Source organism: Myotis yumanensis, unplaced genomic scaffold, assembly GCF_028538775.1.
Source record: "Myotis yumanensis isolate MYYU_CA2020_CCGP unplaced genomic scaffold, mMyoYum1.0.hap1 SCAF_1, whole genome shotgun sequence".
NCBI classification, from domain to species: Eukaryota; Metazoa; Chordata; class Mammalia; order Chiroptera; family Vespertilionidae; genus Myotis; species Myotis yumanensis.
In genome coordinates, this window is record NW_027223752.1 from 3611417 (window position 1) to 3898610 (window position 287194).

The 287194-nt window shown below is 53.1% G+C and overlaps 3 protein-coding genes and 1 pseudogene across 4 annotated transcripts in view; 1 reads left to right on the plus strand and 3 right to left on the minus strand.

Moving 5' to 3' along the window:
• Window positions 1–36071: 36071 nt before the first annotated feature.
• DICER1 (dicer 1, ribonuclease III) lies at window positions 36072–106285 on the minus strand. The gene is given in 28 exon segments (XM_070412530.1): window positions 36072–40394; window positions 40735–40810; window positions 40901–41063; window positions 43342–43610; window positions 45739–46624; window positions 49674–49829; window positions 52997–53777; window positions 54566–54741; window positions 55513–55618; window positions 55837–56019; window positions 56896–57049; window positions 57220–57433; window positions 57639–57818; window positions 58570–58709; window positions 59270–59345; window positions 59999–60131; window positions 61377–61531; window positions 62213–62455; window positions 63815–63947; window positions 70119–70591; window positions 71846–72014; window positions 73805–73965; window positions 74356–74490; window positions 75822–75952; window positions 76842–77004; window positions 77603–77722; window positions 77724–77791; window positions 106039–106285. Coding segments are annotated over 27 exon segments (5769 nt in total). The 5' UTR covers window positions 77751–77791; window positions 106039–106285; the 3' UTR covers window positions 36072–40228.
• A 13837-nt stretch (window positions 106286–120122) lies between these two features.
• Window positions 120123–121574, plus strand: LOC139000617 (F-box only protein 31 pseudogene; annotated as a pseudogene).
• Window positions 121575–133816: 12242 nt separating this feature from the next.
• CLMN (calmin) lies at window positions 133817–223566 on the minus strand. Of its 2 annotated transcripts, XM_070412544.1 has the most exons (14): window positions 223471–223566; window positions 169121–169182; window positions 163784–163879; window positions 161608–161691; window positions 159153–159245; window positions 157270–157460; window positions 155048–155241; window positions 154095–154177; window positions 148653–150245; window positions 145469–145665; window positions 141666–141726; window positions 141014–141084; window positions 140523–140619; window positions 133817–138964 (listed from the first exon to the last, which is right to left on the minus strand). In XM_070412544.1, exons 1-14 carry the CDS (start codon window positions 223550–223552, stop codon window positions 138800–138802), a joined length of 3069 nt encoding a protein of 1022 aa, XP_070268645.1. In that variant the 5' UTR covers window positions 223553–223566; the 3' UTR covers window positions 133817–138799. The 2 variants fall into 2 exon arrangements, with proteins under 2 accessions (XP_070268645.1, XP_070268654.1); XM_070412553.1 differs by lacking the exon at window positions 140523–140619 and having other exon boundaries at window positions 133817–138968.
• Window positions 223567–277475: 53909 nt separating this feature from the next.
• SYNE3 (spectrin repeat containing nuclear envelope family member 3) overlaps window positions 277476–287194 on the minus strand; it is a 71339-nt gene continuing 61620 nt past the window's right edge. Inside the window, exons 16-18 of the mRNA XM_070412567.1 lie at window positions 286647–286796; window positions 285345–285383; window positions 277476–279649 (exon numbers count right to left, since the gene is read on the minus strand). Of these exons, the coding sequence (XP_070268668.1) occupies window positions 279449–279649; window positions 285345–285383; window positions 286647–286796 (390 nt within the window). The 3' untranslated portion in view covers window positions 277476–279448. The remainder of the gene's footprint in view (window positions 279650–285344; window positions 285384–286646; window positions 286797–287194) is intronic.

Below are 287194 nucleotides of genomic sequence, written 5' to 3' on the forward strand. Positions count from 1 at the left end.
AACCCAGGCTGTTTAGATTCCACGGGAGCCTCGTCGAGACAGCAGGCGAGGCCCGTTGAAATCGAGTCTGTAAATGCAAAACATGAGAAAAGAGCCCATTGGTATTTGATATTCCTATATTTCAATATTCTTTTGATATTCCAATAAGAAACTTAAACTCTGGGTTTTATGCATGCTTCGTTTTCCCTTTGATTTGGTGCAACGCTTTGCTTTGAATGCGTTTGCTTTAATCACTGGGCCACGGAGCAGGAGGGACCCGCATCTTGTTCGGGGAAGAGCTGGGGGTGCAGCCATCTGGGCCCAGAAAATGACTGCCTCCTGCAAGCCCCCTGAATCTTCCCACAGGAACCCCGGCTGGAGGGATGGCGGGGCTCACGGGGGGCGGGGGAGGCTCCCCTGGCCTTGCTCCAAGGGGGGACACTTGAGCCCCTACCTTACAGTTCAAAGGCAGAAAAGCAGAAAGAGCAGCTGCAGCCGGGCCCCTGGCAGGTGCCAGGACGGGGGACAAGTTCCCGGGACATCTGATTGGCAGCTGATCTGGAGCACAACCATGTGGGGTGCCTGCAGCCGGTTCCATGCAGGGGAGGAGCGGGGCGGGGGGGGGGGGGGGCAGGAGGGGAGGGAGGAGGGGGAGCTGGGTGAGCCTGTGACGTTAGGCAGCTCAGTCCAAGGAGGAAGCATGACTCTGACGATCACGGTGACGGTGACGGTGATGGTGACGGTGACGGTGACGGTGACCGTGATGGTGAGGACGTCAGGGCCACGGTGCCGCTCAATGACCCCTGTTACTGAGCACTTGCTGTTCGCAGGCATGTGCTCGGCTCGAGGCGGACTGTCTCGTTTGACCCTCAAAATCACCGTCCGCGTTTGCAGTCCCCAGAAGCAGAGCCGGCCAGGCCTGGGGGCAGTTGTTTGTTCCGAGGGGGGCTCCGGGAAAGCACGGAACCAGCTCAGGACTGGCCGTGGGAGGGCGGAGGCGGGTGCGTTTGTCCACGGACCCCGTCCCATCTGCGCAGAGCAGCCGAGGGCCCCAGAGCAGCAGCCACACCTGGGAGTCAGGCCTCAGGTTCCGAACGACCCACAGCCTGGCGGCCGGCCGGCAGGAGGGAAGCGGCCCGGAGCTTCCCAAAGTGGGAGGGGAGCAGGAGGGGCCACAGGAGGAGCAGATCTGGATGCGGAGCCCTGACTTTAGCCCCTTAACCAGCGCCTGGCCGACCTGCTCCCTCTTCCCACACCAAGCTGCCTCGCCTGGCGCAGCTCGGCCCCACTGTGCCGCTCAGGGCGCCTTGGTGCCAGGGCCAGAGTTCACCCCACACTCACTTGGGCGAAGGGAGGTCGCTCAGTGCCTGTAAGGCCTCCGAGGGCGGCTCCAGGCCGGGCACAGGCGGACCAGGGAGCCGGGAGCCGGAGGGACGCGCTCCTCAGTCTGGACCCTGCTCCGCCTGTGGGTTCACTCCGCGCCTCTCTGGGCTCTCAGTCCCCCCTTGCAGCTGAGGGACGGCCTCTTTCTGGAAAGTTCCAGGCCAGGGCCGCCCATCCCTGCGCCGTGGTGCGGGCAGAAGCAGGCTGGCCTCTGCTTGGCCAGGTCTGGCTCTCTTCCTGGGGTCCCTGGTGGGGTTGGCCCCCCTGAACCCTACACACGGAGCCGGGAGCGGGCTGGGCTCCCAAAGGAGACTCAGGCTGCGGACGCCGGGAGGACGGTGTGTGCGGGCGGAGGGGAGGCTGGCGCTCTGCGGGGGACACGGGGAGCGTTCAGGGGGGACACCCCCCTCGCTCACCCCTGGGGAGGAAGAATGCGCTGTGGAGGGGCGAGTGCCCGTGTGTCTGTGTGCACATGTGCGTGCGTGCACACATGCAGGTGTACGTGTTTGTGTGTACATGCATGTGTGTGCGTGTGTGGATGTATGTATTTGCGTGCACATAAATGTGTGTGCTTATGCACGTGTGCATGTGCTTGTGTGTACATGTGGAGCTGTCCCTGGTATCATGTGTGGAAGCGTGTAAAACTGTCAGACGTGTGTGGGCTCAGTGTTGTGTGAGTGAGCCCCCAGGAGAGGAGGCGGGAGTGGGGGAGCTCAGGAGTAGGGGCCTTGAGAGGGTGAGGGGTCTGCACCTGAGGGCAAGTGCCCCCACGGGGTGGGGCCCATCCGGCCAGGACTCACAGGGGTCCCGCTGCGACCCCACTTTTCCCTGCAGCCCCCAAAGGTCAGGGGCAGGAACAGGAAGCAGAACCAGCCATGGGACCAACCGGCCACGCAAATGTCCACCTTTCCCAGGCCGGACGGGCGGTGGCCCAAGGCTGCATCTGGGGAGACCCTGCGCACGGCCAGCGGGGGGGCGGGGGGGGGCGAGGCCTGTGCCCACATCTGCCAGCGGCGCCCGGGAGGGAGGGGGGCCCTCAGCCTCCCAGCCCAGGAGGGGCCCGGGGCAGGCGGACAGGGCAGGCAGGCCACCCCCTTCCTGCGCCCCAGCCCCTCGCTCTCCAGGGAGGGTCGGCCTGCGGGAGCCCCGTGGAACCCACCGCTGCCCTGAGGGTCGCTCAGGAGCTTCCCCGTGTTTACAGGACGGAGGGGAAATCAAACAAACACTTGGGGAAGGAATCCGCCCTCCGCCGGGCGGGGACCCAGCGTAGCCTCCCGGGTAGTTTAGGAACAAGGAGTGGGGGTGGGGGTGGGGGTGGGGCGGGCGGAGGGGAGATGCCGCGCTCCGGGGCGGGTGCTGCCTGTGGGTGCGTGCGGGGCAGCACTGTGGTCCCGGCACAGGCCCCGCTGCTTCCCGGAGCCCCGAATGTGCGCTGCCACAGGGGACGGAGCCGGGTGGACCCTGCAGAAGCCTCGGGGGGTTGGGGCCGCATGACAGAGACAGAGATGAGCCGTGGGGCGACGTGGAGGCCCAGAGGCCCAGGGGCAGTGACAGGAGGCTGCAGCGGGGGGCCCTGCCGCTTTCCTCAGAAGTCATTTTGCCCAGAACCACAACGTGTCAGACACGGGGTGGGCTGCTGGGGGGGGCAGGTAGCTCTCTGGGCCCAGCTCCACCCCAGCCGTCGCCCCTCCCCCGCCATCGCCCCTGCCCACAGCTGCCCGGAGCCACCTCCCGGGGTCCCCGTGGGACGCCCTGTGCCGCACACGTCCCCACGAGGCCCCTCCTAGGGCCCCTTCCTGTCCCGCGGGCTCCTGTGCCCCGCGCCTCTCCACCCCGCCAGCTGGCCCGCACGTCAGCCAGGAGGGCACGGAAAGTGCAGTTTGGAGCTCAGACCCGCACCTGGCACGGCCACCTCTGAAAGGCCGTCCTTCAGAAAAGGGGGGCGGTCCATTCTGGCCCCAAACCGCAGACTGAGGGGGGCAGCCTTGCAGATGGCCGTGTCCACAGATCAGCGGTGCGCCCGGCAAGCGGGGCCCTGTCCCCCGGATATGCAGCACCGCTCCCTGGAGCAGCACAGGGGACGGAGGCCGGGCGCCGGGGCCCCCACCCCGAAACTCTGTGCACCCGGAGCCCGAAGGGTTTCTCTCCCAGCAGCCCTCTCTCTGCCCCCCTTCCTCCCGCACATCCCGGCCGGGCAGGAGCTTGCGTGCCCATCGCGTGCGGGCAGCGCCAGCCCCTCCTGGGAGCATGGGGACTGCTTGCTGCCGGGGACAGGGTGGGCGAGAACTCTTGGTTGTTGTTGCTGTGTTAATCCTCCCCCGAGGATACTTCCCTTTGATTTTTAGAGAGTGGGAGGGCGGGCGAGACAGAGAGAGAGGAGCATCGATGTGAGAGACACACATCATTGGCTGCCTCCGCACTGGCTCCCGGTCAGGGATCGAGCCTGCAACTGAGGTCCAAGGCACGTGCCCTTGACCAGAATCGAACCCGGGACCCTTCGGTCCACGGGCTGACGCTCTACCCACTGAGCCACACCGGCCACGGTGGGAGAGAACTCTTTCTCTCCACGGCGGCCTGCAGTGGCCATCGCGCTCTTCCTGCGCTTCCTGCAGCGTCCGTGGTGTTGGGGTCTGCTCACTCGGCGGCTCCCCTGTCAGAGGGCAGCCCGATGCGCAGCCAGCGCCTCCGAGGTCGCGGGTAACAGGCCCAGAAGGCCACTGAGGGCGTCAGAGCGGCCGAATAGGAAAATGCCGCCTCTCCTTGCAGGCGCTTTGAGCAGCAGAGAGGCCGCGGGGACATGGAAAGCCTCCCACTGGCTCCGCGCAGCCTGACTCGGGCTCCGTGCATCCCGGAAGGGGGGCTCCGTGTGTCCCGGGAGGGGGGCTCAGTGCATCCTGAGAGGCCAGCGCAGCAGATCTCGGCATTCACTGTGCCCCCTGGACGGCCCACAGCAGCTCCAGGGGTGACACACTGACGGGCCTGGCTTCCAAACCACGAGAGGAGGAGGACAGAGGAAGGACGTTCTTCAGACAAAAGAAAGACACCCAGTCGTACCCGTGGGACCTGCACAGTCTGCCTCCGCCCGCTCCCGGCCAGCCCTCCGCCCCGAGCAGAGAGCACTCAGGAGAAGGAGGCGAGAGCCACGTCCCACTCACCCACACCCCACGTCTAACCTGCCCCGATGCCCCAGGCCGCCAGCCTCCGGCCTCTCCACAGACATGTCCCTGGACAAGAAGACTCGCAAGGAAACTCAAGGAAAGGGAAGACGGACAAACCTTGACGGAGCCCGCCCCATGCCGGGCACTGGCTGGATGCGGGCGCCACCAGGCCGCTCGAGACCAGCTCCTGCCCCCGTGAGGTCCGAGGTCCGGGAGGAGGATTCTAACTCCTGGAGGGCCTGTCACCACAGAGCCGTGCTGGCACCGTACCCATCGGTCCTCGCCACGGCTCCATGAGACTTGACCATACCCATCCTCCTGACGAGGACACAGAGGCCAGCGAGCGAAGGCCCTGCCAGCCTAGGCCGCCGGGGACGGCGGAGCCCGCATCTGAACGCAGCCCCTGTCCAGAGCCGGTCTGCGCCCTCTGTCGGCCTTTCTCCATAACCCACAGCCCGGTGGCCACGCAGACCCAAGACCGCGAGCCCTGACCTGCCCCCACCCTCCACACGCGGCTCCCATCACCCTCATTAGGCTTCTCCCCGTCCACTCCCTGCATTTCAGTGCCCAGTGCTTGGACCCGCCCACCTGGGTCATGGCCACCTCCCAACAGGCCTCCAGCTTCCACCCCCCGTCCCCCCAGGGCCCAACCTCCCTCCATAGGCAGCCATGTGTCCTTGTAAACCACAAATCCTGCCGCCTCTCTCTCCTGGCCAAAGCCCTGCGAGGCTCCCCCTGCTCCACCCGCGAGGCCCCAGAGGACGACCCGCTTCCCCTCGGACCGGGGGCCACACCTCAGCATCCTGCCTTCTGTCCGTCTTCCCGGGGTGACACGGCTTCCCAGCCTCAGAGCCGCGCACATGCTGTTCCAGGCGGGAATGCCGTTCCCCTCCACGTGCTGAGGCGGCCTCCTCCCCTCCCGACCCCGCTCTTCCCTCAGCGCCCTCCCCCAGCGGTGCCTGCACTTCCTGTCTCGCTGTTGAAGGGTCTGTCCCTGCCCCTGAGCCGGGCGCCCTGACGTGGGGGCCCTTGTTCTCTGTTGCGTTGCTCATGCAGCGTAGTCGGTGCCAGTCAACGCGCTGAGTGTGCGTGTGAATTAGGGACTAGAAACAGCACCGGCGACCACCACTGCGTGTCCCCGCCGATGGGGACGATGGGGACCGGGCGGCGTCGTCCCGCGTCACCGCATCCCACAGCCGCCACCCCCAGGCCGACTTGGCGGCGCTGGTGGATTTCGGGTCAGACAAAGGGGTTCATCCACACCGCGTCCGTGATCCTCAGTGACGACAAGGAACACGATCGAGTGGACCTCAAGGGCAGGGAGACAGCGGGTCTCAGGGGCGACCTGCCGGGGATCCGTGTCCAGAGCGTCTCCGGCGACCAGGCTCTAGAGAAGCAGGAGCAGAAAGGCCCGGGTGTCAGACGCGGGAGGGCGGGCCATAGCAGAAGCAGGGTTCTGAGTCACACACATCCACACGGCGGGCGTGTAAATGCCACAGCTGCACACAAAGACAAGCAAACCCAGGCCACACGAGCGCTTTAGAAACCAGCGAAATCCACGCACGCCCATGGCCCTGTCCTGGTGTGGACACTGCACAGCAGTCCCATGAGATGCCAGCCCTGGGGAACGTGGGGGGGCGGGGGCGCGGCTCCAGGACCTGCCGGCGCTGTTTTCCCAACTCCTTAGGAGTCCATCATTATTCCCAAATAAGGAGGTAAAAGGGGCAAATACCCAAAGATGGCGAACTGGGGCTCAGACCTCCTCACCCACCTCTCCTCCCTCCGTCCCGGACACGCCAGGGGTACCTGCCCCCGGAAACCTGCAGGGACCCAGAGCCTGGTCGGCCCTCACTCTCCGCGGGCACAGGCACCGGCTGCGGGCCCAGCCTCCAGCTGGGTGGGCGAATGCGCACGGGAAGGCGGGCAGACGGGCGCCCGACCGGGTCTCATCCTGCTCCAGGCCCGAGGGAGCCCCCGCCCGCCGCCCGCATGTGACGTGAGCCTGGGCGAGGGCCCTCCGGGCACCTGCCTCTGGGTCAAAGGAGGCATCGGGGCGGGACCACGTGCAAAGCCCACGCGGGCAACGTCCTGGGGGGCCGTCCCCAACGACCCAGGGTGCGGGCTTTTTACTAGCGTCATGGTCTCCGGAGGCAGAACCTCTCGCGCCACAGGCCCAGCAGAGCCGCCGCGGCTCGGGGGGGGGGGGGGGGGGGGGGCACTGTGCCAGTGCCGCTGGGTTGACTGCGAAGCAGATGCCAGAGGAGGACTCAGTGGAGAGGGTGAGTCTGGTTTGAGTTCAGGAGGGGAAAATGAAAAAGAGAAGGTGCCCCCAGCGGCCACCTGCAAGCAGGGAGCATGTCCGCACTAACCAGGCTGTTATGGTCACCCCTGGCCAGACAGGGCGAGAGCGTCTCCCGTCCAGGGCAGGCAGAGGCGGGTCTCCGAGGGGAGCGGTAACGGGATTGGCAGAGGAGAACAGGCACTGGGGGTGGAGCCCATGGTCCTGGGCTTGGCTCTGTCCCTGACTCACCCTGTGTCCTTCCCCTCCCTGGGCCTCAGTGGCCCCATCTTCAAGGTGCCTGACCCTGAGGGCCTCGCCGACACTGCCCACACCCAGGCTCCTCGGGCACAGGGCCTCGGACACGTGCGGCCCAGCGTTCTTGGGGGAGGGCACGCGATGCCCTCACTGCAGGATGTTTACCAGCGTCCCGGCCTCTGCCCACGAGACTGCCCCTCCGTCCCCACACAGTGTAATGACCCAAAGTGGCTCCAGGCCTTGCCCCCTGGCCCTGGGGAAGCGGGGGGGGGGGGGGGGGGGGGGCGGAGATCGCCTGGTAGGAAGCACTGCCCTGTCCTCAGGGCCCACACCCTCGCCTGATGGAAGGACCTGCACACCTTCTCCGTCAGACGACCCTGCAGCCACCCCTGGTCCACCGCCTCCTTTGTCGGAGCTCGAGCAGCGTCCCGCCCCCAGGACCGCCCTCCTCATCCCCCGGCCTCTGGATTGAGTCTCGAGTCCATATTGGGAACCTCCAGAACTGGGCTGAGACCGCCCCTGAGTTGCAGGCCCTTGTGGGTGTGAAGAGAACCCTGACTTCCCTCCTCCAATGCCACACTCGGGCGGCAGGTGCCACAGCGGGAGGCCTGGCTTGGGGGTGGCCACCGTCTAACTGTGTGCTCCCCTCCTCTCTGGGTGTGAGCAGAGAGAGCTCGGGGTCTCCCTCTTCCTGAAAGGGCACTAATCCCATCGCCGGGGCCCCACCCCCAAAGGCCCCACCTCTAGATACCATCACATTGTCGGTCAGAGCTTCCACACATGGATTAGGGGGGGACACAAACATCCTGACCATAGCACCCCAAACTTCCAGCGGCCTGCCCATTGTGAACATTAGCCCTCGGGTGCCTGGCCCAGGGTGGCAGCCAGCAGGCAGACGGGGCCACACACCCATCTGGACTCCTGACCTCACCCCCAGCACTGCCCCTCGCTCCAGCCTCAAACGCCCGCCTGCCCCTCACCTTTGCCACCGCGCCCCCCATGTGACAGCCTCTTCTCCGAGAGGCTTCCGTGTAGTTGTTCTTGGGAGCTATTTTGGGTTTTCACTCAAAGGTTAACTCGCACTTGAACCCTCCTTGGCCGCTGTCCCTGGAACTGACTGTCGCTGCTTTGGCGGCGTCCCTCCCGGCGCCCTCGCTCTCCGGGCGCTGGGCCAGCTGCCCTCCCTCCCACGGCGAGTCAGACGGAAAGAAGCAGATGGAGAGACTCCTCGGGCAGCCCACGTGGGCTCCACGACGCGGCCGTGGCTGTGAGAGGCTCTCCCCGGGGTCCGGGTCCACGGGACACAGAATAGGACCTCCAAGGGGAGGGGAGGGACACAGCAGGGACCTTCCCCGAGGCCCAGCTCCCGCTGCTTCCTCCCTTTCATTCCTCGGGGCCTGTGAGACGGGGATCTTCACCCCACGTTCCAGATGTGAACACCGAGGCTCCGAGGGGTCAAGCTCAAGGTCACAGAACCATGAAGCAGAGCCAGGACCCACCCAGCTCCGAACGGCTCCCAAGCCCAGTCCTCTCTGCTCAGCCTGCGGGTCCAGACAGAAGCCACCCCCTCGGGCCAGAGCCTCCCGCCCACCCCCCCCCCCCCCCCCGCCTGGCTCTCCGCGGTGGGAGGGAGGTGGCGGCAGGGCCGTGGGTGTCCCCTGCTCCCAGTGCCTGTCAGGCTGTCTGCTCCCATCAGGACGGGGCCTCTGACGAACAAAACGCAGGCCCTGCCTCGGGCTGCTCTCGGGTTTCCGCGCACAGTAAACCGGCGTGTTTTTATTTCTCCGTCTGTAAACATGGCTCGTCTAATACGGTAACTGCCGTTTATACGGGGCTATAAAAACAGAGGTCAGCGCACAATACGATTATGCTCTCACTTCCATACGTGCAACCCATAATAAAGCAAAGCCGCGCGCGGGCCAGGAGCGCCGGCTCTGCGAGGACTCACGTCTGGCGCGCAAGGATCTACGTGGGCATAATATTTTCCACAGCTGTCAGGGCCGATTTAAAAGGCAATATCCTTTCCCGGCACTTGATTTAGATTCTGTTTATACCGTGCGGAGGATTGCTAATTCCGCAGCATCTGACTGGGGGTCTGATTACACCGAGGCCACCACCAAGGGGCGGCCGATGCGGTGTGAGGTCGGGAGCAGAGCGGTGCGGCTGCTCTTACCAGGCCCCTGTCACTGAGGTGCGCCCGAGGGGATGGGCTAGCAGCAGGGGTGGGGGTGGAGGTCGGGGGGGTTGGGGCGGGGGGCACAGGCCTGCTTGGCACCCAGCGAGGAGGAGCAGGATGTGGCCCTGGGGGTGTCATCTGCCTCTCGGTGACTCTGTGTCCCCATGAGGGGGTGGAGAACAAGCAAGGTCTCATGACTGAGCTGTGCGTCCTCAGAATCCCCATTTGAAGCTCTTTTTATTGTTTCATTCCTCACCCAAGGATATTTTTCCAGTGAGTTTTAGAGAGAAGGGAAGACAGAGAAACACTGATGTCAGAGAAACACATCGATGGGTTGCCTCCTGCACACACCCCGACCAGGGCCCTGGCCCGGGAGGAGCCTGCACCGAGGTACATGCCCTTGACCAGAATCGAACTGGGACCCTTCGGTCCACAGGCCGACGCTCTATCCCCTGAGCCACATTGGCCCGGACCCATGTTGGAGTTCTAACCCTGGTGCCTCAGGACCTCACGGCCTGAAGACTGGGCCCTAAAGAGGGGACTTATGTTCAATGGCGCCTGTGGGTGGGCCCTGACCCGTCTGACCCGTCTGACCCGTCTGACCCGTCTGACCGAGGCAGACACCCCGCGGAGGACACAGCTGCCTGCACGTCGAGGAGCGAGGCCTCGGGAAACAGCCACGAGGAGCCCCCATGGGGGGCAGTGGGGAGATGGAGTTTGCGAGCCCCTAAAGGGAAGGCAAGGTCAGACACCTCCCGCCTGCCCATGCCAGGCGTTGGCGGGAGGCCCGGCCACATCACCACCTACTTAACCCCGAGCGAGCCACCAGGCAGCACCGCAGCCCGCTCGGGAGAGAGGGAAATGGACGCTGAGTTGAAACCGGTGCGTCCAAGGCCCCACAGCTAGACCCGCTGAAGCAGGGCCCGGACCGGACTCCCACCGGCTCTGCCCCCCGCCCCTCACTGGAGGGAGGGAGCGGCAGTCCCTGGCAGGTGCCTAAAGAGGGGGGACAGGCGGGGGGACAGGGCCTTTGTGAGCTGTAACTGCTGTTCCATCCCTCTGGAGGCCATTGAATATCCCAGACAGAAAGGACCCAAAGTCCACCTGACAGGGACCCCGGGCAGAGGGGTCACGGAGGCACATGCAGGACGATGGCTTGGCAGGCACGTGGCAGAGGTCGGCTTGGTCTTGGGTGCCTTGTCCAGACACCACCCTGTTTCCCGCTCTGCTGCCACCTGCTGGGAACCCTCTGTGCTCCTCACAGCTCCTTGCCGTGGCCCCCTTCCTGCTCCGGATGCCAAAGGGTTCCGTTCCAGGCAGCGTCGGGTTCCCCAAGCGTGGGCTCCCCCTCCTCTGCCACCCGCTCTTGAGAAGGTTTATTATTATCAGGATCCTCCAGGGAAGCAGAGCCAGTAGGACGGGCGGGTGGGTGGGTGGAGAGAGAGATTTTAAGGAGTTAGCTTGCATAACTACGGAGATTGGCAAGTCCAAAATCTGCGAGTGGGCCAGCAAGCTGGAGAACCAGGGAGAGTTCCGTGCCCAAGTTCAGCCCCGGCCTACGGCACAATTCCCTCTCGTGGAGGGAGGGCAGTCTCTTCTTCTCCTCTGACCTTCACCTGATTGGATGAGGCCCACCCACATGAGGGAGGGCAATCTGCGTTACTCAAAGTCAATTGAATCCAAAAACACCCCCCACAGAAACATCTAGAATAATGTTTGACCACAAATCTGGACACTGTGGCCCAGCCAAGTGGACACATACATTAACCATCACAGAACGTGAGGACATCCACGCACAAGCAGCAACTCGACCCTCACACGACACAGTGTCTGGACTCAGGGTGGCCCGCAGCTCCGCCTCTCAGCGGCTGTGGGAGGTTGTCAAGTCCCCTCGCGTGCCCGGGGTCATGCCGCCCGCTGCCGATGGCAGGCAGGCCCTGCACCGTGAGGCTGAGTGCGCAGGGAGCGCGGTGTGCGTAGAGCCGAGCAGAGGCACTGGCTCGCAGGGACGCGGGAGACGCTGCTCCGTGGTGGCAGCCGCAGCAGCGGACAAGGCCTGCTCCCCCCTCACTCCCATCTCTCCCCGGGTCCTCCCTGCATCTATCACATGCCTGACTTTGCTGAGTCTTCAGCTCAGTCCCCTGCCTCCTCTGGGGGGGTGGCGGGGGAGGGAGGATCCATGGCTGTGCTCCCTCCTCTCGCTTCTGGATGCCCAGACACTGACCGATGCGGCCCAGCCCTGTGCATCCCTCCCGGCATCTGTCCCTGTAGCCACCAGCACAGCCCACTCTGAGGCTGAATGGAAATTCCCTCCCCAGACACCAACACACACCTACACACACACACATACACACACACCAACACACACCAACATGCATGTATACACACACCTACACACACACATATACACACACCAACACACACCAACATGCTTGTATACACACACCTACACACAAACCTACACACACCGGTATACACACAGCGTACACAACACACAGTGTATATGACACACACACCAACACACACACACACATACACACACACCAACACACACCGGTATACACACAGTGTACACAACACACACAATGTATATGACACACACACACCTACACACACACCAACACACACCGGTATACACACAGTGTACACAACACACACAGTGTATATGACACACACACCAACACACACACACTCGGGATTGGAACGCTTCCCCCATTTGTAACAGATAACCTTGGGAGTATAAAACCTCTTGCCTCCCAGCCAACATGAGAGCCACTCTCTCCAGCCCCCTCAGGGGCCCCCCATCCTGGATAAATGGTTCTAAATATTATACAGTTTTGTTCAAAAACTGTTTACAGAAAACCCCCACTCTGGGCCCCGAGACAGCGGGAGTGACTCAAGGGCTTGTGTGCCCAGGGGAGGGGGTCCCAGCACGGGGAGGGGCGGGGGGGGTGCCGGCACGGGGAGGGGCTGGCGCCAAGGTGCTTTCCTTCACCCCCAGTTACTGAGCCCCCAGTGAGCGGGGCGGGGCCTGACCCTCTGCAGGCTCCCACAAGGATGTCACTGCCCAGCTGTGAGCTGCCCCCTGGCCCCCTGCCCGGCCCCACTGTTGCAGGGAGCCCCGCCCGGTGTGGTCTGCCCCTGGGAACGTGCTGGGCGCTCTCTAGATGGGCAGCGAGCGAGAGCTGTGGAACTTTCCAGAGATAAGGCCCCTCTAGAAAACTGCTGGAGACCACAGAGCACAGAGGGCTGATGGGAGACGCAGGCGCAGCGCAGACTGGCACGGGGCCTCTGCCGCACCACGGTGGGTGGGAGCCTGGGCTCAGACGCAGACACCCCGGCTTCCCATCCGCCTGCCCCCCGCGGGCCGTGTGGCCGGGGAGCCACTCCCTCTCTGGGCCTCGTGTCCGTCCTCTGCAAAGTGGAACAGGGGCCATCACGCTGCCCGCAGAGGCGGGAGCAGGTGAGAGCACGTCGCACGAGCCTCCCGCGAGCCGCCAGGGCGAGGAGGGCCTCCCGGGCAGGTTGTGGTTATCATCCGTGAAACGGTGCCCGGGGCCCGCAGCCCCCGCCCCCGCTGCCGGCCGCAGGCCCGGCCCTACACGGCAGCATTTTGCTGTGAAAACATTTTGGTGCAATTTTCTGACCCGCAGAAATATTTTTACAGGGAAAACGCACGTCTGGCGCGGAGCTGCTCAGTCTCACTGGTTTGTTTAGCTTCTCGGGAAAATAAACAAAAGTGAGTCTGTGGACACCAGGGGATGGGCCCAGATCACATGACCCTCCGCGGCTCCCGCCAGCGCCCCGCGTGCCCCCCGCACAGCGGAGCGATGGACGCGGGCCAGGTCACTCAGCCTGGTCACCCACGAGGCCCCGGGATGCAGAGCCCACAGCCCGGGGCAACTGCACCCCGAGCCCACACACCCCTCACCTCTCAGAGGAGTGACCAGAGCGAGGGGGACCTGCCCACACCCACGTGGTGAGGTGTGCGGGTTCGCTCGCTTGTTTCTTTAGATGTTTGATGTTGTAGTGAGCACTGATTCTTCAAGGAGGCCATTCCCATCGCTGCTTTTACGGGAGGTTGCGGGGCACATCCAAGGTCATCACAGGGGCAGGCCCAGGTCATCATTGGGCAGGCCTAAGGTCATCACGTGGGGCAGGCCAAGGTCATCACTGGGCAGGCCTAAGGTCATCACGTGGGGCAGGCCCAAGGTTACCACACGGGGCTCCAGTTCCTTCCTTCCTCCTCTGTGCTCTTGGGAAAGCCTTGCCCTGGGCGCCTGTCTCCCAATCAACGTCCTTGGCTGGGAGGAGAGAGCCAGTCCTGGGCCTTGGCTGCTCCTTAGGGGTCTCCCCGAGTTACTGGTGACAGCTGAGAGGTCTGCAGCCAGCTCAGCCAGAGGCCCCGCACGGAGGAGCACTCACAGAACCCCCACCTGGAGCACCCACAGAACCCCTGCCTGGAGCACCCACAGAACCTCACCTGGCGCACCCACAGAACCCCCGCCTGGAGCACCCACAGAACCCCTGCCTGGAGCACCCACAGAACCCCTGCCTGGAGCACCCACAGAACCCCACCTGGCGCACCCACAGAGCCCCCGTGCATGGAGGAGCACCCACAGAACCCCACCTAGAGCACCCACAGAACCCCACCTGGCGCACCCACAGAGCCCCTGCCTGGAGCACCCACAGAACACCCGTGCACGGAGGAGCACCCACAGAACCCCCGCCTGGAGCACCCACAGAACCCCCGTGCATGGAGGACCACCCACAGAACACCCGTGCACGGAGGAGCACCCACAGAACACCTGCCTGGAGCACCCACAGAACCCCCGCCTGGAGCACCCACAGAACCCCGCTTGGAGTACCCACAGAACCCCCGTGCATGGAGGAGCACCCACAGAACCCCGCCTGGAGCACCCACAGAACCCCGCCTGGAGCACCCACAGAACCCCCATGCACGGAGGAGCACCCACAGAACCCCGCCTGGAGCCTCCCAGGTGAAGGCCGCTCCCGGTGCCCGCAGCGCTCGGCCGTTCCGATGGCCCCAGAAGACAGTCCTGGGGGAAGCTGCCCAGTAGTGCGGACATGGCAGGGACCCTGTGTCCAGGAGGCCAGCCCTGCTTCGCCTCATTAAGCGGGTGCGGAGGCAGCGACTGGCCGGCAGGGGAAGCAGCGGCGGCACAGCTGGCCTCTGCCTCCCGGGCCACCGGCCTCAGGGCACCCAGCACTGCCCATCATCGCGTGACGACCGCGGCGGAGGAAACGCACAGGCGCCTGGACGCAGGGTCCCGGAGGCCTCCTGGAGGAGGCGGCATCTCAGGACGAGGTGGCGGTGGATCAGGGAAAGGGGTGGGGGACGTGTGCCGGGTGGGGAACGTGTGGAGAAAGGCCTGGTGCAGGGAAGGGTGAGGAGGCGGTGCCTGCCCAGCAGGGAGGGCGCAGCAAGCACGGGAGGGCCAGGGCCAGCTCGGCCGGGACTCTGGCGGGCAAGGCTTTGGGTGCTTCTGTGAGGAACGGGCAGGGCTGAGCAGGAGCCTGGCGTGGTGAGAATCAGGGTTGTAACCATCACTCTGGCCGCCAGGCAGAGGCGGCTTAGTCCTCCAGGCGGGGGCGAGGGGGGGCCCCAGGGGGGTGGCCACGGGGTGGGGAGACAGACCTCTGTCCTGCCCAGGAAGGTCAGTCCCAGGGCTCAGTGACCAGGCGGGGGAGCCCGGGAGAGGGAGGGTCCGGTGGGGTGGGGTGTCTGCCTGAGCACGTGGGTGGAGGCAGCGAGGAGACGGGCTCGGGGCGTGTTGATTAGCATGTCCTCTTCCCTTGTCAACACGGAGCACAGGCACTTCTGACAACCTGCGTGTGAGTCGCCGGGCAGCCCCGCAAAATGCACTTGTTCCCCACACGGGTCCGGGCGCCCGAGAACCTGCCGTCCTGGCCAGTGCTGTTGGCCAGGGCCACGCGGAGCCCAAGGGGCTATGCAGACGGTGCCCAGCCTGGACCAGAGGCTTGCCGGCTCCGATTCACGTTCCCAGGATCCTGTCCCAGCCCCAGGGGGTGCCTGGTGCTCCTGCTAGCCTGCTCCGGGACCCCGAGGTTTGGGGGCACCAAGGACCTTGGGACGTGCCAGGCACCGTAAGGCGTCATCGGGCCCTGCCACACGCAGCAGAGTGGGGGCCTAGGTGGCCGTGCCCACATGGCAGTCGGTGTAGGTATGCGGGTCTGAGCCCGAGAGCCCCGGGGGAGCACAGCGAAGGGTCCCAGCAGAGCCCCTGGGGGTGGGGGGCACAGGGAAGGGTCCCAGCAGAGGTCCTGGGTGGGGGGGGGGGGCACAGGGAAGGGTCCCAGCCCAGGCCCTGGGGTCAGGGGGCGGGCACCAGCTTCCCGGGCCGTAAGGAAGAGCCACGCACTGGGAGCAGCAGACAGGATTTTCTCGCTGTTCTGGAGGCTGGAGTGTGAGCTGAGGTGGCAGCAGGCCCTGCTCTCTGAGTGTCTTGTGAAGAATCCTTCCTCCATCCTTCCAGCTCCGGTCGCTCCCGCAATCCTGGCTTCTGGCTGCCGCCCTCCAAGCTGTCTCTGTCCACGTGGCCTCTCCCTGCACCTCTGGTCTGCACGCGGCCTTCCGATCAGTACCCCGGGGGTATCTGATGGGCCCACCAACCTGAACTGGATCCCATCTGCAAAGACCCTGTTTCCAAACAAGCCACCTTCCCAGGCCTCGGGGCGGGACTTCAGCGCGTCTTTTGAGGGGACACAATTCAACCCACAGCGGTGGGGGGACCGAGAGGGCAGGCCGCACAGGGCCGCAGCCAGGACCCCTCCGAGGGGGCCCCCCAGCACACACATCCCTGCCGTCTGCCCTCCGCAGCCCTCGGGCCACCGGCAGCCGCGTCCCGCCTGGGAGCCCTGCTCCATGGCCTATAAACTGTTTGTAAGGTTTTAAATAAACACACGCGGCCCTTCTGAAGTCTGGGGGCTCACCCAGGGCTGGGGCAGTCGTCAGCGCACTCCAGCGCCCGGGGCCCTGAAAACCAACGGTGGGCAGAGCCACCCACAGAGGCCAGCGAGGAGGGTCCCGGGGTGGCACGCCAACCCGGGACACTCCAACGCGGGCACCCCCACCGCCCTGCTGGGCCAGACCGCAGTGAGGACGCAGCCCAGGAGGCCGGGGCGAGGGGGGGGCCTTCCCTACGTCCAGACACGGCCTGGAGGTGGGAACTGGCAGGTCCCCCACTGCCAGCCTCAGTCTCCCCAGGCTGTACACAGAGCTTCCGTTCAGCCCCATGAAAAGAGGTCGCCCCTCGCAGGCCAAGGTCAGGAACGCCCCTCCCCTGTAGCTCCTGCCTGGTGTCTGTCCGGCGGGGCCACTCGCTGTCACTGTCGGCAAAATGCAGCCCCCGATGGGGACCGTGGGCCACCAAGGGGACGGTTTTAAATGGGGGCCAATATTTTAAAGTGGGAAATTTCACGAGAAATCTCCAGCAGCCGCGTGGAGCTGCCACGGCCCTCGGAGGCCGAGCCTGCGCCTGTGCTGTGTTACGGCCAAAGGTGACCCTGAGTCGGGGGGTGAAAGGATTAAGGAAAGACAGACAGAGAATGAAAGCTGGGTCTCGGTGGGACGCTACCTCCCTGATGAGGAGACAGCGCCAGCGCCCACAAGCCGTGTCTTTATTTTATAGCAGATGCCACGGGGCAAAGCAAGGGGGTGATCACATTGTTTACAGCATTCCCGTGAGTTTCAACCCCACTCAACTACATGCACCCGAACTCTAGCACAAGGCACGTGGGGCCACGTGTTCGGACCACAGGTTCAAGCTCACAACCACAGCCGTTGGCTATGATTGTGCTGGGAGGGCCCTGCCCTCCAGCTGGGACTTGCACGTGGCAATGAGAGGACCCTGTCCTTTCATTAGTCCGAGGCTTGAACCTGTTCAAACACTGCAGCCGCGCCCCACAGTGCTGGGAGAGGACAGGGGGCGTTCTGTGTCCCGGGGGGTCAGGTGGTGCAGTGAGAGGCGCAGTCACAGCGGTTCCACGTGGGGAATGCTGGCCAGAGGGTTCCCAGGACTCACACCACACCCGGCCAGCATGTGGGGAGACCACCTGGATGACAGTCCCCCTGCCTTCCCCAGACTTGGTGGCGGCTCCACCACAGGGCACCCATCCAAGTGGCGTTTACCTGGAGGTCAGAGGTCGCCCAACAATCTTCAGGAGCTGGGGTCCCGGGGGGCTCCCCAGCTGTGTGGCCTGGCCGGTGCAGGCCCCTGACCCCCTGTGGGATGGGCGGTGAGCTAGTCCTCAGCTGCTGTTGTGTTTGCTGTGGTGGCTGTTCCTGCTCTTGCTCCTGGTGGACAGAATCCTGCCACAGCTCCACTCCCCAGAGGCCACCCTGTGATTGCGCACACTGCTGGTGAGAGGGGCTGGGACGCCTGGGCTCAGAGGGAAAGGCCACTGCACCCCATGCTGCCGGGGCGCTGGAGCCAGTGCAGCCCAGCACCACAGAGCCTGCACAGCTCAGAGCCTACAGAGCTCACACCCCACAGTTCACACCTCAGAGCCCACCCCACAGCTCACACCTCAGACCCCACCCCCACAGTTCACACCTCAGAGCCCACCCCACAGCTCACACCTCAGACCCCACCCCCACAGTTCACACCTCAGACCCCACCTTCACAGTTCATACCTCAGACCCCACCCCGCAGTTCACACCCAGAGCCCACACCCCACAGTTCACACCTCAGACCCCACCCCCACAGTTCACACCTCAGAGCCCACCCCACAGTTCACACCTCAGACACCACCCCCACAGTTCACACCTCAGAGCCCACCCCACAGTTCACACCTCAGACCCCACCCCACAGTTCACACCTCAGAGCCCACACACCTCAGAACTATTCAGCCACCCTGCCCAGCACCCTGAGCATGGGTGTCATGGCATTGATAAGACTCTGGTGGCTCCTTAGTTGAGGGCTGCAGTGGGGGGTGCCCCTCCCGGCCTGCTGGCCTCGGGGCGGAGGAGCATGCGTCTGTCCCAGAGGTGCCGGCACGGCACTGGCAGGTGCAGTGAGACCGCGGGGGAAGGGCGAAGAGGATGGGCGCCGCCAAGTGTCCACCAGAGCTCCCGCTCTTCTTTCACGTGGATGCACCCCTGGCAGTGGATGCACCCCTGGCAGTGGATGCACACCTGGCAGTGGATGCACCCCTGGCAGGGCCGCCTGCAGGAGTGGGTGCGCAGTGGCTGCATACCTCAGTGCCTGCCCTCGCTGAGACCCCAGAGCCAGGGCCCCGTCCCTGCAGGTCGCCTCCCACAAGCCTGAGTCCTGGCCACAGGCCGAAAGCCCAGGTGTCACAAACGCCCCGTTGGTGGAGCCCGGACTGTCGGTGGTGCTGCCCACAGTGGCTCCTCCCACCAGGACCCCGCTGGACAGCGGGCCTCCCAGCTCCCCACAGGCTCCGTCTGGCCTGAGGGCGCTAATGAGTGCCCTGGAGTTAAGTGTTTCCCAACCCCCCCCTCTCCCCTCCCCGCCCCCCCTGCACGGCCCCTCACACCCTGAACGCCAGGCTAGCTGCTCGCAGCACCAAGAGAGAACATTGGGTGTGAGAGCTCATTGGTTTCTGACAAATCCAGCTTGGCCTCTTTTTAGCACCTACTCATCCCCCGGAGGCTGGAAACCTGATATTTTAATGATTTGCTCCAGAACCTTTGGGGGGTGGGGCGGTGATTCTGTGGAGCCAAACCCCCAGGGAGGCAGGCCTGGTCCATGTGATTAGCAGGTGAGACTTGCTGGGGAGAGTTGATGCTGCCAGGCAGGGGGGTGCTGTCAGGTGGGGGGTGCTGTCAGGCAGGGGGAGGTGCTGTCAGGTGGGGCGATCCTGCCAGGCAGGGGGAGGTGCTGTCAGGTGGGGGGTGCTGTCAGGTAGGGTGGCGGTGCTGCCAGGCAGGTGGCGGTGCTGTCAGGTGGGGGGTGCTGTCAGGTGGGCGGTGCTGTCAGGCAGGAGGAGGTGCTGCCAGGCAGGGGGGTGCTGTCAGGCAGGGGGTGGGGGCTGCGCATCCACTGCCAGCCCAGCTCAAGCAGCCCTCAGCCTAGCGTGCAGCTCCGGCCCCCCTCCAGGCCAAGAGGGGCTTTCGGGAGAGGTGGCTCCTTTGTCTCGTACTGCACATCCGTTTCCCCTCCGCTCCTGATTATTTGGGGCAAACTGCTTGTTCTTCCTCAACCTTTTTTCTTTTTTTCCTAAATGTTTTTCCTACGTCCTCCTGATTCTTTTTTTGGGATCACAGAATCTCAGAGGAGGAAGGAGGCGGAAGTTCTACCTCTTCATTTTATAAATGGAGAAACTGAGGCCCAGTGAAGATAAAGGACTTACCCAAGTCACACAAGTGAGTTAATATCATCATCACCATCATCATTATATCATCATCACCATCATCACCATTATCACCACCACCACCATCATCACCATCACCGTTGTCATCATCATCACCAGGTCATCCTTATTCTCATATTCACCACCGTCATCATCACCATCATCATCACCATCGCCATCACCATTGTCATCATCATCACCAGGTCATCTTTATCATCATCATCATCACCACCATCACCATATCTCCATATCACCATCAGCTTCTTTGCTATAATCACCACCATCATCACCATCACCATCACCATCACCATCATTTATTTGCTTGTTCATACCCAACATTATCCCAAATAAAAAAAATCAGAGCCTCTTAGCCACCACAAAATCTTGGGTCTCCACCCTCCTTCCTTAGGGCCCCTTCCCCATTGTCCCCTCTCTTCCTGCAGGTGTCTCACTTTCATCCACACCAGGGGGTGGCTTTGTCATTTGAGGTCCTCTCTCCAGTTCTCCCACCCCCTGCCCGGCGTTTCTCATGCACACACTCTTCCTCTCGCTGAGGGGAACACAGCCTGGAGAGGACAATTCTAACACGTGGAGGATGGGGTGCAGGTGGAGGGGGAGAGGGAGCAGAGTGGAAAGGGTCCCTCCCGGCCGGCTGCTGCTTCCGCTCCACAGCCTGGTGGGCGGGACACAGGACCAGCCACGTCCCCTCATTCCCATTAGAAAATGGGCTGGGGAAGGAGAGGGTTATCATGGGACAGGCCACACCCATCACAGGCACACCCATGACAGGCCACACCCATGACAGGCCACACCCATGACAGGCCACACCCATGACAGGCCATACCCCATGACAGGCCACACCCATGACAGGCCACACCCATGACAGGCCATTCCTTTTTCTGGATGCCTCTCCCTGGAGCTTCCTTAAGGGGGGCCCAGGGCGGTAGGGGGTTCATGCATGGAAGGCACCACAGACCTCTGCAGGGACAGCTCCGCCTGCACCGGCTCTGCTGGCTTCCGGCTGTGCCCTGCTCCTGCCGGGCGAGCTCCTGAGCACACAAACCCAGCCCCCCCTCTTCCGCCAGCCCCGCCCCATGTCCCCTTCCCCACCTCGGTCTCCAGCCTTGCCCTTTGCAGCCGACACTTTGAAATGCGGGGTCCACTTTAGCCAGGTTTGGCCAGAAAACCTCCATCCATCAGGTCGTGTCTGTGGACCTAGAACAAAACACCCACACCCTCCTCCAGGAGCTCCCGCAGGTGGCAGCCGGCTCCGCCCCTCCCCTGAGCGACTTCCAGCCGCCCAAGGCCCGTGAGTCCATGGGCAAGTGGCCCGCAGGGCCTGAGTTATGCCCGGCGGGCGGAGCGAGTCTGAAAATGCGGCCTAGGAGGCCTTTCCGGGAACGGCTGAGGCAGAGGAGGAGCGAGCGGCGAGGAGCGCAGGGCACCCGCTCATCCTGGGCACCTGCCCGGCCCCGCAGCCCATCCCAGGCGGGCCAGCTCCTCTGGACCGCTCGGGTCCACGACCCCCAAGGGCTGGGCTCTTTAGGGAAAAGGCATCCAAGGTGGCGCCCAAAATGGGGGCAGCCCAGAGCAGCACCCTTTCCCGTCCTTTGGGGAGGGGCCAGCTGGCAGGGGGTGAGAAACCGTCTGAAACTGACTGACTTAGACAATAGCAGGCCCCTCGTTTCCCGCTTGCAGGGGGGGCCCTGTGCTCAGCCCTGGAACAGCCTGTGCTGCTGGCATGGCCGCTGCTGCCAGAGGCCACGCAGCTGGGAAGCGGCGCATCTGGGTTCCAGCCCATCTCTGACCATTCACTCCAACCAGCCCCTCATCTGAGCGACAAGAGCCCAGAAGGGTCATGGGTGGGGAGCGAGGCCCAGGCCACCCAGCAAATGGATGGGCCCAAGTGAAGGGGTGGACGGGAGGGGGGGAGGGGCGCGGAGGGGGAGGCAGATGAGGTGACAGGAAGGCTGGGCCAGGTGACCGCCATGAGGGGCCCGCGGAGGTGCTCAGGGAGCGGGAGCGGCGCACAGAGGAGCGAGGGCCAGGGCAAGAGCTGAGCAGTCTTTGTCTGAAATTTTCTTAAAATATTTTTTTTGAGAGAGAGAGAAACATCAGTGATGAGAGAGCATGGACCGGCTGCTCCTGCACGCCCCACACTGGGGATCGAGCCCGCAACCCCCATGTGCCCTGACCGGAATCGAACCGGGACCTTCTGGTTCATAGATCGACGCTCAGCCATGGAGCCACGCCGGCGGTGCTCTGCCCGAAATTTTGATGCTGCACAGGACAGGGATGCAGGAGAGGAAGGCTGAAGTCAGGCAGCCACTCAGGAGCTATAACAGGCCAGAAGGGCAGAGCCTGGTGCAGGTGATGGCAGGAGAGGGGAGGGGGGACGGGAGGCAGCCTGACATTTCTAGAGACAGAGAAGAGCAGGTCTGGGCCCAGACAGCGGGCGGGAAGCGGGGAGGTGCTGGGAGAATCAGGCTGAGCAATATCAGGGCTGCGTGTAGACCCAGGACCCATCCCCACAGCCAACGCTCGCTCACTCACTCAGTCACTATCTACCGGAAAGCTCCTGTATCAGGCTCTGGAGCAGACACTGAGGGGGAGTAGGATGCCTCTGGATGGTCCTCCCACTGCAGGAGCTCGGAACATCCCACCCCGACACCGGGAGTGACAAGCACGGAGTCCTCAACTTCCTCCTCTCAGACAAGATCCAGGATGGTGCCCTCTCCACCCTCCCCCATCTCCACCCTCCCCCATCTCCACCCTCCCATCTCCACCCTCCCCCATCTCCACCCTCCCCATCTCCACCCTCCCCATCTCCACCCTCCCCCATCTCCACCCTCCCCGTCTCCACCCTCCCCCACCTCCAACCTCCCATCTCCACCCTCCCCCATCTCCACCCTCCCCAACTCCACCCTCCCACCTCCACCCTCCCCATCTCCTCCTCCCCCATCTCCACCCTCCCCCATCTCCACCCTCCCATCTCCACCCTCCCCCATCTCCACCCTCCCCAACTCCACCCTCCCACCTCCACCCTCCCCATCTCCTCCTCCCCCATCTCCACCCTCCCCCATCTCCACCCTCCCATCTCCACCCTCCCCCATCTCCACCCTCCCCATCTCCACCCTCCCCATCTCCACCCTCCCCATCTCCTCCTCCCCCATCTCCACCCTCCCCCATCTCCACCCTCCCATCTCCACCCTCCCCCATCTCCACCCTCCCCATCTCCACCCTCCCCATCTCCTCCTCCCCCATCTCCACCCTCCCCCATCTCCACCCTCCCATCTCCACCCTCCCCCATCTCCACCCTCCCCATCTCCACCCTCCCCATCTCCTCCTCCCCCATCTCCACCCTCCCCCATCTCCACCCTCCCATCTCCACCCTCCCCCATCTCCACCCTCCCCCATCTCCTCCTCCCCCATCTCCACCCTCCCCCATCTCCACCCTCCCCATCTCCACCCTCCCACCTCCACCCTCCCCATCTCCTCCTCCCCCATCTCCACCCTCCCCCATCTCCACCCTCCCAGATCTTCCTGGTCGGAGTGTGGGTTCTTCTCACTGTTGGCCTCTAGGTATCATCTCCCTGTTGGACTGGGGTTCACCTCCAGGGCAGGAGCCACCACCTCCCGCAGGGAGGGCAAGGCAGGAACTGGAAGGCTCCCTAGAGGAGGTGACCAAACTGGCCTTGAAGGTGAACAGGACTTTGCCGGGTGAAGGAGGGGGTGGGGAGATCCAGGCTGAGAAGGCAGTGAGGCAGAGGCAGGGGCCTGAGGAGACGGGGCAGGGAGGAGGGTGGGGCTGCACGCAGGGAGGTGCTTGGTGAAGATGCGGGTTCGCAGGGCTGGGCCAGGATGGCTGCCCACAGTGTCCGAGGGCGGGAGAGTCCCTCTGAGCCCCTGGAATGGAGCACTCAGAGGCCGGGATGCGGGCCGCACGGCCTCCTGGACGACACAGCGCCTTTAGCCACCCGACCCCCAGACACCGAGGCGTCGCCTGAGGACTTTTCTTTTTTTAATATTTTTATTGATTTTTTTTTTACAGAGAGGAAAAGAGAGGGATAGAGAGTTAGAAACATCGATGAGAGAGAAACATGGATCAGCTGCCTCCTGCACACTCCCCACTGGGGATGTGCCCGCAACCCAGGTACATGCCCTTGGCCGGAATCGAACCTGAGACCCTTGAGTCCGCAGGCCAACGCTCTACCCACTGACCCACACCGGTCAGGGCCTGAGGACTTCTCTAACTGACCCCCCCGGAGAGGAGCTGCCGGCTGGACCCAGCTCAGCCTCCCGCTCCTTCCCCAGGCCTCCGAGTCTGCGATCCTATCAGCCGTCATTTTTTTTTTCATTCATTCACTCCCTGATCGTTATCCCGCGCCTTCCGATGCTGCAGACAGGCCATCCATTTACTTCTGTAAAACTAAACAGCACGCCGAGCCCTTCCAGGACGCGCTCGAGCGGGCCATGTTCTGGGGAATGTTTCGCGGAGCAGTGAAAAATTTAATTTTTTCCCCCAGCATCGAGATGTGTCAAACATAATTTATGCCTGGACATAATTTATCCCTAAAGATAAATATTGAAACCCAAGAGAGGAGAGACGGCTGCAGCATTTCCAGGGGCGGGAGGGGGGGGGGGTGGCGGGGGGGGGGGTCCCCTCCCCATCCCACCCTGGAGGGGGAAGGAACGGTAAACTGAACGAGAGGAAAGCCGCGGACGCCAGGCCCGGGCCCAGTCACACACAGAAAGAACGCTCACAGGCCCCTTTTGTGTCTGTTGAACTGTTGCTCTGTCTTGCATAAAGCCTCCTGCCATCCAAGCCCTCAATTAAAGTCACCTGCTGGTCTTCGTCAGCTGAGCTTGACGCTGTCAAATCAGGCAGAGCTCCTTAAGCCAATACAAGTCATTAGAGACCCGCCATGGCGGACAGGAGCCATACATAATCAATTGATATCTTCCTCTGCGGGGGGCGGGGTCCCGGGGAGCCCCCCCCACCCCCCACCCCCGCCCCGGCCTCATCCGCAGGGGCCACTGCCCCTGGATCTCATTAGCCTGAGGCTCAGCAGGGCCGAGGCGGCGCTGAAAGGCCATCAGCGGGCGAGCCCATTAATAACTCGCCGGTGCCCTGCGCATTGTAATTGTCAGGCTGCAATTTACAGTAATCCTCCGATGCCGGGGCCCCCGTCGGGGCGGCTGATGGGAAACGCATACGCCCGCGCGGAGGGGAGAAGCCCGAGATGCGTGGGTTCAAGAGTCAGAGCGTGCAACCGTGTGTGCTGAGTGACAGGCGTTTTAGGACTAGCCTGGGACCGTGTTTTAAAAGGTCACTGAAAACCCTCGGCTGGGGCCCTCTGACAAACAATGAACATTCCATATATTTATTTGCCATCTCTTTGTTTTTACAGCACGCAGAATAAATGAGGGGGTGACGTGGCGCGGGCCTGCATATTGTCAGCACAGGTTATAAGTCATTATTAAACGCCATCAAATCAAACCGAGCCCCGTCGAGGCAATGAGACTAAAAGTTATTTGCATTCCTTCTGTCATAAAAAATCATATCCCCTTACTCAGGACTTTCGTTTCTTTATTAAATGCAGCCACAGGAGTATTCCAGGTCTGGCCATATAAGCTCAGGAAACCTCTCCCGGAATAACTCAGTGTAACAGCTCAGCCCCGATCCCACTAAAAAGTCCCAGCTGAGAGGATCTGGGCACTCAATCAAGACACACATATTACTTTTAAATAAGATTAGCCTTTATATTTTGCTGCTTAAGTTAAAACTTTTCATGTCATTCTCCACTTTTATGTAAACTCCAACATAATTCTGTTTTAGCAAAACACTTCAAACAAATTAAAAACCTCAGGTCGAATGTGTCCTCAACAAAAGCTTTCTTAATGGCATCGCAGTGTTTGCTGACGCGGAAACGCGGTTAAATCAGTTGGACTCTCCCCCCGCCCCCGGCGCTGGTGATGCGGCCGAGCAGGGGCCTCCGGTGACCGGCCCGAGCAGCTCTCGCTGCGCACAGCACGGGCCGCTCGCCTGCCCGACCCGAGTCCGCCGGGTCCCACACTGACTGTGGCGAGGAGAGCGATCAGGGGACTCAGGGGGAGGGACGCGGCCCCGAGGGCCGCTGCTGGCCAGTCACCGAGCTGTGGGTGACAGATCTTCCCGGTCCCGGCGATCGGCCGGGAGGACACTGGGGAGTCGAGGTCAGGGCCGGACACTGCACCCACTCCTCACCCAACGGAGACGCGCGGCCGCTGTCCAGAGGGCGGGGATTGGGAAGGTGACTGTTTAGAAAAGTGAACAACATCAGTCTTTTGAGGGCCCCTTCTGACGATCGATAGAGGGAGGAATGGAGATCTGTCCTCCTGCCCCCTCACACCCTCAGGGACGCGGTGTCCATGGTGTCTCCTCCTCACACCCTCAGGGACGCGGTGTCCGTGGTGCCCCCTCACACCCTCAGGGACGCAGTGTCCATGGTGTCTCCTCCTCACACCCTCAGGGACGCGGTGTCCGTGGTGCCTCCTCCTCACACCCTCAGGGACTCGGTGTCCGTGGTGCCCCCTCACACCCTCAGGGCCGTGGCGGTCTCTCTGGCCCGAAGCAGAACTGCAGCTTTAGCCACATTCCCCACGACCTCGTGTAGCCTGGGACCTCCCGCCTGCGCCTGCCCTGCCCCCGGCACCGCACACGGCTCCCCACATGTGATCTCACCGAGGCCCACACGTCCTTCCGTGCCAGGTAGGGTGACCGTCCAGGTGACAGCGATCAACAGGAAGCTGGACGACCGGAAGACAGGTGTCCAGGGTCATGTCCAGAGTTTGGCAGGCAGGATGGCCCCAGAGAGCCTCCTGCCTTGGCGGGGTGCCCTGTGTCATACCCTCCCCCCGAGTGTGGGCAGGGCTGAGACGCCGGTGGGGCGTCACGGTCATGGTTAGGTCATGTGAGAGGACGAAGGTGAAAGGCTTTGCAGATGGAATTAGGGACCCTAGTCAGTTGGCTTTGAATGAATCAAAACGGACCCCATCGTCGGTGGGCCGGGCCTCATCGGGCGCAGCCTTTACCGAGGGTCCGAGCCGTCCCTGGAAACAGAGACTGCGGCAGTCGGGGAGCTCTCCGCCGGCCTTGACAAGCGAGTTGCCAGGGTTTCGCATCTTCAAGGGAAGGAATTCGGCCAACAACCACATGAGCCCGGAAGGAGCCGAGCCCTGGCCAGACCTCGGCCGGTGATGCCTTACCGCAGCCTGTACGGCCCTGGCAGGGGCCCGGCCAGCCATGCTCGGACTCCTGACCCACAGGAACCACCGGGGAATGAACCATGTGGTTCTGAGCCATCAAGTTTATGTGACTTTGTTACGCAGCAACACGAAACAAATACAGGTGGTCAGTCATGACCTCAGGGCCTCCTGGCCACCACGCTGGCGGACCTGCCCCCACGCCCACATCTGGCCATCTGTCAACCCCATCCGTGTACCCCTTCCTCACATTAAGCTAAACATCAAATGGAAGCTTACTTTTAAGTTGCTTTTATCCAACCATTTTCTTATCTTAAAATACATCCTGAAATACACCAAAATCTGCTTCTTCATCTGGTTATTACGATCAATATTATCTAAGAGCTTTCTTGTAACACAAAAAAGGAGACTGCGCAGCCTCTTCCCTGTTCATTTCACAGGCCGCAGACAGCCGCACAGCTGACACCGATACGGAGCTTTCTTGTTAAGCCCATGAACGTTAGCGCCAGGAGCAAAGTCTACCTTTGGAAACACCTGACTAAATATTTCATAAACACAACACGCAGCCAATTCCTGCAGTAGATGCACTGGATTTACAACCATCAAACTACATTAAACTTACAATACCGAGATTTATCACCTATTAAATGGAGTCTCGTTTTAGTAATATCTCTCGTTTGATCCCAAAGGATCTCAAATGCCTCCGACCCTTGGCCAGGGCACCGCGCTGTAACTCATAACGAGGTAATCAAAACCCTCGCTGCAGGGCTGTGGCCACACTCGGGGATCAGCCCGCCTCTCAAGAAAAGGTGAGAGCCCGGGGAGGGCCGGCTGCGGCCCCTTTAAGAGTGCAGACACGGTGCTCAGACCCAGACCTCGGGGGAACCCCACAGGGAACCGCAGCCTGGGAGTGGGGGGCTCCTCACAGGCTTCTGTGCCAGTGACTTTCAGACCTAGTGTTTGATGTAGATCCTTTCTTTCAACACAGTGTCCTGAGGAAGCCCAACAAATAGGTTGGACAAGATCGGGAGAGCCCTGGTCGGGAGAGGAGGCCCAGCCCACGCCTCCCTCCTCCCAGCCCCGGCCTCCCTCCTCCCAGCCTCACGCCTCCCTCCTCCCAGCCCCGGCCTCCCACCCCCCCTTTCCCCGGCCTCCCTCCTCCCAGCCCACACCCCCTCCTCCCAGCCCCGGCCTCCCACCTCCCAGTCCCCGGCCTCCCTCCTCCCAGCCTCACGCCTCCCTCCTCCCAGCCCCAGTCCCCCTCCTCTCAGCCCCGGACCCCCTCCTCCCAGCCCACACCCCCTCCTCCCAGTCCCCAGCCTCCCTCCTCCCAGCCTCATGCCTCCCTCCTCCCAGCCCCAGTCCCCCTCCTCTCAGCCCCGGACCCCCTCCTCCCAGCCCACACCCCCTCCTCCCAGTCCCCAGCCTCCCTCCTCCCAGCCTCATGCCTCCCTCCTCCCAGCCCATGGCCCCCCTCCTCCCAGCCCATGGCCTCCCTCCTCCCAGCCTCATGCCTCCCTCCTCCCAGCCCATGGCCTCCCTCCTCCCAGCCTCACGCCTCCCTCCTCCCAGCCCATGGCCCCCCTCCTCCCAGCCTCAGCCCCCCTCCTCCCAGCCCACACCCCCTCCTCCCAGCCCCACGGCCCCCCTCCTCCCAGCCTCATGCCTCTCTCCTCCCAGCCCGTGGCCTCCCTCCTCCCAGCCCCACGGCCTCCTCCCAGCCCCACGGCCTCCCTCCTCCCAGCCCCACGGCCTCCCTCCTCCCAGCCCCACGGCCTCCTCCCAGCCCCACGGCCTCCCTCCTCCCAGCCCCACGGCCTCCTCCCAGCCCCACGGCCTCCCTCCTCCCAGCCCCACGGCCTCCCTCCTCCCAGCCCCACGGCCTCCCTCCTCCCAGCCCATGGCCTCCCTCCTCCCAGCCCCACGGCCTCCCTCCTCCCAGCCCCACGGCCTCCTCCCAGCCCCGGCCTCCCTCCTCCCAGCCCCACGGCCCCCCTCCTCCCAGCCTCATGCCTCTCTCCTCCCAGCCCCCGGCCTCCCTCCTCCCAGCCCATGGCCTCCCTCCTCTCAGCCCCATGGCCTCCTCCCAGCCCCATGGCCTCCTCCCAGCCCCGGCAGCTGCGAGCACAGGCGAGACCCTGTCTCTCTCTCTTCCTCTGTGCGCTGCACATCTGGGCAACTTTTTAAGAAGTACAGATGCCCGGGCCCCCGAGATTCTGATTGTGTTATTAACTCCGAATCCTGCCTGGCTCGGTCCCCATCATATGTCTGAGGAACCCAGGAGACTCCGGTTTAAAGCTACAGCGCCATGCAGCCTGCTCTCAGAATGTTTTCGTCACCCACGCTGAAATTGTAAATTTGGGTTAAAACGCGTCAGTTAATTTTGAAGATTTATAGTGATCGCTTTCCCTAAAGAATTCCTCCAACATTCAGGACTCTGTGACGTGGGCAGGTAACACGAGCCGCATCCTAGGGGCCTCCCCGGACCCACCATCCCAAGAATTCCGTGGTCTGTTGAAGAGGCTGCAAACGTCCATGACACCCCAGACCAGCAGCTACATGAGAATAGAACTCCTACTCACCCCTCAAAACCTTTCAGTAAACACCCCCTTGATCCTCCCACCTTCTCCTGGGCCTGGTCAGTCCTTTATTGGACTAAAATTATTATGTGCACAGTTGTCCCCACCATAACACGAGCCCTGAGAGCGTCCCCCGCACCACGGCACCTCGGTGCTCACCTCTGAACCGGGAAAGCCGGTGGTACCGACTCATGCAACTTAGCAGAAGCGATGAGAATGGCAGGTGCTCAGCGTTCCCTTCATTGTCCAAGCTGGGCCACCCCCCGCCACCCCCGCCCTGTCCTGTTCCCTAAGGCTGTCCTAGTCCCTCACTGTCTGTCTCCCCGGCCCAGCCCACGCACCCGGCCGACTTGTCCATCTGATTGGCTCCCAGAGGGGCCCCCACAGCGGGTACTGGATGGTGCTGGTGGGCGAATGCATACACACATCGAGCAAAAGGGCAAGAATGTGACTAGGAATTTCGTCCGGGAGCCAAGGTTCACATCTCTCACCTCTGCACTCACAAGTTAAGTTCCTGTGGCTTTGAGGGTTATCAGCGTTGGTGGACCCCGCGGTGGAGACGGGGAGAGGCCAGGACTGTGAATGGAGGCCACACACCCCCATCCTCACCCCCCACCCCCGTGCAGGCCCTCACCCGGTGCCTCCCCGCATCCCTGGTGCAGGAGGGTTACAGTGGAGTGGCCCCGGGGCATCTGCCAGTGGGAACCCAGATGCCTAGAAATGCTCAGACCACGAGTTGACAGTACCTCCCCTTTGTCAACAAAGCTGGTTGGAGTGGGTTTTAGTTCTGGAAAGCCTGGAGTTCTATTTATAAACATAACCTCAAGTTGGAATTCTGGCTTGTTAAGAGGACTGATTCAGCCCTTTCCTCCAAAATAGGTAAATAGAAGCAAAAATAACTAAGCCCAACAAAACCCACGGCGCTTGAAGGCTCTTAGAAGAACGAAAAGCTCAAACACACTTTCCCATAAACACCACTTCTCCCCCCCCCCCCCCCCCCACGGTGTCCGCCCCTTTCAAGGCTGGGCCCCGAGGGAGAGCCGAGCGCCCGATCGCCCCCCTCCGTCGCGGGAAGAGCGTGCTGGCTCCTCGCTGGCCCGCAGCGGAGAGTCCTCTCCCGGCGGCTGTGTCACTTGGCGGGTGGCCCACAGGGCCCAGGGGCACAGGTTGGAGCGGGGCTGTGGGATGCGCTGTGCCGCCCAGAGCCCCACCCGCCGGCCGGCTCCTGCCAGATGCCTGGGAGCTGCCCAGAATGTACTGGGGCTGAGGGTGCGATGTCTGCGGCCGCCCCTCGGCCCAGGAAGGGCCTGGGTGCAGAGGGTAGGATGGGGACTTGGGAAGCAGAGACTAACACACACACAGGGTTTCTCCCCAGAACGCAGCTGCCCGCGATGCGGCTGCGGCCTGTCTTCCCCACCAGGACCCACTAGGGTGCGGCTCCACGGAGGGGCAAGGCCTTCAGGCGGCTCACTGCCCGGCCCCGCGCGTCCTGAGGCGAATACACGCTCAGGGAGCAGGGGACCGAGGTCTGCTGGGAACCTGGCTGCGAGCTGCCCAGTCGGCAAAGCAGAAAGATGGGCTGGAAGACTCGGTGTCCACGCAGACCCACCTTCAGGCAGAGCCGGCTCCTCCGGGCACTTCCCTCCTGGGCCTGCACCCACCTGCAGGGCTGTGGGCCGACCAGGAGCCACCCTGCACCCGGGAAGGTGACGAGCCTGTCCCGTGGCGAATGGGGCAGAAAGCAGAGCTCCTCCTCCCTCCCTCTTCCCACGAAGAGAGGTGTCCAGGGTCATGTCCAGAGTGTGGCAGGCAAGATGGCCCCAAAGATCCCCACGCCTTGGCAGGGGTGCCCTGTGTAATACCCTCCCCTTGAGTGTGGGCCCGCAGGGCTCAGCAGAGGCCAGCCCCACGCATCTGGGACCCGGGACACAGGGAGTGGTGCTTCGAAGGCCCTTTGCACCCCAGCTGCTGAGGGACATGCAGAGGCGGTGGCAGGCTGACGCGCTGAGAAGGGCGGGCCTGGGGCGGGCCGGCGGAGGGCGGAGGGCGGAGGGCGGGCTGGGTATGGGCAGGAGGCATCTGGGCCTGGCGCTCACTCAGGTGCTCTGTAGGAAGGGCAGTGCCACTCGAGTGAAGGTGTCCGAAGAGGCCAGGAGTTTAGGCAGAGCGGGCAGCACAGCACCAGGCCTCCCTGTCCAGCCAGTGTGGCTGTGGCTGACCATCAACCATGAACTGGAAAGTGATGGTTTGTTCCCGGTTAGGGCACATGCCAGAGTTGCGAGCTTGGTCCCCAGTGCGGGGTGGGGGGAGTGGGGGGGTGCAGGAGGCAGCTGATCGATGCTTCATCATTGATGTTCCATCTCTCTCTGAAATCAATAAAAACATATTTAAAAATAAAAATTAAAGGCCTCCCCACAAGCTGCACGCTGGGTTGTTGGGAAGACACGCCCCCAACCTCCGAGGGCGGCCAACTCCACAGCTGTGTCCGCTCCGGGGCTGTCACGTGCAGGCCGAGCCCTTCTGACACACACGTTTCCACTGCTTTGCTGTGACTATTCCACAGGCCTAGGCTCACCACCAGGATGGGGGCCTGTGACCCCGTAACGAGAAAACCTTGGGGTTTCCCTCCTGTGCACCAGCTGCAGGGACAGCTGGCCAACTTCACAGGTGAGCCCGGCCCGCTGGCTGCCAGAGCAGCCGGGTGAGCTCCTGGCCCCATCAGACCGCGGGTCCCCGGGCCCAGATGCGCTTGGCAGGGATGTCTCCAGGGAGCGGCTCCGGGCGCTGGCAGCACAAGATCTCTGGTTTCATCAGGGGGGAAGGCAGCCCCTCTGAGGGTCCCATGCGTTCAAAATAATAAAGAACCCCAGAAGTTCTGCAAGGAACCCCTCCCATTTCATTTAATCCATGGTTGCCCAAACTTAGAGACCATGGAACCCTTTCTGCCACATCACATACTTAACAGACCTGGGCATCGCTCGTCTCTTCCCACTCAAGTGGGGATGGTGGGAAGCCCGACAAATGAAAGGCAATGTTCAAAGCAAAAACAAAACAAAACACACCAAAAACCCCCAAACCAAAACCCAGAGAACATTCGGGCTGATATGCAACTCATCAAAAATCATTCTTAAAAAAGAAAAAACTTTCCAAGCTAAAAACAGCACTCTAGTAACCCGTCTCCATCCAGTAACTTCCTAGTGAGATTCTCAGTCATGTTCACCAACCACCACCCTCTCCCTCAACCAAGAAAAACTGGGCATAGATTACAGAACCAGAAACATCCCCTCGCGTTGCAGGGCGCCGCTACCACCAGGGCCATGCTGCTGCATGTGCGTGTGCGTGAGACACACTGGCGTTGAAGCCCAGCCCCTCACCACGGTCCCGTCATGACGCACCTCCCAGCAGAGTGGTCCCCCCGCCCCCCACCTGGATGCAGCACAGGTGGGAAGCACAGAGGTTCCAGTGCTTGCTTCTCATTGAACGGGGAGCCAATGGCTTTTCTTACCAAGACTGGCCTCATGTCAAGTCCTCCAATGGCCACTGGGCCCGTCCCTAGTTTTTCAGGCTGATGTGAGTCGGGTAACAGGGCAACAGCAGGTTCTAACGGGCTCTCTAAGAAGACCCGAATCTTTCCTCATTTGAAAAAATGAGCTCTAGGGTTACATACAAAACAAAGAAACAAACCCTGTGACTGCTGCCAACACTGGCCTTTGGTCACCATCTGGTTTTCTTCTCAACACGAAATGTGTAGCATATGTATACGCAGTCACATATTTTCATTCCACCTTCATCTCAAACCATCCACAGAAGTTAGAGAATAACTGAATGATGGTTAAACATGTTTGATTTAGGTAGACATGGGTCAAAGGTTCAGCCATGACTGCATTCAAGTTACTTCACTTCCGTGCCTCGTTGTTGCCACCTGTAAAATGGGTATCACAGTAACAATTCGCATTTATCACAGGCATATGTTGTGAGCGGCACTGCACCCTGCATTCTCCGTGGACTCGCCCTGACCTGAAGGACTGCTCCTCATTGTGCCAGCCAGGACGTGGGGCCAAGGCATCCAGTAACTTGCCCAGCCCCAGCGCTGGAAGCCCGGTGGTCTGACCGCAGCTCTCATGTCGATCGCTATGCTTTACGTCCTCCAACAGGAGCCGTCTCCGGCATCGTGGGAGGAGTGAGTGGCGTAAACAGGTAAAGCTTTTACGGACCAGGCGCCCAGCACATGCTCAGTAACCTGAGCTGCTGTAGGTCCAGGAGCCCTTAGCTGAGACCCTAGGGGCCACTGTGCTTCGCAATTCAAAGGTTTTCAGGAGAGAATTTTCAAGGGAGTAAAAAGGCAACTCACAGAATGGGAGAAAAATTTAGTAAGAGTTTACTATCCAGAATGTAAAGAACTCCTAGAACTCAAACCAAAAACACAAACTCAATTCAAAAACGGACCAAGGACTTGAATAGTATTTCTCCACAGATACGTAAATGGCCAACAAGCACATGAAAAAAATACTCAACATCACGTTAGGTAGGGAATTCCGAATCAAACCACAACAGACCACCTCGCACCAACAGGACAGCTGTTATCAGAAGGCGCGGGTGAGGAAGCGGTGCACGGGAACCGTGTGCACTGCTGGCGAGGGTGTAAATGGGCCCGAGCTGGCTTGGCTCAGTGAAGAGAGCATTGGCCTGCGGACTGAAGGGTCCTGGGTTCAATTCCGGCCAAGGGCACATGCCTGGATTGTGGGCTCGATCCCCAGTAGGGGGCGTGCAGGGGGCAGCCAATCAATGATTCTCTCCGATCACTGATGTTTCTCTCTCTCTCCTTCTCCCTCCCTCTCTGAAGTCAATAAAAAAAAATTTTTTTTAAGTGTAAATGGCACAGCCACTGTGTTAAGCAGCATGGCGGTTTCTCAAAATACTAAACACAGAATCACCCTGTGGTCCAGTCATTCCACTTCTGGGTCGGACACTGAAGCAGCGAAAGCAGGGGTTCACAGACATGGGCACCCCAGTGCTTACAGCAGCACCACTCACTCCAGCCGAAGGACTCGCTGATTTCAGAAGGAGCCACTGGAGGCGACAAGGGAATACTCCTCGGCCTTGAAAAGGAAGCGCTGACATGCTACAACATGCATGGGCCTTGTAGACACATGCGAAGTGAAATAAAAAAGCCAGACACCCAAAGACATACACTATCCAAGTCCAGGATATGAAGGACCTAGAAGAGTCACATTCAGAGACAGAGTGGAGGGTGGGTGCCAGGGACTGGGGGAGGGGCCCGGGGAGTCAGTGTTTCATGGTGACAGCATTTCCGTTTGGGATAAAGAAAAGGTTCTGGAAATGGATGGTGGTAATGGTCGCTTAATAACGTTAATGAACTTAATGCCCTGAACTATACACTTACAAGTGGCTGAAATGGTAAGCTTCATGTGCATTTTACCACAAGAAAAGAATAAGAGACAGAAGCATGGCCTACACCAGTGATGGCGAACCTATGACACCCGTGTCAGAGGTGACACACGAACTCATTTTTTTGGTTGATTTTTCTTTGTTAAATGGCATTTAAATATATAAAATAAATATCAAAAATACAAGTCTTTGTTTTACTATGGTTGCAAATATAAAAAAATTTCTATATGTGACACGGCACCAGAGTTAAGTTAGGGTTTTTCAAAATGCTGACACACCGAGCTCAAAAGGTTCGCCATCACTGGCCTACACACTGCCTCGCAGGCTGGGAAGCCTTGCGTGCTGCACACCCACCGGGTGCACCCCCAGCTCCGGGCCTTCGCGGATCACGGCCCCCGCTCACAGCTGAGCCAGCGAGGGGCACCTACCATCGCTTCCAAACACGCATCACGCTGTGCAGCTGCAGAAACAAAAGCCTTCCCTTGCATCTGCGTTCTTTTCATGCACATCACGACTGCACCCTGGTCCACCTGGCCTGGCTGTGCACCTGTCGCTGGCCGAGGGACACAAGGTCATGGTGGCAGGAAGGCCGTGGCCGAGGCCTGGCCTGAACTATCCAGTGGACTGTGGGCAGCAACATTCCCCCACAGGCACGTAGCGCTCAACCAAATCCCTCAGCACTGAAACACATACTTTTCCCCCTTTAGTTAGAGTCGGGAGGGAGGGGAAAGGAAGGGATTAATTTAAACTCTTACAAAGGAAAACTAAAACTTTTTGCTAAGGAACTTACACTTACCATCTTGTTCCCACAGCCAAGCCATCTCTACTAGTGCTCAAGTTACGGAGGCTGCGCGAAGGCGGGCCCAAGCCTGGAGCGGTCAAGTTCTTTCCTAACCGACCATTTGGAAGGGCCTACAAGCTGGAAGCTGATTTCAGAAGGAGCCAGTCCCCCTTGGGAACGTGTCAGATCTTTCATCAGAAACCCCGGGCCTGGGACACGTCAGTCACTGGGGCAGCATTTCAGAAAACACCCTGGGGTCACCTGAGTCTTGAAAAAGCGAGTTGTTCCTACAGAAGCTACTGCAGACGGCAAGCAGCGCCTGGTAAACAGGATGTCACCATACGGAAGCACGCGTTTGCAGCTGACCACGGAATTAAAACGTTTAAAGACCATTTCTGCGGCAACTACTGAGTTATCGCCCAGTTGAGCCGATCAAATTGAGAAAAGAAAAAGATAAAAGGCCACACAGTGAACAGACCATAACTTTATTGGAGGTTTACTCGGCTACAATTATTACACAAAAAAGAAAACACGACGGAAGGTAACTGCGGCCCATGAGTGCAGACGCAGCCTCCTGCTGATGACGACGTGTGAACAGTGACGTCACGTTCCTTACAAACAGCTGCAGTGTGTGGTGGTAAAGACTTTACTGTCAACCAGAGTACACGTTAGTATTACTTGATTTTAGTCCTTTTCCTGCACTCTAGTTACAACAGAAATGCCAGAAATGTCACTTTTGTTCACCTTCGCAGTTTTGCTGTGTAACCAACCGGCTGCCGCAGTGAATTCTGAGCACATCTACAGAATCTAAACTGTCTGGTTGATGTCCAAATAAAAACGGACGGAAAAAGAAGCAGTTAATGATTAAAATATATTTACAAGTCAGTTTCGCGAGACCATTTTCACTGCTGGTGGAAAATAGAGTCTTAATGCAAGCTCCCTAACATCGCTCCTAGGGTCTCCAACTCTTAAGGATCATTTTAATATGCTCGGTCTTCAATGTGTCTTAAGACCGTTTCATGTACAATATAAAATAAAGGGATTCATCTGGAGATAATTAAATTCCTGAAAAGTAATCAGTGGTTGAAAAAATACACCATGTAAATGGAATTAAAATAACCGTCAGGTGACAAACGCAGCGTGCGCCCTTCCGCAGAGGACAAAGCTGGTGAAGGACTCAACGTCATTCTAGACGCCACTTAAGTAAAAACACCAAGGTCTCCGTCTCGCGGGTCACATTCTGTGAGAGAGAATGAGATGCCCTCACAGAGCGAGATGCCAAGGTAAACGCCTGGCCTGGGACTGGACGCGGTGGGTCTGGGCCGGAGTCCTCTGCCGCCCGCAGCCCGCCCGCTCCAGGCGCCCACTGAAGGGCCGACTGCCGGGTGAGCGCCGGTGCATGAACTGAACCACCAGAACCAAAGGAGCCTACATCTCTTGCGATTTTGGCCGGGGAATTTGAATCTCTCTGAGGGCAAGCTATTATTAAGAAAATAAAAATATTAGTATGTTCAAAGATAAAAATTACAGGAGTGTTAGAGGTCATTCTACATTTAATCACATCACATAATATAAAAGAAAAAAGTAACAAACATTTTTAAACATAATTAAGAGTTCAGTTAACAAATCTTTGTCATACTTTCACAAACAGTAAAAATGCCACAGACAAGAATGATCCATTGAAGTTGTGCAAGGATACATGACACATTGCAGGCATTAGAATTATCTTTTTCAAATTCGGTAAATCAAAACAGCAGCGAGGCCAAACCACATTTTTTGCTCTCAGTTAAGCATATTTCCTTGAAATGAGGTAAGCATGGTACCAAGTGCAATGCTGCTCTGTGCTCCATGGGGGTGTGTGACAAGCGCAGCGTGGTGAGGACGGCTGAAGGTACACACAGAAGTGAAAGACGTTTACAATGAGGGTCAAGCCAACTGACCTCCACACAACCCTGGGGAGCCTCTGCAGTCAGCTGCGCTTCAGGTCAGGCGTGCAGGCCTCCCCAGCGCCCGCAACACCCACAGGCCCCACAGGCTCACACTGCATCCCGCCTCCCGTTGCCATCACAGGACGCAGGGATGGCACACACGGTGGATGAGGAGGGGGGACGGGGACGGGCGGGCAATGCAGAGTGATCTTGTTCCTAATTAACAGACGCGAAACATTCCAACAAGCTCAACAGGGAAACGTTACAGCATTAGATTCAGCAGCACAGAGCGTTCATAACCATTTCACTCGCCTAACTCATAGCTTTTCTTTATAACAGAGCAACCAGGGGTCAGAGACTGCTTCAAAGTGGGAGTCACAAATTAAAATCAGCTAATTTTCTCCAGCAAAAAACAAACAAAAACAGAAATAGCTCAAGTTTGCTGTTGATAAAACATTTTGAATGGTAGCAGGAAATTTGAACCCCTGAGAACGTATGACCTAATCATATCCAAGTCTGAACTTTTAAAGTATTAACAAAAAATACTCTTCTTAAGGTTACAAAATATATTGAGGCATTTTCTCCCGGTGGGAACTGTACTGTGAACAATCTGACATTGGTGCCAGGAGGAGAGCCCGCAACCCTGGGATGAGTGCGCTAGACAACGCCGCCCTCCACCTGGCAGCAGGTCGTCGGCGCGTTGTTCGGAGATCTGTGATATGCCTTCATCACAAGTCAAATCCATACCCAGCCTTACTTGCTCATGGATGCGGTTACAGTTCTGTAATTCAAGAATTGCTTGGTTTTAACTTGCCATGAGACCTTCTGCTAAGATTTTTAAAAAACGAAAACGGAAATCTAAGGTTCCAAATCAGAATTCAGTATTTTAAAAATGAGGCCACCCAAATTAATTTGCTCAGGAACGCAATTAATAATTTAGATCCATTCCAATGTAAGATTGGGGACAAGTAAGGTGGGGAGCTGGGCGTCCCTCTCTGGGGCCTCAGCCAGTGAGGCGGCAGCCTCGGGCGACACGTGCAGAGCGCTGCTCGGGGAGGGGTGCAGACAGCGGGAGGTACAGTATTCAACTGCAATTTAAACAGAAATGCAGCACTGCAAGAAGATCAAGTTCAGAACGATGTGCTGGGAACATTAGACACCTCTGCTCAGCTTTCTTAACCTTCAAGCATAATTAATGGGGCAAATTGCAGCAAACCTCTACTGGTATGTTGGTGGGAGTGCAAGACCAGCCCACAGCTTTTATAAAGGTAAATTAAGAGGTATTATAGGTACAGTGCAAAAAAAATTAAAATTTCAAGCATAATACATAAACATAGCACCAAACAGGGGGAAACGCATGCAGAAGAAAAGAAGAACTGAGGTATTTAAGTGAAGAGTGCCTACAGGTCTAATTAAAGAAACTTAGGCAAATGCCTAAAAATGTCTTTTTTTGTTTCTTTTCTGAAGATAGAAATAATGAGCTAGTTGAGCTAAATTAACAAACTAAATCATGGACGTATCACTATCGTGGCAGTTTTCTCACACTTTAAACTCCCACAGCTAGCACAGCTTTGGTAGTGAAGTACACGCAGCATGGTGGACAGTGCAGCAGACACTCACGGGAGAAGGCGGAAGGGGAAGGTGCTGGGCCTGTCTTTAATAAGTGACCAACGAATTATAAAATCTGCAGCATATTTAAGGTGTGATATGTCTAAGGTTAATTTTGTTAGAGAAACAGCCTATAGGGCAAAATTATTTGCCACAAACAATTTCCATCAGTGGAACTACCTTGCAGGAGGTTTTTTAAGTAAAACTGGGTAGTTAGCCAAAGATCCTTTTTATTATGGTGTTTTTTAAAAAATCCCGTCTACAGATTCTGGTTTTTTAAATGTCTTTAGTATACACGTGCCAGAAATCCAAATCTCCTGTTTTAAGTTACAACTACACTAGTGGGTTGTGAATCCCACAGTCTCAACATCTAATGCACAATAAAATGCAGGGAATGTAAGATCAGTTTGTTCCAAAAAAAGATCAGAAATTAAAGAGTATCCATGAGGACGTTACGTTTAAGGCAAGAACCTTTGTCATACGTGGCACGAGAAAACTAACATTGGATTCACCAGCTTGCCAGCCAATGCCATTGACATCTGTCCCTCACGATTAAGTGCAATAGCGCTGGGAACACCATCTTCACGCAGAACGTGGGCACCGAGGCGACACGGGCACACTTCCCCGCTTCGCAGCGTCCTCTCAGGCCCCCCAGTGCAGGCTGGCGATCCCGCACAGACCGGGGGGCACGAGGACTCTAGCATCACTCTAGGGACTGTGTGAGTTTTCAGCTCCCTGGCCTCCTAACACTAAGCAAAGGTGAGGAAATTATACTAAAAACAAACCAAACCATCAGTAATTGTTCTGAACGCTTGTAAATGTCATCATTAAAGCACTCTTGTGGTTTAAACAAAGCAGAAGTGAGGAAAGAAGACAAGATTGTGTTTGCGCAAAAAACTAAAACTACAATTAGTTCCAAAATTTTTATACATATGTTAAATGTTTTATTCTGTAATCTATCCTGTTATCAAACTTTAAATTCTGCCTTCTATTCATTCCGCTCAGTATCAACTTTAAATCATCCTTTTCAATCTAAGTATTTTCTACCTTATTCTGCTTTTTTGTTTCTTAATTTTAAAAAGGGGCTTCAGCTGCTGGGAACCTGAGGTTGATTGGCTTTGAGGCTGCGGAGGGCTCTTCTTGCCGCTGCAGACTTGGCGATCCTGTAGCTGCGACCCACGCCTTTGAACTTCCCCTTCCCCACCACCTCCACGGTGACTCTGACCTTGCCATCGTAGGTCCTCTCCGCCGGGCTGTAAAGAGGCCAAACAGCATGAATTAGAAGTCGGAGTATTTATTATGACTGTCAATCAGCTCTGAGTGTGAGCTCTCAGCCGGGAGCCCGCACAGGCTGACACCACACCAGGGAAACATGCACGACGGCTCACGCACAGCGGCAGGCGGGCTGCCGTGGCTTCTTTAATTCAGCGTCACTTTATAAAACAGCAGAGAAGTCGATCAGACTACAAGTGGAAACTGCGGAGAGCGTGCCCCCGTGTAAATATTTTTCGGAATCGTTCATTTACGGCATCTGTGAGAACTTCCCCCTGGATTTGAAATAAGTTAATTTTTTCCATGCACATCTTTGCTTACCTAAACTTGGCGGTTTCTGGTTCCATTTCAAGCAATTCTCGCACAGGGGAACGGGGCACATTTGCAGAAAATTTTTCTATAATCAAAGTGAAAGAATAACGTAAATAATACCCTTGAAGTTGCTTTGAATTTTGATTCTGCTTTTTTTGAAGGGGAGCCATAGTACCTATGAGTGGCCGCATCATAGGATAGTACACCTGCCAAACCATCTCCAGCGACATCCCACTGTCCATGTAAATGGCACCAGCAAGTGACTCAAAAATATCCCCCATGGCCTTAGGGACTTCAATGTCCTCCTCCTTCTCCTCATCTTCCTCGGACCGCCTGAGCTGGGGAGAGAAAAGGGACTGTAAGCAGGAGGCAGGAAGGCAGGGCAGAGGCAGCTTCCTTTCCTGGCTGGGAGTCTCATTCCTTCGCTAACAAAGGTAATGATTCCAGCTGTTCATGGCTGCCTCCATGTGGCACTAGGTTCTTCACAAGCAGTAACTTACCTAAAGATGAAGTGTTTTCAAATTTCTCAAAAAAAAAAAAAAAATCCCCTCCCTTTTAATAGTCTATACCCAGCAAAGAAAAAAAGATTATCTTTCAATAAGAACAAAATTTTTAACACAAAATTAGAAATAGTCAATAAATAAATTTATTTTAAAAACTTTCAAATTCACTCATCATCAAAGAACTTCACCTCCGCAGAGCTGCCCGGCGGCTGGGCAGAGAGGGGGAGTGCTGGTGGGACAGGCAGGGAGGACGCACGCTGCTGAGGGCATAAACTGCCCCTTTCTGGGCAGGGAAACCCTATTTGGAAGATATTTTCCTCCAAGCTCCTTTTTATGAAACACTTAATACATGTTTGCTGTAAAAGAGTACCTTACAAGCAGCAGGTATTCAACTTCACAGAATAAAAACTTACATGTGTATCAAAAGCCTTTTAAAGGTTCACAATTGTTTGACGCAGCAATTCCACCTCTGGGAACTTATCGTAAGGAGGTAACTGGATATATAAGCATATTTATCACATCCATGTTATTAAAAGTCCTAACTGAAAGCAGCTTAAATACCAGCTGCAAGGACGACCAAATGCGCTCCCCGACAGCCGTGCCCTGACCAGCACGCAGCACTGACAGTCACCACCACACACTCGGGGACAAGAAGGGAGTGTGGGAAGTCACGCATAACATCACCCCTCTTATGTGCGTGTTCTCATCTGCTTTCTAAAATAAACAAACTACTTGTGAAAGAAATTAAAAGGAGGGGACAGTAATTTCTAAACAGTTTTTAGTGAAACAAAGTTCTATATACAAATTATAATACTGACTACTGGAAAAATAAGACAGTTATTGTTCATATATCATGGTTTTGAGGGAGAAAGGAATTTTAAAACATATGAAGTTTAATTCTTTCCTTTACAGATGAGGAAACTGGGGCCCAGAAAAGTGGAGAGAATTCTTAAGAACAAATAGTAAATTTAAAAAGCCAGACCATGACATTTCCAATTAGTTTTTGTAACTTCCATACATATTTATGTAAACAATGGAGAGGGAAAAAGAATGAACACAGATTACAGAATGTCCCCTTGTCATGTGAAAGAGCATTTATATGTCAGCGAATCTCTCATTCTAAGCTTGCAGTGTTTGGGAGGATGAGACCAGAAGTGATGCTGACTGCGAGGCGGTTGTACCGCTAGTCTCCTGCTACCACTTGCTCTGCGATCACTCACACTGCCCGAGGCAGCGCTGGCCGCCTGCACAGAACCTGCCTGCCTGCCTGCCCGCGGCTGGTCTGGACGAGAGCCTTCGCTTCCAAGGAAGTTAAGGGAATGCATGAAAGCCCCAACAACGGTTTGAAATTTAAAAAGGAACCAATCAAAAGAGAACAATGACAACAGCTATCAGAGGAATTTGTGAATAAGTTCCTTAACTCCTTATAAAAAATCTACAAAAGTAAGAAAAGCCAAGGAGTCAGCATGGGGAGGAGGAGGGACGGAGCGGCCTCCTGGGCACAGGGGACGCAGAGGAGGGGCAGCAAGCACTCCGGGCTGGGAACACCTAAGCAACAGACTTGCCGACAAAGCTGCAGAGGAGTCACCGACATCAGAAACAGCTCCATCACCAACGAACCTCTGGCTGAACTTACGGAGAAGCCTCTCAAATTCCAACGGTTAGAAATGCAGAAGTTTGGTTTTTAACTGAGGTTTTCCATTTCCAGTAGAAGCAGAATACGTGTTTGTGCCGCTTACCTGAGACATGAGCAAATATTCCCGACCCATGCTGAAGAGCAAGGCAGGCAGAAGCCCTGAGGAGGCCACTGGGTTAGGCCACCGCGGGGGTGGCCAGGGGGTGGCGCCACACCTCTCGGGAGCCTGAATCGGTGGGGAAGGGTGCCACACTGGACACGCTGGGCTCCCTCTCCCTATGAATGGCCACACGCCTCCATTCCTACAAGGCCCCCCGAGAGCTCCGGCCCACCTCAGCTCCCCCCAGGATCGCACGGTGCGGGTGCCACAGCCTGGCTTCGGCCGTCCCTCCGCACAGCTGTGAGCCAGAGCCCTAACTCCCCAGAGCCCCGGCCAGCGGCTCCACCTCTGACTCGCACACGCTCGGCAGCACTGACCTCGGAATCCATCCCCTGCATTTCATTCTTCTCGAGCTGGAACTGCACAAAGACGTCGATGACCTGGAAGAGCTCCGGGGACACGGCTTTGAAGTACTTGTGGTAGTCGTACTTCACGGCCAAGGACGCGAAGATGGTGTTGTTGACCAGGGCGGAGCGCAGGTCCGTCAGGACGCCCGGGGAGTGCTGTCGCGGGTCTTCGTAAAGGTGCTTGGTTATGAGGTAGTCCAAGATCGCGTCTCCCAGGAACTCCAGGCGCTGGTAACAATCTGAGGGAGGAGCCACAGGGGAGCCATGAGCCTGGGCAACGCCCTGACCCGGTTTCTGCAGAATGACTGGCGAGAGGCCTGCCCGAGCCATAGCAGAGACTTTTTTCTGGGTTCATTTCATACACACTCTTCAAGGACAAAATCACTTGACATCTCACTTGCTGAAGCCTCGGCAAATTACATTTTAATGGCAAATTAAGCACATTTCTTATATATACGTTGTGGTCAGAAAATCTCTAGGTGGCCCGAAGACAAATGTCTTGTTAGGAAAACCTTTCCCAGGAGACGTCCTTATCACTGAGCCCTTTCCCCTGGCACCGAGCTGGGCAGGCAGGTGCTGGGCACCGTCCTAAAGTCCCTACCACACATCCCTTACTGAGCCCAACCCTGCGAGTCCGCCTCCACCGAGGTCTCATCACTGCACACCACTCACTCACACGTGAATGTATTTAAGTGGCACCACGCCTCGCCATTTCTGGGTTACATCTGTTTCACAGATAACAGTTAGTATAAGGAGACCCTCTTCTCAACTTGGATTAGAAATGGTGAAATTGGCCGAAACCGGTTTGGCTCAGTGGATAGAGCGTCGGCCTGCGGACTGAAAGGTCCCAGGTTCGATTCCGGTCAAGGGCATGTACCTGGGTTGCGGGCACATCCCCAGTAGGAGATGTGCAGGAGGCAGCTGATCGATGTTTCTCTCTCATCGATGTTTCTAACTCTCTATCTCTCTCCCTTCCTCTCTGTAAAAAATCAATAAAATATATTTAAAAAAAAAAAAAAAAAAAAAAAAAAAAAAGAAATGGTGAAATTGAGCCCTGGCTGGTGTGGCTCAGTTGGAGGGGCGTCGTCCTGTGCACGGAAAGGCTGCCGGTTTGACTCCGGTCAGGCATATGCCCAGGTTGCGGACTTGATGTCTGGTAGGAGTGCAGGAGGCAGCTAATCGATGTTTCTCTCTCACATCGATGTTTCTCTCTCCCTCTCTCCCTCCCCACCCTTCCCTCCTCTCCCTCTAAAGAAAAAAAAAAAAAAGATTAATAAAAAATATGAATTTTACACAAACCAAGAGATTGAGAAATAAAAGTTGTGAAGTGAGCCAAGACCTTGAGCAAAAGCAGTTGTCAAAATGTGAAAAGTTCTCAGTATTAACCAGCACCTCATCTTTCTCCGTTAGTAAAGAGTCCATTCACCTGCGGAAACTGAGGCAGGGACAGATGAAATGATTTGCCCAGCCGCCCCCCCAGGGAGGAGCTGAGACAGGCTAGAGCCCAGACCTCACCCAGGACTGGGCGGTAGAAAACCAGGCCTCGTTACACTCTCCAAGAAAAACAGGTTTTCGTTTCACCAATCTTTCTAGAATGGAGTCGGATGCCTTTTCGCTTTTTGGCTTCACATTCCTCAGACCATCTTAATCTACATTCTTTTCCTTACACAAACTTTCTGCTTGGCTTTGGTATTCTGGACTCAAGAACTTGTTACTGTGAGACAGAAAAACACATGGACTTGAGCTGTGTTGCACAGGCTGACGCGGTGTTAGCTGTTAGCTGCCTGTTCTTCCTTCTAAGGCAGCGGTCGCCAACCGGTGGTCCGTGAGTTCTGAAAGGTTGGCGACGCTGTTCTAAGGCAACGGGCTGGGAGCCTGTTACATGCAGACGGGAAGAAGCAGGGAGCACAGTGCAGAGAAGACGACAGCGGTCAGAGCAAGGGCATGAAGCCTCTGTGAAGCACTTTCTTATCACCTATTCATCTTTAGACTTATGATAAAAGAATGTGGAAGTACATCAGAACACACACATAAATCAGGAACCCAGAGCAGCCCTGAGCGGCAGAGAGCCCCTGGGCGGGCTGAGACAGGAAAGACACACCACGATGCGGCCGCTCCCCGGGATCCCGCAGCACGTGACATGACATGTGCGAGCGGGGACGGAGAGCCACCTCCCTCCTCCCAAAGAGCAGCGCATGCTCCCAGCGAGGAGGCCAGGCTTTCTCGCTGGCCGTGGCTTCCTCCCCAACCTCGCGTGTTAAGCACTAAGTCTGAACACACATAGATCATTTTTTTATGAGGCCAAAATAATGCGATTGACACGTGGTCGCACTTTCAGAGAAGTGCGGCGGGGCCTGGGCGCCTTACCGGTAATAGTGTTGTAGTGGTAGGAGGCGTGGGTAAACGCCTGCAGAAGGTAAGCCTTGTTCTTGAATCTGTAGTTGATTTTCTCTTCAAAATTCTCAAAACCCGATATGAGGTGCGTCAGGGTCTTATCTGCATCCGGATGGTCGAACATGCACCGGGGCGGGATCTTCAGGCAGCCGTACTCCACGTCCTTCCCCGCGGCGGAGCGGGAGCTGGCCGAGGCCGAGGCCGCCGCCCGGCTCCCTGAAAGGCTCCTTTGTTGGCTGCTGCAATTCTCCCGGGCAGGGCACACGGCCTTCTCGCGCTCAGTCCTTTTAATTACAGGGAGCACCTTCAGCCCCAGCGAGCAGAGGAAAAGCTGAGCCGCCCTCTCGCCACAGCTGGTTAAATAGCAGCCCAGCAGGGCTTCCACACAGTCAGCGATGCTTTTGTCAGCAATGCACTGCTCCGTGTGCAGGTCATAAGAAATGGACTGTTTCCCTGTGTCAACACCACAGTTCTCCTCTGATGGGTTCCAGAACCCCACCACAAAGTCATCCTCCTCCACAGCTTTGCTAGGATCCAGATAGCACATTGCATCCCAAGAGCTATAGTCAAAGTCCTCGAAGTCTGCTGAAAATGGCATGCTACCTAAGGAGGCTTTTTTGGGCATTTTCCACTCATATGCTGAGTCGGCGGCTGAAAAGGGAGAGAGAGGGATTTTCTTCACAAAAGCTCCCGATCCCATCAGCATGTTGTCTATGAACTGGATGTGCTCCTGGTCGTACTCCAGGAAGTCGTCCTCGTCGTCGGCGTCCTCCTTGGGGGCCCTCCACAGCAGGCCCTCCTCCTCGTCCTCGTCAAAGTCATCGTCCAGTTTGCCATTAGCCAACATGCAGTCCTTTGTCTGCAACGAGGGGAATGGGGCAGGAGGGAGACATAGCTGCTGGTTTTAAAAGGGTTGGAGACTCAATAAAAGCAAGGGTTATGGATAATTTCAAATGACAACCACAAATACTAAAAGGCAACTTTAAAATCACAGCCATTTGTTTTCAATTAACATAAAATAAGTTATTTAATCATATAAACAAAGTAAAACATGTTCTTTGAATGTTCATTTTCTGAGTTATAAAATGACCTTTATCCAGTCCGAAGCTTTAAGCTGATGATTTTATACATGGAATATGAAGTTAAAGTTAATGGCCACAAGGCAAAATTCAGCTGAGAACTCTAACTCCGGCAGAATACACAATGAAAGTACTCATATGCCAACCACAGAGATCTCCAATTTTGCTGAAAAGTTCTAAAAGATTTTCAAATTAATAAAATTAAATTCCAAATGCAAAAAAGCATTATCTTTGCAATTAAGAGTATAATATAAAACAGAATTATTTCTTAAATCTTTGTAACATTAAAAATGTGCAAGTTTCATGATAGAGTGTCTGTCCCTATTTCTACTTCAAACCAAAGTACATTTGCTACAATGTAAAACTAAATTGCTTTACTTTGAAAACTAAAAGTGATCACTGACCTAAGCTATGAATTTGAGAAATTATGCTTTTCCCCTCCACTGAGCTACAGTAATCAGGGTAACTGATTATAGCGTAACTGACAAAAATAGAAGAAAATTTAGACTAACATGAAACACAACAATCCAATTTCTGTCAGAGGATCTTTGCTAATTCCAATTTCTTTGGCAACAGCTTATTTGTGAATGACAACCTTAATAATGGGCTAGGATTCAGTAATGACGTAACTTTTTTGCAATGCTCGGAAGATGCCAAATTTCTGTTGAGTAATAAAATAAAAATAAAAAAAACACAAACAAGAAAAACCACACATCAAGACTTGACTCTGGGGGGAGAGGCAGCAGGCTGTGCTTCACTTTTGAGAGTGACAACTTTCCAGAGTGTTCTGAAAGGTTTTCAAACTTTCTGTCAAGCGCTTTTTAAATGCTGCAAATATTTTCATTTTAAGCCAGACTCAAAAGAGATACAAACTGTAATTGTTTGAAAAGAAATAAGAGCAGTGAGCCAAGCCATATACCTTTAACTATGTATATTTTTTTAAATAAAAAAAGTTTATAAAACTTTTTCAAGAATAAGGAACTAAAAGAAACTACAACGGCAGACCTCGAGGAACTATTCCCTGTTAAAAATCCTATACTTTCCTGGTAACACGAGATTATTTTTTTTTTTTTTTACTAATTGTTTGGTCCTTAGAAGAAAGGGCCAAATTACAATTTAAAAAAAATCAGACTGAATAATTTTTAATTAAAAACATCCACATGTATTTTTATAGAGATGCTAACATAAGCTAAAATCAGTGGAGTGCAGAAAAGCAAGAAACAAAACAAAGGACTGGGCTGTATCACAGAGAAGCTGTATGACCTTGGGCAGAGTTCTTTAAGTCTCAGGGTTTCAGTTTCCCTGCAGAACAGTGGGATTCTACCTCACGAAGTGGTTCCCAAGAGCACTTCATGCTCTTTAAAAACAAAAGCCCAGCATGCAACTCTCCTCCACAGTCCCCGTGCGCTTGCTACCTAGCGATTGCCCTGCTGATTTCACTTACACCTAGCTGCTGAGGGGCAGGGCAGTGACAACAGGAATGCAACCAGCCTATGCTTTGCAATAGCATGTAAGGGCCTATTTCATTGTATAAACTACTCAGTGAAAGCAGGAACAGTATTTTTAATGTTTTCCAGGAACCAAAGTGCCAGTTCTTCTGCAATGTCAAGAAAAGGAACTGTGTGCTAGATCTTAAAAACAAAAACACAACTTTTTTTAATCAAAAGGACATGCCTACATCAACTTCATTCTTCTATATTCGTGGTTTTTTTAAAAAGTCAATTATATTATAAAACAGTATTTCCAAAGCAGGATAATCGTTGCCAGAATAATTTTTGTAAAAATGTATTATTTTCTCTAAAGTTCTCAGAGTCTACACATTTCCTCCTAAGGTTCTACCTATCTCTAAATTAATAACATGTACTTTTTCTAACCCAATTCTTATTAAAATATTCTCCTCATGTTTTCCCACATAAGTTTACTATCTATAAGTCAAAAACTGCATGACTTAAAAATATACTCAATACAGAGGTAAAATCCAGACAGAGTCACTGAGTGTGTGACCCAGAAACACTTAAGACAGACAGCTGGGACCTGCATGTCAGAAAGAAGGCGACACACACAGCCGGACGCGCCAGCTGGGAAGAAACGCCTGCTCGCTGTCGCTGAAGTAAAAGGGAAACCACAGCAAGCGGCTCGCCTCGCCGAGGGAGAGTCACTGAGAGCTGGGCCGCCTGTGCGCCGCTCCCCTGGCAGAGGCGCTGGAGTTCCCAGCCAATGCTGGCCGGGCTGCCCCACCAGCTCAGCGCCCAGGCCCTCCCAGGTGCCCTCTGCTGGCCTTCGAGACAAGATACCAGGAAGCAAGGGCATCTTCTGAAATCAGGCAACATTTAAACTATTGCCAGAAACCTACAACCTTTACGTATGGCGATTTACTTATTATTTTTAGGTCACAAAAGAAGAAACAGTCCTGCAAAAACCCTGAGCTGCAAAAGCAAGATCTTATTGAAATTGTATTATTTCACAGACTAGAGATCACAGGTCACTGAAAAGTCATTTAACTGAACAGAGCTAAGTAGGGATCTATGATAAACTGTAACACCTAACAGTAAGGCGAAATGTTATATAAAAAATGTTTTATTTTTCTTCTTTTGAGCACTAAATCAGATAATCTTCTAACTTGCACAAAGGAAAAGAAAGTGTCTTCTTTCAAAATTGCAACATTGTTTCTAAATCCAATGAAAAGACAGTCTATTTCTAGAGATATTAAATCAATATATCAAATATATACTCTATTATAAACATGCCAGGGGGAAAAAAAACAAAGAATTAATAGAACAAATTTCTCCCCTCACCAAAAAAGGAATCCTCCCATTACCACAAACTTACCAGTTCATCCTTCTCCCATTTATCTGTGCTGCTTTTGTCTTGATTGACTACATAACCAGGAGGAAGCCAGTTCACAGGGGGGTCGAATATGGACACCACCATGCGGCTGGGCAGCCCCTTCTTCTTCCCAAGCCGATACAGATTGCAGTTGCTGACCTTCGGCAGAAAAAGTTCACAACACACTTACTATGCACCATCTCCGCTGTAACTCACAGGAGGCATGTGAACATATTTGTACCTAAATCATTGTAACTGCTCATCAATTATAAAGACTGATGGAAAATATTAAGTCCTATATTCTTTAGTGTAGTTAGATGAGTATTTGAGTTTTAAATGCAGATCCGAAAAAACTGACATATACATGCAAATTCCTTAAGTCAGAAGAAATAGTTCAATTTCAACCTGTAGAAAGCAGGTTGATATAAAATGATGATATAAAATACAAAATGCTAATTTTGAAATTTTTGAAAAAGAACCCACATAAGTCCAAGAGGTCACAATATTCTCGATGAAGTAAAGTGAATCTGGCACTGAACAGAGCTCAAATTACTTTACAATGTGAGAGCCCACGCCACAAATAATTTCAAATGTAATGTTTTCTCCAACATCACTCCTTTGTTTTGAATGGTATTTCAAGATAGTATTGTTCAATCATTTTAAAGTCGAGCAAAAGGCAATAAAGAACAACTCCCTTGTTTATTTGCATCAATAAAACCCTCATTTCTGTTTTCCCTGAGGCTTTCATCTCCTCAAATTACTGCATTTCTGTCTCATTTTTACTTGGAAACTAGTGTCTAGAACTGTCACCTCATTTCCATTTTCTAAACACTGGGTTTCTTTTTATTTAAGTCCTTCATGAGCCCTTCTTCCACATAACGCAATGCCATGGGACCAGCACCCAGCAATGCCATGGTACCAGCACCCAGCAATACCACGGGACCAGCACCCAGCAATGCCACGGGACCAGCACCCAGCAATGCCACGGGACCAGCACCCAGCAATGCCACGGGATCAGCACCCAGCAATGCCACGGGACCAGCACCCAGCAATACCACAGGACCAGCACCCAGCAATACCACGGGACCAGCACCCAGCGGGAGAGGCGCCAGGGCAGCGTCCCTGGGAGAACAATGCCAGCAGGAGCGGGCCTGCACAGAACAGCTCGGAGGGAGAGGCGTCCACCGACCCCAGCACTTGCGGAAGGGCTTTCCCAGGCTGCCTGAAATGTAACAGCGCAAATAAATGCTAGTTCCTTCTCCATACTATGAGGACACAACATCCCAGATGCCAATGAGAGGATAGGAATCACAAAGTCGACGGAAACAGTTGGCAGGAGAGAACTAAGGAAGGAAGAACTAAGGAAGGACTCATGGAGCTCAAGGTGGGACAAGCCGGATTCAGCAAGGAGAAATGGGTGAGTGCTCCGAGAAGCCACCAGCTGCTGTGTGCCTGGGGCCCGGGGTCCACGGGAAGACAGGGCGTCGGCCTGGCTAGGAGACAGGCCTATCTGGGGCTGAGCACCCTGGAAGGTCTTACCCCAGGCAAAGGGAGGGAGAACTTCCACAGGAAAGAGGAGTCAAAGCTCTCTGAGCAGATGAATGGATGAATTTTTGAAATATAAAATCATGTCTTTCTTACCTAACAGGGTAGTCATTCTTAGCCTCTGATTCCCAACCACCCCTGGGAAATCTCACTCGTATAAAGCTTATTCCCCAAACGGTATCTTAGTCCTAAATTCTCAATTATCTGAACATCCCACTTCATATTTCATGAGGTCTAAACACCCAACCTGAACCCTGATTCCTACATTTCTGTCTACCTCACAACCAGCATCATTATCACCCCAACCTCTGTGTGTGCGTGTGTGGTTGCCATCGCTACATCCTCCCTACCGTGCCGGGATGCAGCAGAGACGATGGTGAAAGGCATGGGCTCTAGCCTCGGATGAACGCCCGACTACCCCGGACTAGCTAGATGACCTACATGAGCTAAACTCTCTAAGCAGTTTTCTCATCTGCAAAATGGAGACGTTATCCACCTCCCAGGGGCTCATTGAAAAGATTACAGGAGAAGGGCTGTAAGATACCCAGTCTAGTGCCTGGTGTTACAGGGCAATATCAAGGGCAGGTCGGTGCAATGGTGAAGAGCGAGGTCTCTTATAGCCAGACTGGGCTGCCATCTATTTGCCATGAGCTCAGGCAGTTCGCCTCTGCTGCTCCAGCACCCTCATCGACAAGATGGAAGACAGCAGGTCTGGCAGAGGAAGCACTTCGTGTCGGCCAACATCATTGCCGCTGAAATATCACTCCCCCAGACATCCATTTCTGCTCACGCTCAGACCTTCAAAGCCAACTGACTGCTCAGCTTGGTTTGGTCTTGCTTTTCAACTCAGGCTGCACGCTGCTACCAGATCCATCATTTAAAACCACCACTTTATTGATATTCATAGTCCCTCATGCAAAAAGTGCCTTCAACATTCCACAGTGACCTACACATTCAAAGTGCAGATTCCCTCGCTCAGGAGTACGGCTTCGACCCACCACCTTTTCAGGTCTTTTCTCAGGAATTTCCACACTTCTGACCGTGGCCGCCGCTGACTCAGAGAGCCGACAGGCTCTGCCATTTGTCCATTTCACAGTCGCACTGTGAACACACCTCTTCCGTGAACACCTCCTCTGACCATGAGTGGTAACCGCTCGCTGAGTGCTCAGGCTAACCGGCAGCTAAGTTATCTGCCAAACAGGCCCACGCTGACTTGTGACACCTCTTTTCATCATCATTAAAGATTTACCTTCACTACTTTTCTTCCTTAAATCTTGACTCCACACTAAATTTAAGAACAGGCCCTCCCTTTGTCTTATCAGGCACTGCTCACTCAGAGCCCGAGGCTCAATCTCCTTCGGTGGGGTCACTGAGCTGGGAGGAGAGCTGCTCTTTCCCTTCCCCAGCACCCTACGCCTCAGAGACGAGCGGCCCGTGGAAGCCGTGTCTTACCCACCGAGACAGCGCCCTCCCAAGTAAACACTTCGTTCACCTCCGTTAAGTAGGGCGCGAGCTCTCAGACAGCTGCATCTGAACTGAATGTCTATCAGTAAGTCAGTCACATCAGATCAGCAGCCCCCAAACCTGAGTGCTTCTTCGGTGACAAGCAGATCTGTGTCAACTCCTGGGCACGTATGCCACCGGCTTTAGCGGCACATGGCGGGTGTGGGGTCCCTGAGGTTAGTACTTTCCTTTTCCCCTGAAACTACCCAATACTTGCAACCAATCCGGGCACAACGAATAATTGTTCTAACTCTCAAAGTAAAAGGAGGACCTCTTACCTTTTTGCTTCTCATGTATGAAAGGCGGCCCTCGTGCGCATCAGGGTAAGTGCAAAATAGATACGTGGTGATGGCGTGCTTTAGGAAGGAGTCCCCCAGCATCTCGAGCCGCTCCAGGTTGAACCCATCGCTGGCATTCGAAAGGGTCAAAGCCTGAAGAATGAGTCCAGGGTTTGGGCCCAGAGTCCTGGAGGAGTAGCCAGGAGAGGGGCTCTGCGCAGAGCCCAGCCTGTCCTTGCGCACGGCAACAGCTTCTGTGGGACCAGGCACCGTGGCCCCCGTGGGACTGCCATCTGAGGTAGATTTGTTAGCATTTCCATCAAGGTATTTATTACTCAGTAGAGTACATTCATCGCTGGGCGTGGGCTGGTTCTCACAATTGTATAAATTCTGAATGGGATATGAGGTAGTTGGTTGTACAGGTATTTCCTGCTTGTAGTAATTCAGCTGATTTCCTTGGCAAAAGTCTCTGTTAGCTAAATCACAACTGCCATTGGCAAGATTTCTATTGTAAGAAAGACCGTTAATTGCTGTGAGGTCTGTGGGCACGTCAATGGGGAGCTTACCAGGTGACTCACTGAGTATCGCTCTGCAGGTCACAGACATTTGGTCATGATTCTCTAGAGAGGAGGCTCTACTAGCACCTTGATGTGCAGCATGTTCAGGGACAATTGTGCTGTGCTTACAGTAATGATCATTTTCAGCTGAAGAGGAGTTAGCAATTGAGATGAAAGATTTGCTGTCGATAGATTTCTTCCACCCAAAGTCTAAGTTAGGGTATCTGCAAAGACATTTTTATAACTTTTCATCAGATCCTTCAAAAGGGCTAGACCTAGAGCAAGAGTCATCTGACTATGAAACAGAGATCCCTGTATTTGTGCTCCTACTTGAGAGGAGAAACCAGTTTCCAAGGAAGAAGCCTGCACTGCACTGCGGAGCGGACAGGTGCATGCGCTGCTTCCATCCCGCCAGGAACAGTGTGGTTGCCAGGCGCTGAAGCCTGGGTCAGTCCTCTGGCTCACGAGCTGGGAAACTTTGGGCAATTCACATAACCTCTCTGCGCCTAAGCTAACAACGTGGAAGAGGAGCGAACAACAGTTCCTGCCATTCCATTTTAAAGTCCCTCACTCTCCAGAACCACGTGGTCTTGCCAACTGGATAATCAAAATTAATCTGAGAGGTTAAACCAATAATTCCCAGAGAGTGCAGAGACTTTACTAGTGGGGAAATAATGTGGGGAGAACATAATGAAGACAAAGATACCAAGGCACTACTTTTCAATATAAATCCGATTTGTAAGAGGAAGCAGGCTTCGAATGTCAAGCACGGTTACATGGACTGTTTTCATTTCAGCTCCCATCACTGAGGGAGGGGGTGACTATTTTTGACCCTAGTATCTCACCTCCCTCTAAACATCACAGGAACACAGGACTCAATATGTAGATTTTTCACTTAGGAATCAAAGGATGCATTTATGACACCTATTAGGCATCCTTGTTCTTTTAGTCTTTTAAGAACCATTTTAGATAAAGTTTAAACTTAATTCAGTTCTTTTGTAAACAGGCCTACCTAAAATCCACAGGAAGGGATCTGACTCCCACGCCGGCATCGCTGGCTGTCTGGGCTCGGAGCTCCTCGGCGGTCAGAAGGCAGTGGAGGCGGTACAGAACGCTGGGGAGACAGACGGCTTTCCGCCACAGCGAGGCCGGGATCGGATGGATAGCACAGAGTTCGGGAACCAGTATCTTTGAATACGAGGAAATGTGAAAACATTAATATAAAGCAAACACACAGAAGAATGGAAAACAAAGCTAAGATCACTTTCACTACTGGATAAGGGCAAAAATTGTAAGTACTAGCAAAATCTTATTTTTGAAAATATTTTCATACAAATCCTTGAAGGCCACATGGGGTTTATCCTAGGATTTATAAGGATGACTTCATGGTATCATTGTGTCAATGGACCAAATATACAAGCCAAACTGATGGCTGCTAGGTGAGGAGGGGGAGGGGCTGGGTGAAAAGGTGAAGGGACCAGGAAGTACAAATTGGTGGTTACAAAACAGTCGCAGGGATGGAAAGTACAGCAGAGGGAATACAGTCAATAATACTGTAATAACTATGTATGGTGTCAGGGAGGTGTAGGACTTACGGAAGGGATTATGTGGGTAAAGTTATATACTGTCTAACCACTATGCTGTACACCTGAAACTAATGTCAGCTGTAATTGATATATTGAAAAAAATTTTTTTTCAAATAATCCTTGAGGGCAAATGGGATTTATTCTAGAATTTATAAGGATGATTCATGTATAATTGTACCAATGGACCAAAGGTAAAAGTTAAACTGCTCATACTTACCAAAAAAATACTCAAATAAAAGTCAAAACATAACATCAGTTAAACCAAAACAAAGCCTAAGAGTTGGGCAATTTCTAAAATGTTTACAAGTCACTTAGTTCACTTGATAATATAAAATTCAAACTTATCTTTATTAAGTGATGCTCATAACATTACCTGTTTATTCTGCAGACTTTCCCATTTGGCTTTCCTCTTTTCAGCACTGCTTAGAGGAAGGGCTTTCCCTTTCTGATTCAAATGGCGAGGTGTCAAAAGATTAAGTCTGCAAAACCGGAAAAACCATTTTATCAAACAGACCAAGTCCGCTCTCCCAGTGCCGCCTGCCCACCTGAAGAGCTCACTGCCACCACGGACCCTGGACCACACCCTGGGCAATCTGTGTGCACAGCATCTGGTTTCAGAGTCCAAGGGGGCAGTGTACCGTGAACCTCTGCATGTGCCTACTGCGCGCTGGAAAAACCCCTTTAAGGGCAGGCTTACCTTGAGGATGTGTGGTCCACATCCAGCAGTGGCTGGTTGAGATTGGTCAGGTCAAGGTTGTACTTGGTTTTATAATATTCTGCAAAAGTTTCATACTCAGGGGAAGGAAATTTGCTCAGTGGGGTAAGGTCAGTGTACACATCAGCAACATAAAACCGATGAGGTTGATCAAAATTTCTATACCTAAAAATAAATAAATAGATAATGACTTGTGGTTTAAATCAACTGTTCTCAAAACACAACTCACTGTTTTTAATATGGAAATGGAAACACGATTGTAAAGTAAGAGTTCAAAAGGTTAAAAATAAATAACATTAATGAAAACTTTAATTCCAAATTATATATTTCAAGTGGATTTGAAAAAAAGCACTACATTTATATCAAGCAAAACCTACCTGACCATTCTCCCCTTCTTTCTTAGTATCTATACCTCCATAACACATGGAAGCTAAAGGGCATCATTAAGTAACTCTTAGTTCCATCAATCTAAACAGTACAGAAAACTTCCAATACCCAAGCAGAGCAGACACTTGTCATTACTAACGCGACTGTGACACACGGCCACGGAGGTGGCCTACTACACCGTTACTAATGCTGCTAGCTGGATGACAGCTAACACTAACTATGGCTTTGAGGCACACAAAGAAAAAAATCAGGCGAAAAGCATCAGAGCCAGCGCTCAAACTTTGAAAGTGCCTAAAATCTCCATTCCCTACATTTGTACAAAATAAGAAAAATTCAGATTTACTAGTTCCTTCGAACTTAACATTATTCCTTATAAAAATGTTAAGTGAAATATTATTTCTGATCAAATTCTCGAAGACTTTGGGGATTAAAAGGAGGGCGGTTTTAGGAAGAAAGCCTGTCAACACCATTAGATGACCTGATCTTCAACGACAGGATTTAGGTGTTGCTTTATAAGGACATAAACTGGAGAAAACAAGTCCACCATGAAGGGAAACAGCAATGCCAACCACAGCGCACTCACTCTCCCCTGCGAACAAGTGACTCTCCCGAAACAACGCCCTGCCAGCCCTCTCATCTCCACCAACCGCTCACCTTGGGATGATAACTGCGTCCTGGTAATCTTCCAATTTAAAAACAAAGGGTGTTTCTTTTGAGTACTTTGTACTGGGGATGCCTATGCGAGCTTCTGATTTCTCAATATCTTCCATGAATTTAAAGTCAATGTCCAGAGTGCTGGAGTCATTCACTTCGGGAAGAAAAAAACTGTTAGCTTATTAAAATATCAATAGGAAAAGTCTCTGACGTAAGCTCTCTATTCACGTGTCTAACACAGAGTTACCACGGTAAGAGGCTTCTGTATTATGTACAAAGGCAGCTGCCAAGCCAAATGTTCCTTCTTTCGAGTCGGGTCCTTACCAACATTCAGAGGTAGAACACAGTATGCTGAGTCAGCGTCTGTGGGCTTGAATTCTAGTGCAGGCTTTTCAAGGCGAAGAATATGTGAGAATATATACTGGTGGAGCCTTGTAATCAACTCGAGCATCTGGAGAGACAGCGTGAAGCCAGACTTCTTCAGCTCGATGGATATGGTGACCTCTCCAGAGCGAGTGTACACCGGAAAGTGCGGAATCTTAGCACAAAGGAAGACAAAGCAACCACGGTTAACAGGTATCGATTCCTTTCTAAGTATTTAACTTCAGGAGAGAAGTGATGCTTTCTATCAGGAAGCAGAAGAGACAGCTCAATTTTTAAATACTGAACACACTGCGAGAACAAGGCAGTCACTCTTCAGTCGTTTTCCTTCTAACATCGGTAGTCATTATGCAGTGCCTCACCTGAGGTATGGGTTTGGCTGTCAGTATCCCAAAGCATCTTGTGGTGTCCTCAGGGGGATAGAGCTTCCGTCTTCTGAAGTTGAGTTCATCAGGTAAGGGGGTCGTTAGAACCATTCCTATCACATACAGGTAGCAGGGCTGATCAGGTTTGGGATAGCTATCCCTCAGACATTCTGGAATCTAGAATTGGAAAGAAAAACTCAGCATCATGCTCAAATATTCTTTTCCAGATGTTGGCAAGAAAAGAAACTTACTCCTGGCTTTACCAAATGCTGCTGAGAAGCTGAGAAAAGAACCGAGGCACGAGACCTCCTATTACGTAGCCCGCTGGAGAGTAAATAAGCATTTCTCAGGTCTGGGATACAAGGCCCACGTTCACCTACCCATAATGCACTGCTGATTCTACAGCTGGAACCCGAAGTCAGACTCGGCAGCTTTAGTGCATGAACTGCCACCGATCCACCTGGACACATACGCTGAGAGAACAGATTCTGACGCCTAGCAGGCCACACCCTAACTCCTGACAGGTATCTGTACTTATGCCCGCCAGTGTGCCCCTCACCCTGAACAGGCACCCTTCCACTTATCTATTTGATCATACAAATCCTCTTCTGTTTTAGCCCCACACATAAGTAAAGCAAGCGCCTTATCACTACAGTGAGTAAAACAAAGAATACCTCTTTAAAAGAAATACACTTGTTCTGGATAGAACCTGATAGGCGAGTCGAAGAATCCTTTTGGAAAGAAAAAGAGGTGCCATGTCCGAGTGGGCAGGGGCAGATCCGAGAGAAGGAGCGGTAGGGGAGGCAGTGGAGGTCCAGAGGGGCCAAATGACAGGGGTTTGGGAAGCCAGCCCGAGGAGCTGAGATTTGATGCAGCAGGAAAGAAAGTGGCAAGGCCAGATTTTTATTCAGCTCTAACCAATACTAACTGCTTTTGGGTAGCACTGTCTTCGTTTTGTAGAACCTGGTCTGCCTGGGACACTGGTCTCTTCTTCATCATGCAAATCAAGCTCTTCTTCATATTTAACAGTTTCTTTCCCAACTGGCATCAAATGGTCATCCAGTTCACCTACGAAACGTAAAGAGAATGGACACACACAATACAGATGCTGCCTCCCTAATTAGTCAACGATACAGAGGAAGCAACTGGAAGAGTAACGACAGCTAAAGCATCTTTGCTCTTAATAAAAACGTAATCGAACGTGATACTTAAGGCAAAGTCTATGCTGAATCCATATATTCAATATGAGCAGAATTTCAAAAATAAAAACATCCGAACAGGAAGAGCACACTGTCATCACTGTACAAAAGCCGTGGGGACCCCGTCCTCCCATTTTTAAGGAAGTGGATTAACTTGTACACTAATATAGGTTAATTTGAGAGGCTGGTGTTAAAATGCAAACATTCATGATTCAACAGTATATGGAAACCTTTATGCATCTAAAAGGAGTCAGTAAAGAAAGCGAAAAAGGAGAGTTGTCTGTAGCTCAGCGGTGGGAAACCAAGCCTCCTCCCCCGACACAGCTCACAGCTCCACAAAACCCGTCGACCTATAAAGTCCTTGATATGCTTTTGCTTTACAATGTTTTTAACTTTATTTTTATTTGCACGTGCTTTTCAAATGCTTACCAATTTTGTGCAGTTTCTCACAGCAAATAAGAGCTACAACTCTTTCAGCCAATCGTATACAGCTCATTGGGGGACCCTGAAAGTAACAAGAAATATTTCCATTGTATATGCACGTAGCTATATTATTATTAACACTTAAAATATCTATAAAACTTCTGTCCCAATACCTTTCAAGTTGAAATTTACCAGAGGAAAATTCTTTCTTTTGAAAAATGTCCACAAGTTTAAAAAATCCTATTCTCCATATCTAAAATAGCCAACTTTAAAAATCTTTCCCAGAAAAACTGAATAAATTATAACTAAGACTTAACAATTTTGGTGAATTTAAATTTTAATATATTTTATTTTCATTAATCTACAAGCATGTAACAAAAAAATAAAGTTATATCAAGACTGGACTACAAAATACATGATAATAGTTCTGAACAACTTTTAATGTGCAATAGAAATTAGTCATCTTCAAATATCTGGAAATGAGCATTGGGACCAAGGACAGACAGCAGTTACTCAAAGACAGAGCCTCAAGTCAGGAGAGCAATAGAGCAGCCCAATGACAGCTTCGAATTCGGGGTCACTGTGCGCATCTAAGCCACAGCTGAACGGTTCTGTCAGAAATGCAGACACTAATCGGATCTTGGCGGGGACCTCCGAGGTCATACGCTCCAGTTCTACGAGTCTGTGAGTTATGTAGTGATCCTGAAGGCACATCACTTCTTTCTCTAAACTTACAACAATGGAGGCTCGAAGAGGTGAGTTGATTGGCAGGTAGAGAGTTGAATAGAACGTCCCATCAGGTAACTCTCGGGTCCTGCATTTAGGAGCTAGGTGAGTGAACGGGTCACTTGGTAATCTAGCGCAGTATCTGGGAAGAAAAAGGGATTCTGATGCTCAATCTACGACTGAGAGACAGATGGAACATTTTACTGACAGTCACATCCTGTGTGACTTCTGAGGCCCCTCTTCCCCTCCGCTGGGCGGCAGTTAGTGGAGTGGGAGCCTCACTGCTTCACGCTGGCAACAAGGAACAGTGTGTCCAACACACTTCCTGCAACGATGCTCTGTAAGGGCGCTGTCCACCAGGCGGCCACTGAGCCCCTGGAAGGTGGAGAGGGCAGCCAGGGAACTAAACTTTTTACCTTATTTAATTTTAATTAAAATTGAAATCTGGATTTAAATAGTCATGTGTCCAGTGACTACCATGCTGGACAGTGAGTGCAGAAGAGGCTCTGAGTCTGTTAAGAGAGCACCCCGCCAGTGTTTGTTCCTTAACCATCTTACACTTGCCAGCGAAGCCATATTGAGAGACAGGCCACAGAGTGACCGGCCTGTAATCTTCAAAAGCTGCAAGGCCATTAAAGCCAAGGAAGCTGAAGATCAGTTCCAGGCTGAAGGAGACAAGAGGTGATGAGAAAAACAGACAAACTCATGGCCCCAGGTGGGATTCTTTCACTACCAAGCACATCCTGTGAAACTGGAACAGGCCTCTCTGGGTGAGGGGACATGGGAGTTCTTACTAGTATTCTTGCAACATTTTCAAGTTTTAATTTATTTTGAAATAAAAAGTTGAAAAGAAAGCCTTACGCTGGCTGCTCCTGTGTTTTACCTCTGCAGAGGATTTATCCTGATACATACTCTAGGCATGTATCTGCTTCTCTTCGTTCTTAGAAATGTTATTACCAAGTCAGGGCCAAGTAAATTAGAACATACTCAACTATACAAGTTAATTCATCATAATCTTAAATTGTTGCAGGTGAAAAATTCAATATTTCCCAACATTTGTGACACAAAACAATAAATTTCAGAATTCAGAAAAATATTAGTGAGCACTGTAAAATTAAATCCAATTAAAATAAGCACACCTTCATTGTGTCAAGCTTGTCGATGGGAACTAAACATTTTCATTGCACAATATTGTTTTAGCCCCTTGACCAAAAAGAAGAATGAATGGAAAAAAGCAACTTCATATTTTTCTCTTATCAAAATATTACAAGCCATAAATGGAAAGATGGGTCTCTGTTTGCAAAAGGTAAACAACAATGCAGTCCCTACAGGTTTAGACTGAAACCTTCAGTACTCAGAGACTTCCACGCAGTGAGCTCAGACGTACCTATTGATGTGCCCAATGGCCGTGTTGATTGTGACGCGTGGCCCCCCGTCATCGGGCCTCAGCACATACGGCGGGAACACGTCGTCGTCGTCCACCACAGGCTCGATGTCAGTCTCCCCAGAGTCAACTGACTTGGAGCATTTGTTTCTCAAGATCTGAACATTTAAAACAGAATCTGTGAGGCAACTAACGCCTTCTTTGCCATATGTGCGTTGTCCACCTCCGTCCCTCTAGAAAAAGGCCCCTTGACAGGAAACTTCTCTTCCAAACACCCTTCAATACTCCAAAGCCACCTGCTGCAGAAAATTCCTCCCCGTGTGTTCCTTCTAGAACCGGTCACGGGGACACTCGTCATAAAGGCGCAAGGCTTACAGTGCACAGCGCACGCACGCACACAATCACCAGTCTCTTCCATTAGTATAGGAGCAATATCATTCTGACATCACTCCAGATCCCAAACCGTCAACTGTCACTACACTGTCCACACTCAGTGTGCTTTCCAGGCATTCTTCCTGAATAATCCATATGACCACTTTCTCCATTTTACTGTAAGCTTGCAAGCGCTTTAGAAAATGCTGCTGGCTCTTTGTAATTACAGGGAGGGGCAAAAGTAGGTTTACAGTTGTAAGTACACGAAACAGTTTATTCTTGTATTGTGATTTATTAATTATTGTATTATTTTCCATACAAACAACTGTGAACCTACTTTTGCACCACCCTTATGTTCAACTTTCTTATCATGTACACACTGCACAGGCCTGTTGAGGTCATTCTCTGTAGATGAATTTTTATCTAGCTCTGTGCACACAGAAATAACTTTAACTTTTGGATCTTACCTTTTCAATAGCTTTGTATGTTTTAAGGTCTTCTTCAAAACTTTTGATTTTGTCTGTATCTGCTAACATGATATAATTGGAGATGGGTGCCCTTGCTCTTCCCTTAGATTGAACATAGGATCGATACTCTGTGGGTAAATCAAAACGGACCACCAAGTTGCATTTCGGTATATCAACACCCTCTTCCACAATACTTGTTGCAATTAGCAGGTTGGTCTCATGTGCTCGAAATTTCCTAAGTACCTGAAAAAAAATCCACCAAATAAAGGCAATTCGAAAAAATTTTCCAAAAAAAATGTAGTAAAAGTGACAACTGTCATTTCTGACATATACTCTGGGTATGCTAAATTTTTAAGGCCAAACTAAGGAAGATGACATCAAACAAAATTCATACTGCATGAACATATGGGCAAAGAAGTTGTGATTTAACAATAGTTTTCAACTGAATATGACGTGAGAAATCAAAGTGTCTTCCAACTTTACAGACGTGTCCACGCACAAACCACAGAAAGCCTCACGTTGACGGGGCGGGCGTCTTTAATGACCACAAAGGATCCTGCCAACAAAGTGACCCAATGAACCCACTTCTCGAGTCCTGTTGACATTCTGACCCCCCACAATGACATATGTCCGTGAGACTGTGCCAACATCCCCCAAAGATGTTAAAATTCACTAAAATCCCTAAATCAGTTGAAATTAAAAATTACAGGCAAGGCATTACTTATTTTCTGGAATCGTGAGAACTTTCTAATGCAGAAATTAGAATCCTATATAATAAAAAGCTAGCATGCTAATTAGACCGAACAGCAGAACAACCGGACAAACCAAGGCTGCAAGGGGCTGCAAGGGCCGGTCAAGGCAACCGGGGCTTCGAGGGCCAAGCCCCTTGCACGAATTTCGTGCATCGGGCCTCTAATTAAAATATAAAGTGAAAACTTTTTTCTTCCTAGATTTAAAATAATACCATTTCCCAATTCAGGATAAGTTAAATAATAAAGTAAATGGGGTTTTAGACAGATCTATCAGCCTCTGGCCATCGGACTCCCCAAATGGAATATTATCAAAAAGCTATGACATAGAAAATGGCATCAATGTGAATTATTCCGCTACTTTTAAATTAAATAACAAACTTTAAATAAAAATATTTTGTTTGAGAGCCAGAATACATTAGGCTTTCGCACCTTTACAATGCTATTTCCTGTATTAAAATCTTAAAAAGAATGAAAAAAACTAAGCCAAAATCTTTATGGAAAACAAAACAAAACCATTCCAAGAAAAGCTTTCATTTGTTGCTTCAGCCATCCACGTCATCAGGAGTGACGGCTACGCATGCCGTTTTCCTAGGAAACGGAGTTGTGTGCCTCAGGTTGATAAAGGAAAGTGCAATGACTGATAGCAAATAAGACACAAAGCTGATTTACCGGGGCAATTCTAATTCTCAATTTATGAATCTCTACTCAACCACCGAAGGAGAAGTCGTATATGAACAAGCATCCTGTCGTACAGGAAAAGGCTGAGGCTCCTGAAGAAAGGGAGTGCCTATGGGCAGTGTGTCGCCTGTGCTCTGAAAACTGTCACTGTAGTGATTTTAACTTAAGTCACCTCTTCCTGCTTCCTGAATTCCGCTTCCATCTGCTTGTTGCGAGGCTGGTTCTTCCCGATGCCGTGCCCAGTGATGAAGTTGCTGCTGATGTAAGCCAGCTCTGGGTCCTGTTTGCCAGCTTCCTTTATCAATCTAAGAAAATCATATACATTTTGAAGTTAAACGTTGGTGAGGGGAAAACATTTAGACCTTGTTTATAAGGTCTCCCTTAAAATGGAAATGCACCAATTTTTTGCCAAAATACCTAACAAAACGGCACTTTCCCCAAGTAGCTTCAACAGAAGCCACTGCCACTCCACGCCGAGTAGGTTTGTGGGCCCAATTCTTGTAACACAACCACAGGGCTGAGGCTGACGCAGCCTGATGGATACGATGGTCACAGTGCCTCAAACTCTCTAATTTGGGTGATGACATAACAGAAATGTGGCCCAGGAAGGGACAGAGCCAGAGCAGGCAGAGAAACAGCAATGCCTCCTCCACCTCAGCTGCAGGCCGCAGGCGCCTCTCTCGGCACCACCTGGGGCAGCAGGCATGCCCTAGTGTCTGTGCCACGCTCACCCCCTGCGCCAAGGGAGCAGCTCTGCAGCAGAGGAGCCTGAGACGCCCAGCTGTGTGCGGAAAGAAGCCCGGGCAGGGCTCCGTCTCCCCCGGCACCCCGCACCGAGAGCAGCTCCAAGGAGAGAGCACCTGCCTCCCCACCCCCCACCATCCCGGCCCCCAGCGCTGACCACAGCTCTGCATCACAGACACTGGGCCTGGGCACAGCACCCAGAGCCTGTCCCACCCTCGGAGGATAGAGCGCGACACAGCCTGCTCCTCCGCATCCACCCAGGTGCCCATCACCTCAGGCCGGCCTTCCAGCTGAGACAGGGAAGAGCTGCAGGCGGAGATCACTTTACACGCACAGAAGGTGAACAGTTAGCACTGCCATCACAGCTATTTTGGAAATATCCACATTCAAAACTCAGCACACAGGATAAATGGTTCCACACCTGACGTAAGCGATTCCATATGGTCCTTCTGAAGTCATACAACATAGCATAAATTCCTAATAGAAAATTGCATTTTTAAGTCAAACCATCTTTTTTCCTTTTCTAAATACATGAAACAGACTAATATCAAAGAGCTGGAGGAAACTGTGAGTGGCCATCTAAAATACCCTGCTGCCTCCCCGTCAGCACAGCCTGGGAGCCTGCCTACAATCCTAGCACTGAAAACGTTAGAATCAGAAACGTCCTTAGCACATTCCAAGCTTTGTTTAGTTATTACAACAAACTATGACATCTGTAACAGAAAGCAATGCCACATGCACACAGATAACATACCCCACATCTAAAATATGCAATTATCTTAGAAATATGGACTTCCAAATTTAAGTTTAGGTAAGCAAGCATCGATGTGAATGCAACGGAGGTTAAAACAATGCGTTTCAAGTTACTCCTGATCAGGCAGAGGACATGTTTTACTTTGCCAAGTGATCAGCCTGGCAGACTCCAATCAGCTGAGATGGAGGCTCTGGGAGTGGGTTATTTCTCCTAATGACATGCGCATTGACGCTGCAGAGAACAGAAGACACAATGTGCACATTAATAAACAAAATCTCTTGTGAGAAATTACTTAAAGGCTCTATGCCTAGGCTGGAAATGTTAGAGAGAGAACACATATTTCTCTCTCAGGTAAGTTGAAGGGATGCCAAACCACATGCTCAAGTCGAAGCTGTGGGTTTTGAGCGAACCAGCCAGACAAGCTGCCTGGAGAATTCACGGGACCAAGGACTGGGAGATACCATCTCCCTTGTTCTCTGGCCTCTTACAGTGAGTCTATGCACGTCGTCCCACCAGCAAGCCGCGTGGTAAACTACGCTGCCCTCCAGTGCTCAGAGCTTCTCAAACTATCTACAGCAAACTGGTTATTATTTTTATTTCAAATCCTTCAGAGACCAATGTTTTTATAAAATTCCATGAAAATTAACTATTAACAAAATGAATCTTAAAAATCATTACTGTTGTATTATATTTGACAGATATACTTACTGTCCAAACAAAGAGTTTCTGGATGCTTCCACCTCTGCACCTACCTCACCACAGTAGGCACTGGATGTGCAAATGCCACACTGTGTGCAAATGCACGCTGCCTACCCAATTACACTGGAAGCAGTGTGGCCCAAAACAAGAACGACGCATGCTAGATTCTGAAAACCAGTAAATGTGCTTCTGATTTGACTAAACATGCTAATTCACAGAGAGCCAAAAGGGGGAAAACTCATAGATACAAACACATCATCTGAAATGTCTGCCAGGTACTGAAATATGTTATCAACAATCCTATATAATTAAAGGGTAATATGCAAATTGACCCTAATGGTGGAACGACCGGACGCTATGACGCCTACTGACCACCAGGTGGTAGACGCTCAATGCAGGAGCTGCCCCCTGGTGGTCAGTGCACTCCCACAGGGGGAGCGCAGCTCAGCCAAAAGCCAGCTCATGGCTGGCCAGCACAGCGGCGGCAGCCTTTCTCACCTCCGTGGCAGCGTAAAGATGTCAAACTGACAGCTTAGGCCCACTCCTCATAGGTAGCCATTAGTCGGACATCCCCTGAGGGGTCCCGAACTGCAAGAGGGCGCAGGCTGGCTGAGAGACCCCCCCCACACACCCCTGAGTGCACAGATTTTCCTGCACTGGGCCTCTAGTACCTTTAATAATATCTTTGCTCTTTATATTTTCTTATCAAAGTGAGAAAATTAAATGTAACTCCTGTATGATCTTACCAAAAAAACAATCACTGATAGTTACAACACATTGACACTGTATTCCTACTGTGTGTCAGGTGAGAAAACAAGTCATTTTTACATACAATGTCCAATAGGAGAGAGAGCTACTGCTACTATTTTACAGATGAAGAGGCTGAGGCATTAGGTAACTTTCACAAAATATACCTCTGTAGAGTGGGTAGAAATAAAAGGAGCCAGAGCTCCCTGGAGGAATGACTGTTCTGCAGGGAAAGGACAGGAGCTGGGCATCGAGTAGCATCAGACCATAAGGCTGTGCTCTAACACAAGAGGAGGCGGCACATCAAAGGAACACAGGAGCCAGCCCCAAAGGTATGGACCATGTGAGCAACAAAATGAATAACCTAGTATTAGGTTACAACCCAAAGTAGAAAAGAAACAAACATGAATCCATACTGATCCAATAAATACAAACAGGCAGACAGGATAACAGAGACCTGTTTTCCTTACAGAGAATTCTAACAACTTACATAGAGAAGCCCCTTTCCAGGAATGGAGCTTAACCCCGCCCTCCCGGGATAAACCAGACTTGGTGACTTGCTTCCAAAGGATAAAGGAAGAAAAGGGCCAAAGAACCACTATCTCGGAGAAGCCAGCAAACACCAGTGCGCCAGGTGAGCCCGTCTAGCATCACCTGTGATGCTTCGTGCTGATGCCAGGAACCCTAATACAATGGGAAGGGCACTTCATCTCTGGGGTGCTCTTCCACACCCTAAAGCCCCAGGCTAACACTGAGAAAAACGTTCGACAAATTCAAAGTGAGAGGCATTCTACAAAATGCCCGACCGGACTGACTCCAAGACTGCCAAGGTCATCCAAACAAGGGCAGACTGAGAAACTGTGAGAGACCTGAGATTAGGGAGACATACACACAAATGCATGAAGAAGAGATATAATAGGAAAACTGGTGACATTCAAATCAAGTCTGGAGTTTAGTTCATAGTAACACACCAATGTTAGCTTCTGGGTTGTGACAAATGTACCATCCTATATAATCCTATCCTATGCTATAGAATCCTACCTAATAAGAGAGGAATATGCTCATTCTCCATTACACCATAACATCAGGACCCATCTACAAGTGGTGGAGAGCTACCGGAGGGCGGGGCAGTGAGCCAAGAGCAGCGGAGAGCTACCAGCGGCGGAGGGCGGGTGGCCAGCCGAGGCAAGCGGCAGAGAGCTACTCGCTCACGCGGGGCTAGTAGTGAGAACATAAGATGTTAATAGCACAGGCGGGGAAAAGCTGGGGGGGGGGGGGGGGGGGCGCGGGCTACAGGGGAACTCTGCACATCTTTGCACCTTTTCTGTAAACAAAAGGTTATTAGGGAAATGGGGGGGTGTGAGCCCTGGATTGTCCCATGTCACACAGTATTAGGAAGTTACACAGGGAAGAGAGCACTGGACTTAGAGAAGGGAAGCCATTCTCTGCACTTCCTACCAGCGTTTTTTTGGGAGAGTCACCAACTGCGTCTCCGTTTCCCTCATCTATAATAGAGTAAAATTATCTGCCTTCCGCCTCATGAAGTGCTGTGAAGTTGAAAAATGCATACGTACAAAGATAGATTATAAACCCTAAAGCCTATATGTAAGGCAAAAGGAAAGCTATAAACCTAAGACTATGTGTCCACCTCCTCTGTACACAGAAGTGGCTGTGACTTATTTTTCAATGAGGAGAGGAGAAAACTGCCCGTGGATTACAGTAGCTCACCCTCCGTGAAGCTGTTCACTGAAGAAGGGCTTTTCCTCCCATTAAGTTGATGGAAGGAAAGAATCTGGACTTCAGGAAGTTTTTCTAAGCTTATTAAAAACTGGAACAAGACCTCTATTGTATATTCAATTAGCTGCCCATAAAGTCAACCCTCAAATCGCTCTTGATTCATCATCCAACACTAAATTCCAGCCACATTTTATGAGAGTTGATCACAATTAATCTGATCCTCAAAGTCAATAGGAAGCAATGACTGGTTTTCGATAAACCTTTTCAGGCTAATGCTCTTGCAATGAAACCTGGCCCATCTCCACATTTAAAAACACATGCAGAGGCGGCGGCAAGGAAGAAAATAGCCCCATTTCTTCCCTCCAAGCCCCAGAAAATTTAATTCTTAAACCGTCCTGGAAGGGGGGCGGGGAGTATGTCTATAACCAGGCCAGAACGGTGCCAATAGTAAACCTCCTGACCGCTGAAATGCCTTTCTCCCACGCCGATCCCAACAGCCGTCCTGGCTGCTCCTGGCAGCCTTCCCACCGCAGAGCCAAGCGCGGGTTAGTGTTTGTGACGCCCAGGGGCACCGTGATGCAGAGGGAACTGGAAACCAGGGGCGGATGTCAGGCTGCGTGCACTGTCTCTGTCACTGACGAGCAATTTAACGCAGAGGAAACCACTTTTCCTCCCGAGGCCCCTGCTCTTTCATACAAAAGTAAGTGGCTGGATTAGGTAGTCAGTGAAGTCCCTTCCCAACCTTAAACTCCCGGCTTCAGTGTAATTCACTCCCTGACGCCGCTTTACTGTGTGTTCATCACAGGGATCAGGCCCAATGACCATGAAAATTACCAGACTGCAAACCACCAGACGGCGGCCCCAGGGCCCAATTTCTCGTTACTCAACTAAGTTTTCAAAAATCCCAAACCAGTCAGAAGCAGTTCAGAAAGAAAAAACCCGAAATTACCTCAGGAAACAAAGCTTAATTTCTCCTCAGAGATCACTACTTGCAGGAAAGGCTCTCAGGGATCCACTGGGCCAATTAATGGATGTCCTAGAAAGCAGGTTGTCTGAAGCACAAAAGAACCTGGCCCTTACAAAGCATCGGCCCACAAACCGAGAACCAGCCCTTAGGGGGCCGTCGGACACGCACGGAACCCCAGCTGCTCCCGAGGAAGGGCAGGGCGGGACCCACTGTCTCCTTTGCCAATATTCTCCAAATGTTTCCCTGACACCTTATTCTCTCCTGACTCAGGAAACTTAACATATAGTCTACGAACTAACCCACGTTGCGAATCCAGTTGTTCAAAACTTTTTCCACTGCAAACTTGAATTAACACTTAAGGGGTAAAAAAGCTAACATAAAAAATCAGCCACACCACCACCCAGAGATGACGTTTCCCCAAAGATTACCTTCGGGACAAAGCCTGCTGTGGAATGCTTAACATTAACACACGCCCAACACAGCAGCACAGAACAGTCAGTATCTGAACTGGACCTAACAACTGAAGACAAAACAAGAAAGGCTTCACTTTAACGTAATAGTTCTCTACTTGCTCTCCACTTCAGGCGGGTTAGAGGTTAGCATCCTTGCAGAGCAAACCTCAGGGCTGGGAAATGGGGCCTTTTGGGAAAGCTGCTGGGCACACATGCCCGCTGCCAACCCTGCCTGGCACTGCCTTGAGCGGGCCGCGGCGATGGTGCGGGGGACAGTCCATCACGCCTGCAGCTCTGATGCCACCCACACGGAGCCTCACAGAACAACACGCTGCCTGGCTCCGCTCTGGGGAAAAGGCTAACCGTAGAGATCTACCTGTTTAAGACAACTGCTGTGTATCTTCTTTCCACAAAAATAATTCCACATAAAATATTGGTGAATGGAGAAGGGAAATTTGTCTCTGGCTTCTCCTTTTCTTCAATTTCTTCATCCTCATCATCATCCTCAGAGTCACTCCAAGACACATAGTTATCCTGGTTCCTGTTATTGTACCACTCCACGCTCTCAAACTGCTGTCGCTCATACGGTTTGTACTTGCGGAGGATCTCCAGCAGTTTGATCACTTTAGGAGTTACAAATCTCAGGTCCAGTGAGGCAGGTGAGAAGTGCTCTTCACACAGGGCATGGATTTTCCGCAGGAAAGTGTCTGTGAACAGCAGGAATTTCCTGTGCAGCTCCTCTTGCTCGTGTTTGATGTGTTTCTGCAGTTCTCTCACCATCATTCCAGCTACTTTATCTGCACACCAGGGCCCCAGAACCACCAACACCGCTCGACAGTCCGTCAGTATCTACAGAACAAAAAGAGCCACACGTTACACAATAATCACGTAGCAGTGCCCTATGAGGTTTAACTGGGGTTTACGTTATCTTCAATCTGCCCCTTCAAAATAAACGTACCCCACATATTCATGTGAACACTGAGGTTAATGCCCTAAGGTTGGGAACAGGGGCCCGTGGTCTTTCCAAGCTCTACTTTTTCATAAACACACACACACACACACACACACACACACACACACACCCAGAACCATCATTTTGTTTTTCCCAGCAAAAATAATCAAATAATAGATATTAAAAGATGCAACTGTATAAAGATAATGAAACTTTATTTTTAGATCTCTGATTAGTTAGAAGGACAACTGAGTCATTTACTTTCAGGTAACTATACAAGGAATTCCATAGTGGAGTCATCTTATGTTAGGTATCAAAGAGCAAGACAATTTTCCTTTAACTTTATACGCAGAGAACCACACCTTACAATCCTAGCTCAGAGCAGACTGCCAATCCACAGCGAGTGACTGAGGAACCTTCTGCAGGCGAGTAAAAGACAGACTGGGGGACACATGGACTTAGTGACAATTCAAGGGCTAAGCAGAGTCTGGGCATTGCTGCTTCAGAAAACATCAGCAAGAGAGAAATTAAGATGCAGATGCAGCAGTGTCAGCACTCACGAACGGGTGCAAAGTCCTAGAACAATGGTTCTCACGTTTTAAAGCATCAGGGTAACTGGACGGCCTGTCAATCTCAGCCAGCTGGACCCACCCCTGGTTTCAGATTCAGCAGGTCAGGGTGAGCCCATAATTCACATGTCTAACAAGTTCCAGGGGGTGCCGATGATGCTGGTCTGGGGTCCATACTTTGAGAACCACTATCCTAAGGGATCTCTTCTCAAAGCTGGATCCCATTCAGAGATGACAAGCTCATATCCAGTTACACACAAGGAAACAGCAAACGAATTTGTTTAGCCAAAGGGTTTGAGCAGGTACTAACTCATCTGACCAAGAAATAAGAAAACTGGACTCATTCCTTTTATTCAAATAGCCCTGACATGAACATCCTAAGTCATCTCTCATATGGGGGAGGTCTATACTCTAGTAAACTCAACCCAATATATGTTTGATACATGTCCAAAGAGGTAAGGTTCAGACCTTAAATTAGAAAGTATAGAAACTACCCTCATCAGAAGCATATTTTCATTTCAATACTAAACACAAACAGAAGCCTTTTATTATATGTCCTATACTTACTTTGCATATGCTTACCTGTTTAGAAATTAAAGTAGAATCTCTTTCTTTTGAATGTGCAGATATATTACAGTCATTGACAAAATTAAGTGCTTCCTCTAATTCCATCAGCAGTCTCTCATAAAGCCCACTTCTGTCCATAAATGGTCCACAGTCCACCACAATCTCGTATGGCTGAGAAGTATATCTTTAACATCAGGAACAAAAGTGGTCAATACTACAGTAAATGCACTACTGCATTATGATCCACTACATATCTAAACCAAGCAAGAAACCTCCTATGTTCAGCTTGCACACCTACTTGGGACAACAGGCAGGCTCACCGGCTCCCTGCAGTGGTGCTCACTTGTGTCCATGCTATGTGTTTGCCTGTCAGGGCTCAAGGAATGACTGCAGAAAGCTGACAGTCAAAGAATTTTGAGAATTCATTTTTATGCCAGGTTTTTTATTTTGTTTTTTAGGTTTAGACTTTCATCTTTTGCCCCCTCAGGAATAATGTTGGTCAAAATACTCAAGAAACTCAACATGGTACTTTTCAGAAGCCGAAATCAGGGATGGGGGTTAGATGGTAGGGGGAGGTGTTATTAAATTGATCCATTTCCATACTAGTTGAAGGTATAGCATTTGCAAATGTCAACTTTACTTTTTATGTGTTTTTATAAAATCTGCTATAGGGAAAGCTTCCCCCAACTTTCGGTCAATTACAGTATCATTCATTGGATCTTTCATAAAATGCGACAACCAGAGCAGCACGTCATGTTCTACAGGCACATACAATAATTAAGGAAAAAGTACAGACATATTTAAATACTAGTTTTCATTATTCTCAACCAGAGTCTACACCTAACCAAAGAGCCACACTTAGAGAACTAGGTGATGCCAAATCCAACAGATTACCTATCATCACCATCCTAGAAAGTTTTACTTAAATGTTATAATACCTCTACTTTTCTTGCAGGAAGTAAAAAATAACATGTCCTAAAGGTTATGAGATCTGTATTTCATATGGCACTTGGATACCTAAGTTCTATAACCTAAAACATTACCTTTTTTTCTCATTCTACAAAGAGAATCTTCCAAAATTCTACGGAACGCCAGGCACACTGCAAGGTGTTTTCTAGGTGTCTACGTAATCAATCATCGAAGAATCCCCTGAAACGACTGCAATGCCATTTTACACATGCAGGAACAGTAAATGACTGGCAGTCACACAGCTTACAAGTAGTGGAGCCAGTATTCATAGCCCATGTCCGATTTACATCCATAACCTGAGAATAATGAAACCTGTAGTATTTAAATATGTCTTTACTTGTTAAAAGACTGTATCGGATAAGAATATAAAGGTATTTTAATATGTATTAAATTTGTTTCATTTATTTAAAAACCTTATTTATACAGGCTCCCTTCCACAAATTTAAATCAATATTTGTGTGTGTGTGTGTGTGTGTGTGTGTGTGTGTTTCAATGAAACTCAAAATAGCAACCCCCTCAAAGAGACGAGCCTAGAAATCATAAACATCTTTCTCAGAAATTCATATCCATTTTCAAAACTACAGGGTGTTTCCAATTATTTTAAAGCATATTGTAAAATACTGAATTCTCTAAGTAATGTTCTTTCAAACCATCACATGTGACATTTAGATCAGAAGAACAAAGCACACACATTGATGGAAAGGAACACAAATTTACTATCATGTCCCCAGTCCTTGTCAGTATCAGCAAATATGAAGGGCCAAGGCTGATGCAATATTCTCTCCTAAGGCAGAAACACCTCCATCTGCCTCTCTCTGCGTAAACAGGGTTAAGCCCCTGCATTCGAAGGGACTGTCCTGGTAAAGAACTGCTGTCTCACTCTTTCCTTTTAACAGCCACTGTGTGCTCTTGCGCAGGCACCTCCTGCGAGACACGGGAAAGGCCTGCAGGCCCCGAGTTAGTCCTAGCTTGTCTGGCCACACCGAGTCCGTCGGAAGTGCATACCTGTCTAAGACCACCAAGTCGGTTGCAGTCTCAGCATTACTCTTAAGAATTTTCTCCAGTTTCTGAATCTTTTCTTCTAATTCCTCTGGATCACATTTCCCATTTAAAATGGAAGCAGTTAGTCCCAAAATACGAGGGCATGACGGACAACTTTCACAGAGCTAACATAATACAAGATACTAACAGTAAGAAATTCATTTTGCAAGGCCATAATAAAAAAGGCATCACCATATTAAAACATGTCCAAAAAGACTGACAAATACTAAAAATATTACTTGCAGAATTATGGTAGCATGCTTAAAAGTTCCACTTATCACAAAGGCAGATTTCTTATGCTTAAAATTTTATTACAGATTTAGTTTTATTATAGATTATTATAGCTTATTATTATAGACTATAGATGTAAATGAACATTAATATTCATTCATTCATACACTGGAACCAAGTTCACAAAATTAGTAACTAATACTATTGCTTTGATATATAAAAACACTGCTTATACTCATTAATTTGACCTGAATTATTAAGACTGATAAAATATAAAAACTTACCTTCATAATTTCTCGATATGGGTGGTCTAGGATTGCAAGGTGACATTCATCAAACACCAAAAGGTTAATGTCTGACAGTGACAAGTAACCATTTTTCAAAACAATCAAGGCGACATAGCAAGTCATAATGAGAACCTAAAATAAAATTGACATCAGTATGAACAAATGTACCATTCACCTGACGGGACACACTTACATGAAAGGAGGTTATGGAGCCATTGTATTGTGAGAACTAAGAAATCCATTAGTCAAAATTAATACAAAAATTCTAAATGTATGGAAGCTCATACTTTAGAACCAAGAAGTAGAATTAGGAAAATATGAAACAGACTATGAAAAACAATTCTTGCTAACAGAGACCATGTTTTTATAACTCTCTTAAATCTATTTCAGGGTTTCAGGTTCCTACAGCCATATTTTGACTAATGAGACCTGTCAATTTAATCAAATCACAAAACAATTCACAGTTTTTTCTTTTTTCCCCCCATTGAACTGACAAAGTTTTCCAGAAGATGACACAAACAAAATGTGTTTTTTCCATTTAATTTATCCTATTTTATTTTTTTCCATCACCATTTATACCTCACACCCTCTTCCACCTCTACCCACGCCCTCCCCCGCAATCACCACACTGCTGCCGTGCCCATAAGCTCTTTCTCGTTTTTGCTCAACCCCTCCACACCCGCCTCCCCCTGCCCACCACCACCACCACCAGAGCTGTCTGCCTGCTCTCTATCTGAGTCTGTCTCTATTTTGCTTGTTAGTTCAGTTTGTTCATTAGATTCCACATACGAGTGAGATCATATGGTAGTTGTTTTTCTGTGACTGGCTTATTTCACTTAGCATAACATCCTCTAAGTCCATCCATGCTGTTGCAAAGGGTAAAATTTTCTTCTTTTTTATGGCTATTAAATGTTCTTTTTATAGATTATCATTCTGTGGACATTTAAGTGGTTTTTAATGTGGACTTAACCCAAAGTGTGAGACATACTAGCAGACTGTATGCAGACTGTTAAAAGTTGGTTAGGAAGCAGTTCTTAACCACTTCAGATCCACCAACACGTTCAGCACACAGAAGACCCTCAACACATGCTGGCTGCATGGCAACCTTAAGTGAGAGGAAGTCTCGTCAAAGAGCTCCACCAAGAAATGTCTCCAGTTTCAAGACATTTCACTCAAGAGCACATGTTCTGAAAGCACGTTATCTGCAAGTTGGAAAGAGTCGGAATGTGTGCTTCCCAAGCAAGTAAATCACACTGATATAAGAGCAACACAAATTAGCACTTTATTCGGCTTTGGGAAGAGACCCACAGTGAGAAAGGGTGCACGGGCTAGTTTCTGGGCTGACAAAGCACAGGAGAGAGGGTTTTCAAGTCCAACTCAGCCAGCCAAGGCCGCAGGGCATCTTATAACCAAGTCAAGGACTTGCAGGGATTCACAGAGTGAAGTGTCGCTGCCAGGCTTACCTGGTGCTTAGTAAACTCCTGGTTCCATTTCTCTTTAGTCCAAGATGCAAGTACTTCTAGGTGTGCGTATTCCCCAACCTTGAGGTCTGAATGAGTCCTGACAGCCGACACTTGCTGAGCAACCTGGTTTGCTGGTTACAGACAGAAACTCCATGTAAATAGGACAAGTTGGCTCTAGTTGGTTCTCTGGGCTACAGTGATTCAGACAGTTAAAGAACCCCTTCTTATTCTGTATTATACCGAACCATCTGCATTTTAGAGATTTCCAAAATGCACTTATTAGACTCGCCACCCTGACCGTCACTCACTTCAGAGACCCTGTATCACATCCATGCTTTAGAGCGGATTTTCCCCAACCTAAAAATGTAGCTTTTAGGCTAGAATGAGAACTACTCCAGACCCACCCCTCCTGTTGTAGTCAATAAAATCAGATCGTTTCACCAAGAAACAATACAGACTAACACATATTCACACCTCATGCTGAGAACATATAAAAAAAAAGGAGAGGAATGACATGGTTGTATTAGTGCCCTAGCAGCTCAGGTTCACATTTTATACTTTTATTTTAATATATAATCCCAAACACATAAAACCCAGTATTTTTAACTATTAAGAAGCAACTATTTAACTTTCTTTCTACAACTGTTAGAGCAAAATCATAAATCAAAAAGTTACCTATGTCATAATCAAGCACCTTTGGGCATGTTTTGTGAAGCTAAAACATCAAAACAAAATAACTAACACAACTTAGATCATGTTACAATAGTAATCCATTCAAAAGAAATGCAGAATCAGGATTAAATGCAATTACATCTAAAAGAAAAGCTAAAGTTTTACACCTATGGAATAAAACAGCTAATATTTAAGAGAAATACTACAAAGTTAAGAAATAAGCAGCTCTGCTATCAGAATTTCAACAAGTACGTTACTTGTCAAACTCTCTACATTTTCAATAATTTAACCAATAATTTAATCTCATCCAATTTCCTCTATGCAATGTGAAAAGTACTTTTTTATTACCAGAGTTGACCAAGAACACAGTCCTTTTTCCATGTCTGCTGAAGTCTCCCCTGATCTGATAGGACAGCTCTTTAGTGAGTAGCACTGCAATGAACGTCTTCCCTGAGCCAGTGTTCAAACAGACTATGGTATTCCGATCCAGAGCTGCTTCAAGCAGTTCAACCTGGAAATACAGTGGGAAAAGATTACACACTTCTTATCTAAGCACAAAATTTAGAAAATGGGATTTTCTTTTAATTCAGGAAATTCCACTATTTTCTAATATCTTCCTCCAATAAGTTTGCCAAAAAGCATACTTCCTGCATCTGTGTATATGAATAATAACCAGACGCATTAAAATGCCTGTTATACAGAGCTGTAATATAAGCATATGTTGAAATGCATTTACAATTTCCTTAAGATTTTTGCACGGACAGAATACTTCTCTAGAATTAGATGAATGACTAAATTTATTGTAATCGGGGTTCTGCCAGTTCATAGTTGTTCAATCTCAATTCCTACCCAGCTCATGAGGAGAGACACATCCAAATGGATGAGGTTTTCAGAGGGGAGAAAATAAGGAACTTCACAAATAAAACTATCAATCCAATTACTCAGCAGATGTTAGGAAAGGATTATTAAGAACAAAGTATCTGGAATGAGAAAATTAATCAGAAGAGGAAAGCTTGAACAGGTAAATGAGTTTTATTAAGTTGTGTCAACTAAATGCTAATTTATTCTATTTTAGTGAAATGCTCCAGTATTAGTGTTCTCATTAGTACCTGATATTTTCTTGGCGTATAAATGTTATCATGAATTGCTTCTTGTTGCCATGGCAGTCCAAAGAAAGGACCCATTGGTGAGGAAGCAGGGGTCATGAGCTGCAGGCCTGCCATGCTGAGGGGTTGCAAAGCAGGGCTTTTCATTCATCCAGTGTTTCTTTCATTGCATTTTTGTTCTAGCACAGCTTACTACAAAAGGGAAAAAGAATACCATTACACAACCATGCAGAGTTAAAAACAAAAGAAAGCACAGAAACAAGAGAAACATCAAAATATCACTCCTATGGGCCTTTTAAACTCTTATAACTGTTTTAGCTTTTTCTTGATCTAAGAGGATCGTTTTTAAAAGTCAAACATTCTATTCTCTCCAACCCACCGACCCTATCCCTAGTAACTTGTCTGAAAGAATTAGACAACTGTACACACGTGAAAGTACATAAACATTTATTGCTGCATTGTTACTACAAAAAAGAAATAATTTTAAATGTATTAATAAAAATTTAGCTAAGCAAATTATGGTATGCCTATAATGAAATACTCTGAATCCATTAAGATAATACACATCTATATTTACTGACACAGAACCCTGTCCTTAATATGTATAACAACTCTTAAAATATATGTATATATAAAACATGTAAGTATGCACAGTAAAAATTCAAATGCCTGTCAACAGTTATTTCATCTAAAGACCAAAACACAGGTCTTTTTCTCAACTAGCAACCTAGCATAGATGACCAACTACTTAAATATGTACCTTTAAAATTATACATCTCCTACACATTTAAATATCAAAAAATAATACTAATAAAGTGAAATTATACATATCCCCAATAAACTAAAACAAGGCACACCATTCTGTGAAATGATAGTCTGTCATGGTATCTAAGCACTCCTGTGGATTTCATGTCTTCTTTCCCAAAGATAAATCTGGTAAGTAAAACGATAAAATAAAAATGGAGTCTTTCTAAAATCCCTAACCTGCAGATAGAGGGTTAGGGTTTCCAATCTCTATGTGAAAGCCCAGCATCAGCTTGCCTAACTGTCAGCAGAATTTGCTTGCCCGGTAGAAGGGAGTTCTCTCCCTTGCGCTGCTTGGGAGTGTTCACTGTTATTACTCTATGAAACTGAAAGGAAGAATACAGCTTTTGTCCCTTGACAACAAGAACGCTGAATCTCCTGACATTAAATGGATAACCCTGGGACAGCACAGTGACCTCAGTTGTTGCATCTAATCCAGCAAGAAGTCTCAAATATGGGCCTTCGTATAGGCACAACACACATTCTGATTTCAGAGGCTACTGCAGTGGCCAGAATTCACCATCCAATTAATACAAGCGCGATCCTCAGTAAGGGAACAGGGGCACTCGGCTGCAGGAGCCAAGGACCTCAGCAAGGCTCGCGCCATCTGTGGAGCAGACAGTACAACGGCTCTCATTACGCTGTGGAGGACGCAAGCAGAGAAGCCGGAGCACATCATGAAAAACTACCAAGTCATTCTTTTCCCGGATCAAAGGAACACGCTGCTCCTTCTCCACGGAACCAGAGCCCCAGCAGCCATTCCTTCCACCCCCACAAAGCTTTCACTTTTCTCCATTCCGAAGGCCCACGGGATGCACACCCTCAGGTTCGTCAATCAAGCTTTTTACTCAACACAGCTGCCGGGACGCCAACGTGAAACCCTATTTTACCTAATTTCCTGCGATCCACAGGTCAGTCTGCAAGCCAAGGCTAAGATCTGCAGGCACCTCTCAGCTGGCTACCTTCGTGGGCTCCCTCCACACACCTCCTTCCTGACTGCAGGCTGCTTCCGGTCTAAGATTATGTATGCTTAAGTGACCCCTCACTTCTCACCCAACCCAAATCACAGACACAGTAGAAAGTATCAGGAAATCAGGCTACATCCGGGTGGAGGATGGGGAAAAAGGAAAAAGATAAGAGGACAACAATGCCTATAAAACTCCAACTACACCTCCCTCCACCAGCACAGCCAGGAATCAGCAGGACCCCTCCTCCCTACCACTGTCACGTGTCACCATTCCTTCTCATATAGAATGACATCAGTAATTATGATCATTAATAACTCCGGGAAAAAACTGTCCAAAAACAAATGAGAAGAATGTTCCATTTTTTTTTAAAGGGAGGTCTGTATTCTTCAAAAATGTAGCTTAAAATACAAGAAGAAGAAAAGAAAGAAAATGTTCCAGATTAAAGAAGACTACAGGAGACATAACAGCTAAGTGCAGAAACTAATCTCCCATGTCAATGGCAGATCCATGCCTTAAAGTCCATTCCTGAGTCCAGTGAAGAAACTGCAGAAAGCGGCAGTTAAACTCCCTGCAGCACGGCTCGGGGCTATGTGAGAATAGCCTTCTTCGTAGGAAATACACACTGAAGATTTAGTGGTAAAGGGCCATGACATATGCAACTTATTCTCAGATGGTTCAGAAAAAGAAACCAGGTATAGATGTAGAGTGTGTGGGTGCAACTGATACAGCAAGTGGGACAAATGGGTAACGCATGTATTCTTTGTCCTATTCTTATCCTGAACTTTTCCGTAAGACTGAAATTATTTCCAAATAAAGAGTTCTAAAAAGTAAATAAATACGACCAACTAAGCCAGGATTTCCTGGAGTACAGGAGCTGTATGCCTCACACACCCGGTGTCACCCACAGCACCGATCACACCTGGCCAGGGCACACCGGCACCCAGTCCGTACAACGAAAACAACGCCCACGTGAGTGACATGAAAACCTCCAGACGGCCTCTCTGCCTTTCATAACGCAGACCACATTGCGCATGTCCAGACGCCACGCACGCCTCATTCTTCTGCTGGCACACGTGCTCCACAGAACAAGATGACACCTCACGCTCCACAGCTCTGAACTTGCCTGGTGCATGTTCCGGGTATACAGTTAAATCAGTGGTTCTCACCTTCCTAATGCCGAGACCCTTTATTAATACAGTTCCTCATGTTGTGGTGACCCCCAATTTCATTGTTACAAACTGAACGTAACTAAAGCATAGTGATTAATCACAAAAACAGTATGTAATTACATATGTGTTTTCTGATGGTCTTAGGCGACCCCTGTGAAAGGGTCATTCAACCCCCAAAGGGATCGCGACCCACAGGTTAAGAACCACTGATTTAGATAAATAAATATTCGATGAACTGAGTCAGAGATTCATGAATGTCCACACAGTAACGTGTAGAGCAGAATCACAGGCGGCTCAAAACCTCTATCTATTTGGCTTGGAAATCCACACCACCGTTCCTCCTTGGAGGTGTAACGAGAGAAGACTTGCAAGGAAATGGAGGACAGCCATTTAGCCCTCCCAGTTATAGTTTCCATGAGGTTACAACATTTACACTAATTGTCATTCTTTCAGTATACAGGGGCTGGCCCCGGTAATATACTTCCTATTTAGGGAAAGTAGATCCAAGATTTAAAAATTCAACAGGTAATCCAATCATGTGAAAACAGAAGAACCTATAATTCTGCCCATTTTGAGTTTCTTTGGCACGGTGCAATGGATTTTCCCCCTCACTCGGCCTTAATGAAATGCTCTGAATCCCTGCTGGTAAGTGAAAGTGCTAGTTCATAGATGAACTGACTACAGTAACTGCCTTAGCAGCGCCAACAGTTACTCCACGTGACTGTTTTTCAATCACAGATTTTAAATTTCTGGTCAAACAATTTACACTCATGAAATTGGTGAGGCTGTTTCATAGTTTCCATATATTAAAACAACTTAGCACAACACACGATAAACTCTTCTCCGCTTCCCACACAGGTTACGTCGCGGGTTTACCGTTTTAATGTGTGATCTCTGTGTTGCTGTTGTCTGCACTGCATTGTGACATTGTGACAGCAGTTTATTGGAAAATCACAGCATGCCCATGCTTCTGCTCTAAAAACAAATGCAAAATAGCCAATTTTAAGATTCCTGTACTTAAACTGAATATAAACACATCTATAAGAGTGTCTTATTAATATGAAGAGTTGAATAAAGGCCATTATTTTGTATTAAATTTTAAACAAAAGACATTTGGGTTATTTTAGGGTACCACATTATTCTAAAACAAAGAGCAAAAGAAGGAACAATAGCAGGCCTAATTCCAAGAGATGTGGGGGAAAGAAAAAAATTCAAGAACAGATTCTAAAATGAATACAAGGAAATAAAACGAAGTAAATAAATTCTAAAGATGAAGACTAGAACAATGAAAAAAATAAAAGAGTAAGTATGTGTTATTTCCTAAATTCACATACACAAAAGAAATAACGAAGGTCGCCAGAAGAGGTCAGGCTGAAAAATCCAAATCATCTAGTAATAGGTCTTCAATATGTATATAAAATGTTATCAGCAATTTCAATTTCTCAAAATGAAACTGAAAACACAAATTCAAAAACAGTTAAGTCCACACTATAAACTAGTATAGAACTCATTTATGAATAAAAGAATTCAGAAACACAGTTCACCAATACTGTAGAGAAATTTAAATTTAGAGGTGGTTCTCCTAAAAGAGATTCTAAGTCAGAAACTAAGGAAGCACGAAGTTGAACGTTTAATTGAATCAGCACACGTTGGCTCTGTGAGCGCTGGCCGGAGTTCATTAGCGCACTGCAATGCTGCTACCAGCACAAGCTCGGGGTGAACAAATGGAGGGTCTCCTTTCACTTACCTAAGGGCAGTCTAGTTGTTTAAAGAACATTCCTGTGGAGGTTAAACTTGCTCATTCCATACACAAATTTACTTTGCTAGGAACTTAACAAAGCAGAATGAGGGTACCTTAACACTATTGAAGTATGTACATATTTACCTCAAAATGCTGATTCTAAGTTCTTTCAGTTTCCAAGTCTGTATTAATTCATACCCTAGGTAACCTAAAAGCAATCAGAGAGAATATTTTAGAACATAAAACTCCATTTTAAAAACCAAATTTAAGAAATTTCCTATTTAACAAAAATGTTCATATTTAACTTATCAGAATAAGATCCCTGATAAAATAATTTAGTTATCTATTGGGAGTCAAGAAAGCAGTACATGTCTGAAAGAGCTGCCCTTTAAAATTTCTATTTATTATGTTCTAATACAATTGAAAAGTTTTAAAAGTTGTTAGTATAATCCGGCATCAGGGAGAATTCTTGACAGCACATTACATTATCCCCCAGTAAAAACTGGCTTTAAAACTCCCAGACACCAGGACAAGTCAGCATCAGGCTGACACGAGATGCAGGTTACCGCCCTAACTGCTCCTGTCAGTGTGCTTCCTAAAGCTGCCTCATACTTCAACGGGCAATTCCAGCCTGGCTGCCACTTAGGAAGATGCAAGTCAATACACCACCATCACTCTCCCCTCTTCGCTAATGCATATTCGCCTTCTTTCTGGACGCACCATAACCGAAACAATAAACCAGTGATCCTTTAAAGTTCACTGCAGCCTCACTATGATTGCTGATTATCTCAACTACTTCCCTAGACAATCCTGTGTAGATACATGAGAACGTGAACATGCCAGATACAATGAGAACTTATTTTATGTTCATAACAGAGCCAATAGGTCATGTTTTCTCATTTTAATTGATGACCACAACTTAAATTACAAACATGCAAAGTCCTGTTTGACAGGCCCCTTTTCTAACTCTGAAAAAGACAAGCCACATACCAGACTCTCTGTCAAGTTTTAGAATAAACCAACAGACTGACCCCACATTAGCATCTAACCCACTCTATGGCTGTACCCGTTCACACCAAGGCTTGTCCCAACAGACAGCTAGCCTGCTCACCGGAAGGCTAAAGGCATCAGGAGCTTCCTGGTGCGCATTTTCAAAACTGGTAACAGAAAATTCCAGCTCATCCATTGCCTTGCATTAGTGTCCCAGATTCTGATACTCGAGCTTTACAAGTACGAACGTCCAGACTTCAGCCCTACTCTTGTGAAGCCCAAATGCACTGCTCCCTACCATGAAGTCCCACCGTGAACAAAGGAAAACAACATGAACACTGACATTAAAACACAGCCAAAAGCACTGGTGTCAACAGAAAAAACTAAGAAATGTTTCAAGAGTTTTTAGTTCCTAGTAAACAACCAAAAAACAAGTCTGAGGTGTTCTAAATTAAAATTACAGAGGCTAGAGAAAAAGACAGGAAGAACGGCCAGCCTGGGAATAGCTGTGAGCTGGCTCTAACAGGGCTGCTCCTGCCCCTTGGCCCACGCTGGAATTTCGGATTAGTTTCCAGGGGCTATTTCCTCGATTATTCTGAAGAGAACAGCCAGGCACCTCGGACCCCCAGGACCTGGGCTTCTTACTTACACCTGAGCTTCCTAAACTTGCCCACCGCCTACCCAAGGCTTCCCTGGGCCCGGAGCCCATCTCGGCCTGTCCAGCTCCACCTTCCCCTGGCCTCTTGGTCTGGAGCTCCTGTCGAGCCTTTCAAATTGGCTTCCATCTTTCTCCCTTACTTGATGTAGGAAAACGGCTGCAAAACTCCAAGGAACAGGCTGTCTTTGCGACCTAACCGTGCTGCTAGTGGTTTGTTTAGATTCCAGGCACCAAGACCGTCTTCTTTTTTGCCAGAAATGGCCCAATAATCCCTTTCTTTTAAAGACTGTCAGCCATGGAAGTTAAAATTGTTTAACATAACAAATATGCTATGGCTTTCCAAAGCATTATTCTAACGCCATCAAAGCCTAAGTGACTAAAGACACCCTCGCCTCTGGATACAGTGACAGCTTTATGTGGCGGCCCCTGTGGTTGCTGGTATAAGGGCAACATTAAAAATAAGAGGCTCCTTCCCCATCCTTTGTTTACAGAATTCTTCTCAGTCCTTTTCCAATGTATGTGAATCTTACACCTCTAGCTCTTCTCACTTATTTCTCAGGAATGTTTCTTAAGGGCCTGAAAGCCACCTCTGAAATGTAATCAAGAACGATACCGTGCAGCCCTGGCCAGGCGGTTCGGGGGGCTGGAGCATCACCCTACACCACAGGCTGGAGGTTTGGTTCCCAGTCAGGGCACATACCTGGGTTTTGGGCTCAATCCCAGTCAGGACACTTAAAAGGAGGCAACCAACTGGTTTCTCTCTCACATTGGTTTCTCTGTTTCTCTCTCTCTCCCCTTCCCCACTCCCTCCCCTGTACCCCTTCCTCTCTCTTTCAAATCAGTAACATGTCAAATCAATGAGCATGTCCTCAGGTGAGGATTTACAATAAAGGAAGATAATGCCCAATCTCCAAGTTTCCTAGGAAAAGATGGGCCTAATTTGCCACCTGACTCCAAATTGCAAAACCTACCTCCACTGATAAAGATACAAGAAATTAGCAATTTATCTTGACAGCATGGAAGTAATAGGCTGTAGCCACTGTCTTCTCCAGCTGTAGAGGCTGACCTGATGCACATCCCATTCTGGTTCAATGTTCACTCACAATAAAATCGCTTTCTTCCCTTCTACCTTTTTGAAGAGATTTTCTGGGTTGCAAGATTTTGTTTCTAATTCTATTTTCACATCAGCTTTACAAAAAAACACCACGTCCAGTTCTCAAATAGTATGCTGTTGCGGCCAACGGTAAACTGAGTGGGGGGGTGAAAGGATTAAGGAAAAGACAGACAAGAGAATGAAAGCTGGGTCTAGGTGGGACGCTGCCTCCCTGATGAGGAGACAGCGCCAGTGCCCACAAGCCTTGTCTTTATTTTATAGCAGATGCCACGAGGCAAAGCAGGGATGTGATCACGTAGTTTACAGCATTCTCGTGAGTCTCAACCTCACTCAACTATATGCACCTGAACTCTACCACAAGGCACAGGGGGCTACGTGTTTGGACCATAGGTTCAAGCTTAATTGTGCTGGGAGGGCCCTGCCCTCCAGCTGGGACTTGCACGTGGCAATGAGAGGACCCTGTCCTTTCATTAGTCCGAGGCTTGAACCTGGCCAAAACACTGTAGCCGCGCCCCATATCGCCCCCTTTACTTTTGTTTTTAAACACGCCTATTTACATTATCCAAAAAACTCTAAACAAATTATTCAGCATAATCAAAACATCAAAAAAACAAAACAAACCCTGGCTATTAACAAAACCAGAAACACAGCAATGTTAACAAGAGAACAAAAGTCTGGCTAATAACAAAGCAATACCAATGCAAAACCAAACTACAAACATGTTAACGTTTTCAGGATATCTTACTCAAGGTCCTTAGATTTAGCTCCGCAAGATTTTACAGAAAACTGACAGTTCACCAATGCTAGCATAGCTTCCACTTGCTTTTCTAACATCTGCTTTAGCCTCAGTCGCCATCTTCTTCAGCTGACTCCATGCTGATACCTCGCCGATGCAAAGATGTCATGATGCAAAGCCAGTCTCCTGGATCAGGCTGTTTGGACGGTTGACCTCGGCACTGAGTCCGCACCAGTCCCAGTCAAATCAGCCCTGTCCGCACAGGTGGAAGTCCGGTCCCTTCTCAGCTTCTTTAGCCGCTGCTGCATGGAAACGAGCAGCCCTCGGTCCTGCAGAGCTGGAGACCTCCCACTCTGAGTCTGGCGACTCACATGGACCCAAAGTCCCAGGGAGCCATCTGGTCACAAACAAAGATAACCAAAGCCTAGAAACAATGCAACTTCTGCAAGAGCTTACAATCTAGGTCTAAATAAAAAATTACTTCCTTAAACATCCACCACAGCCATCTTCTGCTTTACAGTGGCTTAAACAAAACCTAGGAGATTTCTACCTTATTTTATATCTTCCTGTTTACTTATTTTCTACCGCCTATTTTCTACCGCTTGCTTCTTGCCGCTTGCTTTCTACCACTTATTTTCTATTTCTACCGCTTATTTCCTACCACTTATTTTTTATTTATTTCTCTACCTCTATGAACTATACGTCGGTTTGGCTGTTTTTGCCCAAACCTTTCCTGGGTTGCAACCCCTGCTTATTTATTTCTACAGCTTATTTCTACTTATTTTCTACCGCTTATTTCTACATTTCTACCGCTTACTTCTCTATTTATTTCTCTATGCTAACATAGCCATAAACATGGCTGAAGGAGTGGCTTCCACTCCTTGCTTTTCTGCCATTTGCTGGGCCTCAGTTGTTAGCTTCTTCAGCTGACCCCATGTTGGCACCTCGGCCCCTAGTGTAGCCTCTGTTTTCTTTTTCTTCTTCTTTACTGTCATCGGGGCAACTCTGTCTCTTGAATGGAGGGACAAGGAGCTTCTCTGGGTCCATTGTGGTGTCGCACATACCGTTCTGGCACCCAAATTGGCTGCACTGCTCCTTCTGGAAAGACACAAACACAACCTCTTCTCCCCCTTTTTGTTTTAGTAATTGCATTTTAAGAGTACGATTGGCCGAAAACCGGTTTGGCTCAGTGGATAGAGCGTCGGCCTGCGGACTGAAAGGTCCCAGGTTCGATTCCGGTCAAGGGCATGTACCTGGGTTGCGGGCACATCCCCAGTAGGAGATGTGCAGGAGGCAGCTGATCGATGTTTCTCTCTCATCGATGTTTCTAACTCTCTATCTCTCTCCCTTCCTCTCTGTAAAAAAATCAATAAAATATATTAGAAAAAAAGAGTACGATTGGCTACTAAATCCTGAAGTGTCTTCCCCAGCCTGCCTAGCCTCATGCAGAGACCACTGGAGTAGAGACAAAAATCCCATTCTTGTTCTTGCTTGTTGAGAAGGCAACTGGAGAGGCTTACAAGTAACTAAGTGGAGTCGGAAGCCACTGGTCACTTTCTACTATTTGTACCACAAACTGAAGATAGAAGCAGGAATTTTCTCTGGGCCTTCAGCTACATAGCAATCTCTAAGTTGCTTCCGCTTATTTCTACCTTAGAAATCTAAAAATGCTTACTTTAAAAATGCTTCAATTATTTCTACTTATTTTCTGAATTTCCCAAGTTTTACACTGAGCTAATATTTACCACACTTCAGCTCCCTACCTTTGTGTTTTTTGGCCTTCTTACTTTTGCTTTTTAAGCTTACTCTTTTTTTCTTTTCTTTTTTCTTTTGAGCTTACCTTATGCGCGCGCCTTTGGAGCCTCTTTTCACCTGACCACCTTTTTAAATATATTTCATTGATTTTTTACAGAGAGGAAGGGAGAGAGACAGATAGTTAGAAACATCGATGGGAGAGAAACATCGACCAGCTGCCTCCTGCACATCTCCCACGGGGGATGTGCCCGCAAGCCAGGTACATGCCCTTGACCGGAATCGAACCCGGGACCTTTCAGTCCGCAGGCCAACGCTCTATCCACTGAGCCAAACCGGTTTTGGCATGACCACCTTTTTAAATTCCCCCCGAACTCAGGCCTTTTCGGACGCCATATGTTGGCGGCCAACTGTAAACTGAGTGTGTGTGTGTGTCGGGGCGGGGGGGGGGGGGGGGGGGGGTGGAGGGGGGGGTGAAAGGATTAAGGAAAAGACAGACAAGAGAATGAAAGCTGGGTCTCGGTGGGACGCTGCCTCCCTGATGAGGAGACAGCACCAGCGCCCACAAGCCTTGTCTTTATTTTATAGCAGATGCCACGAGGCAAAGTAGGGGCGTGATCACGTTGTTTACAGCATTCTCGTGAGTCTCAACCTCACTTAACTACATGCACCCGAACTCTACCACAAGGCACGTGGGGCTACGTGTTTGGATCATAGGTTCAAGCTTAATTGTGCTGGGAGGGCCCTGCCCTCCAGCTGGGACTTGCACGTGGCAATGAGAGGACCCTGTCCTTTCATTAGTCCGAGGCTTGAACCTGGCCAAAACACTGTAGCCACGCCCCATAGTATGCATGCCAAATAACAAAATTCCATTCCATGGAACTTCCTAAAACATGCTACCCAACTATACTGGGGAAAGGAGTTTTGAAAAGAAGAGGGAGCTAAGTGAGCAAACAGCCTTATTAAAAAAGAAATCTGCGTACAGAAAGGATCCAAAGTTGTTTAACTCTTTTTAGATATATATACATATATATACATACACACACACACACACACACACACACACACACACACCCAGTGCACGAAATTCGTGCCCTGTGCCCTCTTGCAGTCCGGGAGCCCTAGGGGAATGTTTGACTGACATATGGCTGCTGCGCTCAGCATCTGCCCCCTGGTGGTCAGTGCACGTCCTAGCAAGTGGTTGAGCGGCCTTAGCATATCATTAGCATATTACACTTCGATTGGTTGAATGGATGACCGGACACTTAGTGTATTAGGCTTTTATTATATAGGATTATTGACTTTAGAGACAGGAAGGGAGAGGAGACAGAAACACAGATGAGAGTGAAACATTGATGGGCCCCTACTGGGGATTGACTCCAAAACCCTGCCATATGCCCTGACCAGGAATCAAATTGGTGACCTATAGGTGCACTGGATGATGTTCGACAAACTGAGCCACACCGGACAGGGCTAACTGTTTTAAGAAAACTTCCTAAGGCCAGATGATGCTCTCACCTCTTAAGAGGTTCTCAAACTAGTACACAGCCACTCCCTCCTCACAGATGTTCCCAGGCTGTAAGGAGGGGCACCCAGTAAGGCAACTGAGGGTGTAGAAAGCAAGGACTTTTTGATTTTTTAAAGTATTTTTTATTTAAAGTCATACGCATGCCAGCAAGTGGTCCAGCGGCAGGAAGAATAAGGCTTATCGGACTCCACTACCTCTCTCTAAGGTTGTTTCCTTGCCTACAAAATAGGAACACCTGACTATTATGAGGATCAAATAAGACCATGCATGCATGTGCTAAGCCTGGTGCAGAAAAAGTGTTTGCAACACAGAAAATGCTCACTAAGTGGAGTTTCTTAAAAACCACACTCCCATCTCTATCTAGGACCATGTTTTCAAATTATTCTTAAGCTATAAGGAATGTCTTAAAGAAAACCTAAAGTGTTTAATTAATTCTAAAACTCAGCATAGAAAATACATTCTCATATAAATTTAAAGTACACAAGATCTTATACAGTATTTTAACCCAACAAAAATGAAAAAACAAACTCTGAACTACCTAGACATTATGAATTTATAGTAGGATAAAAATCAAATCTAAATCACAAACTATAGTATGTAGTGTGACATAAAGTTACATAGCTTTGTACCTACCAATTTTCTTTAAAAGCAAAGAGAAAAAAAAACACAACAAAAAGTACCATATACTATTTCTGTTGGCCCCACTGACATCACTGAAAATATTACTTCCCTTAACTATTTCTTAGGCAATAAAATGGTACAGATGGGCAAGAAATTATCATCATCATCATCATCATCACCAAAATGGACAAGTTTTGAAAATATAAAGTGTAAAAAAAATACAAAAAGATGGGAAATATCCCAAATTTCTATAGTATACAAAATAAATATTTCAAGGATTTATTAACTACTATTTGGTGAGTATAGCTTATGAAAAGACTAAGGTCAAACAAAGATTGATACCAAAGAGAAGAGAAAACGAATACAAACTTCAAGAATTTAAACACCAATATCTTTAGATACTAATTACAAATTTCCATTTTTACTTGTCATTTCTGTCATTAATTAGAAATCCTTGCATATTAATCTAGCCTACATTAACACATACAAAAACTTCATACAGAAATGTTCCCTTCAACATTACCAATTATAACAGCAAAAAATGCCCCTCCCACTTCCACCCCCAAACCTAAATGTCTCACAATGAATGAGGGAATGGTTTGGTAAACCATGGTTCATTTTACATGATACAATTCAACTGAGCCATTAAACATAATGAATTTATAATGAACAGAAATGCTTATGTTAGGGCATCCAATGAAAAATGCAGAACGTTTTTATTTACAATAATATTATGATTATGTCTTCAAGTTAAAAACTAAAAAAAAGAGCCCTGACTGGTTTGGCTCAGTGGATAGAGCATCGGCCTGAGGACTGAAGGGTCCCAGGTTCGATTCTGGCCAGGGGCATGTATCTTGGTTGCAGGCACATCCCTAGTGGGAGGTGTGCAGGGGGCAGCTGATCGGTGTTTCTCTCTCATCGATGTTTCTGGCTCTCTATCCCTCTCCTTTCCTCTCTGTGAAAAGTCAATGAAATATTTTAAAAAGAAAAGAAAAGAAAAACTAAAAAAAAAAGAAAAGAAAAGGGAGGGAGGGAGGGGGGAACAGAGAGAAAATATTCACTCAAAAATTGAGGACATGGTTACTACCTAGAGTAACTTATTTTCCTTAAAACTTTTCTGCATTTTAAAATTCCCTACAATCTGAGCACTTTATTACTTTTAGAATTGGAAAGCAAACTTTCAAGGGTTTGTATAAAGACAACAGTTTAGAGATACATGATTCTGTTTTAGGAACAAAAACTCCCTTCTGAAGCTATTAATTGTGGTAAATTTTATCCCAGTTTCTATAAGTTAAACCACAAATTCAATAGCCTTCTTTTCTTGCACTACTCTATGAACCAAACAAATTTCTGGGTTTCTCTAAATATGTAACATAAATATATTAAGTTTACATTGCAACGTAATTATGCCTAAAACTAGATTTGTCAGAAACTGAAGTTGAATGCAGGTCAAATACCATTTTAATAAATTCCATCCATCAAAATTTCCATATAAGAAGTGTCTCTAGGCTGCCAGCCAATGGCCCCTTTACTTGGAATACTTCTGAAAAAGACCACATTCCAACTCATCAAAATGGCACAGAGACCTGACTTCCCTTCCAGCTACCTAAAGTGACATTTCCCCTGCAGCCTGTTTCAGGAGAGGTAAATAATTAACACACCACTAGCTTTCAAGGTGAGTTTTAAGGTTAAGGTTTGATTCCAAGTTTCTGTATTTGACTCAATAAAAACACTGTTCAACAAGTCCTAGAATTTTACTCAATTCTGCCTTTTACACCACATAAGACCACCCGTGAGGGAAAAGGGGCCACTTCTATGTCAAGCGATTTTAAGATAATATAACACAGACATTTTCTTTTTCTTTCTTTATTTAATTATTTAGAGAGAGGGAGGGAGAGGGAGAAAGAGAAACATCAATGTGAGAGTGAAACATGGAAGGGCTGCCTCCTCCTCCATGCCACCTACCAGGGATCCAGCCCACAACCCAATCATGTGCTCTGACTGGGAATCGAACCGGCAACGTGCATGGAACAATGCCAACCGAGTCACACTGGCAGGGCAACATGGACATTTTAATACTATAGACAGGTCTGGTCCTGAGACAAAATGAGCCTACTAGACTGGTACAGATGATGGATGTTTAATCAACGTGGAATCAGAAAAGAGAACATTACGAGTTCCAGGCAGGGAGTAAAGCACCACACCACTGCGGTGGGCACTATGAGCAACCACTCCTGTTACCTGCTTCCCCTCGGCACCCGACACAAGTCTCCCAACCTCCACACGGAGCTTCTCCTTCTGGGGCCACACCCCTCTCCCCACAGCACTTCTCTCAGTGGACGCCCCTCACTCAGCACACACAGCCTATCCATACCACCCACATAAGGCTCCATGATCCCTTCTGCTCCTCATTAGATGCTATGCTATCCCTCCACCCCAAAACTGTGAACTCTTTGAAATGAAAGCTAGCCTCATACTTGACTTACACTAAATTCAAGGAAAGCTGGAAATACCACAAATATATTTCCATTAACACTACGTTGAGAATAAACTTTATTTATCTAACCTTAAATTAACATGTATCTTTATGGGTCAAAGAAAATTTCAATCTAGTAGATACTTCCTACTGTTTAAAGCCTTTACATAACCCCAATTATTTGAATACGTTTAATGCCTCCACCCTTGGCCCTCTCGCCCTAGAAAGACGAGTTCAGGGCTGAACTAAGAGCACCAACGCCAGAGCGGCATCAGTTGGCACAATGGCAATTCTGACATCACACAACTATATTCCTCCTCCCTCCTAAACCTTCTGGTGAACCCCCACCCACTACAGAAGTGTCTCCTCCTTAATGCAACCTGATCTGACACTAACCTTGAAAATGTCTCAGCAACAATTTAAAGCTCTACAGTTTCAAGTACAACTGGAAAAACCCAAAGACTCAAATAATTCTTCTCATTACTTTTTTTTAGAAACTATATTTTATTAGGTTTAAAATCCAGATAAAACTTTGTTCAATGTCAACTAATAAGTGCAGAAGGAATGACAGAAAAAAAATCATTTTTAACCATCACAACTGAAAATCGAGGCAAGAGTCATTAATGGACACTAAAACTATTGGGTGATAGTTACAAAAGAATATTAACATCATGTGACATGTAGCTCTGCACAGATTACCTATTTGACATGGAAACTGAAATTTTTCACTGGAAACACCTGCCAGATGCCACTGTAACTTAACCCAAGTGACACAATTAGCATCACCAACATTGAGACATGCACTTCCCCCCACGGTGAGGAACTGAAAGTACCAAAGCTACAAAACAATACCATCTCTGCAGCATTCCTGCTAAAAGTGCAAAACCTGAATCTCATCATGAGGAAACGTGAAAATCAAATCTGAGATTCCTTTTACAAAACAACTGGCTGTGCTCTTCAAAAATGCCAGTATCATAGAACTGAAAAGCTGAGGAACTATCAGATTAAAAGAGTAAAAAGACATGACAGCCCTAGCTGGTTTGGGTCAGTGGATAGAGTGTTGGCCTGTGGACTGAAGGACCCCGGTTTGATTCCAGTCAAGGGCATATGCCTGGGTTGCAGGCTCGATCCCCAGTGGGGGGCATGCAGGAGGCAGCTGATCAATGATTCTCTCTCATCACTGATGTTCCTATCTTTCTCTCCCTCTCCTTTCCTCTCTGAAAGCAATAAAAAAAAATTTTTTTAAAAGAGAGACATGACAACTAAACACAATGTACATAATTGAGATTAATGGGGATCAGACTATGCTACCTCAAAATATGTCACTTTGGCATAAGGATTTTTTTGAGCCGAAGGCAAGACCAACAGCAGACACAGGAGGAAGTCCCCGCCCTCCCCGGTTCTGCCTAACAGCAGGCCATCAATATCCCCCTGTCAAGGTGCCCCTTCTCCCACTCCAGTACCAGGAAGACATGACTCCTATCACTGGAGAGAGACCCCGGGACTTGACTCTGCATAAATAAACCTACTGAAATAACACTTTCCCCGTGTCCCTCGCAGGTTTCCCTTGCCACAAGTTACCACCCTTAGAAGTCCAAACTCCTTTTCCTCTGTCTCGTCACGTCTCCAGTTTATCCCCTTTATTAAAATGGCTATGCCTCTCAAGCCTAACCACTTCTTTGGGTTTTTATTTCTTCCTATGAAGCTCCTGCGTGCATGGAAAATAAACCTTTCTCCAGCTAATCTGTTCTTCGTCAGTTTAATTCGGTCCCCATCCACTGAACTAGACCACAGAGGGAAGCTACTTGCCTCCCCATAGGAACACTGGTGACATTTCAATATTACCAATGTGAAATTATCTGAGTTTAGTAACTGTGTGACAAATATGTAAGAGAATATTCTGGTTCTCAAAATATACCTCAAATATTTGGTAGTGAATAGCACAAGGTCTGGAATGTAAATGTACAAATTGATAAATATTGGGAAATGTAGGGTATTCTATTCCTACAACTCTGTAAGGTTTTTTTTTTAAATGTAAAGTTAAAAGTAAAATTCTACTGAATACTGGTAAGTCAGTATTTAGCTATCAGTAGAACACAGAAAATAGAACTATGTCCCATTTCATTTCAGAATAGTATAAAAATATTTAAGGTGGTTTTCCTCACTTAAAAACCTTTGTTTTACCTCCTGCCCCTTAAATTACTCATTCATTCAATAAATATTTATTGGGCAAGACATCCCTAGTACAAATCTGTATAATGGAGAAGGTGAGAACGGGCCTCAGTTCAGTTTTACAGACTGAGTAATAGCAGCATTAGTTAGGAAGGGGACAGTCAGGGCCTGCTGGGGACAAGACTCCCTGCAGGTCAAGCTGAAGAAATTTCGAGAAGCAGCATGCTGGAGCACCTGTCCACAGGAGAATGGTGAGACGACAAAACTGTAACACAAGCAGGAGTAGGTCATAAAGGGTCTTCTCGATGGCTCTGTGGGGATTTGGGCCTCGTCCTGTCCGCTTAAGCGAGATTTGGGCTCAGATTTTCTATTCTCAGTAGACATCAAGGGCTCTCACCTAGTAAACAGCAGCCCAAGAACAACTGTGTATCAAGGCCCAAAGACAAGGACATCTAAACACGAGAGGGAGACTCCTGAACTGGAACGCTTTCCTTCAGAGCAGACATTCCCTTCCTGTCACAAACATTCCCTCTCCTCACACCTGTGCCCGGGACTGTCCCTGTGTGCGCACTGAAAGTCCCTGTAGCACAAACCCGCACCCACCTGCCCCCACCCTGGGAGACCCAGGGCCTTTCTGGCCCCATCTCTAGCCCGAGCCCCTATCCTTGCCTCCTGTTACACGTTTCCACTTGGAAAGCCACACTCAGCTGCCAAGGGAACTTTTGGCTGTTCCAAAAATTCAATTAATCTAAAAAGAAAGATGAAGATTCGCTATTGCTAAAACTACAAACAAATTTTTAAACCCTCCATTACAGGAATTCAGGAATTCTGGGGAGAAAAAATCCAGCAGTATCAGAATAAATGCAGCCTCCTAAACGAACATGTCTTTTTCACTCAACTGTGTTACAATTAAACCCAATACATTACAGAGCAAATCCCTGAGAGAGAGGAAGGGAAGCAGGGTAGAAGTCAGAGTGGTGCTTGAATCCATCTGCTACCTGTAAGACCTCGGGCTAATTCTATAATGTCTCAGCCTCATTCTATAATGAGATCTACGACGATGTCTGTCCGCCCCAGACTCCGCTAGCTCCCCTACACAATCCACAACACATACATTTAATTCATTAGCCAAGTCAAATGTGCAAATCACTAGAAAATGCATAAGATGTTTGGTGGGGAAAAGAATTGCATGCACTGGAGGGAGGAAGTTGAAGCCATTTGAATACTGACTGTCCCCTTCCCAAAATGTTTTTAAGATACTCCTATTTTATACTTTACTTATTTTTATTTTTACTATTACTTAGAAACAATCCTTCAAAGAACAATAAAGCATATGTTAAATTATAATTCAAGGGTTGGATTAATCAAAAGTGAATTTTGGTCAGATTAGAAATTTAGCTTCCGTCGGGGGGGAAAAAGGACACTTATGTAATACCCTTTGTAATACTTTAAGCGAAAAATAAAAAAATAAATAAATAAAAATTAAAAAAAAAAAAAAGAAATTTAGCTTCCAATCTAATTACAAATTTCATATACTAATCAAGAGCTTCTTTTTTAAAAAATTTTTTAATTGATTTGAGAGAGAGAGAGAGAGAGAGAAACACTGATTTGTTGTTCCATGTTTTATGCACTCATTGGTTGATTCATCTATGTGCCCTGGCTTGGATCGAGCTCCCAACCTTGGCATATCGGGGCTGATGCTCCAACCAACTGAGCTACCAGTAGCTTTTGAATATCATTAGTTTTCAGGGAACTAATTTTGTCCACATAAATCACACTTGTACCTAACTTCTAAGAATATATAAATCCTAACTGAAGTGTCACTAACCACTGACTATTATTTCATACACACAGCAAAGAGTATTCTTTGTATTACTTAATTATCCCTTAAATAGTTCTGATTTTTCCAAATGAAGCAAGGTTTTAGCTGGTTATTTTAGCATCAATTATTTTCTCATGGCCACTCAAGGAAATACTTTAGATAAAGTGGACAAATTCCTTGGAAAACACAGTTTACCAAAGTTAACATCTGAAGAAACAAAAATTTGAAGAGGCCTATACCTTTTAAAGAAAATGGATTATTAAAAATTGATTATTAAAAACTCCAAGCCCAGATGGCTTCACTAGTGATTCTTCTAAATATTTAAAATAACTTCAACCTTAAAAACAAACTCTTCGGGACAGAAGTAAGAGAGAATACTTCCCAACTCTTTCTATGATACCAGCATAAACTTGACACCAAAACCTAATAAGAGCAGTAAAATTACAGCCCCATCTCTCAAACAAAAAACATAAAAATGCTAAACAAAATCCTAGCAAACTGAATCCAGATACATATAAAAAGGAAAATGCATCTCAACCTGTTGTGTTTTGTCACAGGAATGCAAAGATGGCTTAACATAAAAAAAAAAAATCAATTGATTTATTAGGACTTACTATAAAGCTACAGTAATTAAGATAGTGTGGGTGCTGGCACAAAAACAGACAATGAAACAGAATAAAATATGGAAAAGGACACATATATAAGCTTACTTACTTAACACTTGGATTGCGGGAAACGAGTTAAGTCGGCTCGCGTGAATTGCGCGTACTCCACGGGAGCCGTCTTAACTCGGTTCATATAGATTTGCGGTGGAGTGCGGGAAACGTGTAAACGCGGGCCGATTGTAACTGCGTATTACCAAATATTTGTTTGTTTGCCGTTCACAAAGATACCTACCTGCGTATGCGAACCGTTTCATACCCATTGGGGTAATAGGTATCATAAAAATCCCTTGTAAGTAGAGAACACTTTATGGCGCTGGTCGAGTACAATACCGTTAGGGTACCAATGTATTGTTTTCTCATTTTATAACCGATATCCCTGGATATCTCACCATGCAAAGAGAATAGTTATTGAGAAATACTTCTTGTGTCCGGACGTCTTTAGTTTTGAGTTTTGTGAATATTATTACGTGTTTAAATATTTAAATATATTGTGATAAAGACATTCATATAGAATTTTTTAACCAAATAAAATAAAATCGTTCCGCAAAGTGTTCGCATAATAATTATTTTTTTATATCAGATATCTATCGGAGTACCGCTATTTTCAGTTAGTATTATTTTTATTTGCTTTAACCTAGAATGTCGCAGCATTCAGACTATAGTGATGATGAGTTTTGTGCAGACAAGTTGTCCAATTATTCTTGTGATAGCGATCTTGAAAATGCGAGTACAAGTGATGAAGATTCTAGTGATGATGAAGTAATGGTGCGTCCCAGGACATTGAGGCGACGAAGAATTTCGAGCTCCAGCTCTGACTCAGAGTCAGATATAGAAGGCGGGAGAGAAGAATGGTCGCATGTTGATAATCCACCGGTCTTAGAAGATTTTTTAGGGCATCAAGGATTAAACACAGATGCTGTTATAAATAATATAGAAGATGCCGTGAAATTATTTATCGGAGATGATTTTTTTTAATTTCTTGTAGAGGAGTCAAACAGGTATTATAATCAAAATAGGAATAATTTCAAACTTTCAAAAAAAAGCCTAAAGTGGAAAGATATAACCCCTCAAGAGATGAAGAAGTTTTTAGGGTTAATTGTTCTCATGGGACAGGTGCGCAAAGATAGAAGAGATGACTATTGGACCACGGAGCCATGGACGGAGACGCCATATTTTGGTAAAACGATGACGAGAGACAGGTTCCGACAGATATGGAAAGCTTGGCACTTCAATAATAATTCGGATATCGTAAATGAATCAGATAGACTTTGCAAAGTGAGACCAGTACTAGATTATTTTGTGCCTAAATTTATAAATATTTACAAACCTCATCAGCAATTATCACTAGATGAAGGGATCGTACCTTGGAGGGGAAGATTATTCTTTAGGGTATATAATGCTGGCAAGATCGTTAAATATGGAATATTGGTTCGTTTGTTGTGCGAAAGTGATACAGGATATATCTGTAACATGGAAATTTATTGCGGCGAAGAAAAGCGATTATTGGAAACGATACAAACAGTAGTGTCTCCATACACTGATTCGTGGTACCATATATATATGGACAATTATTATAATAGCGTCGCAAATTGTGAAGCACTTATGAAAAACAAATTCAGAATATGTGGAACAATCCGGAAAAATCGAGGTATACCTAAAGATTTTCAAACAATTTCTTTGAAAAAAGGTGAAACACAATTTATAAGGAAAAATGATATATTGTTACAAGTGTGGCAATCAAAAAAGCCTGTATACCTGATTTCTTCGATTCATTCTGCGGAGATGGAAGAAAGTCAGAATATTGACAGAACATCAAAAAAGAAAATTGTCAAACCGAATGCACTCATTGACTACAATAAACATATGAAAGGTGTTGACCGGGCCGACCAATACCTTTCATATTATTCGATATTGCGGAGGACGGTCAAATGGACAAAAAGGTTGGCAATGTATATGATAAATTGTGCATTATTTAATTCTTATGCAGTTTACAAATCAGTGAGGCAAAGAAAAATGGGTTTTAAAATGTTTTTGAAACAAACAGCTATCCACTGGTTGACGGATGATATTCCAGAGGACATGGACATTGTTCCAGACCTTCAACCAGTACCGTCTACTTCTGGAATGCGGGCTAAACCACCTACATCTGATCCACCATGCAGGCTATCGATGGACATGAGAACGCATACGTTACAGGCAATTGTCGGAAGTGGAAAAAAGAAAAACATTTTGAGAAGGTGTCGCGTATGTTCCGTTCATAAATTGCGCAGTGAGACACGCTACATGTGCAAATTTTTTTTTTTTTTTTTCAAATATATTTTATTGACTTTTTACAGAGAGGAAGGGAGAGAGATAGAGAGTTAGAAACATCGATGAGAGAGAAACATCGATCAGCTGCCTCCTGCACATCTCCCACTGGGGATGTGCCCGCAACCCAGGCACATGCCCTTGACCGGAATCGAACCTGGGACCCCTCGGTCCGCAGGTCGACGCTCTATCCACTGAGCCAAACCGGTTTCGGCTACATGTGCAAATTTTGCAATATACCTCTACATAAAGGGGCGTGTTTTGAAAAATATCATACGCTAAAAAACTATTAATTTCTATTTGTTTTGATTTATTATGAAAATTTTATTTTAAACTTTAAAAATATGTGTATATTTTTAGGTAATAAGTATTTTTTGGGTTTTTCGAATTTAGTTTATATATATCGAATTATTTATGTACTGAATAGATAAAAAAAAAGTCTGTGATTGAATAAATTTTCATTTTTTACACAAGAAACCGAAAATTTCATTTCAATCGAACCCATACTTCAAAAGATATAGGCATTTTAAACTAACTCTGATTTTGCGCGGGAAACCTAAATAATTGCCCGCGCCATCTTATATTTTGGCGGGAAATTCACCCGACACCGTAGTGTTAATGGCAAAAAACAATACTGTAGTACAGCAGGGAATAGAAGCTAGGTTGTATCCAGATAGAAAAAAGAATCTTTACTCCTGCCTCATATCACACACGAAAATCAATGCCAGTTAGATTATATATCTAAATGTACAGAATTGAACAATAAAGTTATTAGAAAAAAACATAGGCGAATACATCTTCATGTCCTTGGGGTGAGCAGAAATTTCTTAGACAAGATCTAGAAAGCACCGGTCATAAAGGAAAAACATTGACAAACTGGACTACATAAAATTAGAACTTGTGTTCATTAAATGACCTGATTAAGAGAGTGAAAAAGCAAGCCAGAGTAGGATATATTAACAACTCCTACAAATCAATAAGCAAAAGGCAGACTAGCAAACTGAGTGGGCAAAAAGGACTTCACAGCACAGGGTATCAAAATGATCAAAGAGAAAAAGTTAAAGAATTTCTGTCAGGTTCTCATCCATTAACAAACATTTACTAAGCTGTTCTAGATGGAGAGAAAGAAGATGAAAAGACTCAACTGTCTCTGAAAGATTCTGACATCCATTCAAAGCAAAAATCTGACTTTATGTACTTCTTAAGACTATTTCCCAAAGTTTTCATCTTACATTTCTGGGAGGAAGGGAGAGAGAAACATCAATGTGAGCGCAACACATGGATCTGCTGCCTCCTGCAGGGATCCAGCCAGCACCCCCAGCATGTGCCCTGAGAAATGGAACCTGGAACCTCAGTGCCCTGGACAACACGCAACCAACTGAGTCACACCAGCCAGGGCAGTAATAATCTTCTAAAAAACAACATAAAAGCAATGTTATTCCCCATAAAACTGTGCTAGTTCTAAATACTTCAAAAAGTAATAAAAACTAATTTATTCACTGAACAAATCGGAGCACCTTCTGTATACCAGGTACTGTTCTAGTCCATCCTTATTATTCTATAAACCTTAACACAGGCATTTAATGTCACTACAAGCCTCAAAAATCAAACACTAAGGCCAACATTTAAGTATTTCATGTCTTACCTCTAATAAATCTTATAGACAACCTCAAGCAATGCTTTCTTATGGCATCTTCCTAGTCATGTATTTAAATGATGCTAAGCTATCCTTGCCCTAAGCAACTTCACATATTAAGAGAACTGACAATTTTAGATAAATAGGAAAGACATTTTGTACTCAGAGTTTGTTTTAACAAAGGTCTTACATTACTGAAAATTTTAATTTCATCAGCTAGACCTAAAAAATACAGTTGACCCTCAAACATCACAAAGAGGGTACACTTATACAGATTTTTATGCAACAAATACCTGTGCTGTTTTTGATCCACGGTTGCAGAGGGTCATTACACACAGGGAACTTGAGCACCAAGGATTTTGGTATTCGAGGCAGGGGTGAGGAGATCAGCGCCCTTTAACCCCACGTTGCTCAAGGATCAGCTGTATCACTTCCTCTGCATTCACTCACTGAGGACACACCTCCACGAAAGCAGCCCTGCTTTTTAGGCCAACACATGTTCATCCCCAAAGCCTGGCAGCGAAAATCTGGGAACTCCTGCCTGCCTATCCTGTCCAGAAATGAGTTCATTCGTAAAGAGACTGTCACTCGGCATCTGTCAAAAGACAATTGAATGAGACACTGATATTTCAGGAAAATCATCTGGGAGATAAATGAACTAAATCTAATAAATCCAATCACCAGAATAAGGTACACCCCTATTACTAAGGCTTTTCTAGTCTGCCCAAGGCTTTTACCTAGTTTCTCTACAATGGCATGTGAAAAATGTTTCTCTATCACTCGTAAAACATTTTGTCCACATATTAATGTCATTTTATATGCGAATTTAAAGTTACGTATTCTTCATACAAGAGAAAAGTCTGCTTCTCCTGGTTAATTGGTATACTTCCTTTCATTAATCAATGCCAACTATAATTAGTACTGTTTCCTCTTTCACTTTGACTAACAATTTAGATTTTTTTAAAAAACCTTTAGCTACATGCAGATGCCGAGCTCCCCTTGCCCTCAGCTTCTCGTCTAATTCCCTCCAGCCTCCTCCACACTGTACCTCTCAACCCTTACCATTTTCAGTCCTTTCACACACCTGTTATAGTAAAACCATCTCAAACCCTTTCTCAAAGTAGACAGATAATAAAATATATACATGCATTGACCTTTTACAATGACCTAAACTCTTGAATGTTCAAAAAAGCAGAGCATAAGGTAAACAAGACAAATCATATGGCTCCAACTTACAATTTACCCAAGGCAGACACGGACCCTCCCAGTGTCCTCCTCCGGCAGCCAAGAGCACAGCCTAGCGCCATGACTGCTCAACTGAAGAAGCTCAGTTATTTGAATATCCACTTGCCAGGAACTGAGATCATAAAAATGAGTCAATCCTGGGTCTTAAGGAGATTAAAGTCTTTTCTTGACAAAGAGGAACCGTTTGTAGGAAAGTGTAACTTTCAGGAGAGCCCTGAGAAAGTTCATATTGCGATAAAATCTGAGTCCAGCCCTCACTGGTTTGGCTCGATCGATAGACAGAGCATCGGCCCTCGGATGGAAGGGTCCCAAGTTTGATTCCAGTCAAGGGATGTACCTTGGTTGCAGGCTCAGTCCCCAGGAGGGGGCATGCAGAAGGCAGTTGATCGATGTTTCTAACTCTTTTTTTTGTTTGTTTTTTTTTTGTTTGTTTGTTTGTTTGTTTGTTTAAATATATTTTATTGATTTTTTACAGAGAGTAAGGGAGAGAGATAGAGAGTTAGAAACATCGATGAGAGAGAAACATCGATCAGCTGCCTCCTGCACATCTCCTACTGGGGATGTGCCCGCAACCCAGGTACATGCCCTTGACCGGAATCGAACCTGGGACCTTTCAGTCCGCAGGCCGACGCTTTATCCACTGAGCCAAACCGGTTTCGGCTGTTTCTAACTCTCTTTATCCCTCTCTTTCTCTCTGTAAAAATCAATAAAAAATATATTTTTTTAAAAAATCTGAGTCCAGTATTTTGATGAACTGGCCCAGCTGGGGTGACAATTGATTGAGCATCATCCTATGCACTGATAGGTTGCCAGGTCAAGGCACATACCTGAGTTGTGGGTTGGATCCCTGGTTGGTGCATGTATGGAAAACAACCAATCGATGTATCTCTCTCACACTGGTTTCTTTCTCTCTCTCTCTCTCTCTCTCTCCCTCCCTCCCTCCCTCCCTCCCCGCGTCTCCCCCCCTCTCCTGCCACCCCTATCTCTAAGCATGTCCTTGGGTTAAGATGAAAAACAACAAAACACACACACACACACACACACACACACACACGAACTATTCATAAAGCCAAAATGCAGAAGCAACAACCCAGGTGTCCACCTACGGGTGAATGAATAAATAAAATGTGGTATATACACATACAATGAACCATTATTCAGCCTTAAAAAGGAAATCCTGACACATGCTTCAACATAAATGAACACTGAAGAAGCTTAAGTGAAATACACCAGTCACAAAAGGACAAATATTGTATGATCCAACTTGTGTGAGGTTCCAAGAGTAGTCACATTCATAGAGAAATGGAATGATGGCTGCCTGGGGCTGGAAGGAGGGTGGAGTGAGAGTTAGTGTTTAATGGGGCAGAGTTTCAGTTGAGGGAGAGGAAAAAGTTCTGGAGATGATGGTGCTGATGGTTGAAAACAATGTGTGCGTACTTCATGCCATAAAACCATACACTGAAAACTGGTTAAAGTGATAAAATTAGTTATATATATTTAGCACAGGAAAAAAACCGAAATACTCAGATGAGAGGTCACCTGAACACGTAGGTTACACAGCGTTTCCTTCATTCAACAACAAGCATCAACTGAGGACTTCCTGCACGTGCTACGGCTCCTCCTCCACAATCCACTTAGAACACCGGCGAAATGCAAGGGACAGAGCACCGTGCAAGGGCTCTGAAACCACACCATCAGTCCTGCTCGGCCACGTCCAGACTCAACTCCAGGCAATTACCTCTGTATGTAAAGTAAGGACAGTGCCTCAGGGTCACTTCTCTTCTTTGCCACAAGTAATGACCGCAAGGTGTTAAGGTCACAAGTGAGAGAGTATCCATGAAATGTCTACTTTCTCGAGGGAAACAAGCATCGCCCACGTCGGACGGTGGCAGGGCACGAACAGCGAGATGCCGTAAGTCCTCCTTCCTAGGTGACGCCGAGCGCACCAGCCAACACTCACCACCACAGAATCACCACCAAGTCAGATGAAGCCAGATGACAATGAAATGCCCTCGAAAACCAGGAGAGTTAACACTCAGCAATGGCAAAACCACCTCGCTGCACAGTCCCCACACAGAGCCACAAGCGGGGTGCAGGAGACAGAACTCCACCTGCGCGAGGCGAAGGCAGCGTGAGGGGCAAGCCCTCCCTGAAACAAGTGCAGGAAAAGTCTTCTCTCCCCAAATTAAATGTAACTAACACATCTTTTCTTCAAACGGTTCAAATGGCATTTTGTTGCCATGAATAAACCCACACACCAACATTACCATTTAAGTGCTTCAAATGATCATATTAAAAACAATCTTTGTCTCTGATCTATAGACAAAATTTTATAAAATATGTCCTACATCAAGTTTTGAAATAACTACATGTGTGTGCATATATGTGGCATGTATTCCCTGTAAAGTATGCACGTGTACGTGTAGCTATCTAGTTTGAAAGACACCACCTGGCGAAATAGGCCGATGCTTCCAGAGCAGGGGTGGGCAAACTTTTTGACTCGAGGGCCACAATGGGTTCTTCAACTGGACCGGAGGGCCGGAACAAAAGCATGGATGGAGTGTTTGTGTGAACTAATATAAATTCAAAGTAAACATCATTCCATAAAAGGGTACGGTCTTTTTTTTTTTTTTTAGTTTTATTCATTTCAAACGGGCCGGATCCGGCCCATGGGCCGTAGCTTGCCCACGGCTGTTCCAGAGCCTAGTTCCTGCAGGAATCAGTGATGCCCAAATTACTATTCACAAGCCACCTCCTCCAGAATCCCGCACCGGCATCCATCCTGTAATAAATTATCGGTGCTCTTGGTTAAGGCGAGTATTTTTACTGACAAATGTTAATGTTTACATCAACACGTTTTTCAACTGCGTTAACCTTGCACTAAAGCACATTTTTTAAAAAATCCCCTCATTTCCAAGGTACCTAACTTCTGCCCTTTTCCATGTGCTGTGCACTGCACTTGAGGGACAAGCAACACGAAGACAACCGGAAATCCGACTGGTGACGATGCAGAAAGCTCCAAGGACGAAGCACCTCAGGAAGCAGGCGCCTGCTTCCAAGGAAGGGCTCTTGGATTAGACGAAGGAATGTCCTTAAACCGAATCGATGTCCTTACACCGAATCCATGTCCTTAAACCGAATCGATGTCCTTACACCGAATCCATGTCCGTAAACCGCGCTCGCCCGTGGTAGGAACACTTAAGGTTTACGTGGATCGGTCACGGGGGCGTTTTCAGCCTGACTTTCTGCACCAAAACGCTCCCTGAACACTGCAGGGCGAGGCTGGCTCTCACCTGCTCCCTGCACAGCTGCAGGCCCCGGCAGACGCTGCTGGCAGACACGCTGCTGGCCTCTGGGGCCTGCGCTGCGGGCCAGGACGGCGGGCGCCTCCGGGTCATCTCCGAAAACCTGACGCGGGGCTGAAGCTCACGCTGATTCCCCGCAGATTACAAGCCCGCGGGAGAGGCTCGTGGCGGGGAACACAAGTTCTAGCGCAGAAACATCGCCGGGGAGAGGCGAGGAGGCGCGGGAAGATGGCCTCGGCCGCCCGCCCCGGACCCAGACCTGGTCACCAGCCAGCGGACCAGAACAGTCCTCCCGGTCCCGCCGGGCGCCCCGAAGGCCCGCGCTTCCTGCCAGCAGCACCCGCAGCCCCTCAGCCCCGCGTCCTCCCCCTCCACCCCCGGCCCTCCCGCAGGCGTCCGCTGCGGCCACAGCAGTGACCGCCGCCGCCCGTCTCGCCGCAGCCGGTGCGCGTCCCCGGACCTGTCAAACCCCGCTCCCCAAGGGCGCCCGCGCCCCCCCGCCCCCCCGCCCCCAACCAGAGCCGGGGCGACCGCACCACGTCCCTCCAAAGCGGCCACTCAGAAGGGGCGCCAGGGTCCGGCCGGCGCACAGCCCTGCAGGCCGCGCCGTCTGCCCGCGCCGTCCCCGCCCCACGCGCCAGGCCTGAGCGCGGGCCCAGGGCCGGGCCCGGGGCCGGGCGCAGCGCTCCCCGCCCCGGACACAAAGCGGCGCCGCGGGAGCCCGCCTCACCTGCAGCACGGGGCGCCGCGGGCCTTCGAGAACCATCGGACCCCTCTCCGGCGCGTGCGTCACAGCCCAGGCCTCCCGGTGCCGCCCGGCGCCGCCGCCGCCGCCATTTCCTCCCGCTCGCCGGCGCCGCGTCCCCGCTGTCAGGCTACTCCATTCACCTGGGCCCGCTGCAGCCCGCGCCGCGCCGCGCCGCGCCTCCGCCTCGACCCCTCCCGCCGGCGCCTGCGGAGACTGCGCAGCGCACGGCTCGCCCGCAGCCCGCGCACGGCCCGCGGCAACGGCGCACGGCCGCTTGGAGAATCCCACCGGCGCCCACGCCGCCCCGGCCGCCGCGCCGCGCCGCTCCCCGCGCCGGCTGAGAGCGAGCCTGTGATTGGACAACGCGCGGCGGTGAAAGGTTAACCCCGGCCCCTCAGCCAATCAGGATCCCGGAGACGGCGGGCGCGGCGCGGGGGCTGAGGATGGGGCTGTGGCCCAGCGGCGGCCGGGCCCGGGCCGTTCCAGCGCCGGGCGGCCTCGTGGGCTGCGGGCGCTCCCCGCCCGGCGGGGCAGGACCTCCGGGCGCTCGGATTCGCCCGCCGCCCTTGCTGCCCTGCGTGGCAGCCATCACCCCTAAACGTGGCCTTTTCCCACTCCCCTCCCGCGTTTTAAAGACCTTCCCGCCGGGCCGCTTTCCACCCCGCTCCTGGCTCGGGGTCCTCAGCATTTGGGGGGACCACGGACGCCACCTCCCATCCCCACCCACCCGCAGACGAGAGGGGACAGTGGCCCCACGTACGTAAAGTGTTAATTGCACAGGTTGCTACCCGGCACCATGCCTTGTGGCTGTGGGTTAAAATGTGAAGGCCGAGTGACCGGCTTAAGGAAAATCCTACTAATGTACCCCAAAATGCAGACATCGCTTCCAGAGGCACCCGATAGGTGCTTCGGTGCCCAAGAGTAGCACCTACTGTGTGCTGGGCGCTGCCGAGGTCAGCAAGGTTCAATACGGAACTCTTAGGCTAAGCTACTCCCATGGAGACGCGCTGGCTGCAGCTCGGATATGTGTGTCCGTTACCAAAAAAGGGTGTAAAACATCTCAGCAGTAATGTTGATATTTATTGCATGTTGAAGTAGTAATGCTTTCTGATATATTGGAGTAAATATTCGTTTCATTTGCGTCCTTTTAAAATGTGAGTTCGAGAAGAATGGCGATGCGTCGTGTGGCTCGCATTATGTCGCCATGGGACCGGCTGATGCAAGCGGGTGATCTTTCCATGGGCCCTGCGAGGTCTGTGCAGTCATTGCCCCCCACCCCTGTCTATTAAGAGGAACAAAACAAAAACCTCCAGCGACTGAACAGCTAAAACGTGGACAACTGAGATGTGAACCCGGGTGTTCTGGCTGTGAAGCTGGGGTGCTCATCGCGCGTGCGCGCCCATGTTGATCATATAGTTGCTGTGAACTCACCTACTAGTAAGCGTGGACTGTTCATGGGTAAAATGAGGAAGTTGAATGCTGTTGGCAGACTTCCCTAAAAGTAATGTTTCTTATATGGCAAGCACTGTGGGCCGTAGACCTCCCCAGTAACACATGGAAAGGTTTTGGGGAGATCATCCTTTATGGGAAAGGAAGGCATCCAGGGTGGGGATGGCCACGCCCCCTCCCCCCCCCCACCCCCCCCACCCCCCCCGCAGTGGGAATGTGTGGGCAGGTTCACTTCCAGGCACTCCTGCTGTCCTCTGAGTTGGTCAAAACTACCTGGACTTCATCAGCTGGATTGTCTGATTTTCATCAAAAATTTTTTTAATTAAGTATTTATATGGTTCATCCATCAGAAAGCATAAGAAGATAGACAGTTAAAAGAATCTCTCCCCCACACCTGTCTCCATACCCAAACACATAACCACTATTTTTTGCTCATTCTTCTAGGTAATCTTTTTATGCCTATAGAAGCCGAGACATCCCCCAATTTACAAAAGTAGTTGCATGCCACACCCAAGTATTACATTTTGCTTTTTATTACTTAATGTATCAAAAATATGTCTATAGCAGTATATACAGAGCTCCTCATTAATTTTTTTTCAATTCCCATAGCATTTTATTGTAGGAATATGCCATAATTTATTTAACCAATGCTCTATTGATGGGCACTTAGACTTCCAGTCTTTTGTAATTAAACATCGGTCCATTTGGAACTGACTCGGTATATGGGGTGAGGTATGGATCCAAATTAATATTTCTTCCAGATGCTACACAGCGTGCCATTACTGCCCATTTGCTGAAGCGTTCCCTTCTACACTCTTTGGTCCCAGTGGTGTATCTATTCATCTTCCAATTGCTTGTGCTTTAAATCTGGAGAAGAAATCTTGTAAGGGATAGTGTTTCTTACTTGGTTGGGAACACTAAAAAGCTTAGCGCTAATATTCCAGCCCATATTAAACAGTACAGTACCATGTGGTAAGCATTTTCTGTGGGTTAATTTTTATCTCCTCCTTGCCCCGACTATATTTCAGTTTTTTTGGTTTTTTTTTATAGAACAAGGCAGGATATAAATACACCTTTGTTTAAGCCCTAGCCGATGTGGCTCAATGGATAGAGCGTTGGCCTATGGACCGAAGGGTCCCAAGTTCAATTATGGTTAAGGGCATGTGCCTGGTTGCAGGCTCCTCCCCGGCCCAGGCCCTAGTCTGGGCATGTACAGGAGGCAACCAGTCGATATGTTTCTTTCACATCAATGTTTCTCTCTGTCTTTCCCTCTCTCTTCCACTCTCTCTCTCTAAAAGATCAATGGAAAAATATCCTCGGGTGAGGATTTAAAAAAAAAAAAAAAGATTCTCTGTTTGTAACAGAAACCAACCTGAAGTAGCTTAATGGAAAGGGAAGAATTTATCATTAGGATGTCAGTTTCTCACAAAGCCAGGACCAGGAATACAGCTACATCTTAGCCAAGGACTAGGACCAGGGTTAGGAAGTGCCCAGAAACCCAAAAGATACTCCTCATGTCCTTCTGTGATTTCCCCCCCTGTGTGTCTGTTTCATCTGTCTCTCTCTCTCTCTCTCTCTCTCTCTCCTAATTTGTTCTCTCTGCTTCTCTGTCTACACAGGATAATACAGCCACGCCCATATTCAGCTAGGAAGTTGGGCTAGTGTGGGGGTCAGACCCCAAACAAGGAAGCAGGGCGGCCTCCAAAGCCGGGCGGCGGATTGCATGGAGGGGCCACACAGAGAAAAAACACTTAGAGGAAAACGGTAGCCAGGGGTCTCACTGCGGAGAAGGGGTTGCAAGCCCAGTAACACGAAGAACAAGGAGGCTGTGTGACTGGACTGGAATCAGAGGTATTGATGTGAATTCAAGGTTTGAAGTGTACGTAGCTGTAACGATAAATGTAAATGTATTTGAAGTGCCATAGAGATGAGCCTGGAGTATCTTACTGTGTCAGAAAGTATGAAATGCACAAGGAATGATGGAGACTCTCAAAAAGACAAAGCAGTCATTGTGAAGGGGCCACGTCTGGGGCAATTTGAGCATCAAAATAAATTATAAAAGGAGGAGATGGCCCATGTAATAAAGTGTAACCCACGAGCCCACACGGATATTTTTTTTATTGAATAAATCAATGGGGAGAAGAGATAGCTCATACATACAGTAGAATGCAGCCAAGAAATAATGGAATTAAAAATCACTATTTGGCAATCATCAGATAAGAAATATCAATATATGCTATATCCAGTGGATAAAAGTTGGACAAGCAATGAACTATTTACTTAGGTCCAAAGCATTTCCCCATAAAATCCTTCTTTCAAAAATGAGAACTTTATAAAAGAGAATCTAGCCGACACCACCTTACTCAAGTATACAAAGCTAACTGTCACCCAAGGGGTCACAGACACACCGCTAAGGACACATGGTGCAGCTATAACCTGGGGTTCAGCGGGGGAAACATATGCAGAGAAGTGGCAGAGTGCACGCTGTCCCCCAACATTCATTATCACTCAGCATAGGCCAAGTGTAGCTATTGTCTGAGCACCATGGCCAGGGGCCAGCAAGACAAGGCCTGCCTCGGCCAGCAGTCGGTGTACCACGGACAGGGACAGAGCAGAGCCCGACAGAAGTGGGCACCACCCCACGGGCGCTGCATGTCTCTATGTTGACCAATGGGGTTAGGGAACTCCTGGTGTCTCTAACTAATGAGAAATAGATCCAGGGCCCCCAGGTACAGTGCTGGGAAGTCGGCGTTCCCAGGGCAGGGGGCAGCTCGGAGGCCTTGGCCCACCAGGAGCCTTGACTGGCCAAGGTTTGTCTCTCCACCGACCTGCTCGGTCCTGCCTGGGCAGCTGTGAGCTCTGCTGTGAGGAGAGGGAAGGAGACGACCTTCAGGGCCATCCAGATTTGTCTCTGCTCATTAAGGTCCCTAGTGACCGAACAAATCAGCATCAGAGGCGACAGAACCACTTCTGTAGTATTTCTGCCAAAAATGCATGTCTTACATATTACAGGAAATGTCACACGAACCCCCAAAAGAGGGCTGGTCCACACGATGACGGGCCTGTAATCTTCAAAAACTTGAAGGTGTGCCGAAACCGGTTTGGCTCAATGGATAGAGCGTCGGCCTGCGGACTGAAAGGTCCCAGGTTCGATTCCGGTCAAGGGTATGTACCTGGGTTGTGGGCACATCCCCAGTAGGAGATGTGCAGGAGGCAGCCGATCAATGTTTCTCTCTCATCGATGTTTCTAACTCTCTATCTCTCTCCCTTCCTCTCAGTAAAAAATCAATAAAATATATTTTAAAACAAACAAACAAACAAAAAAAAACCTGAAGGTGATGAAAGTCAAAGGAAGACTGAAAATACAGCTTCGGGACGAAGGAGGCGAAAGGGACGTGACCAGTGAGTGCAGTGTGACCCTGGCGTGGAGCTCGCCATCCTGAAGGCTTTATTGGCGTAACTGGTGAAAAGTGAACGGAGTTTGGGAGTTTTTGTACCTGTAGATCAGGCTTCTCCAGAGAAACAATAGGCTATATCTGAATAAAAACAAGGGGAGATTGACGATAGGACTTGACTCAGGCTGGTGTGGAGACCGAAACGCCGCACACTCTGCCACCTGCACCCTAAAAAGCCAGGAAAGTCGGGGGCAGCATTCAGTCTGCGTCCAAATGCCCAAGAAGCAGGGGAGACGATGGTGCAGCTCTCAGTCTGAGGCCAAGGCCCGAGAACCAGGGGCCCATGTGTGTGGGTCACGGAGTCGGAAGGCCCACGAACCAGGAGCTCCATCTGCTGTCTGAGCGAAGGAGAAGATGGACAGCCCAGCTCGAAAGAAGAGAGAATTTTAAAAAGAAAAAGAAGAAGAAGAAGAGAGAATTGCTCTTCCTTTGGCTTTGTTCCATTCACGCCCTTAAGGGATTGGATACCTGTCCAGCAGGAGAGAAGGTCACATCACAGGAAGGAGGCTGGGTGGCTGCTATGGTGGCAGACCATACAGATGGCCACAGAAGGAGCGCCTGACAGTGCACGGGGTCCAGGAATTTCTTCCTGAGGAAGAACTTACGTAAGCTGAGACCTGAAGTACTAGTAGCCGGAGGGAGTAGGGGATGTTCCGGGAGAAGGAACAGCAAGTCCGAGCCCACAGGCAAGGAGGTGTGGCTCATTCGCGGAACTGAAAGGAGCCCAGTGTGGACCCAACCACAGAGCAGGAGACGAAGGACAGGGAAGGGCAGAGAACAGAAAGCACTTGTGTGTCCTGTTCAGGATTTACTCTTTCATCTCAGCGGTGGGGAGGCCATAGGAAGGCTCATGAGCACAAGGTGACGTGGCCAGATGCACCTTTTTAAAAGTTAACTCCAGCCCGTGTAACAAGTGGGGAAAAGCAGCATCAAGTGTCCATTTGCAGTCGTGCCATCTGATGAGAAAGGCCGGGATGGGAGAGCGGTGTCCCTGAATTAGAGGTATCCGGGAGGTAAAAATGTGACTGTTTCAACTCCCCCCTTTTCTAGTTGTGGTTTCAAGGCCACCAAGACTCTATTTCCAGAAAGTAGAGGGTGCAGTGAGCAGAGCACTGCTGGGCCTGGGAGCTTCCTGAGCTGACCAGGTCCTTGTTCGCTGTGATCCCGTGAGGTGGCCTCGCCACAGGGCCATACTCCTTCTGTTGTCATTGTGCTTTGTAACAAAATAATTAACACAGAGATGCATGAGTCTTCATCTTGTCAAGTAGAATTAGGCCAAAACAGAGGAAAAATATGCACCAGTCAGGCATACTCAGTGCGTTTTCCACTGTCCTGGATCGGATCAGGCCTCTCTTGACTTGAGGAGTGAAATGATCTCAGTGCTTCTTGGCATCTCTTTGGGGGCAACTTGGAATCCCACCGTGTTTGTGGCGGGCACATCAGTACTGAACCCTGAGGTGTGTTTCACTTAGAGCTAAAGAACCCGCCTGCAGGCTGCGAGGCACTTTGCCAGGGAAAGCCACCCAAACCGCCTTCTGCTCGCCCACGCCCTGAGCAGCTCCCCTACAGTTTCAGTGCCTTTTCACTCCCGCAGCGAAAAGACAACAACAGAAAGATGGCCGTGTGGTAACCAGATCAGTGACACAAGATGTGGCTGATAGTCCCCCTCAATTGGAATAGAAACAATTTTCCCATATCTTAGGATCAGCTTTTTTTCATTTCATTTTTTTTTCAAAGAAATGCTGTCATCTCAATTTACATTGAATTGTTACTCAGTAAACAATAATCGAGCAGCATTTGTACTTCTGCAAAACAAATGCCTACAGAAGCTTGGAATTAAAAATCAGGTTTGCCCAGATTTTTTTTTTTTAAACAGTTCAGGGATCTTAAGCCAGCCAAAGGAATGACATTTCAATTTTTCATTTTTATTTTTTTATTATTATTTTATTAGCTCTTTTTTCTTTGTTCTCCTTTTTTGTTTGTTGCTTTATTTTCTACTTCTTTTCATGTTATTTTTCATCATTCAATTTTATTTTATTTTTACTTGTTATTTTCTATTTTTATACCATTTTTTTAAATCAATTTTTTTGTAAATATATTATTTTGTTCCCTTTCTGTCTCTTCTTATCCATTCATCCCTTTTCTACTTCCGCTATACTGAAGTGAGGTCCTCCCCACATTTATCCAATTCTTAACCTTATTTCCTGTATATCAGCTCAGCCTCTACAGATTCTGCCCCTACCCTCTTTCTGGGTGTTTGGTGTTTGTATTTGTTTGGTTTATCTATTGGTTCTGTGGTGTTTTCTCCATATATATATATATATATATATATATACATACATATATATATTCTCCTTTTTCTTTTCTCTCCTATCTTTTATTTTCTCTTTTTTCTCTCTCTCTCTCTTAGATATCATTTGTACTCTCTTTTCTCTCCCCTAATTCTCTTTTCTCAGGTGGTCACTTATATTGGGGTAATTGGTGTCATGAGTACATTCATGCTTTGTTCCCCTTGAGTCATGTCTTGTTAAGGTGAATTTTATCCTGTCTGGCTAAAGTGCTAGAGAGCAAGACACATAACCAGACACCTGGAGAGGAGGAGCAGCAATGCATGCAGCTCACTCCCATCCAAAGAGCAACAGCCGTGCAAGCAGCCCACCCCCATCTGAGGAACAGCAGACTTGCAATCAACCTGTCCAAGTCCAAGGAGCAGTAGCCCCACAAGCAGCCCACCACATCAGAGGAACAACAGCAGCATGCAGCCATCCCCCATTCAAGGAACAGCAGCCACGTGAGCAGTCTGCCCCAGTTCAGGAGTAGCAGCTGTGTGTGTAGCCCGCCCCCATCCAAGGAACAGCAGCCTTGTGATCAGCACACCTTCTGTCTGAGGAACAGCAGCTGTGTGAGAAGCCTCCCCCCAACAGCCAGAGGAGCCACCATGGCTGTGAACAGCACCCACCAGAGGAGCTGCTGCCAACTGAGGAACAACTGCTACCACAACCACCCGAGGAGCAACTGCAGCCCGAGGAGCCACAGGCACCCAAATAACAGCCCCTGAACGACTCAACATCTAGATCTGTCAGTGAAATCAAACATAGGTAGACAAAGAAACCCCCAGAGGAAAGAAGAGGAGGACTCGCCAGAAAAGCAGTTAAGTGAAACAGAGGCATGCAACATGTCAGAAAAAGAACTCCGATTAAGGGTCCTAGAGTGCATAAACCAGATGGAGGGAAAAATCAACAACTTATGCAAGATTCAAGAAGAAACATGAAAAAATCAACAACTTATGTAAGAACCAAGAAGAAATGAAGAGTGACATAGTTGCAATAAAAAACACCATTGAGCCCTAACCGGTTTGGCTCAGCGGATAGAGCGTCGGCCTGCGGACTCAAGGGTCCCAGGTTCAATTCCGGTCAAGGGCATGTACCTTGGTTGCGGGCACATCCCCAGTGGGTAGTGCGCAGGAGGCAGCTGATCAATGTTTCTCTCTCGTCAGTATTTCTAACTCTCTATCCCTCTCCCTTCCTCTCTATAAAAAATCAATAAAATATATTTTTTAAAAAACCAAAAACACCATTGAAATTTTCAATAGTAGACTAGGAGAAGTGGAGAATTAGAAAACAGGGAAACAAAACACACCCAAACCGAACTACAATTGGAGAAAAAAATTAAAAGACAGGAGGAGAGCCTAAGGGAGCTATGGGACAACATGAAACGAAACAACATACGAATAATAGGGGTGCCAGAACAACAGAAAGAGGTACAAGGGTTAGAAAACCTATTGGAAGAAATGATATCAGAAAACTTCCCTGCGGTGGGGAAGAAAAAAGTCACACAAGCACAGAGAGTCCCAAACAAGATGAACCCGAAAAGACCCACACCAAGACACATCATAATTACCATGGCAAATGTTCAGGACAAAGAGAGAATCTTAAGAGCTGCAAGAGAGAGATGGAAAGTTACATACAAGGGACCTCCCATTAGATTTTGAAATGATTTCTCAACAGAAACACATCAGGCCAGAAAAGAATGGATGGAAATTTACAAAGTGATGCAAAGCAAAGGACTGAATCCAAGAATACTCTATCCAGCAAGGCTATCATTCAAAATGGAAGGGGAAATAAGAAGCTTCACAGACAAAAAAAGGTTAAGGGAGTTTATCACCACCAAGCCAGCAATGCAATAAATGCTAAAGGGACTGGTGTAAAAAGAAGAAATAAAAAGCTAAGAAAGAAAACAGGCACAAAAATAGAAATGGCAACAAAAAAAGTACCTTTCAATAATAACTTTAAACATAAATGGACTAAATGCTCCAATCAAAAGACATCAAGTGGCTGAATGGATGAAAAAACATGACCCATATATCTGCTATCTACAAGAGACCCACCTCAGAATAAGGGACTCACACAGACTGAAAGTGAAGGGATGGAAAAATATCTTTCAGGCAAATGGAAATGAAAAAACAGCTGGGGTAGCAATACTTATATCAGACAAAATAGACATCAAAGTGAAGGCCATAACAAGAGATAAGGAAGGCCACTTCATAATACTAAAGGATCGATACAACAAGAAGATATAACCCTGATAAACATATATGCACCCAATGTTTTTTAATACATAAAAAAAAACTCCTGGAAAATATCAAGGGAGAGATCGACAACAATACAATCATAGTAGGGGACTTTAATACACCACTGACATTACTGGATAAATCCTCTAGACAAAAAATCAGCAAAGAAACAGCAATCCTAAATGACTCACTAGATCAGATGGACTTAATTGACATCTTCAGAACATTTCACCCCAAAGCCACGGAATATACATTCTTCTCAAGTGCACATGGGACATTTTCAAAAATAGACCACATATTGGGTCACAAGCAAAGTCTCCCCAAATTCAAGAAGATTGAAATCATACCAAGCATCTTCTCAGATCACAATGGCATAATATGAGAAATAAACTACAATAAAAACAACCCAAAATACTCAAACACTTGGAAGCTGAATAGCATGTTATTAAATATTGATTGGGTTACCAATGAGATCAAAGAAGAAATTAAAAACATCCTGGAAACTAATGACAATGAAAACACAACAATCCAAAACCTTTGGGACACAATGAAAGCAGTCTTGAGAGGGAAGTTTATAGCCCTACAGGCTTATCTCAAAAAACAAGAAAAAATGATAGTAAATCATCTAACTCTACAACTCAAAGAATTAGAAAGAGAGCAACAAGAAAACCCCAGAGTGAGCAGAAGGAAGGAGATAATAAAGATTAGAGTAGAAATAAATGACATAGAGACCAAAAAAACAATACATAAAATCAATGAAACCTAGAGCTGGTTCTTTGAAAGGATAAGCAAGATTGATGAACCTCTAGCCAGGCTCACCAAGAAGCAAAGAGAGAGGGCCCAAATAAACAAAATCAGAAATTATAGAGGCGAAATAACAACAGACCCCACAGAAATACAAATGATTGTTAAACAATACTATGGACAACTCTACTCCAACAAACTAGAAAATCTGGAGGAAATGTACATATTCCTAGAAAAATACATTTCAAAACTCAATCTGGAAGAATCTAAAAAACTCAACAGGCCAATAACTATGGAAGAATTGAAGCAGTCATCAAAAAGCTTCCAGCAAACAAAAGCCCAGGACCAGACGGCTTCATAGGGGAGTTTTACCAAACATTCAAGGAAGAACTAAAACCTATCCTCCACAGAATACTACAAAAAATTCAAGAGGAAGGAATACTTCCAAGCTCGTTCTATGAAACCAGCATCACCCTAATACCAAAACCAGATAAAGACAACACAATGAAAGAGAATTACAGGCCTATATTCCTCATGAACATAGATGCCAAAATCCTCAACAAAATCTTAGCAAATCGGATCCAGCAGTACATCAGAAAGATCATACACCATGACCAAGTAGGATTTAACCCAGGGATGCAAGGATGGTACAATATCTGCAAATCAATAAATGTGATCCATCACATAAACAAATTGAAAGAAAAAAAAACACATAGTCATATCAATTGATGCAGAAAAAGCATTTGACAAAATCCAACACCCATTTCTGATAAAAACTCTCAGCAAGATGGGAATAGAACGATCATTCCTCAATATAATAAAAGCCATTTATGACAAACCCACAGCCAACATCATACTCAATGGACAAAAACTAAAACAATTTCCCCTAAGAACAGGTACAAGGCAGGGATGTCCACTCTCACCACTCCTGTTCGACATAGTACTGGAAGTATTAGCCATTGCAATTAGACAAGAAGAAGAAATAAAAGGCATCCAAGTTGGAAAAGAAGAAGTAAAACTGTCCTTACTTGCAGATGACATGATATTATACATAAAAAACCCTAAAGACTCCATCAAAAAACTATTAGACTTAATAAATGAATTCGGCAATGTAGCAGGATACAAAATTAACGCCAAGAAATCTATGCCATTTCTATACACCAAAAGTGAACTTACAGAAAGAGAGACTAAAAGAACAATCCCATTTACCATCGCACCAAAAAAATTAAGCTACCTAGGAATAAACTTAACTAAAGAGGTAAAAGACCTCTACTCAGAAAACTACAGGACATTGAAAAAAAGAGATAGAGGAAGTATAAACAGATGGAAGAACATACCATGTTCTTGGATTGGTAGAATCAACATCATCAAAATGTCCTTACTACCCAAAGCAATCTATAAATTCAACGCACTTCCCATTAAAATACCAAAGGCATATTTCACAGATCTAGAACGAACTCTCCAAAAAATCATCTGGAATAAAATAAGACCCCAAATAGCTGCAACGATCCTGAGAAAGAAGAGCAAAGTAGGTGGGATCTCAATACCAGATATCAAGTTGTATTACAAAGCCACTGTTCTCAAAACTGCCTGGTACTGGCACAAAAACAGACATATAGATCAATGGAATAGAATAGAGAGCCCAGAAATCGGCCCGAACCAATATGCTAAATTAATATTTGACAAAGGAGACAAGAACATACAATGGAGTCAAGACAGTCTCTTCAATATTTGGTGTTGGGAAAATTGGATAGATACATGCAAAAAAATGAAACTAGACCACCAACTTACACCCTATACAAAAATAAACTCAAAATGGATAAAGGACTTAAATGTAAGATGGGAAACCATAAAAATACTAGAGGAATCCAAATGCAACAAAATCTCAGACATATGCTGAAGCAATTTATTCACCGATACATCTCTGAGGGCATTGGAAACTAAAGAGAAAATAAACAAATGGGACTACATCAAAATAAAAAGCTTCTGCACAGCAGAAGAAACAAAACAACAAGAAAGCCCACTACATGGGAGAACATATTTGCCAATGTAATCACCAATAATGGTTTACTCTCCAACATTTACAGGGAACTCATGCAACTTAACAATAGGAAGATCAACAATCCAATAAAAAAAATGGGCAAAGGACATAAATAGACACTTTTCAAAAGAGGACATTCAGAAAGCCAAGAGACATATGAAAACATGCTCAAAGTCACTAATCATCCGAGAAATGCAAGTCAAAACAATAATGAGGTACCATCTCACACCTGTCAGAATGGCTATCATCAACGAATCAATAAACAACAAGTGCTGGCGAGAATGTGGAGAAAAAGGAACACTTGTGCACTGCTGGTGGGAATGCAGACTGGTGCAGCCACTATGGAAGAGAGTATGGAGTTTCCTCAAAAAGTTAAAAATGGAACTCCCATTTGACCCAGTGATCCTACTTCTAGTGAAGGGAGAGGGATAGAGAGTTAGAAATATCGATGAGAGTATATCCCAAGAAACATTGATGAAGTATATCCCAAGAAAACAGAAACACCAATCAGAAAGGATATATGCACCCCTATGTTCATAGCAGCACAATTCACCATAGCTAAGATCTGGAAACAGCCTAAGTGCCCATCAGCAGATGAATGAGTTAGAAAACTGTGGTACATCTACATGATGGAATACTATGCTGCTGTAAAAAAGAAGGAATTCTTACCATTTGCAACAGCATGAATGGAACTGGAGAGCATTATGCTAAGTGAAATAAGCCAGTCAATGAAAGAAAAATACCACATGATCTCACTCATTTATGGATAATAAAGACCATTATAAACTGATGAGCAAAAATAGATACAGAGGCAGAACAGCATCGAACAGACTGTCAAACTACAGCAGGAAGGCTGGGGAGGGTTGGGGGTGGGAAGTGGGGGTAAGAGATCAACCAAAGGACTTGTATGCATGCATATAAGCATAACCAATGGACATAAGACACTGGGGGGTAGTGGAGCCCGGGCAATGTCAAGGGGAGGAAAAAAAAGGAGACCTTTGTAATACTTTAAGCAATTAAAAAAAGAGAGATTTCCCTCATGAAGTTCAAGGTCAAGTCAACCTACAGTCAATAACTCTGCTCTAAACTATAATAAAATACCACTATTTAGGATGACTATAATATATTTTTTAAAAAGGCATTTATGAGAATGTTTAAAAAATTGGACCCCTCGTACATTGCTGGTGAAAATGTAAAATAGTGGGGCCACGTTGGAAAACGTTTTTGGCAGTTCCTCAACATGCTAAGTGTAGAGTTACCAGATGACCCAAAAGTTCCACTTCTAGGTACATACCCAAAAGAAACGGAAACATCTTCACACAAAAAACTTGTACACAATGTTCACAGCGGCGTTACTCATAAGAGCCTCAAACTGGAAACAACCCAAATATTCACCAACTGATGAATGGGTAAACAAAATGTGATATATCCATACACTAGAATATAGCATACATAAAACTTTAAAATGTTATGCTAAGTGAAAGAAGCCAGTTACAGAAGACCAGATATTACGATTGCGTTTATGTGAAATGTCCCCTCCCCACCCCCCCCACCCTCAACCATAAGCATATCCCTGGAGGCATATCCATACAGAAAGCTGATTAGTGACTGCCTGGGGCTAGGGCAGGAGGACAGGGACGGGGCACTGGGAAAGGAAGGCAACTGTTAATGGGTATGGGTTTGAAATCCTACAATTAGCTCCTCTCTGAGGGGGCGTGGCTAGGCCCTGGTGGGCGTGGCTGGACTCAGCTTAAAGCCTGGCTGAGGCTAGGAGGCCCATGCTGTGGTGGCTGTTACATGTGGAGGCATGGAGGAGTGCGCTTGCATCTGTGGCGTGGGCTCTTCGCGGGAATGTCGATGTCGTCAGCAGCGCCAAGGCCCAGCTGAGACGGCAGTGGCCGATGGCAAGCTGGCCCTGGGCCCTGCAGAAAAGCATGTCGTGGTGGACGCGGCAGCACGGTGCTGTGCGGGGAGAGGAGGAATCTCGAGCCCCATGCCGCCCCCGCACTGCTCCCTGCAGGACCTGCCGGTGGAGATGCTGGTGGAGATCTTCACCTTGCTCCCCGGCAACAATCTGCCCAGCCTGGCCCAGGCCTGCACCAAATTCCACCACATCCTGCACATCGACAGCATCTGGAGACGGCGCTGCCGCGAGGAGTTTGGCGTCTGTGAAAACTTGCAGAACCTGGAGATGATCGGTATGTCTTATCGAGAAGTCTATGCGAAGCTGCTCCACCCATACAGACACATTTTGGGATTGTGGCAGCTACATGATGACTATAGAACACTGCTGAATGTCGTGGTGGACGGCTTATGCATTACTGGTTGGACGTGCGGACCTTACCTTAACACCCATGGGGATGGTACACTGCAATTCAAGCCCTCGTTCAGAATTCGCCTGACGGAGAGGAAATCAGCCACGGTGGAGTGCCTGGAAGGCCGCATCAGCAGGCCCCACAACCGCCACATGCAGATTCAGAAGAACAGGCTCACCCTCCAGTGCAGGAAGACAGACCACCGAAAGGATTCCCCAACGCGGCTTAGGAGAGAAGGGGGGCTGGTGCTGGTGCAGGAGGACAGACAGCAGTATGACTGCCAGATCTACCGCCGCCTCTACCTCCCGCCGAGCCACCCCGACGACCTCATCAGGCCAGGCCTCTTCCAAGGCAACTACGGCCTAATGATTGTCATGCTCAGCTTCCATGGGAAGTATGCCAGGGTCACGAGAGTCACGGGAATAGCCAAGACGTTAGAGATCCACCTCAGGCGCCGCATCCAGCTGCGAGATGGCGAGATCTTCCGCAACTTCAACGAGCTCTCCCGCGTGGTCCAGGAGACTGACGAGCAGGTGATCAGGGAGCAGCAGCAGCAGCAAGAAGACGGGACTGAGGAAAGCGAGGGCCATGGCTGGCAGAGCCCTGCCCAACCCAGGGTCGGGGAGTCCGGGGCTGCAGCTTCGGAGGAGCAGCCTGTTCCGTTTGTTCTGCCTGTGGGCGTGCGCTCAAGAGACCGGAACTACCCCCAAACCTGCAGGATGTGTTTCTATGGCGTGGACACTGTTACTATTACCTTTGATGGCTTCGCCCACCGCTGGCGCTACCCTGGAGTCTTCATCCTGTTCGATGAGAACCACTTCGGGTTCATCTGGCTGGAGGCGAAACAGTTCTTCCTGTTCGGCAGAGTCCAGAACACCTTCCAGACTGTGGAGGCGCCATCCCCGCAGGCCTTCCTGGAGATGCTCTCAAACATTCAGTCCTGACCCCCTAGGAGGAGCAGCTTGCATGCACTTTGAAGATATGACCTTCTGACCAGGTTACCCACCTTTGCTTGTTTTTTTAATCCTCACCCGAGGATATTTTCCCATTGATGTTTAGAGAGAGTGGGGGAGGGAGGGAAAGAGAAATAATCCATGTGAGAGAAACACAACAGTTGGTTGCCTCCTGCCCAAGCCCAGACCAGGGCCAGGCTGGGTAGGAGCCAGCAATTGAGGTAGAAATAAACCTTAGACCAGTGGTTCTCAACCTTCCTAATGCTGCGACCCTTTAATACAGTTCCTCATGTTGTGGCGACCCCCAATTTCATTGTTACCAATTGAACATAATGAAAGCATAGTGATTAATCACAAAAACAATATATAATTATATATGTGTTTTCTGATGGTCTTAGGCGACCCCTGTGAAAGGGTCGTTCGACCCACAGGTTGAGAACTGCTACCTTAGATCTTTCCATCCGCAGGTCCAGGCTCTATCCACTGAGCCAAACCAGCTAGGGCTGAGCATGTCTTTTTGAAAGAAAGAAAGAAAAAGGAAAGATCCTAAAATTAGATAGTGGTAATTGTTAGATTGTACAACACTGAATATAATAAAAACCACTGAATTGTACATTTTATTTTATTTTATTTTTTAATTAAATCTTTATTGTTCAGATTAAAAAATAAAAATAAAACAGTTCAACAGAACTACTCGATACTTTAAAACTGATCTGAAGTAGCTTTATCATCTATTCCCACTCTCTTCACTACACTCACCAACCTGCTTTCACGGGCAAATGAGCCTTCCTGTGGTTTTCTCTTGGTTTTCACACTCCAGATTTTCTTCCAGGCAATTCCCTGAGACCTTCCCATGTGATAGGAGTCAAACAAATGAGATAAGGCCACTGCCAGGGAAGCTCCCTGGTATGGTCTGAGTGTTTGTGTCTCCCTCAAAGTTATATGTTGAAATTCCAAGGTGATGGTATTTGGAGGGAGGATTGGGGGAGGTGGTTAGGTCATGAAGGTGGGGCCCTCAGGAACAGGATTAGTGCCCTTATGAAAGGAATGCCCAAGAGCTTGCTTTCACCCTCTGCCATGTGAGGACACAGCAAAAAGTCAGCAGCCTGCAGCCTAGAGGAGAGCCTTCACCATTATCAGTCTGTGGTATGTTCTTATAGCAGCTGAACAGACTAAGACACTACCTATGTCTACGACTAGACTCTATGGATTAGCTTGCTTAGGCTGCCATAATGAAATGCTGCAGCCCGGGTGGCTTAAACACAGAAATGTATTTCCTCATGGCTCTAAAAGGTGAAGGTCAAGGTGTCCGGAGGTTTGGTTTCTTGTGGTGCTTCTCTCCTTGGCTTGCAGATGGTCATCTTCCTGCTGTGTTTCCACATGGCCTCTCCTCTGTACGACCACACCCCTCCGGTCTCCTTTTGTGTGTCTAGAGTTCCTCTTCTTATAATGACACCAATGGTATTGGATTAGGGCCCACCCACATGGACCCATTTTACCTTAATTACTTCTTAAAGACCCTACCTGCAAATACAGTCACCTTCCGAACTCCTGGGGTGTAGGGCTTCAAAATAGGAATTTTGTTGGGACACAATCCAGCCCATCACACTGTACAATGCTTCTGCCATCATGGTGTCAGGATGTGTGTGGCTGTCCCTGGAATGCCATCCCACTCGGAACACTGGTGGGAGACACCTTTTTCACTTGTTCACTGTCCAATTAGGACCTTCCCTCTCACCTAGCAACTCCGAGGAAGAAGAGAGGCTACTGGCTGGGAATCCCCTGCAATCTCCTTAAACTCAAGGCTCGTCTCTCTCCTCTCGTGCACCACATTGCTTCTAGACCAGTTTTCCAACAGCTCTCTCTGGTTGGATCATTCCTCTACTCAAAACATCCCCTGGCATCCCGTGCACACTTTTAAGTGTGGCATTCGAGGCCCCCGTGACCCAGCTTCCACGTCGGTTTCTGGCCGCATGTCCCGCCTCCCTGATCTCCTTCCTCTGCAACACCGACCTCGTGAAAACTCCTTCCCAGAGACAAGACGTTCAGGCCCCTCACAAGTTTTTTTTTTAAATTAAATCTTTATTGTTTAGGTTATTACATTTGTTCCTCTTTTTCCCCCCCCCATAACTCCCCTCCTCTCAGTTCCTGCCCCACCCTCCGCCCTCACTCCCCACCCACTGTCCTCATCCATAGGTACACGATTTTTGTCCAGTCTCTTCCCACATCTCCCACGTTCCTTTCCACCCCCCCAAGAATAGTCAGTCCATTCCCTTTCTATGTCCCTGATTCTATTATAATCACCAGTTCATACTGTTCATAAGATTATTTATTCACTTGATTCTTAGATTCACTTGTTGATAGATGCATGTTTGTTGTTCATAATTTGTATCTTTACCTTTTTCTTCTTCTTCCTCTTCTTAAAGGATACCTTTCAACATTTCGTATAATACTGGTTTGGTGGTGATGAACTCCTTTAGCTTTTCCTTATCTGTGAAGCTCTTTATCTGACCTTCAATTCTGAATGATAGCTTTGCTGGATAAAGTAATCTTGGTTGTAGGTTCTTGGTATTCATCACTTTGAATATTTCTTGCCATTCCCTTCTGGCCTGCAAAGTTTCTGTTGAGAAATCAGCTGACAGTCGTATGGGTATTCCCTTGTAGGTAATTGAGTCTCTTTCTCTTGCTGCTTTTAAGATTCTCTCTTTGTCTTTTGCTCTTGGCATTTTAATGATGATGTGTCTTGGTGTGGTCCTCTTTGGATTCCTTTTGTTTGGGGTTCTCTGTGCTTCCTGGACCTGTAAGTCTATTTCTTTCACCAGGTAGGGGAAGTTTTCTGTCATTATTTCTTCAAATAGGTTTTCAATATCTTGCTGTCTCTCATCTTCTGGCACCCCTATAATTCTGATATTGGTGCGCTTGAAGCTGTCCCAGAGGCTCCTTACACTATCTTCGTATTTTTGGATTCTTTTTTCATTTTGCTTTTCTGGTTGGGTGTTTTTTGCTTCTTCACATTTCAAATCTTTGACTTGATTCTTGCGATCCTCTGGTCTGCTGTTGGGTGTCTGTATAATATTCTTTATTTCAGTCAGTGTATGCTTAATTTCTAGTTGGTTCTTTATCACAACATCGAAGGTATCATTAGATTTCTTGAGGATCTCACTACATTTATCGGCAGTTTCTAGCACATTATTGTAAGCCCTCAAAATTGCGTTTTTTAGCTCTATATCCTCCATTTCTGTCATGTTTTTTTGTCTCCGCATTTTTTATGCTTTCTTGGTGCACTCCCTTGTGGTCTTTGTGCGCAGTCTTGTTGTAGTTAAGCCTTGATTGTTTTCGGCAATACGGGGGTGAATTGACCTCCAGGCTAACTGGCTATGAGAGTCAGCTGTGTCTGCCGTGGGAGCGCTACTGTGCTGAATTTCTGGGGCGGTGCTAATCTAGCCTTTGCCTGAGGCTCCCCGGCAAATGCCTCTGTGCAGGGCTTGGGCGGGGCAGGTCCCCAGGGGATCTACAGGACGGGCCGAGCAGTTATGGCTGCTCTCAGTTCCGTCTCCAGCGGCTCTGCAACCGCTGCAGACCTTGGAGAGAAAGCTGCCTTCCCGCTTCTCCCATTTGAGTCTGGGTCCCTAGAGACTCGCCCGGATCTGGAGCTCAGAGTCTGAAACTCCCTCACGATTGAAGACAACAACCGCGCCCTCCGCCACCGACCCGCTCCACATGCATTCCGAACCTTAGTATTTCACTTCAGCACTGCGCCTCCTCTGAGTCTCGTATGGTTTCCTCTTTCCTCCTAGTTGTAGAACTTCCACTCAGCCAGCCTTCCTGTGGTTCTGGATGATGTCCGTTCCGTCTTTTAGTTGTATTTTTGAAGTGGTTGTTCGAGGCAGCAAGCTCTGGAGTTAACCTATGCCGCCATCTTGGTTCTCCTCTGTCTCCGCATTTTTTATGCTTTCTTGGTGCACCCCCTTGTGGTCTTTGTGCGCAGTCTTGTTGTAGTTAAGCCTTGATTGTTGTAGTTAATACTAGAGGGATTTGACCACCAGGCCGACTGGCTGTGAGAATCAGCTGTATCTGCAGTGGGAAAACTTCTGTCCTCTGGAGAGGTGCTAATCTAGCCTTTGTCTGAGGCTATCCAGCAAATGGCTCTGCGCAGGGCTTGGGTGGGGATCAACAGGGCGGGTGGAGGGAGCAGTTATGGCTGCTCTCAGTCCCGTTCCCAGAGGTTCTGCTTCTCAGAACCCCAGCAACCGCTGCAAACCTTGGAGAGAAAGCTGCCTTCACGTTCCAACTGATGCCAGACAATCCCGCTTCTCCCATTTGAGTCTGAGTCCCTAGAGACTCGCCCAGATCTGTAGCCCAGAGTCTGAGACTCCCTCCTGATTGAAAACGACAACCGCACCCTCAGTCACCAGCCGGCTCCACTCGCACCTCCGTACCTTTGTATTTTCCACACTACGCCTCCTCTGAGTCTCGGTATGCTGTTCTCTTTCCTTCTAGTTGAAGAATCTCTCCTTAGCCAGCCTTCCTGTGGTTCTAGATGATGTCCGTTCCGTCTTTTAGTTGTATTTTTGAAGTGGTTGTTTGCGGCAGCAATCTCCAGTGTTTACCTATGCCGCCATCTTGGTTTCCTCTCCCCTCACAAGTTTTGACTTAAGGTCGTTACTCTAGGGCAATGGTCTGCAAACCACAGCTCGAGAGCCACATGAGGCTCTTTGGCCCCTTGAGTGTGGCTCTTCCACAAAATACCGACTTCTGTGCATGGGCCACGAAGTTTCAATTGCACTGTATGTGCACACCTTCACGTGGTATTTTGTGGAAGAGCCACACTCAAGGGGCCAAAGAGCTGCATGTGGCTTGTGAGCTGCCGTTTGCCAACCACAGCTCTAGGTGTCCGCTGGAAAGCCCTCCTCCGCTGGTCTCTGGCCACAGAGCTCCTTGTCCTTCAAACCTTCCCTTGGCTTCCGCTTCATCATGCCACCTTCCCTGCCTCCTATTCCCAGAAAGAGGTGATGCTCCCTCCTTGGTTTATCCACGGCAACTTCACCCAACTGTAACACTGAGCGCATTACACTTACTCTTCTCTCTGCCTCCCCACCCTCATATCCAGCTACTCCCCACTGAGCAGAGCTCCTCACAGGCACACATAGTGGTGGTGGTGCGGGGGGTGTCTTACCCATCTCTGCATCTCCAGGGTCCACACATAGCAAAGAGTAAGAAAGAAAGAGAGGGAAGAAGGAGGGAGGGGGAGAAGACAAAACCCAAGTCTTCTATGATTCCCTAGGACTTAGACGCATATTCACTCATGGCCAAACCTGGGCAGGAGTGACATGGGACACCAATAAAAATAACACCAAGACAACACACATGGGCTGGCACTGCCCCGGGCAAGTGGGTGCATAGTCAGCCCACACCTCAGTGTTCTGCCTCTTAGCTCCTCGGGCTCCATTTGCAGACGCTGTGGAAAGCAAGGAGGACATAAGACTCTGTAAGGGGTTCATAGAGGAAAAGAGCGGGTTCCCCCCCTGCGGGGGGATGTCTTTCTGAAACAGAGTTCTGCAGTCACAACAGTGTAACTCCAAAAGGAAACACCACCAGTGGCATTTCCAGCCTGGAGAGAGGATGGGCCAGGTGTGTGTTTGGGGGGAATGAGAGAGCAGGGAATAGAAGAAGGAACGAGAAATACTTTAGGTGGAGGGCTTTCTAGATCAGCGGTCGCCAACTGGTGGTCCACGAACCACTTGTGGTCCCTGAGGTCCGAACGTTTGGTGACCGCTGTTCTAGATCCCACCCCCACCCCATAAAAACTCCACATCCGTAGAAACCACCTCTGCGGGTCCCGAAAACTAGTCTTAGGTCTTCCCAGCTTTGCTGTTGGTTGACGGATGGCCTTACCTGCAAGCCAGCGTGGATGTCAGCGGTGAACCAGAGGGAAGCGGCCGAGAGTCGGGACAGGCTGGGGGTCAGGGTTCGGGAGACTAGTGTACCCAGAGACTGGAATCCACCAGGTTCCCAGGATCCAAAAGAGATTGATGGGTCTGGGCTTGGTCCAAGAATCCTGTCTGCAGGGTAGGACCAGTAGCAGATGGGGTTCTCAGAGAGTCATGACTTCACCTCATTTTCCGGTTTGCGATAGGATTCCAACTAACTGAGGATATTTGGACAATAGTTTTGGGCTCCAAGGAGTGAGCTAGGAAAGGCCGAGCCATGTATCCGAGTTTCCGCCACATCGGCAGGACTCAGGGCTGCTCTTGAATCTCTGCCTGGAGAACTAAGAGGCAACCAAGAACCTGGGTGGAAGCCGGGAACCAGAGTTGGGCAAACAAGGCTGGAGTATGAGGGGACTGCAAGCTGGGGGCCAGACAAGAGCTATTCGGCCAGCTCTCAGGCTTAGAGCATCGCCAGTTGGAGCCGCTCAGGCCCGGCCCCGCGCCCCACCCGCCAGCGCCGTGGCTCCCCAGTGAACAGCCTTGTACTTGTAAGGGAGGAAACTTAATGTTCTTTTTGCCTTCTCCGTTCTTGGCTGAGACCCCTGTAATCAAAGACAGATTAAGGAGAGGAAAACAAACGCTTCACTAACACGTGCAGCACAAACACCGGGGAGAAACCAAAACCCGAAGAGACTCCACACAGTGGTTAGAGTCCAGCTCTGCCACCTTCGCCAAAGCACAGCGCATGTGGCAGCCACAGGGGCGCGGCCTTGGGCTTCCGAAGGACCGGGCCCACGGGGCAGTTTCCAAGGAGGACACACAGTATGTTTAATCCAAAAGGAAGTCATTTTTTTAAAGAAGAGATGAAATGATTTTTATTGTTCCATCCACCCATGCGTCCACCCGCCCACCCACTCATCCACCCATTCATTCATTCTTGGTCAAAGGGCTTGCAGCCCTGGCCACGGTCTGAGGTCCCCCTGCAGACGGGGGCCGCGATGGCGAGTGAGTCCTCGTGTCCAGCTTTGGAAACAGAGGCCAATGAGGTGTCGTGACAGCCTCATGCTTTGCAGCTGCTTCACGGGGCAGCATTAAATACACTAAGTTACAGAGGCTCTGACTTGAGCCTTCATGATCATAAATGCAATAAAACGGGTTTTCAAGTGGCCTCTGGTATTTTGCTTGCTGTAAAGAAATCCAATGACAGGACTGTTCTAAAAACTATCTATGAAGATGGGTACCTGAATAAAATCACAAAGATGACTTACTCTTTGAGATATTTATGAGTAGTAACAATAATAAATACCATGGATAGAACACTTAAAAAAAAAAGTCTCTATTGATTTTTTAGAGAAAGAGGATGGAAGAGAGATCCAGACACAGAAACATCGATGAGAGAGAACATCGTCATCGGCTGCCTCTAGCCACCACCACCCTCCCTCCCCCGACGGGATTGAGCCCGCAACATGGGCATGTGCCCTGCCCGGTAATCAAACCAGTGGCCTCTTGGCTCCTGGGTGGATGCTCCACCACGGAGCCTCACCGGCTGGGCTAGAACACTTTCAATGTGTCATTTCCTGCGCCAACAGGTGGGTCATAATCAAATGCCTGATTACTCCTCCTCTGACTGTCGGGTCTCGGTTAAAGATGTCACTCCAGCCCAGCCAGCGGCCCAGTGCTGGCCATTCCAAAGGAGAATGTGACCTCCCTCTGGTGATCCTGTTTCCTCCTCTTTATACTGCCCCTGCCCTGGTCCTGGGCCTCTGTTTCTCTCTGACCTCATTACAAGAGCTTCCTCCCGTCTCCCTGACCTCGTCTCAGCTGCTGCAGTCTGCCCTCTGCTTTGCGCCCCATTGTTCTCTGGTTTCCGCCCAGCCTCCCAGCTCACACGGCTCCCGGTATCTGCAGACTTTTCACCCCGGAGTTTGAGGTCCCGCAGAAGCTGGTCGCTGCTTATGTAACTTCTTGCCCTGCCATCTCCCTGAGCTGCAGCTGCAACCAGGCCGCCCTGTTTCCTGACCCAGGATGAAATTCCACACCTCTGCGCAGTCGTTCATGCTGTTCCCCTGGCCTGAAATGCCCTTCCTCTCTTTCTGGGCCCTTAGAAATCCTCCCCCTCTTCAGTGTTTATCTCTTTCATGAGGTCATCCATCCTGAGACCTGGTTCCCCACTGGTCCAGCCCCTTTGAATGTCTGTCTTCTCTCTACTCTCAAGGCACGTGGCAAATAGCTTTATTCTAGCGTTTCTCACAGGGCACGGCTTTTACTCACGCATCCTTTCCATCACTAGGCAGTAGCTGTTGGAGGGTTCTCAGGGTCAGCATGCCATCAGGCCTGTGCTAGGCACATAGCTGCTGCAGGTGAACCATCACCTTTGACCATGACCTATTCCTGCCCTGAAATGCTGGTCAGCCCCGGATCAATGTGACCCTCATGGCCTCTCCTTAGCTTGCCTCTGGATTTCCATTTCTCTACCCACCTCCCCAACACTTTCCAAAAGTCCTCTCCCCCTTGTCATTGATTCCCTCCCACTCCCTGTTAATTATGTTTACACCCCTCAGCGTCTAGCAAAGTGCTCCAGGCGCAGCATGACTTACAGAATTCCTAAATGAAATTCATTATGAAAGTAAACTCAGATCCATAACGTATAAAATCCAGAGGTAGCCAATTCAAAGTATTTACAGTAGATGGAGCTATATATTTCACTGTGCTCCACGAGGAATGTCATTGACCGTGTGAAATTACTAACATGTTGGCAGTTTTTCATTATACTTTCTGCTTACATATATGAAAAGTTATGGGGCTCACTTGACCTGTTTATCCTTGTTAGCTCGAAATTGTTAGAAAATGTTATTAAAAGTGTTCTTGAAAATTGTACTGTGAAAACTGTACTGTGGTTAAAATCAATTGGTACAAATAGTACACATCATTGAAAGCCAGGGATCACCCCTAAAGTGAACTACTTAACTACTGACTTCGGGTGAAAGCGATGTATCAGTGTAAGTTCATCTGTTGCAACAAACATCCCACTCTAGTGGGAGATGTTGATAGTGGGGGAGGCTGTGCGTGTCTTGGACACAGGGTATGGGTATGTGGGAAATCTGAATACTTTTCTCTTCAATTTGCCATGAACCTAAAATTGCTCTAAAAAACAAAGACTTAAAAAAAAGAGCCAGAGATACAATGACATCTTGAAGACCCCATTACAAGAATTCATTCTGTCCCTTCGTGTCAAATCTCAGTTCAGATATCACTGCGCAGGGCCAGAGAGAACTATAGTGCCAAAACACTGTCCATCTAACAGGGTGGGACCTTTTCCCTGCCAATGGCCATTGGATGTTTATGACATCAGTCACAGGCCACACAAAGTTATGCACTTAAAAATTAGCCTGCATGCCCGGCCGGTGAGGCTGTGGTTGCGCATCGACCTATGAACCAGGAGGTCACAGTTTGATTCCCGGTCAGGGCACATGCCCGGGTTGTGGGCTCCATCCCCAGTGTGGGGCGTGCAGGAGGCAGCCAATCAATGATTCTCTCTCATAGTTGATGTTTTTATCTCTTCTCCCTCTCCCCTCCTCTCTGAAATCAATATATATAAAAGGAGCCTGCTATATTTGGTCTAACTTAATTAACTCACCCCTAATGCCTTGGCAGGGCCAGAACAATGATTTTGCGGGCCTTATATGGCCCGCAGGCCAGACGTTCCCCACCCCTGGAAACGTTCAAGGCTGTCGGGACATTTCAAGGATTATGGCAGTGACAAAAAAATGTCTGCAGATGAGGACTATTGGGTCGGAGGGGGTTGAGTCCTATAAAATAATAATTGGAGTTTTAAGATCCTGTTGTTTAAGAGGCAAAGAGAGAAGGATGCAATTCTAATCATACCATGAACATTTGACCTTGGATTATTTCCTGGGTATTTTCGAAGACAGTAGCTCATTTCAAACTTCAGCACGGGCAGTTGTCAGTGCCTTTTCACATTGGGAGGAATGGAGGCCTGGGAAAGCGGAGACTGACCGAGGGCCTGGATCTGCCCGCCGATGCCCGTGGCGGGGGGCGCTCTCAGGCCTGGTTTGTCCGAGGTTCCATCTGGGAGCCGCAGTGGACCTCAGGCCGGTTCCGTTCTCTCGCCACTTCTGGGCGCTCAGAAGGCGGGCTGATGGGTTGGTACAAGCCTGGCAGCCCTAGGCCCTTCCTCTGCTCTGCGGGGCAGCACATGAATTAATGCATTTTTCCTAATCTTAACCCTTCCATGGGTGGGTTGGGGTCGCTGCCTCCTGGGTGGGGCCGAGTTTATGACCCTGCAATGGGTCTCCAGTCGAGGACCTGAGAGCCCTGGGGAAATGCTGGCTCTGCTCCATGCACAGCAATCCCCTCATGTTCCCACGAGCGCCTTCAGAGGACGGACTCATATTCCTCTGTCTGCCCCTGACACTGAGCCCACACACCCAGTCGGTCCTCTCTAAGAGTGTGTAATGCACACGCTGCCCGCCTCTAGCCCAACCTGCCAGCTAAGATGGGGCAAGTGTTACCCAGGTGGCCAGCTGCCTAGGTCCCTCCCTACGGGTAGGTCACTCAGCCCAGCGGTCAGCCAGAGGGCGCCGGGCCCTCCTGGTTGCCTAGCAGCTGTGGTCAGTGACAGCACTCGGGCAACGAGCTGAAGGCTGATGCGCTGTGTGGTGGTTCTGGAAGTCGAAAGGCAGGGGCGGCCCATCCTGCCGCCTCTCCCATCCTCAGCACAGCACGTGGATGTGTGGTTCAGACGGACAGACGCCAAGCTGCGGAGCCAACCGGCCTGGATGGCCTCTCTCGTAAGAGACAAAAGTCAAACCTTGATTGTGGTGAAGCCATTGCTCCGGGGGGTTATCCTGTCGGAGGCGGCTGACATTAGTTCTAGATGTTATGGCAATTCCTGGGAAGAAGACTGACACTCCGTCTTCCCATGCGAGTTCTTTATGGCATAACCACCCTGAACAAAAATAAGATGGAAGCCATGGCAACCAGGGTGAGCCTGCTAACATGCCAGTCAACATGTGCTCAGACTCTCCAGTGGCTCCCACTCGTGGAGGGTGGAGGCCAAGGCCCTCCAAGGGCGACCCAACCTGCATCTCGTCCAGCTCCTCTGGCCTCTCCCTCCTCCCGCGCTGCACTGGCCACGGCGGGCTCCTTGCCGTCCTTGAAAACGCCAGCCGCGGCCTCAGTGCCTTTGCATGTGCGGCTCCCTTTGCCTGGAAAGCTCCTTCCCCAGATGGTCAAGTGCCTTGTCCTGCATCTTTCAAGGCTTGAAGAGAGACCTGTCAGGACCACTCTGTCAACATCGTGTCACCTCCCCACCCGCCCCACTCTGCTCCCCCTTCCGGGCCTTTCTCATGCGCTTACGGATGCATAGCGGATGTGCCATATATTTCACTTATTTTGTTTATGTCCAGCTCCTCCCACTGCAAGATGAGCTCTAAGGGGGCCAGGGCTGTGGTCTCACTGATTGTTCTCAGCACCCAGAACAGGGCAGAGACCCAGCAGATGGGGAATGAAGATTTGGCGCCTCGCCTTTCATTTGCTTTCCGTCCCTCCTCACCTCACTCCCGCTGCCCTCACTCACCCAGCTGGTAAGAGACAGATCCAGGATTCAAGCCCAGGCACCCAAGCAGGAAGTCTAACTCCAGGGCCACGTGGCTGCCACTGCTACTATCACTACTGCCACTACTGTCCTCCTCCTCCTACCACTCACCACCACCACCACTAGTCCTGCCACTACTGGTGCTGCCACTGTTACTATACTATTACTATCATTATCCCCACCACTACTAGTGCTGCTACTATACTATTACCACCACTCCTACTACTATTACTGCTATTGCTACTATACTATTACTACCCCTATCACTACCACTACTAGTGCTGCTACTATACTATTACCACTACTCCTACTATTACTGTTATTGCTACTATACTATTACTACCACTACCCCCACCACTACTAGTGCTGCTACTATATTACCACCACTCCTACTATTACTGCTATTGCTACTATACTATTACCACCACCACCACCACTACTAGTGCTGCTACTATACTATTACCACCACTACTAGTAATACAACTATTGTTTCTTCTTGGAGCCTCCCATGCAAAGGCCCACGGCGAGTGGCAAGTTAAGGAGGGTACATTCCCTACCGTCCCTACGACCAGCGGCTTCACCTTCCCCTTGGCAATAGCACTCTTTGTTGGGACAAAGGAAAGAGTGTCATTTCCGGTTGGCAGAGACGCCAATGTACACGGAAATAAAGATCATCAACGACAGTGTCGGTTCCTGAAATTTATACTCAAAAATTTCCTTAAGAATACATGTAATTTTACAAGACCACTCATCATAGCACCAAGCCTAAACTTCCTTAATAGAAAACAGTCAACAAATACTCCAGTTAATTTCCCACAGGTATAAATTATGCAAATAGTCATTAACATCTTCATTTACAATCATCAATAAATAAGAGTGCACATTCATACAATTGTTTTTACAAAGATCCCTTTTTACAAAGCTACGGCGATGTATATACTAAATCGACAAAATAACCCTCGTACTACAAAATAACACCCGCTTTTTTCAATAGTTCTCTTGGAGGCCTCGGCGAAAACCCTCACACACTGTCCATTAGGTCCTGCCAGGGCATTAAAAGAAACTCTAGCACGAAACCTGCTGGACACATGACAGACCTTGAAAAGATAAACGCCCGTCACCATCCAATACAACACCCTCTGAGCGAACTCCCGTGTCCAGGGTTCGGCCTTTGTCCTCCTGGCGCGCACATGAGAATTTTGCCACCTTCTGTCTTTGGCTGATGTCACCAGCAGCACGCGAGGGATGCAGGCAGCTATCTCAGGTGCAGGTTCAAGGGCAAAGGGCTCTTAGGCACCCCTCCCCCACCAGTACTGCGCCCCCTGCAGGAACAGGCCACACCAACGTGCCAGCCTTTGGCTGAAGGGATCCGATGCCAGCATGCCAAGGGCCTCTGACTCCAGAGGACTTCCTGTGCCCAGGCCCTGAGTCTGCTGGGGGAACGGGAACAAGATGGGAGGAGCAGGCAGGGCTAGTGGGTAAAAGCTATTTATTCCTGCGGCTGAACTTCTCAAATCGAAAGACATTCCCCGGGGAAACTGCCCCTGATGCTGACATAAGGAAACCCCGTCCGTTCTAGGAGCCCGAGGAAGGAGATCTCCCACGTTCTCTCGCAAACTCTCATCCCCACACCTTTAACATAAACTACTTTTTATTTACTAAACCTTCCCAGGCACTTTCTTAGATACAAAGCAGGAAGAATGCTCTAAGCTTTGGCATTCACTTGCCAATACAGAGGTACATCTATTTTAAGCAAATAGGCCACGTACTGAGCTTTTATAAAAATAATCCAAACTTGCTAAGATTTAGATTTTAAAATCTAGGGCTTTTCGAAAGAAGTCTTCCAACGCCCAACCCAGAGAGGTGAATGGATTATTCAAGGGGTCAGAGCAGGGGGAACGCAGCCAGGATGCCGGCTCCTGTGCCCGGGCAGCTTGTCCTGGTTTGGAACAAAGCCAGCTCTAGGTTAGACTCTCGCAGTGTTCCCTTTAAAAAAGCGTCCCCAGCCTTGCATGGCATTCAGGGATACAAACGCATCGTGGCCGCCCAACCCACAGCATACTTGGCAGAGAATGTGCTCATACTGACTTGTGGTGGGGTGGATAGAAGTGGTGGCTGTTGCAAAAATTATGACTTTTAAACTTAAATAAAAATTACGATACCCATCTCAGACCAACCAATCGTGACGTCATCCAGGTAGTCCGAGCTCCCCATCCCACGGGGACTGTGCTCCGCCCAGGCCGCTGAGATGAGCGTTTTCTGAGAGCCACCTTCCTACTCTGAGAAGCACCTGTTAGCGGTGGAGAAGCGATGAGCAGGGGAGGGGACGGGTTGCACAGTTAAGAGTCACTGAAGTCTTCCATGTCAAACTCTGAGGTTTTACTACGAAGGGCCCCTTTGAGGCATCTGGTTGCGCATTTGCAACCATAGGCTGAAACCTGAAACCGGCGCCTCCGCAGTCATTTTCCTGCGAGCACAGGAGGACTAAGAGGTGTGGGTGGGACCAACACTTGGGAGGGGGTGATGGAGGCTCCCACCTCCTTCTGTCCACTTCAGACTTGGGTGGGGAAGCTGACCACAGGCAGGTCACTGGGCAGAGGCCTGAGGGAGGTCTCCCAGCAGAGAGGAGAGGGCCCGTCTCTGAACTCTGGTGGGGTTTCTGGAGTCGTCCTGGATGTTTGAGAAAAACCGAGCTTGACCGAGAGTTCCTATGACTACACTCCAGCCACAGAGCCACAGGCAGACCACGGGGGGGCGGGGGGGGGGGGGGCGTTATTTTCCACCTGAAATTCTGTACCCAGCCAAGCCTGGGAAAAGGCAGAACGAAGATATTTTAAGTTATGCAAAAATCCCAAAATTTTACAATAGTTACTTCCCATGTTCCTTTTCTTGAGAAGTTATTAAAGAATGTGTCAGCCCGGCCGGCGTGGCTCAGTGGTTGAGCATCGACCTATGAACCAGGAGGTCACAGTTCGATTCCAGGTCAGGGCACATGCCTGGGTTGTGGGCTCGATCCCATTAGGAGGCAGCTGATCCGTGATTCTCTCTCATCATATATATATATACATATATATATATATATATATATATATATGCTCCACATCAAAAAAAGAAAAAAAAATCAAATCAACACTAAATTTGACAGGAGAGAACACGTAAGCACAGTACACACCAAGTGATCCAGGGGCAAACAGTCCTTATATAGCCCCACTGAACAGCGATGCACCAAACAGTATGCTCTGACTGCCCTGGCGAAGCAGAGAGAGCCTCGTCTGCCATAAAGCAAGTGATGCTTCTAAATTAATTAAACAACAAAAGCATGAGCATGCGCTGTAGAAATGCAAAAGCAAGCATTAGAGAGTGGAAAGCGTTACTTCTAGAGAGCAAGACTGGGGGGCGGGCAGTTCCTGGTTCTCATTAAGAGCCTCATAGCCTTTTCTTTTTAAACTACGAACATGTATTCCTTGGATAAGAGTCTAAATTGTTTTTTAAAATTAAAACCCTTGGGGTGGTTTGTCCTGCAGGCTTCTCTATCCACCTTTTATATCCAGCTTGTTCCCTGTGAGCCTTTACTCAAATGAGAAATGTTTTTTTCCTTAAAAAAAGAATGCAGTTTGCTGCCAACCCGAACCCAATGACTCTTAGGCATCTGGCCAGTGGACGGCTTTAAACAATATTACAAGCTGTAACGGGTGAGAGTGCAGCCTGCGGGGGGTTTTCTGAACGAGGTCTAGACCGTAAATGAAATGGTTGGACGTTGGGTCGGCCCTTCCCCGGGCGTCCGAGCGCCTAAGCGAGGCGAGCACACGAGGTGCTCAGGGTTGTAAAACACCCCGGCGTCATCTTTAGTATCTGTGCCGCTGAGCCTTCGCCGATGCCGGGCGCTAATTAGCTCACTTTCCACGGACACGCGGCCTGCAGGATGGAATCGCTCCAGGCTCCCGCAGCTTTCGGCGGAGAAGGCTCAGGCCGGTTCTCGGGGAGAAGGCAGGCTCGAATCAGAGCCGGGTAGAGGCCGGGCTCCGGCTGCCCACGAAGATGGGCCACGCGAGTCCTTTTGGCCAGGCTGGGGTTCTGCCAACTTGAACCTCGTTGCCTGACAGACACGAGTCCTTGGCTTTGCGAGAGCCACACGTGGTTCCTGGAGTGAGAGCAAGGCTGGTCTGTCAGCGGCCAAGGGTCCCCAGCAGGAAGCAGGGGGGCTTGAGAGTGAATAGAAACTCTTCGTGGGAAACATCCGAGAACGAAAGAGAGGCTGAAAGTTGGCCTAAAAATCCTGGTTTTGCTTCCAAGAAGGTCATTCTTATCTAATCATTTTCTCTCCTTTTTTTTTCAGGACATTCATGGGCACAATGGGAGTTCCCTGAAAGGGGTGACTCTGGGCTGGGCGCCGGGTGGCCTGGGGTGCTGGCACGTCTGCCCCTGGGGAGGTGGGTGACTTTGGCCAATCCCCTCTGCCTCTCGGGCTTCAGTGGACCAGGTGCCGTCTGAGGGTTCCTCCTGGCCTGACCGCTTGTGGCTGCCAAGTGTCACCTGACTTATGCTCTCCAGGGAGGAAGCCACACGGCCCCGGGACCTGCATCTCTGCAGGAAGCAGGCGCAGAGGGAGCCCAGCTGGAGGGTGGGAGGGCGGCTGGGTGCCCTCTCCTCTCCCAAACCGCCTGCCTTTTCAGGAAACCGTTGCGAAGGACCACAAAGGATGCTCGAGCCGAGACCGCACGCCCAGGCAGGAGCGCCAGGCTGTCTTGGGCAGGACCTGCTGGACCACGTCCAGCTGTACCATCAGCTGGAGCTGGTTCCTGGCCCAGCCTCTTCTGTAGTCGTCCTTCGGCGTCTGCAGTGCCGGGTGGGGCCTTGGGGGTTAGCACAGACCCCTCAGGAGCCCCCCACGGAAGCCTGGGGGCTCCCCGGGCAAAGTGGGAGGGGTCCCAGGCCCGCCCCGCGTCAGCCAGAACTCTGCTTTTATCTATCATCTAGACTGCCCACACTCCGCCCCAAGAATTCATTTGAAAGGAGGGTTCCGTTGGTGGAGAAGATCTGAAGACCCAGCTCTACCCCAAACCAATCAACGCAGAAGTGAATTAAAACGCACCCCTCCCGCTCAACACACACACCGCGGGCGAAACAGCGCCAGCGCCCCGCAGCTCACGCACAGCGGTCGCTTCCCTGTTTGGATTCTGCTTTTCCCAGATGCCTTCCTGGGGTTGGCAGCTGTGTGTCCCCCTCGGATGTCCCCCCAACCGCCAGACCACACAGGTGCACGGACACCAGGCCCCTTTGCTCCAAGGCCCCTCGGCCCAGTGGAGGCTCTGCCTGGGGCCTCCACCGCCTTTCTCACCAGGAGGGGAGAGGAACCCGAGGCCACCCAGGACCTTAGGACCGAGTGTGGGACGGGCTGAGCCTGGGCGATGGCTAGATGGGGACAAAGCAAGGCACCCAGCACCGAGCCCACGGGGGGCCCGCACCCCCGCGTGCCGAGGACGCGGCCTGAGAGAACGCACGCTCAGGACGCACAGGAGGAAAAGGAATCGTGAAGGAAAAAAGCGAGGCGGCCACGTTTGCTGGGAGACGCTCAGCTGTGCGCAGAGGCGCCCTGTCCAGGGCCCGGATACAGCGAGAGAGAAGGCACTCCTGCCGGCCGGTCCGGTCTCTTTATTGCGTGGACGCGCTCAGAGTCTGTTGACGTCGAGCTGGGGGAAGAGCAGCAGGCAGTACACCAGCAGCCAGAGGAACAGGATGAAGTACATCATGTCCGGCTGCTGGACGAACTGCGTCAGGGAGTCGCTGCGCGGGCTCTGGCTCTCCCGCAGCGAGGCTTCGCCCGAGTGGTTGGCCTTCCTGCAGGAGGGAGACACGGCTGTTACAAGCGGGACCTGGGGTGAGCGGACCCTACCGGCTCCCATGCTCCAACCTGGCTGCCCAACCGGAGAGCTGCGGGCAGCCCAGGGAGGATAAAGCCTCCGCAGTGCACACATAGACCCAAGGAGAGCACTAGGGGCCAGGCGTCCACGGCACGAAGAGGGAGGAGCTGTGAGCCCATTGCTCAGATGGGCAGACTGAGACTCACTGGGTGACGGGGCTTGCCCAGGCCACACGATGACTGTGATAGAGCCGGGCTCCGGCCCAGGTCTCACTCCCTGGCCAGGACACCTTCCTGACCACCTCAGTGGCCTGAACACCGTTAGACACGGGCAGTTCTGTTATTAGGGACAGAGGGGACTTCCTGGGTCATCTAGAGAGAGCATTCCCTGATGTCAGATCATTTGAAAACAGTGGTCAGAAACAAATGCCAAAACCCAAAAACTACCACCAAGTTTGGTTTGGGGCTTTAAAGTAATTAATGACTAGATTTGGTTTTGGTCAGATTAGTCTTTCTTCCTTTCTTTTCTCCCCCGCAGAAGGCGGCATTAAAGTGACCTTTAGCTTTTGCCTGGTGGATAAAGCCCAGAAGTTCCAAATTTTCCCCATCTGGTTGGAAGGGGTGCTGGGAGCCTCTGCCTGAAGCTCACTGGCCCGTTTTGGGGCTTGTGAGGGAAGTTCTGGGAGGGAACCCTACTTCATCGACTGTCTCCCGCAGTGACAGGCCAGGCTAGGCCTCGGCCTAGGAACCCAGCGATTCACATGCGGAAAACCGACAATGGACAGAGCTGCTTTCTCTTTCTCAAAACTGTTTTTAGAGAAAATTTAAACTATATTCTTTACTGCAAAGGTAATAAATGTTCAAAATCATGGAAAACTGCCCGGCTGGTGTGGCTCAGTGGTTGAGCAGCGACCTGTGAACCGGAAGTCACAGTTGGACTCCCGCTCAGGGCATGTGCCCGGGCTGCGGGCTCGATCCCCAGGAGGGGGCGTGCAGGAGGCCGCCGATCAATGATTCTCTCTCATCACTGATGTTTCTCTCCCTCTCTCTTCCTCTCTGAAGTCAGAAAAAATGTATTTTTTTAAAAAACAATGTGGAAAACCGACTGCACGTCTCCACCTTGCCGGTTCCATTTTCCGAGCGACCCCCTCATAAAAGCTCAGCGCCGTTTCCCCAGGAGGGTGTCGAGCCTGACGGAAAATGTGAATTCATCTCTCCATGTTACGGCAGGAGAGGGAACAGGTCTGGCCTCCAGTGAGGCGCCACAGAGGCGGGATCCCGGGCATCGCACTCCTGGGGGCGGGGGATATTCAGGCAGGGGTTTTCCATTCCAACCATGTAAGCCCTTCCAAGCCCATTCAAATCCGTGGCACATATTAGAAAAAGATCGACAGAATGGAGTGAGTCAGCGGCTCGCCCAGGCACCAGGAGCGGCCTGGCTTGACGCTAGAGGTGTCCTGGCTCCCTAGGCCCTAAGTGGGCAGCGGACAGCGATGCGGCAGCTTAGCCTAGTTCTCCACGATAAGAGATACTTTCATGGACATCCTGGCATGTTTGCACTCCCTCTTCATGTCTGCTCTGATGCCATAAAACTGTAAAATCAGCTCAGTGAGCCTCTGAGTATTGTACCTGCAGAGGCGACAGAATGAACAGGGCTGTCAGGCGCGTGGCATTCCCAGTATCGCACCCCTGCCTCTCCCGCCCGGCTCTCCCTGGGGCCCCAGCACACGCTGCCCGGGCTGCTCACAGGCAGGTACCTGGCCCACACCTGTCCCCACACGGAGAGCGGGCGCTTTCTGCTCGTTAATATCACTCTTCCCTCCCACTCTTCGTCCGTTCCCATTCATTCCCTCAGAACCGTTAAGCTCTGTGGCATTATCTCACACTCCGTTTTGTTATCGACAAAGCCTCGCGGGGGGAATAGCCACCCCGCCCCCACCTTTTGCAGACGGTTGGCTGCACAATTAAAAATAGAAAGAGGTTTTTTTTGAAACCCCACCACCCTTGGAGGAAAGCCACCAACCTGGTTAACATTCGGTTCCTTCTGTCATCCAGATCGGCTGCATTCCTCAACTGAACATAGCTAGAATGATCCTACAGTGAAATTCATAAACAAAACCCCCGCAACCCAATTAGTACAGATGAAATCTCTGAAACAGAAAATAAAATGATTTTAAACATACAAAGCCGAGCACGCCCCGCTTCTCTCAATATTGTAAACATCTAGTTCCTGAGGCCAAGGGCTAACCCACGTTCCACCTTATTCCACCCTCTCCCCCGCCCACCCCGGACCGGGGGTCCCATCCCCCGAGTCAGGGCTGTGGACCATGGTGCTTTGGGTCCCAGCGCAAGCAGAGCTACGTCGTTGCAAGCGCCAAGGACCCTCCTCTTCCGCTGCGCCTGCCACGGAACTTCTCTTTCTGGGTGTGGTGGGGGCGGGGGCATTGGGTGCATTTTCTTATATAACAAAGAGACCTTTGGGCTTTAAAATCATCACTTTATTTACATCCCCTATGGCCCAAACTGGACGTCCGACTGGACTGTGCTTAACAACAAGATTTCAGTGTGCTTGCCTTCTATCCAAAAGTCTAGTTGTTGCATGCTGGGGAGGAGGAAGGATGGAAAGGAAGTGATTAGCAGTGGCGCTCAGAAGAAGAAGAAAGTCGCATACTAACCGATTCCAAAGACCTGTTAGTATGTCGTCGAATGTAAATGCTGGAGTCGCTGTGGCTAGTCCTGAAAAATAAACACACGTTTTGAATTGGTGCCACCGACAGCTCCGCGTGGCTCAGCGGGGCTCCCCCACCTCCCGAAGCTTCTGCATTCGCATGAGGCAAACCACGACTTCAGACCCAGCGAGGGAGGGGAGACCTTCTACTCAGGACGTCCCCGCGGGCTGGAGATCTCAGGATGGATGTGAGAGACACAGTGAGCAAGCACTGCACACAGCAAGCAAAGCACGTGTTCTCGAAAGTCACAGGATTTCGCAGCAGAAAGGGCCCTCTTTTCCCAGCGGCCCGACGACTGGGGCCTGCCCGATGCCCTCTGCAGGTCCACCCAAGGGTTGGAAGAGCGGAGGTCAGACCTGGGCCATGACCTGGCACCCGCACCCTCCCAGTGCTGCGTCCCAGGCACCGCCTGCCCTCAGCTCGGCTAACCCTTGGCCGGACGCTCGCTTCTCATGCGCGAGGAGGCTGATTTCCTGGCCGTGGCTTTGAGGCTGATGTGGAATAGATCTCTGACCGTCTACGGTCAGTTTTCCTCGTCTCTAAAATGGATCAGCCCCCCCCCCCCCCCCCTGCACTTCACACAGCTGGGGGAGTAACAGGTCAGAGTGGCCCCTCTGGCTGCTCAGCCGGAAAACCAGATGCTGGGTGTCGACGTGCCGGCACAGACAGTCACCTCAGCTTCCTCCTGGGAGACCGGCTGTGTGGCACCCTGGGGTCCGGAAACAAGGCATCGGATGCAGAGCTGACCCTGAAGGCATTCCCCAGTGAAGCCCCGGTTCGCCCGCCCCCTGCAGCTCTGCCAACGTCAGCCAGCCCTGCCTGCGCACCGGGCACGTTTCAGGGACTGCTCAGTGCTGGGCGTGGGGCCAGGCCTCGGGGAAACCTCAGCCCTTGTCCTTCACCCAAAGCCTGTGCTGGTTTGTGTTGGTGTCACGGCACCAGAACGAAACAACAACACGCGCCCACAAAGAAAAGAGCCGCCGTGCCGTGTCCTTGAGAGCGGGCGCAGCGCTAGGGCCCGGGTGCAGGCACTCTCTCCCGGATCTGTGATGTTTTCTAGCAAAAAGCGCATCCCCCCAGGGAGGGGCCTCCCGCTCTGCTCACCTCGCTCCCAGATGCTTTGTCGAGGTGGGCTGTGTCACAGTGCCATCCCCAGGAGACTAAGGTCTGCTCCCTGAACGTGGTCTCCGAGCACGCACAGCACCCTCAGGGCCTACGGGCGCCAGGCACTGGGCCAGGTGCCGAGGCCCCGGCCCCCCGGGGAGCCAGCCACTGCCTATAAGCACACGTTCCTTCCTTTATTTGTCCACCCACAGAACTCCTCCTGAATGCCAGCCTCAGCCAGGCTGTGCTGAGGGCGCGGGCAATGCTGGTGCGCCCTCCCCGCCTCCAGGGCGCTGGCTGACCTCCAGCGGGGAGCCCTGGTAAACATGCTCTTCCACAAGTGATTAGAGAAGCCCTGCTCTGACAAGAGCAGGGGCCGTGAGAACATAGAAAGGCGGGTCAAAGACCGCCTGGAGGAATCCAAGAAGGCTGCCTGGAGAAAGTGGAAGTGAAGCTGGGATGGACCCAAGGGAGCAACACGGCAGGAGACAGGCAGAGGACAGAGGGTCCTCAAAGGTGAAGGAACTTGGATGAGGGGGTGGGCATTCAAGGACCTCAACTAACACCAGGTGCCTGGAGCGCGGGGAGAAGGGGACAGGGTGCCCAAGGTGGACGGAGACGAAGCTGGGAGGCAGGTCACGAGGGTCCAGCAGGCTGGGGACCCCGGGCCTTTCTGCCTCGACCAATAGGAAGCCACAGGTGGTGACTGAGCCAAGAGACAGTCGGAAAAGCATCCTGGGAAGAGAGAGGCCCAGAGCTCAGTCCCATTCAGTCGCCTGGGGCCAGGTCCTGACTTTAAGCCCAGCACCACCCACACTGCAGGGAGCAGGTGAGCTGGCCGGGCCCAGGAGGGCCCCGTGGTCCTCACTCAGTCACAGCCAGGAGCACAGCCCGCACATGCCCTGCCGCTCCTTTCCCCACGCCCACCTCTCCTGCCCCTCACATGCCACCATGTGTACTGAGCGCCCGTGTGCCAGCCGCCTGCCCAGCTGTTTCCTTCACCTGCGATGCCTCCTCTTCTCTCCCTCTCCCAGGTCCAAATCCCGCAGAATCCTCAGCGCTCACCGCGAATGACAGGCCAGCCCCCACGCCACCCTGACCCTCCATCTGCCTCTGAGGCCTAAACCGTGAAATCCCCACTTGCCTCTTGACACCTGAGGCGTCCCCTCCAGGCCTAGTCCTAGGAGACCGGAAGGAGTGTCTTCTCTCTCCAGCTAGGAGGCCCTGGAGGACAGAGCTGAGCCTGAACCCCGCTGTGACCGACCTCCTCGGACGTCCCCGAGCCTCGTGGACACCATCCCAGGTGGCTGCCCACACATCACTGAGAACTAACTTGCTCAGGGGAGAAGCTGAGCGGCCTGACAAGTGACCCTCGGCCCCTCCCCAGGGTGTGATCAAGTAGGTGACAGCCGGGCCGTGTGCCTACAGTGCCAGCAGCACGTACAGCAGGCCCAGCTCCATGCTAAGACATAGGTGTCCGCTGGACAGTCACAAAAGGGGCGTGGAGAGGGACTCTGGAGTCAGGGCCAAAGGTGGTAGCAGTCTCCCATTGTGGGCCCCCCGTCCCCCCGAAGCAGGGCAGAGAGGAGGCGGGAGGCTGAGCATCTGCCAGCCACTTCTCGGCTTTCCTGTCTGGGCTTCTCACCACCCCACATGCAAACCTCAACAGCTTCCCTTTGCAGCCAGGATGGCTCCCCCTGCAAGGCAACGAGGGCCAGGAAAGCACGCGCTGGTGCAGTCCCACAGGCCTGAGTCCGAGACCCAGCACCGTGGCGTCCTAGGCTGAGGGCTGCTGTGAGCCTCCTTGTCCGCCATCATGACCCACAATCCTAGCCCCTGCCTTTGGGGGTACCGGGGGAGTTAAAGAGGAGACGCATGGGCGATGCCTGACCACAAGGGCAAACAGAGACCCCGTGACAGGAGTGACAATGGGGAGAGGCCAGGGTCCCCTGAAAGTCAGCAGTTCCATGCTTTCCCTGGGACAAATCCGGCCCACCTGGTGGCCCTGGAGTGACAGAGTAGATGCGCGCTACACACCTCGTGCGGATCAGTTCAAGTTCATGATCCTCCCTGACATAAAGGAACCATCCTGAGCTCTTTAGAACCAAACTCCCGGGCGAAGCCATAGTGTTAAAGTCCAAATTCCATGTGACAGCTGTGAAGGGTCCCCTCCGGCCCCATGCGGCTCAGCCCTCCCGAGTCTGGAGGACGCTGATCGTCAGCTACGTCCCATTTCTAACTGCGCAACCTGCGGTCACCTGCGGGCCGGGCCGGCCATTGCTCGGCACACCCCACACCTCCCCGCGGCCCAGCCACGTCTCTGCTCACTGCTCTTCCCCCACGGGACCCGGAGGAGGCAGGGGCAGGCTCCCGTCTTCCCGCTGTGCTGCTCGTCAGCAGGTCTGGTGACGGTGAGGGCCGGCGGGGACCCAGGTGCAGAGCTGGGGAGTCGGTTTCTGATTATGGCAGACGGCCACCTTGCCAGACGAACTTGGTATGAATCGGAAGAACCTTCTTACAAAGTTTCCTTTGCTGCCAGTCCCACCCCCCAACCCCGTCACGTCAGAAACTAACAATGTGCTGGGTTCAAAGAGACCCTCTCTCTCTCGCTGGGTCTCTCGGGTGAGGAGACGGCGACACGGTACCTGGAAGGGACTCTGTGGAAGCCAGGGTCTTCGTCCAGGTCGTCGGAGGACCGCACAGCCCCGGGGGTGAGCAATACTGAACTTTCTACGTCGTCCACATGCTTCTTTTTTTCCTTTTTCTTGCTGCTGACCGATTCTTCCATCACTTTTTCTTCTAAAGGGTTTCTTAAGTTTTCCGAGTTTGGGGATTCCTGGGACTTAAGGACAAGACAACCAAATATAAGTCAGCATTTCATGCTGAGATACCGAGTGGGTGACACCATCCCGCACCTGGATTCCAAGGCCCAGAGGAGGCCTCCCTCTCACTCTGCCTCTCCCACGAATTCCCTCCAGCACAGCCTGCCGGGGAAGGGGGCCCATCCGAACTCCTGTCCCCAGTGCAGAGTTCAAATGCTCCCGACAGGTGCGGTGAAATGGCAGGAGGTCTAGAGTCCGAAGACTCTAGTTTAAAACCCTGACCAAGTCAGCTCTCTGACCTGGACTGACTGACTTTATCTCTCTGACCCTCAGTTTCCTTGTCTGTCAAATCCTATATAATAAAGAGATAATATGCAAATTGACCTCACACCCACACAAGATGGCTGCCTATGACCAGGCCGGCAGGGGGTTAGTGAGGGATGACCAAACGACTGAACAAACAGACTGCGTGGGGTGACCAGGCTGGCAGGGGGGCCATGAGGGGTGACCAGGCTGGCAGAAGGGGCAGTTGGGGGTGACCAGGCCAACAGGGGGGGCAGTTGGGGATGACCAGGCCAGCAGGGGTGGGCAGTTAGGGGCGACCAAGCTGGCAGGGGGGTACAGTTGGGGGCGACCAGGCCAGCAAGGGGGGATAGTAAGAGGCTACCAGGCTGGCAGGGGGAGGGGCAGTTGGGGGCAACCAGGCCAGCGGGGTGGGGTGGGGTGCAGGAGTGCAGTTGGGGGCGATTAGGCTGACGGGGGGGAGGGCAGTGAGGGGCAACCAGGCCAGCAGAGGGGGCAGTTAGGGGCGATCAGGCAGGCACATACAGGCAGCGAGGGATGATCAGGCCGACGGTGGCGGGGCAGTTAGGGTCAACCAGGCAGGCAGGCAGGTGAGTGATTAGGAGCCAGTGGTCCAGAATTGTGAGAGGGATGTCCCCGGGGATCTGGCCTAAACCGGCAGTCGGACATCCCCTGAGGGGTCCTGGATTGGAGAGGATGCAGGCTGGGCTGAAGGGACCACCCCCCCCCGCCCCCCCCCCCCGTCCCCGTACACAAATTTCGTGCACCGGGCCTCTAGTGGGTACGATAATGACCAACCTCTTCCCACAACACGATTGTGCTTCCTATAAAGAATGTCCCTCACAACGGGCAATGATTGGACCCCTCACACAACCATCAGCCGCTTAAACAGAGAAACGACCCCTGGAAGCCAGGGGGCCCAAGGGTGCAAGGTCGCCCGAGTTTGGAGAAGTGCACACACAGACACACGTACAGCTGGTGGGAGGACCCTTCCCCGTGCCCTCGGCCGGAGGTGGATTATAGGGTCAGACAGGTAGTCTTCCGGGTCTACCTCTCGCGCTTACTGGATAAGGAATGTTCTTTGAGCCGTGTCTACAGCCAACACTCTGAAACGTTGGCAGTGCTCTCGAGTGAAACCAAGAAGCGTGGGAATGGTTGGAGCAGCGTCTCGAGAATTCCTTCGGGGCCGGAGGAACCTGCTCCACAGGAGGTGGACTAAGGACTGAGCTGCCGGCCTGCGCAGCCACAGAACAATGCTCTGTGCAGAGAGTAAACCGCCCTCGGCAACTGAAACTCCAGCCCCTCCTCCGTCATCAGTGGTACTTTTTCTGATAGGTGAAACGAGACACTTTTTTTTTTTAAAGACTAGAAGAACCTGCCATTTTCTGGTCTCTTGAAGGCATATTTTCCTTTTTTCAAGGAGGGCCAGGTATCAGAGAGATGCTCCCTCCTGTGCTGTCCTGGCTGCCCAGAGGCAAGGCTCACAGGCCTCCCCTGCCACTCCGAGCTGCACCCCCTCCCTCGGTGGACCCACAGGGATCAAGGCCAGGGCTACACTCGGGGCCAACAACAAAGTGGGCTGGAGCGCAGTGGGCACTGCTCGGTGGACAGGTGAGAGCCAGAGGGAGCAGATCAGGGCTGAGAGAGCAGACCCGGCTCAGTATGAGAGTCCAGTCTAGGTTCTGGTTCCATTCCCAGCCCCACCCCGAATCACCCGGCCACTGGCTGGGCACACGAGCAGGTATGCAATCTCCTTTCGGCAATGACCGCAAGGAAAGCGGAGGAGATCGAAGCGCCTCATCTGCGATTCCATAGGCCATGTTCAGCCAGCGGGGGGCAGGGGGAGGGGGACTGAGCCCCTAATTTGCCATTTCAAGTATCACAGAGGGGCAGAGGGGCAACACGGGCTTTCTTCCCACCAATACTCGGTCCCCTGTCTTTTGTCCTAAGAGAGATTTTTGGCCCATAACCACCCAGAGAATAGCCCCATTTGCTGTCATGGCCCCCCAGTCTGAGGACCCCAAGACCTGAGCTCACTGAGGGACATTTCTAACCCCTGGATCTTGGGGTTTCTGGCAGGAAGAGCCCTCTGGGACAGGGCTGGCCTCCATAAGCCCGCAGACAGCAGGTAGGGTGGGTGGGGGACCGGGGTCAGGTCCCTTCAAGTGGGGGCAAACGGGGAGATGGCAGTGGGCCCCTGGGGACCCATCCAGCCCTCTTCTCCATCCCAAGATGGACGGAGTGAGTGCCCCCCACTCCTAGGGCAATAGGAGCTCCCACCACGCTCCTGGGAGCTGCGCACCCCTGTCCAGAGCTGGAAAATCGATAAACATAAGTGACCACGCTGGCCTAAACGCCGAGTGCCTCCTAAGGCTGCTCGGACCCCCTCCTCCTTCGGCCTCCCAGCGGCAAGCCGGTTCATTCCTCCACCCCTCCACTGCGTGAGCCAGAGCGTCGTTGTCTATCTTGGGGTTCAGTGCACCTACCTTCACCTTTCACCCCGAACTACCATGCAAAACACACCTTTGTCTCCCGACTGCAGGCCCTGTCAGGGGGTCTCCAGAGCCCAAACCTGAATCACAAACACGAACCTCTCCTGGGAGAGACCATCCAGCCCACAATACTGGCGGGGCCCTGGGAGGGAGGCTGTGCCGGGGCAGGAGCTGAGCTCTGGAGGCGGAACTCCCCAGGGGGCGGCCCCTACCTGCTGGCTCTCCGCAGGGGCACGGGCTGTGGCCTCCCTCTGCTGGTGGTCCTCTGGGGCCTGGGCGGGGGGAGGGCCCGAGGCTGGCTTGGCCCCCTGTGCCCCCTGGTCCCGGTGGGGCTCCTGGGTGGGGGGCTGGGGGAGGTCCTCGCCCAGGCCCCCGAAGCTGCCGCTGCTCTCGGAGGCCTCGGGCTCGTCCTCGTCCTCCCTTTGCTCCAGGTCAGACAGGTAGTCCTCCGGGTCTTCAAAGTCCGCGTCTTCGGCTTTAAAATCCTCCTGGCCTTCGGCGTAGGCCTCCAGGACGGCGGCCAGGGGCACCTCGTAGTGGGGGTAGTAGAAGAGGTCGTGTGGGATGACCGAGACCTTGGAGAGGGGCGGGGAGCGCTTGAAGTCCAGGCCCTCCTCGCTGTGGCTGCCCAGGGTCTCCAGGCTGACTTGGCTGCTGGGCGGGTTGGAGGGCAAGTCCCCCTCAAACGCCGGGGGGTCCTCGGCCTCCGCCTCCTCCTCCCCGCGCGGGGGCCGCGGGGACTTGCGCTTCGCCTTTTCATACACCTCTGGCTTCCTGCCCCCCGGCTCCTCCTCTGGGGCCACCACACGGCTGTGGTCTTCGTGTCCAGGCTTCCCCGGGGGCTCGTCCACACCTGCCATCCTGGGGGCGGATGTGCTTCTCCCGTTCCCCAGGTTCTCGGCCTGCGCCTCCGCAGCCTCGGCCTCCGCAGGCGGGGGGTCCTCGCCGAAAGCCTGGCTGGTGGAGGCAAAATCGACGAGGTCACTGTTAAATTTAGAGGCTTTCAGGGGTATGCCTTCGAAATCGTCTTCCTCGTCCATCGCCTCTACGGTCTGCGGCTTCACCTTGAGCTCCGAGGAATCGGCCATCACCGTCTCCTCTCCGAGGCGCGCCCGGGGGCAGCTCTCCTCGCCGGGGCTGGCTGGCCGCTCCGAGGCCCTGTTCCGGGGGGCAGAGCCGGGGGGAGTCTGAGAAGGGCCGGTCTGACTGTCTGCCAGGCAGACATCGCCCAGGGCCTGGTCCGGGGCTGCCTCGGGGGCGTCCTGCCTCGGCCTTTCCTCGGCGACCTCCGGGCCGTGCCCATCCTGCTTCCACAAGTCCTTGGTCCCCCGCGGGCCGCCTTCGAAGCCGCAGTCTTGGCTGTGGACGGGGTCCTTGCTGCAGGAGGCGTCCTTGTAGGCATCCGCCTCAAAGTGCACCGTTTTCTTGCCCGGCAGGGAGCTGGACCTCAGGTTGTCCTTTCTGGATAAGATGGAAGATTCTGGAGGTGCCTCGCTGAGGCTGCAGGTCCTGCCGGAGGCCCCGAGGGTGTCCCAGTCCGTGCCCTGTGGTGTGACCTTGGTGGGGCTGGTTGCCAGCGTGCGGCCAGGAGCGCCACCCGGGCGGGAGTCCTTCCCGCGCTCGGGCTTGTCACAGACAAAGACCTTGGAGGGAGGCGGGTGGCTGGTGTCGTGGTTGACGGTGTAGGCCCGCTCCCCGTCGTCAGTCACATAGAAGACGGTGCTCTCCTGCTCCGAGGGCGTTTCTTTAATGCGGACGAAGGTGGACTCGATAGGGGCGTCTTTATCCGGATCCACAAAATCCTCCTGCGGAGAAACACAGGGTAACAGGATGTCAGCAGCGCCTCGAAGTACAACGTATCCCCCTCTCAAAGGGCAAAGCCCAGAGCCGGAAGGTGGCTTGGGAGCGAACGCTCAGTGTTGTAACTAACGTGTAGATGGTTGCCAAGGACTACCGTTTCTGCCAAAGTATTTCACAAAGACTGCATTTCCCAGCTCTGGATACAAAGAAATCTCAATGCTCTAAACTGTAAGTAGGATGAGCCCCTCTAAGTGAGCAAAGATTTTCAGCTTCTTTCTTCCAATATATTTTTATTGATTTCAGGAAGAGAGAGAGAAATAGATCACTGATTCTCTCTCATCATTGGTGTGAGAGAATCACTGATCAGCTGCCTCCTGCACCCCCCCCCCCCCACCCCCTACTGGGGATTGAACCCACAATCCCGGCATTGCTCTGACCGGGAATCGAACCGTGACCTCCTGTTCCAAGGTTGACGTTCAACCTCTGAGCCACACAGGACAGGTGACTGTCAGCTTCGGTGGCCCACTGCCTAGTCTGGGGACGGACAGGAGAGCGCTGACCCACCTGACATAAGGAAAGATCAGCCCACCCTTCACTGATTGTGTGGGCAGCTATGAATCTAAAAGGACCCCAAATGCAAAACCAAATCTCCTGACGGTACGGGAAGTCTCCCACACGGGGACATTTGCTGAGTAAGAAACAGCTGTGGGCAGGGCTGCAAAGCAGAGAGCGACCTTGGGGTATTGCCGTGGTTGGCACCCGGTGCACTGGTGGAATCGGTGTGTTGAGCTCATTTTAAAATGATGTGAAACCAGAAAGCCAAAATTAAATAAAACTTGCACCATATCCCTTATTGAGTCCTGGGAAGGCCAAAATGATTAGTTCCTCATTGTAAATCCTTGTTTAGGGAAGGACTACATTCTTGCGGGGTCGGGGAGAGGGAGGGAATGTTCGTTTATACACTAGGTCTGACATAAAAGAAACAATGTTAAGATACCAAGAAGCAGGGGAATGAGACCCATAATGAAGAGAAACAACCGTCATTAGAAGTAGACCCATGTATGAGCCAGGGTTAGAACTAGCAGATAAAGATGCTGAAATAACTATTTAACCTATGCTACAAGAAATACACAGGCAGTTCTTTGGGCTGAAGACAAATGATCATAGAGGGAAGCCAGGATCTGAAGGAGGGAATGAAAAGTGCCCGAAGTAGCAAATATAGGGTCAATATAAAAAAACTAGAAAGTTTTCTTAAAAAGCCTCCTGTTTAAAGCAAAAATGTGACAAAGTATTGGGATTAGAACATGGAGAAGTGAGGTAAATGACAGTAGTAGCACAAAGGAATGGAGAGGAAGTGAGCGGAATTAAGTGTTTACATATATAAAATATATAAAAAATCCATTTTACTAGAAGTGTTATAATAGGAATTCAACGAAGACTGAGGTATGTTCAAGATGAGTATTATAACCCCTAGAACAACTACTAAGAAGATAAAACAAGGAGGTGTAGCTAAAAAGCCCACAGTGGAGCTAAAACGGAAACAAAAGAATAATTGAATCATCCAAAAAAGGTTAGGCAGGAAGAACAAAGGAGCAGAGCACAGGCAGAACCAGTGGAAAACAGTCAAGATGGTAGATGAAATCTCTGTAAATGGCTGAAAAACACACTAGTTAAACGACATGCTAATTCTTGTCAGAATGGATAGAAAGCAAGACCTGACTATAAACTGTTTATAAGAGACGTGTTTAAATATTAGCACACACACACTGCAAAGAAAGAGAAGGAAAAAGACATATCATGCAAACAGCATGAGAAAGCCGCTATGGCTACATATTTCTATCAGACAAAGTACCCTGCAAGAGAAAGAAAGAACCTGCATAAAACTGCAACTACAGAGTCACCAGGACGATACAACCATCCTAATGTGTATGCGTTTATAGCATGGCTTCGGCATTCACACAGCAAAGACTGACAGAGCTAAGAAAAACAAAGCCACAGCCATGAGTTGGAGATTTTAAACATTTCTCTCTCACACTCACTGATAGGAAAAGAAGAAAAAATAGCAGTATGCCTATAGAGTGTGAGAACAGCACATTAACCAACCCGACCTAATTGATACTTAAAGAATGTTAATTCTTTCCGTTCATAGGACACATTCTTTTCAAGTGCGTATGGTATACTTAACCAAAATAAACCATATACGGGGACAGCAAGCTGGGCACAGTGTCTGGTACACGGATGGCTAGGGCTTAAAGAATGTCTATTGAAATGAACTAAACTCAGCTGAACTGTCAAGGAACAGTTCGATGGTGCCTAGATTAGCTGGGACTTGTCGTCTGTCGTCCCCTGGGGATGTATATGGGCTGTTCTGTGGTGACGCACTATGATCTGGGACTCGGGGGGACTTCCTCAGGTCCCATCTTGCTCCACCTCTCCTTCCCCTGCCCTGTCTGCAGCACTGGGGAGACCCAACTGTCAGAACTGCTGAATCCTGGCTGTGACCTCTACAAACACCATAAGTTTGAGTTGATTTAAACTTTGCCTACATCTTAAGGGCTCAGGGCTAAGTATCCCCGAGTTTAGTCATGGACTAGGAAATTTATATCATACTAGAGGCCCGGTGCACAGATTCAAGCACTGGTGGGGTCCCTTGGCCTGGCCTGCACCCTCTCACAATCTGGAACCCCTCGGGGGATGTCTGACTGCCAGTTTTGGCCCAGGCCAGGCTGAGGGACCCCACGGGTGCACAAATGCATGAACGGGGCCTCTAGTATATATATAAGATCTTTGGTTAATCTCTTCCTGCCCTCCCCCCACCTTCTTCGCTCTGAGGTTCATCAGTCTGTTCCATGTTTCCATGCCTATACATTGAGCGTCTGCCTCCTGGTGGTCAATGCGCAACAGAGCTACCGGTTGAACGGTTGCTTGGGCTTTTATATATATAGATATTGTATAATGTATACAGCTACACAATCTATATATATAAAAGCCTAAGCAACCATTACAACCAGATGACTGGATGACTGGCCGGTAGCTATGATGCACACTGACCACCAGGAGCTTCCTTCTGCATTGGTGGTCAGCACGCTCCCACAGCCAACCTCCTGCAGCTGGCCAACCTTCCGAGGTCCCTCCCCCGAGCTGGCTGGCCCTGATGGCCCTGATCGCCAGCCAACCCAAGGGACCCCACCTATGCACGAATTCATGCACCAGGCCTCTAGTTTAATATATTAGACTATACTATATTGTATTATTATAAAAATAATAATAGCCCTAGCCGGTTTGGCTCAGTGGATAGAGTGTTTGCCTGTGGACTGAAGGTCCCAGGTTCGATTCTGGTCAAGGGAATATGCCCGAGTTGTAGGCTTGATCCCTAGTAGGGGGCATGCAGGAGGCAGCCCATCAATGATTCTCTCTTGTCATTGATATTTCTATCTCTCCTTTCCTCTCCGAAATACATAAAAATACATTATAAAAAATTGTTAAAGGTGTGTTTTGAACACTGTCTTTTATAAATTTTCACACTCTGATAAAATCTGGTAGACTGCTAAAATGTTCTATCTGACTAAAAAATCAAGTAAGTTACCCATATTACATGCGAGCATCTTTTATAACCTTAATACAGTTTGGTATGTGAAGAGGTTTGCGAGAGGCTTGATTGCCTAACTTCCCGTCCTGCTTTTCACATAATACACGTCATACATGATTTTGAAATTAACATGGGGTAGGGCAACGCTCAAGGGACTCGAGATCAAATTTTGATGACTCCCCCTCCTCAAACAACACAGCCCAAGCCCCAGCTTCAGTGGGTGGAAACGCAGTTTCAGAATTAAAGGCAAGGAAAACCAACATACGGCTTCCAGCTCCGGGAAATGTTCTAGAAACTGTGCCACGTAAGTCACGATAGACTGCTCGTCCGGCGTGTCAACCATGATGTCTGTTAAGAGAGACACGGGCGTTAGAAGGACACGTGAACACGCGGTCTTTAAAGAGGACCACGCGGGACGCCTGGTGTGAGACCCCCTGGCCGCCGTGGGTTTTCCCGTCTCACATGGAGGGAAATCAGGCCGAGGGGGGCAATCTTACTCGGGCGCCCTGAGCCCCGAGCCTCACACTTACTGGACTGAAGGCTGGTGAATGGGGGGTCCGAGTGTAGAACCCAGGACTCCTTATTCCCAAGGTTATCCATTACTCCTCTCTGTCCCGCCACTGTGAGCCGCCAGCTCCCTGCAGCTCTGTCAGCGGGTACGGCAACCCAGGGCCTTCCTCGCTGCTGGGGGAGCCCCACACTAGCCTGGCCCACTGGGAAGCCCATCTGACAGTGAGAGCCAAGTGTCTTGGAGGGGCGTGTCCTTCCCAACCTGTCGCTACCCGGATGGGACTGGTCCTGAGGGTAATTGGGAGGCCCTGGGCTCCTTCAGCGAGATGCTCAGTGAGATGCAGACAGGACTGTTTCTGCAGCAGCCCAGCGCGCGCCAGTGGCAGGAGAGCCTCGGGAACGTCGAGATGCCCAATAGAAATAGGTATTGAAGACATGCTAGCCCCATGCAAAACATTACGCCAAAAGTAAAAAGTTAAGTAAAAAAAGGAGAGACAAAACCATGCATACACGGCATGATCCCATTATGTTTTTAAAAAATGTAATTAAGTGCATAGAAAAGCGCTGGAGACATGAGCTCAGCGGTAGGAATGTGGGCGTTATAAAAACGTCGTCATTGGATTTTTCTGTATTTTCTACCCGGACAGCATGTGCGACGCAGGCAATGGGAATCATTAAGAAGGAAGAGAGCGTGAGAGCCGCCGCTACCTTCCGGCTCCAGGAGCCTGGGGATGTGGAGGGCGTCGTGCGCAATGCGGAAAGCCTTCTCCAGGTTCTCCGGCATGGAGTCCTCCAGGGCCGCCTTCATGTCCACCAGGCTGGGGTTGATGGCCTTGATCACAGCCAGGAACGCCAGCCCACTCCTCCAGCTGCCCGCGAAGTCCTGCACCGCCACGCCGTACCTGAGGGAAAGCAGCGGGCGGCCCCAGCAGCTCAGCAAAGAGAACCACTGACGGGGGTCAGCACGCAGGAGCCTCTCGGGCCTCCGAGTGCGGCCAGGAGCTGCGGGCAGCACGAGGCCAGGCGCCCTGAGCCCCGAGCCCCAGAGAGCTGCAGGGAGCCATCACATGTCCCTTCTGGACAAATGGAAGTGGAAGGTACGCGTCCTACAAGGAGGCCGCGCAGGAAGGACCTCGTGTTCTCCGATGTCCAGATAGATAAGGAGCAATGTTATAATGTTCATCTTCTCAGTGACATTCAGAGCAGCAGACAGCATGTGCTGTGTAATACGGTGGAGCCAGAAAGTCCCCCTGCACCCCCGGCTGCCCCTCTGGGCTTCCTGGCCGTGGACTTGGGCAAGTCCTGCCCCTGCCAGGCCTCAGGCTCCTCAGGGATAAACAGGGATCACTGCACTGTGACCTCCTGGTGGCGGTCGCAGAGAATACTAGCTTGAACCCCAAGAGTGGCCACGGCAGGCGGACACCCAATGGGCCACGTAGGCAGCACCGGGAGCCAGCCACTAAGTGGCAGCTAACGCCGTATGTGAGGGACGCAGAGAGCTGATCCTGCCGCATCGCTTCCTTTAGAAACCATCCTGAGACCTGCCCGTCTCCCCACTGTGGCCACCGAGTTCTCTGGGAAACAAACAGCCCGACCTTTTCCATTTAGGAACCATTAAGATTCACAAGAAGCTGAGAAGCAGCGAGCACCGTCCGCCCCGGAGTATCTAAGCCAGGGCACTGACGCCGGGGCAGACGATCAGTGGCGCTCTAGGCCTTGTGGGTGTCCCCAGCTTCTTTTTCCCGGGTGGTGTATGCGCCGTGACATTTATCACAGGCTCAGAGGCCTGGAGCCACGGCCGGGAGCCATGGAGACTCCGACTGCGGCATCACCCCCAGGACACCTCCCTTCCTCATCACCCTGACGCTCTTTGGTTGATTTATTTTTATTAGAGAGAAAGAGAGAGGAAGAGAGAGAAACATGGATGAGAGAGAGAAATGTCGATCGGCTGCCTTCTGCACACCCCCTACTGGGGTCGAGCCTGCAACGCGGACATGTGACCTGACTGGGAATTGAACCATGATCTCCTGGTTCATGGGGTTGATTTCTTTTTAAACAACATGAGGGGCAATGTGCTCTGCCCCTCAATCAAAACTCCAAAGACCCAGCCTCACTCCCATCTTTTTTCCTTCCCGTTCACCCCGTGCATGGGGAGAAGGGACTGGATCTCTGCGCAGTGCTTTAACGTGCTGGTACCACGCAGGCACTTTCCCGGGGTCTCTAACGTCTCAGCCTAACCGCCCTGCAAGGCAGCGGAGGGTAAGTGACCATCTTGCAGCGGTGGCTGGCGGGGAAAGTGATTCTCCAGGATCCCACCCGGCGTGTGCACGGCAGAGCGGAGGTGGCCCTGAGCTGGGGTGGCTCTTGCCCTGCGTGGCCTGGCTTTCTCCCCAGCCTTGCCCACAGCCCAGAGGCCCAGGGGCTGTCGGCCACCGCCAGTTGAAGGCCCGACACCCAACGGCTAAAAGGCCTTGCCTGCTACCGCGGAGGGTCAAACAGGAGGCCGGGAACTTGGCTCCAATTCATGGTGTGCATTTTGGAAAGGCCACACCTAACTCTGATCAGCTACAGCCTTTACTGTTACTAGTTAGGTGGGTGCAGACTGAGCGACACCTTGGCCCTTGGTAAGAAATGTGTACATGCTATTAGGATCCAAGAGACAGCCCCGCTGCGGGGCTGACCACGGGGGAAGCCCCTCTGCTTTGTATTCAGATCCTCTCATGAGCTCTCTGCGAACCACGTTCTGCAAATACAGTTCTCTGTGCACAAAACCTGCAAACGCCCCGCGCGGCTGCTCTGACAGGCTCCCTGCAGCAGCAGGAACGGAACTGGCGCATAACTTCATGGCCGCCAGCCCCCCTCCGTCGCCCACCCGGGAGGTCCTGCTCCCCTGCCGGACGGCGGCCCGGGCGGGCGGGCACGTGGCTCACTTGCGCGTTTTCCGCTGCACCCACGTCAGCAGGGTCCTGATGGCCTTCCTCTGGTCTTTCACGGACAGCGCCGTGCTCCTCTCGGCCGTGGGCGTGGGTGGGAACGAGGAGTCGGAGTCTGTGCCCCCGGAGCCCGGCGACAGGCTGGACGGTGGCGAGTTTCTGCTGAGGTTGCCCGTGAGCTCCTTAATCTGGAAGGAAAAGAACCATTTCAGATCCGGAGACAGACCCAGAGCCAACCATCGTCTGACCCCAGGGACCCTGGGGGCCCCGAGTGGAGGGAGCAGCTCACACAGACGGGGAGGCCCCTTCCCGACGCCGTGTCGGGGCCGCGCCGCACGCGTGATGGCCTGTCCGTTGCACGTGCCTGGCAGCACACGCAGTGGCACATACCGGGGAGTCACCTCTCCCCGAGTCTCTCCAGCTGTGGCCCGACTCCACACACAGGTCGTCCTGACCGCCTCCCCAGTCCTTTCCCATCGTGCCTCTGGCTCCCAGAAGGCAGCACGCTCTCCCCGCCCACTGCCTGTGCTCTTCCGGGTCCTGCTGCCGGGAGGTCCCTGTCCTGCATCACTGAACTCCTGGCCACTCAAAAGGTGGCTCCCATCACGGGGCACGTGGGAGAAAGGCAGACGCCCAGGCCCTGCCCCAGACCTGCAGAGTCAGAATCCACAGTCCACACACACACACACACACACACACACCCCTGCGATTCATGTGCACAGCAAGTCTGAGAAGCACTGGTCTAGCTCTGATGTCACTTCCCGTAGGCTGGCGCTGCGGCTGGGAGTCTGCCTCACGGCCCTCTCCCGTCCGAGGTAACTGCCCCTGCTCGGTGCTCTCCCAGCTCTCTGCTCACACCCGCAGGGCGGCCTGCCCCGAGAGCTCTGTGCGATGCGGCGGACTCATCTGTGATCCCAGAGGACATGGCTGAGGACTGGGCATGCCCAGAGCCTGGCACATAGCGGAAACTCAACAGGCAGGTACGACACATTTTCAGGATGTTCCCGGCAGCTCTCGGGGAGTAACTGAGCCTGTAGATAACACGCCAGCTGCCCGCACGCTTCCCTCAAAGCAGCTCTTCACGCTCACCACGCCTATGACCATGGCCCCCCCTTTCCCAGATGTGGAAACTGAGGCTCAGAGAGAGAGGCTTTGGTTTTGGACGTTCAAGGCTCACCTAGAACTTTATCTATTACATCCAGACTTTGTCTGGGCTCGTCCCTCCCTGAAACGGAAGCATTGAGCCCAACTCCCGGCCAATCGCCACCATCTAGGTCACTTTCACTCAGAAGGGCAGCCAAGTGATGCGCTGCGAGTTCTATTTCAAACGAGGGGCGTGAGAAGGTGAAGTGGCAGCTCCTGCTCAGGGAGAGGACGTGAGCGTGACTTTCAATGCCGCCTTCGCAGCTCGGCCACGGTCCCGTCCTCCCTCCATTAAGCCTGCATTTCCACGGAGGGGCTGCCGTTGCTACGGATGGAAGGTCTCCCGCCACACGCGCCCCTTCCTCCAGCTGTCTCTCTGATGAGCACGGCTCACTCTGGGAACGTAACTCTACCACGTTCAATCGCTGGAAGTATTTCCCCAGATCTTGTGACACTTTAGAACGAAGTTATTTTTTCGAGGTAAATATTTAATTCTTCCATTCCCAAGAGGATGGACGCACGCTCCCGGGGAACAGAGCTCTCACCACTTTTAAAATCGCGGGGACTCAAATCTTTAGCTCCCGAGTCCTCCGGTTCTTTTTCAGGGAACAGAAAAGTCAAAACCTGCCGGACACTGACTCCCACTGTCGCCTCAATCTGGCCCCACTCCATGCTGCTGGCCCCGAGCAGACTGGAGGAGGTTGCTACCACGTGTTACAGAAAGGCAATGATCGTACCTGGAAGAAGAGAATTATGTTCCATATCAGCCCAAGAACCAAAGAGGGGTTGCCGTCCGCTATTTCTGCCGCGTCGATGCTAACCAGTTTTACCTGCAGGGAAGCAACGGATGAGCTTAGCGGGGTGGCCACGTACGAGGAAAACAGGTGGTTTTCTGATGCCCCCGTGGGCCTGTTTCTCCGTCACCTGCCCTGCTCAGCATTGCCAAGGCCGCCTCTCAGGGCCCAGCATGCGGAAGTGTGCGGAGGAGTGTTTAATCATCACCTACATAGGACTTACCCCGCAGACACCAGGCTACGGTCCTTAAAGTATCACCTCAGTTCGCCCCACACCAACCCCTCCCCGTAGGTACTTCGATTAGCCCTGTATTTCAGGTGAGGGAATTCCAGAGAGGGCAGACGTGACGTGCCCAGGGTCGGCCATCTTTCCAGGACAGGTGGTGAGAGCCTGGCAGGTCTGTGCATGCTGTACTATCACCCTCACGCCTGCGACTGAACACGGCCGTGGACAAACACAGAGCAATGACACTGGCCATCGTGGGCCCCGATGGGAACGAGAATGACCCATGGGTGATCGGACACAGTGTGCCCGATAAGGCTGCTACCCGGAGTTTGGGCCTCATTACCAAATAGCCTACTGATTGGCTAAACTACCCGACTGAGGAACCCTTAGGCCATCATCTACTGATTCAACTTATTCAACTTCTGACCCCAGGATGACGCTCTTAGCAATGGTTCTCAAAGTGTGGGCCCCAGATTGATCTCCTGGGAACCCCTTAGAAATGCAAATCCTGCCCCAGACCTACTGAATCAGAGGCTCTGGGAGGCCGCCCCCCATGTGCATTTAAACCGGCCCTCCAGGTGAGAATGAGGACCAGGCCCTTAGTCATGTTGTTCTGCAAACAAAACCCGAGCCCGAGCCCGAGCCCGCAGATCAGAAAGGAATCTGCAAGACGCTGCAGGCCGCCTGTCTGTCAGGTCCTCCCCTTGGTCCTTTACACCCTTTATCCACGTGAAAGCCACTCTTCAGGGGACAGAAGGGGGAGGGAAGTCACACTCCATCCCATGCACCCCCTTAAAGCACGCGATTCGCTGGTTTTTTAACGTGTTCACAGGTAAGCACAGCATCACCACAGTCCATTTCTGAACACCATCATCCCACTGACAAGAAACCCTGTCCTCTAGTTCCCACTCCCCGAGCCCCCGTCCCCTCAACCCTAACCGAGCACTAATCACTTCCCGACTCCAGAGACCTCCCTGTCCTGGATGTGTCATAGGAACAGGGTCATAGGACACGGCGTCCTCTGAGCCCGGCATCTTTTATAATGTTTTCCATGTCCATCCATGTGGCAGCCGGTAAGGGTATGCGGTCCTTTTTCATGGCCCAATAATATTCCATGGACGGGCACTTGGGCTGCCTCCACCTCTTGGCTCTTTTGAGTGACGCTGCTGTGAACCGTGTGAGCTTTTTGGCCGCCACCATCTGAAACGCCTCCTGTGCCTGGGCTTTCCCCACAGCCTGGGAGGCAGGGCACCTCCCCATTCAAGACCCAAAGTACTTTCCTCACTTGCCCCGGAAGCCGGGGTGTGGGCAGGGACTGATGCTCGGGAGCCGGCCTTGGACTCTGAATGTGTGACACTGAGTTCATCCCAGGGGCGGTGATGTCCTCTCAGCAGTGGTGGGGACAGTGCGGGGCGGCCATGCCCACTTGGGTGGGGGGCGTGGGGAGCTTTGCAGTGGGCGCCTGGCATCCCTGGGCTCCGCCTCTGTTACCCCCAGCTTTGCAGTCACTCTGTGCGCTCCCCAGCATGCTTTCGATACACCCCTTTCCTGCTGAACTCAGCCAATCCGAGCTTCCTTTGCCGGCTGCCAGGGACGCCAAGTGAATGGCTTCCTGGCCAAGCCGCACGGCGGGCAAGCTGCGTGTTTCACCCGGGCTGCCTGCGGAGGCTTCCTGGGGCGCTCCATAACCTCATCCCTCTTGGCCACCCGCCCCCATGGAGGACACGAAGCAGCGTCAAAACATAGAAAAAGCGAATGAAAGTCTAGAAAGTTCTATCCAGGAGGGAAGGATTTTGTAAGTTTTCCTTTGCCTCTCCTTTCGCCCTGCACTTCGCCCTGATGCGGGGTTCTAGGAGGCGGGAGTTATACTGCGAGGCTCACCGCACTCTTAGTTAAAGGAGGGAAAATGTCACCTGACCCTAAAGAGCCGAGACCCCGTCAGCGTCCCGCCCTTCCCACGTGGGGTGCCACGGGAGCTTTGTCCCAGTGGAGGCCCAGGGGGGCGGGGGCCACCTCGCCAACAGACGGGTTTGCCGAGTTCCGTTCACTTTGAACTTGATCTGTAGGCCTTTCCCAGGCTCCCTCTCCACGCTTCTCCGTGACCAGCACTCAGCCATGCGGACCTCGCAGCTGCAGAAAAGGGCCTGCTCGCCAGATGGGTCGCATACTTACGTTGCTATCTTCCAAAAACTTAAGTGCTTTCGCTATGTTGTTCAACCGAAAGATGCGGTGGGACGAGGATTTGTACTCGTGGAGCTGAAACAAACCAGACAGACCGCGTCAGACAGCGCATCCCGGCCCCACGGAGCCCCCGGCCGCCGCTCTCCTTCCCCGGCTCACATTAATCTCGGGGAAGTCGGGGGGCCCAGCTGAACCCACCCTTTATTTATGGTTCCTGGGACTTCACAAGGCCGAGCCGGTGAGTGGGGGACCCAGGGGTTAAGCAGGGGACAGATGTGTCAGGCTCTTTCTCTCTGACCCAGCTCCTGGCCTTTGATCGGCCTCCCCCTCCAGGCTCCCAGCGACGTGCTCTGCTCCCACTGATGGTTTCTGTCAGAGCAGGAGCCTCTGCAGCAGCTGCTAAATCATCCGCCAGGCCCCCCGGGGGCAGATGTTCCGGTTTGCTGGCCAAGAGCTTTGTGAACAGTGATCTCAGGTCAGAGAGAGACAGAGAGGAGGAGGGGTGGGGGTGGGGGTGAGACAGAGACAGGCAGAGAGGAGGGAAGAGAGAGAGAGAGAGAGAGAGAGGAGGGGGAGACACAGAGAGGGAAAGAGACAGACAGAAGGGGGAAGAGAGAGAGAAACAGAGAGACAGAGAGAGGGAGAGAAAGAGACAGAGAAGGGGGAAGAGAGACAGAGACAGAGAGAGAGGGAGGGAGAGAGACAGACAGACAGAGAGGAGGGGAGAGAGACAGAGAGCGAGACGGGGGAGGTGCCTGCAGATGCCCCAGCCCCAGCGATGCCCGCTACACCCTGGAGCAGCGTCAGCATGAACATCCTACACCGCATCCCCTCGTGCCCCTCCAGGGCCTGGGCGGGAAGAGCTGATGCCCCCACCGCCCCAGGAGGGTGTTTACAGGACAAGGCAAACCAGGGGCTGTCGGTCACCCCGGCACGAAGGGCCAGGCCCACGCTCATGGGTCGTGGCTGCACCTTTGTGTCCGCCACCAGGAGCCACGCAGGGCAAATCCAACCCTGATGGGGTCATTCTGGCCAGGTCACTGCCCCCTCCACCCCGTGCCCCGCGCAGGGGACATCTGGCGTGTTGAGGGGACGTGTTTGGTTGTCACACCTGGGGGTACCACTGGCACCCAATCGAGTGGGTGGAGCCCAAGGATGTTGAACAGCCTGCAGTGCGCAGATGGCACCCCCCATGGGAACTCTCCCACCAAGTCCTCAGAGCACCAGGCAGAGCCTCGGCCGCGAAGGGGACAGGGCCGGCCTGCGCACGGCAGACGTCCCACGTGAAGGGGGTGCGCTCAGATCAAAGTGAAACAGCCTCAAGACCAGCGGGTCCAATTCCATTCTGGTCATACGTATAAGAAGGTTCTAGAAGCTGGCAGTTCATTTCAGCCTTGGGATGGATGATGGAATGTGGGTGTAATATACCTTTCCATCATCCCGATTATTTTTTATTTTTTAAAAATCTTTATTGTTGAAAATATTACATATGTCCTCCTTCCCCCCCATTGACTGCTGCTAGCTCGCCCCCATGCCCACCCCAGGCCTCCATCCTGCTATTGTCTGTGTCCATGGGCCATGCAGATGTGCACCAAGGTCTTTGGTTGATCACTTCACACCCACCCACCCTCCCCCGCGTTCCCTCTGAGATTCTGCACTCTGTTCCTTGCGTCCATGTCTGTGTATCTATTTTGTTCATCAGTTTATTTTGTTCATTAGGTTCCACATATGAGTGGGATCATGTGACACTTGTCTTTCTCTGATGGCTTATTTCACTTAGCAGGATGCTCTCCAGGGCCTCCATGCTGTTGCAAGGGTAAGAGATCCTTCTTTTTCTATGGCCATCACCCTGATTCTCAGCTATCGTTCTGGTTAATACAATGGCTGGCCAGTTCTTATTCTTTGCCTTATCATATTCACAGAAAACACTGGGCATTTATTCATCTATTTACTAAAGTATATTTGCTTAAAAAAAAAGAGGGGGATGCTGCTTAGTTATGCGGGACTGTGTCAGTCTTATCACTGAGGAAGGAATGTCACCACAGTTTGGTGCCACAGGATGTGCGTGGGGCCGGGACACACATGCCCGGCGTCTGTGCTAACAGAAGCCTTCAGCACCGCCTCCCTCGCCTTTTCTTTCTTTCTGACCCTTCCGTGCCGTACGTACCAGGTTTCGCCCAGACAGGACTTCTAACAGCGCCATTAGGATTCTGCCGTCTTGTATGTCAATGAATAAATCTTTCACTTCCAGAGGAGGGTCGCACTGCGCAAGGAGAGGAAGAGGTCGGGCGATTAGAGACCTGTAACTCCCGGAACTAGTCCCCGTGTGCGGCTGTCACTCAAGAGAGAACTTCCCAGCACCCACATCTGTGCACGGGCAGCCAGGCCCATCCTCAGAGGCCCACCCTCCCCGGGGGATGCCCGAGCAGCAGGGGGTCTGGGGAGCTGCAGGGGGACTGTGTCAGGGGTCCCATCGAGCGAGTGACCCTTGGGGACTCTTCTACTATGATACCTCAGACCCCGGTCATATTACCCCCACGCTGCTCTTCAGGGTAGAAAGAACAGGCATGCCAGAGAGTTACAGCCTCCCACCGGATGAGCTAATTCTAGAAGCAGGGCTCACAAACGCCCTGGTGCGAGCCTTCTGCCTCCAGTTTGGGGACCCCGAGGCTCCAAGAGGCTGGGCGATGTGCCCAGTGTTTGGACGAGTCAGCTCTTTGGTGCCGTCCTGTTGCATCAGGACACACTGGCTGACCACAGTGCCGCCCGACCCACCCCGCGAGAGCATGACCCTGGGTCAGTGACCCTTTGGGCCTCGGTCCAGATGTCGGCAGGGCTCCCCCGTCCCCAGTGCTGCTCGGTCCAAGCATCACGCCTTCCTGAGGGGCCCGTGGTCCACGTCTGGAGGTGGGGCACCTCCGGCCACGGAAGCCCGAAGGAGGCTGGTGTTGATGGCCACACAGCTGGCCACACAGCTGGCCCGCTGGATGCTGGCAGTTGGATGGAGGGAGAGAATCTTCCCTTCCACCCCCAAGTCTGCAGGTCTGCCAGGATCTCAGCGTTGGAGAGGCTGAATTAGATGAGCATTTATATGTTTAGGTATACAACGCAACACATGCTCATTATAGCAAATTAAACTAATTAAAGTTGTTTTAAGAAGTTGATCGGTGGGATGTGACTGCCTCTTGCCTCCACCACATCAGGCTCCCGAGATAAACTGTTCTCTCAGATGCACCTTGCGCCTGTCCCACGAAGAGGCAAGGGGGTAGGACACACCTGAGTTGAAATCCAGGTCTACCCTGACTGAACTTGGCCTTGGCATTTTCCTTCACCTCCCTGGGCCTGAGTACCCTTGGCTGCAAGGTCAGGACTGGAATCCGACCCACCACAGGGACGGGAGCTGCAATGGGGTGAGGTCGTGCAGGTAAAGGCCTGTCCTCCCCCACAGCACCTGTGCCCCAGACCAACACCACCCGTCAAACCAGTTTCCTATGGAGGGGCTATCTCCCTGCAGGTCTCGGGGTGTCCAGGCGTGGATGCCTCAGGGCTGGGAGTCCTGCAGGGAAGTGTCCTTAGCCGGTGCCCCTCTGCAGGGAGCCACTCTTTGAGCATCGTCTCTATGCCCCACTTGCTTCTCTCTCTGGGTTCCCGGGGTTGGTAAATGGCACCCTGGGCCCTAGCTCACCAGGTTCTCCCGCTGCCTGAGGAAAAGGTGTTATGCCCAGTTTTCAAGATTCCCAAGAAGCCACCAGGGAGCCAGCCAGTCCGATGCAAAAGCAAAGAGTCTTTTATTTTAAGCCTGGGCTTAGCTCCTCTACCTTCCTTACTGACGCAGCAGCAGGTGGCAAAGAGAAAGCAGTCTGCTCGAACCAGGGGTTTCATAGAGGGTTGGAGTAGGGGCGGGAGAGGGGGCTGTGCCCCCCGCCGATTGGCCAGGTGTGAGCTGGTGACCCATTACACAGGATGTGGTCATAGCGATGGCGTGCACTTCCCTTGATTACCATTGGTTAGTCCAGAGAAATGGTGGGTGTGGCTAGCAGAGGCTCCTTCCGAGGGGGAGGGAGCCTTCGCTGAGCACATGGTTCCATACAAAATGGAGGTCCCTTAATGGATGGGAAGCCGGCCACTCAGCTCCCATGCAAGGCCTGCCGCCGTGGGCGTCACCGGGAGGCAGGCCGCCCACCACCCCGCCTGGCCCTTGGGTCGCCCGCTGCTCGGCCCGAAAGTGACTCGGAGGCCGAGGAGGGCGGCCCGGGTCCTTCTGGGCGTCCGCGGGCCTGCGCCTATCTGGTCAGGCACTGCCTCGGCCATGGCTGCCCGTCATCCTCCCTGCCGGATGCCTGCGGGGCCACGTGCCCCGCCGGCCCTTTCAAAAGGCTCCTCTCCACCGGGGATCTGGCGGGTGGAGGGGCCTGGCCGGGAGGAGGTAGACGCCCCACTCCCAGCCCAGCATTCTTCTCTGAGCCTAGACCTGGAGGGCCTGCTGTCTAGGTGGCTGTGCCCACCAAGGGTTTGGCTCGACGTGGCGGGGAGCCCATAGGGCCGCTCGGATGCTCCAGTGCAGGGATCTGCACACTGGGCTTCCCAGGCCCCTAGGCTTCAGCAGAACAGGGTGCCCGCCGGGGGCTGGGGGCAAGAAGGAGGCTGATCCATTGCACCTCCTCCAGCTCCTAGGGGCCTTTGTTCAGGGTCTCATGCAAAGCTTTGCTTAAAGAAAGGCTTCTGTGAACTACAGTGGGGCCTTGACTTAGAGAGTCCCGACTAACGAGTTTTTCGAGATACGAGCCGTCTCTCGGCCGATTTTTTGCTTTGAGTTGCGAGCTAAAATTCGGGTTACAAGCCAGCTTCAGATACCCCACTGCTAGTTGGCACAGCGAACGTCACAGTGAACGCCACAACATCAGCCCAGCATCACGTGTCTCACTCGTTCACTTTTTGATTTGACATACGAGTAATTTGAGTTACGAGCTCCGTCAGGGAACGAATTACACTCGTAAGTCAAGGCCCCACTGTAAAGCTTTAATGCCGCCTGGTGAAGAGCTACTGCAACAGAACCTCCGGGAACAGGGTCCATAAACCTGCATGCTAATGAGTCCCACCCGATGTTAATGAGCCCCGCCCAGTGCTAATGAGTCCCACCCCATGCTAATGAGCCCCCATCCAATGCTAATGAGCCCCACCCAATGCTAATGAGCCCCACCCAATGCTAATGAGCCCCCACCCAATGCTAATGAGCCCCGCCCAGTGCTAATGAGTCCCACCCAATGCTAATGAGCCCCACCCAATGCTAATGAGCCCCACCCAATGCTAATGAGCCCCCACGCAGCACAGATTCCCCTTACGTTTCAGTGCTGGGGCCTCTGCAACATTAAACAGTCAGGCTGGTGCTCTCTGCTCCCCGGGACAATGAAAGGGGGTGTCCACAGAGGTGGTGAGGACGCGGTGTAACTGGGGTGGGCAGCTGTGACCCCGGAGACTCCCGGTGGAGCTGGGGCCCAGGCACCCTTTCCTCCAGGAAGGCTCCTGCCCGGCCCGCCTTGGAGGCCTGTGGTGTCCAAACACAGGGCGGTCCCACCCACAGGTGCACAGCAAAGGGCTTCGCTTCCAGGGCAACAGCGACTGCCTTTGAGCCACAGGCAGGTTCTTTCTCTGCGAACTCCTGCAGCCCCTTGGGCGCCTTCCAGGCCGGGCACCCGGGCGTCGGGTATGGAGCCTCTCCCGGAAACACTTTCCCTGCTAATGGGAGGCGGCGATCGAGAGACCCGAACCAACACCCCCTGATGGACAGACAAACAACGTTTCCGTGAGCAGCCCGGACTGTGGCCGAGCCTCATGTGCGAATAGAACTGGGAGGATCTGGGAGCCTGGGCGGCGGCGGCAGCGCTCGGGCCTTGGCCGCAGTCCACCCTGCGCGAGGCAGGCGGAATTGAAACGGCTCCAGGACAAACACTCCGGGCCCCGAACGTTTCGTGGGCTTCATGAGATCGGTATGGCCGAGCAAACAGCACCCCCAGGGCTTTCTTCATGATCTAACCCTTCGGTAAATGAAGGAATTTTTCCAGAAGCCAGAGCCTCGGTAAATATTTCTGACAGCCTTCAAATTGCAGGTAAGCCCAATTCCCCCAGGAGGCCTGGGTTTCCTTCCCATGAAAGGCTGCTCTTGAACGTCTCAGGGTTGGAAACGGGGCTGTTAATTTTGCCCCGTTTATTAGGCATCAGTTCCAGGTGCTGCCTGATTTATCCTCAGAGTGGGCGCGGCCCACCTGCCCGGACGGAGCCGAGCCGGGCCAGGCCAGGGGGAGAAGCCCCCGTAGGATAAATGCTAACAGAGGGATTTGCTCTATTCCCCTCTGTACCTCACTCTATTTATTTTTTAATTAAAAGCAAAAAAAACCCCACAGAACGGAAGAAAGCCGCCACGGCCACACTCCGTCCACTGGGAGGAACTGGCCACCCTCACACGCATCGGGCGAATCGGGAGTTCAGTGAACTCAGGACTGGGACGCGGACTCCCTTTTTTCCAGAAGTAACACTTCTCTTTACGAGCCCTGGGAAATGCACCCACAGTCAAGTAACTGGCGAATGATTTTTACCGCTTCACCCACGATAGGGAGGCTCGCCCCTGAAGAGTTCAGGAGCCTCCTGGGTCAAGGGTACCCCATCCCGCAGGTGGGGGACAGAGGTGTGGGTGGCCAAGTGGTGCCAGGGAAACATCCCAGGCCCCGAAAATCAACTCCGTGAATGAAAATTTCGGCCAAGAGCCCCACTCCCCACAAACCACATTCATTTTCTCTGCTGCCTAACCAGCCGCTCCCATGGTTCCCTGTCAGGCCCTCATTCCGGTTAAGTCTAGGACAGTCCGCAGTCACTCCTGTCCCTGTGAGGGGGCAGGAGAGAAGGAAGCACTAGCCCACCGGACCTGCCAGGCTGAGGAGGGAAGGAGGCTGCGGCTGCCTGTCCGGAGACCCAGACGGTGGGATGTCAGAAGAAACAAGTGACGCGGGTGGGATGAGTCCTGGTGAGTCAGCTTTCTGATCAAGAGCAAAAAGCTCGGCCGGTGTGGCTCAGGGGTTGAGCATCGACCTATGAACCAAGAGGTGAGTCCTGGTTCAATTCTCCGTCAGGGCACAGGCCCGGATTGCGGGCTGGATCCCCAGTGGGGCATGTGCAGGAGGCAGCCGATCGATGATTCTCTCTCATCGTTGATGTTTCTATCTCTCCCTCTCACTTCCTCTCTGAAATCAATCAATCAATAAAAAGGTAGACCTTTCCTTCCCCAACTAGACTGACGGCCCCCGGAGGATAGAACCGCGCCTTACTCACCTCCCTGTTCCCGGCCCAGAGCGAGATGCCAGGCCGTGAGAACACACACTGTGGAGGTTTAAATGAATGAATGACAACAACAACCACAGAAACCCATTGCCCCGCGTGCCCTCACCGGGCTCCCCAACTGTACTCGGCTATGGGTGAGCCCTTCGTCACCCAAACCCAGGGGCCCGCTTACCTTCTCCAGATGGAGGTTTATCCACCGAGTGAAGGTCCTCTTCTGCACATTCTCCCTCTCCTCTGAGAACAGAGAAACGCGTCAGCCGGGCACAGAGAAACATGGACGAAGCCCCGCCTGCTCCTCCCCAGGGGGTCGTGGGCGGTGGCAGGCAGCCCCGAGGGTCCCATGGACGAGCTCAAGGGGCTTGGCAAGGGGTTGGGTGGCACCTCGCGTCCACCATCCCCAGCGTGTCCCGTAGATGAAGCACCACAAACTGAGACGCACAGAACAAAATGATCTACACGCCCTCACGTGAGCATTTGGGCCCTTGACTCTGCAGCTTAGTAAGTGCTGGTGGTGGCTCGGCGGTTGAGCATCAACCTATGAACCAGGAGGTCACGGTTCGATTCCAGTCAGGGCGCATGCCCGGGTTTCGGGCTCCATCTCCAGTAGGGAGCGTGCAGGAGGCAGCTGATCCATGATTCTCTCTCATCACTGATGTTTCTATCTCTCTTTCCCTTCAATAAAAATATATTTGTTAAAAAAATGATGGTAAGATACAAATTAGCCACAGGTGACGGCGCTGCCACCTGCCTGGCCGAAGCCATGGGGCTGAGGAGCGGGGACCCAGGAGAGACGGGGCAGTGGAAGCCAGCGATTAGGGGTTGGGGTGCGGGCTCTGGGGTGTGCCAGTGTGGGGTGGAGAGAACGGACAGGCCTGGGTTTGGACTCTCACTCGGCCCTGTCATCTCCCAGCGGGGTGCTCATGGCCAGCCGCCCATCCCCACGTGGGACCTGCTCACTCCCAGGCCGCCCCCAGGGACCTGCGATCCCCAAGTCAACTCAGCACAGCACCTGGAACAATGGCTGTTCATTTACTTTATTTCACATTTTGTTGCTATTCTTTCTAGAGCCAAGAAACATGTGACCTCCTCCCGGGAGGAGGGTCCCGCAGGAGCCAAAGAGGCCGGAGGGGCCAGAAACCAGACGGTGCCTCCTCCGCCAACAGCACCCCACACAGGCTCCTAGGGAAAGAGCTTCCCTTTCCAGGGGTCCCTGCCATCAACTCTGTTTCCGTTCATCTTTACACCTGACAGCGCTGCCTGCGAGCAGAGACTTATCTTACAGATGAACGAAATGGGGCCCAGCCAGGCACCAGGACTGCCCAGGGCACCTGCTGGAGAGGCAGGACTGGGCATCACCCTCAGGTCAGTCTGCCCCCCATGGGCACTAGAAAGGGGAGGTCTGGGTTCAAATCCAGGTCTTTCAATTACAGCAAAAACATCGGCAATAACAGTGACAGAGGTTGGAAAACATTTACCAAGCGCTTGCTGTGGCAGGTGCCCATCTAGGCCCTTCACCCTCGTTCACTGTTCTAACCCTCCTCCCACCCGTGGAGGCGGATGGGAAACCCGGGGCACCTGCCCAAGGTCACACAGTCACTAAGGTCACCACTCCTAGTTTGCAGATGAAGAAACGGAGGGTCAAGTAACGAATGAGCAGCGATGCTGGGACTCGGAGCTGGTGCCGCGCTCCTCCCCTCCTCCCCAGCCCTGCGGCCTGGCGCCCCTGGACCCGAAGGTTGTTTGCAGATGTGGCAGCCGGGTCCTAGGGCTGGGCCCGCCGGCAGCCCCGCCAGCTCAAGCCGCTACGCCTCTCAGGAAGCTGCCTCTCTAGTCACCGAGTTCTGGGTTTCAACAGCCGGGGACACATCACACATACTTCAGACCATTTCACGTTTCTTTAGAAAACATTTCATAAGCAAATGAGAGGCCATTTATCTCCTGCGGGAGAAAGAAGGCTACAGTTTTCTCTAATGACTGTGGTTCTTTTTTTCCCCTCGGCCTCATTACTGGGTAGATAGTGGTGCCCATAAATCAAATTTTAATATTGTGCCCTTCAATCTTTTTAATTGAAGGGCCAGCAGACAGTAATTATGCTTTATGAGACGGATTTTTCTCTCTTTTTCCTCCTTTTCTATAAGGGAAGGTCGCTGGCAAGTAGGCCTAAGGGTTAAGTGTCTAATTCTTGTAACTGGTGCGAGGAAGAGGAGGGAGAAAGGGAGTTGAGAGAACTGAGGTAGGGAGGGGGGCCTCTGCTGAGGGCATGAGCTTCAGAGTCTCGGAGCTTTCCAGAAGGTCGGAAACACCTCCCCAAGCCCCACTGGAGACCTTGGTGCCTCTGCAGCTTTTTGCACAGGTGGGTGTCCATCTCTCTGTTGATGGGCACTTAGCTACTTCCCGTTTTCGCCGTTACGAGCACCCTTGTCCAAGCGCCCGGCATGTGGCTCTTTGTGCACAAGCGCATGCATACATGTCTCCTGCTTGACAACTAGAAGTGAAACTGCTGGGTCTTAGTGGTAGGCACATTTAAAATTTTAATAGCTACTTCCAAATTGCCCTCCCAAAAGGCTGCCCCAGTTTATACTTTCGCCCCCAACTGTCTTTAAACAAGTTTATGGGGATTGTAAAGTATTTATACACACGTTCTAGCACTCAGGCTGGTTCCTCCATATGGCGTCAGAGAGAGCAAAGTATGAAACAGAAGTACATTCAGTGGAAGCCTGAGAGAACCTGGGTTAGGCTGCTGGTTTAACTGTGCAGAAAGGTGGCTGTTAGTGTATATATGCCTCATCCATCCATCCATCTTTCCACCCAACCACGTATCCATCCTTCCATCTTTCCATCCATCCATCCATCCATCCACCCACCCAACCATGTATCCATCCTTCCATCTTTCCATCCACCCACCCATCTTTCCTTCCAACCTTGTATCATCCATCCATCCATCATCCATCCATCCTTCCACCCAACCATGTATCCATCCATCCATCTTTCCATCCATCCATCCATCCATCCATCTTTCCAACCATCCTTCCACCCCACCATGTATCCATCCACCCATCCACGCCTCCTCCCAGCTGATACTTATTCAATGATTATTACATGCCAGGAACTATGCCAGACCCTAAGGGCAAAATCAGATAAAGAATTAAGCACTCACAGAATCAGCACTCCAAGAATTCACAGCCAAGTAGGAGAGAAAACACAGACACCACGGAGCACACATGTAAGGAGAAATGAATTAGAAGTTTCCAGGTGAGGACATGGTTTCAGACCCCCGGGGGTGCTCCGCCAGGAACTCTAAGAGGACCCCACGGTGCACGTGGGACACGGAGGGGCTCCTGAAGACCAGCACATGTTTCTCACTCTGCCCTGACCAGGCCCAAGCTCTGGGAGGCTTTCCTTCCATCCCAGCCATGGCCAGTGGGCTAATCTGAGCACATACAGTTCAGCGTGGACAGCAAAGCTGACCCACAGGGGCGCAAGGTGGTGACTGAAGTTATGAGGGAACCATAAGACTAACCCACAGCCTGGCCGGTGTAGCTCAGCGGTTGAGCATTGACCCAAGAACCAAAAGGCCACCAGTTCGATTCCCGGTCAGGGCACATGCCTGGGTCACGGGCTCCATCCCCGGTGGGGGGTGTGCAGTACGCAGCTTATCAATGATGTTTCTTTCTCATCGATGTTCTATCTATCCCTCTCCCTCTCTAAAAAATCAAAACATTAAAAAAAAAAAAGACTAAACCACAAATAACAGACGAGTCCCAAACTGAAACTGGGTGCAGAGACCATACTTTCTGGACCTGAAACTGGGACACATCACTCAGTACACAGCAGAGAGGGCGTGTGAATTTGGACCATCACATGAGAGCCACACGCCATTAGCTGGGCGACCTGAGCAAGTTCACAGCTTTCAAAAACCTTTGCCTCAGTCCTCCCTCTGCAGAAGGAAGGTGACTGTGCCGCTCACCCAGACTTCGATCGGATCACCTCCACTCTCCCCGGCCCCCCACCCCCTCCACGGGCACGCCCAGCCTCAGGCCGCGGTGCCTGGTGTCCCACACCAGGTCTGCCGCTCCTTCAGGGCTCTCTCCACCTCGAAGCCCCCACCCCCCGCTGCAGGCCTTTGCTACTTCTGGCCTGCCAAGGCTCCATAAACTTTATATAGTTTCCATAAAGCCAACGGCCCCTTTTTTCCACTGCACCTATCACGTTGTAAAGGTGTAGGAAACCATTGCCCGGGAAGGGTCTGGCCTTCTCACACGGCGTTTGTGGGGCCCTTTGTGGGTTTCCTGGGCAGCGAGAGTAGTAACAGTGCTGTAAAATGGCCAGCCCCGGCTCTGCCTGGCCGGCCAGGGTGCCCAGTGCCGGCCAGGGTGGGCGAGGAGGTCACCAGGCCCAGGACTCCGGGGACAGAGATGGAAAGGGAGGCCCAGCCTTCCTGCTCACCCACCATCGCTATCCCCAGGCGTGAGTGGGGTCCCTGCTTTGCCAAACGCAGACAGTGTGGAAATGAGAAGGCGGGCCTGTCTCCCCTGTGCAAGCTGTCTCAGGAGGTGGGAGCCACGGAGGGAGGGACACAGCGGGCGTGGCCCTCTCCCTCTGCCCACGGTCCCCTCGCACCACATCCTTGTCATGTTTCCTCGGTAAAATGTCTGCTCTTCCCGCCCACGAGGAAGGCTTGGTGGCTGTATCTGTTTATAAAAACTGTACACTGATCACAAACAATTAAAACCATTAGGAAAGCATATACAGTGGGGCCTTGACTTACAAGTGTCCCGACTAACGAGTTTTTCGAGATATGAGCCATCTCTCTGCCGATTTTTGCTTTGAGTTACGAGCTAAAATTCGGGGTACGAGCCAGCTTCAGATACCCCACCGCTAGTTGGCGCAGCGAACGTCACAGCAAATGCTGCAACATCAGCCCAGCATCACGTGTCTCACTCGTTCCCTTTTGATTTGACATACGAGTAATTTGAGTTACGAGCTCCGTCATGGAATGAATTAAACTCATAAGTCAAGGCCCCACTGTAGAAATATATCTAAAATATTTGAACTCTCAGCATACCCAGAGATCACCACTATTGACGTTTTATTGCCTATCCTTCCGGAAGCATGTGCATACACACACACACACACACACACACACACACGGAGCTAAGGCTGGAGAGAGATATTACTGCGCACCATTTCAATGTGATCAGTGAACGACGCAGCGTTTCTCGAAGCAGGACCCACAGATCACAGCATCAGCGGCTGACAGGCTAATCCCTGGACGACCCCCCTCCCCCCGCCCCCGCCAATTGACCTACTGACTCACTCCAGCTGGGGGTGACGACGGCGCATAGTGTAGGAACCCGGGTATTAACTGGGAAGACAAGTGCCACGGCTCCATGGTCCCCTTGGGCAGAGGAGGAAGGCTGTGGCACATCACCTGGCCCAGGAGAGGCGGCAGGCAGCATGGGGCCCACTGCGGATGCGGGGCGGACTGCCACCCCCGCTGGCTCCGGTTCTGTGTGCATCCCTTAGGTAGGAGCGTCGCTTCCGTTCCTTCTGTGGCCCAAGCACTTGCAGGCAGCGGCTGTCGTCACTGAACGCAGTCGGGAGTCTCCGATCCTGAGAGATGAGTCAGGATTCCCCTGAGAGGACTGAGATCCCAAAGGGAGCCGTCCCTGTGACATCATCCAGGTGGGTCCGTGGGGGCATCTGCTTCCAGCTCCAGGGCGCTGCCAGGGCAGGAGGAGGGAGGATCGAGGCCCCACCTCTCTGTGCTCACTCCTCCAAGCCAGAGTCCAGGAGGTGGAGGGTATCAGCTGGGCAGACCCTCGGTGCCCACGGACCCCGACCGACACCGGGACGAAGGCTCTGGGCAAACTACAGGAAGCCATTCGCCTCCCCAGGGAAGCTGAGGAGCAGGAGGAGACCTGGGAGTTAGGGAGCCCACCCCGTGCAGCCGCTGGGAAGGCCTGAAAGCAGCAGTGGGGGCTGCGTCACGCTGTTGTCCGCTGACATCCCCGAAGCTGGTCTAGAGCTGTCCCCATTCCACAGAGGAGGAGGCTGAGGCACAGACCTTCAGTAACGTGCCTCTCACTGGAAGATCAGGACTTGAACCCGGGCTCCAGGGTGACGCTGCCTCATGTGCCTCCCATGTTTGCAGGGTCCTCTGGGTGTCCTCAGCCAGCCTGCTGGCCTCAGTGCCCCAACACTGTGCAGGTCGGCCAGGGCAGTTCAACCAGGGGGGACTCTGCCCCCAGGGCACACTGGCAGGGGCTGGAGACACTTTTGATGATCACAACTGAGGGACATCCCACTGGCACCTAGCGGGTAGAGGCCCAGGACGCTGCTCAACACCCTACAGTGCCCAGGACGGTGGGAATCGTTATAGGACTTCAGTGGTTTTGAGGATCAAATGCATCCCAGCTGCCTTACCCACCACACGCGGGTGGGTGGCAAAGAGTCCACCAGCCGGACTGCCCCCAGCCCATACATGGGCACCCACGGCCCACGGACAGTGCCCAGGGCAGCCAGCCGGGCGGCCCCGGCCTGTCCCCTCCAGCCGCGGTGCCACCGGACTCCCGGGATCCAGGGCGGCTCGGAGAAGGGGCCACCCCGTCTGGACGCGGCCAGGCCCCCGGCCAGGCCCTGCCCGGTGGTTTCGCTCTTTCCCGTCTTTCAACACCTCCCAGAAACACAGCCTCATTACATGGCCCCATGCTGGTTCACTTGAGAAATAAAACTCAGAAACAAATTAAATGGCAATTGCTTTTCAAACAGGAGAGGGGCCAGGCTGCAGGAATCCCGGGCCGGCGTCCTTTGGTTCCGACTCCTGGGGACCACTCCCCCGTCGGCTCTGGCGGCATTAAAGCCGGGGCTCCATGTGGTCTGCACCAGCCGTGATTTTTGCATTTAATTTCCTTTGTTTTTCCTCCTCGAATGTTTGCTCTGACCCAAGTCGCTTTTATCGAGACTTTGGTCATAAAATGTAAAACCCTCCTTGGGACCGCAGGCGGAGCAGCAGGCGACTCCTGCACACCAGCGTGCAGTCCTGGCGGCCGAGCAGGCAGCGCCCCCCTCTGCGGCTCCTCCGCACCTTCGCGCCTTTGTCCCTCGTACAGGCCCGGGATGCGCGGACCCTGGGCCTCGGGACAAAGACAGAGCAGCCGGCTCTGGCTCGAGCCCGCACAGACCGGTGGTCTCCCACTCCTCGCCCCCACGGAGACAAATAAAACTGCCAAACGCATTCTGATGGGGGACTTAAACCCAATTCTCTCACGGGTCCCAGAGGCCACCAATTAACAGGCCCCGTTCCGCGGCTCTGCCTGCCTCTCAGCTGCTCCAAAACACATAACCCAGGGCTCCAAAGGGCGAGTCCCAATTACACACCAAATTAAGTTTTAAGCTCCATAGACATATGTAGGGCTGGTGCCTGCAACTAAAATAAAAAACCTGCTCTAGTTTTTTCCCGAGCGCGACTCTACCCTCAGTGCTAAACCTCAGCCCACCTTGATTCATGACAGATGACGCCAGCCAGCCATAAAACCCCAGCTTAGGGAAAGGGCCTTAACATCCACCCAGATGGGGAGCCCGGGCACCGCCAGCCCCGCAGACGGCCCTGAGGTGAGCAGCCGGTCGAGACGGGGCTGCAGGGGTGTTGTCCGGGCGCCCGCACCCACCCGGGCCCCAGGCCGTGAGGACGCTCAACCCCAGAGAACACTTAGCCCCAGGCTCCAGAAGAGGGAAAGGGAGAGAGGGAAGGGAAGGAGGGGAGAGAGAAAAACACTCTCTTCACACATCAGGAAGTCTCGCCTCATGTGGCCCCGACATCCCGATCCCTAGGGCACCCAACTTCCTGGTGGGGACCGCACATTTTGGTGATTTTTTTATACCAGTGTTTTCTTGGAAATGTTCTGGTTTCTCAATATAAACTTGAGCAACTTCTAAAGCAGTGTTTTCCCAACCACGTTCTGCGAGTACTAGCGCTAAAGCCCTCTAAGGGGAGCCATTGTGTCTGGAAATATTGCCCATTTCCCGGCCGTGGGTACTTATAGTGGGAGAGCCAGGGCTCTGACAAGTCTGGTGATGAAGACATTGGTTTCACTTGTCCAGACTACGCTCACGTGAAGCCAGGCCCCTTTCCTGGGTCCAACTAATCACCACATCCTTGCAAGCACCCTGCTTTGGAGATGTCGAGGGGTGGTCACCAGCGGGGGGGAGATGTTCCGTGGGGTCTGCACAGCCACCGAGTTAGGCAGCCACACTTCCTGTGACAGAGACCACCACACGTTCGCCAAACCTGGTTTCCTCTTCCTCCTGGGCACTCAGCCAAACCACACTTCCCAGCCTCCCTTGAGGTAGCTGGGCCGATGCAGTGTGGACAGGTGGGTGCGAGCCATGCCACCTTCAGACAGGGCCAGCGATCCTCCGTGCCTTGCTCCACTGCACAGAGGCAACGCAAAGGACGGAGAAGACAGAGCCACCGGAGGAAGGAGGCCAGGCTCCCGGGACCCCCTTGGACAAGGATCGCCCAGTAGAGATGCCCCACGAGGAATGCCATCCTTGGGCCACTGGGTGAGCGAGAAATCCTCTTCACCGTCATTTTGGGTTGTTGCTGTAGCAGTTCCCCACCCTGGCGAATAACACTGCCGGGGGTGAGAACCAGGTGCCCCTTCGAGGAAGGAAGGGAGGAAGGCAACGTTTCTCAAGCCCCTTCCAAGCAGGGAGGCTCCCGTGACGTCCGCTGTGAATCCTCGCGGCAACCTCGACAGGCAAGAATGACGGGGAATGTCTCAGAGAGGAAGGCACTGGCCCCAGCATTCGGTGGGAAAACTCAACCCAGCATAGTCACTGTGAGCCGAGCCCCTCTCCCCGGCACCACGACGGGAAGGCTGAGCCCCTGCAAAGCCAATCTTACTGAAGAACCTTCCTGAAGAGAGTGGCTCGTGCAGGATGGCTCACCTGCAGAGCGAAGCTGACCTGGGGCTGCCCTGAGGCACAGAGCTTAACAAGCCTGGTAAGAAGCATTGGCCCATGCCCAGCCAGGCCCACCGGGCTGCCCGGCCCGCGGGGCTCACTGGTTGAGCACCGACCTTCGAACCAGGAGGTCACGGTTCGATTCCCAGTCAGGGCACATGTCTGGATTGCGGGCTCGGTCCCCAGTGTGGGGCATGCAGGAGGCGGCCGATCAATGATTCTCTCTCATCATTGGTGTTTCTCTCTCTTTCCCTCTCCCTTCCTCTCTGAAATCAATAAACATATATTTTTAAAAACCCAAAACAGAAGCATTAGCCCAACCTCTTGGTTTCAGCTATTTTTTTTAAAGGACATTGAAAACACTCACTTCATACAAACGACCTTGATTTGCATGCAAATGACCTTGATTTGCATTTTCAAGGTCTGTCTTAAAAACACCCACCCTCACCCTTTGAATACCAACATTTTTATTACAGGCAAAGGCCACTCAGCCCTGTGAACCAACTGGCTCAACTGGCCCAGGACTTCAGTGATAACCTGGGACGGCCCCGGGCAAACCGGGAGGAGCCGGTCACTCTCGCTAACAGACCTGGAGTGCGTTCCTGGAGAGCAGGGAGGGCGGGAGGCCCGGGAAGCTCCTGGGAGAGAAGACATGAAGGCCACGTGGTTAATATTTGCAACGTGGTTAATATTTGCAAGGTGGTTAATATTTGCAAGGGATAAAGCAAACTGTGAAATTCCCATTTACAACGTCTACCTGCCAACAAAAAGTGACACGGGCCCTTGAATTCCTCCCCTGAGCGGGAGAGGCAGGACTGGAAACTGTGATGGGGAAAGGCAAGAGGTGTCACGTTCTCCCGGAGCTTGACGCGTCACCAACATTTCATGTTAATTAACAGGAGAACAGAGGTTGCGGAGCCGGAGCCCAGGGACCGAGCTGTGCCAAGACAGCACATACGAGCACTGCACACGCCACTGGGGCCTTTGTGAGACACATTTGTTTGAAAACAGGCGCAAGTTATTACTTACGTAAATCATCCACATGTACGCACTCATGCATGCTCATGCGTGTACACACACACACACACACACACACACTCCCTCTCCCTCTCCGTCATGGGCTCACCTTCAACCCTCTTCAGGGAATGAGCCCTTGGGGCCCCTGGAGAGAGTCACCATGACAAGGTGTCCCTTAGGCCAGAGCACAGTGGTTCAGCCTCAAGGCTGCACTCTGACCTTGAGATCAAGGTCAGAGCATTGTCCCTGGCGGGGTGGGACTCTTAGAATGGCCAATTCCGGTTCTGTAACCTTAAAAAACCCACCGAGACGAGACCTGGGATTCTCAGCCCGGCTGCACACGACTGTCACCTGGGGAAAGGTTAACACACGCCTGGGTCCGCTCTAGACGACGGGAGCCCGGACCCGGGGCGGCCCAGGCCTCTGCATTGCGCGAAGGCTCCGCGGGGATTCTGGCACTCGGCTGGCACCGGGAACCGCGGCCTTTTCCTGCCAAGGGTCAGACAGCAGATGATTTAGACTCTGGGCCACACGGTCCCCGACCACTGCTCAACCCCGCAGCGTCGGAAGCAGGCAGACAATGCATAAATGGGCATGGCCGTGTTCCAATAAAACTTTATAAGAGCAGGCGGTGGCTGCAGCTGGATCTGAGCAGCTTTCTAGAGCTTACTGTGGCTGTGCCCTGCTCAGCCCACCTGTGAGTATTCGGGTTCAGCTCCAGGAGTGGGTTTGTTTGCATGACGTTCACTGTCCTAAGGAAATCGAAGAGCAGCGGCGGATGCAGGGGCAGCAGGGGAGTGTGGGAAACAGACGCAGCAGAAAAACCAGGGTTTCGTCCTACAAGCCCGAGAAATCCACTGGGTTTTCTCCTTCCACCACCAAAACCAGTCAGAAAAGTCAAATTTGGCAACCAGACTTGTCAGTAATTCTTGCCTTTGCTTTCCTTCTTCAGCAACGGAAACTTTCCCCGTCAATTAGGTCCCATCACCCACCCCTCTCCCGCTGCGTCCCCAACTAAACACCCCCTTTGTAGAATCCAACGGGGACATGGACAGGAAAAATGACTCCAAACAATCACACTTGATACTTTTTCTTCTTTCGTAAAGTTTTTAAGTTGAAACAGGTTTTAGAAAAATCAAACAAGGCTACTTGGGAGGTAAAAGTTCCCAGTAGATCAAATTTTGTTCAAGGACAGTCATCACCCCCAATTTCTTAGCCCCGAGAGGAAGCCAGAATTATTCTGCCCAGCAGGGCACCTGCCAATCAGTTTTCTGATTGGCGAGGTCATTGCACACCGAGGGTAGCTCCCACCCAACGCAGCCATCGAGGCAGTCGTCCAGCGTCTGCTTGAATGCCTCCCAGGACGAGGAGCTCAGTACCCATCCACCATCAGGCTTCCACCACCTCACAGCTTGTCTTGCAGAAAAGGGGAAAGTGCTAAGGGTACAAACTCGGACCAGCAGTTGGGCGGTAGGGACGGCAGGTTTCGGCCCTGCCACACCCTGTTCTGTGGGTTCAGTGGGACCCCTGTGCTTCTCCTAACGTAAGTGCGATTTTGTAGCTTAACTGTTTCTGTTCATTACAATTAAAAGCCCTCACCAATTTCCTTAACAAGCAAACTGCAAAGAAAAAAAGAAATGAAGAGAAACCTGTACTTTAGGAAAGGCTTAGGGAAACCTACCGATTGCAATGTCTGGTCCTTACTTACTCCTGATTCAAACAAACTGTTTTTTTAAAAAGGAATTGTATTTTGAATGTTTGAAAACATAACTAAATAAATTCTTAGGCAAATATAAAATGTCACAATTGGGGCAAGAAGAAATACGAAATTTAAATGCATCAATACATGTTGAAAAACAACAGGGAGTGCTTAATGGTCAGGGTCCTGTTTCCCACTCTACAGACGCACTAACCAAGGCAGGAACAAGTCAGGTCACCCATCTGGTCAGCAGCAGAGCCAGTTCCACCCGCAGGCCGGGCCCCAAAGCCCGCATCCTCCCCGAGACACAGTACTGCTTCCTGACCTCGCCCGTGACCAGGACACCATCCACCACAGCGACGCGCGGACGTCCAGGGAACCAGTCAGAAACCGTTAGCAGAACTATTCTCACTCCTTCCATTCAGGTCACTGCCTGGGCGACACTGCCTGCCGCTGGGCGGGCGCCTCTTCACCTACTGCAGCCCGTTCTCCCTCTCCAAGCGACAACCTCTGCAAGGGAAGGACCCCATCTTCAAGTTATTCAAAAATTTTAAATCATATTTTTATTGATTTCAGAGAAGCAGGGAGAGGGAGAGAGAGATAGAAACATCAATGATGAGAGAGAATCATGGATCGGCTGCCTCCTGCATGCCCCCTACTGGGATCGAGCCTACAACCCGGGCATGTGCCCTGACTGGGAATCAAACCATGATCTCCTGGTTCATAGGTCGATGCTCAACCACTGAGCCACACCGGCCAGGCTATTTTATTTTTTTAAAACTATGTGCATATAGGTCATAGAAATTTTAAGTTTTACTTTAAAAAATGACTATGTACTCAACCCTGTGCATGGTGCAATATTTCTGAGCTATTATCCTCAACAACATTGGGGGAAATATTTATAAAGCGTAATGAATTTTGTTTATGTAATTAATAGCTTACCACTAACAGAAAAAAATTAAACATACAGTGGAAAGAAAGAATCCCATGGATTAAATGATCCCAAGGCAGCTTTTTTCCTTTTACACTTTTTTTAAACTTTTGCTTGCTTGCTTTAACATGATTCTGGCCATAGTGTATATGCAATGTGGTGTTCTGTGGGGTGGGCTCTACTGGTCACTTGCCCCTATCTTTTCTCACCTTTCCTGAATGGCAGTAGCTTATTGTTATTTTTATACTAGTGGCCCGGTGCACAAATTCGTGCACGTTGAAAGGAAATTAATTAGAAGAAATACTTTAATATCGCTATTCGCCCATTCTCTATAATAGAAGTGTCAACCAAATTCATGATAGACAATGGCAGATCGAAACACACGTGTGCAATTGGCACCAGCAAGAGCTTTATATATATGGCACATGTGCGAGTCAACTTAGCCTTTTATAGATATAGAATAAACTTGCTTAATTAGACCTGCTTTCTGATTTAGCTAAACTTTTTCCAGCCCAGTGAAGCACCCCAACTCCTCTTTCAGGTAATTATCAGCAATACAGCAGTAAATATCAACACAAAGCAGATTATTATTATAGATCACTCAGGGAGAATAAAGGGTAAAATATTTAACTGTAGCAGTGTTTGACTATATTCTACACAATGAGAAAACCTAAAGTCATAAGGCCCACCATTTCTTACTTCTTTTCAGTCGGGTCAAGTTCCCAAGCTTTCTAAATCTCTGTTTTCCGGCTAATGAAAAGAAAATAGGATTCCACCCAGTCTCCTATCTACCTATTCCAGGACTTCTGTGAGGATCAAATGAGATGAGGCACAGGAAAACGCTTAAACATTTGGTTAAAGTGTAAAATGTTTCCACCTGGCTATAAAGCAAGTCGTGCTCCTGGGCTGAAGAAACTCCAACGTGGCTAGTCGTTGCTACAGAGAGGAAGCCTGGCGTTGCTACATGACGTCGTTACCCAGTGCCCACAGCCACCATTTCCTGGCTGGGCTGGACTGTGGGCTGCATTTTGCACTATGGGGTCTCGGCAGAGTCGGCTGCGATTTGGTGGGGTGTTGCTCCTGGGTGGTGGCGGGCCTGTGTCCCATTTGGGGGAAGCTGAGTGTTGCTTTGTGGGCGCCAGGTCCACAGTGCCGTTTCTCTGGTTTCTCTGTAAATGGCCAGTGCGCGTCACGGCAGCTCCAGCATTGAGCGTCTGCCCCCTGGTGGTCAGTGCACGTCATAGCAACTGGTCAGTTGGTCGGACATAGCATATTAGCCTTTTATATATATAGATCTTATTAATCTTGCTCCTTCTCCATCACTGTGTTGGGGGAGGAGGGCAAACAGCTTGGAACCTGACACACTCAAACTTGATGGGGCACCGGCATAGCCCCTCATGGTCCTGGATTCTGAGCCCCAGCTGTGATGACACAGTGACACTGTGACTCTCCCTGGGGAAGAAGGCGAATGAGTTCTGATATGAAAAGAAGGGAGGAGGGATGCTGGGTGGCTAATGGGGTGGACTATGGCAGACCCTGCTAGTTGTCTCCCCAATGGACACCCTTCCCTTCTTCTCAACTAACAGAATACTGATGCTGAGTCAGCAATCTGCCTAGTTTAAAAATGATCATTCTGTCCTAGCCAGTGTGGCTCAGTTGGTTGGGCATCAACTCATGCATGAGGTTGCTGGTTCTATTCCTGCTCAGGGCACATGCCCAGGGTTTTGGGTTCAATCCCTAGTGGGGGGCATGCAGGAGGCAACCCATCCACGTTTCTCTCTCCCTTCCTAAGAACCAATACAAAATCTTAAACATTATCATTCCGGCCCTAGCCGGTTTGGCTCAGTGGATAGAGCGTTGGCCTGCAACCAAAGGGTCCCAGCTTCGATTCTGGTCAAGGGCACATACCTCCAGTTGCAGGCTCCTCCCCTGGTCGGGGCACATGCAGGAGGGAACCAATTGATGTATTTCTCTGACATTGGTATTTCTCTCTGTCTTTTCCTCTCTCTCTCTTTTCCACTCTCTCTAAAAATCAATGGAAAAATATCCTCAGGTGAGGATTAAAAAAAATAAGTAAAAGAAATAAAAAATACTTTAAAAAAATGATTATTCCCCAGCCTCCCCTGCAAGTAGGCATAGTCATGTGACAAAGCTCAGCCAATGAAGGGGAAGGGGAGTTAGGGGGCGGGCTCTCAGGGGTGCTCTGTAAGAGGGAGTTGAGAATGCTGGTGTGTGCCCTTTTCCTTTAGCCCCGTGGCTTCCTGCAATGGGCTGTGAAGCTGGAAAACCCAACAGCCAATGCTCGGAATGACGGCGCGGCGGACAGAGGTAGCCAGGACCTGGATGGCGCTGCAGGGCCCCAGGCTGCTGGTCCCGGGCTTCATCGTCTGAGAGAAAGAAATCCTCTTGGATGAAGTCCCTGTATGTCGGGCTTGTTACTTGCAGCCGAACACAGTCCGAGCTGATACAACCCCATCTTCCTGCTGTTACAGCCCATCCTCTGTGTTTGTGAACAGAAGGTGCACTGAGCCGCACAGGCTAGTCCATCGCTTTTGCCGTCTGTAAATACTCCAGAAATAAGCACTTTCATGCCTAAACCTGTGGGGCCTGACGCGTGTACAGCGCTTTATGAGCTGCACAACTCGCTCGCCTCTGTTCCCTCACGAAACCAGAGAAGAAGGTCAAGATAAGATGGCTCAGCAGCCAAGTCATGGGCAATGCATCTTCCACGATGGCCTGTCTGCTTTATGCTCCCCCAGCATCGAGGTTCTGCCCCTAAACCAGCCAACCTCAGTAAACAGAGGCGCTGAGTCGCAGAGAGAAGTGAGAAACAGTGATAGCGCAAAGGGCTTGGCTCGTGTCATCCAGGCTCCCCAACCCTGCAGATCAGTCTTAGGAAGGTCACCCGGGCGGCCAGGAAGCCTGTCTCCAACCGCAGGGCGCAAAGAACGCACGGACGCAAGAGGTCATGTGACACCCAGGGGCTCGGGAATGCTGCAGAGTGCTCGGGGCTCTGGACCAATCCTCGGAGATAACGAGACAAATCTGTGTATGTGTCAGGGGTGGCCTCGTGGAGTGGGGGCGGGGGGTGGGGTGGGGAAGGACCCGCATCAGAAAAGGGGGCAGCCTGGCCGCGTGGCTCAGTGGTTGAGCATCAACCTATGAACTATAAGGTCACAGTTCGATTCCCGGTCAGGGCACATGCCAGGTTGGGGGCTTAATCCCCAGAGTGGGGCGTGCAGGAGGCAGCCAATCCATGATTCTTTCTCATCATTGATGTTTCTCTCTCCCTCTCCCTTCCTCTCTGACATCAATAAAAATACAAAGAAAAAAAGAAAAGGGGGCTAGACCATGGGATCTTGAAAAGGCATTAGGAGAGGCTGTGCTTGGTGACAACGCAGGAAGTCTGCTCGGGGACCACCTGGAACCAGCATCCCCGGACCCTCTGGGCTTCCTGACTTGCTTTTTATTTCCCAGGCGTCCTCGCTCGGCGTCTGCACACAGTGGCCCCGTGGGGGGGGGGGGGGGGGGGGGAAAGGTCTGCGGGGCCACAGGTGACGCCCACCTTCTCAGCTCGTAGACAATGTTGGTCCAGCCGCCACCCACCACCCTGCATTCTGAAAGAGCGGGGGCCCCTGCACCTGATGTCAGCTCTGCCATGGGGCCCAGTCACTGGCTATAAATGAACCCTGTATTCTCGCTGACCGACCCTAGAAAAACAGAGAGTGGCCTCCGGGCTCGCTAAAGCACATCTGCTCCTCACGCGTCTGATTCCGAGCGTCTCCCAGCCCATAAACGGAACTCACTTGTTAGAGAGCAGGGCGCATCCACTGTCAGAATCCCCAGGGCTGCCTGCGCCCTGGACTGTGAAACTAGGAGCCTGTATGTATTAAGTGCTGGGCGCTTGTGAGGCGGTGTTAGTATCCCCATTTTACACGTGAGGACACCGAGGCTCAGACAGGCGAGGGAATTCACTAGTGCTGCTCCGGATCACACAGAAGAAAAAAGAATTCCGCTTGTTTGGCGTGTTCAGTGGTTAGCGTCGACCTATGAGCCTTGAAATCACAGTTTGATTCCCGGTCAGGGCACATGCCCAGGTTGTGGGCTCGATCCCCAGTGTAGGGTGTACAGGAGGCAACCAACCAATGATCCTCTCTCATCATTAATGTTTCTCTCTCTTCCTTCATCTCTAAAATCAATAAAAACATACTAAAACAATAAAAAGAATTCCAAATGTCTCAGGTAGATTTGCTCTGGATCCCGGAGCGAGGGTGTCTCGGAGAGAGTTGGGGGGCCTCTGTGGTGAGCACCCCTCTTCCCGCCGCTCAGTGCTGTTCTCCTGAGCAGCGGCTGGGACCCTCCGGGCCTGTGTTTTGCTGGGACACATCCCTTCGCTTCTGCTTCTCTCAAAGCTGCAGGCCAGGTTCTAACCGAGGGTCGGAGCCAGGCCTGGGCGTCCTCACACAGAGAGGTTTCCTGCCCTCAGCGCCCCCAGAGGAGGAGGATTAGCCAGCAAAGCCCGACTTAATTGAAAAATAACTTCCCTCCGGGCTGCTTTATGGCGCTGCGCCGCTTCCTTCCAGCTCTCGCCCCCAAACCGGCGGACCGGGGTGGTCGTCTCCCAGGGCGGAAATCACAAGAGCCCCGGGGTGTCCAGCAGGCACATGACGGAGAGCAGCCACTTATTAATTAAAAAGTCAAAACGGACGCGGCCGACCGTGAAGGGTCCAGCTCTGTGATGGCGGAAGTGCTGCCCTCACTGTCCCCTCTGCCAAGTGCGGGGAGGGGACAGGCCACGGCACCACGGGGTTGCCCGGAGCCAAACAGAGCCATGTGGGACACGCACACACACACGCGTGTGTGTGGGCACCTCAAACACCTGCCAGCTCCCACGTCGATAAAAGCCACGCCATCCAACTCGCTAGGGTCTGGCTGTGTCCCCTGCCACCTCCGAATGCGCTGCCTGGGAGCGCGGTCTAACCGCGTCCTTAGAGGAGGAAGTGTGGGCGCAGAAGGACCCCAGAGCCAGGCGCGCACAGGAGCCCCGGGAGGACGCGGCGGGAAGGCGGCATCTGCGAGCGAGGACAGAGGCCGAGGGGGACCAGCCCCGCCAGCACTCCCCCCGGGACTTCCAGCCTCGGACCCTGAGAAACGCGTGCCCTGTTCCTGCGCCTGGACCGACAGCCGCACCCAGCCCCGCTTTCCTTCTCGCAGGTCCCTCCCTGTGGGGCCTTCCAGGAGCGCGGCCGCCATCGCCTGTACTGCGCTCTCCTCCGCAGGCCGGCATGGAGGCTTTCCACCTTCACTCAGCCCGGAGGCAGGTGCTATCGCCCACTGTAAACACGAGGACGCTGCTGGCGGCACAGAGAGGTCAGGGAACTTGCCTGCCCTCACACAGCCCGTGGGATGCGCTGTGGTCACAGGGGGGCCCTGGGGAACAGCCCACGCTTTCTCCCCGCGGTGGCCCCGCAGCGGGTGAGGGCGGACTCGGGCTCTCACTCAAACCCGTGTCTGTGCGCAAGTCGCAGGCTCGGAACGGTCCGCGGGAAGGGACTCCGCTCTCCTTGGCGACAGCGAGTCTTGAGGAAACGGCGACCAGTGGCCTTGCGATCCAGCAGGTACTTCCAGGGCCCAGGCCCCGCACATGCTTCCCTTGGGACACGGATTCCTCCCGAGGAGGCGCCGGGCACATGCCACCTGCGGGCCCAGGCGGAGTGCTCCCGAGGCCTGTGCCTCTCTCCACGTCTTACATGTCACTCGAGCCCTTACTGAGCAGAGAAGACAGGAGGCTCCCGGCTCCCGGTCCCTCATTCACTCACACATGGAAGTGAGCCCCCGCTGGACACCAAGGTGGGTCTGGGCTGGTGCGGGGAGCAGCCGCCTAACACCGGGTCCCAGGCCGCACCTGCCGGCCCACTGGCCCAGGACCCCGGGCGGCAGGCAGGGCCGGGCACTACTGAGGATCCGGCCGCCGCCCAGGGGCGTCCTGGGTTGGGTGCGCAGGGCAGGCACTTGCAGATCTGTGGGACTCGGGAAGCGGACAGGGCACCCATGCAGAGGGGCGGGGACCTGGAGGCTGGAGCGGGACTAATAACTGCAGGTCCTGAGACTTGTGGCGCCCGCGCTCCGGCAGGGAGGGGTGCGGAGCAGAGCTGGGTAACAGCCTCCAAGCGGCCCCAGGGCTCCTCAGGACCAAATACACAGTGAGGCCACTACTCACATGATCCCGCACATCAGGACGCATGGAGTTAGAGGGGTAACCAAAGGCCAGGGCGAGAGTAAACCACATGATACTCCCTCCACCCTGCGGTACACCCTCCACCTGAGATGCTCCCTCCACCACCTGCAATGCTCCCTCCACCCCGCGGTACTCCTTCCACCACCTGCAATGCTCCCTCCACTCCGCGGTACTCCCTCCACCCCACGGTACTCCCTCCACCCCTCAATGCTCCCTCCACCCCGCGGTACTCACTCCACCCTGAGATGCTTCCTCCACCACCTCTGATGCTCCCTCCACCCCGTGGTACTCCCTCCACCCCGTGGTACTCTCTCCACTCCATGGTACTCTCTCCACCTGCGATACTCCCTCCACTCCGTGGTACTCTCTCCACCTGCGATGCTCCCTCCACCTCGTGGTATTCCCTCCACCCTGCGGTACTCTCTCCACCCCGCAGTACTCCCTCCACCCGCGGTACTCTCTCCACCCTGAGGTACTCCCTCCACCCCGCGGTACTCCCTCCACCCTGAGGTACTCCCTCCACCCCGCGGTACTCCCTCCACCCCGCGGTACTCCCTCCACCCCGCGGTACTCTCTCCACCCTGAGGTACTCCCTCCGCCCCGCGGTACTCTCTCCACCCCCGCGGTACTCCCTCCACCCCGCGGTACTCTCTCCACCCCGCGGTACTCCCTCCACCCCGTGAGGCCCTGTGGCCAGCTGCGTGTGGACGAGGACCTACCTGCCTGTGACTGTTTAGTCGTGTCCCCCCTCTCTCTCCTCCACAAAGGATGGTTTGCAGCCGCTCTCTTGGATGCGAAGGGAGCCAGCTGCAAAGGAAAGTGCTCTTCGTTGCCAAGCACCCGCCGCAGCCATGCAAAATATTGTCCATGGAACCTCTACGTGCTTAGTGTTAAAAATACTTTGCCTGCACCTCATTAATTCATATTAATCTCTTTTAATTAACTTGCACAGGGGGTGGGGAGGGGAGAGGGGCGCTAGCATGTCTGGAGGCCGGCTGTCGGCTAAGAGCTCCAGGAACACCGTCTTGATTAATTCTCGCAAGGACGGTGCGAGCTCCCCCTTTCAGAGGCTGCCTCCTGCCTCCGAGTGCCCCTGCCCTGGGGCGGTGAGGGGTATGGAGCGATCCTGCCTCAGCGTGACTCCCCAGGTCTAGGCCATGACCCTGCCTCGGCTCAGAACCCGCCATCGTCACAGCTCGGCTGGCTGAGAGGATGAGAGCCACTGAGCCAGGGAGCCTCTTCCCCGGGAGCCGTGGACTGGGAACCACAGAGACCACTGGGGACGCCTCTCCCGGGACCGAGGCTGTGATGTGAACTTGAGGGCTGATGCAGCCACATTGCCTGCTCCGTGGAGAAAGTCACTCTAGAGCAGTGGTTCTCAACCTTCCTAATGCCGCGACCCTTTAACACAGTTCCTCATGTTGTGGTGACCCCCAATTTCACTGTTACAAGTTGAACATAATTAAAGCATAGTGATTAATCACAAAAACAATATGTAATTATATGTGTTTTCCGATGGTCGCGACCCACAGGTTGAGAACCGCTGGTCTAGAGGACGAGAGAGAATTAGACAAAAGGCAGAGGATGGGCGCGGTTGGTGATGCCGAACCTGGTTCCCTTTGTCGCTGTGTCCCTGCCCGGCCAGGTGCTCCGTATCTCACCCGTGAACCCCAGGGCGGAGGTGTCCCCTTTTGTGCCTGGATTGGCTCAGTTCCATTTCTGTCACGTGCCACCAGGCGTCCTAGCAGGCAGGTAACATCATCGCCACCTCAGCCATGACGAAGCGAGCCTGGGGGCGCGTGCCCAAGGCCACGCTGCTAGAAAGTTTCAGAACTAGAATTTGACCCCAAATCTCTTCCACCGTACCTTTGGGCATGTGCACTAGACAGACAGTCTGGGATTGACGCTGGACCCCCGGAGTTAAGGACATGGAGGTACGTGGGAGAATGGATCTTCCATTCTCCTCCAGCTCTTCCAGGAAGGCCCACCCCACCCCACAGAGCCGAGGGCCAGGAGGCGCCTCTGAGGTGGCTGCTCAGGCTGCTGCCCTGCCCCCCCCTCTGGAGTCCAGCAGAACGGGGTTCCTCTATGAAACCGTCACTGGCTGCATGGTCGGGGCAGGGCGGGGGGTGGGGGGGCGCTTCTCTCAGGGGCTGCACTGTGCTCCCTCAACATGTTTCATGTTGGTATCCCAACTCCCAGTGCTCAGAACTGACCCTCTTTGGTAGCAAGTTAAAATGAGGCCATTGCGGGGGCGGGGACACTAACCCAGTGTGACTAGTGTCCTTAAAGCCCATAGAGCCCAACTGGTGTGGCTCAGAAGTTGAGCGTCAACCTATGAACCAGGAGGTCACAGTTCAATTCCTGGTCAGGGCACAGGCCTGGGTTGCGGGCTCGATCCCCAGTGTGGGGCGTGCGGGAGGCAGCCGATCAGTGATTCTCTCTCATCATGGATGTTTCTCTCTTGCCTCTCCCATCCTCTCTGAAAACAATAAAAATATATTTAAAAAACAAACAAAAAACCCGCACATGGAGACCGTGTGAAGACACAGGGAAAGACGGCATCTACAAGCCATGGTGGGAGGCGGGGCACAGACAGCTGCTCCCTCGGCGCCCTCATCAGAGACCAGCCCAGATGAACTTGACCTTGGACCTCTGGACTCCAGAGCTGTGAGAAAACAGACTCCTGTTGTTGAAGACCAGTCGTGGTTCTTTGTCATGGCAGCCCCAGCAAACGAGTAGGCTCTCTGCATTCACTCCTCCCTGTTGTGGAATGACTGACACGCACCTGGGCCCCCCGGAGGGTGTGATAAGATTGAGAGATTACACACACAAGGCCCAGTGCCATCAGCAGGCCTTCAGCATTAGCTGCTCTTCATCCTATATAATAAAAGCCTAATATGCTAAGTGTCTGGTCGTCCAGTCGGCTGTTCAACCAGTCAAAGTGTAATATGCTAATGATATGCTATGACGTGCACTGACCACCAGGGGGCAGACGCTCCAACTGGTAGGTTAGCTTGCTGCTGGGGTCCAGCTGATCAGGACTGAGCGAGAAGGGCCAGACACACCCTGGAACCCTCCTGCGGTCCCTCCCTGGCTGGCCAACCTCTCGAGTCCTTCCCTGGCCCCGATCATGCACCAGTGGGGTCCCTCGGCCTGGCCTGTGCCCTCTTGCAATCCGGGACCCCTCGGGGGATGTTGGAGAGCCAGTTTCGGCTGATCCTGCAGGCCAGGCCGAGGGACCCCACTGGTGCACAAATTCATGCACTGGGCCTCTAGTGTTCTAATAATTACGCTGCCCACGAGCTGCAGAAGTTTCTCCACCCTTTGCTGGTCCTTCAAGGAAGCCCTGGTTTCCTTGGCAACGCTGTTCCAAAAGGAGGTGGCGCATTTGCACCTTTCCTTCCTGACTGCCAAGAGAGGGCGGTGGGGAGCCACCTGGGTCCTTGCGTGCAGGGCTGGGAGGCTTGGGGGGGGGGGGGGGGGCCCAGCCCAAGCCGCCCCCGATGTGCCTGGGTGGTGTGCAGATTACTTTAAGCTTCCGGTTCAAGAGGAAGTTCTGCTCTTCCCGCAGTCACTAGTCTAAAGATTTTTAAAAATATATTTTTAATGATTTCAGAAAGGAAGGGAGAGGGAAAGACGGAAATATCGATAATGAGAGAGAATCACTGATCGGCTGCCTCCTGCGCACCCCACACTGGGATCGAGCCCGCAACCCGGGCATGTGCCCTGACCAGGAATTGAACCCGGGACCCTTCAGTCCGCGGGTCGACGCTCTATCCACTGAGCCACACCAGCTAGGACTCTACCTAAGAGATTTTAATCAGGCCTTGTCCATGCGTGATGGTCAGAGCTGGCTTCTTCCCTCTCTCTAGGGGGCAGGAAACGTCTGTGTTCTCACAGCCTGCTTCCTCATCCTGCAATGTTGCCCGCAGCCCAGGCACCGCACCTCACCGCCAGCTCTGGACGCCGCATACACCTCACCCCCTTCCCTCTGGCCCCTCATGCACGCGAGGTTCCCTGCACAATATGAATGCGGCGTTCTCTCATCAGGCTGCCTCCTGCTGACTTGATTTCTTGGCCAAAAAGGAGCGGAGGAGGGAAGGGGGCTTTCCCGGCCCCACAGGAGGGACTCACCCAAGGGAAGAGGGAGGGGAGTGAGGGTGGGTCAGCAGGTGCCCCCAGAGGGCGTGTGGAGGAAGCAGTGGCCTGGAGCCCAGAGAGGCCCCGGGTGACATGAATGAGAGCTGGCCTGGAGCCGCAGGCCCCGGGGCCTCAGCAAAGGGGCACGAGCGGGAGAAGAAGGCGCCGGCAGCAAGTGTCTCTGAGGAAACAGCGTGTGGGGGCTGGGCCGCAGCCGATAACAGAGCATGTCTCCTGTGAGGGGTGTGTGTGTGTGTGTGTATGTTTGTGTATGTGTGGTATATGGTGTGTGTGGTGTATGGTGTGTGTGGTGTATGCGTGGTGTGTGTGGTATATGGTGTGTGTGTGTTTGTGTGTGTGTGTGTGGTATATGGTGTGTGTGGTGTGTGTGTATGTGTGTGTGGTGTATGGTGTGTGGTGTGTGTGTGTATGTGTGTGTGTGTATGTGTGGTATATGTGCGTGTATGTGTGGGGTGTGTGTGTGTGTGGTGTGTGTATATGTGGTATATGGTGTGTGGTGTGTGTGTGTGTATGTGTGGTATATGGTGTGTGTGGTGTGTGTGTGTATGTGTGTGGTGTATAGGTGTGTGTTTGCTGTGTATGGTAATATGGGTGTGTATGTGGGGGGGGTGTGGTGTGTGTGGAGTATGGGGGGGTGTATGTGTATATGGTGTGTATAGTGCATGTGTGTGTAGTGTACTGGTGTGGTGTGTGTGTGTGTGCTCAGGGTTGCTGCTGGGCCTGGAGCGGAAGCAATGGCAGGCCTGCTATCAGGGCTGGGAGAGCAGAGGGAGCGGGCAGACAGCGCTCCTGTGGGCCGGAGGGAGTGAGGTGATGGTACGTTGGCTGTGGCACAGGGCAAACCTGAGAGCTCCATGCGGGCTCGACCTCAGTGCCAGGGCAGGACGACACGCCGCGTGGACAAGCCTTCACAGGACCTGGGGCGCCAACCACTGGGAGGGAAGGAGCAGCCAGGAGGGGATCCTGGTCTGTGTGGAGCCTGTGTCCAGGCCTGGCCGCTGGGGCGGGACGGAGTTACTTCTGTGGGTCTCGCCCCGGCTCCCCTCCTGGGCGGGGCCTCCCGAGGACCACAGGCTGCGCAGCCCCGTGAGCCCGCCCACCGGCCACACACGGTGGAGAGCTCCCCCCGATGTGTGCCAACTGTTGAGCTAATAAGGGACAAAAGCATCGTCCAACCACAAACCATGAGTGCTCAACCCCCCTGCAGAACCCAGGATCCTCCATAGACAAGCAGGGGCCCTGGGCCTGCACCCCCACTGTCCAGCTCTCCTCCCTCCCTCGCCCACTCCCCAGGCCGCCGTGGCCTTTGTGCTGCCCATCTCTGTGGCCCCCCAGCAGGCCCGCTCGCCCTGCCTCCAGGCCTTGGCACTTGCTGTCCCCACTGCCTGGGACACAGTCCCTGCACGTCTCCATTTACTGTCAAATTCCCCAGGAGGCCGTCCTGTCCATCCTAAGATGTGGGGGGCTCCTCTCTGCTCCCCACTTTGCAGCACCCAAGAGTCTATGTATGATGACTTCCTCATCCTTCTGGCTTCGCCGCCTCCCACGGGTGCCCGGCTTCAGGAGCACATCATTCCTTCACCCATCCAGGCTTCTATCCTCTTGTTCATCACAGGAACAAATCCAACACGCCAATCAAATGAATGAGTCGTACGGTTACTGTATTGCCTACTGTAAGCAGGGCTCAAAGACTTCGACACATTCCCAGCTTCAGGGGCTCATCATATTGTCACTCGATGAGATAAGCGTATGGGAAAAAAAGACTAATATCTTGCAGTCTATGTTATGTGTCAAATCAATGGTAAACATAAAACATATTGTGGGACATGATGGGTAGGGGGAAGGTTATTAGGGGCTGGGCAGACCCTGGGGGGCTTCCTGGAGGCGGCGGCATTGAGTCAGGTCTTGAGTGACTACATGACCCCATGTACCCCTATTGACCCAAGGTAATAGAGTTGATTCTGGTTATTCACAGTGGTTATGTTCTAGAACAGCGGTTCTCAACCTGTGGGTCGCGACCCCTTTGGGGGTCGAACGACCCTTTCACGGGGGTCGCCTAAAACCATCGGAAAACACATATATAATTACATATTGTTTTTGTGATTAATCACTATGCTTTCATTATGTTCAATTTGTAACAATGAAAATACATCCTGCATATCAGATATTTACATTATGATTCCTAACAGTAGCAACATTACAGTTATGAAGTAGCAACGAAAATAATTTTATGGTTGGGTCACAACATGAGGAACTGTATTAAAGGGTCGCGGCATGAGGAAGGTTGAGAACCACCATTCTAGAAGGTCGCCACGAACACCGATGAGTAAATACTAAATGAGTGCTCCCGGGGGAAACAGGCGAGGCTCCTGAGCCTCTGGACACCACACGTTTGTCAGCCGATCAATGCATATGTTGCTTTATGTGTGTGTCTGTCTAAAGACCCCTTATTCGCTATATATTGTTGACTCATTGGCACTGAACTCACACCTCACGAAGCTCAGCTAACACACGGTTCTCGGAAAGGCACATCGCGGCTCTCGAGCTTTCGGCCCTGCGCGGTGAACGGCACGCTCACCAACAAAAAGCACCGACACGCTACAGCCCGCGCTAAACCTCAACCTTAGAGAGGACTTGTTTACAGAGCGAGAGCTGCCCCGAGACGCCGGACTGTCGCCCTGTACCATCGCGGCTGGGACACGTGCAGCCGATGGCTCGGATGGCTGCCTCTGTGCGTGTCTGCGAGTGACCGTGACAGCCCCCGAGGCATGGGTGGTGGGGTTCCGCTAGTTTTAGTGAGTAGGGGAGCGGCAGATATGGAATCCGTGAATAACAAGCACTGACCACAATGGACAGCAGCCTCTGGTTTACTTTCTTTGTTTTTTAATACATTTTTATTGATTCCAGAGAGGAAGGGAGAGGGAGAGGGAGACATCAAAGATGAGAGAGCATCATGGATCGGCTGCCTCCTGCATGCCCCCTACTGGAGATTGAGCCCGAAACCAGGGCATGTGCCCTTGACTGGGAATCAAACCGTGGCCTCCTGGTTCATAGGTCGACGCTCAACCACTGAGCCACGCCGGCCGGGCTCTAGTTCACTTCCACAAGTTTGAGAGTCACCAGGACCCGAGCCTTTGCCGTGGGACCCAGCAGAGCACATAACTGCTCTCAGGGCGGCTCTTCCGACCCCAGCCTTAATCCCAAGCCTGCAGGTGTGCTGGCTCCTCCCGCACCCTGCGTGCCCCAGACACACGGGATCCCCACGGCCCGTCTTCCAGCCGCAGCCAGAACCTGGAAACCATCACCGTCCTCTCACAGCCCCGCCTCTGAGAGCATCCATCAACGCTGCTCCGAGCAGGAGGGACACCTGACGACCTGCAGGCAGCTCCCCCCCTTCGCCCCACTTTCCTTGGAATCTGTCCGCAGAGCAGCTCAGGGCTCAGGGCTCAGGGCTCAGGGCTCAGGAGAGCCAGCATAAAGCCTGGCTGACAGGCACTGGGGCTGGGCCAGCATCCGCATCTCCACTCCCAAACGCCCCGGGACTTCCATCTGAACTCCCCACGTGTCTCCCCAGCGTGTGGGCGTCGGCATCAGCGTCATCACCTGTTGAACAGCATTAAAGCCGTTCTCAGCGCGGCTCAGGGGTCGCTCCCGAAGCCGACATTCTCTCGGAGCCCCAGGCCCGCCTGGGTGAACCGGGTCTTGGCCTGGCCACTGAGCACCAGCTCTGCCCAGCTGGTCTGCTCACCAGAACACCAACCCAGCCCCCTACACAAGAGACACGCACATCCCAATGACCAGGGCACAGCCCAGCAAGCTCAGCCTGAACACTAACCTAGAGCCAGCAGCGTCAGCTGAGGGTGTCCGCTTGGCATCGGGTAAGTGACTAAGAACAATGCAGTGTTTGCTGAGGCCTGCTGTGTGCCAGGCAGGCACGGTGCCACGGGCTCGTGACTTACAGATATTATCGAATCTTGCCGAGTTTGAGGTATGGGCTTTTAAAAATATATATATATTTTTATTGATTTCAGAGAGGAAGGATGAGGGAGAGAGACAAAATCATCAATGATGAGAGAGAAACATTGATCGGCTGCCTCCTGCACTCCCCCTACTGGGGATGGAGCCCTGACCAGGAATTGAACTGTGATCTCCTGGTTCATGGGTAGATGCTCAACCACTGAGCCACCCTGGCCGCGCGTATGGGCCATGCTTTCCTCATTTTCCTGCTGAGGCGGGCAGGTGTGAGGACTGGGGGCAGTGCTCCAGGTCACCTGCTTGTCCCGGAGGCGGGCTGTGAAGACAGGGCTGGGCCTCAGAGTCCAGCTCTGAGCTACCTCGCCGTGAGCGCCACTCTGGGTGTGGCCTGGCGGGCATGTGGCTCATCCGGGACAGGAACCCAGCAGGCCGGAGTGGCCCGGGCACCGATGAGAGAACGGAGCGGCCACCGCCGCCCAGAGCAGGGGCTCCATGGCCCAGGAGGAGACCAAAGAGCCAGCTCTCTTCACCCCAAACCCAGAATTTCAGCCATGAAGCCGGGACATTTACTTGGCGTGTGAACACACATGTAGAATATCAGATATCTGAGCTGGAAGGGAGGGGAGAGCGCTGCGGACTGCAAGTCTGTGTCTCCCCCAGTTTCAAATGCTGAAACCCAACTCCTAATGTGATGGTGCGAGGAGGTGACCAGGCCATGAGGGTGGAGCCCTCATGCCCTTATCATTAGGGGGCCCAGAGGGCTTCCTGGGGAGGACACAGGGACAAGATGCCATCGTGAACCAGGCGCGGGTCCTCACAGACACCGAGCCTGCCGGAGTCCTGACCTGGGCTTCCAGCCCCCAGGACTGCGAGAATTACATTTCTGTTGTTTGTGAACACCCGGCCGTGGCGCCTTCTTACAGCACTGCCCTGCCCAGACAGAGGCCTGCAGAGCCGGGAGGAGCCACGGGTGGCGGGGGAGGTGCCGGGAGAAGAAGTGAGACCTTGGGGAGAAGTCGCAGATGCAGAGCCTCGCTCTCCTGGGAAGGAGGGTAAATGCCGTGCCCACCGCATGGGGTGGCATGAGGCTGGATGGGTTAGCGCCCGGGAGGAGGTGAGACAAATGGCCGGCACGCCAAGGCCCAGGAAGTGCCGGCTGCCGCTGTCATTGTCACCACCATCATCACGGCCGTAGGTTCTGCAAGTCCAGGTGAAACACCACCATTCCCAGCGGGGCCCAGCCTGCACCTTATTCTGATAGGTCCTCGCCCCGCCCAGTGTGCAGCGGTGGGAAGCCTGTGACCTCCGGGCCAGACCTGGACTCCAGGCCCCAGCCTCCCACTCAGCAGCTGTGCAACCCTGGGGTTGTCCCTTCCAACACCCTGCCTTGAACTTGGAGAGAACTGGAATACCATGCTCAGTCGGAGGAGGGGCTGCAGAAAGGCCAGGATTCTACCTGGGCCCAGAGGCCCAGAGGTCGGCATGCCATTCCCAGAACATCCAGGAGGAAGGCTCACACCAGCTTCCCTGCGTCCACGCACCTGGCAGGTCCGCCTGCTGCTGCTGTGAGCACATCTGGAATACGCGCAGTCTGCTCGTTGATGTTATGTGTTGACCTGACTAGGCCGTGTACCCAGATCTTCAGTCACACATTATTCTGGGTGTTTCTAAGAAGGTTGTTCTAGAGGAGATGAACATAGAAATCAGTAGACTTTGAGTAAAGCAGACTGCCCTACAAAATGTGGGTGGGCCTCATCCAATCAGTTGAAGGTCTTGAATAAAACAAAGACCGAGCTCCCTCCAGCAAGAAGGGGTTCTGCCCGCAGGTGGCCTCTGAACTTGAACTGAAACCCTTCCCTGAACCTCCAGGTACCCTACTCTTGGTGAGGCCAGCCTCCATGATCGAGTGAGCCAATTCCTTAAACTACATCTCTCTCTCTCTACCTATCCTGTTGGTTCGTCTCCGGAGAAGCCTAACGCACACAGGTATGCACTGTGGCAGGTGCGCGTGCGGGCACTGGAGGAGAAAGGCTCCGCCTGGGAATGGGGCCTCCTGTCGGCAAGGACTTGCAGCTGCTCCCGCCACCTCGGCGCCTCGTTTCCCGCCCAGTGAGCCTGGCGTCGAGCAGCTGCCGGGGTCGGGATCAAGAGGAGCGAGGCTTGCTCTTCAAGCTCAGCTCAGCACTGCGAGCAGTCACCTCCCAGCAGCCTGACGCAGGCAGGAGGAGGGAGGCGGGCCTTCTCCAGCCGTCGGGAAAGAGGACGTTCTGATTTAATGAATCTGAGTCTGCAGACAATCGGGTTTTCTCTATAGCAACAGCCCCCCACACAGCCTTCTTGGCAGCTGCTAGCAGCAAGCAGGCATCTATCTCCTGGTGAAACCCATCCCACACGCCAGCCACGGGAGGGGTCGCCACCGACACAGGAGGCACCGGAGCCCTGCTGGGGCCGCCACATCCAGACGAGACGCAAGTGGGGAAGAGCAAGAAGCGTCACGGCCTTTCACCCGGAAGCGTGTAGGCGTTTGTTGGAGACCCGCCTCCCCTCCCGTGGGAGACCTGAAAGGGGGTCGACGGCCCGAGCCAGGCCAGAGCGGACACACATCCTGGGGCTCTGTGTTCATATTCCGCCTTTCCCCTCCGCCAAGGCCTGACCCCCTGGCCCCGTGGATAGCCGCGTGGACGCTTGCTGTGGCCCACAGGCTCTGCCGACTGCAGTCGGGTCCGGAGAGGCCGGCATCAGGTGGATAACCATGGAAACCGTCTAGTCCAGCGGTTCTCAACCTGTGGGTCGCGACCCCCTTTGGGGGTCAAACGACCCTTTCACAGGGGTCGCCTAAGACCATCGGAAAACACATATATAATTACATATTTTTCGTGATTAATCACTATGCTTTCATTATGTTCAAGTTGTAACAATGAGAACATCCTGCATATCAGATATTTACATTACAATTCATAACAGTAGCAAAATGACAGTTATGAAGTAGCAATGAAAATAATTTTATGGTTGGGGGTCACCACAACATGAGGAACTGTACTAAAGGGTCGCGGCATTAGGAAGGCTGAGAACCACTGGTCTAGTCTGTTAGCGGGGACGAGGGCTAAAGTGACAACGAATAACAGAGGAAGGGAGATTGTGGGTGAGGGAGGGAGGGTAGAAAGTGGTGATTTTTACTTTCCCCAATTTAAACTTAAATGTGTCCTTAACCTGGGCCAATTTTGCCCCCAGGGGACAAGTGGCAATTCCTAGACTGGGTTTGGAGCATCACAACCGGGGAGGGTGCTACTGGCCTCTAGTGGGCGTGGACAGGGCAGCTGCTGAACACCCTGCGAGGCACGGGGCAGCCCGAGACACGGGGCATCTGGCCCAGCCAGCCCACGGGATGCGGCCAGGGCCTGGCCCAAGGACAGTGTCGGGGAAGGCCTTGCTGAAAAGGCGGCATGTGATTCAGCAAGTCCCTCTCTGAGTCCATCTACCTGGTTTACTTGCCAAACGGGTGAAATCTCACAGCGGGGAGCACAGAGCTAAACGGGAGGGCTGCCCGCTGCATCCTCACCGAGCAAATGCTGACACGCGCAGAGGACGCGAAACCCAGCAGCCCCGGCACGAAACCCTCAGGGCGGAGCTCCCGACCTTTGGGGAATGTCTTTCAGGGACAAGAGCTTCCCACGATGCAGCGTCAGAGAAGAAAGGCTGGCGAGGCCTCTCATTAAAGAGAAGTCGCCTCAACGCCAAGGCTGTTCTCCTCGGCGCTTGTCCTTGTAAACCCTCCGCTGAGCAGGGGCTGCTCCATGGCCCAGGCTCCTGCGAACAGGCTGCCCCTGGCCCCAGAGGGCGTCCCCAAGACATCCCTGGTCCGCAGGGACCTCTCCCCGCCCCCTCTCGCATCCTGGCCCGTCACATGTTCTGTTGGCAAAGAAACAGCGTTCCTGTAGCTTCCCTGCACCTCCGCGGAGCCCCAAGTGTGCCCAGCGTCTCGCGGACGGTGGCGGACGGCGGGCACTAGTGCTTCGCCCTGACCATGACAGGGTCAGCGCCATGTACTGGTGTCTTCGGTTGATCGTGCTCAGCGATTTTTCTCCTGGAACTTCCAGGAGGCACACAGCCCGGCTGGTCCCTGGCCGAGAGGCTGCAGCAGCTTCGGACCTCAGGGCATGTGGGGGACGCAGGTGGGTGGTTTGAAATGCAGGAGCTCATTTGTTCCAGCGGCCACAGCGAACGAACACCAGCCTCATGGCTGTGAGGCACCGAATGCAGACATCCTTGCGGCTCACAGAACGCACCCCCGGCGCCCCCCCCCCCCCCGCCCCGCCCCCGGTGTCGGGTGCACAGCAGCACGCCCTCAGCGTGGGATGTGTGAAGGGAGCAGGAGGTGGAGGCTGGAAGCTCAGGTCGGGGGACAGACAGACAGACAGACCTGGGTACGATGCTGGCTCTGCCTCTTCTCAGCTCACCTCTCTGGGCCTCCGTGCCCTGTCGGTGAAGCAGGTGTTGTTTTCCCTGCATCGGTTCGGCTTCATTTTGCTCAGGTTCTAAGAGCTCCCGGAGGGGGCATTCGGCAAAGGGCCCGAAGGTCCAGCCGCCCAGGAATCATGATGCAGAGAAACGGGGGCCCGGAGAGCGTGGCACCAGGGCTCACAGGAGAGGTCACAGGAAAACACTGGGAACGCACTGGGCCCTGGACTGCTGGCTGCAGGTGATGCCTCGTGATCATTGTTGTTATTACTATTACTATCCTCCTAGCCACCTGCCCAAGTTCTTGTGGCGGATTCTTAATTTCCAAAAGAACAAGAACAACTGAAAAATAAAAGAGATTCCTAGCTGGCTTGGCTCAGTGGATAAAGTGTCACCCACGACTGAAGGGTCCTAGGTTTGATTCTGGTCAAGGGCATGTACCTCGGCTGCAGGCTTGATCCCTGGCACTGGTTGGGGCGCATGCAGAGGCAACCAATCAATGTGTCTCCCTCACATGGATGTTTCTCTCTCTCTCTGTCTCTCCCCTTCCCTTGCACTCTCTCTATGGAAAAAAATATCCTTGAGTGCATATTAATAAAAGGGAGAGAGGGAGGCAGGAAAAAAGAAAAGGAAAAAGAAGAAAAGAAAAGAAAAGAAAAGAAAAGAAAAGAAAAGAAAAGAAAAGAAAAGAAGAAAAGGAACCTCCTTGGTAACGGCTTCAGCTGGAGGGCCCCGGGCTGCGAAGTGTCCTTGGTTACTGATGACAACACCCACGGGCTGGGCAGGAGGCGGGCACTTCCTGTCTGCCTGGGCTTGGCTGGCCCTCCAGGGGCCCAGCAGCCAGGCAATGGCTCGGTAAACAGATTCTGCCTCCTGCCCACAGGAGTCTGCAGCCCACAGCCCTGCAGCGCCGCCCCTCTCCGAGCTAAGACTGGGATCACAAGCTGCCCACGCCAGGAACAAACACCCAGGCACACGCACCCTCCCCGGAAACGCCAGGAGGGGGCGCCTCTCACCCCCACAGGCTCCCAGGTACAGGCATGGCCAGGTAGGGCCCCTTTGCAAAGAAACATCAACCCCACCAGGTCGGTGATGGGGCGGGCGGGGCGAGATGATGCTAGTCCCTCCCTCCCTCCCTCCCTCCGGAAAAGCAACCTGGTCTCACGTGACCCAGCGCCCCAGAAATAAATTCCCAGCGCCTGTGACCCAGTATGTCTACATCCTGGGATGGTCCTAAAAGATCATCAGAAACGGGGACGAGAATGGATGTGCAGGGGGGTCATCGCAGCGGGACACAGCACAAGCAGCGAAACACCGAGACTGAGGGCGCTCGGCGGCCACGTAACCATAAGGTGACTCCCGTGCAGCCACAGCAAGGGCGAGAGTCCATTCCCTGTTTGGGGCGTGGGAAAACTCTGAGATCAGAATACAAAAGGGAAAAAGGAGGGGTCCCTCACTACGGAACACACGGCCCACTGAAATTGCTAATGGCGATGGCAAGCAGTTATTGAGCACTTACTGGTGCCTGGCACTGTGCCGGGGCCCGACGTATAATCACATGGTCTTTTAGTTTCACTGCAAGCCTGTGAAGAAGTTCACCTTCAGGCCATTTCCCAGATGGAGGAGGAAGAAGATAAGGAGGAGAGAGGCGAGAAGTCTGGCCCTTGGTAACGGCTTGGTACCAAGGGCTGCCCCAGCTCTCCAGGCACCCCCTCCCCAAGCAGCCAGGAGAGCATGGTCAGCCTGCCTGCTGAAGAACCTCAAAGGAACTGTCCCCGAGAGGGCGGGGACTGCAGGGAAGAGGCACAGGCGGCTCGGCCCCTCCTCCACCCTGGGGACCTGGCTGGCCCCGGGCACTGACCACCTGGCACGGTAGCCCTGTTTGGTTGCCCTGTTCGGAGGCAGGACGAGGTCTTGCTCTGGACTCCAGGGAACGGGCACCGTGGGTCCCTGGCCTGGGCGCAGAGGAGGCCACAGAGCCTGGGGCGGGGTGGGGGGGGGGCAGGATGGGTGGAACGGAGGACAGGCTGCTGCCACTGGGTGCCAGGCGCCTCCCTCCCGAGCGTGCCTGTGTGTCCAAGCCTGGCGTCAGGCCCGTGATGCGGGAAAAACAAAGCAGAAGCTCAGAGGCCGTGCAGCTGGCCGGCGGCAGGGCGGGGACTCCCATGAGCCTGCACTCACGGCCAATGGCACCCCCCGATGCGCACTTACTCCCACTCCAACCGTTCAGGGGAACACGGAGCAAGTCGCCCTGACCGCCCTGACCATCCCCGTGGGCGCACCTCTCTCCATTATCGCCACCTTTTCCCGATGCCTGGGGGCGCTCCCTCTCCCTTCAGTCCAGCTCGCTACTGGGAAGCTCTCCTTTCAAAGGGACGTCCATCTTGGGGATCCGCGGCCCCATGGAATGCATCTGCCCACTGCCCCGCCGTTCTGCCCTGGCGTGCACAGTCTGTCCCTGCACGAAGGTGTGGGCGTCGGCAGCCCAGGCCCCACACTGCCTGGTCTCAGAGCCGCCTCCCACTGGCCATGGGACCTTGGACAGGCGCCTAATCCGCTCAGCGCTCAGGCTCCCCGCTGCCAAAGGGGACAGTCACATCACGGTGCCGCGCACAGAAAGGCACCGCGCTCAGTGCCTCTGCGGAGCAGACAGTGGTGGTGCCAGAGGCTGGGCCCGAGGGCCTGTCGGAGCTAAGGGTGGAGTAAGTACGGTTGCATGACTGGGCCTTGGGTGACTCCAAAGTGTGTCCAGTGCCGCTCAGCCGAGACACTGAGGGCAGAGGTCACCCATAGCTAACAGTGGGAGTCCTAGACATGGCCATCATGGGGAAACTGAGCACCCCAAGGGTCATATCCACAGTCTCTCTTTAGTTTCCATAACAAGCTAGAGAGAAAGGCGTCACTGTGCCCATTTCACAGATAGGAAAACTAAGACCGAAAGAGGCTGGAGACTGGCCCAAGGCTCCAGAGCAAAAACATGGCAGAACTGGGTGTTATAGCAGAGACTACTGGTTGTCTTCCCCACCCCAAAGGCCTGTTCTCTCTTTCCTTCCCTGAAGGAGAACCACCCGTTCTTAGGTGGGCACTATAGACTACTTCTCAGCCTCCCTCACAGTTATTCGCAAGTACAGGACCAAGTGCTGGCCAACAGGTGTGAGCGGAAATGCCAGAGGCATTAGCAGAGCTAGCATTCACCCTGGACCCTTCTTTACTGTCCCTTCCTCCTTCCTGCTGCCTGAAACTTAATGTAATGGCTGGAGCGTTCGCAGCCCTCCTGGGCCACGAGGTCACAAGCCACACGGGGGGATGGCAGTACTCTGAGCAAGGGAGCCGGGGTCCCTCACAGTTGCCATACCAGCTTTGAACTGACTGTACAGAATGCAGATGTTTAGGACACAGTTATTTGGGACTTTCTGTAACTCACAGCTGACTCTAATCAAGAATGAGTCCGAGTTCCCCCAGGTCTGCCTCTCAGAGGGGGAGAAAGTAGAGGCAGGCCAGCTGGTGTGCTTCGGGGAGCAGGGAGAGGGGAGGCGCGAGGGGGGGTCCTCTGGGCTCGGTGCCCACGGGGCCAGATTGAAATGGTGGCGGTCCGACTCCTCCCTGTGGCTCCCCCGGCAGGTCTCACTTTACTGGGCTTGAAAGGAGTCTGTAAAGTCTCATTTACAAGGGAAATCTATGCCCGGGCTCAGTGGGATTCCTGTGGCTTTTATGGGGAAGAGATTTCAAAGATCAGTGAGACGGTACAGACTTGCATCGGTGGTCACAGAGCCAGCAAAAAGCCCCTTTTGTGCGGGCCTGTTTCAATGGACACGCAGTGTCACCAAACAGGTGGGACCGGGAGCTTCTCAGCCACCAGCAGTCCCCGCTCTCCTGTCGCCTTAGATTTACGGAGGCGTAGCTCACACAGACCAAACGTCACCCTCGCCCTGTGTATAGTTCTGTGAGTTTTGATGAATAAAGTCACGGAACCACCACATTGAAGACAGAGGATATCTTATCACCAAACAGCGTTCCTGGCACATAGTAGGTATTCAATAGGGGACATGCTGGTGATATCATCATCCACACCATCGTCCACACTTTAATCATCCCCAACCCGGAAGAGTCATGCTGGGAGGGAGCGGTCCCTCCGCTGGGGGACAGGGGGGAGGGGACTAGGGAGCGTAGGAGGGGCAGATCTGCCTGGACTTCGAAAGGAGCAGGAAAAGGCAAAGAGAGATGGACATGAGGGAAGGGAGGACACAGCCACGGGCACTAGAACCTGCTGTACCCCAAACACACAGAGCATGAAACAGGAGCCCCCAACGCCATGGGCCAGCATCTGAGCCAACCCATGGCTATGAGTGGGGGGGGGGGGGGGGGGGGCACCTCTACACAGCTAAGCCTATTTTATTCTTATTTTTTTTTACTATATTTTTATTGATTTCAGAGAGGGAGGGAGAGAGAGAGAAACATCATTGATGAGAGAGAATCATGGATCGGCTGCCTCCTGCAGGCCCCCTACTAGGGATGGAGCCTGTGGGAAGCCCCCATTGCCTTCACTGGCAGAGAGGTGTGGACAGGAGCCCCGAAGGCTGGCGACCCTTGAGCCCTGGCAAAGGTCAGGGCTGTGCACCCACTGTTTAGTCCAGACAATGGTAGCTGAAGCAACTTCCCCACCAGATAGCCATGTAAATCCTCACTGATAAGACAGTCTGCCTGATCCTGGAATTGCCTGCCTAAGGGCTATGGGTGGACCCCAAACTCAATAAAAAGATGGCGAGGCCTGAGCACCAGCGGAGTCCGTCCTCTTGGGATGGGCTCTCGCCTGGTCCCCAATTTCCAAATTTGTGTGCGGCCCCTCTTCCAGATCCTGAACCCTGAACCAAGCGGGACGTGAGGGAACATACACATCTACACAGGAGCCCACAACCCAGGCATGTGCCCTGACCGGGAATCTAACCGTGACCTACTGGGTCATAGGTCGATGCAGCTGAGCCTACGTTAAAGGAGGCGAATCATAAACCTTGCGGCCCCTCTGATAACAGCCGGGAACCCCCGTCTATGGCTTGGCCGAGTGGGAAAAATCCAGCAGCTCTACTTGCAACTCCAAAGACACACTCGTCCTCTCCTGGCGGCTCAGGGCTCTGCGCCCTGGGCTCAGGTCTCACACAGCCCCTGACGCGACCTCTGTGGGCTCCAGCCGGGCAGCCGTGTCCCTGACCACCTCCGTCCACCTCGGCGCCTGGGCCCACAGCTGCCTCTGCAGGGAACGTCCCCCTCCCCCTCCAGGCAGTCTTCGCATTTCAACCTGAACTGCCACCTCGTCTGAAGGTCCTCCTCGGCACCCCGTGGGGTCCACAGTCCGCCATCCGGCTGTCCCCCATCCCAGTGGGACCGTGGGCACCGAGGCCCCGCCGTGGAGGAGGCTGGGTCCACCTCTGACCGGGGCCTGGGAGCCTGCCCGACGCCAAGCACACACTCCAGAGGCTGCTGATGACATTAACTCCGAAATCAGCGGGCTCCGATCGGTCTGTCTCAGAGAGAAAACAGAAATAAAGAGGCAGCATCGCCCAGACGGCGTGGCTCAGGGATTGAGCATCAACCCACGAACCAGGGGTTCACTGTTGGATTCCTGATTGGGGCACATGCCCAGGTTTGTGGACTCCATCCCTAGTGTGGGGCGTGCAGGAGGCAGCCGATCCATGATTCTCTCTCAGCATTGCTGTTTCTCTCTCTCTCTCCCTCTTTCTTCCTCTTTGAAATCAATAAAGATACATATTTTTTTAAAAGTTGCAGCATCTGCACCTGACACATGAGTCACTTTCTGGAGGATAATCCAAAAGGGTCACCCAGGGTCAGGCTGCTCTGCCGGGTTCTTCCAACAACCGGAGAGAATTCGGTCACAATGGACGCGATTCACAGAACAACCGGCACATCCACTGTTGATTTCCAAGAGCCTCGAAGCTGGAGCTCCGAATCAGAGAGCCTTCCGCGAGAGGGACACACGCCATCGTCATCACAGCTCGGTGTGTCCGAGAGCGGAGGCGGCTCTTTGGAGAAGCGGTTTTCCCCTTTCGTCTGCATACACGTCACCTGCTAATTCGGCCTGGGTGAGCAGCAGCCGGGGAAAGGAGCCCGCAGGCCACCCATTACTGACGAGGACCTGCTCCCACCGCCCCTCCAGGCCTCTTCCCGCCTGGGAGGAGCCCAGCCCATCCCCTCTCCGCACTGTGGCTCAGACATGGCTTCACTCACCTGCCTGCCCACCCTGCCCATCCCTGCCTCCTCCAATCCCCACCCCCTCCAATCCCCACCCAACACCAGTCCTGCTGCAGGACCTGGCTGGGTGGCTCAACCCATCACCCTTCCTATCTCCAATGGACCCCCAGCCTCCACCGGACAGCTCACTGAGGGCTTCTCAGCTACTGCCGTGGGCTCCACAAGGTGACACTAAACCGGACCTCATACAGGAACTAACAGCTGGACGCATGCACATCAGTCAGCTGAATCCCTACCAAGTTATCGGCCACCATGCCCAAGGAACTCCCCTCCTCCTTCATGTATCTATTTATGTTGTTAATCCTCACCCAAGGATATCTTTCCATTGACTTTTAGAGAGAGTGGAGGAGAGACTGAGAGAGAGAAACATTGATGTGAGAGAGACGCATGGATTGGTTGCCTCCTGCCTTCACCACGGCTGAGACCGGGGAGGAGCCTGCAACCAAGGTAGGTGCCCTTGACCGGAATCAAACCCAGGACCCTTCGGTCCAAGGGCCGATGTTCTATCCCCTGAGCCGGGCCAGCTAGGGCTCCCCTTCTACTTTAAAGAAACATTTATCCCAATGAGCTTTGGACACTCAGAATTCACGATTTCATTGACTCTCCCAGACAACCCCGGGCGGGCGTCGCTATTACGCAAGTCCCGTTACAGAGCGACGAGAGCCGAACTGCACAGGGACGTGTCCATCGGCTCACGCTCCGAAGCCACACGTGACGGTGCAAAACATCAAGCCCACCCCCGGCTGCACACGCCTCCTCTCTCCACTGCGGCCAGGCGGGCTCTCCAGGGTCTGGTTCTGTTCTTATTGATCGGCTGCGTTTGCTCGACAAGGACGTCTGGATAAAAGGGCATCAGTTCAGGGGACCTGGAGGGTGACGGATTGACTGGGTCGTGGCTGGAATATCTAAAGGGCGTGTCCACGGCATTCCCCCCCTCCCCCCCCCCCCCCCCGCCCCATGAGCCAACCCAGGCAGAGATCTGGAAGATCGAGAAAAGTCGGCCTTAATCTGGCCACAAGCACAGCTCGACTTGAAAAGCTAGCGCCAGCCAGTTCGGCCCCAGGGAGCCTGTGGCTCTGGGCTGGGCTGGGCTGGGCTCTGACCTCACAGTGTCGACACCGACCGACAGCGCTGCTCTGCCAGTGGGTTGGTTTTCTCTCTGCCAGAGTGTCCCACAGGCTGCAGCTTCATTCAAGAACAGGCCAGGACGGGAGCGATGACGCGCAGTGCGGGGCCCATGAAAGCCCACCTGCCCAGCCCACCTGCCCCGCCCGGAGGAGCTAGTCACACACCTACAGGATCTGAGGCCTGGGAGGACCCACGGGCAAGTTCCTTAGAGGAAGCCTCCACCTCTACGGCTACACCCCACCTGGACTGGCCCCCAGGCCTTGGGCCCCTGGCCCCAGGTAACCAGAGTATGTGGCTGAAGAAAGAGCCGTTAGAGCCCTAGCTGGTTTGGTTCAGTGAATAGAGCATCAGCCTGTAGACTGAAGGGTCCCAGGTTCGATTCCAGTCAAGGGCACATGCCCGTGTTGCAGGTTCGATCCCCGGTAGGGGGCATGCAGGAGGCAGCCGATCGATGACTCTCTCTCATCATGGATGTTTTATCTCTCTCTCCCTCTCCCTTCCTCTCTGAAATCAATGAAATATATATAAACAATCTGCTGGCCAGACGCTCCCACCCCTGCGCTTAGAGCCTGCAGGACACATTTCAGTCCCCAACTCTAAACAGGAGGACAACCCAGGACCACGAAACAGTAAAGAAAGAACCTCCGCCACGACCGCTCCCGGCCACGCGCACGTGCAGAGCGAGGGCAGAGGACAGGCCCTCAGCACACCCAGTGGGTGCCGCCGGGCCAGGCCCTTCCCCTCCAGCAGCTCCTGTGTCGTCACAGCTCTGGAGGCAGAGCTCAGCCCCATTACCCTCATTGACAGACGCGGTGTCTGAAGAATATCGAGGCTAAACAACTCACCGAAGTCACAAACCCCGGAAGGAGCAGAGCCGGGATTCCAACCAGGCCGTGGGCTCCGTGCTCTCGGCCGCTTGCCTTCCACAGCGTCCCCAGCCCCTGCCCATCCTCGGCACCTCGGCACGTCGGCGTGTGAGGGAAGGCACCGCAGCCCTGCAGCACGACTGGGCTTCTCTCGAGAATCAGAGAGAACGTGTGTGAATGAACAGCGTGGTAGATAAAAAAGGGAGTGGGAGACAGGACATCTCCCAGAAAGTGGAGAAAAATGCCAAAGGGATGTGAAATGGAAAAGGTAAGAATGTTAGAGGATCGGTCCGCCAGGACCAAGACCCAAATAAAGGGGTTCTGGCAGATTAGGGAAAGCCCGGGAGCAGAAATCATGCTGGAATAGCCCAAGAACATTCCCCAGAGCCACAGGGCACGGTTCCACATGCTGCTCAGCTAATGGGTGAGAAGAGACCAGCACAAGGCGGTCACCCTGAGGTCTCAGGCGCTGAAGACAAAAACGGGACCTTATTCACTTCCAGAGAGAACAAAGCCGGGCACACCACGGACCGGGCATGGCCACTCTCCCCAACCACAACCCCGCCACCATTCGGGCCCGCGACGACTCCCGCCTTGAACTGGTGCCCGGCTGGTCTAGCAACGGAGAAGCAGAGAATAGAGTCATTTTCCCGTGTGCACGGTCTCAGAGCACTTCCCTCGACTTCCCTTCTTCAGAAGCAGATGCTCCTGCATTTGAGGGGCTGGGCCGTCCCAGGGAGACAGGAACTGGGAGATCTGAGCCAGGAGACAGTGAGGGGAGTTCCAGGTGACGGGAACGGAGGGCCCGGTAGCAGCCAGGCCCAGGTGTGGTGGGCAGCAGGCCCAGGCCCCAACGCGCTCAAGAAGAGGAAACGGAATTTACCTGGTGCCCCTGACAACCAGGGGTTCTCTAGACACCAGCATAGAGTTTGGGGTGAACAGTAAGCACCTACACCATCAACTTCAGGGGACTTCCAGCTCCACAGACACCAGAGGGGAGCAGGGAGGGAGAAGGGAGCATCGTTCACTCCGCGGCTGAGCTCGGGAGGGTGCTGGCTTAGCAGTGACCGTGTGAACCCGATCACCGATCTCACCAGATCAGGATGTGAATCTATGGGGCACGTGGGAGAAGCTAGAGGGGTCAAGAGGAGACCCACAGCCTCACCTTCCACAGCAAGAAACCGGAGCCAGAACGAAAAAGGCAGGACGGAGTGCCGCGGGCATGTTCCTCAGACACAGAGGAAAACACCAACATCCTCGGCTCAGAAGACCTGCCAGCGATCGATGCCCGCAGCAAACGGGCCACGTGGGGACCCCGAGTTTGTCCTGCAAACCTGGGGGACTATGGGTATGGATGACGTGGAACGACAAGGGAAGGGGACACAGACACTGCTGGAGACCTGCGACATCCCCGAGTGTTCTACCCACCACGCGGGGTTGGGCTTGTTCCCTCTCACTGAGAAGGTACCCCCGGCTCCGACACCTACGCTAGTGCCTGTTTCCAAACAGGCTGGACCTGAACCCCCGGAGCGGCCAGGCCTCCGGCTCTGCCTTGCCCTGTGACTGTGCACTCATATTCAACAGGGAAACTAAACACACGGGGAGCCCAAGGCAGGAGGGTGGGCTGGGCCCTTCTTCACTTCCAGAGACGCAGCAGGTCGCACCAAGGACCCGTGGTGGGCAGGACAGGCCCAGCACCCAACCCAGGGGGGCTTCTGGTCCCCTCGGGCAAACCCACAGGGAAACAAGCCAGTGCGGACAGCAGTGCCCGCCTGTCAGTCACAGTGCATCGAGGGTCACTGCGGTCCGACTCCTCTGCCAGCCCATCACCCCACCGGCTTTGTGGGGCCTTGTCCCCTTCATCCAATGCCCAGCTAGGCCATCAGATGCCCTTTCCTGGCACTTGCCCGCAGGACCCCAACAGGCCATCGCCAGGCCTGCCAACGCCCCGCCTCCGAGGCCCAGGCCCTCAGCTTTGATGGGGAAGGTATCACGTTTTGTTTTGTTTCGGATCAGAGTCGAGCTCACGGCCAGCCGGCTGTGCCGAGAAGAGCCCACACAGTCCCGGCGCCGGTAGGAAAGTGAGCCCCCTGTCCTGACCAGCCTCCAGCAGGTGCCACTGGCTGTCGGGGGGCCGGGGTCTCAGACGCCAGCGTGCGCGTGAAACCTCAGACGTCCGCTCACTAGCTGCGGGGCAGGGCAGCGTGGCTGAGCTCTGCCGGGCCTCAGTGTCTCTGTCTGCAAAGTGGGGACATGACAGCAACCGCAGAGGGTCACGGGAGAATCAAATGACATAACGGAGACGGCGTGCTGTGTGGTCGTCGTCGCCACAGTGTGACGCAGGATGAGGACCACAGAGCCTAGGCAGGGTCCTGTGACGTCGGCTCCTGGTGATTCTGCGTCCTGCGTGTATCTCAGATCACACTCCACTGCATTTGGACTCCTGGGCAAAGAGTCTCTGTTGACCCGGCGGGCCCCCTCGCCTGTCCCCCAGCTCTGCTCTCCTGACCCTGGTCAGGCAGCCGCCCCGGGTCTCTGCACTCCCAGCTCAGGCTCAGTGCCCCCACCCTGGGTGTCCATCAGACGCCCCTGGAACCTAAAGGGCATCCAGCTGTGCAAATGCCTCCCACATGTGTCTCCCGTAGGAAGCAGGCAAGAGCCCCTTGTAATTCACTCGCACGTTAGATTCCTGCTGCTGCTGTGACAGGTGACCACATCCTCAGTGGCTTAAAACAACAAGAACTGATTCTCATGGCCCAGGCGTCCCAAATGGGTTTGACGGGCTCACGTCACATTGCGGGCAGAGCCGCGTTCCTCTGGGGACTCCAGGAGGGCATCTGTTCCCTCCTCTCTTCCCGCAGGAAGCGGCCGGCACGCCTCGGCTCAGGGCCTCCTCCCGCAGCGGCATCATTCCGTCCAGTTTCCCTCGCACACCTTCCGCCCCCGCTGCCCCTCCTCGTTCTTATAGGGGTGCTGGTGTTAACCCAACACCTGGGTAACCCAAGGTCATCCCCCATGTCAGCATCGCTCACTTAACTGCATCTGCAAAGTCCCTGTTACCAAGTCAGCTACCATATTCTTAGGTTCTGGGGATTAGGCTGTGGTCATCGTTGGGGGCACAATTTTGGCCAACAGTTGAGAAGACCTACTTCTCTTGGGGACCTACTCGGAGGTGGGCCCCACAGAGTCCAGGGGAGGCCGCTGTGAAATCCACCCAGCGGAGCGCAGGCGGGGCTTCTGGGAGACCACCCTCAGGGCAGTCATGGCCATTTTCTGCAGGAGGAGCCTTGCAGACAAAGGTGCTGGGCGGAGAAAGGGCGTGGCCTGTGGGGGAAAGAGGAGACCTGGGTGCAGCTGCGTCTGGTTCATTCCAGGAAGCCTGGAGAAGTGAGGGGCCAGAGCACACAGTAGGCTTCTTCCTGAGCCATGAAGAGAGGAAGATCTCTAGGCTGCAGGGCTGACGCAAGAGTGGAGGCACGGAGGTGGGAAACCAGGTCCCGGCCATGACGGTAGGGTGCTCACAAGAGCGGGCAAGAGCAGACAGGCGTACGTGGGACTCAGGGCCAGGCCTGATGGCATGAAGGGCAGGGGTGAGTGGAGGACGCCCTCTGAGGTTACGTCATTTCACCACCAAACTGGCAGGTCATCTCCGTGCCCCTCTCCACCCCTCGCCCCAGTTCTCCACTAGAAGGCCCCAGAGCGCCGCTATTGAAGTATGTCACCCCGAAGAGGATTAAAAGTAGTTCAAAACAGCAGAGGGATATAAATATCGCAAAGGATCCTGCCTGTGTGGAGAGCCCCCAGAGAGGGCAGCAGGAGTGGGCATCATGTCCTCAGAGCCCTAAAGGGCCCTCCACCATGTGACCCCAGGGCTTCTGCACATTCCCCAGGTCCTGCCTGGCTCTTCCTCACCCTCGGGGGCTGTGAACTATCATCTCCGAGAAGCAGGCATGACAGGGCTCTGGATTAGGCCTTTCTCCCTCCCCTGCAGCACCCACCTGTACACCCCTCAGGCATGAATTACAAGGGGCTCTTGCCTGCTTCCTACGGGAGACACATGTGGGAGGCATTTGCACAGCTGGATGCCCTTTAGGTTCCAGGGGCGTCTGATGGACACCCAGGGTGGGGGCACTGAGCCTGAGCTGGGAGTGCAGAGACCCGGGGTGGCTGCCTGACCAGGGGCAGGAGAGCAGAGCTGGGGGAGCCCTGAGCCCTGTCATGCCAAGAAGGAGGGGGAATGCCAAGGGCACGGCCACCTGTGGGACCACCTCCAGGCACTGCCCCAACCCTGGCACCGGCCACCACACACCGCCTGCTCCCTGCTTTCACACGGCCTGCCCATGTGATTTCAGATGTTTCCCTGCCCCTACCCCCACCCTTAAAGCTGGATTAGGCCTTTCTCCCTCCCCTGCAGCACCCACCTGTACACCCCTCAGTCCTAACACCCTCCCCACAGCCTCACGGTGCAGCGGCCTCTGTGTCCTGGGGACCCCTGGAGTGTCCCGTTCAGTCCTCCATCCTGGCGCCCAGCATCTTGGGGAGACTCCGTAACGGCTATTGACCGAATGGCCAGGCTTCCAGTGGGTGAGTCCATTTCTAAATCCGGGACGGAGCCCACCCACGCAGGTGTCGGCCCTCTGAAAACAAGGCTGGCCGTGGCACAGGCGGGAAGCGTTCCCTCGTCGTCATCACCAGGCCTCCTCCTTGTCGTGTGTCCTGAGTCGGGTTCAGCCAATCAGGCCCCTGCCATCCTGCAGGGAGCGCCTGGTTGTCACGCTCACAAAGGGCCAGAGAGGAAGCACTTTTGGCTTTGTGGGTACTTCTCTGTCACAACGGAACTGCCACTGCAGTACAAATGCAGCCCTGGACAACTGCAAACGATGGACACAGCTGTGTCTCAATAAAACTTTATTCAAAAAAAACAGGCAGTGGGTCGGATCTGGCCCACAAATCATAGATTGCCAATCCCTGCTCTGATTTAAAAAAGAAAAGGAGATGAAGCAGTGAGGGGGGAAAATGGGAAACATTCTATTTTTTAAAATATATTTTTATTGATTTCAGAGAGGAAGGGAGAGGAAGAGAGAAATAGAAACATCAATGATGAGAATCATTGATTGGCTGCCTCCTGCATGGCCCCTACTGGGGATCGAGCCCACAACCCGGTCATGTGCCCTTGACCGGAATCGAACCCAGGACCCTTGAGTCCACAGGCCAGCACTCTATGCACTGAGCCAAACCAGCTAGGGCCCGGCAAACATTCTTTAAAGCCAGACGCATGACCTTGGAGGCTGCCTCTAAGTCCTGCTGTGATGAACACAGTTTTAAAGCAGAGGTGCCGAGATCGGGGAACAATCAGAAAAGGTTGCTATGGGAACAGGGAGTTTACTTTTAATGGCTCAACCACTAAAAAGACAATGACTTTATTTTTCTCGCTTTCTCTTGCAGACAGAGCAGGCCTGACCTTCCCCGGTCGGGCAGGAGGACTCTGCCCAAGGGCCTCAGCTGTTCAGTCAAAAATTAAATGCCAGAGTGTCCCAGGGTCAGGGAGGGCTGTGCCTATCAACTGGGCCTCTTCTTCCCGCTCCCCCTCCCCCGGGGCTGGGGCTGGTCAGAAGTCCCGCCTCCCGGGAGGCTGCTGGAGGCAAGGCCAACACAAGCTCCTGCGCTAACAAGTGATTCTGTGGGGAACCTCTTCCCAGGCCCGCTCAGTACTGACAGGCTGTCTAGGTGCAGGCTCCTGCTCCACCTGCGCCCAGGCACCTCCATGCCCATGTGCGCGGGTGAAGGCAGGGACCCAGTCCCCGGGCACCTCTATGCCCATGTGCGCAGGTGAAGGCAGGGACCCCCCCCCCCCCAGGCACCTCCATTCTTATGTGCACGGGTGAAGGCAGGGACCCACCAGGCACCTCCATGCCCATGTGCGTGGGTGAAGGCAGGGACCCCCCAGGCACCTCTATGCCCATGTGCGCGGGTGAAGGCAGGGACCCCCCCCCCCAGGCACCTCCATTCTTATGTGCACGGGTGAAGGCAGGGACCCACCAGGCACCTCCATTCCCATGTGCGCGGGTGAAGGCAGGGACCCAGCCCCCGGGCACCTCCATGCCCATGTGCGCGGGTGAAGGCAGGGACCCAGCCCCCGGGCACCTCTATGCCCATGTGCGTGGGTGAAGGCAGGGACCCAGCCCCCGGGCACCTCCATGGTGAAGGCAGGAACCCCATGCCCCTGGGCACCTTCGACTGTGCCCAGCTAGGTCAGAGCAGGGGTCCCACACCTTCCCGGGGCTTTTCATAGAAGCTATCATTGATCCAGAACAAACCAAGAATGCTCCTCGTTTCCCAGTTCTAGTTTTAGGCAGGGCGTAGGAACAGGACCTCAGTGGGAGTGAGGCTCCAGCACTTGACAATGAAAGAATCCAGGAACACGGCCAGCTGCGCTCAGCAGTGCCCAGCGGCCCACACCGCCGCCCGCCCATGTGTGCCAGGGACCGGAACGCAATGGCTTTCCGTGGGCAAGCTCTGTCCTTGTGCCACCTTCCAGGGGGCCCGTTGGAGCCTGACAGCCCAACCCTCTCATTCTGTAGACGAGGAAACTGAGGCGCAGCACATGGGAAAGGCTTCCCGAGATCCCACAGCAAGTTAGCAACAAAGCCAGGGCAGACCCAGGACTGAAGCTGCGCCCTGGCTGTGGGCCCCCCCCCCCCCCCCCGTCCCGCCCCCCGCCTCCCCCCCCCCCACACACGACCTGCCCCGTGGTTGGGGATGAGCCGCCTGGAACATGGCTTTTGAGGGCAGAATCCAGAGCTAGCTCAGCTCCGTGACTCGCCTCCAGCCGGGCGGAAAGTGTTCTCCATGGTGACTCACCCTTGGGAGCCAAGCACACAGCCTGGGGCAGGGCCCTGCCAGGCAGCAAGTTCCTGGAGGGCATGAAACCTCTGCATTTGGTTTTCTGTGGTTTTTATCCCAAAACCTCCAGCACCCACTGTGTCCTCCAAGCACCCTCGCTGTGCCCCCAGGAGCCAGGGGAGGCGGAAGCGGCCAGCAGCCTCCTGGGCGCCTCTGCTCGGGGTGCGGGATCACTGAGGCCTCAGTGGCCGCCCTGATGCCGCTGCTGTATGCACGGGCCACCAGGAGGGATGAAGGTGGAACCGGAGGGCAGGGTGCTGGGTGAGGGGGTGGGGGGGTGTCTATGGGAGAGGAGGTTGGGGTGGCACCCCCAACCAGAGCACGGAGGGCCCGGCGTGCCAGGCTGAGGGCCTTGGACTTGACCCTGAAAGCCAGCGCAGCCCAACCTTTTGCCCATCGCAATTCATGGACGATGCTGTTAGTCCTGGGGAGGACCCAGGGGCTGCCCACGGGTTGGCCATGGAGACCCAGTGAAGGGGAGCAGGGACGTGTGTTGGGTGGCTGGTGGCGGGTAGACTGGAGGTGACTCAAGGCCCGGAGCCATCAGAGGTCCCTAGGGAGTCGGCAAGCACCCAGAGAGGCCTGCAGTGGCTCTGAGCCAGTGGAATGCAAGGAAGAAGGGGTAACATGGCGAGGGCTGACCTTTCGACCACAGGGGCACTGCCCTGCCCTGAGCCTGCCTCAGGGCTACCCCCCCACTCCCCTCCTTTTCCACAGATGTCGGATGTGAAGCTGAGCTGCTGCTCAGCCCTGGGGGTCCAACCTAAGAGCCTCCCCCAGAGGCCTCCCAGCCCCCAGCCTCGGGCGAGCAGCTCTCCTCCGGCTTCGTGTGTGCCTGACGCGTGGGCTCGGTCTGACCTGGTTTCACATCCCAGCTCCACTTACAAGTCCATGACCTTGGGCAAGTCCTGTCACCTCTCCACTCCCGCAACACACACCAGCCTCGAAGGCTGGGGGTCGCATGGAAAGGAGTGTTAGCACCGGGCGCCGGCTCAGACAGGGGGCCTGCCAACACGCCCCCCCCCCCCCCGCCCACACACACACACACACACACACACACACACACACACGGTTCCCGTCTGCTAACCCGGCGGTACTGCTTCCGAAAAGTTCTAAAGGAGACACTGAGGCAGGGCTGGGAGGCTCAGCCAGCAGAGGTGAGCCCCGCCCTGGCTCCCCCAGAGCCTAGCCCCCACCCCTCACTCCACCCACCTCCAGCTCTGGATGCGGGGAACAACGAGGTCAAAGTTCACAGCATCCAAAGCAGCAGGCACAGGGCAACAGGGGACAGCCCCAAGCTCAGCTGCCGTCGGCGCTGCCAGAGGCAGAAAATCCCAGCTTGGGGCTGGCTGGGCGCCCGCCGGCTCCCGCTCCTTACAGGCAGGGAAAGGCCCGCCTGGCACCGCTGTCCGCAGGGCGCCAGGCCCGGCGCACGTTGGCTCAGTGCACGGAGAAGGGCTGCGAGTGTCGGGGGTGGGGGAGGCTTTCACAGGAACAGGAGCACCTGCCAAATCCCGACCGGACACCACCCTTTGACCCAGGACTAGTGGCGCTTTCAGCTGGACCCCCAAGCCAGGTCCCCGAGAGAGAGGGGGAGCCAGAGCACCTCGCCGCCTACAGCGCAGCCCAGTCACGGACTGCCCGAGGCCGCCATCTCCAGGGAGGCGGGGCCACCAGGTGGAGGCTGCCCACATCCTGCAATTCCGTTTTCTCCTAAGGGAAGGTCAACCGCGTGGGCCACCCCTGCTTCCTTGCAAGGGACACTGCGAGGCGGCAGAGGCGGCCTCTGCCCGAGGGACACCAGTGGGCTCTGCCAGAGAGCCCTTCCTTCACGCCCTTTGTATGAGCCACCAAGTGGACACAGCAACAGGGAGGGCCTGCCTCTGCCCAGGGGTCATACAGCCAGCGGCGTGACCCGCCCCGGGGGACGCCACGCTCTCTGCCCGGCTCACCTGACCTCCAAGGCAGCCAGAAGGCCTTCCTCCCCACCCCACCCCCGGGGGGTGATCTGGCATTGCCACAATCCTACCCACGTGGACTGCAGAAGGGCACAGTTCAGGGCCACAGAAAACAATTCAGATGAGCAGCTGAGCAGAGGTCAGATGCCTCCACGTTAATGTACACATACAGCTACAGAGAAAGGGGCAGCCCGGCCGGCGTGGCTCAGTGGGTGAGCGTCAACCTATGAACCAGGAGGTCACGGTTCGATTCCCGGTCAGGGCACATGTCTGGGTTGTGGTCACCAGTAGGGAGAGAGCAAGAGGCAGCGATCCATGATTCTCTCTCATCATTGATGTTTCTCTCTCTCATCCTCTCTGAAATCAACAAAAATATATATTTTTTAAGAGAGAGAAAGAGGTAAAGATATCCGTATGCTCCTGAACCATTTTTCCTGAAATGCAGGGTCCCCATGCCTGCCCCTGGCAGCACCTGGTCCCAGGACAGGCGAGTCTAACTTTGTGAAAAGAATCGGGACTCACTGACCGGGACAGCAGCTACCGCCTGCGCATGGAGCCCCTATGATTACAGGTTCGTGAACTCCCTCTGTGCCCACCCTCCCATCACCACGACCACCGGTGCTCCAAGTAACACACAGCTTATAAGACACCCCTTCTGCCTGGACTCCTGCTTCCCGGACCAGCTCCCGCCCACGGCGCGCAGATGAACAAGGCCGCGCCCACCGCCCACAGAGCTGATCGCCCGGACCATCAGGGCCTGCTGACACCCATCAGCCGGTTTGGCAGACGCTCTAGGCATGGCGTGGGTGCCTTCCGGGCGTGGCCCTGCGGTTGGGACTTCCTGAGCACCACAGAGATAAGGAGAGAACATGTTTGCTAACATCCAATCAAGAGACAGGGAAGCCCAGGGAAAAATGGAGACAGAGAGAAGACAGATAGTAATCTCCCAGCCCCTTCTCAGGGGTGCCGGGCAGAGCAGCAAAGCTGGGTGCCCGGGACTGACAGCTTCTTTCACTCACAGTAGCCCGAACTGCGAGCACCCCGAATGTCCCTCCCTGATGACTGCACATGATGGACCTGCGCACGGCCTGGCCCAGGGCTGGGAGCGGGGCTGACGCACAGGCTGGGCACTAGCAGGTAAGGGAAATGTTCCCACGCTGGACTGCTGTGATGTTTGCACACGCTGTAGATGCACTAAAAATGACCGAAACGTAAGCTTAGAACAGGCGGATTTTATTATATGTACCTCACACCTCGGTAAAGTAGTTCCACAGTTTCCGCTCCCAAAGAGCACTGCAACAAGCAGGCAAGTGGATCCACTGCTCCGACATAACGGGGAATTAAAAAGGCCGGTTTCAGAGAGTACGCACTGTCCAGGTCAATGTACTGGAAAGTTCCAGAGGCAAGACAACAACAATAAATATCAGAGCAGTGGCTGCCTAGTGTGCGTGTGGGGTTGTTACCGACTGGGGAGGGCGAGGAGGCACCCACCCAGGATGGTGGAACTCTCCTGCATCTTGATCGGGGTGATGGTGTATCCACATGTACAAATTTGTTGGGCTCATCCTTAAGATTAATGCATTTTATATAAATACATGTAACCTATTCATATAAAAGGCTAAGTGTCTGTCCTTCCCACAGACCGGTAGCTATGACACGCACTGACCACCAGGGGGCAGATGCTCAACGCAGGAGCTGCAATGACACGCACTGGCCATTTAAAAATAAACAGCACCACGGACCTGGGGCGGACAAACCAATACTCGGCTTCCCCCAAGTGGGACACAGGCCCTGGCACCACCCAGGGTGACACCCCACCCAATCGCAGCCAACGCTGCCGAGACCCCATGGCGAAAAATGCAGCCCACATCCCAGTCCAGCCTGGAAACGGTCGCTGTGGGCGCCAGGTAATGATGTCACATAGCAACACCCGGCTTCCTCTCCCTAGCAACTAGCCTCCTGGGCTAATTGATGAACAAGGCCGCGCCCACCAAACACGACTTGTTCGGCCCAGGAACACGACTTGTTTTACACCAGGTGCAAACATTTTACAGTTTAACCAAATGTCCGTGAAGTGTTTTGCTGTGCCTCATCTCATTTGATTCCTGGAGTAGGTAGAAAGGAGACTCAGTAGAATCCTATTTTCTTTTCATTAGCCAGAAAATGGAGATTTAGAACATTTAGAAACGTGGCCCGACTGAAAAGAAGAAATGGAGGAACTTGAAAATGACTTCAGGTTTTCTCACTGCACAGAATATAGTCAAACACTGCTACAGTTAAATATTTTACCCTTTGTTCTCCCTGCATGATCTACAATAATAATCTGCTTCATGTTGATATTTACTGCTGTGTTGCTGACAATTACCTGAAAGAGAAGTTGGGGTGCTTCACTGGGCTGTAAAAAGTTTAGCTAAATCAGAAAGCAGGTCTAATTAAGCAAGTTTATCTACATCTATAAAAGGCTACTAGGAAGTTGACTCACGCATACTCGATACTTATAAAGCTCTCACTGGCGCCAATCGCACGCATGTGTTTCCATCTGTCATTGTCAATCATGAATTTGGTTGACACGTCTATTATAGAGAAAGGGCGAACAGCGATATTAAAATATTTCTTCTAATTAATTTCCTTTCAATGTGCATAAATCTGTGCACGGGGAAACTAGTCATATATAAGATGTATATGGAGTACATACGTAAGTTTATTTTTTTTTTAATGGCAAAGGTTTTGATGCTCAAATTGTAACTGGCATTGCCTAAAAGTGAGGACAGTTCACTGAGAACTGAGAGATAGGAGCCCACTCAGTGAACTTCTACCCAACCTTCAGGACCCATATCAAATTATCCCCATTTGGCGAAGCCTTCTCTGTTTTACCAGGTGTACCAGTTAATAATGCAGATTTTTTTCACAAGATGGAGTTACACATATGTTGATATATATGCGATTTGATATGTATGCTATGTTGTCGTATTGACAGCAAGCTTCAATACTTCATGTCAAATTTGCTGGAGGTGTTAACATCATAGATATTTTTATGCTTAAAAATGTCGACTTTCGTGCCAAAAAAAGAGCACTTGCAGAAAGTTTTAATTGATTACTTTATTTTGAAGAAAAGTTGCCATATACTTCGGGAAGCTTATGGTGAACATGCTCCATCTCAAGATACTTGTGAACGCTGGTTTAAATGCTTTAAAAGTGATGATTTCTATGTGAAAGACAAAGAACGTCCAGGTCAACCGAAAAGGTTTGAAGACCAACAATTACAAGCAATATTGGATGAAGATGCATGTCAAACTCAAAAACAACTTGCACAAAGATGAAATGTTGCTCAGCAAACAATTTCCGGTCGTTTACAAGCAATGGGAAAGATTTTAAAGGAAGGAAAATGGGTGCCACATCAACTGAACGAAAGACAAATGGAAAACCGAAAAGTCTTCAGTAAAATGTTGCTTTAATGGCATAAAAGAAAGTCTTTTTTGCATCGAATTGTGACTGGCGATGAAAAGTGGATTTATTTTGAGAATCCCAAACGCACAAAATCATGGGTTGATCCAGGTCAACCATCAACATCAACTGCAAGGCTAAATCACTTCGGAAAGAAGACAATGCTCTGCGTTTGGTGGGATCAGGAAGGTGTGGTGCATTATGAGCTTCTAAAACCAGGTGAAATCATTAATACTGATCGCTACCGACAACAAATAATCAATTTGAACCACACTTTGATCGTGAAACGACCAGAATGGGCCAGAAGACACAGCAAAGTAATTTTGCTTCGTGATGACGCACCAGCACACACTTCAAAACCAGTTAAAGACACGCTGAAGGATCTTGCCTGGGAAGTATTAACCCACCCACCGTATTCACCAGACCTCACTCCTTCAGATGACCACTCGTTCCGATCGATGGCACACGCACTTTCTGAGCAGCACTTCTAAACATACGAAGAAGTGGAAAATTGTGTCTCTGAATGGTTTGCCTCAAAACAATAAAAGTTCTGTTGAGACTGTATCCACAAATTACCTGAAAGATGGGGGAAATGTGTAGCTAGCGATGGACATTACTTTGAGTAAAGCACTTTTGATGTTTCTCTTGAAATGATTGTCTTTTCTTTGATTACAAAATCCGCCATTATTAATCAGTACACCTAGTAGGTATAACTAACTGCTCACATTGCTGAACATCCCTTCACACTGGGAGCTGATCCTAGAGGAATGCAGGAAGTTGCACCAAGAATTGATTAGAGCCAAAACCGGTTTGGCTCAGTGGATAGAGCGTCAGCCTGTGGACTGAAAGGTCCCAGGTTCGATTCCGGTCAAGGGCATGTACCTTGGTTGCAGGCACATCCCCAGTAGAAGATGTGCAGGAGGCAGCTGATTGATGTTTCTCTCTCATCGATGTTTCTAACTATCTATCTCTCTCCCTTCCTCTCTGTGGAAAATCAATAAAATATATTGGGAAAAAAAAGAATTGATTAGAAGGTGTTTATTAAACACCCACTAGTTGCCTAAGAGACAGACAGACACACACACACACACACACACACACACACACACACACACCCTGACAGCCCAAACCAGATGCCATCTCAGCAAAAGGTATTAACGCCAGCCCCCTGAATAGGATGTCAGCTCTGGGAAAACAGGATCCAGGCGTGCGGCTTATTATCAAAAGGAATCATTTTCAACATCTCCAGCCGATCCTCCTCCTTTTACACAAATCACAGCCAGAAGGGATCAGGGGAGCTCAGAGCAAACTCCTTTCCACTGGCCCGGCCCCCTCTCCGCTTCAGGTCACCTCTGCCTGCGCTGTCCTTGCCCAACCTGGGGGTGGAGCTGGTCCACGTAGGCCCAGAAACATTCCACCGGGTGTAATGTTTAAACTTGACTGCCCAGCCACCCCCAGCTGGGGCTCCCTGTCCCGCCCCCAAGCCGTAAAGTCATGCCACCTGCTGGGGGCAGGGGCAACAGCCCCCCAAAACCTCTCAGTACCGGCCTCCCAACTCCCTGGGAGCCAGCCCAGCCTTGGAACCTCCGGAAGCCCAAGTCCGCGGGGGAAACTGCTAAAGCACCTCCCCCTGCCCAGGTCCATGTGCACGGAGAGAGGCCGGAAGTGGAACTCGGTCCAGTTCTGCGAAGTTCACGTATGAACGAGAGAGAGAGAGAGAGACAGAGAGAGAGAGAGACAGAGAGAGAGAGAGATTGAGATTGGAAATACACCTCCAGGCAGAGCAGCTTTGTTGAGCGGGTGGGTTAGGAGGTGAATGTGGGTGACTTTCCCCTTGAAATATTTCTGTGCTAAGTTTCCACCGTGAACAAACTCCTTTGCAAGACAGATGAGCCTCGTCCGCGGCGGAGCCACCCAGCCCTGGGCAGAGGCGGGCACCTGGGCTTCTCCTTCGCCTCCTTTCGGGGTGGACGCCGTCCGGCCCAGTGGGCGGGGCCTCTCGCCCCCCGAGCGGAGCGCTGGGCCAGGGGAGGGGCAGCTCCCGGCCGAGCGCGACCCGACCGGCGGGGGCGGTGCCCTCCTGAACCCACAGATCAGCCCGGCCCCCGGCTCCCAGCCCGCCGGCGGGGGGCGCCGTCCGGTCACCCCGGCCCCAGGGGTGCGGAGGAGGGAGGCACTCACCGGGGCGCACGGAGCCGCGCCTTCTCCTCCCCTCCCGGACCTGGGCCGCCGCCCCCAGCGCCCAGGACAAACTTCTCCAAACTCGCCGCGGGGGCCGGAGGGGACTCGCGACGCCCCGCAGATAAAGGGGGACCCCCACAAACCACGCACGTGTGCCGCCCCACCCCCGGGGCCGGCGCTGCGGGGGTTGGGGGGCGGGCGCTTCACCCCCTCCTCCCAGCCGGTGACGGATGCGGGGTCAGGACCCGCCGGGGCGGCGGGCGCGGCGGCGGGGCGGGAGCGGCTCCGGCGACCCCCGCCCGGCGCCCCTCGGCGGGGGCGGCGCTTACCCTGCAGGTTCTGGACGCGGATGTCGCTGATCTGCCCGATGAGCTCCTCGCGCTGGAACCAGTCCCACTCCGGAGCCGCCATGGAGCGCGGGCGGCGGGCCGGGCGCCGGCGGGCGCGGGCGGCGGGCGCGGGGAGCCTGGCGGGCGGGCGGGCGCGCGAGCGGCACGCACCCGGCGAGGGCGCCGCGGAGCCGAGGAGCCGAGGAGCGGCGGGCGCGGGCGGGGCGCGGGCGGGGCGGGCGCGTTCGGGCCGCCCCCGCCGCGGGCGGGCAGCTGGCGGGCGCGGGGCGGCGGTGCGGGCGCCCTGGCTCGCACTCACTCCCCCATGCGGGGGCGGGGGCCCCGGGGGGCGCTGGGAGGAGCGGAGGTGGCCGCCGGGCGCGGGCCGGTGTCCTCGCCCCGGTGTTTGTTGGGGGATTGTTTGTGTGCAGACGGCGGTGATGAGGCGCGGGGTCCCGGCCCCTAGATTGTGATCTCAGGGGGCGGTGGGCCGCGTGACGCCACCGCGGGGTGCGCCCGGCGCCCGCGGTCCCAGGGCCTAGTGCTACCCCGGCGCCATCCCTGGCGCCCTGTCCCGCGGCTGACCCCTCCTACACACCCTCCAGGCAGGTCCTGCCCCGGGCAGTTCGGAGGGGCAGCCTCCTGCGGGGAGGTGGGGGCTGAGGGCACCGGGGAGGGACCTGGGGAGGGGTGAAGGGTGGAAATGGAGTTGGGGGAGGCTCTCCTCTATCTCCAAATCGGGGCGGTGGGGGGAGCATGGCAAAAAGGACCTCTTTCCTGGGCTTGGATTTGGGGAACCGTTCTGGGGGCACTCAGTCCAGGCCGGGCCTCGGGTCTGGGGAGGAGGGAGAAGCAGTGGACGCTGGGCTGCGGGGGTGCCCCGTGCCGTCCTGGGCCGCTGCCCACCCCCCCCCCCACGTGACCCTCTCTGGGGCTTTATGGGGATGAGTGTTGGGCCTTCCCTACTGTGCTGTGTTTCTTTTAACGCTTGGGAGCCCCGATCTTATCTTGTTTGGGGCTCACACAGACTCAGGCGAGCTCTTTAGTGGTTGCACAGGCGGGAAAGCGACTGTCTGGAGCCCTGGAATGCGCCCCGGGCTGGAATGAGTTGGGGGCAGGAGGGCTGTGACCCTGGCCCCATGGTGCGCATGCGCACACAGTGGCTTCTCTATGGGCTGCTCCAGCCGGGCGGGGAGGATGGCCAGGCTTCACTGAGCATCTAAACCTGGGCCGTGTTCATCATCGCTGTTGGTTCTACTGAAATACTGGCCACGGGGACGGATGGCCTCCTCCCTCCTAACAGCCATAGGGAGCCGCGCTGGTGAGCCCACCCGGGCCCCTGAGGCCGGGCTCTTAAGGCGAGCAAGTCTACCCGCAGGGAGAGTGCTGGGGAGCCAGGGCATGGACAGCCAGCAAACAAGGACACAAGACCGTTACAGTGGCAGGGAGTTCCAGGAAGGAGGAAACCAACTGGGGGTGGTCCCTGGGATGGGGGCAGGGGGCAGGAGAGGTCTCTGAGGACCGGCCTGGGGGCTGACCACTGAGACAGCCGGGGTCAGGGGTCAGTGGAAACAGGGCCTTGGCTCCCTGTGCGCTTGGCTCGTCTAGGTACCAGGGCCACAGCCGGGACGGGCCGGCACTGGGCCAGCTGACACTGGTGGGGAGTCTGTTCACAGGATGGAGGTGTAGACGCAGGAGGCAGAGCTTGGGTGGCTTTTTCTCTCCCTCTGCTCTCCATGGCCCACATGGCCCACCCTGAGCACAATCTTTACAATCAGACAGAAAACCGATACGTTCTTTTTTAACCTCTCGAGGCCTTTCCAGGCGTCACCAGCCTGCCCCCTGGTCTTCCTGTGCAGGTCTGGAGGCCCATGGAGGCCCCACGGTGCCAGTGGGCTCATGGGTGCCAGGGAGACTCATGGGTGTCTGGGCTCATGGGTGCCAATGGGCTCATGGGTGCCTGGGCACATGCTCCTTCTCCCCCACTTGATGGGAAAGCACACGGTCACTTCACACTCCAAGGAGCAGGGTCTGCTGGTCTGTCCTGCAGGGCAGGGCGTGTGTATCTGGTGGCACCTGATTTTGCCCACCTGCCAGTCATGTCTTGTTTTTTACACTTTATTTTCCGTAATTGCCGTGGGGTAAAGTCGGGCTGAAAATAAGTTTCCTTCCAAAGCAAAGAGCTTAAGAGCATCAGCCTTCCCTTCCATCCAGAGGCCGGTCTCGGGACAGAAGGCTTTGAACAACGGGTGCAGGCAGTAGCCGCAGGGCCAGGCCATTGTTCACCACACAAGGATGACTGTTCCTATGAACGGATTCACCACTGCATCTCTGGGGAACGTGGCCTAGGCCAGCGGTTCTCAACCTGTGGGTCTCGACCTCTTTGGCGGTCGAACGACCCTTTCACAGGGGTCGCCTAAGACCATCCTGCATATCAGATGTTTACATGATGATTCATAACAGTAGTAAGATTACAGTTATGAGGTAGCAACGAAAATAATTTTATGGTTGGGTCACAACATGAGGAACTGTATTTAAAGGGCCAGAAGGTTGAGAACCACTGCCTTAGGTGGTAACAACTCCCCGGCAGGGAGGAGCCTGACCACCATAGACTGAGCGCCAACTGTGTACCAGACGTTAGATCAGCAGCATGAACCTAGTCCTATAGCAAAAAAAAAAAAAAAAAAACTAGAGAATTTTAGGTGGTTTTTAAAATGGAATAGGAGCCTGTGCCAGCACTGAACACAAGGCTGGCCCCTGAAAGGCACTGGCATGTTCACTGCTCTAACGTGTCCACATCACCCCTCTTCCCTTCAGTGTCTCGAAGCTCGGGCCTCCCTCATTGGTCTCAGCCACCTCCTTGCTCATCAATCCTGGCTTACACTTTTGGATCCAGGGTGATGAAATGCTGTAAGTCCTGGCCACGCCCAACACTTCCAGGCCTCTGCTTGTTCTGTTCCCTTTAAAATGCCCTTCCCTCCCCTGCACCCCACTCTTCACCTCAGGTAGATTGTGGGGGTGCGGGGAGGGGTGGGGATGGACAGCCAGTAAACAAGGACACAAGATCATTACAGTGGCAAATAGTTCCAGAAAGGAGAAAACCAACTGGGGGTGGTCACTGGGATGGGGACAGGGGGCAGGAGAGGTCTCCGAGGCCTGGCCTTGGGGCTGACCACTGAGACAGCCGGGGTCAGGGGTCAATGGGAATGGCCGCCTGCTCCATCGAGTCCACCTCAAGAGAACCTTCTCCAACCCATAATATTGAGTACAACCTCATAATAGCCGTGAACCCCACTCTCCTGTGTCTAGGCTGCATGGTACTCATGCGTACTTGATGGCCCCCCATAAACTGAGAACAAGGTCACTTCTCTATCCGCACACTCGGCACAGTGCCTGGCACAGAGTTCTCATATTGAGCGAATGGATGGGTGGTGGCTCATGAGAGGCCTGAACTCGGAAAGCAGGGGCCAAACCACAGCAGTGGGTCCCATGTCCTGGGCCCGAGCAAACTTCTGGGGAGGCGCTCAAAGACACGCTCACATACTGGCACCGGGCACAGCACGTGCTGCTGGGCGCCAGGCCGGGGCCAGGCTGTGTGCCTCTGCCTGGGGCGGGTGCAGCCTGCTGGGCCTGCGATCAGCGGGGGCAGGGGCGTGTGGCTTCCCAGGGTAGGTATTCGCCCTCTTGCATGAACGGGCAGTACTCGTTTTTTTTGCACTTTTATTTTGGGGAAGAAAATGTTCTCTGTCTGAGGCTTGGCTTCCGGGAGTTTCCAGAAGCGGGTTTTCTTGAAGTTGCCCAATTCTGCTAGAATCCTTGTCTTTGTTTAAAACGGAGTCCTGCCAAGGGAGAGGAAGAGGCTCCCAGAGAATTCTGGGTCTGAACCTCAGGGTCATCCAACCCAACTGCCCTCCTCATGGAAGGGGTTCCTGAGCGGCCGGTCAGTGTCCTTCCTGCCTCTGTCCGTGGGGACGGGGGGACGGCGGGGGGGGGGGGGGGGCGCTGAGGCCCAGACGCCCCACAGAAGGTCTGCCTCTCACATCCCAGGCCAGAATCAGAGCAACAAAGACAACCCCAGTGCACACTCCAGCCCCTGCCAGGAGAGGGGTGTACAGGGCTTCCCACGGAGGGAGCTGCCCGCTGGACTCCGCCGTGGCCTCCTGCGTGCCCAGCCCTTTCGCGTTTGGACAGCCCTTCCTCAGCCAGGGCTCTGCTGGGCTTCACAGCAGCCGCGTTAGGCCCACTGGGCAGGGATCATTTTTAAGTTTGTTTTTTTTAAATATATTATTGATTTCAGAGAGGAGGGGAGAGGGACAGAGAGATAGAAACATCAATGAGAGAGAATCATTGATCGGCTGCCTCCTGCACGCCCCACCCTGGGGATTAAGCCCGCAACCCGGGCATGTGCCCTGACCCAGAATCAAACTGTGACCTCCTGGTTCATAGGTCGATGCTCAATCACTGAACCACGCCGGCCGGGCAGCAGGGGTCATTTTTAGATGGAGCTTAAAGCTGCTGAGTAAACGCTCAAGATCACCCAGTAGGCCCAACCAGACTCGGGCCTGTGGTCCTACTGTGGGCCTCCCATTGCAATCCCCAATATGGCTGGGCTTGTGCTATAGACTAGACTAGCGCACCAACTTGGTACCAGCCATTTCTGCCTATGCTCATGTCTCTATAGCATTTTTTTAAAGTCTCAGCTCCATTAAAATCATAGCTCTCATCTGCATCGAAACACTGATAGGAATTTCCAATTAAACCCAGTTACCAGGTTATCCTGTAAATAGACCAAGATCCTCTCCTGGGCGGGGTCTGCATTATGATGTCACAAGGCCCCACTGTAGGGTAGAGACCCACACCCACCCTGGCCTTGTATAGTCACTTAACAAACGTTGGTTGAATGGCCGCCCGTGGCCTGGCCCTTGTGAGGACCCAACGGTGGTCAAGAGACTCGGCCTGCGAGGAGGGCACTCGGCTCAGGCGTTTGGACTTTGTTGTAAGGACAGAGAGGAGCCTGGGAAGATGGACTGGGTCCGATTGTCCCTTCGGTTGTAGCGCAGAGAAGGGTCAGCGGTGTAGGCAGAGCTCGGGAGGCCTTGCTGGGCTCAGGACACGGGTGGGAGCTGGTGGTGGCCTACCCCAGAGCCGTAGTCACGGACACAATTCTCCGGTCGTGCAGACCGTGGAACTGACAGCACTGGTGGCCGGCCACGGCGCGGTACAGCCCCGATGCCTCTGCTTCTGCTTCCAGTTTTGCGAACGACTCTACAGCCGCTTCACCGGAAACGCCTCCAGAAGGCCTTGCAAGCAGGGCTGCCTAAGTCAGCTTCGTATCCCCAGAGCCCAGTGCCATGCTGGACACATAGTAAGTGCTCAATACATGTCAGTGACATGTATGAATAAATTGTACATATGCGTCACCACGCAGTGATTCTAAAAACTCTCTGAGCCCCCAGGCTCCTCTAGACAGGCTGGGTCTCTCCCGTGCCTTAGGAAGGCCAGGTTCTGCCCATCCGCTGATGGCTTTTTCCTGGTCTATTCCCCCCTTTGATTGCTGCCTGTCTCCAGGAATACTGCAGGGCATGACGCAAAGGCTGGTCAGAGGGAGAGGCTAACGTAGAAGGAGTCCAGGCTCAGGCGAAAGGGTGGAGAACCCGCGGTGTGCTGGACAGTGCGCAGTCAGTGCAGGTCGGAGCTGTGTGGCCTTACGCAAGTTCTTAACCCCTCCGGGCCGTCATCTGTAAATGAGGCCCAGAGTCCCTGCCTGTCAGGGTTGCTGTGAGATCAGGGAGATGCATGTAGAGAAGACACACTTCCGGAAGGTTCTCCAGGAAGATGCGGGTCATTGCGATGGCATAAATGACCCCCACACAGAAGGAAAACGACGCCCTGAATTGGGGAGATGACCTGTCACGTAAAATATTAATGTGTCCTCTGGGGTTTTAGTGCTTTTCTGGTGTGTGGAGGTGTCGGTGGGTGGTTTTAAAAGCTCCTGCTCTCTGAAGTAGACAGCTCCGGTGTCCCCATTTCCATAAATAAAGCCCTTCATTTCTTCCAGGTTCCACTAGCCAAAGGCAGCTCCCCTGGAGACAGCCCTGCTAATTTGCTTATTTTTCTGTTGGTATCAGAACACTAGTTAAGAAAGGTACACTTTGCAGTAAAACAAGTGGTAAGAGATTTTTTCCCCACAAAGTGAGAGAGACTGGCCACGTGAGGATGTGGGGGGAGACCAGATGCAGCCGAGGGAGAGGAAACACCGACCTGATGTGTTTGCGACAACACTGTGGAAATATATATATACTAGAGGCCCAGTGCACGAAATTCATGCATGGGAGGGGGTGTCCCTCAGCCCAGCCTGCATCCTCTCCAATCTGGGACCCCTCGGGGGATGTCCGACTGCCGGTTCAGGCCTGACCTAAGCCGGCATTCGGACATCCCTCTCACAATCTGGGGCTGCTGGCTCCTAACCACTTGCCTGCCTGCTTGCCTGATTGCCCCTAACCACTCTGCCTGCCAGCCTGATCATCCCCTAACCACTCCCCTGCTGGCCTGATGACACCTAACTGCTCTCCTGCCAGCATGATTGCTCCCAACTGCCTTCCCCTGCAGGGCTGAGGGGACTGGGGGACTGAGCCTGGATGAAGCACACAGCGCCTGCCGCCCCCCAGCGGGGCTGAGGTAGACTGGGGGACTCTGGCTGGTTGAGGCAGGGCTGAGGGGACTGGGCACCACCATCTTTATGAGGGCACGACAGTCAATTAGCATATTTCCTCTATTGGCTGTGGGCACCATCATCTTGTGAGGGTGTGATGGTCAATTAGCATATCCCCTCTTTATTAAGCTAATTTTTAAAAACATTTTGGAATCAAAAGTAGGCTTTGCTGTGAATAATCCCAGGAAGGGTGCTTTGAAAGCCACAGCTTGGTGCAAAAGAAAAAAAAAAAATCATCAAATAAAACCCTGGGACCAGCCCCCTGGGCTGACATTCCCTGCACCGGCAAGTCAAGTTCAGCAGATTTATGGTGGATGCGGGTCTGCTGTGCAGGCCACATTCCCTGAGAGCTCACTAAGTCCTGAACATTATCTCATTTAATCTCATCAACAGCCCTTTGAAGGCGGTGCTGTTATCATCCCGATCTCACCAGGAAACTAAGGACAAAGAGTTCAGTAACAGCCCTAAGGCCACGGGGTCACAGGTGAGCGGAGAGGGACTGGCCCCAGACAGGGTGCGGACACCAAGTCTGGTCTTTCCTGCCTGCCAGCCTTCGGCCTTTTGGCCCGGGCCCAGGTGGCTGAGTGGAGCAGGTCATGCTGGAGACTCGCTGGGGGGTAAGTGCAGCCAGTTGACCACCAGGGGCCCGGGTTCCCTCTGGGTCCGGAATGAAAGCCTCTCTCCTGTCCCTCCGCGGGGCGGTTCTGAGGTCTGTGTGCAGCGCTGGGCGGGTTTCCACTTCTGACCCTGACTACCTCAGATGGATCATAGATCTTTGTGAAGAACCCTGGGCGTGGCTCTGCTGGAAACGTATGTAGGAATGTGTGTATGTGTGTGTGTGTGTGTGTGTAGGCATGTATGTGTGTATGTATGTGTGTATGTAGGCATGTGTGTGTGTGTGTGTGTGTGTAAGTATGTGTGTATGTGTATGTTTGTGCTGTTCAAATGGATTCTAAACACGTAGGTTCCAGGCCGGCAGCAGGTCCTGTCGCTTTTATCTGGGCTCCAAATCCATCCTGGGGAGCCAGTGCCCAGCGATGGCCATCATCAACCCTCCCTCCCGTGCGTGGGTGCTGCTCCTCAGGTGAAGAGTCACGTCTAACCCCCTTCCCGTGACCCGAGGCTGGACTGCATGACTTGCTTGACCCAGAGAATGGGGTGGAAGCGATGTTCCGAGAGCTCTGAGGCTGGGTCACGAGAGGTCTTGCGGCCTCTTCCAATGCCTGCTTTGGAGAAAGTCAGGGGCCACATCATCTGAGCAGCCAGGCTGTGAAGGAACCTAAGCTGGTCACGGGGAGGGGCGCAGGGGGAGAGAGAGAGAGCCCAGCCTCTCCAGCCAGCCCAGCCTTGAACAAGAACTCATCTTCCGTCCAGTTGAACTTGAATGACTCTGGCCCCAGCGACCCTCTGACTGTAGCTGTAGGAGACCCCAAGTGAGAACGGCCCAGCAGAGCCCAATCCATCCCAAAACCATGGGAGAAAATGCGCTGCTGTTTGAAGGCACAAAGTTGCGGTTGCAGTGGGGGGTGACCAGACGCCACCTCTGTCTCCCTCTCCGCCTGCCTGGGGTCCAGGCCACCACCAGCTCCACCTGCCCGCCTCCTGGCTGCCCCTGACAGTGCCCAGCCTCCCAGCCCAGCCGGTGCCCCACGCAGCCCTGGCTTCCCACAGTCCTCTCCAAGGACCAGCCTCCTCGCCACGCCCCCTACAGAGCTCACTTCCCCTCATCACTCACCCCCATTCAAGACCCTGTGCCCTTCAGTTCTTCAGATGCAAACCCCACAGCCCAGCCATTTCATTGCTACTCTGTGACATTTTTAGGATGTCCCCCCAAAAATGTACACACCCACTTTGAATAATTATAAAGGCAGTTTCTTAGAGTATATTTCATTTTCAAAATTGAGCTATCAGCTATTAAAATGTGTATACAATTTTGAGGGAACACCCTGTATAATTCCTCAAGTAATGTGTTCGAGTATTCATAGTAGTGTTATTCTTTTAAAAAATATATATATATGTATATATATATATATATATATATTTTTATTGATTTCAGAGAGGAAGGGAGAGGAAGAGAGAGATAGAAACATCAATGATGAGCGAGAATCATTGATTGGCTGCCTCCTGCACGCCCTACACTGGGAATCAAGGGCGTAAACAGGGCATGTGCCCTGACCAGGAATTGAACCAAGACCTTCTGTGCATACGTCGACGCTCAACCATGGAGCCATGCCGGCTGGGCAGCAGTATTATCCTTAATGGCCAAAACAACCCACATCCATCAGGTGAAGAACGGGTAAATGATGGAATTTATCAATGAGAATGAAAGCGCAACACAGATGCATCTCACAGCCATAATGTGGGAGAAAAGAAACCAACACAGGAGAGAGCCAGCCACAGGATTCTGCTGGTCAAACGCTGAAATCCACAGAGTCCCAGACTAAGAAGGTCAAAGGCACTTCTCTGTGGGGAAGCATTCAGGGCAGTGGTCAGCCTGGAGGGAGGGGCGGGTGTGAGAGACCTGAGGGGCCCTCCGTGGTGCTGGCCGTGATCTGTTTCTTCTGTGGGTCTGGTCACACAAGTGTTGATTCGCGATGTTATCGTTCACCAAGTTGAGCCTCAAATAAAGTGTTCAAACGGAAAAGCACCACTCGGCCTCCTGTCACACGGCTTTCGCTCTCATCCTTGGCGCCACCTGAAACTCTCCATGCTTCTCAGTCCTTCCCTGCTTACTTCCTGCCAGCTGTTGGGATCTAGCGCAGACTTCCTTCCGTAGAGAACCCTTTGTTGTATCGGTCAGTCTTGGCTGTGTAACAAACCGCCCAATGTGGTGACTTAGAGCACCAGCCGCCGGTTAGCCGTGACTCTATGGCTGCTGATCTGGGTGGGTGTTGGGCTGGTCTCGCCTGGGCACAGTCATGTATCTGCAGTTAGCTGGCACCGTGGCTGGCGGAGACTTGAGGAGGGCCTCCGGTGTGTGCCACTGGGCGCACTGTTGGTGGGACACCTGGGTCCTGGTCCACGTGACCCCTGCAGGAGACTAGCGTGGGCTCATCACGTCATGGTCTCAGGATTCCAGGGGCCACACAGAGGGCAGCCTCAATGCTCATGTGCTGCTTAAGCCCCTCGCTGGGGTCTCCTTTGCTCAAGTCCATTGGCCAAAGCAAGTCACACGGCCAAGTTCAGATTCCAGCGGTGAGACATGAACGCCGCCTCTGGGTGGGAGGAATCCTTATGGCCGCACCCTCTGAACAATCTACCTCCCTGCCCTGCCCCACCCCAGAGAAGAGCTTCCCTGTTACACTCGCTCCTGGCTCCTGTCCCTGAACCTTCCCTCCTGGCACTCGCCCCGCGGCAACGGGCTGTTTGTACAGTGAGCTGTCCCTCCGCTCCCTCCCCCTGTAACGCCGCACAGGCCGCGGCTGGTGTGGACACACCGTGGCCAGCACGGGCTGGGAGTAGTATTACTAATACGGATCTGGAGAAGGAAGTAGAAGAGAAGAAAAAAAGAAAGGGAGGGAGGATGGGAGGGAGGGGGGGACAATGGGGAGAAGGAGGCATTTCGTTGGCAGAGGGCAGACTAGGCCATCTCTGGGGGGCGGTGCCCTCCTTCCCCCCACACTCACGTTCTCACTGTGGCCTCTGAGGCTTGGCTCGCCTGTTCCTCCCGCCTGGCTGCCCTCCCACCCTCTCTCCTCTGCCTGCTCAGCTCTTGGGTACCTTCAAGGGGTGGCGGCTCAAGGTTCCCATTTTGCCTTTGCCTCCATCCTTTCCTCCTGATATCCATGTGGATCCAGGCATCACTGCCCCCCTGTGGACAGAAGGGGCCACATGCTGACCTGACAAGCTCAGGGGAGGCCTGCATGGCGGTCTTGCAAACTCAAAGACCTAAAGTCACCACAGGATGGTCTGAAATTAAACTTTCACTAAAAGCAGTTATGGTGGGCAGTTACGTCCTAGGACAGTATCTTCACTGACAAGGTCAACCTTTATTTTAACTGAGCCTACCTGTCTTTTTTGCATCTATAATAACACACCCTTGAAATGTCTGGGTACCTTGTAACTTCCCCCCCACTCCCCACCCCTTGGGGCACAGCCTAATGTGCCTGGGCGCCAGGACAGATACCACAAATTCCTTCATTGTCATGTTAATTGCTCCTGCACCCACCTAAGTATGTGTCCATCATTTTACCTTTTATCCAATCCCAGGGGTTCCCCAGCCCCTTTGCTTTCTCCCGCCTCTCTAGTCTATCACCAATGGATTTCATGTCACCCATCTATGTCCCTTTCCTTTGATCGCAATGTATAAATACAGATGTAACCCGCCGTTCTCCAGAGCATTATCTCAACTCGTTGAGGTTCTGCTTCCCGGCATATGTCGACAGTTTGGCTCAAATAAACTCACAAAAATTCTTTACAGGTTTCAGTGGTTTTTTTATGCATGAACATGCCCCCTCACAATCTCAAACACCCCAGCAGCCCCGTGAGAAATTTGGGTTAGAAGTATCCATATTTCTATGGGATGGATGAGAGCGCGGGGCTGAGGGAAGCTTTGTGTCCATGATCACCCACCAGCCAGATGTGGTGCCAGGGTCAGGCCAGCTCACAGTCCCCAAACCACGATGCCACAGCGAAACCATGCACCCCGGAAGGGAGGGCTCCCTCCTCTGTCCAGTGGACGTGGCTGCTCTGTGGGGAGGGGAGCGGAAGAGGCCCTGGAGCTGGGGGCCTGGGGTCTGACCTCTGGACAAGCGCAGGCAGAGGGCAGCGGCTGGGACGGAGGGGCCTGCCTGCCCTGGAGCCAGGGGCTGCCCCGGAGGGACTGGCCGGGGGCAGACCTGCAGCGGCCTGGGTGACGCTCCTGTGGGCCGTGAGGGGCCGCGTCTCCCACGGAATGAAAAGCAGCTGGGCTCCTGCTTGCTCAGAGCACAGATGAGCCCGATTCTCAGGAGGGGAAGGCAGTGACCTTTGTGTCACACCCTGTCCTTCCTGCCTCCTCCCCGGCCCTTCCTTCCCACCTCCACACCCAGCTTCCTGGGCTCGGGACAGGCTTAGGGGACAGACCAGTTACTGAGACGGTGGGCGGGTTCCCCAGGCCAGGAGGGTGGGGACACAGCATGAGATCCACCCCCTAAGAACCTGCCCCACGCCTGCGAACTGCGCTGCAGGAGAAACCGCTGGAGGTGGAGGGGGCGAGTGAGCCGCACCGGTGTGCTGAAGCGGCCGCAGAGGGCTGGGGGACAGCAGAGCAGAAGTTGCAAACACTTTCTGTGCAAGAAACATGTTCAGCCACGGAGACCTCGCAGGTCCTTCCTGTCTGCGTGGCCCAAGTTCAAGGATCCTGTGAACCCAGGGCTCACGCCTTCAGAGGCTCATTCAGGTCACAGCTCCACCTGGACCCATGTCACCCCCTGCCTCCCGGCCCCGGCCCCGGCCCTCCCTCAGGGTCCTGCCCTTGCTCAGCTGCCCAGTGGAACTGGACTCCACACACATGCAGCTCTGTACATGGAACATCCATGTGCATTAACCCGAAATAGGAAACCCATTACTGCCTCACTACCCTTGGTCTTTCTTCTCACAAGCTGGAATTATTATTATTTTATATTATTTTTATTTTTTGCTTCTTCAGTCTGTGCATCTTTACGGCATTGTTTATTTGCTTCTCTGCGTTTCCTCCCTCCTCCCTGCCCCTGGTGCTGCGCCCCCTAAGGTACAGCTCCTTGGGGTCAGGGATCTTGTCTGCCTTGCTCATTGCTGGATGCCAGTGCTTACAGTGCAGCCCGGCACTTAGTAGGTCCTCAATTAAAGTTGCTTGGGGAAATGAATGAATGGCTAGTGAATGACTGAACAAATGAACCCTTGCTCCTGCATTACCCTCATTTCTCAATCTGGCCCGCCCCCAGCTCTCAGCACTGTGACCAGCACCGGTGTTCAGCTCGGACTGTAGATGAATCCCCTTATCAGTGCTTGGTCTCTGCGCTTACAAAACACAACAATATAACCCACGCCTGGATGGACCTGCTTGGAGCTTCCCAGCAACTTAGACAGGACTGACGGGCGCTGTGGCCAGTGGCTCCCTCCACCCCTTGCTGCAGAAAGCCTTCCACGTCTTGTCCAGCCACGGCGAGTCCTTGGAAAGGGGCCGGGGCCAACTCAAAGGCTCAGCTTCTCTCTGCCTTTGCAGGGTGCCGTTTGCATGCACCCCGGTTCGTGTGGCTGTGGAAGATGCACACAGTCACGAAGTAGCCCGGGAGGGACCCTCACAAGGGGGGGAGGTGTGGTTGGGGGAGGGGTTACCCCATTTCCCAGCATGCCGAGGTGAGGCCTCGGTACAGAAGCATCGGTAACCCCTCCCGGCCCACAGCCTGGACGTCTTTGCCAGCAGGACACTCATCCTGGGAGGGGACCGAGGCGGCCACTCTCCAGGGAAGCGCCTCCCGCCCACGCACTGGGCCCAAGTCGGGAAGGAAGGGGAGGCAGACACTCCGAGGAAGGGTGACCTTTGCCAGCGGGGCCGTGCGGCCAAACTTCGGTGACACCTTCCCTTTAAAATTGATGTTCCTTTTAACCAGCAGTGATGGGCCGGTCCCGGTGAGCGGCCTGGTTCACACTAATTCTCCTGCCGGATGCTGCTCAGCCCCTACTGTGAGGAGGCCCCTCGGGGCCGCCCGCCGAGCATCTGGAAACCGGGTGTTTGCATGCTGCCTACAATTTCCCTTTGATTTCACGTGTCCTCCCACCCCCAGAACCATTATTAGGCAAGAAAAGCACAAATTAAAGCCTCTTACCTTTCAGGAAGAGGAGGGGAGGCCACGTCCCAGCATCTGGTAACTCGTTCACCCCCCAAATGACTCCAAGTGAATCCAAGGAACACGCTTTCGGAGGAAAAGTAGAACCATCTGTGGGGCCCGGGCACGTGAGACCCACCGAGGAATTCCACACCAGCCCTCCCGGGGTGCGGGGTCCCCAGGAGGTAGGGTGCTCCCTTTGGCCGCACTGCACAGCCCGAACTGTGATGGCTGCAGTGACGGGGCGCCACATAGACCTGCGTTGGATCCAGCAATGCCCACGACGACCGCGCAATTTAGCTTCTCTGACGCCTGGTTCCCACCTGGAAAAGCGGCCGGCTGTGAGCGCTCAGGAGAATGAACGCCGGGAAGGTGCTTCCTCCCGGGACAGTGGTTCCCAACCTGGGCTGCACATTAGAATCAATCACCTGGGAATCTTTTTAAAATGCTGATTTCTGGGCCTCATCCTCCAGAAATTCTGTTTCTTTGTTACTAATGTTGTGGCCCCACCCCATCACAAAGACACAGAATTTCCGGAGGATGGGGCCCAGAAATCAGGATTTTAAAAAGATTCCCAGGTGATTCTAATGTGCAGCCAAGGCGGAGAACCACTGTCCCGGGAGGAAGCACCTTCTGAGCTCCAACCCTGTCATCGACGGAGGGGTGGTTCCCGTATCTTGTGCCCCCACCCCCACCCGCCGTGGGCAGGACACGCGCAGCCGCAGTGCGCCCTGTGCCGGGCCCACGCCGGAGCACTGACTCGCACCACCTGCCGGAGGCGGACATCATTGTCCCCATTTTACAGAAGAGGAACCTGAGCCTCTGGAGGGGGCGGGGCAGTAGACATGGCTCACTTTTCCTGCCCAACATCGAGTCCACTCCCCCTGAGAGTGCTGCCCTGGCTTCATGGGGAAACTGCCTTCTTCCCATGATGGGCTGGCTGGTGGGGTTGTCAATCAAGGTGCCCACATCCTCTGGCCAAGGAGTGGGTCTGGGACCCAGCTCAGCCCATCAGAGGTTCTACCTCCAGCAAAGGGTCAACAGCAATAAAAATGACCGAAGCTGATTTGCCGCAGGAAGTGGGAGGGGCAGGAGTGACGTGCTAAGGAGACCGACCCTTTTGTTGGTTCCCTGTGAGTGGACCACCCCAGCCCCATCACACCCCCAGCAGCCTTATCCCATCTGTCTGGTCCTTCACTTTTCTTCCAATTCTGAGACCCTCTGGGCCTGCCCTTTCCTGCATGCATGAGACTGGGTTCTGTCTGTGGCTTGCAACCCCGAACTCTGACACAGGAAGTGACTCCTCAAGGTCACCCCGCTTCTGAGTGGCAGAGTGGAGATGAGGACCCACATCACCAGGCTGCCTGGCCAGTGCTCCTCCCCGCTCGCCACAGGCTGGCCTTGGGGTGGTCCTGCCGCCTGGAGGGCCTTCGCAGTTGGGTGGTGGGGGGCAGCCTCAGCAAAGGCTGGTGAGGGCAACTCATGTGGCCTCGTTGTCACCGAGCTGCCTGTATGCAGAGCTCTGAGGACATGCGGTAGAGGAGGCTCCGATAGAGGCTGACTGTGGAAGCCTGAAAGCCTCCCTAGCCACGCACATAGTGGGGCCACACACCCTCTTTTGTTTTATTTTTTTTAATTACATACATTTATTGATTTCAGAGAGGAAGGGAGAGGAAGAGAGAGATAGAAACATTAATGATGAGAGAATCATTGACCGGCTGCCTCCTGCACGCCCCCTACCGGAGATCAAGCCCGCAACCCAGGCATGTGCCGCGACTGGGGATCGAACCGTGACCTCCTGGTTCACAGGTCAATGCTCAACCACTGAGCCAGCCACACCAGCCGGGCCCTCTTTTGTTGTATTTAAGGGATATCTTTTTGTTGTTCCTGGCAGCAAACTGTTGTGCTATTCAAGTCGTCAGTTCATCACATATTTTGAAAAGCCAAAGTGGAGACCTTCCTGAAACAGGTTTCCACATTTTACTTATTAATGATGCAATACGGACCCTTCCTGCAAAGAACTGAAGCGACATGGAGTGAAAAGGATGCCAGCCTGGCTGGGAGTCCTGCCCCCCCCAGCCCCCCAGGACCCCTAAAGCAGTGGTTCTCAACCTTCCTAATGCCGCGACCCTTTAATGCAGTTCCTCATGTTGTGGTGACTCAACCATAAAATTATTTTCATTGCTACTTCATAACTGTAATTTTGCTACTGTTATGAATCGCAATGTAAATATCTGATATGCAGGATGTATTTTCATTGTTACAAATTGAACATAATGAAAGCATAGTGATTCATCACAAAAACAATATGTAATTATATATGTGTTTTCCGATGGTCTTAGGCGACCCCTGTGAAAGGGTCGTTCAACCCCCAAAGGGGTCGCGACCCACAGGTTGAGAACCACTGCCCTAAAGGCAAGGATTACAAACTGTCTCGTCCTCAGCGCGCAGCGGACTGGATGAGGGCTGTGGCCAAGGTCTCCAAGTTTGACAGTTCATGTTCATTAATTCACTCCCTGTGTGGCTCAGGACAAGCGCCTAAGACTGGGAGGCTCAGTTTCCTAATCTGAAGAATGGGTGAACGCCGCCCGCCCGCAGACGGGGGCGAGAATGAAATGCATTGTGTCCGAGAACCTGATGCCTAGTGTTTGCTGCCCCTCCCTATGCAGGCCAGTGGATCTGGACTCCTTGCTGCTGCTGACCCCTCGGCCTCAGGGATCCGGGCCTCAGGAGCCGGCTTGGAGGAACAGGTCCCATCCTACGCTGCAGCCACTGTTGATTGTCTACACCAGCGATTCTCGACTGCTGGGCCACAGGACTTTTTAAAACATGCAGCACCTGACCTCTTCTCCCTTAGATTGTCAAATTAAAAAATGACAACAGCCGTCTGGTGTGAATGAATCAAAAGTATACCTTTTATAAGTCACATCTGCAGAAAATATATTTTCTGGTGTGCTGCAGAATTTTAGCAAGTAATTTATGTGTGCCATGCGAAGACAACGGTTGTGAATCGCTGGTCTTCACAGTAGCTATTGCCAGCTTCTTTCTTCTTCACCCACCTCTTCTGACAGAAGCTCAACATTCTAGGTACGCATGTTCCCGGACTCCTTTGTAGCTATCAGTAGCCACATGACCCCATTCGACCAATGAGATGATAGTGAACATGTTGCTTCCATCTCATTGGCTCGTGAGAGCTTCAGGGAAATATTTATTTCCCTGAAAAAGGGCGAGAGGCTATGCGTAAAGCCTCCTTTCTACATGCCTGTGGGGAGAGAGGCGAGGCGGGGGGCGTGGGGGGGGGGGGGGCATGCTTCATGGACAGGTTGCCAGTGCAGTTGCCCTGAAGGGTCCCATGCTTGGGATTTCATGCTCTGTGGTCGCTGATTAAAATTCCAAACACGGTGGTAGGGGGACCCTTAGAGCTCCGCGCCGCGTCCTGCGGGGACCGCTGTCAGCAGCGCCTCCGCAGCGTTTGGAAGAAGCCAGGCCGCCCTTCATGGTAATGGCCGTAACTGCAGCCAATTTTCGGTAATTGGTGGCATTTGCCAGGGAATTCCTGCCTGTCGCAGCAGCTCCTTCGTGCTGCCTTTGATCTCCAACGGTCTCCCTGAGACACAAAATACCCTTGTCATCTTCAATTACCTCCAAGGGCGCGTGGCCTTGACCCTGCCACCAGACGTCCCCAGCCCACCCGAGGCAGCGTCAGTCATGGTGGAGGGCCGGGCCGCGGGCAAGGGCCCTTCCTGGAAACCTAACTGATACTGTGCATGGAAGTCGGGCTCCGGGGCTACGGCTGGGGCACGTGCCAGCAAACAAGTCCAGGCTGCTGAGCACCCCTGGATGCCGGGCACACCTTTTCTCGGAAGCCCTCAGCCTCTTCTCTGCCAGGGTGTCTAACTGTCCCCAGTTCACGGAGGAGGCAACTGAGGCCCAGAGATAGTCCTACGACAGGGAAAGGCGTGGCGGCGGCGGCAGTGGGAGGGCCCGTGGTGGGGGAGGGTGCAGCCCCGGTTTACCCGGCTCCAGGCCAGGGTCCTTCCACGTGCCCAGGTCCTAGGCTCTGTGCGAGACGGAGCTCCGTCTTCCCTGCTGGACTCTGAGCCGTGTGAGGTCCAAACTGGGTCTCACCCAAATCCGTGCCCTCCCACAGCTCCTGGTCCAGAGCTGGGTGCAGTGCAAGCCGGGACCGGCTCCTTGGTCTTCCTCCCCCCCATCTCACTAGCTCCCCCACCCACTCCCCATCTTCCAGATCTTAGTATTTGGGGGCCCTGCCTTTGCCTAGGACATCCTGTCCATTTTACCTAAAAAAAAAGAAGAAGAAGAAGCCGTAACCAACCATTCTTCCCACCTTCACTGCCATCATCCTCTCTTATTAAAAAATATATATTTACTGATTTCAGAGAGGAAGGGAGAGGGAAAGAGAGAGCAACATCAGCGATGAGAGAGAATCATTGATCGGCTGCCTCCTGCACGCCCCCCACAACCCAGGCGTGTGCCCTGACCAGAAATTGAACCGTGACCTCCTGGTTCGGAGGTTGACGCTCAACCACTGGGCCACGCCGGCCGGCCACCATCCTCTCTGGCCGAGGTTATTGCAGTTGCTTCCTGACCCGTCTCCTGGCCTCTGTCCTCGGGCCCCGCTGCGGTCCAGGCTCAGCCCAGCAAGCGGGTGGGTCCTGGAGGCGCTTAGTTCAGACGGCATTGCTTTTCCGCTGCCGCCGTCCTGTGGCTCCTCACCCCCCAGGGCGGTCCATGGGGGGCCTTGAGCTCGCCCTGCCACAATCGGGGGATGGTAGAGCCACATCATGGGCCATGAAAGCACGGGCCGGGGGAGGGGGGGGGCGGAGTGGGGGGAGGCCTCCAGGAGGAGGTGTCATTGGTGCTAAGCTGTGAGCCCTGAATCTGTCTGTGCTGTGAGGGGCTGAGGACGTGCAAATGGCAGCACCGCAGGGCTGCAAGCTGGCAAGGGTGTCCACGGAGGGCTGAGCCCCCCCCCCCCCCCCCCCCGCTGACTGGCTGCTGGGTGCACACATGTTCCCGCCACCAAACCTTTGCTGCGCTCCTCCCGTGAGCCAGCTCTGGGCAGACTCGGGACAGAGCCCAGGACTCAGCACCCTCCCACACCAGCCTTCTGACGCTCACACTCCAGCCGGGCAGACAGACAGTTAAGGACTCCAAGGAGAAGGCCCAGGGAGGCAGAGCCATGCTCAGGCCTCGGCCCGTGGGGGGGTAGGGGGGGCTGGTGCGGGGCCAGGAGGCCTTCTCCCCAGTGCCTGCTCTTCCCACGACCCTGGGCTGCCAGCCTAGGAGCCTGCAGAGCCACGGGGATCCCGAGTGGGTGTTCAATCCCAGGGCTGATCCAGGACCCACTGCCTGCCACCTTCCAGGCCAGGAGCTCTGACCCGAGTTGCCTGTTCCCAGAGTCTGTCCTGCCCGCCCCCCCCCCCCCCCCCCCCCAATCCACTGTGCTCCCCTGGGGCTGAGGCGCTGGGCACACACCCTGAGACCTTTGCGCTGTCGGGAGTCACTTAACCAACGTCTGCATCTGTACACCTCTCTCTGCAGATGCTGCTCTGGACGCCACGGTGACTTTTATTGTCTCTCGTCCTGGGCCAGTTCCCTCTGAATAGCTCCGTGGCCACTTCCTCCTTCGCGTTCTACAGCTCCCTATCTTTACAGCCATGTCTGCACCTGTGTTTATGGTTGCACGCGGGGCGCCGCTCCCTGCCTCTGTAAGCATGTCAAGAGGAGGCTGGGGTCCGGAGCTGCAGGTGAGAATTGTTTCTCCACCAAGACCTCCAAACGAAGTCGCAGTGAGCAGGTCCGCTTCAATGCGAGGCTTCCCCCAAAACCCAGTTCCAGCCCCGGGAGCCCATCCTGAGACCCCAAGTGCTGGCCCTGAGGCGCGGGGCTCGGAGCAGGCCGGGGCCACCGGCTCGCTCATGCGCTGGGCACCGGCTCGCTCATGCGCTGGGCAGAGGGACTGGCTGGTGTAACAGGCTTGGGCATCAGCAGGACTGACAAGGGTTCAGATCCTGCTCTGCCCGTGGCCTTGGCATGTTTCCAGGCTCTTTAACCACCTGCCTACAGTCTCCTCAGTAAATAGTGATGATGACGGTGATGTCTGCCTGGCAGGGTCTGGGCGGGCTGGTGTCAGAAAGCCCACAAGGGACGGTGGTGAGCTTCTGGAAAGTTCCGGCATGTGGGTGGTGCTTGGCAGGTCCCCAGCCAGCACGGATGGGTGGCTGCCTGGGGCATGTTCTCTGCTGTGAGCCCGGAAGGGCCCGGGAGGGAAGGAACCTGGAAAGTGTGCTTTTATGGGCACACACTGACTCACACCCAATCACCATCAAGACGGGACACTCCTCCTAAGGGCTGGAGTGACCGGATTGTGCGGATTCTTGGCTTCAGTTCTTTTCCCTTCCAGTAGCGATTATGTGACTATACCTGGATTTATTCACCCATGTTAGGGTTGAGAGGCGTTTGGGTCGTGTCCAGGTTGGGGTTATTCATAATAATCCTGCCAATAATAGTTTTGTTCAAGGTTTTTCCACACCCGATGTAAGCATCTCCATTGGGTACGTACCTGGGGGCGTGAGTGTATATGTTCCTAGGATATATGCATAGTCAGCTTCAGTAGCTCTGGCCAAGCATGTGCGTGTTGGGTATATATCAATAACTAGTATCTTTTCCCACTTCGTGGTGTAAAATCATATTTCATGCCTTGAGCGTGGACGAGGGCACCGAGGAAGCGATGGTAGGAAGAGGAGAGGAAAAGAGAGGAGAGGGCAGGAGGTGAGAGGAGACCAGAGGAGGACAGGATCTGGAAGGAGCAACCAGCTAAGTCGGAGGAAATCAGGAAATTGTGTCCCAGAAAGTGAGTGAAGGGAGTGTTTCAAGGTGGAGGCAACAGTGTTAAATGCCGGCAAGAAGGTGAGGATGAGAACTGGCCATTGGACTTGGCAATGGGAACTCTACAGCCTGTTGACTAACAGTGAGACTGGCTACAGGGCTTCCCTTCATGCTCGTACCCCGTTACCGGGGCGACAGGGAACAGGCCCCTGTGGCTCCCGAATCCCGGGAATGGCGACTCCAGAGAGAGCGAAGGACCAGCTGTCATCAAGCGAAGTACTGGCTGGGGTTGGGTCAGGCTCGCAGATGCGCTGCCCTAAGACCCGAAGCGACCCACACTCTTGCGACCACTCACTGGTTTGTATTTGCAGGTAAATAGGGTAGAACAATCTAGATAATATTTTTTTATGCGGAGAAGATCCGGAGATTAGTTTTATTTTATCTATTTCTTTTGGTTGGTAGGGATTTTTTAAATTTATTTTTCAATTACAGTTGACATACAATATTATATTAGCTTCATGTACAACATAGTAATTTATATAACTTCCAAAGCAATCATCCCCCTAAGCCTGCTACCCACCTGACACCATCCACAGCCATTACAATATCACTGACCATGTTCCCTGTGCTGGATTTTACCCACTGAAGTCTCATTTACATGCCCGACTGAGGCAGTAACTTAGGGCAAGGGTCACTGCGAGGATTCCACTTCCTTTTCTATCACATTGATTGATTAATTACTTGATTGATCATTTTTTTAAAATTCCCTGATGCATCCATTCACTCACTCACTCATCGGTTATTCATTCAGCCATCCTTGCTGACTACAGGCACATTAGGGCTGGTTCAAAGCTGTGTGTGTGCGCGTGTACATGTACGGGGGACATGACAGCAGTGAAGGCCACGCGGTGGGCTGTTTAGTGCCAGGATGGAGGCCGGATAGACTAGACGCTGCAGGGAGCATCAGAACAAGAGAGGGCTCAGCTTCCTGGGGCGGCGGACAGGCAGCCTGCTGCTGTGGCCATGGTGATGGGCTGGGAGGAACCGGTGAAGGCTGCCACATGGGGTGGGAAGGCGTGCAGGGCGGGTGAAACATGCCCGCAGGGGGGCCACACAGGCGCTGGGAGACTTTCAGCCCTAACAGCAGAGGGGCCCTCACGGCTGAGCCCGCACAGGACGCTGATGCCAAGCCGTCGTGGTAACAGCGCAGGCTGGCGTTCGTCTGGAGGTTGGTAGTGGCATTGGCTGCACATGGCTGTGTGCTGGGACCTCTTCCATGAAGAGAGCACCATACTCTGTAGTGTTTAGGAGGAACGATTTCACTCCCTGTTTTACGGTTAAGAACAGACTCCCACATTCCGGGAGCGGTACCAGGGCACCAGATGGAGCTTGCCAAGGGGGTGGCTGAGCGCTGGCTTTATGAGCTCTTTCATCCACCAGGAGGAGGCAGGGCCTGGAGTGCAGTCCCGGAGCCGCCCCCCGCCCTCCCCCTGCCCCAGCCCCATGCCCCGTCCCGAACCTTCCTTCCATCCGGGGAGGAGGGTAGCGCTCTCTCTCATCGAATGCTCCCTGGGAGAGGTTTCGAGGGACCTCGGGGGAGACCAAGGCAGCGCAGCCGTCCTGGGGTGGGTCTGGGTGTGAGGCCTTGTGCTTGGGATGGAGGCACTGGGAAGAGCTCAGGAGGTAGAAAGGGTCTGAAAGACCCCGCAGAGTGGGGCTGGGGAGAGGAGGCTGCAGAAAGATGGCCCGGTTTCTGCTTCCAAACACAAGCAAGTTCACGCCCACGGGGGAGAAGAAGCCAGACACCCAGGTGTCAGGAAGCCCCAGAGACCCAGAGAGGAGGGGGCGGGAAGGCAGCTAGGAACACCAGTCCCTGGGAAGTGTGGCTTGGCGCCTCTGTCACCTGCGGGATCTGAGGGAGCAGGGGCAGGAGCTGGGGGAGACGGCGCACCGTGGGGAAACCCTCGCCCAGAACAGCCGCTCAGCGCCCCCTTCTCCCGGGACAAGCTGCCTCCCGGTGCCTCCCGTGTCTGGCTGGGTCCCCTGGGAAACGGCGTAGCCATGGACACCTGATGTTTACACAGGTTTGGAGAGGAACCAGAGGCCCATCCCTAAAGTCTCCCCCCCTGGGCTGCTCTCGGCTGCTTTACAGCAGGAGGGGCGCCTCCGCCCCGTCACCCCATCGCCTGGCCCCGTCACCTCGCCTGCTTGGCCCGGGCTCCAGGAAATGGCTATAGAAACCACCCGCCTGAAAGACAGCCCTTATTTGCTTAACATTGACTGGCCCCACCTGGCTCCAGCGCTATTTGCACACCTCCATGACGTGGCAAGGGAGCCCCAGCTCCGCCTCCAGCTCCCCAACAACTCCACGAATCAATGGTATGGAGGTCTGAGCCCCAGCTAACCACTGTGGGCCCCGGCAAGTCAACTTCCCTTTGAGAACAGTTTTCCCTTCTGTGAAATGGGCATGCGATTCTTACCTTCCTAAGGGCCTTTAGACAGTGGTTGTGAAGATCAAGTGGGATAAGAGGTAGGGCTTTACAAAGGGTAAATTGCATGCACAGGTAAAGACATGAATAGTATCCTAAACCTACAAGTAGCTCCTTCTCCTCTTCTTTATAAAAGTATATATATATTTTTATTTTAGTGAGGAAGGGAGAAGGCGAGAGCAATAGAAACATCAATGAGAATCATCAATAGGCTGCCTCCTGCACGCCCCCTACTGGAGTTGGAAACCAGCAGTCTGACATTCCCTTGAGGAGTCCCGGATTGCAAGAGGGCTCAGGCCAGGCTGAGGGACCCCACCAGTGCAAGAATTCGTGCACCGGGGCCCTAGTAAAGCTATAAAATAAAATACAGCAACTAACTACCTTTGTTTACTAGCTCTCCCAGGAGGAGGGCTGGGCTCCAGGGAACCCTGAGATACAAGATGTGCAGGGTCTGGAGCTGGAGGGACAGGGAGCTGTGTGCAAGAGCAGGGCTAACTAATTTCAGATCTTCTATTTCTTCTTGAGTCAGTTTTAACAGGTTGTGCTTTTCAAGCAATTGGTCCATTTCATCTAAACTGGCATAAAGTTATTCATTATTATCCATTTAACGTTTGTAACATCTATAGCAATGTAATGCTGTGTGTGTGTGTTTCTTTCACATTTTTCTTCCTCAATCTAGCTGGAGATTTATAAATTTTGTTAATCTGTTCATCTTTTTTTGGCAGGGGGGGGTTAATCCTCATCTGAAATGAAAAATCATTTTTCCATTGATTTTTAGTGAGAGTGGAAGAGAGAGGGAAAGTCAGAGAGAAACATTGATGTGAGAGAAACATACCAATTGGTTGCCTCCTGCTGGAGCCCTGACCAGGGCCTGGGCCGGGGTCGAGCCCGCAACTTGGGCATGTGCCCTTGACCGGAATCGAACCTGGGACCCTTCAGTCCACAGGCCGATGCTCTATCCACTGAGCCAAACCGGCTAGGGCTAAATTTTGTTAATCTTTTCACAGAAACAACTTTTGACCTTGCTAATTTTTCCTATTGTTTGCTTTCTGATTCATTGATCTCTGCTCCTCTTTATAACTAACTTTGTGTTAGCAAAAGTTAAATTTTGCTCTTTTACTCCTTGCTTTTTAACATGAAAGCTTAGATCATTGACTTTAAAACTTCATTTTTTAAATAACACAAGCATTGAAAGGCATAAATTTTCTCATAGAAGTGTTTTAGCTGCATCCCACATATGGTACTGTTATAGATTCATTATCATTCAGTTTAGAATATTTTCCTATTCCCCTTGTGATTTTTTTGATGACATGGGTGGAAGTGCTGCAGAAAATATAAAAATGTTAAATAAAGAAGGGTCAGTAAAGGTGCTCGTCTCATCCACATTTTCGCCTGAAGCAAAAGGAAAAAGCAGCAATACCGATCCTGTCGTTGTTCAAAATGCTGATGTTTTGTTCCTGCTGGGTTTTTGCATTAATTTTAATTTTTAAAAATATTGTCTTAAACTATTATTTATCTTGACTATGGAGTTTCTTGGTGCTTTTTAACTTTTGCACCAAGCGCTTCGCTCGCCTGACGCACGCCCTGGCCCTGGTTCTACTCGTGACTGACAAAGTCATTGTTACAATCCCCAGCGATGACTGTGGGTTTTCCCCTTTCTCCCCCTAATTCTGTGAACGTTCGCTTCCCCGGTTTCGAAGCTCTATTATTCATGCACGTGCACGTAGGGTTCCTAGGGTTTCTCTTTATGAATTGGTCCTTTTTACATTCTGGAATGTTCCTCTTTTCCTCTGATGATAGCCCTTGTCTTGATAGCCCTTGATCTGCTAGTAGTATATCTGCACTAGCTTTTTCATGCTTAGTGTTTTCATGTGACATGTTTTCCTGTCCTTTGACTTTTAGGTGTTTCCATTGTATTGAAAGTTCTCTGTTGTCAGCAGCATAGAGTTGTATCTAGCTTTACTTGTTTATGGTCCACTCTTTCGTCCAGTCCGACAACAGCCGTCTTTCCGTCGGAGTGTTTATTTTATATGTGGTTAGTGATATGGTTGGGTGAGAGCCTCCATGTTCTACTTGTTTTCTTTTCTTTTTTAAAATATATTTTATTGATTTTTTACAGAAAGGAAGGGAAAGGGATAGAGAGTTAGAAACATTGATGAGAGAGAAACATTGATCAGCTGCCTCCTGCACACTCCCCACTGGGGATGTGCCCGCAATCAAGGTACATGCCCTTGACCGGACTCGAACCTGGGACCCTTGAGTCCGCAGGCTGACGCTCTATCCACTGAGCCAAACCGGTGAGGGCTCTACTTGTTTTCTTGTCCTCCCTTTTTCTCTTTGCTTCTTTATTTCTTCCTGGCTTTCTTTTGGGATAACTGAGTAATTTCAGTGTTCCATTTTCTCCTTTCTACTGACATTTTAGCATTTGTATTATTTTTAGGGGTTACTTTAGGTATTATAATATGCACTCAAAATTTATCACAGTTTACATTGAATTAATATTTTACAAGTTTGTGTAAAATGCAAGAGCGACCATGCCATAAATCCATTTATTCTTCTCTGGTCCTTTGTGCTTTTCTTGTCATATATTTTACCTCTACATAAATTATAAACCGTACATACATGTACTTTTGTACCTTAAATGTTTTTACTCATATTTTAAAGAAATTAAGAAACAATAGTCATTCATATTGAGTATTCCCAGTACTCTTCCTTCCTTCCTTTGATCTGTATGTCTATGTATCATTCTCTTTAGCTGGAAGGATCTATAATAATAAAAGCGTAATATGCTAATTAGACCCGACGACCTTTTGGACAAAGCCAGGGCTGCGAGGGAAGCTGGAGTCCTGGGTGCCAGAGGAAGCCAGTGCCAGCAGCTGGGGGAAGAAAGGCCTACTCTTGCACAAATTTTGTGCATAGGGCCTCTGGTTTCTTATAATACCGTATTTTCCATGTATAAGATGCCCCCATTTGTAAGACACCCCCCACTTTTCCAACCCAAAATTAATAAATCAATATTTTAAACATTTTGCTGGTTTTCCTCTTAAGGCCTTCTTCTTTTTTGGCATCTTGAGGAGTTGTTCTTCCTGTTTTCTCCACTGTCTGCTCATACACTCAGTGGGAGGAGGTCCAAATGGTCTCTCGGCAGCTCTATTCCCATGCTCTTTTGTACAGCTGATTACATTCAGTTTGAATTTTGCAGAGTAAGACAGTCGCTAACCGGTATTTATCTTTTTATTTTTTGACATCTTTATGGGCTCAGATGACAAGGTATGGGAAGTGAGGCACCCTCTTGGCTCCCTCCTCAGCTGACTTCCATGTATAAGACACTCCTCGATTTTCAGTCTAACAATTTTAGAAAAAAATAGCATCTTTTCTTAAGAAAAACACGGTATTTCTTATAGTGTGGATCTGTTGACAGTAAATTCTCTCAGTGGTTTGTTTATCTGAAAATGTCTTTATTCCACTATATTTTTAGAGAAAATATTTACTGGGTATAGAATTCTAGGTTGGCAGTTATTTTCTTTCAACAGTTTTTTTTGTGTTTGTTAATCCTCACCCGAGGATATTTTTCCCCATTGATTTTTAGAGAGAGTGGAAGGTAGGGAGGGCAAGGGAAGAAGAGAGAGAGAGAGAAACATGGATGGGAGAGAGACTCATTGATTTGTTATCTCTTTAATGTGACCTGACCGGTGCCAGGGATCAAACCTGCAACTCAGGTACGTGCCCTTGACCGGGAACTAAACCCAGAACCTTTTGGTGAGTGAGGCCATGCCCTAACCACTGAGACACACTTTCCAGGGCATCTTTCAGCTGTTTTAAAGATGTGCTTCCATTGTCTTCTGTGCTCTGCTCCCATTGAGAAGGCGGCTGTTTATTCTATTATTAATTCCCTATAATTAATGTATTTTTTAAAAATTTCTGGGTGCTTTTAAGATTTTCTCTTTATTTTTGGTCATCAGACATTTGATGATGGTGTGAATTTTTTCATAGTTTTCCTGCTTGGGGCTTGTTGACCTTTTTTTTTTGGATCAATAGTTTGTTGGAAATTTGAAAAGAAAAAATGTGGACATGATCTCTTTCTGTATTTTTTTTGTTTTGTTCCCTTCTCTCTCGTCTTCTTCTTCTGAGACTCTGATTGAATACATGTTAACCTGCTGGATATGTCCTCTGATCCTTTAGTCTGTCTTCATTGTTTTCTTTTAAATAATTAGTTTCTCAGTTTGGATATCGTGTTTTATTCCAGTCCACTGTCATTTCTTCTGCCATGTCCAATCTGATTTAAGCCCACCCAATACATTTTTACAATTTTCTGATGTATAAATTACATATTTGAAGTGTAAACTTGGAAAAATTTTGACATATGTATTTAACCATAAAAAAAATCACAATTAACATAATGAGTTTACTCATTATTCCTGAAAATTTCTTTGTGCTTTGAAATCCATTCTCCACTCTCACCCTCCATCCCTATCTGCTTTCTGTCACTATAGATTAATCTATAATTTCTTTTTAAAAGATATTTTTATTGATTTCAGAGAGAGGAAGGAAGAGGGGAAAGAGAGACAGAAACATCAACGATGAGAGAGAATTTGATATAATTTGAATTGTACAGTGTTTTTTTTTTAATTTTCTGTTTTCTTCCAGCATAACTATTTCATACTTCATCTGTGTTGCCTCATGTGTCCATGATGCATCCCTCTGTATTGTCCGGTACTGTTCTGTTATATAGAATCACCACAGTTTGCTTATCTATCACCTGCTGAAGGACATCTAAACTGTTTCCAGATTTGGCTATTAGAAACACAACTGTCCTGCGCATTCCGGTATTGATCTTTGTGTGGAAAATATGCTGGCCTCTGTTCTGCATATATTCCCAGGAGTAAAATGGCTGGATCGTGTAGGTGTAATTTTAGCTTGAAACCGCCAAACTGTTTTCTAGAATGGGTATGCCATTTTATATCCCCACCAACAAGGCACGATAATTCTAATCGCTCCACATCCTTGACAAGACTTGCCATCGTCTTTTTATTTTATTTTTTAAAGGACTGGAGGAGGCCCACGGGTCTTCAACCACCCTCACCGGCAAGTGTGGTTGGCAAGTGAAAGCTTGACTCAAAGGAACCCCTGAGCTAAAGCCAGACCGAGCCTTTTTAAAGGAGTGGGGAGCCCTGGAAATGATAGGTACGAGGGGAAATATAAACTATATGTTTTCTTTTTAAAAATCCCTTTAAAAGATAATTAAACATCTAAAGTAAAAATACTAACACTGTGTTGTGGGATTTAGAACATACAGAGAAGTAAACATCTATGACAATTTAGCAAACAGGCCAGGAGGGAAGAAATGGAAGTTGACGGCTGTGAGCTTCTCAGACAGTGTGTGAAGTGTGTGAATCTCCAGATTGCTGTAGGGATGAGCGGGCATAATGTAGCGACGGTGCCTCTTGCAGCCTTGGCGCATAGTAGGTGCCCAGCACAAATGCCCTTCCCTCCCCTATGCGCCCTTTCCCTCTGCCTGGGGAGCAGTGGGCGACTTTATGTTCTTCCGGATAATTCAGTTCGGATGTCTCTAGCTAGTAATACACACAGACACAATTTGCTCCCAATTTTTCTTCCATTGTGCATGTTCTAACAATTGTAAAGGCATCAAAGGTTCTTTTGAATATTGCAAACACTTACTCTGGGCATCATTTGGGGTTTTTTGTTTGCTTGTTTTTAAAATATATTTTTATTGATTTCAGAGAAAAGGAGAGGGGGAGAGAGAAACATCAATGATGAGAGAGAATCATGGATCAGCTGCCTCCTGCACACCCCACACTGGGGATCGAGCCCACACTGGGCACGTGCCCTGACCGGGATTCTAACCATGACCTCCTGGTTCATGGGTCGACTTTGACCGCTGAGCCACACCGGCCGGGCTGGGCATCTTTGTGTTGGACAGCGAGGAGGAGCCCTGAAAGCGCACCACACAGTAGGACTGGGGGATCTTGCTGAGGGTTGGCAAAGTCCTTCTGTTTACTTCCAGGCGGCCACGTGGAGCCCCACGGTCTGACATCCTTGATGGGCAGCTTCCAGACTCTGCCGCCTTTGGTGAAGGCTGGCCTCCTGCCAACCAAGCGACCTCGAGCTGCCTCCGCTAAACAGCTGGCTGACTCAGCAAGCACCAGGCCCCGCCTCCGAGGGATGCTCCCTGCTGTCTCCCTCCCCACCCGCCCCTGCAGGCAAGGGCTGGCGCTCCTGGGCGTTTCCAGGAATTAGCATGGATTCCGTTCAAAGTGCATGGTGTTCTCCAACTGACAGGATCAGGGGGTTACAATTCTACATGTTCTAGAATCCATGAGACGCTAGAATCCATGAAACGCTCCTGAGAAGAGAGAAGCCTGGCTGAGTGGAGGAGAGTGTGAGAATTGCCATGCCTGGCAGGTGCCGTTGAAGGCCAGCATACTGCCCGCGCTTGTCCGGTCACCCATGCATCCATGCACGTTTTCTCCTGTGATGGTGTGTGCACTTGGCAAACACATGTGTCTTGAGCACCTATGGGCTTGCTCAGGTGAGTGTGGGGCTTGGTGTGCTCCGTGCCCGCTCCCCATTCTTCAGGCGGCACCGCTCTGGCCTTGGCAGAGCTGCCATTCGATGGGCCTGTCTGTCCATGGCCCAAGCCCCCCTCACGGCTTACTACCTGGGGTCCCCTCACCTTGAGCTGTGTCTGGCCCTCAGGACAGTGGCCAGCGTGTGTCTATTAGGTGGACGAACAAATGCACGATGTTCCAGGGAACGGCTCTGGAAAGCACAGTGCCATCCGGGTCAGTGGAACATGAACCCTGGGCTCCGGCGTAGAGTCGGTTCGCCCTGGCTTCCTGGGTCATTGCGGTTCGGGTTCTGCTGGGGGATGTGGGGTTGGCCTGAGTGCCGCTGGGTTGCCCTCTGACTTCTGAGAGCTGGTAGCCCGGGATGCTGGGCACCTTTATCAAGGGCAGAGTGAAGCTGAGAAGGCTTCCTTTTGGGAATCCCCGTGGCCGAGGCCCTGGAGACATGCATGGGGAGCTGAGGCTCCGGCGGAGGCAGCCTGCGTGCCTGGCGCACACCGCCCTCCCAGCCTACCCAGGAGTGACCTTGATCTAAGGACCTTCGCCAGTGGCTGCGTGGGCTCCACACAATGAACAATGCGGTACCACAGCCTCCACTGAGCCAGAGGGGACCCTGGAGCGGGGTGGGGTGGGGTGTTGTGAGGACTCTTTGTTCAGGGGCTCACGGGGGGGGGGGGGGGGGTGAAGGTAGCGCAGGAGCTGCCCACACAAATATGCAAAGCCTCCCTAACCCTGGCCTTGCAGAAAGCCCACCCGCTCACCCAGAACCACACCCAAGTCGGCGCTACTAGGGGAGGTCTGGGGAGAGCGGCAGGTCCCTATCCCTGCGGGGGAGGGACGGCGCCCGGGACTCAGCCCACCCGCGTGCAGCCAGCTTAGCCCTGAGCCTCTGCTTTCCGTGGGGAGAGTGAGGCTCAGAGTGGCCAGTGCTGGGCAAGGCACACGCTCTGAGCATTAATCAGATCCCACATGCCGGCCACACACAGGGCCAGCCACACACAGAGCCGGCCATACACAGAGCTGGCCACACACAGGGCCGGCCACACACAAAGCCGGCCACACACAGAGCCGGGCACACACGGAGCTGGCCACACACAGGGCCAGCCACACACGGAGACGGCCACACACGGAGCCGGGCACACACAGAGCCGGCCACACACGGAGACGGCCACACACAGAGCCGGCCACACACAGGGCCGGCCACACACAGGGCCGGCCACACACAGAGCCGGCCACACACGGAGACGGCCACACACAGGGCCGGCCACACACAGAGCCGGCCACACACGGAGACGGCCACACACGGAGCCGGCCACACACAGGGCCGGCCACACACAGGGCCGGCCACACACGGAGCCGGCCACACACAAAGCCGGCCACACACAGAGCTGGCCACACATGGAGCTGGCTACACATGGAGCCGGGCACACACAGAGCCGGCCACACACAGAGCCGGCCACACACAGGGCCGACCACACACAGGGCCGGCCACACACAGGGCTGGCCACACATGGAGCCGGCCACACACAGGGCTGGCCACACACGGAGCCGGCCACACACAGGGCCGGCCACACACAAAGCCGGCCACACACAAAGCCGGCCACACACAGAGCTGGCCACACATGGAGCTGGCTACACATGGAGCCGGCCACACACAGGGCCGGCCACACACAAAGCCGGCCACACACAGGGCCGGCCACACACAGAGCTGGCCACACATGGAGCTGGCCACACATGGAGCTGGCTACACATGGAGCCGGCCACACACAGGGCCGGCCACACACAGGGCCGGCCACACACAGAGCCGGCCACACACAGGGCCGGCCACACACAGGGCCGGCCACACACAGGGCCGGCCACACACAGGGCCGGCCACACACAAAGCCGGCCACACACAGGGCCGGCCACACACAGGGCCGGCCACACACAGAGCCGGCCACACACAGGGCCGGCCACACACAGGGCCGGCCACACACAGGGCCGGCCACACACAGGGCCGGCCACACACAGGGCCGGCCACACACAGAGCCGGCCACACACAGGGCCGGCCACACACAGGGCCGGCCACACACAGAGCCGGCCACACACAGGGCCGGCCACACACAGGGCCGGCCACACACAGGGCCGGCCACACACAGAGCCGGCCACACACAGGGCCGGCCACACACAGAGCCGGCCACACACAGGGCCGGCCACACACAGGGCCGGCCACACACAGGGCCGGCCACACACAAAGCCGGCCACACACAGGGCCGGCCACACACAGGGCCGGCCACACACAGAGCCGGCCACACACAGAGCCGGCCACACACAGGGCCGGCCACACACAGGGCCGGCCACACACATGGAGCCGGCCACACACAGAGCCGGCCACACACAGGGCCGGCCACACACAAAGCCGGCCACACACAGAGCCGGCCACACACAGGGCCGGCCACACACAAAGCCAGCCACACACAGAGCCGGCCACACACAGGGCCGGCCACACACAGGGCCGGCCACACACAAAGCCGGCCACACACAGGGCCGGCCACACACAGGGCCGGCCACACATGGAGCCGGCCACACACAGAGCCGGCCACACACAGGGCCGGCCACACACAAAGCCAGCCACACACAGGGCCGGCCACACACAAAGCCGGCCACACACAGGGCCGGCCACACACAAAGCCGGCCACACACAAAGCCGGCCACACACAGAGCCGGCCACACACAGGGCCGGCCACACACAAAGCCGGCCACACACAGGGCCGGCCACACACAAAGCCGGCCACACACAAAGCCGGCCACACACAGAGCTGGCCACACATGGAGCCGGCCACACATGGAGCCGGCCACACATGGAGCCACCTCCACACGGAGCCGGTCCTCCTTTATCACTGCTGCTGCCTGGTCACACGGAACTCACTCAGAACGTGGCGAATGTGGGTCTGGGCACCTCTGGTCGGCGTCTCCCCTCTGGCTCCAGCTTCCTCATCTGTGAAACCACAGGGGACGGAAGAGCAGCCTCCAACAGGCTTCTCACCCTCAGCACGGCTGACATTCGGGTCACGGTTCTGTGCCTTGGAGACTGCTCAGTGCGTCCCTGGCCCGGACTCCCTAGGTGCCAGGAGCAGCCCTGCCAGCTGTGACCACCAAACTGTGCCCATACATGGTCACGTGTTCCCTGGGGCAGGGGATGCACCAGCCCTTGCCCGCCCGAGCCAGTGAGCACTCTGCGTGGCCTGCAGGTGGGAAACATTCCAGAAGTGTTCACACAAGAAACACAGAAGATGGCGGCATAGGTAAACACCAGAGATTGCTGCCTCACACAACCACTTAAAAAATACAACTAAAAGACGGAACGGACATCATCCAGAACCACAGGAAGGCTGGCTGAGTGGAAATTCTACAACTAGAAGGAAAGAGAAAAGCATACCGAGACTCAGAGGAGGTGCAGTGCGGAAGGAAAATACTAAGGTGCGGAGTGCATGCAGAGCAGGCTGGCGGCTGAGGGCGCGGTTGTCCTTTTCAATCAGGAGGGAGTCTCAGGCTCTGAGCTCCAGTTCCGGGCGACTCTCTAGGGACCCAGACTCATACAGGAGAAGCGAGACTGTCTGGCATCGGTCGGAACTCGAGGGCAGCTTTCTCTCCGAGGGGCTTGCAGCGATTACCGGGACACTGAGACACTGAGAAGCAGAGCCTCTGAGGGCAAGACTGAGAGCAGCCATAACTGCTAGCCCAAGCCCTGCAGGGAGGCTTTTGCTGGATAGCCTCGGGCAGAGGCTAGATTAGCACCTCCCTAGAGATCCAGGAGCCAGGAAACCCAGTGGTCAGAGTGGGACCATCCAGTTTGCAGCTCCGTGGAACCATAAAGGACACACTCAGGGGGCAGACTCAGTGAGCACCAAAGCCCCATTGAAGCAAGTCTTGCCCCAGAGGGGTGTCTCCAGCACAGAAGTTCTCCCACTGCAGACACAGCTGGTTCTTACAGCCAATTGGCCTGGAGTTCAATTCCTCCCAGTGACACCTAAAACAAACAAGGCATAACTACAACAAGACTGTGCACAAAGCCCACAAGGGGGTGCACCAAGAGTGTCCACCTCAGGTAATTGGGCAGGCTGAACCACTGGGCCCCAGAGGACACTTAGCACAGAAAACCACTTTATCAACACAAGGAAGCATAAAAAATGCAGAGACAAAGAAACAGGACACAAATGACAGAAATGGAGGAAAGCAAACTACTGGATATAGAGTTCAAAACCACACTTTTTAGGTTTTTCAAGAATTTTCTAGAAACTGCTGATAAACTTAATGAGATCTACAAGAAATCTAATGAGACCCTCGATGTTGTGATAAAGGACCAACTAGAAATTAAGCATACACTGAAATAAAGAATATTATACAGGCTCCCAACAGCAGACCAGAGGATCGCAAAAATCAAGTCAAAGATTTGAAATACGAAGAAGCAAAAAACACCCAACTGGAAAAGCAAAATGAAAAAAGAATCCAAAAATATGAAGATAGTGTAAGGAGCCTCTGGGACAGCTTCAAGCGTACCAACATCCAAATTATAGGGGTGCCAGAAGATGAGAGACAGCAAGATATTGAAAACCTGTTTGAAGAAATAATGACAGAAAACTTCCCCCACCTGGTGAAAGAAATAGACTTACAGGTCCAGGAAGTGCAGAGAACCCCAAACAAAAGGAATCCAAAGAGGACCACACCAAGACACATCATAATTAAAATGCCAAGAGCAAAAGACAAAGAGAGAATCCTAAAAGCAGCAAGAGAAAAACAGTCAGTTACCTACAAGGGAATACCCATATGACTGTCAGCTGATTTCTCAACAGAAACCATGCAGGCCAGAAGGGAGTGGCAAGAAATATTCAAAGTGATGAATACCAAGAACCTACAACCAAGATTACTTTACCCAGCAAAGCTATCATTCAGAATTGAAGGTCAGATAAAGAGCTTCACAGATAAGGAAAAGCTAAAGGAGTTCATCACCACCAAACCAGCATTATATGAAATGCTGAAAGGTATCCTTTAAGAAGAGGAAGAAGAAGAAAAAGGTAAAGATACAAATTATGAACAACAAATACACACCTATCAACAAGTGAATCTAAAAATCAAGTGAATAAATAATCTGATGAACAGTATGAACTGGTGATTGTAATAGAATTAGGGACATAGAAAGGGAATGGACTGACTATTCTTGTGGGGGAAAGGGATGTGGGGGGTGCGGGAAGAGATTGGACAATAACCGTGCACCTATGGATGAGGACAGTGGGTGGGGAGTGAGGGCGGAGGGTGGGGTGGGAACTGGGTGGAGGGGAGTTATGGGGGGAAAAAAGAGGAACAAATGTAATAATCTGAACAATAAAGATTTAATTAATAAAAAAAAATTGAAAAAAAAAGAAACACACCCTGCCAGCACCCACGACTGCTTTCCGCATGCAGGACCCTGAGGGACCTGAGGTCCAAGTTGAGGCGTCACCCCCTCCGGGAAGCCTTCCAGATTCTCCCGGGCTAGGTTAAAGGAATGACTTGCCCAAGGTCGTGCTGCGACTTAGAACCAGGTCTCTCCCCATTGGGGCCCAGAGTCTGGACGACTCCATTTGGGGGTACTGTTGCTGCATGTTAGCTGGAAAGAAACCCTGAATCCCAGGAGAGAGGCCACCCGCCAGAAGGGCAGCACCCGGGCCGTGTGGTGCAGCGGAAGGAGCCGGGACCTGGGATACGCAGAACCCAGCTCTGATGCTCATTGACTCCGTGACCTCCGAGCCTTGACTTTCATGTCTGCAAAACGGGGGTAATTACAGAAAACACCGAGGGCTCCTATGAAGCTAAAGCAGCCACACATCGTAGGTGCTCAGTGAAAGCCGCCATGATGATGATTGCTGCTGCCGTCCCTGACGATGCAGGAAGGTGTCACACAGGGCTGCAGGCAGTCTGGCCCGGGCGGCCGGCCAACACCAGCCCCTGAGCCTGCCGCGGGCTAGGAACTGGCCCCCAGCCCTGGGGAGTGGCAGGGCAGGGCCATCTGAGTGAGCCAGAGGATGGAGCAGGGGGCGCAGAGAGAGGGGAGGAAGCCCCACCGCTCTCTTCTTAATGACGGCTGGTCCTCCAGGAGGTCCCGTCACCGCCTGCTCGTGGGGAGGGTGGACCAGCCTGGCTCCTGGAACCCACGCCCTCCTCCCCACCCCCTCCTCCCCAACAGGGAGCATGGGCTCGTAGGGAACTCGCAGAGGGAACCCCAGCTCTGCCCCGCGCCTGCTGCAGGGCCTCTCCAATCTGGCCTCCTATCGCCCCTTGTGGGGTTCAGGCCCCCAGTGGACGCTCCTTCCTCTCCCTCCCTCCTCACCCCCCTCCCTCTGTCTCCTGCCCTCTGGTCCCTGACCTCAGCTTTTAGTTGCCTCAGGTGTCATAAGTAATGGTTATCTAGGTGGTTGAATAATAAATGTTACTTGCAAATTTGTCATCCTTTCTCAAAAGATTTTTTTAAAAACCCACTAAAATTCGTATCTTCCTCAGGGACTAAACACCACATTCATTCAATCAAAGACAATGTCCTCAAATCGAAGGGGGTGTTTGCCCCCCAGGAGAGAGGTATTGTCACAGCTGGAGGGGAGCTGCCGCATCTGGTGGACAGAGGCTGGGGGGCTGCTAAGCGTCCTGCAAGGGACCGGCCGGCCTTCCCACAGGGACGAGTGGCCCCAGGTGTGCACAGTGCCGGCGGGAAACCCTGGTCGAACACCGAAGCCTCACGTGCTCTGCAGCGCCCCCCTTCGGGGACCATCTGGGGGGAAGGTTTGCCTCTGCTGAGTCTGGAAACACGTGCTGGGCAAGAGAAGCCTCCGCACGCAAGGCCGTTCTCCCAGGAAACACGTCTGTCTCCACGTCGGAGGCTCAGTCCTCGGGGCCCAGAGGTGCAGATAGGGCTCCCCCCGCCCACCCCCCCGGCCCCAGCAGCTGTCTACATGGTGTGAGCCCCGGACGAGGGACCTGCTCACGGTTCCGGGTCCCGGGCAGAATGGATGGCGTGAAGCCTGGAGAACCCGACGGCTGGTGCCGCCACCGGGAGGGGTCTGGGCTCTGGTGGAGGAGACAGAGTCCGCCTCCCACCTGCACGTACTTCACTCACCAGGTGAGACAGCGGAAACGCCAAGGCACCATTTGCATGTGTTGCTTCTCTCTCCGAGGCCTCGGGCAGATTTGCAAGTTAAATGCACCTGTTACAGCTGCACCAGGTAGGCAACCGCCTTCCTTACTGAGTAGCCAGCCGCCGGCTAGCAGAACTCCTGAGGACTGTCCCACTGACTTATAATACAGTGGAATGTACTAGAACTAGAGGCCCGATGCATGAAATTCATGCAAGTGTAGGCCTTCCTTCCCCTGCTGCCAGCACTGGCTTCCCTCTGGCACCCGGGACCTGGGCTCCCCTCGCAGCCCTGGCTTCATCCGGTAGGACGTCTGGTCTAATTAGCATATTACACTTTTATTATTATAGATATGATATGATATAATAGTGATGAACAATGTAATTAATATAAGTATTTTTTTTATCTCCTTCTATAGTCTGATAGCTTGTTCCACTCTAAATGTGGACGCTCATGCACACGCAGGGTGACCAGATAAGATACAGGACACACGACATTTGAATTTCAGATCAACAAGGAATCATTTTTCTGTCGATGTCCCATGCAATATTTGGGAATGTTTATGCCAAAAAAGTATGTTTTTGGGTCTAAATTTCAAATGCAACTGGGCACGCTCTCTGTTTGTCACATCTGGCGGCCCTGTGCACACACAGTCCTGCAGGCGCCTTCACAGGCACACACCGTGCACGCGGACACACTCAGCACAGGAAGAGCTGCGTGTCCAGCCGTGGAGCCCGCACCCGCCTGTGCAAGGAGACATCTCATCCCCCGCTGTTGCCCAGCACATTGAGTCCCCAAGTGCCTCAGGGTTCCGTCTACACCCCCAGGGCCTGGGGTTGCTTCCTGGGGCCGTTCCTCCCCAGTCCCTCTGGGAACCTGCCATGGCTGGCGGCCTGGTCGGGGAGCAGAGGCCTGGCCACGGCTTCCCCTTGGCCCAGCCGGCCGCAGCCCCCCTGTCCCCGGGGCCTCCCTGTCCCCCACAGCATCTCTGCTGCCGGCTGGCCACCAGCCTTCCTCCGAGCAGGCCTCTTCCCTCCGGCTCCCCGGCTGCTCATATCCTGGTTTACAGCCCCCGGCAGCGCGAGGGCCTGCAGGCGGAATGTTCTGAGGTTTTTATTGGCATCTCCGTCAAGATGGGGCGGGGGTCCTTGGGGCCTTCCGGAGACGCTTTATTGGGGCCGGCCCTCCAGACGGCCCCCCAGATGCCCCCGACGGCCCCCAGACGGCCGGCCGCGATTTCCAGGGGAATCTGGTTTCTCCGGCTGTGGCCTGTGTTTGGCTTGGCAGCGCCTCCGGCCGTCTCGCTGCTCACCTCGCGGGCCTGAGCGGCCTGTGGGTGGAGGAGGCGGCGGGGAGCCGTCCCCCACGGCCGCAGGGACACAAACGCGCTTTGTGTCTGTGGAGCAGGTGGAGGGGAGAGAGCTTGGGCCCTCGGTGCTCAGGGGACCCTCCGGAGCTGGAGGACGTTAAAACGCAAATAAAAACCACGCCACGTCGGCTGCGCCTTGGGAACTCACGCTCGCTCGCTGGTGAGAAGATTGAATGGCTGCCTCTCAAGTACCGCCAACTCCTTGGGGACCGGGGGGAAGGGGCAGGTGGGATTAATATTCTGCGGTGGGACTTAAAGTTAAAAAACCAGCGGGGGCTAAGGTCACTCTCAGCTCAGAGCAACACGGGGCAGGGTGGTCCCGGCGCCTGAGGCCGGGAAGGAAGAGCCCCCCCCCCCCCCCTGGGGCCCCTGCGGCCTGTGCGGCCCCTTCTCCGTTGGGCTGGCCCCACACCACACAAACATCCACCCTTTTTACAAATATATGGTTTTTATTGATTTTGAGAGAGAGAGGGGTAGAAACATCAATGATGAGAGAGAACCATGGATCGGCTGCCTCCTGCATGCCCCGCACTAGGGATCAAGCCGAAACCCAGGCATGTGCCCTGACCAGGGACATGGCGACCTCTTGGTTCATAGGTCAACACTCGGCCACTGAGGCGAGTGGCAGGGCCATCCATCCTATTCTTAATCAAAGACTCAAGGGGAGTATTATGGACTGCATGGTGCCGCTCAGATCCATATGCTGAAGCCCTGACTCCGCCCCCCTCACCCCCCCACCCCAGCCCCACCCCAGTGTGACTGCATTTGCAGATGGGGTTTGTAAAGAGGTGATTACGTTACAATGAGGTCACTAGGGCGGCTCCAAGTCAGTATGACTGGGGCCCTTATAAGCAGAGATTAGGACACACACAGCAAGAAGGGAGACAGGGAGAGAAGCAGGAGGAGGCGGCCTGCTGCAAGCCGGGGAGAGAGGCCTCAGAGGAAACCAGCCCCGCCGACACCCTCATTTTGGGCTTCCGGTCTCCTGCGCTGCGAGGAAGATAATTGTCTGCTGTGTACGCCCCTGGCCCACGGTGCTCTGTGCTGGGCCCCCGAGGACTAACACAGTTAACAACAAGGAGTAGCTCAAAGACCGGCCGGCGTGGCTGAGGGGTTGAGCGTCCACCTATGAACCAGGAGGTTCGATTCCCGTTCAGGGCACATGCCTGGGTTCCGGGCTTGATTCCCAGTCGGGGGCATGCAGGAGGCAGCCGATCAATGATTCTCATCACTGATGTTTCTATCTTTCTCTCCCTCTCCCTTCCTCTCTCTGAAATCAATAAAAATATGTTTTTTTTTTTAAATAATAATAATTTTTTAAAAAAGCAGCTCCCAGAGAGAACTCTACTTTTATTTGTTATGCAGCCGGGCTTCATGTAACGTTTTAATTTTCTGACTCTACTCCTCCCTCCTGTCTGCCTTTCTCTTTCTGTCACGTGGTTCCAACATCACTCCGTTTTGACTCCCGCTCTGGCAGTTTCTTCTCAGCCTGGGCGCAGCCTGTGCTCCTGCTGATACGCAGCTGGACACGTGGAGGCCCCTGGCGCTGAACTCTGCCCGGAAATCTCAGAGCGTTTCTGCAGGCGAGGGGCCTGCCTGTAACTGACAAACAGCACAGGGGCGGCCGCGGCTCTGCGTGTGTGACCAACGTCCCTCCACGAGAAATGAGAAGACGCTGACCCAGAAGAGGCAGGCAGTCGGCCCAACGGGGCCAGCCAGTGAGCTGGGATTGAGGTGGCCACAGGCAGGCCCGTGGCGGCTGTATGTTCTGGGCCAGGCGTGCTGCACGCGCGCTGTGGGGGGCTTTCCGTGGACATGGGGCGGACGGTGCAGGGGCACTCTGAACGCTTGATGAGCTGGTTGTGGTCATGGCTCGCCTTTCCGTGAGGCTAACATCGTGGGGAGCGTCTGCTCTGGGCAGGCCCCGTGCTAAGGGCGGGACCACGGGACGGACGGGACCGAGAGTGTCCGCTCCGGGGAACCCAGTCCCCTCTGTCCCTAGAAAGGACCCTTCCTGCGCATCCGGGAGGTCTCCAAGCCTCTGCCAGCAACGCGTGCTGCTGGGAACGACGGCTCAGTGTTTGACCTTGTTGAACGCAGGAGCTTCGCGGAAAGATACCTGCCCAGCTCTCTAAGAATGCACACACAGGAACCAACAAACAAAACACGGTGCTCGAGGCTCAGCTCTGGCTTTCGTTTTCTCTGCTGGGCCCGCATCGGATTGAGTTTCTGAGGCGGTTTAGCAGCGGAGGTGGGGGCGGGGGCGGGGAGGTGTGTGGGGGGGTTGCTTTGCAGGGAACTGAACGCTCCCTCTGAAGCCCTTGTCTCGCTCCAGTGGGGTCATCTCTGGCTTCTGAGCAGATGTGCTGTGATCCCCGCGCCGGCCACCCCGGGTGCGATAAGGGAGGCCCAGGGCCCCCCTGTGGTTCAAGGGCTTGCGGGAGCTTCACAGGAAAAAGAACTCTCACCTGAGAGCTCGCTGGCAGGAACGAAGGCCCCTGGGGAGGGGACAGGGTCATCCCATTCAGTCTCTTGGTTGCCCTGCAATTAGGGGAGCAGGAGACTCCACAATAGGATTCGTTGATCCAATGGCGTCTCTGGCGGTTTGTGCCCTGAGTCCATGAACCCCACCCTGTGCGGGGGCCGGCTGCACTCACCCTGCCCCCCACCCCCGGCTTTCACAGTGGGCGGGGGCGGGGGGCAGACAGGCACTGACTGGGCATCAAGCCTGGAAGTGACCCCAGGGACGACCCAGGTGAGGGAATGCAGGGGCTCCCAGGGTTGCCCAAGGCAAAGGCAGGACTCGGCCAGTCTGCCTGGGCCCGAGGCTCCCACTGCAAGAGGTCCGGACAGGGGAGCCGGTCCCGCAGTCTCGCTGTCCCCGAAAGTGCCGGGGGCAGTGATGGCCTCCCAGCAGACCAGTGTCTCTGGTGGAAGGAGTCTGAACCAGCAATCGTTTCCACGTGACAAATAAACTGAAAGGGGGTGGTGGTGGGGGGGGGGGCGTGGAGCGTGGATTGCTCTGCAGCAAAGGGCAGAGAGGGACCCGCTGCTTTTAAAGGGCCCAGGGGTGGGGCCCAGGGTCCCTCTGAAAACTCGCTTCTCCCTTCGCTGCCCCTGTCCCCAGATCCGGCTTTTCGGGGCGGGGCTCTGTGCCCCGCCTGCCTCTCACAGCTGCCCTGGCCTGTCTCAGACCCCGTCTCCCCTCCACCCAGACTGTGGGTCCCTGGTGCTTTCAGAGTCGGGGCTCACCGTTCCTGTCTCACCTGGGCTGCGGGCTGACCACGTCACAGGCCCCGTTTCTCCCCCGGCCCCTGCAGACCGCACCCCGCCCCAGCCGCTGGGGGAGGGGGGCTTTGTGCAAGCGGAAGCTGATCACGCAGGCCCTGCTCAGACGCCTCCCGGGCTCAGGCCTAGAGTGTGGGATACCCGCCCCCCCACACCCCACTCCTGCTACTCTGTGTCCCCCTTCTCGTGGGGACAGTTTAGCCCTAACACCTCTCACACCCACACCCACACCCTCCCCGCGCTCGCCCAGGCCCAGAACCCAGCGCTGCAGGCCGTGCGCGGTCTCCGGAGGCCCAGCTGAGAGCTGTCCTAATCCACCGAGGAGAAAGGCTCCCCGGGCGTTTGCTCGGTTGCCATGGCTTTGCGGTTTGCGTCAGGCGCTGTCAGACTTGACAATGGGCTAGCGTGTTTATTTTTAGGCCTGGGTCACCGGCTCTTTTCATTCTGCCGCTGTGCTCGCCCCCACTCCGGACTCCGGGGAGCTGGGCTCTGGGTGCCCGGGAAATGAATGGCTTGGGCAGGAAGCGGGGTCGGGGTGCTCGGAGCGGGACACTGTGTCCCCGAGCGAGAAGCCTCGTGCCTGTGGGGCTCCGTCCATGTCTTGGCAGAGCACGGGGATGGCAGCCGGGCTTGGCCCAGACCTGGGCGCAGCCATGCCCATGTGGCAAGGCTGGCATCACGGGAGGGCAGGTGGGCGGGGTGGACCCGCTGCGGGTGGTGGGAGGATGTCCACGTGGTCAGTGGCATGTGGTGTGGGGGACAGGGAGCAGGTGGTCACTCGGGCAGAGAACATGGGAGGCCCAAGGTGGGCAGCGAGGGTGGGTGGGAAGAGACCATCAATGAATTTGAATGCATTCAATGGGGTGGTGAGGGCCTGGGGGGCGTGCAGGAGCGGCTGGAAGAGGTTGATGGGGAAAGGGGGACCTATTGATACTTGCAACGATAAAGATAGTTTCAAGGTGGCAGCAGGCACTGAGTGGAGGCAGCAAGGCGCTCTCAGGGGCTAACCAGGGGATTCAGACACAAGGCCCTCATACTCGGGAGGAGATACAAGACAGGCAGTGCAGCTGCACCCAGGCTTGGAGCTGAGCCCCGCCTCCTGGCACTATTTGCATTTGGAGCCTGATGGTACTTGTCGTGGGAGCTGCTGGGTGCCAACCTCCCCGCCTCTGCCCACAAGGTGCCCACGCTGCTCCCTCCGCAGGTGCAACAACTGAAAATATCCCCAACGTTGCCAAAGGTCCCGGGCAAAAGGGCAGCGTGTCCCTGGTGGAGGCTTAGAGGGACCGGAGGCTGAGTAGGCGAGGGGTGTGGGGGGCAGACTCAGGTGCTGCAGATAAACAAAGACCAGTCATGGGACAGACGGCAGCTCCTCGGCTTGCCGCACGCGGGGCGGGGCCCGTGGTGGCCAGCAACAGACGCCTGTTCCAGCTAACGTGCCCCAAGGGAGGCAGAGGAAGGGGGCAGGGGAGGAAGGGGACAGTCCTCAAAACCAGCAAGAGGCTGGGCGATGTGGCTTGGGAGTGGGCAGGGCCGAGGCAGCCTCAGTTTCCCGGCCTGTACAATGGGACGGTTCCTAGAGGGGCTGCAGGGATTCGGGGAGTTGGGACCCATGCCTGCCACCTGGCATGCGCAGGGCGAGACCAGGCACTACAGCTACGTCTGGTGTTTGATCTTCATGACGTCCCTGTCCCTGACCTCCACGTCTGCCCCCCCCCCCCCCGCCCCCAGGCCCCGCACGCCAGCCATCCCGGCAACGCCAGGCCTCTCTGATGCCGAGCCGGGTCACAGCCGTGCCAGCTGAAGAAACTGCCACGGAACTTGTTCAAGTTCTGATGATGTTTCTTTCCTGTTCAGATGCCGAGGGAGCCCCACACGGAAGTCGTGGTCCCCGGGAATCCTTCTCGGAGGAGCTGATGAAGGGTTAAAAGTCAGCTTTCCGGAGAGGGGGCCACTGCCACGGGATGTGATGGGCAAGGGACAGCCTTGGAGAGGGGGCCAGGCCGGGGCCGGGGCAGAGAAAGCAGCCCTCACCCGCCACTCGCCCCTCGGAGACCGTGACATGCATGACGGCTGCCTCTCGGCTGCTTTGAACTTGGAAGAGAGGAAAATCCAGGCCAAGGGGTAAGTCATGGAGAGAGCAGCTCAGAGCGCTCCCAGGAGCTTGCTGTGTGGGAGCGACGGGAGCCCCCCCGCCCCCGCCCCCACATGAGGAAACCAAGGCCCGGCGTGCGCCTCTGTACCTCTGCACTTTACTTCCGCACCTCCTCTGAGTCTCAGTGTGCTTTTCTCTTTCCTTCTAGTTGTAGAATTTCCACTCGGCCAGCCTTCCTGTGGTTCTGGATGATGTCCGTTTTGTCTTTTAGTTGTTTTTTTGAAGTGGTTGTGTGAGGCAGCAATTTCCGGTGTTTACCTATGCCGCCATCTTGGTTTTTTCCTATTCTCTCTTTTTATAAAAATACTAGAGGCCCAATGCATGAAATTTGTGCAGGAGTATGCCCTCACAGCCCCGGCTTTGTCCAGAAGGTCGTCCAGATGGTTGTTCCGCTGTTTGGCTATTTGGTCTATTTCAGCGGTTGTCAACCTGTGGGTCTCAACCCCTTTGGGGGTCGAACGACCCTTTCACAGGGGTCGCCTAAGACCATCGGAAAACACATATATAATTACATATTGTTTTTGTGACTAATCACTATGCTTTAATTATGTTCAATTTGTAACAATGAAATTGGGGGTCACCACAACATGAGGAACTGTATTAAAGGGTCGTGGCATTAGGAAGGTTGAGAACCACTGGTCTATTTGCATAATACGCTTTTTATATTATACACTAGAGGCCCAGTGCATGAAAATTCATGCACTGGAGGGTGGTCCCTCAGCCTGGCCTGCCCCCTCTCACAGTCTGGGAGCCCTCAGGGGCGGGAGGTGACCTGGTGATCAGGGGAAGGCAACACCCCATCACACCTCTGCTGCTGCCACTGCTGGCAGCGCAAGCCTCGGCCAGCCCTGGTTACCTGAGCCTCGGGCGGCCCTGGGAGGTTGGGGGGCTGAGGGGACTGGGGGACTCCTGAGGCAGGCGCGCGGTGGGGCTGAGGGGATTGGGCACCGCAATCTTGTGTCTGTGGGTACCACCATCTTTGAGGGCCAGGCAGTCAATTAACATATTCCCTCCTTATTGGCTGTGGGCGCCGCCATCTTTTCGACGGCGTGAGGATCAATTAGCATATTCCCTCTTTATTAGATAGGATATTTGTATTGATTTCAGAGAGGCAGGGAGAAGTAAAGAGAAATAGAAACATCAATGATGAGAGAGAATCATTGATGGCTGCCTCCTGCACGCCCCCTACTGGGGATCGAGTCCACAACCCGGGCATGTGCCCTGACTGGGACTCGAACCCTGACTTCCTGGCCCACAGGTTGATGCTTCACCACTGAGTCACACCGGCCGGGCGAGAGCCTATGCTGTTTACAAACCTCCTGCAGAAACAGCCTCCTCCAGTTATGAGAAAAGTGTGTTGTTTAATCACCAGTGATGCCGTTTACTAATCTGTAACAAAGGGGTTAGTTCTGCTTTTCTTTGTTGGTACAATGGAGAGCATAAAATATTTAGCAGCCCTGAAATGCGGAACAGATGGGGAAGATACCACTGTTCAGAGCCTGTCCTTCTCTCCCACCCTCCACCGGCAGCCAAAACCAGGTGGCCCTTTAGGACAATTTACGGGCTGGAAGGCAGCCAAGGGCTGCTTGCCCAGAGGCCTGGGGTCCCCGCCCAGCCCTGCTAACCCTGCTGGGCTATTCATTGAAGCGGATGACGTTACAGTCCTCCTGCACACTGGGCAGGCCACCGTAGGGCCAGACGCGACATTGGGTGGATTCAAGCCCTGGCCAGCTTTGCATAGTTACCTGTGTTTGGAGAGTGTTTTTCCACCAGCGCCGAGCGTGTCAGGGAATTCCCACCTACGAAGCCCAGAAGCTGGGAAAATCAGCACGAAGTACATTTTGGTTTGGTTCTGTGCTGTGCAACCTTGGGCAAGTCTGCAACCTCTCTGAGCGCGCTGGAAGAGTCATTGTGAAGCCTGAGGGGATCATGGCTGACAGGCACATAGCAGGGGCTCACACTGATCTCCGACCAAGTGGGTAAGTGACCAGGCGTTGAATGACAGGCCCACTGAGAAGGGATGCTATCCATCCCCACGGAATTTTAGACATTTTGAATTGAAAGGCATCCTGGGGGTTTTTAGACCAGAGGTGGGGAACCTCTTTTCTGCCCAGGGCCATTTGGATATTATAACGTCATTTGCGGGCCATACATAACTATCAACTTAAAAATCAGCCTGCTGTGTTGGCCAAACATTTAATTAACTCACTCCTAGTGCCTTGGCAGGGCCAGACCAAATGATTTCTCGGGCTTTGTATGGCCCATGGGCGGGACACTCTCCACCCCTGATTTCGACCAAAGGGGGCAAAGTGAGGGCCTGTGGGCCACATCCAGCCTGCACACACACACACACACACACGCACACACACACACACACACACACGGTTCACACACACATACACGGTTCACGGTTCACACACACACACACGGTTCACACAGATATTTCTTAAGTATTCAAAAGTAGTTGCCAATTGAAAAAAATCTTTGACATTAACATGTAAACTTCTTCACCATCTCAAAACCATGAGACTCAGGAACCCGTGGGTGCACACCCACATGGCAGCGACCGCAGCCTCCGTCACGGTATCTTCTGTGTGGGGCCTCTCAGTGGGGACCTGACCCCACAGCAGTGTGCTTCCTGTCTGGGTTCTGGACGCATGTGGACTGATGGGCCCACCAGGAGAGCAATCCCATCACCGTTAATGATAAAGGAACGAAAGCTAAAGACTCCCAATGCACCCTGCCCCCGCCACCGGGCAGACATCACCAAGGGACCGCGGAGCTCTGAGCTCACCTGCAGCCTCAGGGTCCTTCTTAACACAGCGCTCGGCAGCCCCACAGGCAGCCCCTCGGGCAGCCCCACAGGCAGCCTCCTGGGGCCTTGGGCTTTTGTTCAAGGTCCCCCTACTCGGCCTGTTAACCCCGGGACCCTGTTCTCTCTTCTGCACCTAACAGTCTCGGGAACTAGGCGCAATAAGACCTTTAATGTCTATTGTAAGAACCAAATGGAAGAGCAGGTGGGCGAGCCCAGCAAACTGTGACGGCTGCATTATTATATTAAGCCTGGAGCGCACTACCCATCAGACACGGGGCTCCCTCCCGCCTTCCCCTGTCCTGCATACGTGCGGTTGGATGCTCCGTGTAGCTTGTGGGAGGTGTTTGGGCCTGGGCGTCTGGTCAGGGACGGACATGCCTGTCAGCAATAACGTGATTGTAAGAAGATGTGTCTTTAATTAAATGCAATCTCTCTCTTCATAGCCCCTGCACACTGACCCCTCCCTGACCCCAAAGGCCAGGCTTGTGCGTCCTCTGATCGCTCCACCCCCACCCCGAAGGGCCCACCGAATGCGTGTTAACCCACACGGCAGCTTTGAAAAGGAGACCGCAGTCCACTCTCCCTTCCTTGCCCAGAGTAATCCTCAAATTATGCACAATACCGGGCAAAGGCTGGCCAGAGAGCCACATGCGTGTGCCCATGGGGGTCTGTGCGTCTGTGTGTGGTTTGCAAGTGTGGTAATTGTGCGTGGTGTGTGTCTGTAGCTGTATGTATCACTGGTGTCTCTGTGTGGTGTGTGTCTGTAGGTGTGCATCTATGTGTGTGTTTGCTGTGTGTATGGTATGTGCATGCATGCATGCATGCATTCAGGAGCATACAGGGTACGTGTGTGAGATGTGCATGTGTCTGTGTGCGGGGTGTGTGGTGAGTAGGTGTGGTGTATATGTGCAAGCATGTGCATGTGTCTGTAGTGTGTAGCGTGTGTCGGTGCATGTGCGCCTCACCCATGGCCCGGCGTGAAGGGTTAAACACGGGCTGGGTCCTGAGGTCCCTGGGCGCTGCCCGCTGCACCGCTCTCTCCACAGGTTCCTCTGCTGTGGGGACGATGGCTGGAGGGGAGGGGCGCCGCTGGCGGAGATCTCCAAAGTGACTCCCATCCCAGCTCCCCACCTGACAGAGAGGGGATCCGGGTCAGAGAGGGGCTCGAGTTACCCCAAAGCTAGTGGGTGGCCATCCCTGGGGCCCACACCAATCCCTCCGATGCCTGGTCCATTGTGCTTTCTCCCTGGTCCCCTTCAGGGCGGTCAGGGCCAGCCTGCCAGGGAGCTGGTCTTATAGAAGGACCTGCTGGGATTGGGGAGCTGCTGGGATTGGGGAGCTGCTGGGATCAGGCACCTGCTGGGACCGGGGACCTGGCTGGGATCGGGGACCTACTGGGATCGGGCACCTGCTGGGATCAGGGACCTGCCGGGATTGGGAAGCTGCTGGGATTGGGGAGCTGCTGGATCAGGCACCTGCTGGGACCGGGGACCTGGCTGGGATTGGGGAGCTGCTGGGATCGGGCACCTGCTGGGATCGGGGACCTGCTGGGATCGGGGACCTGCTGGGATCCTGGCTGGGATCAGGCACCTGCTGGGATCGGGCACCTGCTGGGATCGGGCACCTGCTGGGATCAGGGACCTGGCACGGGAGCTCCCAATAATTGGGCATTTACTGTGTGCCAAGTCCTGTGCCCGCCCCGTGCGCATGCTGTTCATCCGTCCTCACCACCACAGCCCTCCAAGGGAAGCATTGTTCAGGACTGGAGACCGTCCCAAGGTCAAGTACCTCGGAGATGCAAGGTGGCTGGGAGCCAACACAGAGGAGGCTGACCCCACACCTGCTCCAAGAACAGATTCATCCCAGTCTTACAGAAATCCTCACCCGAGAATATGTTTATTGATTCTAGAGAGAGAGAGAGCAAGAGTGAGAGACAGAGAGAGAGCAACATCGTGCCCAGACCGGGGACTGAACCCGCAACCCAGGTATGTGCCCTGACCAGGAATCAAACCCGCAGCCTCTTGGTGCCCGGGACGACACTCCAACCAACAGAGCCACCCTCTAGGGCAAACTCCTCCCCACTTTTATTTTACTTTTTAAAATATATTTTATTGATTTTTCACAGAGAGGAAGGGAGAGGGACAGAGAGTTAGAAACATCGATGAGAGAGAAACATCGATCAACTGCCTCCTGCACATCTCCTACTGGGGATGTGCCCGCAACCCATGTACATGCCCTTGTCCGGAATCAAACCTGGGACCTTTCAGTCCGCAGGCCAACGCTCTATCCACTGAGCCAAACCGGTTAGGGCTCCTCCCCACTTTTAAAGAAGCAAGTTAAGGACAAAGAGAACCCTTACATTTTTTTCTAAGGCCACAAAACAATTTAAAAAATAGAATTTTTATTGGGAGTATGTTAGAAAAGTGCAAAAAGAGCACCACCTTTCCATAGACCCTTAGCCCAGCCTCCTCCAGTGCTCACATCACATGACCACTGGCACTTGTCCAAACCACCAAGTGCTACGGGGACAGTAAGGAAACCACAGACTCCGTTTACCTCTCATGGGGTTTTCCGCTAACCTCCTCTTACTGTTCCAGGGTGCAACCAGGGCACCACACTGCGCCCAGCTTTTCATTTTATTCTATAACTAGAGGCCCGGTGCCCGAAATTCGTGCATGGGGGAGGGGGTCCCTTCATCCCAGCCTGTACCCTCTCCAATCTGGGATCCCTCTCACAATCCAGGACCGCCAACTCCTAACTGCTCACCTGCCTGCCTGATTGCCCCTAACTGGCTCCCCTGCCAGCCTGGTCACCCCCAAATGCTCCCCCCTGCCGGCCTGGTCGCCCCACGCAGCCTGCTGCTCAGTCATTTGGTCGTCCCCCTCACTAACCCCCTGCCAGCCTTGTGGCCCCACTCAGCCTGTTTGGTCGTCCACTCGGTAGTTTCGGATGTGACGGCCCCTGGCTCTTTATATATATAGATTTTACGTTTCTTCCTGTCATCCCATCACCTCCTTCCAAGGCCAAAGGGACCGCAATTATTCGCACATGCCCAGGGCGGGAAGCGCCTGCCACGTGAGCGAGGGCAATTTGGAGCAATTTCCCTGGATGCCCATCGGGAGGGGCGGCCTCCTGGTGGGATTGGCAGCTGAAGGCCACGCAAAGGGCTGGGCGCTGGGAGCAGGGCCTGGGGCGCTGGGAGCAGGGCCTGGGGCGCTGGGAGCAGGTCTGGGGGGCACGCAGCGTGCGGTGCCGGGAGGACCCAGCACAGGAGCCCGCGGGGAAAGCAGGGGAGAAAGGTCACACAGGGCGGTGGGTGCCAGGCTGGCAGCCGTGACAGGAGGGGCCGCAGGGCCAAGGAGCTGAACCAGGCTCGCACCAAGGGGTTTCCGCGAGAAATGATGAATCTCTCCCATTAAGCACGTCACGGCCAGGCCTGAAGTCGCAGATGAAAACAGAGGTAAGATAATTACTTCCATAACCCGCCTGGCTGTGAAAAACCACATCCGCATACAAGTGGGTCAATCTCCCAGCGGGGAGTGGGCAGGAGGGCTCCACGAAGGTGTGCAAACTGCGCCCGTGTGTGTGTGTGTGTGTGTGTGTGTGTGTGTGTGTGTGTAACGTCACAGTGGGTTGGGTTCCCAAAAAGGTGTGACATTAAAACAAGGGAGAGACTGAGTCTAGTTTTCCCTGAGACCAGGTTTTAACACCAAAGGTCCTGACCCCAGATTCGAGGCCTCTGCTGTGGAAGTAACATGGACACCACGTTTGGTTATTATACACTAGGGGCCTGTGCACTGGGGGGGGGGGGGTCCCCTCACCCCAGCCTGCCCCCTCTCACATACTGGGAGCCCTCAGGGGATGTCCTAGTGACGGCTTAGGCCCGTTCCCTGCTACCCTTGGGATAGGGCCTAAGCCGCAGTCTGGCCTCCCTTTGTGGGAGGTGACCGGGCTGATCAGGGGAAGACACCAGCCCCATCACCCCGCCGCTGCAGCCACTGCCAGTCACCGCAGCCAGCAAGGTGTTTTCATCAACACGGACTCCAGTCTCTTCACCATGAAAAAATGACAACTTTCTTTAGGCATTTTCAAGATGTGTCTTTCATATAATAATAATTTCTTTATTATTATTTTTTTATCCTCACCTGAGGATATGTTTCCATTGATTTTTAGAGAATGTGGAAGAGAATGGGAAAGACAGAGAGAAACATCAAAGTGAGAGGAACACTTTGATTGGTTGCCTCCTGCATGAGCCCTGACCTGGGCACCAGCCAGGGAGGAGCCTGCAACCTAGGTACATGCCTTTGGTCAGAATTGAACTCAGACCCTGCGGTTGGCAGCCCAAGGCATTATCCACTGAGCCAAACCAGCCAGGGCAGGATACGACATTTCTTAGCCCTCCAGCAGCAGACCTTCGTTTTTTTCGCCAGGAGTGTGGTGAAAAACCCTAGATCACCTTTTTGGATTCTTATTACCCAAGTTACTAAGAATATTACTAGTGGCATATAGGGAGCTTAACCAATGAGCGGTCTGAAAAGGTGTTTCCTCTGTAGTTCACACCAATTGCCGGCTTGTCCCCCCCCCCCCCCCCCCCGCCCCCACCGTCCCCCGCCCCAGGCCTGATGCCTCTGGCCCAGGCTTTAGGCCTGGGCAGGAGACCCCCATCTCCCCCTGATCACTGGCTCTGCCCTCGCCCAGGCCTGACGCCTCGGCCAGAGGCGTTGACCCCCATCACCCTTCGATCACCGGATCGGCCCCTCACCCAGGCCTGATGCCCTGGCCAGAGGCATCAGGCCTGGGCAGGGGACCCCAAGACCCCTCCGATTGCAGGCTCTGCCCCCCACCCAGGCCTGACACCGCTGGTCCAGGCGTCAGGCCTGGGCAGGGAACCCCCATCTCCCCCCGATCACTGGCTCCACCCTCACCCAGGCCTGACGCCTCTGGCCCAGGCGTCAGGCCTGGGCAGGGGACCCCCATCTTCCCCCGATCACCGGCTCTGCCCCCCTGCCCAGGTCTGACGCCTCGGCCAGAGGTGTCAGGCCTGGGCAGGGGACCCCTATCTCCCCCTGATCACCAGCTTCTGGGTGGCTTCTGGGGCTTCTGGGGCCAGCCTGTGGCCCAGGATGGCGGCGCACGCTGGCGGCTGCGCTGTCCCGCCCTGCCTGCAGTATGCAAATTAGCCGCCATCTTTGTTGGCAGTTAATTTGCATATTGCGCTGGTTAGTCTATGGGAGGCGTAGCAAAGGTACGGTCAATTACCATGTTTGTCTATTATTAGATAGGATGATGCACACGCACTTTCACATTACACAGATGAAGGTTTTTAAAAATTAGCTAAATGGGCCCGGCCAGTGTGGTTCAGTGGTTGAGCATCAACCTATGAACCAGGAGGTCACGGTTTGATTCCTGGTCAGGGCACATGCCCAGGTTCCAGGCTAGATCCCCAGTGTGGGGCGTGCAGGAGGCAGCTGATCAATGATTCTCATCATTGATGTGTCTATCTCTCTCTCCCTCTCCCTTCCTCTCTTTGAAATCAAATGACAGATTAGGAACTGGATTGTGTGCATTGTTAAAATGATGGCGGGTTTTTTCGGTTTGAGGGGAATGAATATGTAAGAGGCAAGCCTTTCTGTTTCCAATCCTGCTCCTCACAGAAAGGGGTCTGAACGGAAGTGCACCCCTCGGCCTCTGTCTCCGATTCTGGACATAATTGTCCTTTTCGTGATGAGCCAGACCATTGCTAGGAGCCTGCCATCCCGAGGGGCGGGCACTGGTTCCCGGGCCCATCTCTCAGGCCTCCCCTCGCACGTGGGGATGGTGTCCCGGGTCCCCTGGTTCTAACCGCATCCCCTCGGCCTGCAGCGGCCGGGCACTGTGGGTGGGGACACCGGATCCCAGACCTCAGACTCCTTAGTGAAACCAAGGGTCTTAGTGGCCTGTGGCCTCCTGCTGCCCGCCTGGCTCTGTCTGGGGCCATCTCTCTACTCAGAGCGCATCCGAAATTTTCAAAATCCGCTTGGCCTGCCCCTTACCCCCCCAACTCTCCCCCCACTCCCGCCCAGACTGTGACCCAGGAGGCCTGGGCGATGCTGGCCTGGCTGTTGAAGATGCTTCCCAGGCGATGTTGGTGGTCACGTGGGGTCCCGGGAGGCTGCAGCCCTGAGTCCAGCCTTTGCACAGACCGGGCACTGGCTGGGCCCTGCAAGGAGGCCAGCATCTAAAATCCAGCGGCCCAGTCACGTGTCCTCGCTCTCCTCCCACCTCCTCGGGCAAACCCCTTCCTTTACGTCAGAAAAAAAAATTTCCAAGCCACACAACATGTCATAGACCAAAATAGAGATTTTTATTTCCAAATGTAGAGCAGATATGTTTTCAAAAACATGAAGCAACAACGAAAACCTCCAGCCGCCTTGGAGAGCACCGACTTCCCACGTGGAAGCGGCGAGGGGGGCGGGGCGAGCACTTCGCGGGGCTTTAAGGCGCAGCTGGGAAGAAGCTCGGGGTCCCGGTCCCCCCGAGCGAGCGGGGAAGGCAGGGCTCCACCGGCTGTGGACGGGATGCGAACCCAGATAACATACACGCGTTCCAGGACGGCCACTTGGCCGCGGCTCGGCGTGCCTTCCCAGAAGCCTGACGGATGGCAAATGCGTGTTTTACAGTCACAAGTAGCGTGTCGGCGGGGATATGGTCCCTGTGCGCACATATTAGAACATTTCAGACAACGAAGTTAATTTGCTTTTGAAGTCAAAACCCACTTACCTAGTGTCTACACACAGACACACACACACGCGCGCGTGCACACACACGCAAATGCACATGCACACACGTGTACACAGTGCACACATGCACACACAGACACACACATGCACACAAGCACACATGCATACACACACGTGTACACAGTGCACACACGCACACACGTGTACACAGTGCACACAAGCATACACATACACACACACACATGCATACACACACGCACAGACGCACGCGCCTTCCTCTGTCACTTCTTTGCCAATGAACCTTCTAAAACAGGCACAGCCACGGCCTCTGGAGAGAGAGAGGCCCCCTTTCCCTCCAGGGGAGGGAGTCAGAGCTGCCCCCTGCAGTGCTCACCCAGCCCACTCTGCCCCCCCCCCAGCCCACTCTGCCCCCCCCCCCCCCGCCCTGTGAGGGGTGGCCTGTGCCTCCAGGGGACGGTAAGCACCAGCCTCCACCCACCGAGCAGAGGAGACGCCTGCTGTGACCCCAGCCCCGGGCCTGCAGAGGCTGCACCCTCCGCCGGGCCCGGGCTTCGGGCAGACTGACCTGGTCAAACCCCAGGTCTGCAGGGGCCAGCGGCCTTGTGCCTTCAGCCCCAGCTTCCTCATCTCAGAAACGGAGGAAAGGAATACCCGCCCGAGCGTGTGGGGATTGAGGCCAACGAGGCGCGTGAACCGCAGCACCACACGGAAGGCTGTTTCCGAGGCCGCCGCCCCCTCTGCCCCTGCCCGAGCACCCAAGTCCCTGGCCTCATCTGCCCACACCTCCCCTCATCTCACAGACCCCTCCAGTCCCACGGGTCTTCTCACTCAGAGCCCAGCAAACCGGGCGGGAGCTGGCGACGGCTAAGCAGGTGGCCAGCAGCCTGGACCGTGGACCATGCTCACCTGTGTTTCTCTCCCCTTCTCTCCCCCTCTTTCTCCTCCTCTTCTCTCCCTCTCTCTCTCTCTCTCCTTCTCTCTCTGTCGTCCTCTCTCCTTCCCCCCCACCACAGCTGGGCTGAGCAGTGACACTCCCCTCTTCCCACCCCTCGCACTCTGGGACAGAGGAAAACCAAACACGCAGCCCCCCTGCCCCCCGCCCGGCACATTAAGGCCCTTTGCGGCTCTTGTTCAGGAAGCCAGAACGTCATAAAAACCCTGATTGTCCGCACGCACTCTGAGCAGAAGAGATTACACTTAAGAGCACTAGTAAGTGGGTTGTTAGATCACATTACAACTGCATTTATATAAAGTAATGAAAATATTAGGTCTCTCTTTTTAAAAAAGTTATGCAAACAAGCAGACTATGGCATCATCAGCAAAGTTTACAAAATATACAGACGCTCCCGCCCGCCAGCCCACACGCTCCGCACTGACGCACCACGTTCCCGCTCAGCAGCCCTTGCTTTTGGAAGTTACTGACAAGGCGGGCAGGGGGCCTGCTCCGGGCCATCCTGGGCAGGGTGCCCCCTGGGGGTGGGGGTGACCTTGCCCCCCTGCTGTGTGCCCACAGGCAGGTCACTGCCCCTCTCTGGGCCTCAGCCTTCTCCCTGTGAGGAGGGAGGGGCGATGGAGACACTGAAGGCCCTGCCAGCTCTGACAGTCTAGGGTGGACGCACAGGGCCCCCTGCACCTGGCGTGGCTGCTGGACTGAGGTCTGGGGGGCGCAGCCCTGACCCTCCAGCAGAGGGTCGCCCGCGGGCGGCTTCTCCCTGCCGGGGAAGCGGGCTTTCTGCTGGGCGCCCAGCGCGGTTCCCGGCAGCACCGCCTTCCCGTGCCCGAATGTCCGGTTCCTCTTGGTTCTGGGAGCCCGGGTCCGGCGGTGAGAGCTGTGCCCAGGCCGGGCCTGGCGAGAAAGGGAGCCGGTGTGCCGGGCGGAGGCGAGGGGCAGGGCGCGGGGCCAGGGCTCCGGCGCCTCAGTTTCCAGGGCTTCAGGGCCTGTCACGCCTTCTGGCTCCACAGCCCGAGGAGCCGCTCCGGGTCTGCTGGTAACTGAGCAGACGGGCCTGATGGGTAAAGCGCGGGCGCTGGGCATCTCTGAGAAAGGAAAGCTTCGTGTTGATTTAGGGGAAACACGATCCAGTTATAACGCACTCAGGAGCCACCGGAGTCCCCGGGGAGGAAGGGGCCTGTTTCTGGCCTCGGGGCCCAGCCGAGAGTCGGCCGGCCCTCCCCAGATGGTGCGGGGCCGCGGCCCAGGCCTGGCGGGGGGCGGGTGTGGCCCCGGAGCTGGCTCCCTGCGGGGCAGTGGGGGGCACTCGCGGTCCCGAGGACCTGCCTCTGTCCAGAGCCCCTCCTGGGAGGAGGAGGGAGAGCCTTTCCGAGCCGCAAGGCCGACCCCTCACCTCTGTCTCGGGCCCTCACTCCCTAGTGTGACGGGCTCCCTCCACTCCGGTGGGAGACAGGACCAGCTCAGCCCAAGAGTGACGGGGCCGCCGCTCCCCGTCCGGCCTGCCCCCTGGTTCTTCCTGGCCCCGCCCGCCCTGGAGGTCACTCTGCACCGCCCTCGCTGGGCCTGCCAGTGAGCGCCCCCATTTCTGCTTCTAATCCGAATCCGCTGTCCAGTTTAGAATGAGACAAGCATGTCTGTCGCCATGGTGCCTGACACAGGAGCCACCGGGCGCTGAGCGGGCCTCGTCCGGACGCCACGCAGAGGCCTCGGTAGCCCTGGATTGGGGTGGGCTTCTGAGAAGGAGGTCACCCCAGCGACATGCTGCGTTTCCAGGGCTGACTGCGGACCCCCAGTCCAGGGCCGCCCCCTCCCCACCTCCAAACAGATCCACCCCCGAAACCGTCCGCACGGGGCCTGTACATGCAGAGCACGCAGAGTCCTGTACATTGGTCCTGGTCACACCCAGCGCACGTGCAGTATAAATAGACGAGACGACACCGTAGGAAAAGTCGTTCTGTGCTGGGAGCATCCGCACAGTCTTTGTCCCGGGCAGCTCTGCCGTCCACCTGCCCATGTCCCGTGTCCCCGTGTCCCGAGGAGGGGCGGGGCTGCCGGAGGCCGGAGGAGAAAGCCACCTGTGTGCCCCGGGCTAGGTGGGCGGGGGGCCGCTGTAGCGGAGCATGAGCCTGAAGGAGCGGGCGAAGTTGTTGGCCAGCGTGCAGCTGCGGGCCTCCTCGCCCACGGGCAGCAGGAGCAGCAGGAGCAGCAGCAGCAGCAGGAGCAGCTGCAGGGGCAGCGCCACGCAGCACACCCTCCGGAGGAAGCCGCCGGGTCCTCGCCACTGCTGGGCCTGCGGACAGAGCAGGTGTGAATGGGCGGGGGCTCCAAGAGGAGGTGGAGGGGCAGGGAGGACGCCAGGGGAAGCAGTGGGCCTGGGCCAACTATCTGACCGCACGGGTCTCAGTCTTCCCGTCTGTGAAGTGGGCCTCATGTCAGTGTTGCCAGAAACGAAGATCTCTAGTTCTCTCAAACCATTCGAGGCACGAGAGGAAGAACAAGTACATAGTTACAGGCTCTGCCAGTTACTATGTGAATCTTTGCCTGGTTGTGAGTCCTAGGCGTGACTCTTGAGAAGGGCTGAGCAGTAACATTCCCCTTCTCAATTTCTCTAAACTTCAAGTCTCTCAACTATAAAAAGGGGTAATAATGATACCTACCCGCAGAGCTGCTGTGAGAAATAAATGAGACAGGGCCTGCAACACAGTGGGTACTTCAAACTGCTGTCATTATTATTATGATGCACCACCAATATCATCATCTACACCAGTCACCACCAGCATCACCATTAGCTTCCTATCACCAACATCCCCACCGCCATGTTCACCATCATGTTCGTCACCTTCACTTTATCCTCCTCCTTCACCACCATCTTCATCATCAACACCATCCATCCTACAGAAGGACACTTTCCGAATCCAGAGGGGCTGGCCGGTTGTGCCTCCATGGGCGTGCAGGGCCAAGAGCTGGCCGCTCAGGGAAGTGGAGGCCCCACGGTCACGAGGCAGCACGTGCAGGGCCGGGCCCAGCTCACGGAAACCTGGCTGACTAGGTTCCGAGGCAGATGCTGTCACGCACTGGCTAGGTGACCTTCGGCGAGTTAGCAACTTCTCTGAGCATCTGTTTCCTTCTCGGAAAAATTGGGATAAAACAATGATGCCCGCCCCCCATTTGCCGGGTTGTGGTGAGGACTCAAAGCATATTTGCACACCAATTAAAAGGTAAATAAGCTCTTAGTAGCAGTACTATTATTGTAGAATATATCTGTTGGCTCCTTGTAGAACCAAAAGTTCGCTCTCCAGGACACCAGAAGCTACAATCAAGTGATGATGATGATGATGATGGTGGTGGTGGTGGTGGTGGTTGTAGTGATGATGATATGGTGGTGAGAATTATGAGGATGGTAGTAATGATGATGATGATGGTGGTGATGATGGTGATGGTGGTGATGATGGTGATGGTGGTGAGGACGGTAGTGACGATGATGGTGGTGATGGTGATGCTGATAGTGATGAGGATGATGATGGTGATGATAGTGGTGGTGGTGACGATGGTGGTGGTGATGGTAAGTATGATGAGGATGGTAGTGATGATGATGATGTTGATGGTGATGATGGTGGTGGTAGTGATGGTGGTGGTAATGGTGGTGTTGAGAGTAATGAGGATGGTAATAGTGGTGATGATGGTGATGGTGATGATGGTGGAGATGATGGTGGTGATGGTGGTGATGATAGTGGTGGTAGTGATGGTGGGGGTGATGATGATAATGACGGTGGTGATGATGATAGTGGTGAGGGTGATGATGGTGATGATAGTGGTGCTGGTGATGATGATGGTGGTGGTAATGATAATGGTGAGGATGATGATGATGGCGGTGGTGATGATGATAGTGGTGAGGGTGATGATGGTGATGATAGTGGTGCTGGTGGTGATGATGGTGGTGGTAATGATAATGGTGAGGATGATGATGATGGCGGTGGTGATGATGATAGTGGTGAGGGTGATGATGGTAATGATAGTGGTGAGGATGGTGATGATGGCAGTGGTGATGATGGTGATGAGGATGATGATGGTGATGATGGTGGTGAGGATGGTGATGATGGAGGTGGTGATGATGATGGTGATGATGGTGGTGGTAATGATGATAATGGTGAGGATGGTGATGATGGAGGTGGTGATGATGATGGTGATGATGGTGGTGGTAATGATGATGGTGGTGAGGATGGTGATGATGGAGGTGGTGATGATGAGGGCTGTGGAAACGGGCAGGAAACAAAACTCTTTCCTGTGAACCTGAACCACAGGCTGGAGCTACCGGAGGTTGGCCGTCTACGTTTACACACTCAGCGTGGTCCACACAGAAACAAACGAAACACAAGCCGCAGCAGAGATTTAACGTAAAGAAATCTCGAGTGGCCAGTGCCCTGGGGTGGAGAGAAGCCAATTCACATCCTCACGGGAAGAACCTGATTGAAATCAGACACCCCAGTTTGGGAGATGTGAGAATGCAAAAAATTAGGAGCCTTAAAACTGTAAAATGTGGTCAAATAAGCCACCCTCAGGCCGCTCCGCATCTGAACCTACATCCCAGAGCCACAGTCGCAAACGCTCTCCCCGCTCGCAGGCTGGCGCACAGGCCGACCGCTCACCCAGGCAAGCGAAGCACCGAAGAACCTGGTCCCTCAGCTCACGGTGTGTCTGGGGTAGGACGCGCCCCCCCCCGCCCCGCCCCCCGGGCCAGGGCGGAACTCAGCTGACTCACGGCCCCGCTGTAACTTGAAAAGCAATTACATTTCGTGTGTCTGGACGCTGCAGCCAAACATCTCGTGGCCGAGCTGGCGAGTGTGTGGGCAGCTGTGAATTTAATAAATCTTAATTATTCTGTTTATACAAACAAGCAGGCTGAAGCCCTGGACGCAGCGGGAGCCTCGGATGGCCTGGCACTCAGAGAGAAAAAAGGTGCGAAAGCAACTGCTCATAAATCATTCGCTTCGGGGGCCGGCTTCCCCTTACCTTCGGGCGACAAATAATACACGCAACGTTCCTAAGTTGGCAAGGTGACAGCCTCTGAAGACAGCGCCGTGTCCTCCCTGCCAGGCTGCGTGTGCGTGTGTGCACGTGCTCACACACCCTCCGCACGCACGTGCGCACACGCCCGCCAGCAACATGAGCAGCAGAGCCAAACCACAGGGAGGCCCCCCGACAGAAGTGTCACTGACCCCTTTGTTCACAGAAAGTGAAGCAGGGGCGGTGTCTGCAGGAGTCTCCTGGGCCCACATTTACATGGCAATTAAGAGCCTACTATGTGTCCGGCCAGTGTGGCTCAGTGTGGCTCAGTGGTTGAGCATCGACCCATGAGCCAGGTCAAGGTTCGATTCTCGGTCAGGGTACATGCTGGGGTTGCTGGCTCGATTCCCAGTAGGGGGTGTGTGGGAGGCAGCCAATCAATGATTCTCTCTCAATCATTCCTCTCTCTGAAATCAATAAAAGCTTTTTTTTTTTTTTTAAAGAACCTACTACGTGCTGGTGGTTACAAGAAATTTGCCCATCATGAGCTTGGTGGACCCTCCTTTTTTTCCACTGGAAAACGGGCTAAGTGCTCTCCACGGATCACACACCCAACTCCAGGAATGAGCACACAGCCGTGAAGGCAGCAGCACGAGCTCCCCCTGGCAACTCGCTGGAAGTGCAGGCTCCAGGCCACCCCAGACCTACTGAACCCAGAGCTCTGGGGGAGGGACCCAAACGCTGCATAAACGAGCTGCCATGGAAATGAGCCCTGAAGGCTTCTGCATAATGGCCCCCAGTGCTCACTGCCCCATTGTGGGCTGAGCCCTGTCGGCTGGAGGCCAGCCAGCGCCAGATTCAAACATTCACACAGCCGCTTGTTCTAACGATGCCAAGGGCAGCAGATTTGGGGGGCCATTTGGAGCCTGCCTGCTTTGCATACCCCCTGAAACTGTGCCCCACATCTGCCAGTCACAGATAAAAACAACAACCCTGCAGCTATAAAGACCCCTAAGCCGTGCCCGGCCGGCGTGGCTCAGTGGTTGAGTGTCAACCTATGAACCCAGAGGTCAGTTTCGATCCCCAGGCAGGGCACATGCCCGAGCTGTGGGCTCGATCCCCAGTGTGGGGTGAGCAGGAGGTAGTTGATCCATGATTCTTTCTCATCAATGATGTTTCCATCTCTCTCTCCCTCTCCCTTCCTCGCTGAAGTCAGTGAAAATATATTTGTAACAAGACCCCAAGCCGCTGCTGCCTTTCGAAGCTGCCTGACCCAGAGCCTGGCCGCTGTGCTCAGCAGACCAGCTGGACACGTGCACCCTCTCCCCACGCCCTCCCCGCCCGGCCAGCACGCACAGCCGGCCAGCGCAGGGCTTTGCTCCGCGTTCACTGGGTCTCAAGTGCCTTCAGCAGCGCTCGGGACAAAGTCAGCGCTCAGCAAATGCGTGTGACACGAATAAATGAATGAACGAGGAGAGAGCAGACAAACACAGGGCTGCGCACACTGCACACTAACCTGACCACAGGTGGCCGGGCCCCCGAGCCGCGCGGGAGGGCTGGAGTCGGCCGCCAAGAGGCCCCTCCTCGGAAATGTTTAGCGAGCACTTCTGGGAGCTCGGCCGCAGGGGCCCCAGACATGGCTCCCCATGGACCCCCGCCTCGGAGCTGGATAGATGAGGACTCCCACCCAGCGAGGGGCTTAGCGTGTGAGCACTAGAGGCAGCCTAGAGGCCTGGCCCCATGTCCCCTGTGTCCCCCCAGGAGCCACCAGGCTGGACACTGGTCCTTCCCCAAGCCCCTCCCTGCCTCCCTGTTTCATAAGGAGGCTACTTGTTACTCTAAAATGGGGGGCGGGGGGAGGCCTTGCTCTGTAAAGAACTACAGACTGCATTCCGTGACCTCCAAAACCAGGCCAGCGTTAACAGTTCCGTTTTACAGATGGGGACAGTGAGCCCCAAGAGGCGAAGCAACTTGTCCAGGCCACAGTGCTGAGCAGCATGGGGCCCAGAGCACAAGCTCGGCCTCGTGATGGTCCCACCCAGTCCGGGCAATACCCCCTCTTCCAAAGACCTGAGCACCCTCGGGAGACCGAGGCGCCCGGTGTGCAATGCATCCAGACACAGGCTCCGTGACACGCGGCCTCGAGGACCCAGAGCGCTCGGAGCAGCAGGCCGGAGGCTCGTCCCCTGGGCCAGGCTTGGCAGGAACCCACCTGCTCCCCCGGGAAAGGCGCCTGGGACATGGGGTACAGCGGGCTTCCCAGAAGCGGGCCCGCCAGGCCCAGGCGCTTTCTCGGCGGATGTGAGAGGTGAAGACGGCTTTGGAGGCAGAGGCTCCTGACAGCCTCCAACCCGCCCCCTCCCTGCAGAGTGGGGGAGAGGGTGCCCTGGGGTGGCTGGGCGTCCCCCAAACACCCAGCAGCAGTTCCCACGCTGCCCGCACACAGTGGCTGCCAGGGGGTGGCACCTGGAGTAACAGTACTTGTTATCATGATGATCTCCGCCGTTACTGTTATTGCTTTGACCTGTACGCCCACCGGAGTGGCCCTGAGCGCATCTCGGGGGACCTAAGTGGTAACACCTGCCTGGTCCAACATGAAAGGCACCCCTTCCTCCCCTGTCCCCCACTGAGCCCCAAAACCTGTCTACCCTTCAGGTGGCCACGCAGCCCAGTTCGGAAGGGCCCGGGCTGACCCCTGCTGTCCCAGCAGGATTATTAAGAGAGTCCTTGTTCTCTCGTCACCTCGTCCTGGGGGGGGGGGGACTCTAGGGTCCCCGCCACCCTGTGCCTGTCACAGCTCAGGCCGCTCTGCTCCCCCGGGGCTTCTGAGAGTGAGGGCCTGGGGCCCAGCACGTGCAGCCCAGAGCTGGTCCTGCGTCCATGTTCACCCCTCACGGAACCTTCCAGGAAGCCCAGGAGTCCCAGCCCAGCCCCCGGCCCACCCACCCTCCCGCGTGGGGAGCAGATGGCGGGCGCCGTACCTTCTGGAATCCAGCGGGCTGCCCTGCAGAACTCTGCGTCTGTTATTTTAGGGAAGGAGAGGAAAAGGGAAAAAAAGTTAAGTGAGTGAAACTTAAATCCCAGCAGAGCCCATAATGGAATATTCATTTTGTCAGGGGAGCGTTTCTTTAAAACTTCTGGTCATCTGGACAGGCTGAGCCAGCAGGTGATTTGATTTAATGAGCTTTTTAACGCACTCCGGGCCCAGGTGGGACGCTGTCTGGGACGCCTGGCCGAGGCTGGCGGCGGGGCCAGCGGCTGGGGCTGGGCTGACACCTAGTGGCCGATTCAGCCACTGTGGGGCCAGCAAAGGGGGCGCGTCAGAGGTGGGGTCCGGGGTCTGAGGGCGGCCGGGACCCTCAGAAACACCTCAACCGCCCCCTGCTCAGCTCAGCTCAGCTCAGGCTCAGCTCCAAGCCTCAGTTTCCTCACTGCTGGTGCTCAGGGAATCCTAGCAGCCCTCCCCCATAGGGCTGCTGCGAGACATCGCACGTCGTCAAGGCTCTGGTGAAGCTATTAGTGCTCCTCGAGAGGAGATGCAGGGCTGCATCAGGAAGATGCTCGCTCCGAGTCCCAGGGCGGGTGGTGCAGGCACAGGCAGGGCCCAGGCCTCCCCCGCTGGTGTGTGCTAGTGCGGCTCGGCGCTCACAAGCTCCGGGACTGCGGGCGAGTGTGAATTCTCAGGGTCTCAGAGCCCCTCAGGGGACTGGAGACACAATTCCCTGGGCAGAGGCTGCTGGGAGGACTGATGGGATGATGGCGTAAAGCAGTGGTTCTCAACCTTGGCTGCACATGAGAATCACCTGGGAATCTTTTTAAAATCCTGATTTCTGGGCCTCATCCTTCGGAAATTCTGTTTCTTTGGTATGGGGTGGGGCCACATTAGTAACAAAGAAACAGAATTTCCGGAGGATGAGGCCCAGAAATCAGGATTTTTAAAAGATTCCCAGGTGATTCTAATGTGCAGCCAAGGTTGAGAACCGCTGGCGTAAAGGTTGCAGCTCACGAGGCAGCACAGCGCTGCTCAGACCTTAACTGTGAGGTCACGGTCACGGCTGCTGTTACTGGAGCCGGCCTCACAGGGTGGCCTCACAGGGTGAATGAATGACATCTGCCATCCAGCAGGGGACCTGGGAGTCTCCCTCCCTCCCTCCCTCCCACCGTGCCGTCCCTAGTCTGGTCCCTGGAGGCACAGGGCGGGTGGATGTGGCCCAGGTTTCCCAGGTGAGCGTGGCTCAGCCTCCGTCCCACCCCCGGGCTGGGGCCTGCCCGCCCGCACCCACCAGCAGCTGCCCGGAGTCCTTGAGCTTGGACTTGTAGAGCATCCAGCGGTAGCGCAGGTCCTCCAGCTCCTCCGAGGCGCCCCTCGCTGGCCCCAGACGAAGGAGGTCCTCGAAGAGATGCTGGCCTTCGGGGACCCGAGCCTCCAGCTCCTGCGGGGAAAGGACCACGTCAAGGGCACCTTCCAATGGCCCAGACGCTCACCTGGCTGGCAGGAGCAGCCAATCGCATTCCACTTGAGCTGACAGAGCCATTAAGTGAGAATCCTAGTGGGGAAAGTGGCCAAGGCGGGGCCATCGCTGTCTGCTGCGTAGCAGAACGGGCGCCTGCAGGACAGGGCAAGCCCTGCTGGCCTCCCAGTCACTCCCGCCCTCACATTCGCGTCACCACCATCAGAGCTGCCACTGTGGACCACCTTCCTTCAGCCCAGGCCTGGCAGAGTGATGTCCAAATAGGGATTTTCCTCCCAAAATCTAGCGCTGTGTCCTGCAGGGGGGCCCCTTCAGTCCTCGGGATTCCTGGGAAGTGGTATGAATGTGGGGTCCGGGCA

Excerpts from the sequence above, each read along its gene's own strand:
- CLMN (XM_070412544.1), bottom strand. The coding sequence starts at position 223,552 with ATGGCGGCTCCGGAGTGGGACTGGTTCCAGCGCGAGGAGCTCATCGGG. Across the intron at positions 157,461-159,152 it reads ACATAATTCTCTTCTTCCAG|ATTAAGGAGCTCACGGGCAA; the intron begins GTACGATCATTG and ends TTTTCCTTCCAG. Across the intron at positions 141,085-141,665 it reads CTAACAGGTCTTTGGAATCG|GATCATTCTAGCTATGTTCA; the intron begins GTTAGTATGCGA and ends ATTTCACTGTAG.